The following is a 276100-nucleotide window of genomic DNA, read 5'->3' as shown; positions in this document are numbered from 1 at the left end:
CTTTCAAGGTGCTTGCCGCTAGCATGATACATTAATTTATTTAGTTAACATCTAAACAGATAACACTGAATCAATAATTTCACGCCACAATACTCGGTTCGTGGCCGCATCTCTCCATCCCCGGTTCTGCCCCACGCTCGCCAAATCGATACGTACTTGATCCGCCCACCTAGCTCGCTGCGCTCCACACCTTCTTGTACCAAACGGATCCGAAGCGAACACCATCTTTGCAGGGTTGCTGTCCGGCATTCTTGCAACATGCCCAGCCCATCGTATCCTTCCAGCTTTGGCCACCTTCTGGATACTGGGTTCGCCGTAGAGTTGGGCGAGCTCGTGGTTCATCCTTCGCCGCCACACACCGTTTTCCTGCACACCGCCAAAGATCGTCCTAAGCACCCGACGTTCTAAGACTCCAAGTGTTTGCAGGTCCTCCTCGAGCATCGTCCACGTTTCATGCCCATAGAGGACTACCGGCCTTATGAGCGTTTTGTACATGGTACATTTGGTGCGGACGTGAATCTTTTTTGACCGCAGCTTCTTCTGGAGGCCATAGTAGGCCCGACTTCCACTGATGATGCGCCTCCGTATTTCACGGCTAACGTTATTGTCAGCCGTCAGCAAGGATCCAAGGTAGACGAACTCGTCGACCACCTCGAACGTATCCCCATCTATCGTAACACTGTTACCTAGGCGAGCCCTGTCGCGCTCGGCTCCACCAGCTAGCATGTACCTTGTCTTGGACGCATTCACCACCGGTCCAACTTTTGCTGCCTCGCGTTTCAGGCGGGTGTACAGGTCTGCCACCTTTTCAAATGTTCGGCCGAAAATGTCCATATCATCCGCGAAGCAAACAAATTGACTGGATCTCGTAAAAATCGTACCCCGGCTGTTGAGCCCGGCTCTCCGCATAACACCTTCTAGCGCAATATAGAACAACAGGCACGAAAGTCCATCACCTTGCCGTAGTCCCCGGCGGGATCCAAACGAACTGGAATGTTCGTCTGAAACCTTTACACAATTTTGCATACCCTCCATCGTCGCTCTTATCAGTTTCGTGAGCTTCCCGGGAAAGCTGTTCTCGTCCATGATTTTCCATAGCTCTACGCGGTCGATACTGTCGTATGCCGCCTTGAAATCGATGAAAAGGTGATGCGTTGGGACCTGGTATTCACGACATTTTTGGAGGATTTGCCGTACAGTAAAGATCTGGTCCGTTGTCGATCGGCCGTCAACGAAGCCGGCTTGATAACTTTCCACGAACTCGTTTACTACAGGTGATAGACGACGAAAGATGATCTGGGATAATACTTTGTAGGTCGCATTTAGAATGGTGATCGCTCGAAAGTTCTCGCAATCTAGCTTGTCGCCTTTCTTGTAGATGGGGCATATTATCTCTTCCTTCCACTCCTCCGGTAGCTTTTCTGTTTCCCAGATTGTGCCTATCAGCCGGTGCAGACAAATGGCCAGCCTCTCCGGGCCCATCTTTATGAGTTCAGCTCCGATACCATCCTTACCAGCAGCTTTGTTGTTCTTGAGCTGGTGAATGGCATCCTTAACCTAGCATGATATTCTCGTTTTCATTGTTCCGTCAATATTTCTTTTATTACTTTTGGGAATATAGGTCGGACTCGATTATACGGTGTATCGACTAGAAGAAAAATTAAAATCTGTGATAAAAGAACTTTAATATTATATTTTTTCGTTGTTTTATTTCTATGATGCAGTAAACTATCTCAAATTTATGCATAAAAACTGAAAACCAAGAATATCAAAAACCATACTCCGGCTAATCGAGCCTAAAATTCCGGATAATCGAAACCCGGATAATCGAGTCTCCGGATAATCGAGTCCGATCTGTTACGCAAATTTGCTTCTGAGAAATTAGAACACTGTTTGAGAACCACTGTCTATACCGCAACTATATATGCAGAACAATACTGTCACGAAGCATATCGCAGATCTAGTGTGGAGATGTCTTTCAGTTAGGATGGAAGTAATTGTCTTCCAGAGTAGGTTACCGAATTTGTAAGTTTAATGTATATTTGTATAGATAATTTTAATAAATATGATATTTTAGCCTTTTAGCTGGCTTAACAGAAAATTGGCCTGCTAAGAAGAGTCGGTCCGAAACCGTTTGTTCACATCTCCCGCAACAATAAAAGGAAATTCGTGCACAAATCATCCTCATCCAAAGGCAATATGTGATCAATTGAAGTGACCAGATCTCGGATTGGATTTTCACCGCGTGATGCACGAGAATTCATTCGCCAGGGAGTCACCTACTGGGAACATGAGCTGTCGCAGAGGATCGTCATTAGAAACGTACACACCGCTAGGAAAGATATTCGCTTGTGCATGACATTCGCATCGGTGGATATGGTGATAAGCGATCAGTGAGTGGGAAAACCGTGAGTTGACCAATACGGATCAACATAAATCGCAAATTTCCGAACCATGTTCCGATCGCTCCGTTGCCTACAATACCTACTAGAATGTTGTGAATGCACGTCCCGTCTATCGTAGTGTCAGTGATCGTTTAACCCCTCTAACGGCAGCTTCATTTCTTACCGCAATAAAAATATTCAAACCTTGATAACTTTTTTGTTTCTGGATATTTTTGCACCATTTTTTTATAAGTTCTCAAACAACTCTTCTAGTTTAAGAATCCATATCGATATCTGTCATTGGTGATCTGGTTTTAAAGATATTCCGATGTTCCTTGGGGGACCGACATTCTCCATACAAAATGTCTTTGGCGGCCATTTTGTTTTACACCAATTTAACGAAAAAATAAAACGTGGACTATATAATGACGGGTAATAAGGAGCTGCTCTGAAAAAATCATACAAATCGGTTAAATATTCTAGGAGATATCTGAAAATTACGTTATGATGTATTTTGAAGTTTTTAAGATCCTTATTTGGCCAGCATGGTACTAGACACATGAATGCTCATTACTCAAAGACGGCTGCACCAAATTGCTTCATTTTTTCATAACGTACTCTCATTAATGTATTGTCCCGAAGAGTGAATATCCGAATACGATAAAAATTTTGTAGCCTGAGATATTGACGTGGATTGGGCAAAACGTCGGTCCCCCAAGGAATTTTGGAATATCTCAGGATCCAGTTGACCAACGATCAATATCGACACAGATTCTAAAACTAGAAGAGTTTTTTTAAGAACTTGTGAAATAATGGTGCAAAAATATCGAGAAACAAAAAAGTTGTTGAGATTTGAATATTTTTATTCCGGTAAAAAATGAAGCTGCCGGTAGAGCGGTTAATTTCACTTCAGTACACGAAATCTATATTTTCATGTTTGTAATAAGTCTTCTTACTCGCAATAGTTAAGTAGTGCCTATCCCTTGGCCTATCCACGCAGATGAAGATATCAGTAGACATGTTGTCAGTGTCCAAATTATAAAAAATGAATTAAGTAAAACTTCAGAGAGTATGAAGTGTTACGGGGGGAGTGTTACGCAAATTTGCTTATGAGAAATTAGAACACTGTTTGAGAACCACTGTCTATACCGCAACTATATATGCAGAACAATTCTGTCACGAAGCATATCGTAGATCTAGTGTGGAGATGTCTTTCAGTTAGGATGGAAGTAATTGTCTTTCTGAGTAGGTTACCGAATTTGTAAGTTTAATGAATATTTGTATAGATAATTTTAATAAATATGATATTTTAGCCTTTTAGTTGGCTTAACAGAAAATTGGCCTGCTAAGAAGAGTCGGTCCGAAACCGTTTGTTCACATCTCCCGCAACACGATCTGTATTACATTTTTTGAGCATTGACTGTTATTCCTACTTATGTAGCAAAGTTATCCATTTGAAATTTGCTTCTTAAATAACATGATAATGCCCATAATTCGGAGTTACTGGATAGTTATTTGAATAATTAAATTTTATATATCTATTATTTTCTAATCCACTGAAACTTGAAATTGAGTACCATCATTGCACCAGATTCCGCTCATTTAAGGGAAGTTATGTGTTCAAATGTTTATTATAAAATAACTATTGTGTCGATCAATACTATTTTAATGCCACAATGTAGCTCCAAGTATAGATAATCAGCGGCAAAATAAAAAGAATTGGAAAAACTTTCACAAAAAATTATTTAATTGCATTTGTTACTGCATCTAAGTGTTCTTATTTCCGCTCACGGTAAACAGATTTCGTGACGAACTTACTAAAAAAAACAATATTTAGAATTTCGTTATTTATCCTGATATTTGTTATGGTCAAACCATAGCTACTACTGCAATAAAGATACTAAACAATAAAGATACTAAACTCGACATTTCTTTAAAATTTTGTTTAATTTTTTGCATGAGCGGTTATTGGAACACACCAAAATACCTAGTGATCCAATAACCGCTCACGAGGTTTTGTGGTTTCAATATACAGAATTATTTTATCAAATGAAAATAATGTCAGACGACTTCATTCAAAAGTTGTTAATATTGCTAGAATATGTCCGTGCGAAAAATGTTGGTTTTTGACACGAAAAATCAATTTTTACACTAGTGAGTGGAAATAGGGGCATGAGCGGATACTGGTGCACTGATGGTAATTATTAACGTAAATTCCATTTCGGTTTAGGGTAGAAGCACCGGTTTTGGTCAGTAAGGAGGTATATATGCACAAGATTCAAACGAAAAAGCTTTCAATCATATTCATATTATGTGATACATTAACCATTTTTTCGCATTGAGACCCCCGTTGGCCAATATGGGCTACTAAAATAAGTTTTGACACATTTTAAATTTCGGTTCATAATTTGACCAATCATATGGATTCTTATGAGCCTGACCAATTTAGGAACACCTTGGCCAAATTAGGTAGGGTGCCGGTACCAATGGTTGTAATGTACCAGTAGATTGGACTATGGAATAAAACAAATATTTTTCGATAAAAACGACATGTGCTATTTTTGGTGGATAGATCGTCTCTAGTTTAGTCGATTTGCCAAATTTCAGCTTTTTATTATATCAAAAAGTCATATAAATAATTAGGTTTATGCAAAAAATTTGCTCCCTTGCACCAGTAGTAGCCATCGTGTTCCAGTAGTGGATCAACGGATGGGAGCAGTTTTTAAAATGGATGTATAAAAATGAAGAAAAGCCCTAGAGATGATCTTTATGCTTCATTCGAAAGATATTAATTGCTGTTTCGAGGGAAGAATGTTAAACCTATGTAAAAATTTACCATTTTGTTTGAAATTCCTTGTATCATTCCCGAACGTCTACTACTGGAGCACTAGCGCAACTACTGGAACACGTGTACCAATAGTGGCCCAAGCGATTTTATGTTAAAATATTAGTTTTATCACTCTTTTTTTATTTTTCCCATATAGTAGAGGTTGAAAGGTTTCTGTTGACGCAAAAAGATCTCTGTTTTGACTTTTCGTTAATTTGTTATGATTTTTTATACCTTAGGTAGTCCACTAATGGCACCGGCACCCTATATGAAAGCTTCAATCTTATGAAAAATTCCGAAACGTTGGATTTTAAAAAAACGTAGCGTTTTGATTCATCCGTGAGACTGAAAAGCCGTTAATTTTAGAAGTAACACAACAGTCGTATTCTAATAAATATTCATCTGAAGTTTTTTGTTGCTTCACCATGTAACTGTTGTATGTTACACTAAACGATTGTTTTAATTCCTTTATTAGTATCATTTGAAACATCACATTTATTTCTTATATCTTATATGATCTGAGTAAGACAACATTATCATCCTAATTTTATAAAACTTAAGTTAACATTATATTAATATTTTGTTAACAACATATTACATTTAATTGGCATTTCAACTGCTACGTTCAAAATGCTTACAGTTGAGTTGATTTAACCTGATTATAAAAGAAGAATTGCGCTATCATTTAACTTAACCTAAATTAAACTAAATGTATAACGCATCAATCGTGGCAGTAGAAGATTGCAATGATTTTTGTCTAAAATTATTATTAATTTTATTCGACATTTGTCAAATGTTTCAACATTGGATATTCTATGTAACTCATTAGTACTACAGTATGGCCCATAAGAAAATGCGAAAATTGTTTGAACGTGAATTTAGCATCCGCAAGCGTTATTTTCGTTGTTTTTGTGAGTGAGTGTAATTTCTTCTTACTGTAGTATATTCTGACATAACTTCGCTATCTAGGACAATGTTTGTCATATTATTCTTACTGTCCTAAATAATGTGATAAAGCAAAGAAGTTTAAAGGTTTTGTCCGCTCAAAGTAAGAAACAGCGTCTGATTGCCGTATACTCTGGTGATAAGCTTTCCATCTTCGAAAATCACACTTTATTGTTAGAAATATTAGATTGCATGGTATCATTCGATGGAGGAGTTATTAGAAAACGTGTTTTTCATATTCACAATAAAATATATTGCCGGGGTCATAGTTTTGACGGCATTTGAATCTTATGGGTTTTATATGCCTTTATTTTTTGTTAAAATCTAATGAAAAGTAAATACTGAGGTTTATAACAGTTTTTTTTGGGAAGAAATTTGTTCCTTCGGTTAGAGGCAACTTATATCAATACTAGCTCATAAGTTTTGAGCAAAACAAAGCCGCTTTTCTCATTTATATGAAGGTTCAGCGACGGCTCTCCAAAATGAGTCCAAAAATATGTTTAAGTCTCCTATGAACCCATTCTATCATTCGAAATTGGCGAAAGCTGGGAAGAACTTCAACTCATCGTTGATGTTTTAGAAGCTTTCATCACAAAGATATTGAACTCGATGACTGCATGATAAAATCTGAAGGTATGCTTCCAATTTATCTCTAGTAAGGTGAAAGTAACAGAAAAGATATGTCCAAAGCAAAAAAACTGTGTCTAACCAATGAAATGAAATAATGAATAACATTAATGTTTCGACCATATTTTCCTTACAAAATCTACAATAAAACATTAAATGGAGATTTTCGCATTTTTTTATGGGCCATAAAATGGGAAAGTGAGCTCAAGAATAATTTTTAAAATTTTAGTTTTGAATCCTCTGCAGAGCTGGTTCCTGGCATTACAACAGATAGTCCATATTGGCTGGCCATTTTTTTTAATATCAAAATCTTGTTCTTAACACAAAGCTTTGACTGTGGTTTTGATTTTCTGTTAATAAGTTGGTACAGACATTTAATATATCTGGTACATTTGGCTTTTGGCTTTGGCTCTCGATGTGATTGTTGAAAGTTATTTTTTACTTACCTTCATCTGACCAATTAATTGAAACCCCTTTCATCTTGACATGTCTACTTGAAGGTTTCAAATAAAGAGCTTTTGGTTTATGTAGGAATGTTATATGTTGAGTTTTGGATGCATTAGGAGAAATCTTCCAGTTTTTCAAGTAGGTATAAAGCAAAAATACACGCTAACAACAAATCAAGTGATTTACGTCTTTTGGGATGCATATAAAAGAAGCGTTCCATCGTTTTCGCGTCCCTTAAGGCGAAGTAGGCCGTCATTGAGATTTGTACGCGTCGTTGATGATTGTTGCTAATTCATCTCACGATTTTGAATCAAAGAAAATAAGTTGGTTTTGCACTGACACAGCTTAAAAAGTATCAGCATACTTTATGCATGTTAGCGCGTACAGTGATACTTTTTCAAGTCAATATAAACTATCAAGACTGAGTTTTATCACTTTGAAATGAAAGCTGAAAAGTCATCATTGTTGCCAAAACGAATGACGGGCTACTTAGCCTTAACATGTAAAATTGATTTTTTTTTTGTTCAATACAAGGACACGTTTTTGTGTCGTTCCATCACTTTCACAGGTGTGTATGTATCAAGAAAGGCTCCATCCCATTACCCCGAACACCACTACCCCGAAAACCACTACCCCGAATGGGTCAGTACCCCGAAAGCCATTACCCCGAACGCCATTACCCCGAACGCCATTACCCCGAACGCCATTACCCCGAACGCCATTACCCCGAATGAGTCATTACCCTGAATTGTATAAGATGCAGTGCAGTATATTGATTAGCGGACAAAAAATGTTGACCATATTGTTATAAAACGTTGAAAATTCATGTATGCATCTCTAATGTAAACGTAATGGTGCGTGAAATTCGTCCGTGAAAATTTCATTATATTTTTTCCCTTCTTTCGTATGACAGCTAATATTCGAAATATCCTGTTGGTAACTAACTTCTTCTTCTATTTTCAGCGACAGGGCCTGTTCTTCAGCTCAAGTGGCATTTACGTAATTCAAGGGTTCATTCACAAATTCCATACTGCTAATAATGGCCATTTTTGACGCCTACCCAACCTCTTGTCACAGATAATTTCCGGAATCGGTTATAATGTGGTCACTACATGACGGAATTTAAAAAAATGCATCAGAGTAAACCTTTTGAGAAGCGATTGAGCTGGATAACTATGAGTTTTTCATTTGATTAATCCTACAAATGACCATTTTTGGGTCCCGGGATGCCTCAAACTCGGGATAAAGTGGCCAATTTGTATCTGAACATCTGTGCCAAGCTTATGGGAACGCATTTTAGTGCACAATTACGTTTGATTTCTACTTTTCGAGCATTGAAACGGTTCAGTATCCAACAAATCTATAGCCGGTTCTTCCGGGCATTACGTCCGAATGGCCACATCCGGTATATTTTAAACATTCATAATGTTGAATATCAGATCTTAATGATTTATGCTAATTCAAATGATTGTAATTGCAAATAAATAAAGGTAACTTGGCATGTCCCAAAAAATAGCCCTTTTTTACCCGACTTGACCCAGTGACCCATCGGAATAACTCCGGTCACAAGAATATTTCCGAGTTCCTCTGGCCACTTCTAGAAACTAGATATATGGGCCAGTGAACTGACAAAAAATCATTTGAATCCGTTAAGAATTCTCTTAGCGGTGAGGGTTTCAATATTTTTGCTCTCACTCAGGCCTATACGGGTTAATAAGATATGCCTTTTATTGACTGAGAGCTTTCGTTGTCAGTTTACCATTCTTGTATATGTGACTTTGTGCCTAGGGAAGTCGAGGAAATCTTCAATGTCCTTGGTGGTGTTCATATTTCAATTGTATGTATTTTTAAACAAAGATTTCCCTTCCTTGTGTGGTTGTGCCAAATCATCACGTTGCTAAAGTAATTATACACATCATAGGTGCAAACATTTTACCAGAAATTTAGCCCTTTCTCAAATAGGCTTCTTTTAAGTTTCGTTTTTTCATATAGAAAAGCTAAGTTTTTTGAAAGCAGGATATCCTACAAGCATTCATTAGAGTTAATCGTGCTATAAATTTAATCAAAAATTTTCCCTTCTTTTATTTTTTCATTAAAACATTCAGGTCTCTTATGGAACTGCTCACCACTTTTCTGCCATCAACATTTCTTCATTGTCTTGAATCAAACACAACTCATTTTTGTGGTTTTTGAAATGCTTGCCAAAATCATTTGGATGATCCTAATGCTAGTAGACCGACATCTAAAACAATATTTGCGAATGTAGCAGTGTCTAAAAGGGGACTTTACTACATGCCAATGTTGTGCGTATTATAGCTATCCTTTTCATAATTAATTCACCCTTCTTTTCGAAATAGGCTGTTCTTCAGAGCATTGCAGTGTGGCTGTGTGAATCTCATCAAAATTAGAGGACAAATCCTAACAAAACATAGTATGTAAAAATTATTTGGTGACAAGCTAGCTCCTTTTTTATTTCCTAATATTAAAAAAAACACTGTTAGGCCAAAATCGTTTAGTACTCATAAGGAATCGTACAATTATCTCCCCACCTTCTCATCACAATAAGTCTAAATTGTTATGCATTCGGGGTAATGGCGTTCGGGGTAGTGACCCATTCGGGGTAATGGCTTTCGGGGTAATGGCGTTCGGGGTAATGGCATTCGGGGTAGTGGCGTTCGAGGTAAGCAGTGTCATAGAGTCATCAAGAAAAAAGGTATGTCTGATATGAGAAATCTATGGATAATTTCTTAATAATTGTAGATGGCTGAAGACGTTTGAAGCTTATAAAAAATGTGGAGATAGTTTCTGAACAAAGGATGCGTGATGCGTTCTTCCAACGGGATTTTTTTTTCTGAAATTACTACGAAAAATTAATCATTTCATTTCCTCTACATTTCTATGTACAAAATTTTTAATTATTCATCCGCTAATATCCAGCATGAGTCTGGTGGAGATTTTTAGAGTTTGACTAACTTTTTTCAGAAATTTTTCTGATCACTGCGCTGAATTACAGAGATTTTAATGAAAGCAAAATAAAGTTTTAACCACTCTATTTTACATATAATATATCTTGATGTAATACTCGAGCCACGCCTCCAAGAATTCTTTCTTTATTTCTCCGTTTATTAGGTTTATTTAAAAATGTAGATGGGGTCTTCCTTAGCCGAGTGGTTAGAGTCCACGGCTACGAATCAAAGCCATGCTGAAGGTGTCTGGGTTTGATTCCCGGTCGGTCCAGGATCTTTTCGTAATGGAAATTTCCTTGACTTCCCTGGGCATAGAGTATCATCGTACCTGCCATACGATATACGAATGCGAAAATGACAACTTTGGTAAAGAAAGCTCTCAGTCAATAACTGTGGAAATGCTCATTGAACACTAAGCTGAGAAGCAGGCTCTGTTCCAATAATGACGATATGTCAAGAAGAAGAAGAAGAAGAAGAAGAAGAAGAAGAAGAAGAAGACGAAACATTTAGATATTTTCTTGAGGATCTTCGGGAAATAATTGTAACTAAAACCGGACAGTTGGCATGTTACGGAAAGTTCTAAAATTACCAATGGTTTTTTTTTGTGAATGTAAAGGACTTCTGACAAAACATTTTGACAAAACTCAGATAACCATCAATGGGGGTTGATCACCGTGCAACGTATAATGTGAAAACTTATTGGCTTTTCTCGGTGAAAAAGGACGATAGCAACATAATTATTGATACGCGTTTCGACCTACTATACCTACTCTTCGGTCAACTTCAGATGTATCTATCTAGATCGTCAGGCAAGTTGATGTTTTCGTGAGACAAGCTGATTTTGCCTGCCCCCTTCCCCTCCACCCCCTTAATAACGAGGTGGTTTATGGACAGTCCTACAGACACCACAGACTAGGGGAAATTGGCCTATTCGTTCAAAGAATTTCCTAAGCGAAACAATACACCTAGTTTAACTGGATGATCTCTTCTATATTGATCACCAGGTCTATGTAATTTCCAATCTTGTTTTAAATAATAGTTATAAATACGTTATTCTACATGTACTTCTGGTAGGTAATCGTCCAGAAACATGTCTGGCAATCATACTTCCGTCATTTTATATAGACATTAGGCATTCAAACAAAGAGGTTAAGGCATAGTAGTAAAAAACACATTAGCAAAAATATTTGCAAAACACGTCAGTTTGTTCGGCACTAGGTGTTTTTGGCGGATATCATTCCCATTGATCATTATTTATACACACATATGTACAGTTGAACTAGATTTATTTTTCGATATAAATTACACCCCCTGGAAAGTAGTTATTAAGCATTAAATAGGTCAAGGGCAACCACAAGAACACCTTTTTAGCCTGTCGGACCTTGGCGCTTGTCTGTGCTGCTGAAGAACACACATAGTGCCGCGGCCTGGAATGATTGAAACGCTAGTTTTGCGCATTGTTATATCCATTTCAATGTTTTTCCGTTCTTCGTAATTTGTGTATCCAGTGTATATAACGTAGCTCTAGCAACCGTACCGTAATACGGAGTAAACTGAGTGAAACGTTTATGCATCCAGAAAGTCTTTCGTTTTTCTGTGTGTTAGATTATAATATGTTGATAGCTGGTAACGGTAAAGTCAAATTTGGATCAAATCTAGTTCTTTCATAAAGTAAAATCTTGCAATATTGCAACTTTCCCATAAATTAATAAATTTTTAACATTCCATTAATATCTTATATCTACACACTCCGAAAAAATCATGTGATTTTACGTCTTTTGGATGCACATAAAAGAAGCGAGCCAAATGATGTGAATTTGTATCACATTTTAAAAACGATGGTGTCTGATTCGGGAAATGTCAATCATAGTGACATCGTTTTCATGTCCTTCATCATGTAAAATTACATTTTTCATTCAATACATCTTTCAGAACACATTTTCACGTCATTTCATCACTTACATCATGTGTCATTCAGTCATAATGTGAATTACGTCCGCAGTGATTTTCATTATTTTTAAGAGTGTAGTAGTTTTGTTTTAGGCAACACCATCAATAGTGGCAATAAAAGAATGCAGATTTTATGTAACTACACTAGAGAGGAAGCTTCGCAATTTACTTCAAAATTTTATTTTAAATGCTCTGTGGAGCTTCCTTCTTGGAATCACAACTGCACAGTACGAAAAAATAATGTGATTTACGTCTTTTGGGATGCACATAAAAGAAGCGAGCTGTATGACGTAAATTTGTGTCAAATTACAAATACGTTAGTGTCTGATTCGGGAAATGTCGATCACAGTTCCATCGTTTTCGTGTCCTTTAACATGTAAAATTACATTTTTTGTTTAATACATCTTCAAGGACACGTTTTTGTGTCGTTTCATCACATACATCATGACTGAATGACAAGTCATAATCAGAATTACGTCCAGTATATTTTCATTATTTTTAAGAGTGTGTTCATATGGGTACAGCATACAACATGGCCGACCTGAAAATTCGTTTGAAGATCAAAAGCTTGTTATTAAGACAAAGTTTAGATTTTCTTGTAATAAGTGGATATTGTATAAGATATCCTGGGCCAGGTAAGAATCCGGGGTAAGTGGGACCTTCCGTTATAGCTCATTCAGTAAAAAGCTTTTCAAGGGGGCTTACGGAATGTATTTAGCGCAAACAATATTGTTATTTTTATTACCATGTGTTTCTGTCAATTCAGCGAAATATTCAACTTGCTTGATAAATTGTGACACGTTTCACGTCTTGCATTGGCTCGCAATAAATAATTAGGTATGTTATAAATCGAATTATCATCAGTAACCCACAATTTTAAATATTATTACAAGCTGCTTACGATAAACCGGTATTTGGTTTTTATTTCATATGGATTTTTCTGTGGTCTAATTTATCCCAAAATATCTTTAAACCCCTGATAAATGTGACATATCAAAACTTCCCCTACATATTTCAAACATTTTCCAAGAAAGTAGCACTAAAACAATCAAAACAAATGATTTTTTTCAAAAAAGACCAATCTCAAATTACGTATAGGTTTGGGAGGGAAGCAAAATGCTCAATTTTTCCTAAAATTTTGTTTTTTTTTTCTTTTGAAATGCGAATTTAAAATTTAACAAAGACAGAGATGAAGTTTTGAATGCATCATGAGTAGGATTAGTTTTCTATTTTTATGGAACTTTATTTGCTATTTCTTCCTATTTTAGTAGTTATGAAAACAATTCCATCTCATGAAGTGGGTTTCTGTCATACGCAACAAAAATAACAGAATATATTTACAATTTCGTCAATTGTCGAAAGTTAACGTGCTACTTATTAATTAATAATTCAAAAATGCTATGTTTTGAACATGTTTGATTCCTCTTTAAGCTTTTAGTGAGGAATTTTCAGTTAATAAAAAGTGCGATGTGACATATTATAAAATGTTCATTTCTTCCTAAAGCGTTACATATTTTATGGTTGATTCCTAATGTACATCAAATATGCACTCACAATTAAAAAATATATATAATATATATAATTTATCAATCCTATTATTGCAATGGATGACTTACTGATGTGGATTGACGCGTGAAACTGGATTGGTCCCACTTGCCTCATTTAACAAGGTAACTGCGTCTAACGGCTCGCTATACAACTTTCTTCTAATGTTTTCACAATTTAGAATTTATTCGATCAAATTCATGCACACACCAGCAAATTTGTTGCCAAAATGTGATCATGTTGTTGGATTTGCAAAATATTGACATTTGAAAATTATATTGAATAATTATTTGAGCTATTATTCAATATGATCCAGGGAATTACTGTTGTGTTCCGGATTGACTTACTTCCAACCGAAAAGACTGTCGACCGGCGGGATTCAAATCCACGCACCTCAATATGGTCTTCACGCGTTTACCGCTACGGCTATTTGGACCCTCTAAAAACCCTACCTACTAACTCGTTGTTTTCTCCAGCTAGTGGCTGGCCTCAGTTAACTTCTACAGCTACATTCGTGAAATAAAAAAAATTGCTTTAAAAATCAAAATGAAAAAAATAAAAATAAAATACTAATACACTTTTCCACAGTCTTAATAAAACATAAGCGGCGCTGAGCTTGAGATCGATTTTCGGCAGAGCGTGTTTAACCGAAGCAAGCGTTGTACGAGTTAGGTGACAAACTCTAGAGCAGCGAGTTGATTTTGCCTCTTTGCGAAGGAACGAAAAAATACTAAGCAGAGAGGCAACGAAAAACGAGCGCGGAAGATACAGAGCAAAATTCCATCAAAAGGAGTGCCATCACAACTCCGCGTTTTGTTCGAGCGTGTCATTCAAGAGTTCTTTTAAAGTGTGAGCAAAGGTGAGCATAACAACAAGAGATATTGAGTACCGAAAAAAAATTCTCGCATTTTCTCGCACTCTCACTCGAACAGTTTGAGGATCTGTGTTGAAAATTTTGAGTTCAATGTTAACTTCTCAGAAACACGTAAAATCGCTTTTTTTGCATGTTCCTATCAAGTGCAGAACCTCTGCAGTCAAAACAGATGGTGGTGGACGTGGTCATATACGTTGATTGGAATTAATAAAATTTGAATCACCACTCATTAAACGTTTTTAGGGCCTTCCTTAGCCGAGTGGTTAGAGTCCGCGGCTACAAAACATGCCGAAGGCGTCTGGGCATAGAGTCTAATCGTACCTGCCACACGATATGGCAACTTAGGCAAAGAAAGCTCTCAGTTAATAACTGTGGAAGTGCTCATAAGAACACCCTGAGAAGCAGGCTCTGTCCCAGTGAAGACGTAATGCCAATAAGAAGAAGTAAACGTTTCTAAAGGTTATCATTCGACTAGTCAAGATTGTTTTACTAATAAGCAAAACAAGACATATTTTGTCCTATTAAAAGCCAGTATTCGACCAAACAAATGTAAGCATGTGTACAAAGGGATATTCAGAAGCCGAACTAACGTTTTACTTGCTTCGCACTTTAGCTATTTCTACAATACTGCTTTGTGTTTATTAACCATAGCTTGGTGGTAGCCACTAAACGCATAATAGCCACCTATGGCGCTGGGCGAGCTACGGCCCAAGGCGCATGCATATAAAACTTATATTATAAGTGATTGTACGGGAGTGGTGATCTAAGCCTAACTTTCAACACTGTAGAGAGTGTTCAACGAAGCGAACACTCTCTACAGGGCTGTTGTCCGGTATTTTTGCAACATGCCCTGCCCAGCGTATCCTTCCAGCTTTGGCCACCTTCTGGATACAGGATTCGCCGTAAAGCGGCTGAACTCGTGGTTCATCCTACGCCGCCACACACCGTTCTCTTGCACGCCACCAAAGATCGTCCTAAGCATCCGGCGTTCGTAAACCTCAAGAGCTCTTCGAGCATCGTCCACGTTTCATGCCCGTAGAGATCTACCGGTTTAATGGACGTTTCAAAGGATACAAACTCTAGTGGAATTAAATGGTATAGTACTAAATCCGTTTTTTTCATCTACTTCTACGTGGGAATAGCCTATCTTGTTGTGTATACCGTGGGTATGCCATTACTTTTTTTTCGGGTGCATAGTCCTCAGAACCGTTTTAAATGATTGAAATATAGTCATTAGAGTGATGCAAATTTTGAAATTTTGGCTCCTTTATGCTTAAAAGATTTTTAACATGGTAAATTTGACTGTGCACACGCCATTTGAAGTTTTTATGGAGATGACTATGGAAAACGCCAACTTTTTGTATTCAGCCCTCTATCTCTTCGTCATAATATTTTATGAAACAGTGAACAAACTCTTCTCAAGTGAAAGCTACAACTTTGCTGAAGACAGCATTTTGATTTAACGTCAGGATAAATTGTTATTCATCATCATAAAGTGGGTTTGCATGTAGGATGCTTCACCAACTGTTCGGCAGACAACAGTGGTGCTCCTGGCGGGAAGAATAGATCAAAGTAATCCAGGCTACTATGTTCTACAGCAAAAAGCAGTGTTGCTCTGAAAGTAATGATTTATTATCTCAGCATGATTTGGACATTGTTAAAAAAAAAAATAACAAATTATCCTTACGTTCCATAAAAATGTGGTCTTCGGCAAAGTTGTAGCTTGGAAGATTTCGCAAGGGAAGAGTTTATTCACTGTTCCACAGATTATTATGACGAGCAGTTAGAGGGCTGGACACAAATGGTTTGCATTTCCCATAGTAATTTCCATATAAACTTAAAATTGCGTGTGCACAACCAAATTTCTTCCAAATCACTTCAAATTTTGGGCGAATGATTTTCATCATAATTGACACCGTTTAAACATAGGGGCGCAAAAACTTCAAAATTTGCATCAGTCTAATAGTCATCCAGAGGACTATTTCTTTAATGCATAATCAGTTGATAAAAATTATAACTCGTAAAAAGAATTAACTTATTAAATATATAATTTGCAAAATAAATAAATTTTAAAAGAAGGCAACGAATCAATTCAATTAAAATACTAACGACTAACCATTTCAGACCGATTTCAACTTTGTGTGAATAAACATTATTTTTAACCAACATTGACATAACTTTTAATACTGTGTACTAAAACTAGTTGACAGACAATTCAAGGATGGTGCAGATGGCAAGGCATACCGCTGATGATGGGATGATCTCGAGTTCAAATCAAAGAGTTTTGCCATAATGGTGTTTGTTAAATTAAATCAGTGAATGTTTAGTGGTGTGGGTACTGCATAACTAAGTTGTTTATTTTTATATATTTTTGTTATTTCCAATGAATGTATTGTGTCGATGTGTTAACAAGAATCGAGAAGAACAAGGTTGCCGGAGCGATCTTTACGATCATCGTGATTTTTAGCCCTTGGCCAGTTCATCTCGGGACCATACTTCGTTTCCGAAGGAAGTCGTCACAGTATAATAAATATAGTTTTGGGAATTGTATTCGATCCCAGGGAAGGTGGGGGGTGGGTATGGTCGCCTGATCCTATTCCTGGCACACATAAAGAAAAATCCATGCTCATAAAGGAAATACCAGATTTACACAAACGTACACAGCTATGGCGACCATATCTGAGAGAAAAAAAAAATACTCTAATAATCCCTCCTCTAAATTTAATAAAGAAAAGTGTAGGGACGATATCTGATCAGAGGCCATTAGACAATGCCTACTTTTTCATATGGGACGGTTATGCTTTTATGAACAATAACAAGTGTATTTTAAAGTTTAGAATACATTTGAATGGAAAAGTGTTTTGTCATCGGCTTTGTGTACATGTTCAGTTAGTTTGTTATTCGTAACATAATTGTTATGTTACATGAAGATTTTTAACTTAAGTTAGTTTCTATAGTGATTCTAATCCCGGGGTAGTGTGGTCTTTTTTTTATCTTTATTAATCATCTCGGGACCAACGGCTTCACTTCCCTTCCGAGGGAAGTCGTCACTATAACTCTTTCGCTATAAGTGAATATTTCGGGGATGGGATTCGATCCCAGGTCCTCAGCGTAAGAGAAGTGTCTTCTAACCCTCACACCAGGTACGTTCCCATGTAGTGTGGTCCTTTGCACCAGTTATAGTGGTGCGTTCCTAAAATAGTGAGTCCTAATGGGAAATCAATGTAAACCACTATTATAGGAACTGAAGTTAGCAAATGCAGTCAACTCACCCATACTCGATATTAAAGGGACCATCGAGTATGGGAGGTATCGAAATACAGAATACATATTTTTCAATTTTTGAAATTTTCATTACACAGTTCGAACGAAAAGTGTAAATTTCTGAGACATATAATGCACATAATTGGAGCGTGAAATATCATGGATATTTACATGCTATTTCATGTAAACTTCAATTACACAGCGAAACAAAAATCACACTTTTGCGTGTCTCAAGGATCAAATTATGTGTCTAGATTTTGGGTCGCTGAATCTGATTCCGTTCTCAGAAATTTTCCAGCACGTCACAATTTTTAGCTACAGGTCGCCAAAGTTGTATAAAACACTGGTTTTATTGATGTTTACATGAAATTTAAAGTATGGTTTATCAATTTTTTTTGTGATATAATCTACCAAACATGCTTAATAGGACTTGAACTTTCAATTTAGATACAAATCGGTTGAAATTTTACGATAAAATTTAGGTTGAATCGATTTTTTTCAACATGTTTGCAGTCTTCATATAAAATTCTTCGTTTCACTTATATGGCATAATGCAATACTTTTCTGAACCACCAAAAAATAACATTTTACCATCGAAAATATTATGAACTTCGTTGATAATTATTGTTCTATACATGAAGTTTGAATTCTGTGACAAATTGAGCAAATACAAGTACAAGTTGGAAAACTTGCATGCAAGTTGGCTGAAACAGTCAAATTTTGCATTTTCAACAGTCAATATCTCAAAAACTAGACGTGCCATGATATTTCTGAAAACGGCAATGGACTCAGCAACCCTTAATTTAGTAAATAGCGGTATTTTGGTTCTTGAGACAAAACCGCGTTCCGCAGTGTTATATGTCATGTAATCTAGCAGGTGATCATATTTTTACATGATTTCAGACTTAAATTTACATCGCATAAAAGAAGTTTACATGACGTGTAATCTTCATTATTTTTAACAGTGTATATTGACCAAGTAAATTAAATATAGTAATTTTGACACTTTTTGAATAGTCTTCAAAAATTTAAATTTAATCACCTTCAAAGAACCTAGTCGACCTTCATTTCATTATCAGTATAATCACAATAATCAAATTTATGAAATTATTTAACATTTGGAGGATATTTGAAAATTTTCATGGAAATGGTTACAGAGGTAAACTCGCATAGGAAACTGAAACAGATCGCATCGAGTTAGGGAACATCGAGTTAGAGAGGTATCGACTTACAGAGGGATCAAAACATGCTGGATTGAAGGGACCGCCCATTCCATCGAGTTAGGGGAAATATCGAGTAAGGAAGAGTTGACTGTACTACTATTACTGGAACGTGTTCCAATAACGGAGGAAGTGCTTTTTTGCACGATTCATGGGTTTTATCGTTAAAAAAATATTTCTTACATGAAAAATAGAAAAGCTTTCGAATGACGTATTCAGATATGGAAATGTTTTTTTTTGCGATTTTCTATTCCTCTACCCGTTTCTATTGCATCTATCACTGGCACAGACGCCCTATCCTATAGTGGAAATTTTTGAAGTTTTTCTGATGTTGGTATGAGAAGATTATTTTTAAATCTCCCTGGACATTCTTTAGCAAACTTTTTAAGGAATTTCAGGTAAGATCAGTTTGTCTGTGTCTCACATAGGTCTAATATATATGCCTGCAACAAATATCCATTCCATTCATGATCCTATAGGAATAATTTTAGAATAACCATTTTAGGTTCAACTTTTCAGATAGCCTCTTATAGATAAGAAATCGAACACCTACTTGTGATTTATCTTGACCCATCGGAAAACTCTTTTAACATCTGTGATATCTCTTATAAAGCAGAAATGAATTCCTCAAATAATTTCCAAAAGTATGATTCCCATTTTTGGTTAGATTACATGCAATTTTAATACATAACTGCAGTACATGTTTTGTTCTTGGACGCAACTGTTGTCATGTCGTTAGAAGCCACTCCGTTTGACGGTATTGTTCATATATGAAAAGATGCATATTTATCGTAAATGGTTGGCAGATTGCGATTCCAGCTGTTGGACCAATGAACTTCTAGGCGTAATTAGAGTTGCGCATGTCTGGAACAAACAACAACAACAAAACTGCTATAGCATAATAGTGGCTTTTGGAGGAAAATATCATTATATCTGCCACAGAGTAAAACGAACCGCTTTTCACCATTGAGAGCGCACCATTTCTCTCCAATGGCAACCGTGACTCAAATAGTTCAGAAAACCGTTATGATCTTTTCACTTTTTCGAATAAAAATTTTAATTTCTTCAAGCTTGATTACGGTGCACAACCTCTTTCTGTTTCATTTTCTCCGTAATCCACCATTACCCACCAACAAGCGCCCGGGAGAAGAAGTGGGAAGCTCTTTTGGCATTCATTCAGTTACTGGCTGCTTTCTGGAGAGGCAAAAAATCAAGATGCGTAGTGCTCCCATGTTCACATACCTATTTACACTCCCGTGCAAAAGTTTGGAATCATGTCCTAAAAATCAATTATAAGTGTTTTGTTCATATACAGTGACCCCACGCAGTTGAATCACCCACAATTTATGAATCAGCTGATTTCAAAAGACAAAATTATTATCAAACTTGTCACAAAACATCACAGAATTATTTTTACACATAGTTTCTTATCATTAAAAATAATTCTGTGATGTTTTTTGACAAGTATGATAATAATTTTGTCTTTTGAAGTCAGCTGATTCATAAATTGTGGGTGATTCAACTGCGTGGGGTGACTGTATATGTTGTTACACGACTAATTCCAACTCTCTTTATCTCATTCGAACAGCAATGATTATTAATTTGTAGGTGTTCTCACAAAAGAACTTTTTTTTTTAATTTTGTTCACAAAATTTTTCCTAGAAGTTGTGACATTTTCGAAAGTTACGCTGAAAAAAATTTGGCTATTTTTCTTAGCACCTGATCGACTAATATTCAAACCGGTAGGGTCGACGTACCAATAGCCGCATAGCTAAGAACAAAAATTCGTATGAAATCGAAAATTAACGCTAACGTCATTATTTTTACATCATCTGAAAGCTTTTTATCTTGGTTCTGTGGGAAAAATATGAAAACTACGAAAACTCATACTTACTTTACTTTTGCTGGCTCTACGTCCTTCAAGACATGACCTGCGCCACAATGTTACGCCAACTAACTCGGTCCATGGCTGCTAACCTCCAATTCCTCGATCGCCCCACACTTCCAAGATCTTGCTCCACTTGGTCAAACCACCTAGCTCGTTGCGCTCCCCTTCATCTTGTACCGGCCGGATTTGAGTTGAACACCATTTTTGCGGGATTGTTGTCCGGCATTCTCACAACGTGTCCCGCCCATCGTACCCTTCCAGCTTTGGCGACTTTCGTGATACTGGGTTCACCGTAGAGTTGCGCAAGCTCGTGGTTCATTCTTCTCCTCCATACGCCGTTCTCACATACTCCACCGAAGATCGTCCTAAGCACACGTCGTTCAAAAACTCCTAGCGCTTGCAGGTCCTCTTCGAGCATTGTCCACGTCTCATGCCCGTAGAGGACTACCGGTCTTATTAGCGTCTTGTACATGGTACACTTAGTACGGAAGTGAAGTTTCCCAGACCGCAAGGTCTTGTGGAGTCCATAGTAAGCACGACTTCCGGCGATGATACGTCTTCGAATTTCTCTGCTGCAGTTGTTATCCGACGTTATCAATGATCCGAGGTAGACGAATTCGTCTACCACCTCGAACTCATCCCCGTCGATCGTCACGCGTCTGCCTATGCGAGCTCTATCGCGCTCGGTTCCTCCAGCCAGCAGATATTTCGTCTTCGACGTATTTACCTTCAATCCAACCCGATCTGCTTCACGTTTCAGCCTGGTATACTGTTCAGCAACCACCTGGAACGTTCTTCCGACAATGTCCACGTCGTCAGCGAAACAGATGAACTGGCTGGATTTATGATACGTCTTCGAATTTCTCTGCTGCAGTTGTTATCCGACGTTATCAATGATCCGAGGTAGACGAATTCGTCTACCACCTCGAACTCATCCCCGTCGATCGTCACGCGTCTGCCTATGCGAGCTCTATCGCGCTCGGTTCCTCCAGCCAGCAGATATTTTGTCTTCGACGTATTTACCTTCAATCCGACCCGATCTGCTTCACGTTTCAGCCTGGTATACTGTTCAGCAACCACCTGGAACGTTCTTCCGACAATGTCCACGTCGTCAGCGAAACAGATGAACTGGCTGGATTTATTGAAGATCGTGCCCCGCATGTTGAAGCCCGTTTCATAACACCTTCAAGCGCAATATTGAACAGGAGGCAGGAAAGACCATCGCCTTGTCGAAGTCCTTTGCGTGTTTCAAACGGGTCCGATAATGCACCCGATATCTTCACACAGCACTGTACACTATCCATCGTTGCTTTGATCAGTCTAGTCAGTTTCCCGGGAAAACCATTCTCGTCCATAATCTTCCATAGCTCTTCGCGGTCGATGGTATCATAGGCCGCTTTGAAATCGATGAATAGGTGGTGCGTAGGGACTTGATATTCGCGACACTTTTGGAGGACTGCCGCAACATAAAGATTTGGTCTGTCGTCGATCGCCCGTCCACAAAACCGGCTTCATAACTTCCCACAAATCTGCTTGCCAGTGGCGATAGACGGCGGAAGATGATCTGGGAAAGCACTTTATAGGCTGCATTAAGAATGGTGATCGCTCGATAGTTCTCACATTCTAACTTGTCACCCTTTTTGTATATTGGGTATATTATTCCCTCCTTCCACTCCTCCGGTAGCTGTTCTGTATCCCAGATCCTGGCTATCAATCGGTGCAGACAAGTGGCCAACCTGTCCGGGCCCATTTTAATAAGTTCCGCTCCAATACCATCCTTTCCAGCTGCTTTGTTGTTCTTGAGCTGTTTGATAGCATCCTTAACTTCGCCTATTGTGGGAGTTGGCACGTCTCCCTCATCCGCCGTACTGATGTAGCCATTCCTCCTGCTGTCTTGATCTTCCTCCTCTGCGCCGTTTAGGTGTTCATCGTAGTGCTGCTTCCACCTTTCAATCACCTCACGTTCGAAAACTCATATGTTTGTATTTATTATCGCGTGTGCCACTATAGGAATACATGTGCTTATAGTAGCACTATTTCTAATTTCTGTTCCTATAGTAGCACTAGCATCACGGCGTTGGCAAAATACTTATCAAACCCGTATTTTTACAAAACTTTCATATTTTTACTTCAAAGTGTGGATCAAAAGCTTTCGTTTGATGTAAAAAAGTTCTTAACTCATCAATTATTTCGTATCATAAAAAATAGTTTCTCTCAGTAGTGCTACTAGAGGAACAATAGGTTTACTATAGACGCAAGGAAGCTCAAATTTTAAGCAAAACTAATTATTTCGATCGTTTTTTGAATTAAATCAAGCTGTGTATCAATGGTACTTAGATAAATAGCTCCTGACCTTCATGTCAAATAATGTTTTGATGTTTTGCAAAACGACCATTTAAAGCCACTAGTGCGACTATAGGGGACTGTCTACTAAGGGAACACCGACCCTACTAGAACCGTAATCTCATAATGCTTGAAAAACGCTTTCAAAATTTGGCGAAAAAATGTGAAAAATAATCTAAATTAAAGAAAGAGATATTCAAATCATCGTGCATGCCTAATGAACGTAATAATGGGGCGTATAGGATTTTGCTTAATTTTCGTGTTTTAAGTAAGTTCCAGTGACCCCAAAATTTAACACGATAACTTGAATGACGCCTTCATTAATTTTGAAAAGCACCCAAATTTTTCCGACAAAATTTCGAAATTTCATTTATTTTCTTTCATATTTTTCCGTCAATACTTTGGAAGTGCTCTTCAAAGATTATAAGATTACGGTTCTAATGTTCAAAACTTTGGCCTCTTCAACGCTGATTAAATTAGGACTGATTTTTAGTGTAAGTTTTGAAAAATGTCTCAACGTCAAGTAAAAGTTTAGTAAACAAAAAATATTCTTCTCAAAATTGCTACGAAGTAAAATAATCTCATTTCCCTTCGATTGAGCCATAGAAAGTTTTAATTTATAGTGTACTCACTGAGACATGGACAAAACACTCTTGTATATTTTGGGAGGTGACCCCAAACTTTTGCATGGAAGTGTGCGTACAAAAGTTTCTCATTCATTCTGATGGCCTCCGTTCTGCGATTTTTCTCGTGCCAACCACCTAGTCCCACTTTTCTTTTGTGCGAAGCTAAAGTTTGAGACCCGACCGTTGCTGAAAAACTGCAGCGTAATGCTGCTTGGGCTTTGTAACTATTCCCATTTTTCGGAATTTATCACAGCTTTCGTCTGGCGTGGCGGAAACAGCATTTGACGATGCCACAAAGCATTCAATTAGAATTTGGCGCACTAACACGCGGAAATTGAGGTTTTAGATACGTGGGACGGCTTTTGACACTATACGGTTAAGCAACGTTACACGATGCAGATAATTGGGGTTTTCCGAGATTTTAGATTTGCTAGCGGCGTCGGCGGAATTTGGAACTCGACTATGAATTTAAATTGGATGGATATAATACGGAAAAGAGATACAATATTTAACGAATTAAAAGCAAATAAATTTGAATAAATAGCAGAAATGTTCTGGTTGAGTCTAGGCCGCCGTATACACATGGTTTCTGCACTCAATATGCTCACGCTCATTCGGCAGTGTATGATGGAAAAGAATAGAAACAATTTCGGTTGCCTCAAATTGGTAGATTTCTCGCTCACCAGCTGGCTAAACATTTGATAAACATCTATTTCCATAATTCATAGATAAATAATGTTGAAAAATCTGCAAATTTCCGTTGAGACTTTCTTCAAACCGCCTTCTAGCACAAGCAACTAAATCAGAAAAGTGGGGCATTCAATTTTTGCGTCAAACCTATTGAGTTTCTTCTACTCTCCGGCATTATGCCTCTACTAGGTCTGTGACTGCTTCTCAGCTTAGTGTTCTATGAGCACTGCCACAGATATTAGCTGAGAGCGTTCTTATATTTCTTCTTTCTGGCGTTACGTCCCAACTGGGACAAAGCCTGCTTCTCAGATTAGTGTTCTTATGAGCACTTCCGCCAGTTATTAACTGAGAGCTTTCTTTGCCGATTGACCACTTTTGCATGTGTATATCGTGTGGCAGGTACGAAGATACTCAATGTCCTTCTCTCAATCGAGAAAATTTCCTTTACGAAAAGATCCTCGACCAGCGGGATTCGAACCCACGACCCTCAGCATGGCCATGCTGAATAGCTGCGCGTTTACCGCTACGGCTATCTGGGCCCCAGCTGAGAGCGTTCATTGTCATTAGATCATTTTTGTATTCGTATATCGTTTAGCAAGTAAGAAACGCCTGTTCCACTTAGGATTTGGCCGCACAAAATGAGTGATTTCTCCAAAAAGATACAAAGTATAAAAATCTGAGCGCACCATTTTTATTAAACTTCAAGGAAAAAGTATGAGAAAGAAATTTTCTCAGTTTTTCTCTTGTTATTGAAGTTTACAGGGAAGGAACAGGGAGTCGTGAGTTCGATTCTCACCAAGAAGACGTGAAACTTTTTGCAATTTTCACATCAATTTGTTCATTTAATCAAATTGCAAAATATATGTAATGTTTAGTTTTTCGGTAGTTGTTCGAAGTGTATGCCAAATTCCTCCCATAAATTCTTGCACAGTGCCTACCTACCTTACCTTGATGGCTACAGCGTAACGTCACGTCAATGGCGGGCATATTGTACAGCTCCATCTTCATTGCTCCTGGGCGATGCTTTTCCAGTTGCCCCGAACGTTTAGGGTCGTCAGGTCCTGTTCCACTGCCTACAGTCAGTGAACTCGTTGTCCACGAAGTGGCGTACTTCATGGTTCCCTACTGAATATTATTTTGACAACTCTTTCTTCTGACATTCTCACTAAGTGACCAGCCCACGGAAGTCTACCGTATTTTACACGCTTAATATTGCGGCGCTAATCCACATCCAGCGGCGGCATAACGAGCAGATAATATGTGTGTCATTCAAACGCAACGTTAAAATTCAAATAGGCTTTAATTTTTTCGTTCATCAAGAACTCGAATGTTTCAAATAAGCTTAATCTTAAAAATTTGGCGATTTCCATCATCACTGCGAAGGGATATTGACTTTTTCAGATAATCGCATTCCGTTGATTTTCTCCCGGCCAACCAACAGCTCACGAACAAATTTGAAAACATTCGTTTTCGGGCGAAACGCGTCATCGCTGTTTACCGCTCAATGGATCATTAAAATAACCAAAACGGCCGCTATGGAAAGCATAGATAGCGCCACCGTAGCCTTGTGTGTTTGACAGAACAGCAATGCTGTCACAATGTTAAATCCTATATACAGTGGCGCCTTTGTTTTGATGCGGTGAGCGCTGACAAAAACTACCTTCAATGATCCATTCAAACGTATGTGTAGAGAGAGAGACAACGCTACCATTCACAGCAGGGGAATATTCCACTATCATCCAGCGTGCAGCTTCTCTATTTCGCGCCAGTCAATTGAATGCAGCGTGCGCGCTAAATGAATAATCATTGTATGTCCGCACTGTGCGCCTGTATAAGGCCCACCCATTTAGACTGTAAGTTTAACTATCAAATCCACACATGTGGTCAACATTTAACATATAGATATTTATCTAAAATCTTATATCATTTTTCAAAACAATTAACTAAAGATGAAAAGGTATCATTTACAATTTAAATTTATGTAATCCACCTAAAAAACACTAAAATAAAGATTGGTTAAAGTCGAAAGACTGAAAGTTTGTAGTTTGTTTCGTTACCCCACCGGGTAATGTTGCCTCTCGGTGGTAATAAATCAGTAACGTGTGAAAGTAGTTCATTTCATTTGTCATCCGTTGAAGTAAACCGTAAAACACAACGTAGGGGAAGACGTCCTGCCCGAAACAGGCTCTTTTCGTAGCCACAACACGTCTTTTCACTTCTCGGCAAACATCGTTGTCACATGTCACAAGTATTCCAATGCAAACAAATTCTTCAACAACTTCAAACACATTCCCATCAAGCTCTATCTCAGCACCACCAAGCCTACCTCTATCTCAACCTGCAACCATGTACTTGGTTTTGGTAGAACTAATGGTCAAAGGCCTATCTTTGCTGTCTCCTGCTTTAAAAGGCACGAAGGCGTCCTGCACTGACCTACGATCGATTTCAATAAGGTCTGCAACCGTGTGATGATAGTGCCATTTCTCTACGCGATAGATCTCTTAATAGCACTCTCGACTGCATTGTCGACCAGTGAATTCGGAAGTGCGTTTCCATGCTTCAAGCCGTCTAACGTCACAAACGAGGTTGAAACCACGTCTGCAGTCTGAACAATTGATTTTGAACCATGCAGCGCAGCATGTATCAGCCTAATTAGTTTCGCCGGAAAACCATGTTCATACATTATCTGCCACAGCTAATTTCATTACACTGAAATTTACGCCGCCTTGAAATCAATAAACAAGTGATGAGTATGCAAGTTATACTCCCGAATTTATCTAGGATCATTCGCAAGGCACACATCTGGTTTGTTGTCGGGCGGCCCTCACGAAAATCAGCTTGGTATTCGCCGACGAAAGACTCCTCGAGCGGTCTCATTCTGTTATACAGGATACGCACCAGTATTTTGTACGCCGAATTCAGCAGGGTACTTCCTATGTAATTGGTACACTTCAGTCTGTGCCCTTTTTTGAAGATAGGCGTCTTGCACAGTATTATTGTCTACTTTATCTCCAGAGGCACGTTCCCCGACATTTGCTATTTCATCATCTACCCGATGGGAGAGGAATTGGAAGGAAAAGATGAAAGGAAATAGGAGTGGGATCTCTTGAAGAGGGAAAATCGCATAAGTGAAATGAGAGCATGTAGCTCCATACCACAATGGATTCAAAAAGCGCCCTAAAAAGGGCACAGAAAAACGCATGAGCGTAAAGAGATCCTATAGCTCTTTACCACAGCTGATTAAGAATAACAGAATGTCCTGAAGATTCAGGTTTCTGAATTCAGTTTCACTTAAGGCCCAAGTAAAAATGGTGCAAAAGTCAAAACTGAAAAAGCAGTTTTCTCTTTTTAAATAGATAAATCGAAGAAAATAAAAACACACAGTTTTTTTATTTGCCAAATAAAAAGGCTGTGTGTTTTTATTTTCATCAATTTGTTGTTTTAATAGAAGAAAACCGCTTTTTCAGTTCTAACTTTTGTGCCATTTTCTCTTGCGCCTTAATAAGTGTTTACCAAGTAATTGGAATCGCATTTGCGCAAAAACTGAATAGTTACATATCAGGTGATTAAAAGTTCCATAAGCGGAATCACAACTATCACACACAAATGTATCAGCACGCTTATTATTACTTAGCCATTTGATAGTTGGGTCGGTAGCGGTCAGTCAACGCTTTGATCAAGAAATTGCGATTCTGCTTTGACAGATTTGTTAAATACTTCGCCACCTTTGGGGATGGCTCAGTAATGTACAATTTGCGACGACATGACTCAACATCATTCCAATACTGCTTGTCCTGAGTTGCCTCCCGAGAATTTCTGAAGCTTCACACAGCACTTCGAAAATGGAATAACTGGTTTAGGGCAAATGAAGTCATGTGATGATCCATTGCGAGCTAATTCATTAGCCAATTCATTTCCAGCGATGAAAGAACGGCCAGGTACCCATACAAGGTTTTTACAGAGTTCGCTGAATTCAGTTCCTCAAATTGAGGAAGCAAGAGCTCTTAAGGCAGTCTGACTATCTGACATACTTCTTTACAAATAGCCAGACGTCAACTCTTCCCGTGAAGGGAGTTGTGCGGAAAATTTCCTATAAGGAAAGAGACAAACAATAGGGTCCTAAAGCCCTGTCCCAATTTTAGTTTAGGGCAAAAACACATGTTTACTCAATTTTCTAATGTTTCCCTTTGGTTTAAGTCCAAAAAAATTTTTTTTAGATTTTGTCACACCCTTTGGCTTAAACTCAAATTTTGGGTGTATTTTGATTTCCGTGTCCCTTCCGAAATGTCAGATAGGAACAACCCCACCGTTAAAACTAAAACCCCTGTGGTGTTTTTGTCGACTGAGCGAACGTCAAACATGATGAAAAGTGTCAAGGCTCATTAATGGACCAAATTTTTAAATTAAAGTTTTAACATGATATAGCCGTTATTTGAGCGGGAAAAATTGCTAAAGTAGTTGCCGTAACATGATCTTTCGTGTTATTGAACGAAAACAATATTTCATTAAACATTTTAGGACCCTATTGTGAGATCACTCGGAGCAAGGACAATTGTGTCCCAACTCACCGGAATTCAGCGGTGAACCGGAACATCCAAAACGCTAGGATTTCCAACTAACGGAGGGAATCCATGGAATTGGATCACAAGCAATTCCCAGTTTGAGGAGAATAAAAAATGCCAACTGCGAATTTACATTCATATGTTCAAACAGAACGATACATCATCTGACTGACTGATTGTTTGAGCAGATCATTATGTGTAACACTTCTTCTCTAGCAGATACCATGAAGATTGAACGATTTCCTATGATAAGTAATCCAAGACTTGTACTACCTAAGTATTCCATCAGACTGGAGCTTCTTAAATTGATAAATGAGCTGCTCCAGATGATGTGATGAGTATCAGCATCACTGCCAACAATCAGCAGAAGACCTTTTCTTAGGCAGTGTATGACAACTCGTTTGAAATCATGGATGAACCGTTGAAAATGGTTCATCATGTGGTAAATACACCGAACGATAGATTTATTTTCTATTGACGTCACCAACAGAATCATCAATTGTGACAGCACATACATCTCTGTTAGTATATTAGAAATGAGTGTAGCAACGATAGTGCTATTTACGAGCACACACGCACGAGGCATGGCACGCGAGTTTGTTAATTCAAGTTTGTTGAAATTAGCAAAAACTGGGTCCACAAGGTTACCAAGATAAAAGTTCCTCTTACGAAAGTAAGGTTCTCGAACTAGCGCCACTTGAGCTGTACCATTTTGCATGATTAAGTACAAAGATTGATTTGATTGTTGCTGATATTTTATGCTGAAGGTAGATTTAAGATATCCTAATTGCAGCACGAAAAAGACCAGCAGCGAAAAAAAAACAGTTCGGTATCTCTTACAAGTCGCCAAAGCACAGAATACACTGTGTAAAACGCATAATGCGAATCCATAAAGGTGAAAATTAATACTAAATTACAACGTATTAATAATCTCACCCTTATTTTGCCTCAGGCTTATGACTAAAGAGCAGCCGATTATCTCGGAGAAACACAAGGTACCTGCACCATTGCTCCGGGTAGCGCAGGAAGGGCACAATACTCTAACCATTCATTCTTAGGTACGGTAAGCTTGAATCCACATGAATTAGGGGTCACCTGTGAGGTGGACTTTTACCACCGGAACAGGCAGTCAGTAGTGTTAATTCTTAGCCAATTGAAACAACCGCTACCGACACTACGCGGCTATCTAGGGCTATCGGGAAAAATAAGTTAGCATTGATGATTAACTGCTGACGTGCCCAAACAGCCCAAAAGCACCTATCAACCTAATAAGTTTTGCCGGAATACCATGTACGTACATTATCTGCCACAGCTAATTCCTTTAACTGAAATGTACGCCACCTTGAAATCAATAAACAGATGGTGAGTATGCAAGTTCTACTTCCGAAATTTATCTAGGATCATTCGCAAGGAAAACATCTGGTCCGTTGTCGAGAGGTCTCTACAGTATTTTGTACGCCAAATTTAGCTTGAGTTGAAATTTGTAGTGGTAAAGAAGTTCGCTGAACTTACAATTTTGTTACCATTTAGGTAGTTTAACTTACATAGACCAACGAAGCAGTGAGAGTGAGTGGTAGGGTAACTCACTATACTACTGCTACGCAATGAATGATATGAGCGATAGTTGTATTATAGCACATTACGAACCAAACTTATTGTTTGTGATGTCCAATAGTAGCCATAAGCATAAATACAATACGAATTTCACAATACCGCATGATATGTAGTTAATTGTATAATTTTTTAAGACTCTGAATGAATTCAATCAATGAATAGGAGGCTTCTAGTACTCTGCAATTAAACGGTCGTTTTGAAGAACAGGAAACGAATTTTGTATAACACTTACATTTATACACCACATACAAATACATTGAAACTGGATATAAGATTTGGGTATAGTAGTGGGTGTATGAATGGGTCTAGAGTGGGTTCATGGAGATCAAAAAGCTAGGAAACAATTCTTTATTAAACGTGAGCTCAAGCAGTCAACATCTCAAAATCCTAAAGTTTTCAGTTATCCTTAATACAAGTGATAAGTTCGGTTAAGCTTGAAAATAAGTGAAGGCATCTTCCAAGTTCTGCATATGTTATCAAGAAGATTCAGGTAACCAACCAAACAATAGTGAAATCTCTCACGTGGCCCCTCTAAGACCCTCTGCCCCTACAAGAAGACCCTTTAGGTTTGTGCCACGTTTTGGCCTAACCACTAAGCCCCAGCGCGGAAATCAACCGTAGGCTACTCTCGTTGTCCTCCTCACGGACAACAGTGTCCCGCTAAAATATTCACCGGGAGCCATCATCAAGTTCTGCCTGCTAGTTTCTGAAGAGGAGATTCATCGCCATGTGCCCCAAGAGAACCACATGGTTGTGCCCTCCCCCGCCGACGGTACCCTAACAGCATTGCCCGTTCATCCCATCAGTTCCAGTCAAGGCCGGCCCAACGTAACACACTCCCACACACATACACCCAACACAGCGTGAGTAGAATAAACGTTAAAAGTGAAAAGACCGTGTTAAGCGATTTTGCGACCTGATCAGCTTTCCTCAGTACCCCCTATTGTCAATTAGCCGACCCCGAGAAAAGAGGCGGGTGTAGCCCACCCCAGACAGCTTCCGTGGCTTAGACCAGAAGCTAGGGGATAGCGTGTGATCGTGCCCCTCTGGCCACGTCACTCAGTCCAGGGATTGTTCAGGAGTAACCCTATAATACCCAACTTTTTGTTTCCGATTTAAACTTCGATCTAAACACGTTTTGAGCAATTTTTTCCGCGAATCCATGAAGTTTTATTTTTGATTTTTTTCTTAGCATTTATTTTCTTGAAGTTTCTTCTGGCTACCGATTTTTAACGATAGTATTGTTTATCTGTAACTTATTTTATTTGTCGTATAACTAATGGCATTTGTCAATTACCAAAAATAAAAAATCATTTTTTTTATATGCTAAAAAAATACAAAATTGTGGTAAAAACTTGTAAGGACTGTTCATTTTATAAAGAGGACACCTTGTACATGCAATATCTTTTTAATTTATTAATGAAATTGCAATCGGTTTTCTGTACATATTTCAACTAATATTGTACAATATTGTGATAATGAAAAAAAGCCTCAAAAATAATAAAATTTCACACTACAAAGGCACATTATTTAGAACAGTCGATTTTTGGAGATTATCAAAAACAATGATTATCAGAAATTGGCTGGACAGTTCAACAGTCTATATTTTTTTATTTTCAAAAAATGCTTGTTCTTCGAAAGCATCATCAATGATAAATATCAAGTAAATTTTGGAGCAACATGTTTCCAGATATAAACCCATTTTTCATCGATTTTTTTAGAGAAAAATATTTAAAATTTATATGGAACTGATAAGAGTAGAATTTTTAAGTTTAAAGTTCGTCCAGACGAAAGTACTAATATAGTAATTGGAAAATAACATACGCCTAAAAGGGTTGCGAGAAAGATGGAATATTATTGATTTTTTTAAAGCGCTACTCTTTAGTGGATAGATAAAGGGTACCAACATACAATGTGTTCATAAAAATAAGGATTTTTGGTTTTGCGACAGTGAATTTTTGGAAAAACTTTTTAGTTCTTCAACCAAAAGCATTTTTTAAATTTTTATACTTTCATGACATTGTAGAATAATAGTTGAAGCGATTACGACTTTATCAATAATTGAAAAAGATATAGCAAAAACAAAGTGCCCACGTTATAAAATGAACAGTCCTTAATGTGCGTGTTATTGCAGTCAAAAATAAAATCATTTTGATTTCCGAGCTACGAAAATATACACTCGTCTAAAGATGGGGTTGAGTAGTAGAGGGTTAATATATGATTTGGTGAACAAAAACAATTTTCTCAATATATATGAAACATATATCGATAGTCATCTTGATGTTAACATTTCTTTACAAACAAAACTTGATATTGACAATGCTCTTGAAACTTTAACTTTTTTGTAATTTCTTTATTAGTATCAGTCCAAACATTACATTCATTTCTTATATCTAGGTGTTCTGTGTTATTAGAAAACACTATCATCCTAATTTGGTAAAACAAATTTAAGATTTTACTAACATTTTGTTAACAACATATTACATTTCATTTGCCGTAGCAGTTCAGATTTTTTACTGGTGAGTTGATTTCACCTGCTTATAAGAGAAAAAATAAAGTTTTTAATTTACTTAACCTAACTTAACCTAAACATATAACGCATTAATCGTGGCAATTGAAGATTGCAACGATTTTTGCCTGAAATTATTAATTGTTTTATTTGACATTTGTTCCAATATTTCAACATTGGATATTCTATATAACTCATTGGTACTATACCAGGGAGGAAGCCTCAGAATCATTTTCAAAATTTTATTTTGAATTCTCTGCAGAGCTTTTTTCCTGGTATTACAACAGCTAGTCCATATTGGTACAGCATACAACATGGTTGGCCTGAAAATTTGTTTGAATATCAAAAGCTTGTTCTTAAGACAAAGTTTTGATTTTCTGTTAATATGGGGATAGAGACATTTTACATATTTATTACATTTGGCTTGAATGCCCTCAGTGTGATTTTTGAAAGTTAAATTCTTATCTAGCATGAGCCCTAGATACTTAACTTCATCTGACCAATTTAATGGAACCCCTCTCTTTGTCACAACATGTCTACTTTAAGGTTTCAAATAACGAACTTTTGGTTTATGTGGGTATATTATTAGTTGTGTTAGCATTAGGAGAAATCTTACATTTTTGCAACTATGAAAAAAAATTGCCATCTACTACAGATGACACACAGGCTTCGTCCTTTGGCGGAGAGGCCAAATATTTTTGACATTTCTGAGGTAACTACGTAGCAAGTTTTTGAGCTTTCTCGCATTTAGTTAGTTTGTTTTCCTTTTTCAATGCCAGTATTGGCTTCCGAGGTTTTTTCAATTTTTTTGATAATTTCCAAAAGGGCTTAGAGCCAGGGTCCAATTGAGAAATTTCATTCTCAAAATTTTTGTTTCTTAGTTGTGAAAATCGTTTTTTAAATTGCCATATCAATTTGATTGCAGGATTGCAGGTGCGTTGAAAATGCCTTATCCTTACGTTTTAAGACGGATTTAGAGTACAAGATCATCGTCAATAGTTACGGATTCGAATTTAATTCACATTTTGGTATTGCAATGCCCCTTGCTTCAACAATGGAATTTATTGAAGTATCGAGAGCATTGTAAATATCAAGTTTAGTTTGCAAAGAAATGTTAACATCAAGATTACTATTGATGTTTGTTTCATATGTAATCAAGTCGGCTCGTAAATCATTTAAAGTGGAGCTAATAGGCTCGAGAATCGCTTCATGGAATATTTGAAATATAACAGGGACATGATCAGAATCAAAATCAGCGTAAGTAACCAGTTGGTTACAAAGGTGACTAGACTTTAGAGTCAGTTAAGACCAAATCAATCGTAGGAGGGTTTCTTGAAAATGAAAAACAAGTAGGTCTATCAGGGTATTGAATTTAGAAATATCCTGAAGAGCTCTTTAGGATATTTCTCAATTCTAAATATATAATTGAATAATTTTAGCAAGTCAGTTTGAAACAAATCAATTTGCTGCCCAGTGCATTGAAAAGGCAAATAGGTTTCATAGGCAAACTTTGGTTTCGAGTGACGAAAAAAGTTTATGTTTTTTACGCCTATGAATGACGATTGCAACTCCACTCTATGCTTTATCTAGTCGAACATTACGATAAACAATAAAGTTTGGATCTATCTTGACTCTGGATCCAGGTTTCAAATAAGTTTCAGTAATAAATGTTATTAGCTGTTAGAAAGTTAAACAGCTCGTCTTCTTTTTTATTCAAAGAACGAGCAGTCCAATTTAAAATATTAAAGAAAAATACTTGGATCCATTAAAACGCAATCCGATAACAATTTTGTTAGTAAATTTTACACCATCTTGGACTGCTTCAGCCATTGTGGCCATTCTGGCTTCAGCCATTTGATTCAATTGTTCAGTTAGAAAATTATAATCAGAGAGATACTTTGACTAAATTTAGGTGCATTTTCTGATGATTGTTTGTTGGGATTATCCGTTGTTGAAGAGACGGTATAGAAGTTGCCTGCGGCAGCAGGGGTATTTCTATTTGATTTGAAGCAATTTATAGTCGCGCGTTAAGGTGAAACAGTTTGGAATCAACTTCTAAGATTGCACTGAAACTTTAAAGGCACAAATCTCGCGAAGAAAGCATCCAACAACAGTGCGCTTTCTATTTTGGCTTTGTGCACTAGCAGAAAGCTTTAAATAAGAAGATCAGAAACGTTTGCCAACTATTTCTCTAGTTTAGTGCCTTTGAAAACGTGAGTAGGGGCACAAGTCGGCCATTGTGACGGTCATCTTTAGATTCCGAGATGTTTCACCTTAATCGCTACGAATATTGAGGCTCTTTCGTATCAAATGTAAGCCTTTTAGCACTGACATTCACACCACAAAAAAAAAAAAAACAAAATCCGTGGATGTTAAGATGTGGATTATTCTGGGAAATAGTTTCCGGAAAACGGCATTTCGGGAAATGTTTTTTCGAGAAATTTCATAGCATCGTAAAGAGTATTAGTATGACACTTGACTTCAGAGCTATTTTCGTTGGAATTAAGAGCATTTGAGGATTTCCAGGCTGCTAAGTATGAGACTGCCATTCTTACAGACCATGTGCTTTGACATGGAAATAATTCCAAAATATAATTTTCTAATTTTGGGAAATTAATCCAACATACAAAACTTAACATCGCACGTTGTTCGAAGAAATATTGATCAGTTATTTTATATTAACAATGTAATTCTAATAAAAACACAAAATGAGCTGAATAAATCTAAATAGAGCAACATTCATTCAATAGAGTTAAATGGCTGATCAAACACTGAACAGTGATCTATCCAAGAGATAAACGCAAAAGCATCCATTCCCGCAACTCTCTGTCGATACGGGCGTATTGTTGTGTCTTTTGCTTGTGGTAGCTAATGTATTTAGCCTAATTAGCATGCACTGGTCTTGTTGCGAGGTGGAAGGTGATACCGCTGAACGCTATACGAGATAACTGTGCTGAGCGAGCACGATGCTTTCTTCGGTTGCTGCAAATTATTAATCTCGCTCATACAAGCATCTTCACTGTGCAGCTAATTCTTAAAACGCCAGTATGTGGAATAACTGTCTTCATTCTGGGTCTCATAACTGGTTCAACGAGGAAAATTGTCCTATCTTCGCCGAACCACGTTCAAAGCGAAGCAAGCATGAAGAAAATCTCATACTTCGGTAGTTCACATTGGAGGATAAATGGACCATATCTGAAGATAAAAGTAAGAATAGCGTGGTTGTAAATAGTTTGCATGGTCTTTACGATTTTTTCAAAGATAGTATTGACGTTTCACGCCTTAGTGAATTATTCTTTAGCTTCCTATCAGCTTACGATAATGCATTAAGATTCACCATGTGAAGAAAACTTGCTCCAGAAACAGCGAGGGGCACCCGGCATACGGGTTTATGGATGCATTAAAGAAGTAGATTTTAGATTTATTTGGGTTTGCAATGAGTTGATCACTGTTAAACTGCTTTAGAAACGTTCTGATTTTGAAATTGGAAGCTGAGCAGCAAATTTATTTTTATTTGTTATTATTTCGACATTGGTAAATGCTTTAATGATGCATTTCATTGAATCACCTCTAATCAAATAATATACAACATTAATTCATTATACCGAGGTGTTATTTCCAAAAGTTTCCTTACAGTTTATTTATTTGCCGTTTACGGCACGTAGACCAGTTACTATCACCTCAAGGCTGTGGATCAATTAGTGTCGAATCCGACCTAGTAAATTCAATAAAACAAAATAGAAAATATACAATTTCAATATAAAGGTAGAAATCGTACCAATTTTAAATGGCACTTTGGTTAATAAATCATTTTGTGTGTAAAATTTACTCATGATTACATGAACATTCAAAATTATTTCAGTTGCTGAAAACATTATTGTGGATTACATATTACGTTATAGATTAAATAGTGACAAATTATCAGTATATAAAATCAAGAAATTGCAACTAAATAAATTGCAGTGATTTGGCAAAAGTTCACAATGCGTCTCATCTTTTAGCAAAAAATAGCAGAGTTAAATCTGGAAACAAGTGTAAAACATCATTTTATGAACGTAGGGAAAAGAATCAGCAGTCAATCAATAGGTTACACGTATAAGGAAATTTTGTTTTGCAATTCGGCCATGAGAATTGTTCTTATTTTCATGCATATAAAATTTTGATCTCTGAATATGTTGTTGCTTTGATGTCTGATATTTCTTTTGGTGATACTGCACTGTAGCTATTAAGAATTTTTCGATCTACATAGAGCTTATTAACCATTTAAAAGTGAAATTCACAACTCTTGGTGTTGTAAGTGTTTTATCCTTAGTGTTTTGCTTGAAAATGTCAAGTTTACAAGGCGAATCGCTTGACTAGAAAGCCCCTCAAAATGTTCGGTCTCGATCTTGTCATCTTGAATCTGTAAATAATTAACAGATTAAGATAATAGTATTTTAAGGAAAATTGAATCAATTACCTTGCCTGAGAGTAGTCGAAAAATCGTTTTAAATTAAAGTATAGCTGCGTATTGAGTTGGTCTAATCTGACCTGTTTTTCACTCATTGAAAAGTAAACGGCTGGGGTGCAGGTCATTAGGCCGATTGCCGTTAGGCCGGTAGGGTCGTTAGCTCTAAATAACATTTGATCATTTACTACTATTCCAAATGGCTAGCACATTCATCAGTGTGTTTTCCTTCTTTTTATCAAAAGCTATTCTTTCTAGTTAAACTTCACAGCTGTTATTGTGGACTTCTAGGTAATGCAAATTATTCTGATCTAACAACTAACAATCCATTCTACCTGAAATTTCACCCGGAGACTTTTAGGTGATGCAAATTATCTTGACCTATCCCTGTTAATTACCCATTCGACCTTACGGTTCATTAAAATTATCGGCTATTTCCGGCCTAATGACCCTTTCGGCTGAACGACCCTTCCGGCCTAATGGCATTCGGCCTAACATCATTCGGCCTAACGGCATTCGGGCTAACGGGATAGAACCTTTGCTATAGATACCTCGAGAATTCCTGGTAAGATCAGAAAGCCTAAAAAAATTCCAGAAGAAACAAATCTGTTGAATAATTACTAATGATCCCAGAAATTATTTTCAGTGAGAACCCCAGGAGAAACTCAGTTAAAAATTGGTAAAGGAGTTGTTGGAGAATACACTAGAAAAAGTACGGAAATAATTCATAAAGAAGTCCCCGATACCTGACAAATTTGTGAAACAATTACAAAGGAATATTCTTAGTGAGGTATTTTGAAGAATGTTCGGAATGTTTTTTTACTGGATTAAATTATAAATTAATATATTCCGTAGGGAAAATTATAATATACAAGTATCATTGAAGTGCAGCGATATGAGACAAAATCACAAACAAATATAATCTATGCAAACTACGAAATTCATGAAAATCGTGATCATTACGATCAGCATTACTCCGGTAAACCAAGAATTTGCAGGGCCCCCCTAGCCCCTCCACAAAAAATGCTTGTTCTCCCCCGGTTCGCGTTAACAGATTAGGTGTCTTGCTGTGCAAACAGAAACACAAAATTGTTCAGCATGTGCGAGATTTTTATCAACACGGTCGAGTTTCGTTTCTCGATCGATGACCCAAAAGAGGCGAATCAAATGACGTGAATTTGTGTCACATTTTAAATACGATGGTGTCTGATTCGGGAAATGTCAATCATAGCGGCATCGTTGTCATGTCCTTCATCATGTAAAAATACATTTTTCTTTCAAAACATCTTTCAGAACCCATTTTTATGTAATTTCATCACTTACATCATCTGTCATTCAGTCATAATGTGAATTACGTCCGGAGTGATTTTCATTATTTTTAAGAGTGTATTCTTATTTTGTACTTCTGCAGTATTTTTTTAAAACGTGATGTGATATACATAAGCATTTATATGTATTTTTTTTATTAGTATCATTCCAAACATTACATTCATTTCTTATATCTAGGTGTTCTGTGTTATTAGAAAACACTATCATCCTAATTTGGTAAAACAAATTTAAGATTTTACTAACATTTTGTTAACAACATATTACATTTCATTTGCCGTAGCAGTTCAGATTTTTTAAAGGTGAGTTGATTTCACCTGCTTATGGTTGGTATCCACTTCGTAAGTACTGTGCAAAAGGATAGGACAAGTAATGGTCAAGAAATACTTCAGCTGTTCAAATTACTTGAGCTGTATCCAGTTGACAAGTAGAGCTGATTTCGTAACATTGGTAACGCCTGCCGTACAAATCAAATGGAGCTGTCACTATTCCGTACGGAAAAATGTGCCGCTCAATCATTCCGCAAGTAAAAGTGACACTTCGCTCATTCTGGATCAGCTGTCAAAATTACTTTGGTAATTAGCAACAAATTGTACTTGACCGCTCTCCTTAGGATGTGGATACTAGGCTTTATAAGAGAAAAAAATAACGTTTTTAATTTACTTAACCTAACTTAACCTAAACATATAACGCATAAATCGAGGCAATAGAAGATTGCAACGATTTTTGCCTGAAATTATTAATTATTTTATTTGACATTTGTTCCAATGTTTCAACATTGGACATTCTATGTAACTCATTGGTACTATACCAGGGAGGAAGCATCAGAATCATTTTCAAAATTTTATTTCAAATTCTCTGCAGAGCTTTTTTCCTGGTATTACAACAGCTAGTCCATATTGGTACAGCATACAACATGGCTGGCCTGAAAATTGAATTGTTTGGATATCAAAAGCTTGTTCTTAAGACAAAGTTTTGATTTTCTATTAATAAGGGGATAGAGACATTTTACATATTTATTACATTTGGCTTGAATGCCCTCAATGTGATTTTTGAAAGTAAAATTCTTATCTAGCATGAGCCCTAGATACTTAACTTCATCTAACCAATTAATTGGAACTCCTCTCATCGTGACAACATGTCTACTTGAAGGTTTCAAATAAAGAGCTTTTTGTATATGTGGGAATATTATATGTTAAGTTTTGGAAGCATTAGGAGATATCTTCCATTTTTGCAAGTAGAATAAAAAATATCCAAACCTGTGTCATCCGCAAACAAAGATTTTTGACATCCCTGAGGTAACTCAGGTAAGTCAGATGTGAAAATATTGTATAATATTGGTCCCAAAATGCTGCCTTGAGAAACACCAGCTTTTAAAGGAAGTCTTTCAGATCTGGAGTTCTGATAATTAACCTGAAGTGTACGATTTGACATATAACTTTGAATTATTCTAACAATGTATGTTGGAAAATTAAAGTTTTTTAATTTTACAATCAAACCTTCATGTCAAACACTGTCGAATGATTTTTCTATGTCTAGAAGAGCAAGACCAGTAGAATAGCCTTCACATTTGTTGGAACGGATCAAATTTGTTACACGTAAAAGTTGATGAGTGGTCGAATGTCCATGGCGGAATCCGAACTGTTCATTGGCAAAAATTGAATTTTCGTTGATATGGGCCATCATTCTGTTCAAAATGACCTTTTCAAAAAGTTTGCTAATGAAGGAAAGCAAACTGATTGGACGATAGCTAGAAGCTTCTGCGGTTTTTTTTTATCTGGTTTTAAAATTGGAACAACCTTAGCATTTTTCCATTTGTCAGGAAAATATGCTAATTGAAAACATTTGTTGAATATATCAACTAAAAAAGATAAGCTACTTTCTGGAAGTTTCTTGATGAGGATGTAGAAAATTCCATTATCGCCAGGAGCTTTCAAAATTTTGAATTGTTTAATAATAGTTCTCACTTCTTCCAAATCAGTCTCACAAGCATTTTCGAAAACGTTCTCTTGATTTAGAATATTTTCGAAGTCCTGAGTAACTTGATTTTCAATTGGACGAGTAAGTCCTAAATTAAAATTGTGCGCGCTTTCAAACTGCATAGCAAGTTTTTGAGCTTTTTCGCAATTAGTTAGTAATAATGTGTTATTCTCTTTCAATGCCGGTATTGGCTTCTGAGGTTTTTATAGTTTCCAAAAGGGCTTAGAGCCAGGGTCCAATTGAGAAATCTTATTTTCAAAATTTTTGTTTCTTAATTGTGCAAAACGTTTCTTGATTTCTTTCTGCACATCCTGCCATATAATTTTCATAGCAGGATCGCGAGTGCGTTGAAATTGCCTTCTCCTCACGATTTAAGGCGGATCAAGAGTTTAAGATCATCGTCTATAATCACGGATTCAAATTATACTTCTCATTTTGGAATTGCAATGCTCCTGGCTTCAACAATGAAATTTGTTAAAGTTTCAAGAGCATTGTCAATATCAAGGTTAATTTATAATGAAATGTTAACATCAAGAATGGAGTCAATATACGTTTCATATATATTCCAGACGGCTCGAAAATAATTGAAAGTGGAGTTGATAGGATTGAGAATCACTTTATGGGATATTTGAAATGTAACAGGGACATGATCAGAATCAAAATCAGCATGAGTAATTAATTGGCTACAAAGATGACTAGAGTCGGTTAAGACCAAATCAATCGTAGGTGGATTTCTAGAAGAGGAAAAACATGTAAGGCTATCAGGGTATTGAATTGAGAAATATCCTGAAGAGCACTCATCAAATAAAATTCTGCCGTTGGAATTACTTTGAGAATTATTCCATGACCGATGTTCGGCATTAAAGTCACCAATGACAAAAAAAATTGACTTATTGACAATTTTCGCAAGTCAGTTTGAAGCAAGTTAACTTGCTGCCCAGAGCATTGAAAAGGCAAATAGGCAGCTATGAAAGTATATTTACCAAGCTGTGTTTCAACAGAAATACCTAAAGTTTTAAAAATTTTAGTTTCAAATGACGAAAAAAGTTGATGTTTTATACGCCTATGAATGATGATTGCAACTCCCCCACATGCCCAATCAAGTCGATCATTACGATAAACAAAAAAGTTAGGATATTTTTTTAGTTTGGATCCAGGTTTTAAATACGTTTCGGTAATAACTGATATATGCACGTTATTAACTGTAAGAAAATTAAACAGTTCGTCCTCTTTACCATTCAAAGAACGAGCATTGCATTTTAAAATATTTAAATTATTATTTGGATCCATTAGAAAAACGTAATCAAATAACAATTTGATTTGTAAATTTTACACCTACTTGGACTGCTTCAGTCATAGTGGTGGCTTTGAACATTGCATCAATCATTAGATTCAATGGTACAGTTAGAAAATTAAAATCAGAGGCAGACATATCACTTGAAGTGGGTACATCTGATGATTTCCCATTAGAATTTTCGGTAGACGAAGAAGCGGAATAGGAGTTACCTGTGGCGGTAGGGTTTTTTTTCATATGGTTTGAAACAAGTAGAATGGGTACTCATAGTACGAATAGGGGAGGAGTTCAAATTACCTGCTACGGTATCGGCAAAGGATTTTCCGTGGATAGATATATTCGAAATTGAAAGATTCGAACGGCTACCCGACGGATTAAAATTATTTTGTTAATTTTTTTGAGCATGATTATGATCTTCATGATCAAACGATCGTTAACTGAAAAATAAGCATTGTTCGATACTCTAACAGACAAATTCCGGAAACGACCGTTATCGTAACGGATATTATCTTTCATCTACCTGGCACGAGCCTCAACGACTCTTTTGCGCGAAGGGCAAGACCAAAAATTTGACTTATTAATTCGCCCTTGCAATTGGCGCATAAGAACTTATCGGTATCTTCCTTCACTGGACAGACGTCCTTGGCGTGAGAAGAACCTCCGCAAATCATGCATTTAGCATCCATGCGACAATTTTTTGTACCATGGCCCCACTTTTGGCATCGACGGCACTGAGTGGGGTTCTGGAAATTTCCTCCAGGTTTCTGGCAATGTTCCTATGTCACACGGACATCGAACATAAATTTTGCTTTTTCTAAAGCTTTAATATTATTTAGTTCTTTTTTTGTTAAAATGAACTAAATAATATGCTTGAGAAAGCCCTTTCCGAACAATGCCAGATTGGGTTCTCTTTTTCATAATGATTACTTGTACTGGGGAAAATCCAAGTAAATCATTTATTCCATTTTTGATCTCTTCAGGTGACTTATAGTAACTTGAGAGACCTTTCAAAACGACTTTGAACAAACGTTCAGTTTTGTCGTCATTAATAAAAAAATTGTGCTTCTTCTCTACAAGATGTTTGAGAAGAAGTTCGCGATCTTTAAGAGTTTCCGGCAAAACGCGACAGTCTCATTTCTTTGCGATTTGGAATAATCTTACCTGCCACACGGTATACGAATGCAAAAATGGCAAGTTTGGCAAAGAAAGCTCTTAGTTAATAACTGTGGAAGTGCTCATATGCTAAGATCAAGTTCTGTCCCAGTGGGGACGTAATGCCAAGGAAAAGAAGAAGAAGATTGGCATGTTGTCACGATGCGAGGGGTTCCAATAAATTGGTCAGATGAAGTTAAGTATCTTGGGCTCCTGCTAGATAAAAAAATAACTTTCAAAAATCACATTGTGGGCATTCAAGGTAAATATATAAAAAGTCTGTATCCACTTATTAACAGCTAATCAAAACTTTGTCTTAAGAACAAGCTTTTGATAATCAAATAAATTTTCAGGCCAGTCATGTTATATGCTGTACCAATATGGACTAGCTGTTGCAGAGAAGTCAACATAAAATTTTGAAAATGATTCCGAAGCTTTCTTCCTGGCATGGTACTAATGAGTTACATAGAATATCCTATGTTGAAACATTGGAACAAATGTCGAATAAAATTATTAATTATTTTAGACAAAATTTGTAGCAATCTTCTATTGCCGCGATTAATGAGTTACACACTAAGCTCTTACGGTGAAATTCACCGTAATCTCAACAGCTGAACAGTTCGGTGAAATAAAACACCGTAATTCCGTCGAAATTTTACGGATTCCGGTGATTTTTCACGGAATACTGTAAAAATTTACCGTACTTCGTTAATTTATTTCACCGAACTGTTCAGCTGTTGAGATTTTACAGGAATCCGTAAAATAATTTAAGTGTGTATATACTAAAAAAACTCTCACTAAACTTAACATAACTTTGTTAGGTTAATTGAAAGTTTTTTTTTCATAAGCAGGTGAAATAAACTCAGCTGAAAAAAAAACTAAACTACTACGGCAAAAGAAATGTGATTTGATGTTAACAAAATGTTAATAAAAACCATATTCAGTTTTACCAAATTATGATGACAGTGCTGTCTAACACAGAACACCTAGATAATAATAAAAGTAATGAAAAACAGCGTTAATGGCTGAAGGTTTGATCGATTGATAATCAATTCATGAAATTTTCATCAGGAACGCTTATTTTTCAGAAACTTATAGTGTTGCTTGGTTTAGTACATATTTTTTTATATAATTTATAGTGTATTTTAAGGCTAAAGATGTTTAAGTGACCCCGGTCGATACTTAAGAAGTGCCGCGGAGCACATGGCAAGGCTTCGTGAAGCACCAAGTTCTCCGGGGAACACGATCTGAAAACTGCTGATTTATGCCATCCAAACGTTGATATTGAGCCTTTTTCAGCCCGCCCACGCAAACTAACAACACTATCAGGAAGATAAGTGTTTGCTACTCCTGATAGTGGTATTGGTGAGCGTGATCGAGTTGAATTGGGCTCAACAGCGTCTTGCAAAGCTATTGTTAATCAATATCGATGTGCCCTTCCCTAATGTTTGTCCAGACCCAGAGTTGATTAGTCAATTGTCTTCGGCTACAATGAAAGTGCCTAGGTTCAATTCCCGGTCGGTCCTGGGTCTTTTTGTTATGGAAATTTCCTTGACTTCAATGTACATAGAGTGTCATCTTATCTGCCGCATGGTTCGCGAATAACTGTGGACGTTCTGTTAGGACATTATGCTAAGAAGCAGGCTCTACTACAGTGGGTATTTTTGAATCCTATGATAATCTAAAGTAAGATCTGTGTATTTTATACCTTTGGCTTAATGCCTACGCGTATTTCTACTTTCATTTGCAGTCTTTCTTAGCGTCCGTTACATATATTCGTTACTGTATTAAATTTATTATTACTATTTAAGGACTGTTCATTTTATAAAGTGGACAACTTGTGCATGTTGTATCTTTTTAATTTATCATTGAAATTTCAATTAGTTTTTTGCACATCGTTCGACTAGTATTGTACAATGTTGTAATAAAAAAAAAATCTCCAAAATAATGAAATTTCACACGAATATGGAACGACGATTAGAACTGTCGATTTTTGGAGGGGATGAAAATCAATGATTGTTAGAAATTGGTTGGAAAATTCGATAATTTATAGTTTTTATTTTCAAAAAAGGCTTGTTTTTCGAAAGCATCATCAATCAGAAGCCTGATGGAAAAAATCAAGTTATTTTTGGAGCAACAGTTTCACAGATATAATAAAATTATTTTTCCTGTGTCTTTTTAAAGAACAATATTTTAAATTTGAAGGGAATTTATATGAGTAGAATTTTTTGGTCAAAAGTACGTCCTGACGGAAGTGGTAATATAGTATTAATATGAAAAATATCTTACGCCTTCATAGAGTTACCTATTAAGTCCCCACGTCACATTTAAAGCACAATAGAAACACAATTGCTTTATTCTTAGAAGACCTATTAAAGTACATTGACAATCATCAGAATTGGCAACACTGCTGTAATAAAATCGATTTTATTTTCCACATATTATACTGTTCGACATAATTTTTTTTTGGATGGATCAGGGACGCGGTTATATGGGTCTTGAAGTGCAAGAAAAGTGTAGAAAGAGGCCGTTTTCAAATGGATTATTTTTTGACAAAGTTTGAAAATTTTGCATTTTTTATAAAAAAAACGTAATAAGCAAAATATCAATATATTTTCAAATTCAATTATTCAACCATTGAATTAGTCAAATCAATATTTTTTAGCTCTTGATCGCTTCAGGGAAACGTGCACCATTTCAGAAGAATATTGGCATAATTTTTATTTATGAATTTGGAATGTTAACGATCGTGAAACAAGTATATGAGTATGTGCACCATATAAATAATACTGTTTTTCTATTTCACACATCTGGTTCATTATATAATAATTATTATAGATTCAAAAAGACGCTTGATTAGGATTTAGTTTTTTGCTTCATTTGATAGAGCAATGAGCAATGTAATCCAGTAACATTTGATTTCAACAAGGATACGACTACGGAAAATTGATGTGTCTGTTATGTTTATATGGGCTGGTTGGTCTAATAAACTCTTAGCAGTAATACAAAATTAGGTTGGACACTGACATGTAAGTGGTCTTACATGAGCTAGTCGGTTTATCAGGAGCCGATGGCGAAGTCTGTGAAAAATGTGATAATAATGTTATTTGCTATTTCTAAAGATTTTGATAGGTACTCATTAAGAATAGATTACGTATCGTGAGGTCCATTTGTTATCAGAATATCCCTAGAACTTACAGACTAACGTAAAATAGCAACCAATAATTTAGTAATCAACATTTCCACATTTTTCGTGACACCATTTGACAGCCACTCAGGCAGGCATGAGCTCTTTTTGATTCAGTTTGTGCACAATACTAATCATTTGGGAAAACGCCCTGGCCACGATCACAGGGTTTGACGGTGCCAAAGTAGAAGGTGCACCATAATAATGCCCGTCTGTGAAACATATCACCTTCCCAATACTTTGGCACACCTCTAACTGCATTCAGGAGGAGGATCTGTTAATATGTTTCGGCATATTATCAGGTCCTCTTCGAACAGAGGGACCGCCAGGGCTCAGTAGTTACTTATAAACCAGTGCTGGTTGTTGATGTTTCAGTTCGTTTACACGAGTTGTAGCATCCTTTGTTCTAATCAGTAATGGTGGTTAAGTTTCAAAGCTAACGTGTGATCAATCGTTTTATAATGCAATATAAGAATGGGTGTTTGGTGGAACTGTGCGTTGCACTCGTCATTTTTGAATTAGAGATTGTGAGGGTGCTAATAATGATATTTGAAGAAATGTGTGGTGATGAAAATATTTGATAATTTCATTGAAAGTGATTGCGATTGTTTTGTTAAAAACACGTACATAATAATACTAATATGAACCGTCAGTGGTATTGCCGTTTGTCTATGCTACTAGTTTTTTTTTTCCTCTGTGGGGACATGATACCACTGCGACCAATAAGTTGATCTATTGTGGTGTTATCCTCTTTGTTTTTGCCGTACTGTAGAAATATGTTTCTATATGAAGTAACTATCTCCACAGCTATTGGCGTGCATCCCAATCAGGTACTACGTTTCGGATAAAATGTAGTACCTGTTTTGGATGATAGTACTGGATTTCATTAGGCTCTAGCAAGCCTTTATCTAAATATCTACAACGCTTGTGGTATAGTGCAACACACTTGCACAACAAATGTTCAGTGCTTTCGCTTTCTAATTTACAGAAACGACACATATCTTCTGGCAATTTACCTATAATTTTAAGGTAACGTTTGCTGGGGCAGTGGCCTGTTAATAAGCCAGTATAAGTACTTAGATCGTGTTTATTGAGGTTTAACAACCTCAGCGTTTGATAGGCGTCTGGTTCGATGAATCGTTTGGACTGACGAGAGTCCATTGCGTTCTTCCAGTTTAGTTTAATTTTTGCCTTCATCTAGCTCTTTAATTGCATTTTCAGAGCACAAGAGGCCATTCCGAAGAACGGTTGAGGCCCTATAAATTGCATGGAAGAACCTTGTTTTGCTAACTGATCAGCTTTTTCATTTCCTTCTATTCCGCAATGGCCAGGAACCCAATATAGATTAACCTTATTACGATAGGACAACTGCTGCAGTAGCTTGGAACACTCCCAAACAAGTCTTGATGTGTAAGTTCTAGACTTCAAAGCGTTCAAGGCTGCTTTGCTATCCGAACAAATACATATATTAGCATTCCGGTAGCGCCTTTTAAGACAAATGTCAGCGCATTCAAGAATGGCATAAATTTCGGCCTGAAAAACTGTTGGCCAACTTCCCAGTGCATAAGATACATTTACTCCTGGGCCAAACACTCCTGACCCTACCATGTTATCTTGTTTTGAACCATCAGTGAAAAAAATTAATGATCCAGATCGGAAAGTTGGTCCTCCTGTGTCCCAATCCTGGCGAGTTACATCAGCAACCCAAAAACGATGATCAAAAAAGTTGCGCTTCAACATATAATCTTCGTTCACTAAGTACACTGGACTTATTTTGAAGTGCTTCAATATAGTCATATGTCCTTTTAGTTCACTATCAGCGCTATCTAAGGACCTTTTGACTCTGATAGCACTCTTAACTGCATCCATTTGTATATAGTCATGAAGTGGAAGAAGGTTTAACATTGCGTTCAACGCATTTGAAGGGGTGTTTCGTATTGCCCCAGTAATTGAAATAGTAGCAAACCTTTGTAGTTTATTTAACTTAGCTTGAGTAGCGACTTGTTTGTTTTTTCCCACCAAAAAATGCTACTAGTTTAATGATGGCAATCATTTCTCTGAATATAAAAGCTATTGCCTTGTTCTTAACACATTCATGATAAAAGTGTTCATAATAACAGCGAGTGCAGTAAAATTTATCGAAGTGATTTTATTTTTCCTACTGTAACTTTCTTGATCGTAATTTGATTTTTTTTTTTAATTATTTAGTTATGATAACAGATGGTAAATGGTAACAAAAATGAATTATTATGAAAGTAGTGTGATGTAATTTTGATAAAAAATTGAAGCTGTGAAAGTGAAGTGATATAATGGAAAGTATACATATATGATGTGTATTACGAAAGTTAATGCGTGAGAATCGGTGATATTAGCGATAGTGTTAAAAACAAAAGTGACGACAGCAAAAGTGTGATAGTTATGTAACAGTGACTGATGAAATGAAATGGATAATGAGGACCTTTCAATAAAACAATTTCATTCTTCACTTCAACCACTTTGGTAGCATTTCAAGTCTTATCATAGTTTTATACTAGTCTGGAATACTAGACTGCAAAACTACGGCAAGGGTTGATTGCTGCTAGGGTACACAGTGACCATTTGAGCAACATTGCTAAGGAACGTCTGTGTGATGAATGTAATAGAGGCTTATAAAACCAAATGTTGGGCAGGAGCTTAGGGCAGATCAAAAGTCCCTATCGCCCTATCGCTACCGACAAAAAAATACTAATCATTTGTGAAAACTGATTTAGTGGTAACATGCCTGCTTCTTACTTGTAAGATGAAACAATTTCCGGTTAAACCATATCCGATTTTTTTTTTGGTTCTACATTTTACATATTTTTCGGCAATTTTAATCAAACTTTCAAATGGAGCGTTTGTTTCTTGTTCAATGGGATGTTTTCTTCAAATGGGTTTAGTTGTAAGCATATTGGAAACATAAAGAAGCCGACCATTAAGGTTAATTTTAAACTCGTCTCCCATATGAGGACGTGTCCATTTATGAGCCCCCATTTCCATATCCTCTAAACGAGTAAAAATGCTTTCCAATTAAGTGAAAAAAACAATTTATCCATACATTTATGATAAACAATTTTGCGAAACTTCACGTAATTTCTGTTTTTCTTTCTTTAAACAAGAAGACATAGAAAAACAAGTGTTTTACTTATTTAGATTACATCGCAATTATTTGTGAAATTCATTCCAAATCTCAAAACTGAAAGTTTGATTAAAATTGCCGAAAAATATGTGAAATTTAGAACCGAAAATAAAAAAATATCGGAAATGGTTGAACCAGAAATTGTTTCATCTTACAAGTAAGAAGCAGGCATGTTACCACTAAATCAGTTTTCACAAGTGATTAGTATTGTGCACAAACTGAATCAAAGAGAGCTCATGCCTGCCTGAGCGGTTTTCGCAAAAAAATGTGATAATGTTGATTACTAAATTATTTGTTGCTATTTTATGTTATTCTGTAATTTTTCTAGGGATATTCCGAGGAAAAAGAATGTCACGATAAGTAAACTATTCTTAATGAGTACCTATCGAAATATTTAGAAATCGCAAATAACAATGTTATCACATTTTTATTACAGACATCGTCTTCCGATAAACCGACTAGCGCATGTAAGACCACTTACATGTCAGTGTCCAACCTATATAAATTTTGTATTTCTGCTGAGAGTTTATTAGACCAACCAGCCCATATAAACATAACAGACACATCAATTTTCCGTAGTCGTATCCTTATTGAAATCAAATGTTACTGGATTGCATTGCTCATTGCTTTATCAAACGGAGCAAAAAATTAAATCCTAATCAAGCGTCTTCTTGAACCTATAATAATTATTATATAATGAACCAGATGTGTGAAATAGAAAAAAAAAAGTATTATTTATATGGTGTACATCCTCAATGAGGATTCCTCATATGCTTGTTTAATGATCGTTAACATTCCAAATTCATATATAAAAATGATGCCAATATTCTTCTGAAATGTTGCACGTTTTCCTGAAGCGATCTCATGCTAAAAAATATTGATATGACTAATTCAATGGTTGAATAATTGAATTTGAAAATATATTGATATTTTGCTTATTACGCTTTTTTGATAAAAAAAATGCAAAATTTTCAAACTTTGTCAAAAAATAATCCAAGGGTGCTGCAAATCATTTGAGAACGGTCTCTTTCTACACTTTTCTTGCACTTCAAGACCCATATAACCGCGTCCCTGATCCATCCAAAAAAAATTTTTGTCGAACAGTGTTATTTTCATAATATGTTATTCTGAGATTACCAAATGAAAAAATCGGAGAAAACCGTTTACAATTTGCTGTAGATCGATAAATATGCGTACATGATTTTAATAGTATGAGACTTTTAAGTAAAACTACCATAAACAGTAAAATTTATACTTAAGACTGTGGTTTAAACTCACGATTTAACTCTCGTTTATTCAAATAGAGTTTCTTTAGTAATTCAAACTAGTTTTGAACTCGCTTTTTACTTTTCTCTTTTGCTGGGAGTGAAAGGATGGTGTATCAGCAAATTTGGCCATAAATGGGTAAATCACTAAAGTTACCTAATGTCAGAGAATGGTGGAATAAAATTGAATTTTTTAAAGCTATACCTTTAGTAGAATAGTAAAGGATACAAACATACAATTTGTACATAAAAATTAAAATTTAAGTTTTGCGAAAATTAATGTTAAACTTTGACGAACAGCTTTTCTTAGGAGTTTTTGGAAAAACTATTTAGCTCCTCAACCAAAAGCATTTTCTAAGATCTTTTATTTTCATAGCATTGTAGAATAATAGTTGAACGATACCCAGAAAACCGATTACGATTTTATCAATAAATAAAAAAGACATATCATAAACAAAGTGTCCACTTTATGAAATGAACAGTCCTTATTAAGGAGGTTTTAACTATAAAGTCATTCGTCTCGAGAAAAAAGTTATTGTATTAAATAATTAACAGCTTACTGCATACAACATACCTTATACTCAGAATTATTCTTGTTTCTCCAAACATTATGGTTTTTATAAATGGCTAGATTCTATCAGGTTCTAATCACGCACAAGCTTCAAGCTATTCAGTTTACACATATCATGCCGTGCGAAAATGTCCAACATTAATTACCTCCGATAATTGTTCGCCTCCCTTTTACTTTCCAATGTCCGAAATTCAAATTGTAGATCCCATTATATCAAGGAATTTCTTATGTCCACCCTATCAGATGATTTTTGCAGTACCATTATATATGTACTGATAGAAAGTTAATTGAATAATTGTCTGACATACATATGGACTCACCAGTTCCGTCAATCATTATCGCGATTGCGCAGCTGATGTTTGCTTTTTCGTGAACCGAAATATTCTGACAGTGAAAATAAGTCATATATGACCAGGTAATTGGAAAGTAACGTTACTCCGCAAACATTAACCGACGCGCAAGCATTACGGTGCATTAGGCAAAGAGGCACCACAAGTAGATAAAATCTGTCAAGCATAGACTGTGAATGTCAAACTTAATTTTGAAAATTATGCCACAGAAGTGGAGAAAAACGATTTGTTTGCTTCAATTTATGTAACGGTGCATGTGTGTGCACTAATATGCTTGAATCAGGGGCAGGCACATATTGGTAGATAGAACAAGAGCAAACAATCGCACACAAAACTTTGTTTCAGGACATAAGCACTCAGTTATGCCTAACAATTGCTGTATGAATGACGATCGTCTCGAATTAGACCTGGTTCGAAAATTGCGTGTCTTGTGCACCAGAATTGGCAGAATTAACGGACTGCATATTTAGTTTGACAAAAATTTCCCATGAAGTTTCCAGCGCATTTTCAAGGCAGATGTGTAACTCTTCACAATCATTGTAAATGAATCTAGCTTAGTGTAATTGGTATAACCCAGCATGCCAGAGCATTTAATGCCTCCACCGCATTACTGGTTGTGGTGGTTGAATAGAAAACATAAGGCCGCGGGATTGTGTACCACATTACCGTAAACTAATTCTCGCTTTTCCTCTTTACTTTCCTCTTTCATTGAGGTTTTGCTTTGAATAATTCGCTCTTTCTCTTCATAATTCTCTCGAACTGGAGTCTCCGGGAACTCTGGCTCTTTACGATCGTTATTGATTCACCAACGAGAAGAGGAAAAGAGAGTTTTGAAGGCAGCAGCATATACTGCTATGTTTTACAAGAACTACACCATCCACATCTTCAGGAAGCCCATAAAAAGCCTTGCGAACATCAGCCGCAAAGTCATTGTCCATGATGCATCCAGAGCGTTAGCATCAACTTTCGTTTCTTTCACTGCTCGCTTATCTCAGTTTCAGCGTTTGGTGGTGCGTTAAAAGTACTGTTGCTTCTTTGTTGCTACTTTTCTCCGTAAGTGCTTCGGTGACACCGTTTCGGAAGGATAAACGTTTAACTATAATCTTCCTGATCTGGTTATTGTGCGAACCCATTGTGTATGACGTTAATCGTTAATTATACCCAGTGACAGAAAACTGTTCATCATCCAAGAAGGCGCGCTGCTTGCGGGAAGATCAATTTACATCAAATACCGTTACAGATTCCAGGCAGTAGGCCTGGTGAAAAGAAAACTAACGGGTGAAACAGTGCTGTAGCTGCTGAAGAAAATTGCAAAAGCATTAGTTTTTCGCATCGAAGAACGGGTTACAAGAAAGACAACCAGCAAGAATTTGCGGTGAATTGTGCATAGTGATTGGATAAAAAAAATCGGAAACACATTTACGAAAGCTGAAGGTATGCGTTTTTGTACATGATCCTAAACTGATTTATGGTGTGTAATCGGAATTATAAGACAGTGGTAATATGAGTTTTGGGGGAAAACATGCTCAATGCCAATTAGTGACAGCCTCGAACAGTGTGCAGAAAACAGAAAAAAACTGAATGTTGCTGATTTCACAAATGAACCATAACGGAAACGAGACATCGGAAATTTCATCTCGACCTCTTGCGATCTGCTACCTCTATTGTTGGGGCGAACGATGTATCCCATATTGCAGCATGTGTGTTGGTGAATGGTATCTCCACGCGAAACTGTGTCACAAGAGATGCCCTCCCGGAGTATAACTGTAGATTAGAAATGCCCTCATGAATGCATGGGATGGGGAGTAAAAGCGATTGTAACACACTGTACAGGTCATAGTTGGCGTATTGCGGATGATAATCAATGCTACCGAGATGCCATTGAGGGACGATTCCACCGAACTTGGGGTTTGTTGTCTCGGTAACGGTAAAAGGAGCACAAATTATCTGTATGAAATTTCTGGTTTGTAACGGATAACGGGCCCGATTCCCGTTGAAAGCGATTTTCACGTGTGGGATTTTTGTGTGCTCCAGATTTCATCGGCAAACGAGATGAGGCCATATTGCATTGTATTTCAAATCAGTTATGAATTGATTATCTTTATATTTTTGATGTGATCAAGCTTTTGATAGTTTTTACAACCATTGGAATGTGGAACAACCTTGAGGCTTTAATTTTATTTTTTCGAAACCTTAGCTTTTTGATATGACCCATAAAGCATCAGTGGAAAATTTTTTGGTGTCCCTACTGACCCAATGTTTTCTTTGATCAAGTTTAAAGCAATCGGCGGTATTTGTTAGTAATGAAGCTGATGCGTAGTGCATTTTGAATGGAATTCTTTGGATCCATAATTCAAATGTAGGCTATTTGATAATCGACTTAATTTAAATCGATTATCAAGCAGTCTACATTTAGGTATGGATTTTCTTATTTATAATTCACAAAGCTTGATCGTGACATTTTATTCTATTTGTGTTTTTTTTTCAAATGTCTTCATTTTATTTTATGATAGACATTTTATTTAATCATTCAAAGCTGTTGGGGTCAGATCTTGGGTTAGATCCAGAATATAGAATGCAGTTACGCGTTTAACTTAAAATTATTTAATTCGCGCACGTTTTCGATTTTATGCATGCTTGTGGATTAAGACCAAACTCGTTTTCAAACATTTAAGAAGCTTTTTTTTAATAAAATCCTTTTTCATAAATTATCACTGATCATTTCTCAATATTTGAATAACAGTAAAATAATTTTCATAAACATTTCATTGATTTTGAACAAAACAACTGTTGTTTTTAAAATTTTGATGATTCGTTAGGATTGCATGATGGTTATTTGAGCCTTAAATTTGCGGCTTTTCCATTCAAATAATAATCTCAAACTCAATTTAACCTTCTAATAGTAACTCAAAATAACTTATATCTATTTATTTTTATTCGTTGCTGACTATTATGTGTTGATTACAGCTACAATAATACATTGATTATTGACGAGATTTGAAAAATTAGCATTTTAAGATACTATCCATAAAACCATTTTTGCAACTCCGTTGCATATTAATCAATTTTTGTTACAAAGAAAATGAGTAACATAACGGCCTGCTTTTCCTAGCAACAGAAACAGTGCTGAAAAGTGTTTGTTTGCAGAACTCTTTTCGGTGCTAAAACGTATCACTTTTTAGTATTGTTTTGAGAAACATCAACCAAATATCTTAGTCTCTTCATACCATTGCAACAGACTCAACATCTGTTGTGTTATCTGCATCTGACTCCAAAGTCAGCTTCTGCATGTAACATTTTGTTTGTTATATCCACCAATATGGAATAAAGGTCTGTGCGATACCGATGGGAGCGAGAAAATTTGTGACATTCATACTACTTTATCACAAACGACGAAAAATATTGAATTGATGTATGGCCTTGTGAAAATAAAATCGATGATCTTAGAAATATTTCAACTACAACGACAATTTTCGCAATTACAAAACATGTTGTATGCAACTCGTTGCAAAACTCGATTCTCAATGCGCTCGTCGTATTTAACTTGGCAAGCCTCGATGGATAAATTGTAATTGTAATTGTAATTTATTGGCATAACGGTTAATGTACGACTGGTGTTAAAAAAACGTTGTTTTGCAACTTGTTGCATAAATAACTATTTTATGGCAATCATAAAGTAATTCACTTTCACAGCCAATATGTAGAATACGTTAAAGATGTGCTGTATTGAATTGAAGGTATATCAGTTGCTTTTTGAAACAAAACCAGCACTGGGCAGAATAGGGTACGCAATTGTCGTTTTTCTTACTAGAGGCCTGTATCTCACTTTCTAGCTCCGATTGACTCTTTTCTTTTTGCTCCGATTGACTCCTGAAATTTTCGCTACAGTTCAGAAATAATTTGAAAATCACCTTCGAAAAGCACATTTTTTAGTTTTGTCCAGTCTCACATTTTTCAAAAAATGCCATACCAAAATTTGATAATATTTTGAATACAATCAACTTTACTATGAAATGTCAATTCACAAATTTGTTTGTAGAACAACTCAGAAGAAGGGATATTATTTTAATTTATTTTTTTCTAATTCTCTAAATTGTATATTTGCTATTGCTAAAAAGTTTGTTAACAACAAGCTGCGAATTTCTAGCTAAGTAAATTTGAAGCTTTTTTTAATCTGGGGTTTAAACTTTAGTTCAATCAGAGCTCTAGAAACTGCTTGACCGAAACCCGAACCAGAGCAATTTCACTGCGTAACACGTTTTTGTCTCAAGCACTAAAATACTACTCTTTACTAAATTGAGATTTGCTGAACACATTGCCGTTTTCAAAACTGTCATAGCACGTCTAGTTTTTGAGATATTCATTGTTGAAAATGCAAAATTGGACTATTTAAGCCGACTTGCATGCAAGTTTGCCAGCTTATATGGCAATTTATTCGCTTAATTTGTCATATAATTCAAACTTCAGGTGTATAGCCACTGTTATCAACAAAGTTCATTATACTTTCAATGCTCAAAAGTTATTTTTTGATGGTTTTGAGTAACACATTTCACTCAATTTTGCCATATAAGAGGAATGAAGAATGTTGTATGGAGACTGCAAGTATGGTGAAAAAATCGATTTAATCTAAATTTAATCCTTCAATTTCAACCAAATTATGCCTAAAATGAAAGTTAAATCCTATTTTGCATGCTTAGGGAACAAGATCTCAAAAAAATTGATATATCATACTTTAAATTTTATTCGAACATCAATAAAACCAGTGCTTCATGCAATTTTGACGACCTATAGCTAAAAATTGTGACGTGCTGGAACATTTCTGATAACGGCATCAGATTCAGCAACCCCAAATCTACTAGAGACACATAATTTGATTCTTGGGACACGCAAAAATGTCATTTTTGTTACGCTGTGTTTCACATTCGTGTTGGGTTTGGGTTCGAAAACCGAGATTCAAGTTTCCTAACTAAATTATTCTGTATAAAAAAGCCAATGCGTGCTACAGTCAACTCTCCATAACTCGATATTGGAGAAACATGGAGTTAGGGAGGTATAGAGTTGTAGAATACAAAACCAATGCAAATGTGATCCAAAGGACCATTGAGGTAGCCATGAAAAACAACTTTTACTATGGTTCTCTAACTCGATATCGAGTTACAAAATATTGAGTCAGGGAGAGTTGACTGTACAATTCCAAAATTGATTATATAGATTATAGTACAGATCTTAAACCGCTCATCTTGTTGCCTATGTTGGCGAATGCATAAGAAAATGCGCAATTGTAATTGAATTCTCTATGTATTAACATAACAACAGATAAATCATTTTTTTCAGCCAATGGGTTAAAAATAAGTAGTTCGTAAAAAATCATTTTCTCCGTATATTAAACTAAGCCCATTGGGACGTAAAATCATTCCCATATGATTAACAAATCATACTAGATATGTAGCACCGTTACCGAAACCAGCGATAATTTAAATCACATAACGGTGATCGTTGGCAAAGGTATTAGATATGGTCCATGGAACTATCACACATCTTTCATCTTGAACGAAATGCTCATGTGTCAATTATACCGCTTTACTAAACCTCATTGTCAGTAGCAACTCATGCTTAATTTAACACGTTTTCGGAATGAAAGATATGACGCACAACAAATGGGTGTTCATTAATTTAAATTACAGAAATTTTAGGTTAGCCTACTTTTCGTTCCCACTTTGTTCCACAAACTTATTTCTGCTTTGTTCAAACAGTTTTTGAAATTTGCTTGACCTACCAACGTAATAGGATAGATAGTGGGCTGAATTCGCTTCGTTCACGAGTACTGACTCGTTCTTCCGCTAGATGATTTCACACGCGTAATGTTAGGACAATTAGGAATTCGCGAAAACAAATGATATTAGATTGCGCTTCTCAATTCATAGTCTGTCGATGTCATTAGTTAAATAAATAGTGCGGCACACAAGATTTTGTGTATCGCCCTGATTTTCTCAAATGATTGATTGTTTGAGAAATGATAACCGTTTTAGAGTTTCAATTTGAAATTGTAACTAACGTAATAATTTGAAATTGGAGCCGAACTTTAATTTGAAGATAAGCTATATTATTTTTTTACTTATCAAATTAATTCAACCATCAACAGAAAATCCAAATTTTAGTTAAATTTGGTTTTGTATTTTTATTTTGCAATTAGGCTGATATAAATATTATTTTTTTATGTCACGTACAAATCTGAAAATTTTAAAGGGAAGAAAAAAAAGATTCATCAATTTTTTGACATCAGTTAAGCATACATTTTTGATTTTTTTTTATTTTTACAGTAAATTTCAAAAATTACTACAATTCGATCAAAACCATTGTGGTAGAGTAACTTTGCAATTCAACTCTCAATAAATTATGTTAGAGTAATGCACACTAAAAAGACCGTTCGATTTTAGCAACAAGAAATTTTTGGACGTGTTGCCAAAATCGAACGGACACTGTAACAATAAATGCGTATATATACAGGTCGGTCTAGATTATCCGGAATTTTAGACTAGATTATCCGGAGTTGTTTTTTGATATTCTTGTTTTTCAGTTTTTGTGCATAAATTTGAGATAATTTAGTATTGCAATATACAATATGAATGTTTAGCAGTTTTGGACGTAGGTAAGAAAAAGTGGGTTTGAAAAAGAGGTTTTTGTATATGCCGGTCAAAAAATTTGTTTTCTTCTCAACACCCCTAATGTTCCGAGAAATAATTTCTGGCTACGCCACTACATCATATAAATAAAGCAACGAAAAAAAGATAATATTTAAGTTCTTTTATCGCAGATTTTAATTTTTCTGTTGTAAATGTCGCTGAGGCCGACCCACTTTTTAGCATGGTCTTTCAAAATGTTCAAATTTATGCTCGCTCGAAAGCCCCTGTAGAGTAAGTAAAAAAACTGCATTCAGATGACATTGGAGCTTCATTTGCAAAATAAAAATTTCCGGCGGCCATATTGAATTTTGACACCATATTGGATTTTATCGGAAAACCAAAATTTTCATGGTTTTAGCAACCACTGACTTCAAAAGTTTATGCATCATTGGACAGCCAAGCCAGTTTTACATCAAAAATTATGTGCAATTTTGTAAAACCTTTCGCAATTTGTAACGCAAAATCTCAAATGTTTGATTGACAAAGCATACACCTCCGATTTTTACGTGTTTTATGTTAAACTAGCTTGACTTTCCAATGGGTTACATGCTTGCCCTGATTTGCTACTCACCACATAGTAACGCACATGCGCTAGTGTCTTTGCACGAAAAATCACTAAAAGGTAACGCGAAAAATATTTGGTCGGGGTTCTGTTAAACCGCACCAAGTGCCATTTTATCTCAAATTCAGTTTTTTACACCAGAGGACTCAAGTAATCATAACCTTTCTTCCATAAAAACATCCGGTAATTTGAACAGTTCCTTGTAATCTTAGATCACAAATTTTCTCTGGAAGAACATGTAAAACTGTAATTTTGTTCAGCCAGAGTGAACCATAAACCAACGCACGTCATCAGAGGGAATTTATTTTTCTGATAAAAAGTAAGAATTTTAAAATTTCCTCCTATATCCTCACAATTTATTCATTCAAAGCAACTCCTAGAAACAGAGGCCAGTGAAATTGGGCAGCAATTAAGACTTATTAAAATTAAATATTGTTTCGGTGGCGTAGATTTTTTTTCTTTGAAATTTTATCCAGCCCAACCGCACTAAGTACTGTTTATCTGAAAATCTCATTTTGACATGAAGTAAAGACATTGACATGCTATAAATACTTACATGTGCTTGTTACATAATATGTTAAAAACCCACACATGAGCCGTTATGAAATAACTAATTAATTCAACCTGATACTGTGTGAACAACTAAGGAGGACTTGGTGTGCTTTAGTTGTTCACCCTTCATTCAAGAAGTGAAGATGACCTAGCGTTAGCACACTAGATTACCACTCAGAAGGCACGAGTTCGTATCCCGATGAAACTTTTCTCCGTTGTTCTATTCGATGGTAATGGAAATCAATCAACTTTTACATTCTATGGTTATTTTTGTATTGCACTAAATCATCAGCAAGTTAATGTACAGTGGATATGATGGTCATTCCTGGTGTACATTTCACACATTGAACTGTGAACTTATCCAGCAAAAGTGCACCAAATGGGAGTAACTTGGTGCGGTTTGGCAGAGCAAATTCATGGTTTTCTTCGATCATCACAATTTCGAAACACATCACTGTTGTCTTCTTAGAATTTATGTATGAACGTGAGGACCATGATTCAATAAATATTTTTAAGTTCTGTGAAAATGGATAACTCGCTTTATCAAAGATATATGGAAAGCGTAGCAGAGTCGTTGGCTTAATTGTCCACATAGATCCACAACACAACAGCATGTCCAGACCTTTGAATAACAACGAATCCTTTCCAATCTTGTGCAGTGTTGATAGACTCACACTCAAAATCTCAATCAATACGCTCTCCCGTGAGAGCAAACTCATTAGAGAACCGCTTCGCAAATCTCACGCTTGAGATTTTGATGCAAAATCAACTCAATCAACTCAAACCGTAAAAAATGATTCAGTCGCAAAACCCGGCAAAAACTCGTGAAATCCGAATGTTGTTGTTTACGTTAGAAAGGATTACTATAATTTTACCAGATTGACAAGAAATTATTGCCGTGTGTGAGTAAACTGCGGAAATACGAGACAATGAGTCAAAAAGGCGAGCCAACTCATCCATGATTTTTTGACTGCTGAGTTGCATGATTGACAACTCACGCATGAAAAATATCAAGCGTGAGTTGTGAGAAATTGAGTTTTTCACAACACTGATCTTGTGACATGGATTCCAATATGCATGAAGTTGATGAACATCATTTGTCTCCAATTTTACTTGTGTTATTGAAAACTACGAAACACATCCAACCGTACCGAACCAAGAACCATATTTTTCGATATTTGTTCTGCCAGAGTGAACTGAGTGCTTCATATGTTGAAATACAATCCAACTACATCGATTATTTATGATTATTTACTTGCATATTTAATCTCGGGTTACTTATTGACAACTGTTAATCACACGTCAGCGATAAAAAAAATAAAATTAATCGTCCACAATCAACTAGTACAAGATGAGACTTCAAAGTCAAATTTCTCGGAATAAAGTTTTTGGCACTTGGTGCGGTTTAGCAGAACCCCGACCATTTGTATAGTGAAATTCATCTAACGATTTATTTCTCAAAATTAGGAACTTTTTTCGAAAAAAATATTTGATACCAGTTGTACGTATTTATAATGACTATCACGCCTACCAAATATGTTTTCAATTAATGCTTTCATTTACGAGAAATTTGAAGTTAGATGCCTTTCCCCATACAAAATTAAACGAGAAAACTTCTGCTGATCAACTGTGGGCAAAGAGCAAAGCAGGTAATCCATTATGCAAAAACTTTTTAAATCGGTGGTTGCGAACACCATGAAAATTCGGGTTTTCCGATAAAATTCAATATAGCGGCCAGGGGACGGACCTGGTGTTGTGGCTAGAACACTCGCCCCTCACGCCGAGGACCTGGAATCGAATCCCATCCCCGACATAGTCACTAAAAATTTCAGTGACGACTTCCTTCGGAAGGGAAGTGAAGCCGTTGGTTTCGAGATGAACTAGCCCAGGGCTAAAAATCTCGTTAATAAAGATAGAAAAAAAATATAGCGGCCAAATTGAATATGGCCGCCGATTTGAAAAACATGTTGGGGGCTTGGGGTAATATGGCACCATTTAAGGAAGATGTTCCAAAATGAATACTAAACATCATGTTTGTAGTCTTTCAATATACGAAACTAGTTGGTTTGGGTTCATCCTACATGGTTTTCGGCGAGTTTTCATCATAATTACACTAGCTTGTTGGAAAATTTAATGTTTTCAAACATTTGTGTTACTTTTGTGTGAATTATGATTTATGCGGGGCACGATGCACCGCTTTTTGGGGTAGAAAGCACCACAACAATGAGGCAAGATGCACCATCGTTTTAAAACGTTATTTTATTTTTCGAAAAAAACACGAGTTTTGGATGATTTTTGCTTACCGGATGATACAATTATGCATGAAAACGTTAGTAAATACTTCAAATGACCTAACCTTTATGATTGTAGTTTATTTTAGAATGGATCGTTTTGCCCCGACCAATGGGGTGCATGTTGTCCCAACCGGGCGCTTAACAGAAGATGTTATGCAAAATAGAAATGGTTGTGTTATTTCGCCGTTTACGTCCAAAATTCAATTTTTGAACCCAAAAATTAGGTCATAGACAATCGGTTATTGAACTTATGTCCATTGGCATGATCTTTGTGTATCATTATTGTTGCGATACGCGTGATTTCACAACAAATTAAACCACTAACAAAGAATCCGGAAGTTTATAACCTATGTTGCCAAACACCAATTTTTCAATTTTCACCCACTAAACGGGAGAACACCGTCCGGATCTGTACATTTTAAAGGAAACAAAGTTTTTTTTTCAATACTCTCTGATTGTCTACAAAATACCTATTCCGAGAAAAAGTGTAAATTGTATGCTCCTTCCTATGCTGCACACGATTCGTTCTCAACCCAAACCCCTTTTTTGACGATTCTTCTACTTGCCAGTAAAAGTCGAAGAGATACAGGTTTATTTGCCTATAAATATAAACATTTTGAAAAACCAAGAGTAAATAGTGGGATGACTTCAGCAAGAATTAATCCTGTATGTTCAAATAATGCTGCCATTTTGCAACCAATTTTCTAATGAAAATGTCTCTTTCTGTTAGAAAAAATAGCACTCAAAAATATTGTTCTTAAGTATGCATTAAAGTACGGCATTTTGTTCTAAATTTCTTAACCCCAAAATTTTCTGTGCTCTTCTGAACTCAAATCATATAAAAAGAAAAACATCAATGTTTAAACTATAAAGATTCAAAGGTTGCGCAAGCGACTCAAGGTGTAGCCAAACCTCAAATCTTCAAGAGCACAAATCTGGGGAACTGGCTGGTAGTGATCGATTAAATTTTCAGCGTAAATGGCTTTTTGGCACTCCAGATTTGTGCTCTTGAAAATTTGAGCTTTGGCATCTTCGCCTTAAACGCATTTTCAAGTTGTAAAATCTGATCTACAGTAAAATTTACATAACTTTATCATTTTCTAATGTTTTGACGATTTATATTCTAATGTTTTGACTTTTAAAAATCATGTTCTGAGTAATTTTTGGTTAACAACTAGGTAAAAATGAAAACCGGATTTAGTACTATACCATTGAAGTCCACTACGCGTATTTCGACCTCAACTGTAAAGCCGTCTTTATTGTCGTGAGCTATAGTCTATAGACTCGACTACTACGCAACACTGGAGATGGAGTTGAGGTCTTAATACGCGTATTTATGAAAGGATACAATCTCTGGTGGAATGAAATGGTAAAGTAATAAATTCAGTTTTCATTTACTTATAGGTATTACACTTAACAACTCGAAATTTTGTAAGTTGAAACGACTATTCATTTATATGTTTCATTCGCAATGAATGAAAACAATCAAATTATCTTTGGAAGCATGTAAAAAGATTTGATATCGGTTGAATATTCATAAAGTTATGGTCAAACAATATTTTTTTTTTAAATGAAGAAAAATAAACAATAATAAACAGTTTTTGCTAATACTAGTTATAGTTTTAGTTCTACATTTTATTTTAAATAAATTTAATGTTGAAGAGATTGGTGTTAAAAGATTCAAAATTGGTTTGGAAAATAACGAAGTTGTGAAAACTTAAGTTTATGTTTAAGTTTTGTAGTTTATGTTTTATAACTTGAAAATTTACGTTCAAATCACTTACGCCACCTCTAAATCATAATATGTTTAGCTCAAACATTGAAGTTTCTCTTTTTATGTTATTTGAATTTAGACGAGCCCACGAACTTTTGGTCTTGAGAACTTTCGAAATAAAAATCGCACCCTAATAAACATCTCCTCTACCAATCTCCGATATAAATCTCTGCCAAAATCATTACTTACTGATGATTGGAATTGGAAAGGAACAAAGGCGTTATCAACGCAATTAAAACAAATAATAAAAGGTTAAGAACGTATAAGTGTGTTGCACTTTACTTTCTCACTCGTTACTCACGAGAAAATTTAATGTCTTCTTTAATTAAAATCTTTCCAACAAACTTGTGTTATCCCCAAAAATTGTACAGTCACATGATGAGTCGATCAGCTACCCCGGTCGTCATGAGGGTCGCACTTCAGTGAATGCTACTCAGAGTAATTTTCTCCATACTGACGACAGTCAACGACACTTCCGTGCTCGCTTCCAAAACAGTTCCAGCCACTGCCGAACCTTGAACAAGTCAAGTGGAACATATCTCGACACCACGAATCTCGGGATGCACGCAAGAGGCAATAGCATTCTCAGGCCAGCCAAAAAAAGAAAACTCAAGTCCACTTTGCAAGTGCCTAAGTGCCTATGCGTCCACTCGTGAACGCAACCGATCAAGCACCTTTGAGAAGTATAGGTACGTACCCTAGGTATTGGCAGGCGCCCATGGGATTGAATGAAAGTTTGGAGAAATTATTCAAGCGAACTTTCCACTCTCATTGAGGTACGCAAGCTATTTATTTCGATGATACCTTGTTCGCGAAAGCTAATGCCTGCCGCAATTCACGGCTCCGTGGTAATGACCTTCAATGCAGCGTCAAGACAAAGCGACGGTGGAATAACGGTATGGATACTTTTGTTTTCCCACGAAGCTTCATCAGTAATCATAAAACATTTTTTATTTCATTTAATGCAGTTGCACCATACAATTCTGTAGTGATATGAATAGCTTGCTGTTTTGTATACAGTTAAGATTCATATATGATTTGTGAAGCCGTCTTTCCATCCACAATTTGTTAGCTGTCCATCCGAAGACATTGCACTATTCAAAAACTAATGATGTTCCCTTAGTAAGAATCTTCTGTCTCCATAAAAAAATGGAGGCCCATAGTTTTGTTATATGCTGAAGTTTTAATTTTTAATCTTTATTAAAATCTATCTCGGAACCAACGGCTTCCCCGTCTGAAGGAACACGTCAATATAGCCGTCTGAAGGAACACATCAATATAGCCTAAAAATCATAAATTACTATCACAGCACAGTTTTTTTTCTGGCAAAAGTAATATTTTTTGTGTATTCGAAGCGTTAGGCATTCAAATTTGGTTATAGTCGAGAATAGTCAAATGGTGCCGAAGCCGTAAATCACTCAATGTTAGTCATTCTGCATGAAGCAGGAAAAAGTGCTCACTACTCATGAAAAAAATGTGAATGGATATAATGACAGTAAGTTGCAATAATGGAAGTATTGATAAAATTGTTTAAATTCATGACTATTTAAAATATTTATTTTTTTCCTCAGAGACTGCAGGAAAACTTTCGAGGTGTGCCAGAAATTGCATAAAACATAAGAAAAACTTATAGCTTTCATTGTCTTAAAGTTTTTTTTTTCTGTTGTTAACTAAGCTTAATGAAACTTGAAATTATCATTAAAATGCTGAAAAGCACTTAGCCATATACACTCCCGTTCAAAAGTTTGGGTACACACACAAGTTTGGGTGTGATGAAAAATTTCAAAACTTTAGGTTAAAAATTAGCACACAAAATTTAAAAAAAAGGTTTATGTCGAAATACCTATGAAGTAAGAAAAACTCATTATCTTTCGAATTTCGCATGCGCCATAGAGAGTCTCAATTAGACGTGTCATCACAGATATATGGACAATACACTTTTGTATGTTTTTCAGGGGGTGAACCCAAACTTTTGCACGGGAAAGTTGTTTTTTTTTATCATTTATTATTTTTGTTCACGAAAGTAGTCACATTCACCAAACGCGACGTGAGGCATGACACTGATAGTTTTAAAAAAAGCTTACGATTTACTTTTCTGATAAGAACTATACACACTAAGCTCTTACGGTGAATTTCACCGTAATCTCAACAGCTGAACAGTTCGGTGAAATAAAACACCGTAATTCCGTCGAAATTTTACGGATGCCGGTGATTTTTCACCGAATACTGTAAAAATTTACCGTACTCCGTTAATTTATTTCACCGAACTGTTCAGCTGTTGAAATTTTACAGGAATCCGTAAAATAATTTAAGTTTGTACGTCTTGTCTCGAGTTGCGTTTCGTAAATGTCGTGTTGTTCTTACGTTAGCACAAATCACTCAAAACCATAGTGACACCATATCATTTGAATTTTATCGTCTTCGCATTAAATCCATATTAAAAGCTGTTACGTTTAGACCGGTGTTTCCCAATCTTTTTTGACTTTCGTGTCCTTGAGGCCAACATATTTAGGAATCACCCTCCTTGATATACTTGTTATTATATATTTTGGAAATAAGTGCTATGTTGTGCAGAAACTGACCTATCTTTTGTCTGTACATAAATTAATCATATTATCCTGTTTTCAGTTGTAGCCAAACGCCAAAACTTTGCCCTCCACTCACATGTGCATAAAAGATTAATTCGATGGCTCATTCTTTTATAGCAAAACTAAATATCCTTATTATCCTTATTAATATGATTTTCTACATCAGTATACTTTGAGGGCATGTTTTTTCCTTACATAAATCATAAAGATTGATGTAAGAAATCAACAAACATCTCATGTATAATTTGAATCATTTGATGGTTGATATAAATCAGTCTTTATTAAACAGCAATCCGACATTAAAACAGTACTTTAAATTTCAGTATTGATGAAAAAGGAAATAATTTCCTTCACGTATGATTAGCTATCTAATTAGTTGCCACCAACTGTGACTATCGTTAAAGTTTTTAACGATTAAAGTGCTGTACAGAAAAAAGTTTCCATACATTTTTTTGTCATAACCTTTTTTTGGTGTCGTTTGCCGAAACAGTGAGTTCCTTTTTTGCATGGTGCGCATCTCCCGTACAAAAAAGGGGGTATATCTATACTTTGTTGTAATTAGTTGTTGCTGAATGTTGTGGTTTGAATTTTCTGAAATTTTTGAAAATTAACAATCCAGAGCGTTTGTCAATTTTTATTCCACTCTGAAATAATGAAAATGAGGCACTGTTTTCAAATAAGAGATTGAAGCCTTGAAGTTTTTAAACGACAAACAGCTCTTTCTTGAAGTCTGGAAAAGGGGTTTTGAGGATTGTTGAGATTTTTTTATTTTCAAGTTCGTCATTCAAAACTGATTCCATAACCAAATTTTCAATAAGTTTCAAGCACCGGAACTATTCAAAAACTATATGTTTAGAAATTAAAAAAAAAGAAATTCAGGCGGCATAGCATTGATGAACTGAAAGTTAGACTAAAAGTTCATCTATGTTCGTTCAGACAACTGGTGTTCTTCTTTGCACCATGGCATCCTTTGCAATTTGTATGAAAACTTTAAAATACCTATGATGTAGAATCAAAATCTGACAACTTTTGTAAAACTTCAAAAACTCAATTTCCTATAATATACTGAATGCATAAAACACATACATTTTTTGAGAATTCATCAATTTTTGTTCATTTTGACTTAAAATTAGGCTTAAAAAATGCAGGTAAAGAAGATAAGATCTTTCATAAGGATTAAATGTTTTATGGGTTGTTGTTCCCAATTAATTCCTTCTATCATTTTAGTCCCCCCCCCCAATTTACGTTTGTACATCTAGAATTATGAAATAAATCACCAAAAATGATTTATTACCTTTGGAAATTAATTCGGTGGACAGGGTTTTCGTTAACCTAATGTGTAAAGTCCGAGACTACTAAGCAAAGCCATACTGAAGGTGTCTTGGTTCGATGCCTGAATGGTTCAGAATCTTTGCTAAATAAGCTTGACTCCCCTGGGCATTTTTTGCGTTAAAAAATGTTCATTTCTATTAAAATAATGAAAATTTTCAAAATCATGTGCGGTGCAGTATTGACAAACATACATGAACTTCTAGTTCTTAACAAGGATTTGAACATGATTTAAACCTGAAAGTTTTTGAGGAAGTTCAAGATTTATCCCCAGACCAGATTTTATCACCAAAACTCATACCAATTTGCTCATTCGGTTAAAATAAATGAAATTTCTGTTAGATACCAGTGAATTCCTTAGGGAATACATTTAGACGTTTTCAACGTTATTCTTGAAATTTAACTATTCATTATTTCTAAAAATATCGTATTGTTAAGAATTTGGCAAGCATATTCGGATTCCGGAAGCTCAAATTTATTATGTAGAGTTGTTTTGAAAACTAACAATAATCGCATTGAGAAAAGATCAATTTCACCCCGAAATGAGATCCCCCGATTTTTTATTTTAGAGATTTTTATTAGCACTAAAATGACATTTGTTAGAAAATGTCGGTACATGAACCAATGAGGCTGACCTTCGTATTTGTTTTTATGCATTCAGTTGTTTGACATTGTCAACAATATAGAGAATGGACAAGAAAAACAGTGAAAAATGATCAATTTACCACCAAGTACCAAACATAAAAAATATTTAAGCCAATGTCATTGCAATGCAACAGCAATAAAATTGCTTCATGAATTTTGGACGAGTTCATTTTGGTACATTTGTCAATCTACTCGACCCATCATTTTCATCCAGATGTATGATGACCTCTTCAAACTTCCAATGAGGCTTCTATTGCATAACTCCATATGTTTCCACGCGTCGATATAGCAGTCTCGTTAAAAGCGATTTGCGGATTGCCTTTATCGTTTGCGAACAAATCCGCTTTCGAACGAAAACTATTCGGTATTCCCATTTACGTCGAGCAAACCGAGATAGAAAACGGTTCGATCGAAATTTTTCTTTGTCGTGAACAATTATTGGAATAATAGCTTGCCAGTGTTCGTGGGTTCATTGCATTGGATTTCGTTCCCAAGCAACATGCTTGATGCCTTCAATATGCGTCATTGGTATCGAAATAGGATTAAGGATGGAGTTATTTAGGGTTTTCAGACATCTAAAAAATTCCATCGAATATCAAATTCTCTAAAATTAAGATAAAGATAGATCGAAGCCAAACCTGGAACTTTTATATTCACCCATCTAGAGTACTAAACGCCGCACAGTTCGTTGAATGTATGGAGATGCGGTACAAAAATCAAAACTGGAAGATCAAGCCATTTGAGCACCTTGTTATGGACGGAATAGTTCTGGTCAAAAGAGATACAGTTTGCATAAATGATATATAATATACGCAAAATCGCAAAACTGTCCCAAGCGCCAACTGATTTATTATCCAAGAAAACCCTTGCAATTAGAACTTTTATTGCTCACAATTATATTCAGGGTGTCTACTACCTGGAAAAACCTGGAAAACCTGGAATTATCAGGGAATTTTATTCAACCTGGAAAAAACCTGGAATTCTCAGGGAATTTCGATCACAATCAGGGAAATAATTTTGAGGCAGTAATTCTATCATAAAATATGTTCACGACACAGATATTTTGCGCCAAAACCCAGAGCAACTATTATTTGCAAGAAAATTCTCTTTAATAGAAAAAAAATCGGCTGCGCCGCAAAATATTATTTGAGGCGTTCAGCGAGACCCCTTTCAAGTATAGAATTTTATCGACTTACCAAAACATGATTGACATTTTTAATATCTCTATATTTAATCATTTTGAGTTTCCCTAGGTTTTTTTGTCGAGAAATTTCTCTAGCATTTTATCCAAGGATGACTGCAGATCTTCAAAACATTTTTCAATGAATTACTCAAAAAATCCACAAAGAATATTCAATAGTTCATTTGAGGTTCCACACCAGTTAACACTACAGCATTTTTTTACATTTCAAGAAATCCTCCGATCATTCCTACACATTTTTTTGTGATTTCGTCCTATGTTTTATCACGAATTCCTTCATAAAATCATGCGGGATGTCATCCAGAGATTCAATGAATATTTTTCTTTTTCTCACTTATCTTAGCAACAATCTAGAAAATCTTGTGAGATTTCCTCAAGAGTGAGTTCATCCAGAAATCCTTATTCATCAAGGGTGACTTAAGAACATAAGTTACCCTAAGATTTGCTTTAGGAAAACGCCGTCGAATTTTTTTTTCAAAGATTTCTCAGCTTCCTGGTAAATTTCTGAGAGAGACCCGCGAAGAGGAATAATATCAACGTCATATGCAGCCCAGATTCCGCTGTCACGAAACGTCAAATGCAGCCCGTCGTTTTTAAGGCTGAATAAGTGGAAAGTATTGTATTCAAACAAACTGTTATCCAAATCCTCAGTCAGCGGAGCAGTTTTTCCAAAGATGCTGATAAATGTAACCACAAGGCTTGATATTTCTAATGTCTGCTACGTTTGCTGGCATGGAATTTCACTAAAAAGGTTGTTTATCCTTCGGTGTGATACAAACGCAATATTTTTTTTGCTGTGATGTTCATGTGAGAGTTTGAACGGCTTGCGCATGATTGATGAAAACACAGAGTGGAATAAGAAAAAAACTCAGCAATCACAGAAAATGAAGACCGTCTGCGCGAGTCTCGTCTCAAGTAATCTCTTAGAAGTATTCGATGACTCTCATTTTGTGGTGTGTGCTAACGTAAGAACTAAACGACACATACAAGACGCGACGCGAGACAAGACATAACACTTATCGTTCTTACGATAAGTGTTATGTCTTGTCTCGCGTCGCGTCTTGTATGATTCGATGACTTCTGAAAATAATCTTAGGAGTAATCTTAAAGAGTTTCAGAAGGACAATTTTGTAAAAAATCCTGAAAAATTATTGGAGACATCTGGAGTAGTTTCTGGTTGAATATTCCAATTTTTTTTAAACGAGAATCTAGAAAAGTCGATGGAAGAATCGCCGGATAAAATCCTGGAGGACTAAGCTGCCGTGAATCGCAAGGGCTTTAGGACATTTCGTTGAATGACATTTGGTCGAATGACGTTTGGTCGAATGACATTTGGTCGAATGGACATTTGCGAATTGCTTTGGAACATTTATTCTGGTCGAATGACGTTTAGTTGAACGAAAATTTGGTTGGAAGCTTATTTTCAAATGGATTATTGAAAGATCATTTGGTAAAATTGAGTATTGTTTTCCAAGTTTTGCAAAATTGGTAAGATAACTTATTCTTTCGAATATTCTGAATCATTCGCTGTTGTTGAATAAAAAACGGGACATTTTATGTATTTTTTTTTAAATTCCATACTTTTTTTTATTTGTAATTTGAAGTTATGTCAAAATCAAGGATTTTGATAATTACTCAAATGAAAATTTTGGAAGTAGTTTTTTGTGCATTGACTAAGATATTTAACTCTTAATTTATTATTCTTTGAAAATATCATCATTATAAAAAAAAACTGCTCAATAAGTTATTTTATAGCTCAACGATGTGAACATAACGTTTTCATTATTTATTATTCTTTTGAAATGTCCTCGTTCTTTGTAATGAACTGCTGATCTTCATTTGATGGAAGCATTCGGAGATAGTGCTCTTGATCTTTCTTTGAATTTCGGGTCTTGTAGCTTATGGACGTGGGTAAGACTTTTAAATGCGGAAATTAGAATTGAAACGGCAGCAAAAATTTGTTTTTTATGGAACATCTTTATGGCGAAGTGAATGTAAGGTGTCGATAACTCTACTTATGGCCAATTGGCTTAAGTATTGTGACTTCCAGCTTAATAACATTCCTAAAGCAAATGTATGGCTTTGCTGACAGTGTTATTTGCAGTAAAACCTTTGAATTATAAAAAAATAAAGTTGTGCTAATTCTATGTATCGGGGAAGGGAAGATGAGTTGACTGAGGTGACAACAGTTGTCTTGTTTTCATTTAAGATCAGCTTATCTCGAATCTAATATGCCCGAAACGAAAGCAGCATGTAACGTCAAAAAAACACAATAGGTTGATCAATATATTGGAAGAGCGTCCATCAAATTGAATAACAAAATTTTGCTTATCGCATATAGATTGTTGGTAAAATGGCTAATACATTTTCAATTATTTGATCACTCTTGTATAAGCGACAAAATGCTACTCTCGACGATAGTCAGACTAAACGTTAACCTTCGTTTTCATACTATTTAGATTCGACCACTATCTTTTCCACGAAATGTCGGTTCGACCAAATATCATATGCTTTGTATTGCAACTAAACCTTTTCGACCAAATGTCCATTCGACGAAATGTCCGTTCGACCAAATGTACTTTCGACCAAACGTCATTCGACTAAATGTCATTCGACCAAATGTCTTTCGACCAAATGTCATAGATTCAATCGCAAGTCATTCCCATCTTAAAAAAGTAGGCATTGATAAAATTGGCTGTGAAGTTTTCAAATTCGAATATTCAAAAAAATCCACAGGATTGGAACATGTAACAATCTTAATGTAACTTTCACAACTTGCTTTTCACATCTTTCCGAAAAAAATAAAAGATGGTCAAAACAAGTTAAATTTTTGTGTTCCACAGTGAGAAAGTCTGTAGTGGGACTGATATGCGGTTACTTTTCATTATGGGACAATTTGACTTGCTGTTTTTTCCTAATTATTCCGAACAAACCATATTATTTCATTAGTACAGCTGAAAGAGCATTGGAAAAGATGTTGAAAACTAAACTCAACTCAATTTTGACGAAAATGCCGATGGGACTGACTTACGATTCACGGCAGTAAGGGTTGTCTTAAAAAATATCAAAAATAATATATGAAGGAATTACTGTTGGAATCCCTTAGGTATTGTTAGTTATCATTATTTTTTAAAAATGCAGGTTTCATTTTCCAAAACATTTTTTTAAGAGATTTTTTAAGACAATTTATTGAGAGATTTCATGAGAAATAATCACAAAACAAACTTCTAAAGAAAAAAAAATCTCTCAAATAAAGTAATCTATAATCTAAAGGAATTTTTAGTTATCACAAAAAATTTCCAAAACAAGTTTTAGAAATATTCTCTGATAAATGTCTGGTCGTATCAAACTTTTTTCTCATAGTTACTTGGATACCGTTTGGTCTCTTTTCGGTCTCTTTCTGGTTCCTGCTTAGCTCTTTTTTCAGTTTTTTTTTAATTTCAAATTTTCAAGACACTCACTCGTTATCAGAACTGCTACGTGCACAATTTTTAAAATTATAGAATCATATTTATTTAACTATTACATTGTATTTATTTGATTGAGTTTGTCTTAAGTTCGTCGAAAATCGATGGAGCCCTTGAGCTACCATGGGAAAGGGAAGATAAAGTAATTTAGAACTCTTGAACATTTTAGAATGAAATGTAACAATGTAACAAGCATACTGATGCACTTGAAAGTTCTGTTAAGTTCACGATGATGAAAAGAGCTCTTACAAACGAAATCAAAGACTCTATCAATGGCAAATTAAATTCATTTGAATAAAACATAATCTTTGGTATTGTTAGCACCTTCATATTGGAATAGCTTCAGCATGCGTTAAAAAATGTCTAGAAGTGTATAAATTGCTATTGAATCAAAAACACTTCAAAATTTATCATTATTTTGTTTTAGCCATATAATATTAGAGTATTTCTTGAACCTGGAATTATTTTGAGAAACCTGGAAAACCCTGGAAATATCAGGGAATTTCATTTCGGTAAACGAGTAGACACCCTGATATTAGATGTTTTTTTTGCAAATATGTCTCTTCTCACTCGTAGCTGCAAACATGACTAATACGCATTTATGCGCCTTAACGCATTTATTTTTAATTTTCCAGTTTTTAATATAAAATTTTAATAAAATCTTGGAAACTACATTTAAAATATATGATTTTAAGCATAACCTTGCTATGGTGTAATGTCAGGTTGAGCCGAGGCCACATAGCGTTGCAAGATTTTCGGATTTTTTTTATTACAAACAACTCATTTTCATACTTGTGGTGGTTGATGAGTATACCTAAAAATAGTCAAAAATGCAAAAGAGTTGCAGCTGTATCTTTCAGAACTCTTAGAGGACACTGTAAAATATATGTCTGTGCGTGATTTAGGGTGGAAGTCGGTGGAACTTTTGTTACATGTTAGTATTTCACAAGTTTGATTTCATAGCCAATTCAACGTGCCGATTTCTCAAATTCAAAGTTAAAATTGGTGTTCTTATTACATCAAATATACTTTACGGACCTTCAACCATGTTCTCTTCTAGATTTTGATTGAATACATTGGTTTTAACACTCTCCTTACTAGTTGAAAAGGATGCTGAAAACATGCGACAAAATTTAGTATTTCTGCTACTCCGATAACTGCCTTTGTATAGCTCGTAAATACTTGTTTCAATAGTTTTAGTGCTTTTTATAGCTCATAAATAATGTTTCAATAACGGATGCTATCTATAAACACTTGTGGATACTTATTATCACCGGATTAAATAACTTTAAATTTGATTTTGGTCTATGGAGCAACGCACTGTGCGCCGTTCCAAATTTGATGTATCGCGAGAAACCATTTTTTCAGCGTGATTAACAGTTCGGTTTCCTATATTTGGTTCGAATCGAAAATATTAGCCCCTTTTCATGTTGGCATAAACTGCCCATAAAGGCACAACAAGGTATCATATGCAAGAAGTAGGCATTAAGAAAATAGCACTCAAAGTTTAAAGTTTGCCTTCTCATACAAATGTTCTTAATTTTCTAGTTCATTTCTGCATGCCATATTTATTTAGTATCACCGCACAGATAACTCATTTTGTTTCTATTAATCAGCAAAAAATATAAACTTAAACACATCTCACGTTTTGCAGCTACTATTTGGATTGGAAGTTCATATAAAAAATGTTATGCTTATACTTTTCAACTTTTTCAGTTTTCCATACCAAATGGCTAACTTTGAAGAGTTAGATCCAATTTATTTACTGGCCCTTCAGACATAACTTGAATTCCACCAAAAATTTTGTATCATTTCAAATTGGTCATCAAAAACTTCATTTTAGTAAAAACCCTCGCTTTAATTGAACTCGAAAAATAATAATTTACCAGAAAAGTATATGCTATAATTCAAGTTATATCTACAGCACTGTAAAACTATTTGTTTGAATCTATTCATAAACAATTGAAGCATTCTAAATTTGTTCATTTATTATGGGAAATCAAAAAGTGGCAAATGTTTGTCCAATACTGTACATTGCAGAAATTTATTATTCGTTTATTACAAATAGGAATGCTTTAATGAACTTTTTTGGTTTTTGTGAAAACAAAATAAAATGAACAATAAGTAGTCTGAGGCTAATTTTTCAAATCAGAGATTTAACAACACAAGACGCATTTATCCAACAAGGCTTGCAAAAAAAATATAAGTTTCACCAATAGAATTTAATAACTCAATACTGACATTTTGCTAGGGGAAAACCCGATTCACATGCGGTTTTTTTAATCTGATGATTCAGACATATTGTATTTTGCCTTATTCAATATGAATTAGATTCAAAAAGGTTAGCAACAATAGGTGATACAGAAAAAACAACATATACGTTTTACTATTGCCACATAACTTAATAACTATTTAATAATATAACAAAACTCCCATCATTTTCACATTATCAAACACGATGCGACCGGTATCAATTGTTGCACTTCTAGATTGTTGGATATATATGTGGATGTTCGGACCTCTTCAGAGAGACGCACTTGATTATTTGTGCTTGAATTCTTGAAGCTGAAAAAGATTTATTTCGATTATGTTTGATCAACAGAAATTATAGCAAACTTACAATTTAGTCTCGTTAACTTGATGAATATCCAACAAACACACGATCTTTCTACCGTGCTACAATATGAGCTGACTCCGAATTCACAGATCTACCAAACATAATTTAAATATAGTGATGTACAGAGTTATAATAATTCACATTCATCTAACTTACAAATCGATCCTGATCAATCCAATTCAAATGATGTTATTCTAAATAAACACGTAATAATGTGGAATGAAGGGCAAAAATATGACCAACTAGATTTGTTTTAAGAGAATATCTTAATGATGGAAAATACTACCTATTTTACTGACATCTCGCTAGTAATCACTGTCATACGCTCGGCGACATTTGCATGTTGCATGATTATAAACAGGCAGACTCCGATCGAGGGGTATCTTAGCAGACCTCCTCACCAGTGTTGCCGGAATTGGCAACATTCCCCAGCCCGTAACGCAGTATGCTACCCTTTACTTGCTCTGCGTTACCTAAACGTTACCTTTTCTGCATTGCCAAGCTGATACAATTTGGGCCCTGCGAAATTTCCATAGTTCAATAACTGATTCTTATTCTTTACTGTTGACTCTTGTTCCTGCTGACGTATCAGTGTAGTTGAACTCTCGACAAATCCGAAACAGCTAATCGATCTTCGTCCTATGTTGATTCGTTCTGCAGCCTGCGAGTTGCTTTTCATAACCATGCTGCCGACTTCATATGTTGATGAATTCAAATCATTGTCAAATGAACCTCTTATGGATTCAACATTGGTTCTATCATATTCGCGAATATGAAAGCTGAAGTTCGCTTGCTTCCTTTCTTCGGCGACATGTCCATAGATAGACCAACCCAATCGTGTTTTAGCTGCCAGCGGATCGCCAAGTTCACCTTCACGCAGCTTCAACGTCGCAATCAAACTTGCATTATCAGATCCAATTAAAATCCCAGGCGACACCGAATCATAGCTACTGATAGGTAGTCCCCGTAGGTGAGCATACTGCCGCACCAATTCATCGTACTTTAGTGTTTGCTTAGGAAGCTGTAAATTCGTAACTGTTCTCGTATCATTCAGAGCGAACCGTTTACTTTCACCCATGCCGGATATGTCTATCGATACTCGCTTAGAGTTGGGAACCTGCCTGTTTATGTCACCAGTCCAAGATAAGCCTAGGGGAAGTGACTCGCCATCATCTATGCCCAGACGATCTGCGACGGATTGTTCAATCAACGTCATCGATGAGCCGTCGTCTAAAAATGCGTATGTTTCAATAGACTTTCCACCCCAGAAAAGTTTTACTGGTATAATGCGGAACAGTGTCGACTTTCCAGTTGAATGGTGAGCATTTACTCCTTCTCCAGAACCGTCATTAGCTCTGTCCACTAGCTGCGTGTCTTCATCTGTAATTGGTTGGTTATGCTTTCCGTTATGAAGTAAAGGGTGATGTCGTTGTTGGCATCCTTCCATCCCGCAAACCCCTTGCTGTTTACAGGAGCGTTGACCATGTTTTCCCAAGCACATTTTACAAAGGTGATGGTCTTTGACAATTTCCCATCGATTCTCGGGGTCCCATTTTTTAAAGACGATACAGTCCTTAACTTTGTGATTTGGACCGTTACATGCCAAACATACAACTCCTGACATATTCTCCTCCTTGCAGTCTTTTTTTGACATTTCTGCTGCAGAATGTGTATTGAGAAAAAATTTCTCCTTCCCACGATCATTTCTGGTTGGCTGTGACTGTCTACTATCTGCGTTGATTGTGACATCAGATGCTGCAGCCACGAGTGTTGACATGTATGTTGCAAAGGTTCTTAAATCAACTGCCGCAAACTGTCGTTTATACAAAGCCCAGTCAAGACGAAGATGAGCCGGTATCTTTTCCACCAGTTCCTGCAGCAAAATAGGGTTGCACATGTGTGCTATCTGCCCCGATGCTTCTAAATGATCACATAGATTTTGAACAACCATTCCAAATGAAATCAGAGTCTCCAACTTATCTGATTTTGGAGCTGGAGTCTCTCGAACTTTGTTCAAAAGCGTTTGAATGATCAATTCAGGTCTACCGTAGAGCATGTACAAGGTAGACAAAACCTGTGGCACGCATGCTGGGAGCAGTAGTCGACTTTTTACTGCATCGAACGCTTTGCCCTGCAGCGCCTTCTGCAGTCTGGCCAAATTCTCGACGTCTGAATATCCACACGCCATCGTTGAATTCATATATGCGCTATAAAAGAGTGGCCAGTCTTCTGGATCACCCCTGAACGATGGTAGGTCTTTAGGCATGACTTGTCTTGCCATTAACTGGTGTTGTGTTGGAAGCATTTGCTGCTGACTCACGTAATCGTGAGACCTTTGGAAACCGTGGATATTGTTTGAATTGACAGGAAGTCCGCCACCCACGCTGACGTTAGCCGTATGTCCAAACCCAGCATGAAACGGATAATTCACACTAGATAGACCCGATACGTTGTTGAGTCCAATTGGCAATGCACCAGGCGCATTTACAGCTGACGTGTACTCTGGAACCGGAAGTGATTGGAAGCCATATCCTCCACCCGTTACTCCGTAATTCAAACCCATACTAGGAATTGAATGTGGGAGGCTACCTGCTAGTTGAGTCACAGGAGCACTTGCACTAGCAACTATACCCGGAACTATACCAGCATGATATCGAGGGGGCGCGAAAACTGTTGTTGGTGGATTATTAACCAGCGCACCGCAGGCTACACTTGAAGGTTCCCATCGAGTATAAGCCGGACCTACCGTTGGGACCGTCGAGCAAACTGTCACGACGTTCGTATGGTTATCGATTCCTAGCCCTGGTGGCACTCGATTAAAAACATTTCTTTGCATCGCATTCGTTTGATGAAAACGATCGATTTCTGATTGTATGCTAACAGGTATTTGTGAAGATACAACCGTCGGGAATGAAAGGTTGGTCGTAGGCGGTACACTCACCTGACCATTCAGAACACTTCGGACAGTTGGCGACAACGTTTGGTCAAACGAACTCATTTGCATTCCTGCAGTTGTCGGTGTGGAACTTATGTCAAAGGTTGGACCGATAGATGACTTCTCTGGCTTTCCGCTCAACCGAGCGATCGAGAGATTCTGCATCTCACCGACTATCCCTTGCATCCAATTCCCTACCGTACTAACTTCTACTGCAGCAGCTGGATCGTTAGAACTATTCATGACAGCGTCGCTCGTGTTGTTGAGAATTCCCAACATAGCCTTATTGGTGAGCCTTTTCAGTTCCAACCTTTTTCGCTCCAATTCTAATCGGTGGTTTTCTTCCATCTCTCTTTCCACTAACTCTCGCTGTTCTTGAACCCACCGGAGACTTTCCCGTGCTTGTTCGGTCAGTATTGACTGACCCGAATTTACGATATTTCGAGTAGTGATAGTCGCTTGAGCCAAAGGTAACTCAGAGGACAGAGTACTCACTATCGGTGGGAGTACAGCAGATAGTCCCGGCGCTTCGGGTACTCCAGTAGGTAGAGCAAATATAGGTGTACTCGTTTGTCTCAAAGGGTTGACTGTCGGGTGAGTCGAGCAGGCGGAACACATCCAACTTTGGTCCGCTATAGCATCGTTCACTCCAACGCATTGATAGTGAAACCAGTCTTCACACTTCGGACAAAACACCATGTTATCGACATTGTTGGAACGATGACAAATCTTACAGTCGTATCTGTCGGTTTCGGGCATCTTTCTTAGTGTCCTTGGAAGTAAATTCTTCAAGCTTTTGTTGGATATATATGTGGATGTTCGGACCTCTTCAGAGAGACGCACTTGGTTATTTGTGCTTGAATTCTTGAAGCTGAAAAAGATTTATTTCGATTATGTTTGATCAACAGAAATTATAGCAAACTTACAATTTAGTCTCGTTAACTTGATGAATATCCAACAAACACACGATCTTTCTACCGTGCTACAATATGAGCTGACTCCGAATTCACAGATCTACCAAACATAATTTAAATATAGTGATGTACAGAGTTATAATAATTCACATTCATCTAACTTACAAATCGATCCTGATCAATCCAATTCAAATGATGTTATTCTAAATAAACACGTAATAATGTGGAATGAAGGGCAAAAATATGACCAACTAGATTTGTTTTAAGAGAATATCTTAATGATGGAAAATACTACCTATTTTACTGACATCTCGCTAGTAATCACTGTCATACGCTCGGCGACATTTGCATGTTGCATGATTATAAACAGGCAGACTCCGATCGAGGGGTATCTTAGCAGACCTCCTCACCAGTGTTGCCGGAATTGGCAACATAGATGCTATTTGAATGATGAAAGTTCATTCAGGTCAATGCATGTTTATGTAAGATCATATGTATTTTCTTTGTTTCCATGCAGTTCCCACGAGAGGTATCAGTTCAATTTTCCGAGCCAAGAGCCGTTCACCTGCAGCAGCTTCTCGTGTCATATGAACTGTTGTGTGAGAAAATGTACAAAACATTAGCATTGGTTATTTCTTTATTGATACAATTCAGGTGAACCCTGTCCTTGAGTGCATATGCATATGAAATGAGCATTCGGCTAATACATGTGAGGTCATTTACTTTTGGAATCGTCTTCATGATCCATGAGATTGAATTAACCACATGAATAAATTTGAATATCTTTAGAGAAACTATATGTTAACATTACTATTAGAATGCGTATATTAAGAACTACACACAGTGCAAGTTTTGCTGGACAAATTTGTAATTTATGTAATACAGATCTTTAATTTACACAATTTCCTCATTGCAAAATTGTTTTATATGACTAGAATTATAAATCAACGTTTGAATCGATGTCTGTAGAAAATATTGCAAGCGTACAATTCAACTATAAGCAGGACTTCCCTGCTAACTCTTTCTGTATGTATATCTTCACATTACTGATGGTGCATCCGTCTATACTACAGTGCCTTTGTCTTGAACGGTAATGGAAAAAAGAAGCGTTATAACAACAACAACAGCATAACGACTAGCCGATTGAACTTTATTGGTGTTTTCGAATTAGCTGCATACCGGGGATTTGCGGTTTGATTCAGGTCGCTTCTCTTGTGGCCTATCTTCGGATTAATGTTCAGTTAGTTATCGAAGCACTAGATTTTTCAAATCGATTTTCCATACCCAGACTCTCAGCCACTCAAGCGCGACCTACTGGAAGATTGCGATTTGTTATTGACGCATGAACTTCTTATATACCATTGCATTGGGGGGATTAAGGTAGAGGAAAGTTGAAAATGTGGCAAGTTCAATTTAAACCATTTGTTATAGGGGAGATCCCCCAGAATCGGACAGTCAGAAATTTATAATTAGGGTAAGTGTTCCCTTAGTTGTGGGTGATCCTATAGTTGCGGTAGTGCCGTTTTCACTGATTTTATTACATTGGCCACAGAACCGACACTGCCAATCGACGTATTGGCTTGTTGATACATGGAATAGTTGAAAAGAGCGTTCAAATTGCTTTAAAACTAATGAAATATCACTAAGATTGCTAAAACTTGTCTTGCTTGTACCAATAGTTGCGGTAAAGTGTTCCTATAGTGGAGGATCCCATAAGAAATCAACGGATACCGCAACTATAGGAACAGAAATTAAAAATATACCGCAACTAAAGGAACGGTGTACCAATAGTGGAGGTATTATTTTACACTGACATGCCGTGGATTACTGCGATGAAATCATTTTTCTCATCAAGTCAATGGTCGTTACTTTCCGTTACAACATTAACATGTACATTAATTGCGCTTCTTGAATTTAGGCGGGTCAATGAAGTTCAATCGTGCTTAGTACCTCCATTATTAGTACATCTACCCTAATCAATGTTTGGTTTTATGAGATCTTTTTACCCATGTATGATAAATATTATCATTTTTGTAACGAGTGAAAATTATTTTGAAAATTTTATGGACATTGATTTTTGATAATGTACCGGACACAACCTGGAAACGTCTCGAATTCTTTAAAAGTGTACATTTTTTTTTAATTCTTTATTAGTAGTATTCTAACATTACATCCATTTCTTATATCTAGGTGTTTTGTGTTTAAAACAGTATCATCCAAATTTGTTAAAACTCAATTAAGCTTTTATTACCATTTTGTAACAACATTATACATTTCATTTGCCGTAGCAGTTAATAATTTTCACTGGTGAGTTAATTGCCCCTGCTTATAATAGAAAAAAACGCTTTTAATTAACTTAACCTAACTCAACCTAAATATATAACGCTTGAATCGTGGCAATAGAAAATTGCAACAATTTTTGTCTAAAGTTATTCATAATTTCATTCGACATTTGTTCCAATGTTTCAATATTAGATATTCTATATAACTCATTAGTACCAGGGAGGGAGATTTAGAATCATTTTAAAATTTTTATTTTAAATCCTTTGCAGAGCTATCTTTCCGGTATTACAACATCTAGTCCATATTGGTACAGCATACAACATTGCTGGCCTGAAAATTTGTTTGAAAATCGTAAGCTTTTTTATGACAAAGTGTTGATTTTCTGTTAATAAGTGGTTACTATTTGTTACATTTGGCTTGAATGCCCTTAATGTGATTTTTGAAAGTTAAATTTTTATCTACAATGAGCTCAAGATACTTAACTTCATCTGACCACCCCTCTCATCGTGACAACATGTACTTAAAGGTGTCAAATCGAGAGCTTTTGGTTTATGTGGGAATATTATTAGTTAAGTTTTGGAAGCATTAGGAGAAATCTTCTATTTTTGCAAGTAAATATGAGGAAAACATATCCAAACTTTATTGCAATCTACTACAGATGACACACAGGCTTCGTCGGCCTGTGTCACCAGAAAACAAAGATTTTTGACATTCCTAAGGTAACTTAGGTAAGTCAGACGTAAACATGCCAAAATGCTACCTTGAGAAACATCAGCTCTTACAGGAAGTCTTTCAAACTTTATAATTAACCGGAAGTGTACGATTTGACAGATAACTTTGGATTATTTTAACAATGTGTGTTGGAAAATTGAAGTTTTTTTTTTAATTTTACGATCAAGCCTTCATGCCAAACACTGTCGAATGTTTTTCTATGTCTAGAAGAGCAAGATCAGTAGAATAGTCTTCAAATTTGTTGGAACGAATCGAATTTGTTACACGTAAAAGTTGATGAGTGATCGAATGTCCATGTCGGAATCCGAACTGAACTGTTCATTGACAAAGCTTGAATTTTCGTTCATGTGGACCATCATTCTGTTCAAAACAGTGATGGAAAGTGGCAAACATTTCTGCTGAACTGGAACAAAAACAAAACCAAACGCTCTCGAGCGTCAGAGCGCTGGTTTACGCGCATCTGTCGTGCTCCCGAGTAACCGAAGCTAAAAGTGATTCGCGAACGTGTTCGGAGCTGTTCAGAGTCATATTGTACTTTTGGGAAAAGCTGTTTCCCCTTCGATATTTATGGTTTCTAAAGGTTTTTGACTACAAACTAGTAGTTTACTGTCGATTTGATGGTTATATAATTTATTTGTCAGTCAAAACCATAATTAATCACACCTTGCTGTGTTACTCATGAGTAAACGTTCCCGAGCTTGTTGCTACTTCTTTTGACATGTTCTCCCGAGCAGACGGGTGCAGACTTACTCACACCTAGCCAGTTCCCGAGTCTGTGCTGTTTGTTATGCGTTGGTATATACTCGTGAGCTGCTTCATGATGCGAACTTTTCCACTACTGGTTCAAAACAACCTTTTCAAAAAGTTTACTGACGGATAAAGTTCCGAATTCTCATTCACAATTCTCATATTTTTGCGAAATTATCCGTCAACAAGACAAATCGAAAATATGTAACCGCATACTTCCACAGCAATGAGAAGTTTATTTGGCAGTGTCCATTTATTACGTAACGCTAAAATTGACAATTTTCAACCACCGTTCGTAACGCTTTTTGTATGAAAAGTTTCAAATTTTAGTATGAGCCGTAACACTAGAGCCTGCTCCCCTTCTCCTCTTAGAGCGTTACGTAATTTGTAGATGTCGCCTTTTCTCATTCTCCTATCCATGGAGAACTTTTCCTGTATCTATCGCTACGAGCAGCAGTTGCTTTTTCGCACCAAAATAACCACTGCTTCCGTCAAGATGATGTGCTAGCATGATGTGCGTGCACGCATCGCGGTTGATTTTAGCAATGTTCTAGATTCCAATCTCATCTCCAGCACCAGTTTTTGTTTATCCACATAGTGATAATTCTCGGGAGAAGTTGATGAGTGAAAATGAAAAGGAAATTATCCCCAAAGTGGAATGATTATTGGTTACCCTCCATCGTGACTCTGGGGAAAATAAGTGTGAGCGAAAAAAAAAGTTCACGTGAGGAAGTGAAAAAGCATTCTCCTTTCGTGCGTAAAGTCATAGATTTCGCATAATTGATACGAAAATTCAGAACCCTGCCGATGGAGGAAAGCAAGCTGATTGAATGATGGCTAGAAGCTTCTGCAGAATTTTTGTCCGGTTTTAAAATTGGTATAACTATGGCGTTTTTCCATATGTCAGGAAAATATGCCAACTAACAAACATTTGTTAAATAAATCAACCAGGAAGTTTCTTGATGAGATGTAGAAAATTCTATCATCGCCAGGAGCTTTCATATTTTTGATTTTTTAATAATAGTTCTCACTTCTTCCAAATCAATCTTCCAGGCATTTTAAAAAACGTTCTCTTGATTGAGAATGTTTTCGAAGTCCTGAGTAACTTGATTATAAATTGGACTAGTGAGTCCTAAATTAAAATTGTGCGCTCTTCCAAACTGCATAGCAAGTTTTTAAGCTTTTTAATATGTTTTCCTCTTTTAATGCCAGAATTGGTTCCCGTAGTGTTTTTTTTAATTTTAATAGTTTCCGAAAGGGCCCCGTATTTAAAAATTTTATTTTCAAACTTTTTGTTTCCTAATTGAGTTAAAACGGTTTTTCGATTCCTTCGTGCAGAATCTAGATTTTTAACTTAATTTTCGGGCACATACATAAAAGCATTTGGGTTGGCTCATACAATCCCGTGCAAAAGTTTGGGTTCACCGCCTAAAAATCATACAAAAGTGTTCTGTCCATATCTCTGTGATTACACGTACAATTGAAACTCTCTATGGCGCATTCGAAAGGCAAAGAGTTATTCTTACTTCGTATGTATTTTTCCAAAAACATTTTTTGAATTTTGTAAACAAATTTTTTACTTGAAGTTGTGACATTAAAAAAAACACGCTGAAAAAACAGCATCTTCAGCATTGGATCGACCAAAGTTTTAAATCAAGATGTCATTAGAATTGTAATCTTATATTCTATAAAGAGCACTCACGAAAGTTTGGCTGAAAAATCTGAAAACTATTCAAAATCAATGAAATAGTCATTCAAGTCATCGTGCAAAAGTTTTGGTTCACCTCTTAGTATGATGTATGTATCGTGCAAAAATTTGGGTTTTGAGCCGCACAAAAATCATTTTTGTTAATATATTTGTCATTTTTCAACCGATTTCAATAGTTTATAGCTTTTTGAAACGCAAAAATGGCGCGTGCATAGTTTTCAGATTTTTCCGTCAAAATTTCGTAAGTGCTCTTTCTATTCTAAGTGCTTGCACAGCCAATATTGAAAAGCATCCTGGAAATACCTAGGTATTTTCTTGTCAGCATTAATATTTGCAGAATATCAAGGATATGGTACAAATATTAAAATGATCAGGCCTACTGTGCAGACTTTGGGGTTGAAGATAATCGAAAAACATCACGACGATCAGGTTATTCACGAATGAATATCATGATAGATGAAATATTTTCAATTGAAAGAAGGAAGAAACGGGGACAACCGTACCAACCGTTTCGATTCAGGGATATAGGTAATCGTTAGGAATGGCGTAGCTAAGAAAGTTAATGCACACTCCATCGTTGCAAGCTTTAGTTCTCCTGGGATGGGACAGACTAAATCCAAATAATTCATATTTAAAGAAGTAAATACCAAACAGTGCATTTGAATCTTATGTCAGAATGTCCATGTTTAATTATAATAGTTTTTAAAACGATTTTCAAAAACAAATTTTAACCCCACCGGTACGGGGCAAAAGTTCAAAACTAGTGTGGAGCAAAAGTTCGCTAAGTAAAACACAAAATATTGATATGTTTTGTGAGCATTACTGCTTCATGGCAGTCATGATGGTAAAATATAAAAAATATACGCTAAATTTTGATTGAAAATTGGCCAAACATAAGATTAATTGTAATATATCCAAAAATAGCTGTTATTTGCCAAACTAATACGAAATTTTAAATTTTGATGGCTTTTTTGTTCGATTATATTATATACTCCGCTCAATTTAGAGACAATGTGTACGTTGTAGGAAATTTGCAACTTTTTACCTGAGAAAATATATGGCTCTAACTTTTTCCCCACTATGGATCAAAAAACGGTTGAATGATCTAATACACCTCAACAGTAGACCATGATTTGTCTCTAGGTGAGGTTTGTATGTCTTCTCTTGTACACTGCTAAACTTTCATCACTAGTTCAAAGCAGTCTGGTTTAAATTTCCATTTTTTTTTAAAATACGGCTGTGGTGGAAGCTTTTCAAATATAAATGGGTAAAATAGCACACATAAAAAAAAATAAATTGAAAAGAAAGTTTTTTTTGTCGATTTTAGTGTATAAGAGCCTATTCTTGCTGAAACATTCGTCTTCTTCTTTCTGGCATTACGTCCCCACTGGGACAAAGCCTGCTTCTCAGCTTAGTGTTCTTATGAGCACTTCCACATTTATTAACTGAGAGCTTACTATGCCAATGACCATTTTTGCATGTGTATATCGTGTGGCAGGTACGAAGATACTCTATGCCCTGGAAAGTCGAGAAAATTTCCAACCCGAAAAGATCCTCGACCGGTGGGATTCGAACCCATGACCCTCAGCTTGGTCTTGCTTAATAGCTGCGCGTTTACCGCTACGGCTATCTGGGCCCCTCTTGCTGAAACATACACTGCCCATAACTGTATATTTGTCACATTCGACATGTTTGACAATTTGGAGTTAAAACCGGGGAGAGTCATCAAATGACAAATACTTTCGATCAACTTACTGAAATCTGTGAGACTGTTCTAGAAAATTCGAAAAAAATACCAGGTTGTTTTGTCACATTGGCAATTGTAACCGCATAACAGTCACATTGAGATTATACATGACCCTAGTAATGTAGTAGCAATAAAATTTCTATCAGAATTATTTTTTGACTATTCGCCCAATATGTGGTATGAGTTGTACAAAGTTTCAGCCTCAAATAAGCACTTTTGAGTTCCTAGTTATTTTTGGAAACTTTAGTTTCCTCCCATACTGTAATAAAATGCACACTTGGTATCCCATTTACTCAATGCCTAACTATATCAAATTTTCAGTCTTGCTCGTGTAGACTGATGTATTTTGTACCATACTATATTTTAGGCAGTGTGTCAGCATGTTTGTACTTCACAAGTTTTACCCAGAAAACACGATAAAAATAACTTTCAATTGCAACATTAATACAATTGAACCAATATTTCCATACAGTTTCTTGAGACAAAATCGCGTAATACCATCAATTTACTCAATTTACTAGAAAGCCTCAACACATGTTAGAGTAAACAAAGGCGTCAACTCACTGGCGCACAGTGGGACGAAATAAAAAAAGTGGGACATGTGTGTTTGCGCTGAAACTATTGGGTTTTAGCGTTTCGACATGTTCTACAAAGTTTCATCATTTGTTGAGTACTTAATTTGGAAACTGAAAAAATTTCACTTAAAGTGATATACACTGAGAAAAAAATAACTTTTTTAATTATTGTCAAAATTGAAAACTGTCTAAGAAAGTATTGTAGGCGACATTATTTCATGAAAGTTTGTCGAAGACGGAAATGTTCTATCTCCTACACTGGCGAAGTTTGGGGGTAAAAATGATGGGTACCCCCTTAAAACTCATATTTTCTCCCTAACTTCTAAATTTGTATTTTTGCATTTTTACAATGTTCTATAATGTTTAAGGTGCTGTGAAAATACACATTTTTGCCAAAGACACTGAAGGGCTAGCTCTTCATTTTGAAGATTTACGAACGATTTTCTGATTTTTTCACATCAAACTTAAGTGTGCATATCTTGTAAAGTTGCAAGTAGTAGCAGCTAATTTTAGCATCATGCTGTTCTTCAACCTATACCCTTTTAATATATGTATGAATAATTGCGGGATCAAGCAGGGCTCATCGCAGTTTGCTTAATTGAAAATTGTATTTCCTATAAATAAATGTATGTTTTCTAAATTTTAATTATTGTTTTTTTCTATCTGTTATTTTTTTATGTTTTGTTATGATATTTAACTCTTGGCCCATTTTACGAACGGCACATTTATAATGTTTACTGTTCAAGTTTCAATTTGACACGGTTGACAGTTGTTGTTTCCGTGAAAATTACTGGATTTTTTTTTCAAGTGTATCAGGCTTATTAATAGTTAAACACAGTTTTATTAATCCTTAAATACTCAATTTTGTCCCTATACTAGATACCGTCTGACACTTTTTGTAATTTTGCAAAGCTAGGAAATCAATACATATACAGATGTACAGCGCTATAATAGATATCTAAGCGATGTCATTGATAGGTATCATAACAAATTTGTATCTTTCTATGTTTTAATGTTCTTAGGAGTGAAATTCAATTATATTTCAATACTAAGATTGTAGTATATACAATCAAATTATACATTTGAATCAGTTGAACAGTTGATTTTAATCTTATAGCGGTATTTAATATACTTATAAAAATGTTGTCAGATACATGGAAACATAAATATTAATTTAAAAAATATAACTGTTCAAATTTTGACAAAAACTGTAAACCATAACATTTTATCATCGTTTAAAATGGGCAAACATTAAAAATTCCATAGCAAAATGAAAACAATACTCAAAAACTATACCACATAAATAAAAACTACAAAAAATATATGTTTAATTATAGGAAATACAATTTTCAATTAAACAAACTGCAATAAGCCTCGCTTGACCCCGCAATTATTCGTACATATATTAAAAGGGTATAGGTTGAGGAACAGCATGATGCTAAAATTAGCTGCTACTACTTGCAACTTTACAAGATATGCACACTTAAAATTGATGTGAAAAAATCAGAAAATCGTTCGTAAATCTTCAAAATGAAGAGCTAGCGCTTCAGTATCTTTGGCAAAAATGTGTATTTTCAAAGCACCTTAAACATTGTAGAACATTGTAAAAATGCAAAAATTCAAATTTAGAAGTTAGGGAGAAAATATGAGTTGTAAGGGGGTACCCATCATTTTTATCCCCTAACTTCATCAGTGTAGGAGATAGAACTTTTCCGTCTTCGACAAACTTTCATGAAATGATGTCGCCTACAATACTTCCTTAGACAGTTTTCAATTTTGACAATAATTAAAAAAGTTATTTATTTACTCAGTGTATATCACTTTAAGTGAATTTTTTTTTCAGTGTCTAAATTAAGTACTCAACAAATGATGAAACTTTGTAGAACAGGTCGAAACGCTAAACCCAATAGTTTCAGCGCAAACACACATGTCCCACTTTTTTTATTTCGTCCCACTGTGTGGCGTCATGAGCGTAAGCCGGCTGTATGAGCACAAATCAAAAGGGCTCAATAGCATTTGATAAAATATATTTTTAATTTCCTGAACATGTTTTTGTATGATTTTCGGCTGAAATGATAGTAATGAATATTCATTGTTATAAACCAATTTGTTCATCGACTTTTTGGACGATAAAATAACATATAATGCTTAACTTCATAATTTAAATTTGATTTATTGTTTGACAAAATGAAATTATGTTTTTCTTTTTATTTACTTTTTGAAGATGAGGCGTTATCAATTGGTCGTCTTTATCTTATAACATCATTATGAAATATTGCATGAAATGTTTTCGAAGAAAACGGTATTTTTTCTTTGCCTTCGGTATATACCGTGGTGGCAGTAAGGACAGACCTTTGGATGCAGAAATTGCGAGTTCGATGATTCGCGGTGACAAGTACTTTAATTGTGTTCGTTGGAAACATTACATTCCCATACTTATCGGTTGAATTCCGGAAGCTGAAAGCGCTTGAAAATACAGTGATGCTGTATGAAAATAGTAGTTTTACGAAGTGTGCTGTAAAAATCTAGTTCTGCAACGAGTTACGTACAACATTTTTTGCAATTTCGTAGAAGACCACTTGAGGGTATCAGAAATTATATCGGAATGCATTCATCATTATTTTACAATTTCTGAAAAAATGTTGTATTATGATTCATTACGCAACTCAAAACAGTTGCGTAATGAGAAAGCGTTGCGTAATGAATCATTACAGCACTGGTTTCAGTTGCGTAATGACTATTCCCGCACTGCATACTTCAGTGCAGGAAAGCAGGCCGTTTCATGACAGATTGGCGTGATGAAAAACAGCCTATTACGATGATAAATTACAAAAAATATTAACAGTAGCGAAATGGTTTAAATTATCATTTTCATCACAGCAAGCCCCGCATAAAAACACACGTCCCGAATCGAAAATTAGATTTTTGACTCTGGCACGCATTTAGTGGTTTCAAATTGTCATATTATATAATATTTTCGAAAATCTTCCGTAGTCAAAAATTACAAAGTTGACATAATAACATCGTAATTGAGACTTTTAGGTAAACATTTAAATGTGGTGCTAAGGGCATAAGTGCATTTTCGTGATTTTAGAAAACTCTACATAATTTTAATTGGGTTTTCAAATTGTTTTGATGATTTTAGAAACCTTAAACATGAAAAATCACATGGTGTAAACTTGTCTGTGCAGCCCGCAGTTCTATTAAAAAAAAAAAGATTTTTCCCGTAGTATGCTGTAACATGAGCAATCCAAGTTTTCTCGAGCAAAAACCAGACAATTTCAAACGTGAAAACGCTGAAAATGCTACTTAGTGCATATTTCACTTTGTAAGTCTTCTGGGTGACGAGTTTTGTAATCTGAAATATGCAAGACGACCTAAGTAACTTAAGTGCCTGCTATTATACAGCTGATATGCCATATATTAGCCAAAGCAAAGCGGCTATTGAAGTGAATCAAAAGTGCCAAGAATAGGATCCGACTTCGTATTGCCCAGTCAATTCCGTGAAACGAAACGAAACACGTGATCCAATATCCAGTTGCGATTGGACAGAATATCAAACATCTGTTTTAGACTAACATTTTTTTTTTCGAATAGCTTAATTTTGACCAAACTGTCCAGCGCATGGGTATATTTTCTCATTTGTAACTGTAGCTAACTTGATTTACTAAATTAGAGCAAGAAACCGCAATGTTGATGATACGATCGTTTACCACAAATTTTGTCTTAAATTATACAGCGAGCTTGTCACTTAGCCGAACAATATATGGAAGAATGAACCATATTTCCCAAGATATACACAATAACTTTCTATACAACTTCTCATCCCACCTACCAGACTAATCACAACCAGCTTGGGTACACCGCCAACTCGTTGAGCAGGGAACTAACCTTCACAATGGCCAGAGCAACTATTGCCCATAAAAACACTCGACTGCCTCCGGGGGGAAAACCGCTATTGGAGATTACACGCAGAAGCTCCACTAGTTGCTCTACGGGTTGAATTTGTGCTACATTTCAGTTTTCTCTGACCCGCTTCTCTAGTGTAAAGAATTCCGGCAATTGAAGCAGTACTCTTACCTTTCCAACCAGGGGCCAAAAACCGGCTAGCTATATGCGCGATTATTAGCATTTTCTCTCCCGTTTATTGACTTTTCTCGTGCGCTAGCGTTTTTAGTTGAGGGGGAAGCACTAGCGGTTTTATTCCCGTCCGGACGTAATGCACCGTGCTGCCAAGATGATTGCTTATGATTGCTGGTCCCATTTTCTTGTTAGGTTTATCTGATAACAAACAAACAGTGCTAAAACCAGCAATCATATTAACGTTATGGCTGGTACGAAACGAGTTCATTTAATTTTGCCAAATGATGTATGGCGATAAATGAAATCATGGCTTTGCGATGATGCATACCGAAACCCGCTAAAATGTGATAATGAAATCATCATTTCATTTTTTGGCGCGAAATGCTCATTCGTTTGCTGAATATTGTGCCGTTTGCCATTCAAATATGAGGTTCGGTAGGTATATCAAGTACCCACACAGCGCACACTGTAGCTTTCTCTGAAGTACATATTCGAAGAGAAAGAGAACGTGTAGCCATTCGAATTGACGGAGGTCTCCATAAAAGCGTGTAATGTACAAAGAAGTCAAAAGGGAGCGCGATCCGGCAATGGGGAAAAAGAGTGACTGTTGGTAATTGAATAAAAGTGGTTAGAAAATCAAAGGAAGTAAGCGCTTGTTGGAAGAGCATTTGTTGCTTTATGAGAAAATAAAGACTTTACGGTTTAAATGAGAGTCGAGCATAAACTGTCCTTCATTTCAATTCAAGACCAAAAGTTCAAGATACTTTTTAAGAATTTGAGTTCAGGTGCTTCTTTTTGGTGAGATGCAACACTTATTTGAAAATATACAAAGAACAAAGCAATTCAATACGACAAGTTTACGCTAGTATTTTAAACATAAATTCCTTTGAAATATAATAAGATGTAATAGATTTCAAGCAAATTTACTTTTTATTGGGAGAAACTAATGATTGGGATTCGAGTATGAGTTTTTCAATACTAAATAAAATCCCATTGCATATCTGTTCTCTATAACATTATAAATTTCAACAAATTCAATGCAGGACAATAAGTACAACGGTGAACCTTAAAGTGTCATGTACATCAAATTAAAAAAATATTAAGAATTAAATGATGAGACTCATTTTGGGACGAAATAAAATATCCCATGATCATTGTTTCAAAAATAATGATCATTGTTTCAAAAATAATTAATCCAAAGATCATTGTTTCAAAAATAGATTTGAGGCATTTTTCATCTTTACGATGCCCTTACATAAAAAATCGAATATAGGATTAAATTTTTATTTTGTTGCATGCAATGGAAGTGGGGAAAAAATACAATTGTCACGTCTGAAAATAACAAATAGTTATAGCGTTTCCAAATCTCCATCGATTTCTATAAAATTTGAATAGAAAGTCTTTTATTTACTCTAGTTTTTGAACCACCATAAAATTCATGACACATTTGTTTTGAATCGAGCTAGAAATCTAAATAAAAACCATCTGCCCCACCTTATGCTTTACATTTTTTTGAAGAAATGGTGAAGCAATTAATAATAGAAACATGACAGTGTTGGTGGAAAATTTATTTTTAAGACAAAGTTTTGATAAGTGGATTACATTTACAGTACTGTTTTCCAAACAAAAGGGTCAAGTTTGAAGGCTTGTATCCCGCTTTGCTACTTAACCGTAACTGGGAAATGATTTTGATTTTATTCATTTGTAAATTACCAGCTGTTCCAAACTTGCTGTTGAGTTATTGCAAATCTCCACAGACTATAATAATGGAGACTGGACCAAAGTGTGCGGCGGCTTAAAATGGTAAAAAAATGTTATGCTTTGTCATCTTTCTAAAAGTTTTGGTGTTTTATTTGTGGAAAACAGTCAATATGGAGCTGCACTTTTTTCAATTTTTGAAAGTAGTTCGTGTTAATTAAAGTTTGTTCAGTTCGGGATGTGACGTGCTAGCCAACCATTATGCAGTAATGTCACCCCTAAAGAACATACATTACACGAAAATCACCGGCACTCTCATCATCCCCTTTGAACGATTTTAACGTTCGATTCTGCTGGAGGTTGGATCCGGTGAGTTCGTTTCTATTTGGTTTTGCATGGTTTTGAACGTCATTATTTGCAAGGTAGTTTGAACGTCATTATTTGTTTCGAATAATGTTAGTGACGGTTAAGGTGACACGGAAGACCGTGTTATTTTCCCTATCTTTTGTCTCACTCTAAAAATTAACATCAAAACTTTGTGGAAGCAAATCTCGAGTTTTAGTGAACCGATGAAGCTGAAAATGTAATGGGTTGTGCACTACATATATTTTCATAGTGATACATTTACATACATATATATATCATAGTGATACATTTTTCGTACCGATATATGAAGTGGTTCTTGAGATTTTCTTCTTCAAATGGATAGGGTGATTATGATGACGTCCTTTGCGGCCTTAACGGAAATGATGATCTAGTAGTGATGTCAACGCTGTAGGGGAAGTGGTGGTACAATGAACAGGGGTGGTAAAATGAACACCGTGCCTTTTACCGAGGGAAAATAAATTTTTATCACGGACGGACGATTAAGAGCATAAATCGGATTGTTCGGGTTGATACGGAGGTCAATTGAAGTGAAATTATCAACGAAAATCAAGATTTTAGTAAACCACGTTTGAAAATTGAAACTGACGGAAATTTTAGCTCGGAGGTCTTGAGGTTTTCCAGTGAGGTGAATATCGTTATGATATGATGTCAAATCTAATACCTTTGGATTTCTTTTTGAATGGATCACAATCCTTAACGGATATATTTTCGGGAATGCAAAGAAAATTCTAAAAAATATTTGTTTTGCTCACGTTTTTTGCATGGTGTTCATATTACCACCAACAGCTGTTCATTTTACCCACATAGTGCAGGTAAAATGAACATTTGCATCGTTTGCTAGCAATAAAAATATGTGTAAATTTAGCTATTTTAGTCTGAATTCATGTCGCTGCTATAGATAACATCCCTATTCATGATGTTGTGTGAACGAACTATACAAATTCCTCGTTTTTCTATCAGAAACAAGATGATATCCTTAAGGTGTTCATTTTACCACCCCTTCCCCTATGGACAATTTTTGAACTGTGTGTAAAAGTTGATTGTTAAAGTTTTTCTAACTGCACGTTATGCGATAAACGATTTTTTTTTCAAGCCATTACACGTCACATTACATGATGTAAATACTGTAGTAGATTTACATTTATTTTTGTTGATTCATTTGCAAGAGGGTTTTTTTTTTGTTCGAGATCGCAGTAAGCTTTGCTAGCGACTGATCGCAAATTTGCTTCGTGACAGTAAATTTTCTCTAGTTTGTACCTCTGGACCAACTGAACAAAGTAAAAGTTGGTTGTCATGGCTACCTCAATGGTCCCTTGAAACGCATTTGCATTGGTTTTGTGTTCCATAGCTAGATATGCAATATTTGTGGTCGTCAAAAACTTTCATCAAGAACACTCATAAAATAAAAATATTTTTTTTTGAATTAACAATAATTTTTGAATAGTCGACATACCTTTGTCTACGTTTATAATGAAGCGATAAAAATAATTATATTTTAACTCAAAGTATCATGAATCGCATCACTTACTAAGATGAATCCTTCCTGCGATAACCGTGGAGATGCAGAGGTGACCTCGGTCTCTGGTAATAACGGTGGTCTCACTAACATCCCTCCCCCTCCTCGATGACCGTTAGGACGTGGCCAGCGCCGTTATTGACTGCATTATATTTTGAGCTCTCGAATTGTGCACATTGAGAATGATTAGCTAATCCCAAACCCCGTTCATTGGTTCTTATGTTTATCTCCACAAAGTGTAATAATGGAGACATTTTGATTTGAACATTATGTGGGTATCTTCAAATCATGATATTTAGAGAGACCCTTCTGCATTTCCAATATTTTCATGATCATTTCTATAAGAAAGCAATATTAGGATTATGAAAACTAATATTTGAAAATTTGTTTCAAAATGCCCGAAAAGTCATGTTATTTTTACTGACAATCATTTTTTTTATTTTCATTGTTTTTTTAACTTTCATAGCAACTTGCAAGTATTTAATCACCTCCAAACAAAAATTAGTACAAGTTTCCCAAAATAAGAAGGATTTTCAAATAGATATTATCGATAGAAATTTACCTCTCACGTGACATTGCCTAGTGGAGATATCGAGTTATGGAGAGCACGGTGTATGGAAATTTGAAGGGACCGAAAAATACATCGAGTTATAGAATATCGAGTTGTGTAGTTTAATCATAAATCTAGAAGGCTTCCAAACTTGGCTATTTTGTATGGAAAAACGAACATTGCGGTCTTTTGGCTTGCATGCCCTCTTTGTGATTTTTGGAAGTTAAATTTTTATCTAACAGGCTGTCCATTAGTCGTAAGAGAATTTTGGCGGTTTTTAGACCCCCTCTCCCATAACAAGATTTTTGTAAGAAAATTTAAAATAATCTATTTGGCGTGCAAGAAATCTCAACTTTTCCAACCCAGACAACCAGCGTTAGTGTAGTAACGATATACTTCGTAGATTGGATACTAGAAGCATTCGTGTCATTTGATAATCTCATCCGGACTGCTTTCGGGAACAAGGCTGGGGAGTAAACCTTGATCCAATCGTGAACAATGTTTCGAAAAGCATGAATAATGCTATTCCCTGCCACGTCCTGTACGTTACTGTAACTTGGAATAAGAGAAGGAAATTTTGATGTAGCACTTACTTAATGAGAGGCTACCGACTTTGCGACACTCTCATAAGTGCTACGGAAGAGGAGGTTGGGAGAACTAGAAGGTCAGGATTCGCCTGAAAACCTAGCGATAGATCCAGAGCATTTGTAGTTCAAGCGTTGTAAATTTAATATTTTGAATGCAGGCAATCAAAAGAGAACATTTGCTTCATTAACTTGGTTGATAATTGAATACTGCGGAGCACTACTCGGTTTCTTGGTTATGATGATTCAGATCTGTTTTCCTGCTCAGAAGAACTGTTTCCTATAGAAATAATTGATGGTTAAAACATTGAAAAAAATCGTGATTACAAAGTTTACTTCGATTACACGGACATATTAAAGCATGTAAAATGACGTAAATTTAAGCCACAAATGACGTAATTTTCCGTCTCATAGAACTGAATATTGTTCGGATTGCAAACATTTTCAGTTACATGGACTTATTTTTACAAAAATGACGTATTTTTAGGTTTAAATAGCATCTAATTTACGTAATTTCAGTTTTTACATCGAGTATTTTGCTAACCATGAAATTTTCGACATATGTAGTATAAGTTTTTTCTCAGTGTGTACCGAACAATCAATGTCGATCTTCAAATATGAGAAAAAAAAACCTTTACGAAATGAACACGTAACCGTCGCACCAGAACTATCTTTGCTGAGAAAATATGTTTTTGTGTTCCCAGCTGCATTATTGAATCTTCTGTGATTACAACGCGGAACACGTTTTTGTCTCAAGCATGAAAACACCGCTATTTACTTAATTAAGGATTACTGAATCCATTGCCGTTTTCAAAAATACATAACACGTCTAGTTTTTGAGATGTTTCCTGTTGAAAAAGCAAAATTTTACTATATCAGCCAACTTGCATGCAAGTTTGCCAGCTTGCATGGCAATTTATTTGCTCAATTTGCCACAGAATTCAAACTTCATGCATTTAACAGCACTTATTACAAGAGTTCTTCATATTTTCGGTGCTTAAAAGTTATTTTTTGATGGTTCAGAAAAGTATTGTATTTTGCCATATAAGAGAAACGAAGAATTTTGTAGGGAGACAAGCAAGCATGTAGAATAAATTGATTTAATCTAAAATTAATCGTTCAATTTCCACCAAATTATATCTAAAATGAAAATTCAAGTCCTATTATGCATGCTTGGTGGATAAGATTACAAAAAAGTTTGCTAATACATACTTTAAATTTTATGTATACATCAACAAAACCATTGTTTTTTACAACTTTGGTGACCTGTAGCTAAAAATTGTGACGTGTTTGGCATAAGATTCAGCAACCCCAAATCTACTAGAGACACATAATTTGGTTCTTGAGACACGCAAAAATGTCATTTTTGTTACGCTGTGTAATCTGTGCGTTAGCTAAGGATTGAAATTCAAGAGTTGACTAGAGAAGATTTTTTTATTAATTTGTTACTTTAATTATCTTTAAATGGTTACGTCGTTTTATCCGTGCAATCAGTGAGTTTAAGGCGAAGAAGGCCATCATTGAAATTTGTACGCGTCGTTGATGATTGTTGCTAATTCATCTCGCAATTTCGAATCAAAGAAAATTGATTGGTTTTGCGCTGACACAGCTGAAAAAGTATCAACATACTTTATGCATGTTAGCGCGTACACTGATACATTTTCAAGTCAATATAAACTATCAAGACTGAGTTTTATAACTTTGAAATGCAAGCTGAAAAGTCATCATTGTTGCCAAAACGAATGACGGGCTACTTAGCCTTAATGAACGATTATATGGATGAATTGACGTAAATACCAGATCACTGTCATAGCAACCTGGTTCATACGCTAAACTATCCGTCTACGTACTGGGTTTCTTCGGATATGTTGGTGTATGTGCTCATGTTAATTCGTTTTCCTCGTATAGTTCAAATATTTCAGAACAAATAAGAGCTGTTCGCACGTCCAACCAGTGTATTATTAGGTGAAGAATGTATATCAATGGAAAACTACATTTTGGTCATATTGGCGCTTACGTCGACTATGCAAATATGAGCATACATCGATCTAATTCCTACCAAAATGCGATTCATAAAATGATGGAACAAACTCACCGGATAATTCAATGAAACATGTGTAATCTGTAACCTCCGGTTTCACCCTAAACGCTACTATACTGCCCATAACTGCATATTTGTAACATTAGACAAAAGTAGGCATTGAGTAAATGGCAATAGAAATTTGCATTTTATGGCAGTATGGGAGAAAACTAAAATGTCTAAAAATTACCAGGAACTCAAAAGTGCTTATTTGAGGCTGATATTTTGTACAACTCATATCGCATACTAGATGAATAGCCAGAAAATAATTCTGATAGAAATTTCATTGGTATTACATTACGAGGCTCATTTATAATCCCAATGTGACTGTAATGCGGTTATAATTACCAATGTGACAAAACAACTTGGTATTTTTTTCGAATTTTCTAGAACAATCTCACAGATTTCAGTAAGTTGATCGAAAGTATTTATCATTTGATGACTCTCCATGGTATTAACTCCAATTTGTCAAAAATGTCGAATGTGACTGTTATGCAGTTATGGGCAGTATAATCCTAAACACTACTAAAATCTAGGTCTTCGTGGCCGTGCGATTAGTGTTACCAATCATTAAGATGCATCAAGCAAGGGGTATGGGTTCGATTCCCGCTTCAGTCCGGAAAACTTTTCGTAAGATATGTATTTCAACTGTGCCGTTGTATAGTTTAATGCTTCCGTTGTAGGGCAAATCGTCCACTGGAAGCATTCACGTGTCGGTGTCTTATTTAAACACTACGACAGCTAAAATCTATCAGAATCACGGAACTAAAAAACCATTTAGAGAACGAACATAGATAAAATATATTTGTATCCATTACCGAAATAGAATCTAACAAATACTTCATTTGTAAATTTCATACCAACTTCTGACTGCTGAATTCTTCAGCCTTATTGAAAGTATTATTAGAAGCCTTATTAGAAGTAAACATATTACCTAATGCAGATATATTTCGAAATGTTCCGTTGGAGAAGAGGCGAAATTAAAATTATGTCTATTCGCAGCAATTCTGTCATGGCAAAAATTATAACGGTTACCTATCCCAGCGGTAGAGAGCAATTTCCAACAGTGGGATATATGGTTGCTCCCACAATTTGCACACACAAACTTTTTGGTATTTTCTCTTACACTTGTCTTGCCATAGCGTGAAAAGAACCTTTCACTTTTGATCTCTTCGAGTGATTTATCATAACTTGAGAGACCTGCCAAGACGACCTTGAACAAGTGTTCAGTTTTGTCGTCGTAAGTTGAAAATGTTTGTCTCTTCCCTTCAAGATGGTTTTTCAGAAGTATTTATTGCTCATTTCAATAACATTTTCAACTTGATCAAGTTTGAACCTTGCAAGGTATCCTGCATGGGCATGATTATTAATAAAGCAAAAATTAACCAAAGAACGAAAATCGTGGATAATTATTCGTAGCGAATTATGGATACAATTTGTATGCGTGAAGAGCGATTCCAACAGTGGGACATATGGTTGCTCCCACATTTTGAACACACCAAATTATTTAAGTATCGTCTTTCACAGGACAGGCTTCCATAGCGTGTTAAAAATCTTTCAAGGGGACCTTGAACAAACGTTGAGTTTTGTCCTCGTAAGTGGAAAACTTACCAAATATTTGAGAAATATTTCGCAATCTGGCACATCGCGGCGATTCCCCTCTTCGTGATTAAGAAGGTAATCTTAATGCCGTTCAACTTCTTTTGCCTAAATCTACCAAATTCCGAAATGTTGACGGCATCGTTTATTACATCACTTGAATCGAAAAGTCTAAGCTAGCAGCTGCTTGTATATGTTGCTCGGAAAATTTGTCAAATGCATGGAATTGATTTTTCATGTCGATAAAGTTTTCATACTTCAACCTTGAAAGAAAGCGAGCGTGCCTTTCTTTGCCTTTCTTTTGATTTTCACCACTGTTAGCGACAGTTTTGAAACCCCTTCTTGGAAAGAAGCTGTGAATTCCGAGATTTTTTTCCATTTGTACGTAGTGGTAACGGTGATCAAGAAGGATTATCACCTCTAACAAAATGTACTTCCGACAACGAAAGCTTCCGCCACTGTGATTTATACCCTTGAATATAATTCCGATTCACACATCTAGAAACAAACCAATGGAAAACATGAAATCCCTACATGCAATAGCACTAATCTCTTTTCGTTTACTTTCAGATTTCTCCTACATTTGTTATGAAAACGCGCATATCCAGGGATATGATAGCATCATTTTTACTGCTATGCCTGGCAGTAAATTTTGCTGCCGGGCGAATAGCATTTGAAAAGTTGACGGATTTTGACTTCCAAGGAACAACTTATTACAGTGTGAAAAACCTTTCGCTATACGAGTGCCAAGGATGGTGTCGCGAAGAACCCGATTGCCAAGCAGCCGCCTTCAGGTAAGTGTTATTGAGAAGATTCATTTAGGATCATGGGAGCTATGGGCATGTCCAATCAAATCATATCCGATCTGCTACAAAATGAATAAAAAAACAGTCTGAACAGTACAGTCGGGTCTCCTATTAAACGCATTCCTATAACGTGCACTCCTATTACGCTCACTCCTATAAGACACACCAGAACGTTATAGGAGACCCAGGGCTTATGGGATTTCATCACTTTGGGGGTGTCGTTGAATATCTCGTATGCCAAAAGAGATAGCACAGTACTGTCTTCGGCGAAGTTTCAGTGCTAAGTACGATCTACCTTTAGGAGTTGATGATTTTAGTTGAGAACTTGGCCGGTAGGGGCGCTTTTTCTGATTTGCACTATATGAACCATGAGGGATAAGAATGCAAAATTTTGTAACATATGATATCTCTAGATCCTGATGTTTTGGAAGGTTGGTGTCTTCGGAAAAGTTGTTTAGTAGCTCAAGGGCTGATATGCGGTGGTCATTCTGATACGGAATTACGCCACCAGGCGGCGCTAGTGGGCATGGAATTTTTGTTTTGCGCATAGCTCAGTTGCCTGACCACTTAGAAAGATGGCGTCTTCGGCAAAGTTGCTCAGTATTACAAGGACTAACATTATTTGAGCCAAACGTTTCGCAATTTTCCCACTTGGCGGCGCTAGTGAGCATTGAATTTTTGAGTTGCACATAGCTCAGTAGCCTTACCACTTAGAAAGATGGCGTCTTTGGCAAAGTTGCTCAGTATCACAAGGGCTAACATTATTTGAGCCGAAAGTGTCGAAGTTTTGCCGTTAGGCGTCGCTAGTGAGCAAACAATTTTTGTTTCGCGGATAGCTCAGTAGCCTGACCACTTAGAAAGATGGCGTATTCGGCAAAGTTGCTCAGTATCACAAGGGCTAACAATATTCAAGCCGAAAGTTTCGAAATGTTGTCACTTGGCGGCGCTAGTGAGCAAAGAATTTTCGTTTTGTGGATAGCTCAGTAGCCTGATCATTTAGAAAGAAGACGTCTTCGGAAAAGTTATTCAGTACCACAAGGGCTAACATTATTTTAGCCGAAAGTTTCGAAATTTTAGCACTAGGCGGCTCTAGTGAGCAAATAATTTTTGTTTTGCACTTATCTCAGTAGCCTGTTCACTTAGAAAGATGGCGTCTTCGGAAAAGTTGTTCAGTACCACAAGGACTAACATTATTTGAGCCGAGAGTTTCGAGATTTTATATACAGTCATCTCTCCCTCACTCGATATTGAAGGGACCATCGACTTAGGGAGATATCGAGTTACAGAACACAAAAGCAGTGCAACAGCGTTCCAAGAGACCATCGAGTTAGCCATGAAAACCAACTTTTACAATGGTTCTCTAACTCGATATCGAGATACGGAATATCGAGTAAGGGAGAGTTGACTGTATATACGTGGAAATCGTGAGAAAAAGTTTTTTTTAGGATTAAATTATCGTTATGAAAAAAAAAGGTTTATATTTTAAAAATATTCAAACAAGAGTGTCGTCTAACTAAAGCGATAATGCCAGTCCTAGTTATCTCATTAAGATTGTTAGCGAATGGATTTCCCAATTCATTAATAATGACTGACATTCCAACCTAACTTCATTTCTATCCAATCCATATCTTGGAAAATGTGGAGTTCATGCAATGACGAAATAAAAATAAACACACATATTATTTTCTTTGATTCATATAAATAGCTAACGATCACACATTTGAGTAGTAAACGGATCCTCACTCTTTCTCATATAAAAAAATTGATCAAAAATTCTCCCGATCCGTCGAAAATACTAGGATATTAGCCACACTTTTATCCGATTGTAAAAAATAATGTATGTATATTTCTCTAGGCACTTTTACCTAAACGTGACAATGCGAGGAAAATCGATAGCCCTTGTCATACTGAACAACTTTGGTCAGGCTACTGAGCTATCCGCAAAACAAAAATTCTTTGGTCACTAGCGCCGCCTAGTGGCAAAATTTCAAAACTTTTGGTTCAAATAATGTTAGCCCTTGTGATACCGAGCAACTTAGCCGAAGACGCCATCTTTCAAAGTGGTCAGGCTACTGAGCTATGCGCAAATCAAAATTTCAATGCTCACTAGCGCCGCCCAGTGGCAAAATTTCGAAACTTTCGGCTCAAGTTATGTTAGCCCTTGTGATACTGAGCAACTTCGCCGAAGACGCCATCTTTCTAAGTGGTCAGGCTACTGAGCTATCCGTGAAACAAAAATTCTTTGCTCACTAGCGCCACCTAGTGGCAAAATTTCGAAACTTTTGGCTCAGATAGCCCTTGTGATACTGAGCATTTTTGCCGAAGACGCCATCTTTCTAAGTGGTCAGGCTACAGAGTTATCCGCGAAACAAAAATTATTTGCTCACTAGCGCCGCCTAGTGGCAAAATTTCGAAACTTTTGGCTCAAATAATGTTAGCCCTTGTGATACTGAGCATTTTTGCCAAAGACGCCATCTTTCTAAGTGGTCAGGCTACAGAGTTATCCGCGAAACAAAAAATATTTGCTCACTAGCGCCGCCTAGTGGCAAAATTTCGAAACTTTCGGCTCAAATAATGTTAGTCCTTGTGATACTGAGCAACTTTGCCGAAGACGCCATCTTTCTAAGTGGTCAGGCTACTGAGCTATGCGCAAAACAAAAATTCATTGCTCACTAGCGCTGCCTAGCGGCAAAATTTCGAAACTTTCGGCTCAAATAATGTTAGCCCTTGTGATACTGAGCGACTTTGCCGAAGACGCCATCTTTCTAAGTGGCCAGGCAACTGAACTATGCGCAAAACAAAAATTCAATGCTCACTAGCGCCGACTGGTGGCGTAATTCCGTATCAGAATGACCACCGCATATCAGCCCTTGAGCTACTGAACAACTCTACCGAAGACACCAACCTTCCAAAACATCAGGATCTAGAGATATCATATGTTACAAAATTTTGCATTCTTATCCCTCATGGTTCATATAGTGCAAATCAGGAATAGCGCCCCAACCGGCCAAGTCCTCAACTAAAAGGATGATCCTCAACTCCTAAAGGTAGATCGTACTTAGCACTGAAACTTCGCCGAAGACAGTACTGTGCTATCTCTTTTGGCATACAAGATATTCAACAACACCCCCAAAGTGATGAAATCCCATAAGCCCTGGGTCTCCTATAACGCCCCCCAACCATGTGTCTAATAGGAGACCTGACTGTAGTTATTTCCTTTTTGCAAATACATTATTAGACCAATCAATGATATACTGATATCTCGAAAATGGCATGTCTTACAATACGTTCCATATGGCAAATGTGTCGTTCGTTCATAATAGGAAACCCAGATATAAAGAATGTAAAATGGCTCTGAAGGCATTAATGAACCATTGGTGTACATCTCAATGTACACCAGTAGTATTGGAGATAATGTTGTAAGACGTAGCGAATAAGCTTTTCCGACCATTTCTACGTTACTATCCATATTTAAAGAAATATGTTTGAGTTATAAGCGGCACTAGAAAAAGATAAAAAAAATATGGATTTCCATAGTTTTTCTAGCGGACTTTGGGGCAAGTGTGCCATAGGGGCAAGTGTGCCACCCCTGCTTTTTATAAAATCTACAAAATATATTTTATCTTTGAGTTCAACAATATGTTCCCTAATAGTTCACTATACAATGATCAAAATATGATGAAAATTGCTCTATTTTTCACGTATTTACATCGACTTTTGTAAAAACAACCAAATTTGAGTAGATTCTTATAAGATTTCCTTGTTTTTAAATAGCATGGTGAAAGGTAAATAATTAACAGATTTTTCTAACGTACTGCCCATCGTGAAAGTATTCAAATGCGTAAGTCATGGTGGCATTTGAACGAAAAAAGTATTTAGTTTTACATGCGAAATCCAGCTTGGTTGAAATCTATACTTATTGGGGCAAGTGTGCCACCTATATGGTAAAAGGAGATTGTTGGAGTGAAATTTATGAAAATGTAAACTACATCAACAAAATCATAACAATAAACAAAAATGAGGCCCCAGTAGCGGTTTCTGAAGTATAGTAGGGGAATAGCTGATATTTTTGCCCCCCAAGGGATTTTTTCTCAAAATATTCAAAAATAATATGTTTTTTGGCGTATTAAGCACCGTTTTAGTTATCTACAACAAGATTTTACCCTTATTTAGTGCTGATGTAGTGTAATATTTTATATATCCGTCGTAATATAAGGGTAATACATATATCGTATTGAATGGAGACAAAAATAACCATTTTAGTTATTGGAATTGACCAGTAGAGAGTTCCACATGTGATTAACCTTGTTATAAAGCAGCACCTTATGACGGTAAACTTAAAAATATTTCTTAAATTATCTATTAGCCTCTGCTTTGTAAGTAGTATTTATAAGAAATAATGAAAAAATCATTAGAAGTAGAATTACATGCGATGTTCATTCGGTGGCCGTCTTGCCCCATAGAGGTGGCACACTTGCCCCATAGAGGTGGCACACTTGCCCCATAGTGTTGAAAAAATGGTTATTTTGGATGATATTTGAGAAGCCCTAAAACTAATACTTTTTGAAGTTATTTTCTTTTTAAATGGCACAGTGCTTAAGGAAATATGTGAAACTAACACAATAAGGCTAAATTGGAAGGTTTTGTAAGTTTTAGACAAAGTTAGAGAACAATTTGCTTAAGGTGGCACACTTGCCCCAAATGCCGCTAGTGACAGGCAAATCACAAAACCGACTGAGAAGACCAACCGTGCGTCTCCATGAATGTGTACTGAACTGTTCTGAAATGAAGTAGACGCATATCTACCACTTGCAAACCTTTCTCATAATTTGTGTCAAATCATAGGTTTCAATGCAACATTTGACATCATTGACACAATGGAGCAGGCTGCTTATCTCTCATATGTTATTTCTATTGGAGAAAGAGGGGCATAATGACCCTTCGACGGCAAACGCCAACTGATATTACCTTTGAGCATTGCATGAGGGCACACCGCAATGCATCGTTCGTTTCTGCGATGAGAAGGAATGCAAGAGACGTAGGGGCGCCTGGGGTAATATGCACCACTTAAGGAAGATGTGCCGAAATGAACACTAAACAACATGTATATAGTGTTTTAATATACGAATCTAGTTGGTTTGAGTTCACCCTACATGGTGTTGACCGAGTTTTCATCATTATTACGCTAGATTGTTGAAAAATTTAACTTTTTGTCAAACACTACTTTTGCGTGAATTTTGATTGATGCTGGGGCACGATGCACCGCTTTTTAGGGCAGAACGCACCACACCATTGAAGCAAGACGCACCTAAACAAAGGGGAATTATGCACCACAACATTGAGGCAAGATGCACCATCGTGTTTTAATCGTCATTTTAGTTATCGAAAAAAACACGAGTTTTCAATGATTTTCGCTATAAGATGATGCAATTGTACATAAAAACGTTAGTAAAGACTTCAAATGACATAACTTTCATGATTGTAGTTTATTTTGGAATGGGTCGTTCTGCTCCGACTAATGGAGTGCATGTTGTCCCAATCGAGAACTCAACGGAAAATGTTATGGAAAAAGAAATCGTTGTGTTATTTCGTCAAATTATCACATAAACAACTTACCCAGTCTCCAATCATCTGTTTTATGTTAAAAGGTTGTAAAAATTCTCAATTCATCACTTGCAAAACAACAAGTGAAATGATCGGGAAAGTTACATCAGAATCGTGCTTTTGTTGTTCTATCTCCCTGTTAAGTTTTACAAAATGTATCAAATTCTCAGGGTGTCAACCATTTGCAGCCTTTTATCAATCTGCACAGTGTTTTTCACTCAAAACAAGTTTATTTCAGTGAAATTGACAAGGTGCGTTAAGGCTAAGTAGCCCGTCATTTATTTTGGCAACAATGATGACTTTTCAGCTTGCATTTCAAAGTGATAAAACTCAATCTTGAAAGTTTATATTGACTAGCAAAAGTATCAGTGTACGCGCTAACATGCATAAAGAATGCTGATACTTTTTCAGCTGTTTCAGTGCAAAACCAACTGAATTTCTTTGATTCGGTATCGTGAGATGAATTAGCAACAATCATCAACGACGCGTACAAATTTCAATGACGGCCTACTTCGCCTTAAGCCCCGGAAGTGAATATTACCCCAGGAACCCATATGGTTCTTAACTTTTATAGTCTGAACGTACAATTCGAGTATTCATCAATTAAGTAAAAAAATTCTCCTAGATTTCTCCACCAACTTTGCTCGTTGACCTTTTAGGAATGAGGTTTTGAACTAGTTTTGAAATCTATCTTAAGAAATGGAAATGGACACGTGATTCCAAGGTTATTCCGCAACGTAGCAAGGTAGGTTTTTGTTTTGAAGCTAAGGTTGCTGCACATCCCTTTTTGGACGATCCATCACAAAAGGGTTCTACAATTGGATAAAATCCTGTTTTTTTAATTAAATAACACGATAGAGTGTGTTTGTGCTACTACTTTTGCAAATTTTTCCGCTCAAAAAACGACTGTATCTCGAAAACTTATTCAAACAGCCTCAAGTCAGAAAAATAAACAAACTTGCTTTATCAATCCTACGTGTTTCACAGACGTTTCGCTCTAAACAAACACGATTTTCACACTAGAACGTTTAATTTCAGGATTTACAAAACAACGTAAGTGAAACTTTCAACTTTCGCAACCTAACCATTATTTTCATCGCTCCCTTGTATGGAAAGACAAAGTGACTTAACCACGAATCAAACACTACTTAAGTCGATTTTACATTGGTACAAAAACGTCGTAAATAACTGAATGAAACAGCTTATCATTTTGTCATGCAATTTGTGTGGGCAGCATTAGAAACTATCTAGTATTTTAACGCGAGCTGATAGCATGCAAAATTTAAGCGATGTATACAGTGAAAAAAATGTTAAAAAGGGGATTCATTTCGAAATAGTTTTAGAAGACAGGTTGTAATTCTTTCTAATTCATTTTCTCAAAACCGTTTTAAAGTTACTTACTTCGATTCGAAAAAGTTATTAAGATTTCATATTCAAACTTTGGTCATGTTTGACTTTCACTTGGATGATTAAAGCACCATAGGGGTTTTACTTTTTATACTGGTATTGTTCCTATCTGACATTTTGGATAGGACACGGAATTTGAGTTCAAACCAAAAGGTGTGACAAATCGCAAAACCCGGTAAAAATCTTGTTTGGATCTAAACAATCAAAAATCATTCAAAAATTGAGTAAACATGTGTTTATGACCCAAACTTAAGTGTTTGGAGTTTGAAAATGGTTGTTACGACCCTTAGTGATGGACATATATTTATGGCAAAGATGAAAAATCATCCGACCCGAAAGGGTTACAAAACAGATAAAAAAAAGGACATTTTGATGGGTTTTGGCCACATTGGGCACGTGCCGGGATATTCACGTTTATATCCGCTCTGAAATCTACATTGCGATTTACCAAAGTTCATGATTATTAAATGAAGGCTTTCTTTGCCAAAGCAGCCATTTTCGCATCCATGTGGCAGACACGATAATACACTATGCCCAGGAAAGTCAAGCAAATTTCCATTATGAAAAGATGCTTGACTAAGCAGAATAGTATTTTTTCCTTTATTAGTATCATTCCAATAATTACATTTGTTTCCGGTGTTAGGCAACACTATCATCCTAATTTAATAAAACTAAATTAAGCATTTATTAACATTTTGTTGTTGTTGTTTTGGATCTTCACGGTATTAAAACAGCTAGTTCATATTGATACAGCATACAACATGACCGGCCTGGTTCTTCTGACAGATTTAGTGATTATCTGTTAACAAGTGGATACAGACATTTTATATATTTGTTGCATATGGCTTGAATGCCCTCAATGTGATTTGAAAAAGTTATTTTTTTTATCTAGCATGGGCCCCAGATACTTTATTTCATCTGACCAATTTATTGGAACTCTTTCCATCGTGACAACATGTCTACTTGAAGGTTTAAAATCTTTTGGTTCTGATGCATTCTTCTCCTCGCTTACACTCAAACATAGTAACATGTTATGGAAATATTTCATCAAACGTGATAATTTTATTATTTTAAAATTTATAATCATTTCGTGTGTTCAAGTAGTTTGACATCATATGTATCTTGATGTTAAAACATTCAAAAGTATTCAAAATGTGAAAGTTTTCGAGAATTTACATATGACCAAATAGGGAACCACTATAGCCATAACTGGTACACTTTCCCTACTTGTGTTTGTTAAATTACAAAAGAAAATCAATGAGGAACTGAAACGATTTTTTTATGTTTGAGGGCAGTTATTTTAAGAACAACTAAGAGATGTTCTCCAATTATAAATAACTTGCAAGTACAAACACTGTATTTGAATATTTGTATCTTTGAAGTTATTTATGAATATGCTTTAAATGGAACCATAAACAGTAGTTCCTAGTTAGCATTGGAACACAACGAAACAAAATAAAACAATGTCTGATTGTTAGCCTAAAGGAGTAGCTTTCGGATGGAAGTTATTTGATTTGCCACTTTCCATGATATCCATGGCTATTTTTCAACTAAAACCGTTTATAACCTTCAGAGAAAATGAGATAGAAAGTAGCTTTCTTCGAGGAATACAATAGTTTTTTGATAGATGACTTTCTAGAATAACTATATTTGCTAAAACCGTTTTAGAAAAGGTTATTCTAAAAAATCTGGTTTTAAGAGTATTTTTTAAATGCATTCGAACCCTCTGAGCAGAATCTCAATTTGAGCAAATATAGAAAACCATATTTTCACACTGCACTGCTTAGTGGCTAGATCACAAATATCTATCTATATAAATAAAAATGGAATGGTGTTTGTATATCACGAAATGGCTTAGGAACGGGTCGATGGATTTGGATGATTCTTTCTCCATTTTGTTTGTCAAGGGTTCCGACGTGTTTGTATGTATAAAAGTTCCAGGATATTCACCGGGAAAGTCCGAAAAACGAAAGTGAACGGAACTGTCATTTTGTATGTGACGATTCATAGCGGTTTTCAACAGCCTACTTGATGGTAAGACGAAGTTTGCCGGGACCACTAGTTTTTATATAAATATAAAGCTCAAGAGATACCCTTTAACTCTTCAGAATATACCACCCTCCTAAAATTACGTTTCGACATCGAAAACTAAAAAAACGCACGTTTTTTTGGGTGCTGGACTAGTGTGCACTGGTGCAAAAATCACAAAGATATCATGTAATAAATCAATTTGTCCGAAACTTGGGGACAACAGGTGCTATACCAAAATTGTAGTTTAACGATATTAAGTTCAAATAAGGTACAACATACATTCATACTTTCAAATTATGATGGTTTTCAATTATGCTTGCGAGATCCAAATTATTTTCCCTAATTCAAAACCATTATTAAATATTTTCAAATTTAAGGCGATACGTCAACTTTTTATCAGTTTTCAAACATCTACCGAGTTAACTCTGCTGTTCAAAAACCCAGTAAAAATTACCGACTTCGGTAATCAAAACTAGGTGTGTATGTTTTCAAAAAAAGCGTGTATATTTCAAGGTTGTGTTATCCTACGCAACCATTACACGCTATGTCCAAACCAGCAGATTATGAGAATTGAATGTATGTAGCACGGATTTTTTTTCCACTAGAGTTTAGAATTGGGGTTATATTTTCATAATCGGAAGGTTTTAAAATATTCCATCGATGAAATTTTGATTTTTTCGACTTTTAGCTATTGTTTCATATATAGCCCATGAAAATCACGTTTTCCTACGCATTTCAGCCCATACAAAATGTATGGAAAAAATTTCACCGATTGAAAAACCTTTCGATTGTGAAACTATAGACCAAATACTGATCTCTAGCGGGAAAAAATCTTCATAATCTGCTGGTTTAGACATAGCGTGCATTACTCGCAATAATAACATCCTTTTTTTCTAATACACCTTGTTGAATGAACCATGATTTCTCAGTTTTTCGACGGTGTCCGGTATTGGATGCTATCCGGTTGTGAGGGATCTCCCCTATATTTGATTTATTATGATTCAAATTATTACACTTTTTTCAAAGTTAAAAATATAAAAGGCTAGAATGTTGAAAAAATGTAAAAGCTCTAATTTTAATCTAATTGACCATTGGGCGAATTTGATCAGGTCGGTACCGAAATGCAATACATATCTTCCAAGTATGCTGAATGCCTTGTTGGCATCACAGATATTCTATGTATTCTAAGTGATATTCTATTCTACTAATGACTGATGATGATTTTAAACTATTTTATTTTGGAAAAAAATAGTTTTGCATAGGAAAATTCACAGTTTTAGACATTTTGTCCTTTCGACGTTTTATCCTTTCGAAAGTTTCGGAAAGACTTATAAATGTTCCGAATTATGCTATATTTGATTATTATTTGATTTATTGTTATACTTATTATTATATAGTTAACTCATATAGGCCTGAGTGAAGCAAAAATACTAAAACCCTCACTGCTCAGCGAATACTTAACGGATTCAAACATATTTTTGTCAGTATACTGGCCCACATATCTAGTTCCTAAAAGTGGCCAAGGGATCTCGGGAATGTTCCTGTGGTCGGAGATATTTTGGTGGGTACCTGGGTCAGGTCGGGTAAAAAATGGCTTTTTTGGGACACACCAAGTTGTCTTTATTTATTTGCAATGGCAATATTTTTAATTTGCATCAACCATTAAGATCTGATATTCAACATTATAAATGAAGAGGTAAGCACCGTTTAGAATGTACTGGATGTGGTCACTCGGGCTTAATGCCCTAAAGAACCGGCTATAGATTTGTTGGATGCTAAACCGTTTAAATTCTCTAACAGTAGAGATCAAACATAATAATTTACTGAAATACGTTCCCATGGGCTTGACACATATGTTTAGATACAAATTGGCCACTTTGTCGTAAATTTAAGGCATCCTGGGGACCCAAAATGATTATTTCAAGGGTCAAAAAAAAGCAGGACACAAGGTTATCCAATTCAATCGTTTCTCGAAAGGTTTACGCTGATGCGTTTTTTCTTAAAATTTCTTGATATAGTGGCCACATTATAGCCGATTCAGGAAATTTGCTGTTATTTGAAATTTGCCTACCTCCTGGGGCACAGAAGAACAGCACCCTTTTCAGCCGACCTGACCCAGTAACCCACCTAAATAACTCCGGACACATGAACATTCCCGAAATTCTTTTGCCACTTTCAGAAGGATGATATGTGTGCCAGTATACTGACAAAAAATAATTTAAATCCGTTAAGTACTCGCTGAGCGGTGATAGATTTAGTCATTTTTCTTTCACTCAGGTATATACGGGTTAATCGTTACTAGGTGACCCATAATAGTGTGAACACTGCCTCAGTGATTAGTTTTTGATTTCTATATTAATTGAAAATCTTTGACGATAATAATTGAGCTGCTCTGCAGGCATCACTGGATATATGCAGTGAAACATTGTAGCCATGATTTGTACGTGCTATCTTTCGCGCCAGATGCAGCAGTGTTGCCTGTTCAGAAGTTCAATGAGCACTGTTGAAGAATTTGCGATCATGTATAAATCAATAACTATTTACTGAGACGTCCGTTTTGAAAACGATCATCGGCAAAGTTGTAGCTGATGCACGTATTTAACAGTATGAGCGTAGCTCTAACCCTCAAGAGCACATGAGCAAACACTAAGACCGATTGAATGAATTGCTTGCTTTTCCCGTAGCAACAAACTTTGAATGGCTTGTGCAATCTCAGTTTTCATCCGAATGAGCTCAAATTTTGGGAAAACGCTCAAAATTTGATTTGGAATCGAAAGAACGGTGTGGAGCAAAAACGATTTTTTGAACCTCTCTAGTGAACAGTGTACTCATTCCATCAATTGTGATTTGCTAGTCAATGGAAACTATGACGAAGTCAACTGCCAACAGAAATTGATCAAATAATTCCTGTTAGCAAGGTGTTTAAATCTAAAAAACAGCATATAGTTGAATGGTTATTATGTCTACTCCGACAGCCGCTTAATTGGAACTTCACTGTGGCCAATTATAGTATATTTTTTCATACCTCGGAATGATCATGACAAGACAGTTCTCTCCGACTTCAATCACAATTCACAGAATATATCAGAATATATTCTTGTTTACGGCAACTTTTAATCGAATCCTATTCGTTCGAATTCGTGACCTACTAGATTTTGCTGGCGTGACGGATATACAAAACGGTTTTCGATTGAAAGAGCATTCGAACGTAAACAAGAATAAGGGTCAATAAAATAAAATGTAATATAAAAAAAACAATAAATCTAAAGCGGCGAAATTTTCAACTTTTGTCATCAAATTAAATCTCAAATAAATCCAAGATAAGTCTCCGGAGACATCAACTCGAAAAATATACGGCCAAAGCACTAGAGGCTTCCTCGGTATTAACTGGCAATCTTAAAAAAAAACATGCAGTTATGGACAGTGCATTGTTTGGAAAATCCAAAAGACTGGCAAAAGGCACGTTTTAAAATTTTTGTATAGTCGAAAGACCACGAAGGGGAGGGGGTGGTCTGAAAATTTGTAAACAATTACCACATGGTTTATGGACCTTACTTACTTCAAGTCATATTTTATGAAAATTTGCTCTTTTAGGCTGTGCAATATGTTTGATATTCATTATTCACAAAAAGTCTGTAGCCGGTTCTTCCGGAGATTAAGTCTGAAGGGCCACATCTGGTACATTCTGAACGGTTTATAACTCTTTATTTATAATTTTGAATATCAGATTTTATTAATTTATGCTAAATAAAATTATAGTCGTTGCAAATAAATAAAGAAAACTTGGCATATCCCAAAAAATAGCCCTTTTTTATCCGACCTGACTCAGTGGACCCACCGGTATAACTCCGGCCAAAAGGAGCATTCCCGAGTACCTTTGGACACTTTTAGAAATTAGATATGTGTACCAGAATACTGACAAAAAAACTATTAGTATCTGTTAAATATTCGCAGAGCGTTGTTGGTTTCAGTATTTTTGCTTTCACTCAGACATATACGAGTTAATAACTAGTGATCCTGGCAAACTTCGTTGTGCCACCAAGTAGGCTGTTAAAAAACGCCATGAAACGTCCAATACAGTTCCATTCACTTTCGTTTTCCGACTTCCTCCATGAATATCCGGAGCTTTTTATTAATGTATATTATAATATTTATTTTTGACTCACACCGCTCATTCGATTTTAGATAAAATTCTTAGTATCCTCCCCAATTTTGAGCTAATTTGGATTAGAAGTGAGACTGCACAAGCCTCTCAAAGTTTGTATAGCAATTACTATGAGAAAAGCAAGCAATTTGTTCAATCGGACATAATGTTTGTCCACGTGTCATTGAGGGTTAGAGCACAACTGATAGTGTTAGATACATTCGTCAGCTACATTGTCAAAGACCGTATTCAAATCGGACGTCTCAGTAATTAGTTATTGATTCATGTCCAATTGATAATTTTTAACAGTGCTCATTTGTCTTCTGAACAGGCAACATTGCTGCATCTGGTGCGAAAGATAGCACACACAAATCATGGCTACTATGTTTCATTGCATATATCCAGTGATGCCTACAAAGCAGCTCAACTTTTAATTGCCAAAGATTTTCAACTCAAACAAAAATCTACAACTACACGGGTAGAAATCAGAATCCAAAAACAAGATTATGACTCATGATATCATGATTCCAGTGTGTTTTCATCTTATGAAAATGCACCATGATTTGGACTCATGATATCATGAATCAGATTGCCGTAACGCAACACACACGTCAGGTTTTTGTTGCTGATTGCTCGGAATCATGATTCAAATGCCAAAAATGCTGAGTCGCGCATCCGTTTATGATCGACAAAATAAAAAAAAAGTTAAAAATAGCATCCACTGAGATTCGAGCCAAGAATCTTCCGATCGAAAGCCACGTACTCTCTACCACTCAACCGCGTCATCATCTTGAATGAATAGTGATCGATACGAATGGGTTGAAGCGAAGTGCGCCGCTTAGTGTTTTCACACTAGATGTTACGCTTATGAGGAATCATGATTATGACTCCAGGAACCATGATTTGTGTTCCTGATATTATGACCTAACCAATTTATGAATTTCCATGATTTGGGGATCAGATTTTTATCCGTGTATGTAAACACTGAGCCGACAGATTGAAAAACGGTCTTCGGCAAATTTGTAGCTGATAAATGTAGCTATCAGTATCAGCATTGCTCTAACCCTCAAGATCATGTGGAAAAACACTATGACCGATTGAATGAATTTCCTGGTTTCCGCATAGTAATCCCTATACAAATTTTGAAGAGCTTGTGCAGTTTAAGTTTTCATCCAATTGAGCTCAAATTTTGGGAGGACACTCAGAATTTGATTTAAAATCGAATGAGCGGTATGGAGCAAAAAGGATGTTTGAACCACTCTATTATACATACAAACACGTCGGTGCACTTCAGGACCATATATATATAAGAAAATGATCAAAATCCGAAATTCCGTTCTCTAGCCATTTCGTGACGTACAAACACCATTCCATTTTTATTTATATAGGGTAAGTGTTCCTTTAGTTGTGGGTGTTCCTATAGTTACGGGTGTTCCTATAGTTGCGGTAGTTCACCGATTTTATTGCATTAGCCACAGAATCGACACTGCCAATCAACGTATTGGCTTGTTGATACACTGAATAGTTGAAAAGAGCGTTCAAATTGCTTTAAAATGGATGAAATATCACTAAAATTGCTAAAACTGTTCTTGCTTGTACCAATAGATGCGGTAAAGTGTTCCTATAGTGGAGGATCCCATAAGAAAACAACGGATACCGCAACTATAGGAACACAAATTAAAAATATATCGCAACTAAAGGAACAGTGTACCGGTTGTAGGACAAAAGGTCGAAGGACAGAAGGTCGAATGACAAAAGGTCGAAGGACAAAAGGTCGAATGGACAAAAGGTCGAAGGGACAAAAGGTCGAATGGACAAAAGGTCGAATGGACAAAAGGTCGAATGGACAAAAAGTCGAATGGACAAAAGGTCGAATGAAAAAAATGGTCGAATGGACAAAAGGTCGAATGGACAAAAGGTCGAATGGACAAAAGGTCGAATGGACAAAAGGTCGAATGGACGAAAGGTCGAATGGACTCCAAATTATACCGTTGAAAAGATTATCGTGCAGTTGCTAACATTTTGACCACAAATTTCTCCCTTTCCATCTGAAGTTTTTCCTTCTTTTAAATGATAGCTGTTCTTTAGAATTAGCGTTTGAAGCAATAATTTGAATTAAGGCTATTATTTTCCAAACAAAAAATTAATTTTCTGAATGTCGGTTGTTATTATTTTGATACTCCAAAGAATAGAGTAATTATTATTAGCTTTTCATCTGATACATTTTCAAAAGAGATTTGTCCTTCTTTTAAACATTGGCTGTTCTTTTGGAGTTTTACCTTATTGTGATTTTATACTGTTGTAGACACTTGTATCGACGATTATTCCTTCGTTTATACATCGGCTGTTCTTCATAGATTTCAATTTAACATCTTGCATGTAGTTTTTTTTTCAATTGAAATGCTGTCTTATTATAAATATCGGCTATTCTTCATGATCTACAGTGTTCATTGGCATTTCAATTGCATTTCTAAAAAAGGATTTTCCATCTTTTGTAGTTTTGCTGTTTTCAGGGCTACGCATTAGAGTTTTATCTGACTTTTAGTTTCGACTGATTTTAATTAGCATCAGGGAAAAATAATCATCCTTTTTGGAATTAGGCCCCAACTAGGGTAGGGTCTTCTTCTCAGCTACTCAAGCATTTACTGAGAGCTTTTCTGATAATTTGATCATTTTTCTATTTGCACATCATGCTTTTTATTAGGAGTGATCTGCAACCCGAACCGTGAGAAGATAATTCAAGGATTGCGGGTGTGATGTCGCACCAATCTAGCCATGCTCTGAATTCAGGTTTACAGAAAACACATACATTACTCTTGAGCTCAGACTCATTTTTCTTCGGAACCACCTGATGGTATTACTTCAAGAAGAGCCTATTGCATATAGCACTTTACCACATGCAGCAGAAAAAAAACCTAGGCAAACTGCTCATCCCAGCTGCCTTGAACATTGTTACAGGGAACCAGCCTCGAACCATTTAACGAGTGTAATGCGTCTCGATGCACTTAGAGTTACACAATTACCAGGAGAACATAAATTACCTAACAAGTCTCCAAACAAACCGCCTTTCAACGCATCAGAATCGTAGTGTGCTGCGCTAGGTTCACGAAAGTTCTGAAAGCGCGCGCAAGGGGAGATTCAACACATGCGCTGCTCGGTGCTACGCTCGCCATCGGTATCCAAGTTGTACAACAACTGTTTGGTAACGAAGAGTCTCTACAGCTATTTTTACCTTATTATGCAGGTGTCTAGATTGTCTACATGATACGGTCGAAGACGCGCGATCCAGAAGTTACAATTTCGATTCTCGTTTTAAAATTTCGTCTTCACATCAATTATTATGCTGTTTTTGAACAACGCATGTGACGGAGCGCATGAGACGCATTGACAAATTACCCAAAGAAAAAGGCGAGGAACACCAACATAGGTCTCAAAATGTACAGTGAGCCTGAAACGAATGTGGCTCTTGCACATATGGCTACAGCACGCACACAGTAACTCTGGATGAACTACGACCTGAAAAGTCAAACAAAATTTCACCCCGAAAAGATCGTTGACCAGCTGAAATTGAACCTTCCTCAGCACGGTCTTTCTGAAAATAAGCGCGTTTTCGTCACGTCTATTTTAGCTGTAGCGCTTGTGCTTGGTTTATTGATAACTTGCTTTTTATTTTTAGCCTTTTGTTCTTCCTAAAGTTTTGTCCATTCGACCTTTTTTGTCATTCGACCTTTTGTCCATTCGACCTTTTGTCCATTCGACCTTTTGTCCATTCGACCTTTTGTCCATTCGACCTTTTGTCCATTCGACCTTTTGTCCCTTCGACCTTTTGTCCATTCGACCTTTTGTCCATTAGACCTTTTGTCATTCGACCTTTTGTCATTCGACCTTTTGTCTTTCGACCTTTTGTCATAGATTCCAGTGTACCAATAGTGGAGGTATTATTTTTCACTGACATGCCGTGGATTACTACGATGAAATCATTTTTCTCATTAAGTCAATGGTCGTTACTTCCCGTTACAACATCAACATGTGCATTAATTAAGCGGGTCAATGAAGTTCAATCGTGCTTAGTACCTCCACTATTGGTACATCTATGCTAGATAGGATAGGAAATATTAAAACTAATAAACAAAACCATTGACATGATTCCACATTGAAGCCACAGGCATTTTCATAAAAAAAATGACACTTCTTTTGAACAGTGGAGCGTGTGTAACTACGAGTTTATGGGCCCATTTGCATCAACTATATTTAGTTTTGCAAAATGTTTCCACACAAAGAAAAAAAACACAAAATTTTGTATTACTGTTGCACTCTGGGAATTGACGTTCGGGAAAAGGGATAGAAGCCATTACTTTTCATGCAGCATATTTTTATATCAATTAGATGTTCAATAGCTCATATAGCTCAAACGTATGAAAATATCTTGGTTAATGTCATCGCATTTAAGTCTCTGCAACTCAATCAACAAAGAATGTGTAACTACACCAGGCACACAGACAAAAGACTTCAACGATGCAGTAGACAGCATCAATGAGTTGAAGAAAATATGATCAACTCATAAATCAAAGCGAAGGCTGGGTTTTACTGAAGCCAACAGGTATAACACGGCTGTATAGATAGGGACACTTTTTCTTGCTGCAAGCTTATCATCTTAGTGTTATATGAGCACAATAATGTTTAACAAGATTGAAATTGAAATCCCATATGACGAAGCGAATTACATGCATTTCACCTGAGATATATGTTCTCACTTCACGAATTCTTATTTTTTTTTTTCAATGTTTTGAATTGAATGTTGAAGACATTATAATAAGAACAAAACCACCAGACATTTGTTTATATTGGATATCGATCATCTCTGGAAATAGTTTATTAATCTATCTATCTATCTAGCTTCTATATAAGTAAAAATATAATGGTGTTTGTATGTCACGAAATGGCTTACGAACGGTTCAACGGATTTGAATGATTCTTTCTCCGTTTTGTTCGACAAGGGTTCCGACGTGTTTGTGTGTATAAAAATCCTAGGATATTCACCGAAAAAAATGGAAAAACGGGCGTGAACGGAACTGCTCTTTCGTAGGGGACTATTCACAGCTTTTTTCAACAGCCTACTTGATGGCAAGACGATGTTTGCCGGGGCCACTAGTTATGAATAATTTGTTATTCGAACTGATTAAACTATCCAAAACAATCGAGTTAATCAGAACAACTTACTATTTTTTAAATAAATTTTGGACGTTTTTGAAATCATCGTTTTCCGACATAATTTTGATAAATTTCGATGATGAATGCCCAAATGAAATACTATACTAAACATCTTTCATAATTATTTTTGTAGGTACCGTAAACGGAACCAATTTAGTAGTTTTTTGGAAGAAAATCTATATAATGCTGAATTTTGTTTTAGAGATTTCCATTATATGTTTATGTCTATGAGAATTTGTATAAACATATTTTTCTGAATGCATATCGATTGATTCTTATGTTTTGACATTGAATTGAACATTAATCAATAATTTTTGGAATATAAAGCCTGATTCGCTGTTGACGAGTAATTTCTAGACCTATCTTGATGCATGCGATATTCCTGCAAGGAATCGATCACGGAAGCGCTTTTTTCTGATCGCAGTACGCAGTTGAAAAGAAATGTCAGTTCAAACGGGATTCGCTGTAGAAAATTTCTGCTAGAAATCGGAAAGAAATATCTTTAGCGATTCCTTTTCAGCAGTAAATCAGGCTGAAATAGGTATAATTCCAACAAAATCTTATGAACTACACAAACAAGGCATTGTATACCTCTAGGCGTTTTACCACATGGGAAATTCTGACTTGGATTACAAAAATAGCCACACCCAGACAACCAGAATGTACGTTTAACGAAATCATCTTTTGTACAAAGTTTCACGTATTAGATGAGATTTATACATACAAAAGTGGAGGCGTGCATATTTTATATGATGAAATATAACATGCAATTCGAGTGAGTAGATTTTATTGCAAACTTATCCTTTCGGTTGTCGCGTGATTTTTTGTAACGCGACTAGTCGCGCGTTGTACTTTGTACAACACTCTTAATTTTGCGAATATCTCAGGAGCCTGACCACTTAGAAAGATGGCGTCTTCGGCAGAATTGTTCAGTAGCTCAAATGCTTTCTTTGTTTAATCCTTGAAGTTCGAGATTGGGTAAATTAATGATAACCCCTGATCTTCTGAACAACTTTGCCGAAGATGCCATATTTCTAAAAAGTGAGGATCCTGAAGTATGCGCAAAACAAAAGTTTCAGGCTCACTAGCGCCGCCTGGTGGTACAATATCCTATTTCTAGGCTCAAATAATGATAGCCCTTCAGCTACTGAACAACTTTGCCGAAGACGCTATCCTTCTAATTGTTCTGGCTCTTGAGATATCTGCAAAACAAAAGTTTTATGCTCACTAACGCCGACTAGTGGTAAAATTTTTAATCAACTAGTTCGAACAATGATAGTCCTTAACTTACTGAACAACTTTGCCGAAGACGCCATCTTTCTAAATGGTCAGGATCCTGAAATATTTGCAAAACAAAGTAAAAGTTCCATGCCCACTAGTGCTACCTAGTGGTCAAATTACAAATTAAATGAGGTACCATAAGATAGCACTTCACCTCCGGAACAACTTTACTGAAGACCCCAAGTTTCGAAATTATCTGGATTTTGAGATATACCGATTTCAAACTGTGGTGTACTTGAACCGTATATAGTGCGTATAGTGAAAAAGCTTTTTACAGAGAGATTAGAGATTCAAGTTTTACTAACTAGGCTATCAAGGATATGTGGTAAACTCTTCAAAACTTCATTAAATAATGATAGTAGAACAGATTGTTTGTAAGCATATTCACAATGCTAAAAACTCATCAATTTTTATTATTCAAATATAAAGCCGTAAAAGTTTTCGATCCCAGTGAAAATAGCTCTGACATTCAGTGTCATACTTATTAACAGAATATTCGGATCTATGTAGGTTGCTAGATTTGCATATGTACACTGGATCGTCGACGAAGAACTCAACAAGTTGCTTTATTTTAGTGTTGGATTTTTTTTCGACATCTTAGGGCATTGAGTGACTTGGTACTTGCCACTTGATATACCAGTAGTCCTCAGTCGAAAGAACTATGCGGGCCATCTCGATGCTTCCAAAGCATGGCACGGGCTTCAATATTTGTAATTGTTTGTTTTAATGGCTCCAAATTAAATTGCAAAAATCAATCTCTTCCATGAAGACGAAACTTAGGGGCCTCCTTTAGCCGAGTGGTTAGAGTTCACGGCTACAAAGCAAAGCTATGCTGAAGGTGTTTTGGTTCGATTCCCGGTCGGTCTAGGATCTTTTAATAATGGAAATTTACTTGACTTCCCTGGGCATAGAGTATAATCGTACCTGCCACACGATATACGAAAGCGCAAATGGCAACTTTAACAAAGAAAGCTCTTAGTTAATAACTGTGAAAGTGCTCATTGGAGCTGAGAAGCAGGCTCTGTCCCAGTGAGGACGTAATGCCAAGAAGAAGAAGAAGACGAAAATTAAGTCTTGCGTCCTTTAGGGCTTTTCTTTGGAGAATATCATGGTATTTTAGCGATTACTTTAATTTAAGAAAAAATGAATATGATGTGAACACAATCAAAAAAGCGACTTGGAGAAATGTTTGAGGTATCAGAAGTTCTCTACAGGACTACGACACCTCCTTTAATTTTAAGAACTATCAAACACAAAAAAATGCTAAGACAACAAAACTCAAATGTTTCAAAGTTTTTTTTTTCGATTTAAATAAAATGCAAGATGTGAGAAGCATTAGAATTTTAAACAATTGTCAACCTATTCTTGAGTTGATAAACACAGGTTATTTCACAGAAAAGTACGACAATTACACTGCGAAACACGATTTTGTCTCAAGCATCAAAATACCGCTATTCACTTAATTAAGGGTTGCTGAATTCGTTGCCATTTACAGAAATATCATAGCACGTCTAGTTTTTGAGATATTGGCTGTTGAAAATACTAAATTTGGCTATTTCAGCCAACTCGCATGCAAGGTTGCCCGCTTGTATGGCAATTTATATCCTTAATTTGCCTCAGAACTCAAACTTCATGTACCATGCCCACACAGTTACGGATCACCCACAGTGACGGATCACTTTGGCGTTCAACATCGGATAACTCGCTCAAAACATAAACGTTGACGTAAAACATATTTTTCCCATGTTATACTATTTGTCTTCTACCATTTGTAATATTAAGCATAACATTCAACCGCTAAATAACAGTGTTTTTGACAAATGTTTAGTTGGTACCACACAGCTATCATTATATGGTCGTTTTCTGTAAGAAGTGCCGTCAGCATTCATAAGCTCCCACAGGTGGTAAAATTCAAATGTTATAGCATGTTTTATGCTCGTTCGCTTCGATTTAGTATGAATTCATCTTTGGAAAACATTCTACTTGAATTTTGATTCAAAATACCGAATATTAGCACTTCTAACTAGTGATCCATAATATGGACCAGGAAATGATTGTTTACCACGGTTATGGATCACTTCCAAAGAATGTAGATTTCTGCTATTTTATGCATTGGATTCGACATTTTTAGACAACAGCACTAAGGATAAAACTAATAAAACATCAAGGTTTGTAAATTTCATATTTTAGCAGACAAAAATGGGTGGAAAACTTGGTGTGGAGCGGAAACAGTTCATGTCTCAGTTACTACAATGCAGTATCACAATAAAAATGGCATTTTACCCTTGTTTCCAGCTCTAACACTGATATTTTTTGCAGTAATATATGACACATTGTTAACTTTTGCCATACCATGCAATACAGATGCATTGAGTTGAAAATCTCTTGATTTTGCGCACTGATCCATAATATGTCACAATTTGATCCATAATATGAAAATTGATCCATAATATGGTTTTCAGGAACCGACACAATTTTTAATTTTTATGCAATCCTATGTAAATATTACACTCAAAACAGTTTACTAACCGAAGTTCCAATTTGGAACGATTCGATTCGTGCTTTTAAATTACAATTTTACGTTTTCCATGTCGTTTTATTGAATTTTATAGGTTGGACTCCACACTATTTGATCCATAACTGTGGGGTCATGGTATATAACAATACTTATCAACAAAGTCCATAATACTTCCGATGCTCGAAAGTTATTTTTTGTTGGTTAAGAAAAGTATTGTATTTTGCCATATAAGAGAAACGAAGGATTTCGTATGGAGACTGCAAGCAGGTTGAAAAAATCGATTTAACCTCAATTTGATCGTGCAATTTCAATCAAATTATATCTAAAATGAAAGTTGAAGTCCTATTTTGCAAACTTGGTAGATTAGATCATAATATTTTTTGATAAATCATTGTTCAAATTTTATGTAAACATCAATGAAATCACTGTTTTATGCTACTTTATCGATCTGTTGCTAAAAATTGTGACGTGCTGGAACATTTCTGAAAACGGCATCAGATTCAGCAGTGCGCATCGTACCTTCGTGCTGTGCGTACACGAATTCTCTCTGCTCTTGGAAGTTTTCTTAAAAACTACCTAAAGCAATAAAACAGTACTTTTCAGTGCTACAAAAACAGTACTTTTCAGTGCTAAAATTAAAAACGGTACTTTTCAGTGCTACTAAAACAGTACTTTTCAGTACTATTTTTTCTACTATTGATCCCTTTACGATCCTTGTTTGGACCCGTGCCTTCGATTTTTCGTTGGACCCGTTGGCGAAAGCTAGCGGTGGTAATCCTTCTTGGACACCGTCTTGGGAAAAAACCTTTCGAAGGTCACGTCTTCTTTCGTTCATTAATTAAACATGGTATCAACAACTAACAAAAGGAAGGGTGAATCTCTGAATTCACAACTTCCTTCCAAAAAAGTGGGTTTTAAAACTGTCACTACACGTGGCAAGAATGGAAGAAAGGACGTTTCCCCGGAATGCGAACTTTCTTCCAAGGGTGAAATGAATAATTGTATCGAAATGAGCAATCAGTTCGATGCTCTAGACAAATTTTCCGAACACCAAATCGAAGCAGCCTCTAGCCCAGGCTCTTTGATTCAAGTGAGGAAGCAAAGAGTGCCGCCTATCGTGGTCAGTTGTTCCGAATTTGGGGGATTTAGGCAGGAGATCTTGAACTCCATTAGGGGAATCAAGGTTTCCTTCCAAATCGCAAAGAAAGGAGACTGTCGCGTTTTGCCGGAAACTCTTAAAGATCGTGAGCTTCTTCTCAAACATCTTGAAGAGAAGAAGCACAAATTTTTTACTTATGACGACAAAACTGAACGTTTGTTCAAAGTTGTCTTGAAAGGTCTCTCAAGTGACTATAAATCACCTGAAGAGATCAAAAATGGAATAAATGATTTACTTGGATTTTCCCCAGTCCAAGTAATCATTATGAAAAAGAGAACCCAATCTGGCATTGTTCGGAAAGGGCTTTCTCAAGAATTTTATTTAGTTCACTTTAACAAAAAAGAACTAAATAATATTAAAGCTTTAGAAAAAGCAAAACTTTTGTTTGATGTCCGTGTGACATGGGAACATTTCCAGAAACCTGGAGGAAATTACCAGAACCCCACTCAGTGCCGTCGGTGCCAAAAGTGGGGTCATGGTACAAAAAATTGTCGCATGGATGCTAAATGCATGATTTGCGGAGGTTCTTCTCACGCCAAAGACGTCTGTCCAGTGAAGGAAGATACCACCAAATTCATATGTTGTAATTGCGGGGCTAACCATAAGTCCAATTTTTGGAATTGTCCTTCACGCAAAAAGGTCATTGAGGCTCGTGCCAGGCAGATGAAAGATAATATCCGTTACGATAACGGTCGTTTCCGGAATTTGCCTGGTAGAGTATCGAACAATGCTCATTTTTCAGTTAACGATCGCTTGATCATGAATCATACCCATCAGGAAGATCATAATCATGCTCATTCACAAACTAATTTTATTCCGTCGGGTAGCCGTTCGAATTTTTCTATTTCGAATGTATCTACCCACGGTAAATCCTTTGCCGATATCGTAGCAGGAAATTCGAACTCCTCCCCTGTTCGATCCATGGGTACCCATTCTACTTGTTTCAAATCAAATGGAAAAAACCCTACCGCCACAGGTAACTCCGCTTCTTCGTCTATCGGAAATTCCAATGGGAAATCACATGACATGTCTGCCTCTGATTTTAATTTTCTAACTGAACAATTGAATCTAATGATTGATGCAATGTTCAAAGCCACTACTATGACTGAAGCAGTCCAAGTAGGTGTAAAATTTACAAATCAAATTGTTATTGGATTACGTTTTTCTAATGGATCCAAATAATAATTTAAATATTTTAAATTGGAATGCTCGTTCTCTGAATGGTAAAGAGGACGAGCTGTTTAATTTTCTTACGGTTAATAACGTGCATATAGCAGTTATTACCGAAACGTATTTAAAACCTGGATCTAAACTCAAAAGAGATCCTAACTTTTTTGTTTATCGTAATGATCGACTTGATGGGGCATGTGGGGGAGTTGCAATCATCATTCATAGGCGTATAAAACATCAACTGTTTTCATCATTTGAAACTAAAGTTTTTGAAACTTTAGGTGTTTCTGTTGAAACACAGTTTGGTAAATATACTTTCATAGCTGCCTATTTGCCTTTTCAATGCACTGGGCAGCAAGTTAATTTGCTCCAAACTGACTTGCGTAAATTGACTCGCAATAAGTCAAAATTTTTTGTCATTGGTGACTTTAATGCCAAACATCGGTCATGGAATAATTCTCAAAGTAATTCCAACGGCAGAATTTTATTTGATGAGTGCTCTTCAGGATATTTCTCAATTCAATACCCTGATAGCCCCACATGTTTTTCCTCTTCTAGAAATCCATCTACGATTGATTTGGTCTTAACCGACTCTAGTCATCTTTGTAGCCAAATGATTACTCATGCTGATTTTGATTCTGATCATGTCCCTGTTACATTTCAAATATCCCAAGAAGCGATTCTCAATCCTATCAGCTCCACTTTCAATTATTTACGAGCCGACTGGAATATATATAAAACGTATGTTGACTCCAATCTTGATGTTAACATTTCTTTAGAAACTAAACTTGATATTGACAATGCTCTTGAAACTTTAACAAATTCCATTGTTGAAGCCCGGAGCATTGCAATTCCAAAATGTGAAGTAAAATTTGAATCCGTGATTATAGACGATGATCTTAAACTCTTGATCCGTCTTAAAAACGTGAGGAGAAGGCAATTTCAACGCACTTGCGATCCTGTTATGAAAATTATATGGCAGGATTTGCAGAAAGAAATCAAGAAACGTTTTGCTCAATTAAGAAACAAAAATTTTGAAAATAAAATTTCTCAATTGGACCCTGGCTCTAAGCCCTTTTGGAAATTATCTAAAATCTTGAAAAAACCTCAGAAGCCAATACCGGCATTGAAAGAGGAAAACAAATTATTACTAACTAATTGCGAAAAAGCTCAAAAACTTGCTATGCAGTTTGAAAGTGCGCACAATTTTAATTTAGGACTTACTAGTCCAATTGAAAATGAAGTTACTCAGGAGTTCGAAAATATTCTCAATCAAGAGAACGTTTTCGAAAATGCTTGGGAGACTGATTTGGAAGAAGTGAGAACTATTATTAAAAAATTCAAAAACATGAAAGCTCCTGGCGATGATGGAATTTTCTACATCCTCATCAAGAAACTTCCAGAAAGTAGCTTATCATTTTTAGTTGATATATTTAACAAATGCTTTCAATTACCATATTTTCCTGACAAATGGAAAAATGCTAAGGTTGTTCCAATTTTAAAACCAGACAAAAATCCTGCAGAAGCTTCTAGCTATCGTCCAATCAGTTTGCTTTCCTCCATCAGTAAACTTTTTGAAAAGGTTATTTTGAACAGAATGATGGCCCACATCAACGAAAATTCAATTTTTGCCAATGAACAGTTCGGATTCCGCCATGGACATTCGACCACTCATCAACTTTTACGTGTAACAAATTTGATCCGTTCCAACAAATCTGAAGGCTATTCTACTGGTCTTGCTCTTCTAGACATAGAAAAAGCATTCGACAGTGTTTGGCATGAAGGTTTGATTGTAAAATTAAAAAACTTTAATTTTCCAACATACATTGTTAGAATAATTCAAAGTTATCTGTCAAATCGTACACTTCAGGTTAATTATCAAAACTCCAGATCTGAAAGACTTCCTGTAAGAGCTGGTGTTCCTCAAGGCAGCATTTTGGGACCAATATTATACAATATTTTCACATCTGACTTACCTGAGTTACCTCAGGGATGCCAAAAATCTTTGTTTGCGGATGACACAGGCCTCTCCGCCAAAGGACGAAGCCTGCGTGTCATCTGTAGTCGATTGCAAAAAAGTTTGGATATTTTTTCTTCATACTTGCAAAAATGGAAGATTTCTCCTAATGCTTCCAAAACTCAACTAATAATATTCCCACATAAACCAAAAGCTCTTTATTTGAAACCTTCAAGTAGACATGTTGTCACGATGAGAGGGGTTCCAATAAATTGGTCAGATGAAGTTAAGTATCTAGGGCTCATGCTAGATAAGAATTTAACTTTCAAAAATCACATTGAGGGCATTCAAGCCAAATGTAATAAATATGTAAAATGTCTCTATCCCCTTATTAATAGAAAATCAAAACTTTGTCTTAAGAACAAGCTGTTGATATTCAAACAAATTTTCAGGCCAGCCATGTTGTATGCTGTACCAATATGGACTAGCTGTTGTAATACCAGGAAGAAAGCTCTGCAGAGAATTCAAAATAAAATTTTGAAAATGATTCTGAGGCTTCCTCCCTGGTATAGTACCAATGAGTTACATAGAATATCCAATGTTGAAACATTGGAACAAATGTCAAATACAATCATTGATAATTTCAGGCAAAAATCGTTACAATCTTCTATTGCCACGATTAATGCGTTATATGTTTAGGTTAAGTTAGGTTAAGTATATTAAAAACGTTTTTTTTTCTCTTATAAGCAGGTGAAATCAACTCACCTGTAAAAAAACTGAACTGCTACGGCAAATGAAATGTAATATGTTGTTAACAAAATGTTAATTAAATCTTAAATTTGTTTTACCAAATTAGGATGATAGTGTTGTCAAATAACACAGAACACCTAGATATAAGAAATGAATGTAATGTTTGGAATGATACTAATAAAAAAAAAATCCGCATCAGATTCAGCAACCCCAAATTTACTAGAGACACATAATTTGATTCTTGAGACACGCAAAAATGTCATTTTTGTTACGCTGTGTTATTCAAATGTCTAACATATACCTATAAATCCATTTCATCAACCAACTATGTAAAAGCATGATAGCAACAACAAAGAATATTATCAAGATATTGCAACATGTAGCCACATCGAATTGGTATTAAAAATTCGTCCACGGGCCGGACAAAACCAGTGCGATATACAAATGCAAAAATGGAATTGTACAAGAAATTTGAAATCAAATTTGGAATTATCATATGATTCATTTTCTTGAAAAGCAAAGCAATCAAGACAAAATCATATACGTATACGAAAAACTGTTGAATGAAAGTTGTATCTGAGAAGATAAAGCGGTACCTTTCCTGACCCCAATTTAGAAGAAAAAAAACATGTTCTATTTTTCAGCACACAATTCCAAACAATTCGAAATCATACGTTCCATAAGCTTACGTAAACATGATTATGAACTGATAGGTCTTCGACTATTGTTATCAATATTATGAAAAATCAAAATTTGGTATTAATTTAGTACAATCAGATTCAACTCGGATCCTGTTCCCTACTGCTCTATGTAAAAGTTACTTCTACCAATTGATCAAATACATTTTTTTACAAGCTAACCGTCAATTCATAATTTTTATCTTTCGTTTCTAATTGCAGTTTTGTTGTCAATCCTTTAACGCCAGCGCAGGAAACACTATGTCAGCTGCAAAATGTCACGGCTGCCAATAATCCTGCGAGTACACCACAGCGATCATCCAGCATGTACTACATGGTGAAACTGCAGCTTCGATCAGAGAACGCATGCCAGAGGCCTTGGAACTTTGAGCGAGTGCCAAACAAAATCATTCGTGGTCTGGACAATGCCCTGATTTACACCAGCACAAAGGAAGCCTGCCTTTCCGCTTGTTTGAATGAAAAACGGTTTATTTGCCGTTCCGTTGAGTACGATTACAACAACATGAAATGCGTATTGAGTGACTCCGATAGGAGAACAACTGGACAATTGGTTCAACTGGTTGATGCCCAAGGCGTTGACTATTTCGAGAATCTTTGTTTGAAACCAGGCCAAGCGTGCAAATTCACCAGGGGCTTCCAGCTTCCACGCACGGGCGTTTCAGAAGATAAGGTCTCCCAATATGTGGGTCTACATTACTACACCGACAAGGAACTGCAAGTCACTTCGGATTCGGCATGCAAATTAGCTTGTGAAATTGAAACGGAGTTCCTCTGTCGGTCGTTCCTGTACATGGGACAGCCAATTGGGTCGCAGTACAATTGCCGCCTCTATCACCTCGATCACAAATCGCTGCCCGATGGACCCTCGACGTACTTGAATGGAGAACGACCATTGATCGATGTCGGAGAACCCTCAGGAGTGTACTATGAAAACTCATGTGAAAGTAAGTAGCTTTTTCCATATTTTTTACTGATGACATTTGATTTGAACATTTAGCTTAAACAATCTTTCTGGGAGATTCCAGAGTACAGCTTTTTTTACAAACGTTCTGTCAGTTTGTGGTCTTCGGAAAACTCGGGCATAAATATTTTAATTTCAAATTTGATAATGATCGGCAATTTACAGCTCATCCCATTGAGAGAAACCAATGTTACTTTTGCATGGAATTTGCTATATTTTTTCCATACGTATTTCAAACTCGTTGAGTAAATCACCAAATCAATCGTTTCCATTTTACAATTTTTATTAGGCTGAAATATTAAAGTCAATTTTTTGGGACTTTAATATTTTTGCTTTATTTATAAATGTATACCATCCTAATTGGTTATCTATGACATTCTAAAGCTCATTTATTTGTTCCTTTTGTGGAGTTAAAAAAACTTTGGCGGCAATGAAAATGATGAAATGTTCAACAAAGGCTATACTGCCTATAAAAGCATAACTGTCCCATATGGATTTTCTAATCAACCCCTTTTTTCATTGCAACATCCATGTTTTAATATATACTTTAATATGCATATAAACATTAACACATTTTGTTTGAAAATGTTGTGGAAAAATATGAGGTTGGAGCAATCCCATATTGAAAAATAAAGGCATAACAATCTCTATATGAACTTTCACCCCAAAAGGCAACTGTAAACCGTGAATTGCGTTCATGTTTAAATTTTTGGCAGATCACTAGAAGCAAAATGAGTCATCTGTGCGGTTGTTTTAAGTTAATTTGGCATGTAGAAATGTACTAGAAAATTATGAACATTTGAATGAGAAGACACACTTTAAACTTTGAGCGCTATTTTCTCAATGCCTACTTTTCCCATATGGGACAGTTATGCCTTTATGGGCAGTATAGGTACTCCAAATAAAACTATATAGCGGAATTCGAGGCAACCGTGACGCTTTAAGCAAATTGTTTCCTAGCTTTGTTCTAAGCTTATCAAACCCACTTATTTGGCATCATGATGTTAGTTTCTCATCTTCTCATACGCACTGTGCCTTTAAAAAAACGAAGAGTATTAATTTTGGAGCTTCTACTATATAATCCAAAATGACGTATTTTCAGGCACTTTGTGACAAGTGTGCCATCCATGAACGGCCACCGAATGAACATCGAATGAAGTTCGAAGTTTATCCCATGCGGAACTCTACTAATAAATTCAAATAACTGGAATTGTTATTTTTGTGTTCATTCCATACGAAATATGAATTACGGCGGATATGTATAATAATTTTACAGTAGATCAGGCCTTCCCAACTTTGTTGTCTCTTTTTCTACCTAAATGACACATTCCACGCACATCTACGCCAAGATATCAAAATTTCAAACTCTGAAATATTCCCAAAGCTATGCAGAACATGAAAGACAATATGTTGAATTGTATAAAAAACATAACTTTGATTGAAAATACCATAAAAACATACCTGAAAAGTTATTTAAATTTTATATAATTAATTGTTGAGAAATTGAGACATTTAACAACATTTTTATAAAAGCCCTGTATCATAGTTTATCAAGTGTAATATGTCTGTCTTATCCGTTAACTAACCCTTGTATTTGATGACATTGTTATGTGCGGGTTTAATTTTTTTCAAACGAATTATTGTTTTTTTATGAAAACGTATTTTATCAAATAGTCACATTATTATGGTGTCGCGTTACTAAAATTGCCTAATTTTTGACATTGTAAAATAAATACTTATTACAGATCTTTCATATTTTGGATTCTCTTCCTACTCGTAAAGATACGTGTTTCCATAAAAAAAAGATTTGAAATCACGCCATTCTTCTAAAAGTTACACTAGGTGCAAAATTATGGTGTCGCGTTACGTTAATTTTAACTGTAAATTTTCAGGATAAAGCTACAAAATTCAAAATGCTCGTTCTCAGCAATGCTACAACCGATTTTCGAAATTTTTGGCTTTTAGTAGAAGGAAATAGTTATACTAGTTTTAAGAGTCGGTGCCACCCCGCTAAACCCCTCCCCGTTTTTGTGAGATGTGAGAATGTCTGTTTTTTCTTGTTTTTCACTAAAATCTGATCAAGTAGCTCTGTGTTTTGAATGAACTCGTTGGCTAGTGACCCAAATCTTTTCAGACAGGTGCCGTTTAGTGCAGGAATAGTCTCTTACATGTTGTGGAATACTTGGTTTCGAAGGTAAACAACGTGGTTCTTCGGCGGATAATCCGGAATATCCGTAAAATGGTCAATTCATGAAAATAATCCAAGACAGCTGCGTTTATTTTTGCAAACTCATCAGAATTCCTTATTATAGAACGCAATAGATTATTTGAATTGTTCATGGACCTAGGTGGTCACAATAACGGCCTATGGAAGATCCGGAATATCCGTAAAAATGGTCATTTCGTGAAAAACATCCTAGATCACTGCGGTTTTTTTCAAACATATCAGAAATCAATTACTAAACATAATGGATGATTGGGATTGTTCTGGGATATAGGTGGCCACTATAAAGATCTCTAGAGGATCTGGAGCAACCGTAAAATTGGATATCTCGTAAAAATCAACTTAGACACACTTTTTTCAGATCTTTCGGATGTCTTGTCATGACATTTGTCTATGTTGACATTCGTCCTTTACATTGTATAATAATGAATTTGATCAATTATGCAATAAACTTCGGTGATCTAAGTGGTCTTTGATTTCAATGCAAATTATACGTGTATTACAAATTTTATATGTTCTATAATTATGACTTTTGATGTGTTTAAAAATAACGCACAGTGGTCTTAAATGATTTTTACGACTAATTTTGCGGATCTTCTAAAAGGAGTTGTAGTGGTTGATGGACAGTTCCGATAGAATGATTTTATAAATTGATATTTTTATGGATATTGCGGATTTTCCAGTGAACTAGGTTGTATACCATTGAAGCCAAGCAGTCCCCAACATGTGTGAGGCTATCTCTTTGCTGACCGGCACCTTTCTAATAAGATTTGGGTCGCTTCTTAAAACAAGACCATAAACCAGAACTTTTTAATTAGCTTTGTGCGAAAAAGAAAAAAATAAACATGTTTACCTCTCACAAAGACGCGGAAGATTTCAGAGGAATGGCGCTTAAATCTGGTACAACTATTTCCTTACAATGAAAGCTCAAACAATCGGTTGAATAATTGAGGAATTGAATTCGCCTAATAATCTGATCTAAAAACTCCTCTGTGCGGCAGAATTCCATGATATTCAGATCACTATTTTGAGACCTTAAACGTCTTTAGCAGTTTTGCTAAAACATGATCCTCAAAATACTACATGGATACGTTGAAATATTATTGGCCCAATATCAGGTTCAAATACATCCCTGTGTGGCAAAATTCCGTATTTTTCAGACCACCATTAGTAAGTCCTATACATCTACACACGCTGTGTTTTAAGCGACAGATTATAAAAATCGAATGTACATCGGATATTTTCATCTTCTCAAAAAATATCAAAGGGACGGTTAAAAATTTAAAAAAAAGTGCGATTACCCCACTGCACAGCAGCTCTACAGATTTTTCGGTCCATCATTGAGAAGCTTCATGGTATTCCACAAATTTCTGAAACAATCTTCTTAGAATACTTTATTGAATCTTTTGAATAATTTTACCCATTTATCAGATCCATTTACTCCACTGTGCTATTGAATTTCGGCTAGTTCCGACAACCATAAACGTTTGCTTGTCGACTTTGCCGAAAGCATACTTTTCAAAGTACATCGTTGATAGGTTTACATAATTTTATTTTATAATCAAATTCAATCATTCTACCATGCGTCAAAATTCAAGATTATTTGCTCACGCCACCAGACACATTCTTAAAAAATCACTGAAACATCTAAATATTGTTGCAAAGAATTTTGTCAAATTTATATGGTGACCCCAAGCGCCATCTACGCTTTTACTAAGCACGACATCCTCAAAAGGTTTCACAGAAACATTAAATTATTTATAACCAGTGTCGGATCAAATTACTCCACTGTGAGGCAGAATGTCGAATGTATTAAACAAATAATAATACTAGATATTCAGTTTTTCCGAAACCAGAAAGCAACATTACCTATTTTGTCAATAAAATTTAAAAAAAATGCTTTTTGCGTAACGCGACACCATTTGCAGAACTTTGTTCGAAGATAAACGTAACGCGACGCTCATTAACCCGTATAGGCCTCAGTGAAAGCAAAAATACTAAAACCCTCACCGCTCAACGAATACTTAACGGATTCAAATATTTTTTTGTCAGTTTACTGGCCCACATATCTAGTTCCTAAATGTGGCCAAAGGATCTCGGGAATGTTCCTGTGGTCGGAGATATTTTGGTGGGTACCTGGGTCAGGTCCGGTAATAAAGGGCTATTTTTTGGGACACACCAAGTTGTTATTATTTATTTGCAATGGCAATCATTTTAACTTGCATAAATCATTAAGATCTGATATTCAACATTATAAATGAAGAGGTAAGCATCGTTTAGAATGTACTAGTTGTGGTCACTCGGGCTTAATGCCCTAAAGAACCGGCTATAGATTTGTTGGATACTAAACCGTTTCCATTCTCTAACAGTAGAGATTAAATATAATAATTTACTGAAATACGTTCCCATGGGCTTGACACATATAATTAGACACAAATTGACCACTCTGTCGTAAGTTTGAGGCATCATGGCGACCCAAAATGGTTATTTCAAGGGTCAAACAAATGCAGGACACAAGGTTAACCAACTCAATCGTTTCTCAAAATGTTTACGCTGATGCGTTTTTCTTGAAATTCCTTGATATAGTGGCCACATTATAGCCGATTCAGGAAATTATCTGTAACTTGAAATTTGCCTACCTCCAGGGGCAAAGAAGTACAGCACCATTTTCAGCCGACCTGACCCAGTAACCCACCTGAATAACTCCGGACACATGAACATTCCCGAAATTCTTTGACCACTTTTAGAAACTAGGTATGTGTGCCAGTATACTGACAAAAAATAATTTAAATCCGTTAAGTACTCGCTGAGCGGTGAGAGTTTTAGTAATTTTTCTTTCACTCAGGCCTATACGGGATAAATGAAACCAATGAAATTGTATAATTATTCAATATTTCTTTCCAGTTTGGAGTCACACACTGGTTTTAATTAATACATAGAAGAATTGCCTAGAACAAACCCGGGTTCTAAAAATTATAGCAGAGCAGATATAGGCGATTATAGAGTGGTATTTGAAAAAGTGCATTTCAGCGATGGTGTCGCGTTACGAAGTGTAACTGCTTTTAGTTACCATATATACAGTGTTAAGTTTCAAAATAAATGTCACAACATCAAGTACATTTAATATGTATAATATAAAGCCTGTTTAATCACATGGTCACAAGGCATATTTTCGAGAACAGACCTCATTTGATAATGAAAGTCGGTTCCTCGTGGTGTCGCGTTACGCTGGAATGTGTCTTGAGCAATTCATAAACTCTAAGGGGTGGCTAAACTAACTTGAAGTTTGTATAGAGAAAATCGACCAAATATATCAGAAACAGTAGGAACTACATTTTCGAGCAGAATGGAACCGGCAGCTTCGCAAATAAAGTTATTCACTAAAAGTGCTCCGATCTCTTTCAAATTTTGTTGGTTAAATCATTAATCAAGAATTTTAGATCCGTGTTTTATATTTTGACATAAACGTATTTTTGTAGGATGTTTATAAGCCACGAACTCAAACTTTGCGGAGAGGCATTTCGCACCTATATTGATTTTGCTATACAAAACTCTCAAATTTTTGGCAAAACGCACATGTTATTGTGACGTTTAAAAAACAATTGGCACAAAAGAAGAAAACAGCTTCAAAGAACATATTCAGGCCAATAAAATTTATCAGGTCATCTAGATTCACCGACAACAACATTTACCGAAAAACTAAACATTATATATACTTTGCAATTGAATTAAATGGACAAATTGATGTAAAATTTGAGAAAAAGTTACACGTCGTCTCGATGAAAATCGAATTCACGACTCCCTGTTCACTAAATAGGGCGCGTCACCCCTACAACACGAGAGGACTCATGGACGCAGAACTTAACCTGAATTCGATTTCAGCTCAATAATCACGTGGTCCTCTTTCGCAAAGCGCACTTTTTTTAAATTTCTTTGTTAGTATCATTCCAAATATTACATTCATTTCTTATATCTAGGTGTTCTGTGTTATTAGACAACACTATCATCCTAATTTGGTAAAACAAATTTAAGATTTTATTAACATTTTGTTAACAACTTATTACATTTCATTTGCCGTAGCAGTTCAGATTTTTTACAGGTCAGTTGATTTCACCTGCTTATAAGAGAAAAAAAAACGCTTTGAATATACTTAACCTAACTTAACCAAAACATATAACGCATTAATCGTAGCAATAGAAGATTGTAGCGATTTTTGCCTGAAAGTATTAATTATTTTATTTGACATTTGTTCCAATGTTTCAACATTGGATATTCTATGTAACTCATTGGTACTATACCAGGGAGGAAGCCTCAGAATCATTTTCAAAATTTTATTTTGAATTATCTGCAGAGCTTTCTTCCTGGTATTACAACAGCTAGTCCATATTGGTACAGTATACAGCATGGCTGGCCTGAAAATTTGTTTGAATATCAAAAGCTTGTTCTTAAAACAAAGTTTTGATTTTCTATTAATAAGGGGATAGAGACATTTTACATATTTATTACATTTGGCTTGAATGCCCTCAATGTGATTTTTGGAAGTTAAATTCTTATCTAACATGAGCCCTAGATACTTAACTTCATCTGACCAATTTATTGAAACCCCTCTCAACAACATGAGTTTTAGTAGCACTAAAAAGTACCGTTTTTAATTTTAGCACTGAAAAGTACTGTTTTTGTAGCACTGAAAAGTACTGTTTCATAGTAGTTTTTTTAGAAAACTTCCAAGAGCAGAGAGAATTCGTGTACGCACAGCACGAATGTACGATGCGCACTGCAAAGGACATCTCTTTCAGAAGAATGTACTGGCTGATATTGCACATATTCTCGAATACAAATAAATCAATGCCCAAAACATGCTGGAATCGATTTTAGATAGCAAAAATGATATCTACATGAAAAAAATAGGAATGTTAAGCAAAAATCACATCAAATTATGACAACTAGATTTTTAAATATTATGATGACAATATTTGAAAATTATAATGACAATTAATATACCGAACAAGATTCCATGCGAGGAATTTATATCATATTATTTAGCTTGGAAAACAAATCAAAAGTGACGTAACTATATAGCAATATTTAAAAAAAAAATAGATTATTTCGCAATCACTGCTACAAAATTTGCAGTGTTACTTAATTCTGCATTACTCGGAGATGCAAAAGCATGATCGTCAGACATATGCCAGACGATGAATTAATTTTAATACATTATATAATTCTTATTAAATTAACCAAAACACAACTGATGATAATGTGATAACACTGACGAACAAGGTAATTGCATTAGCATTTGGTTCGATGAACTTTTTTTTCGTATCGAACGCACGGTCAGTGCCAAACGTATTCTGTGGCGAATCGAACGAGGAGTTTTCCTATTATGCTTCATCGGCGCATTGCACCCGAAATTTCACTCCGGAGAGGTTAGATCTGACCATTATGAACAGCAAGAGGCTAAAATTGAAAGCGGAATTAAATTTGACCCAAAAACTTTCAACTTGACGAAAGAGAAAAGCTTCAATTTTCTTCGGCGGACGCTGTAGAAAGGAAATGAGAAGAAAGAGATGTGAAGAGCGTTTGCCGTGCGCAAAATGTGCAATTCGGTGGAAAGCTATGATTAATCGGGCTCATAGACAATAATGAGCCGTTGCCGCCTGAAGTCTCTGTTTACCGACGCGACGGCCGAGGTCAGGGAACACATAAATGCTGCCATGACGTGGGTTATTTCCCATTTCAGACCAATCTTATTTGATTCGATCGGAACAGTGTGAATGTGATTGATTTTATATGAATTGATTTTTTATAGTCAACTGGATTGCTCATCCTTAAAAAAATGCTGTCAATGGATCAGGCGTTTGCTGTACTGTGCACAATAATAATAGCGCTTGATCAACGATATGGGCTTGAAAGCAGCTGGTAACTTTGTGTTACCCGTAACCTCCAACTGGTTCAAAGGACTGTTAAGTTTGAAAAGGCTATATATCATCCTAAACGATTTTGGTCTTTCGTTCAATCGAAACGCAAAGAGGATGGTTTGCCAACATCTATGTACTTCGGAGATATCACCACTGATACGGCTTCAAAAAAATGTGAGTTGTTTGCTGAACACTTCAGGAATGCATTCTCGTCTGTTCCAGCTACACCTTCGCAAATAGTTGCTGCAATTCGTGATACTCCTGCAGATAGCTTCAGTTTTAGTCCGTTTGTAATTACTGAAGATCATGTACTAACTGCATTGTGTAAACTTAAATACTCTGTATCACCTGGTCCTGATGGTATTCCCTCATCTGTACTAAAGAACTGCAGGAATGCGCTAATTGTTCCGTTGATTAAGCTATTTAATTCTTCATTACAACAAGGGGTATTTCCTACAGCATGGAAGCAGTCGTTCCTTTCTCCTGTCCATAAAAAAGGTGACAAAAGTAATATTTCGAACTATCGTGGGATTACCTCGCTGAGCGCTTGTTCGAAGTTACTTGAATTGATCATCAACACATTACTTTTTGAATCCTGTAAAAATTACATCTCAACTTCGCAGCATGGCTTCTTTCCTAAACGATCCGTCAGTACAAACCTTGTTGAATTTTCTTCATTGTGCATACGAACGATGGATGCTGGACTACAACTAGATGCTGTGTATACGGATTTTAAATCTGCGTTTGACCGTGTGGATCATGGCATTTTACTACAGAAACTTTTAAAACTTGGTGTTTCACCGGCTCTCATTCCCTGTTTCGAATCGTACTTATCAGGGAGGTCGGTAAAAGTGAAAATTGGTGCTGAATATTCTAACGCAATTGCTATACTTTCGAGCGTTCCACAAGGAAGCAACCGCGGCCCGCTGTTGTTCTCACTCTTTATCAATGATGTTTCGTACGTATTGCCACGTGGGAAGCGATCATTTTATGCGGATGACGTGAAGATCTTTATGGTTATCACTAGACTGGAGGATTGTTTAGAGTTGCAAAGGATTCTTTCGAGGATTGGAGCAAACGGAACTGTCTAGAGCTTTGTGTTGCTAAGTGTAATACTATTTCATTTAGCAGAAAACGACATCCGATTATATTCAACTATTCTCTGTCTGGCCAAACATTAGAATGAAGTCAGAGACCTTGGAGTAATATTGGACAAGGAGCTTAATTTTAGACCACATTTGGAGAGTGTCGTTTCCAAGGCAAACAAACAACTTGGATTTATTTTCAAGATCGCTAATGGATTCCGTGATCCGTTATGTTTAAAAGCACTATATTGTGCTCTAGTGCGATCCATCTTAGAGTCTGCGATGTTGGTATGGTGTCCTTACAACAGGAATTGGATAGACCGCATTGAAGCTGTGCAGTGGAGGTTCGTACGATTATGTCTTCGATATATACCATGGAGGGACGCTTCAAATCTTCCACCATATGAACAACGGTGTATGTTACTAGGCATCGACACACTTGTGAAAAGAAGATCAAACATGCAAGCAAAATTTGTTGCTAAGAATCTAACAAACGAAATCGATGCTCCTAATTTACTAGCTGAACTCAATATTTATGTGCCGGAACGAAATCTACGACGTCGTAATTTTTTGCAACTGGACACCCGAAATAGCCGTTATGGACAACACGATCCGATCAGGTTTATGATGTCTCAGTTCAACGAAGTGTACGGTTTTTTTGAATTTGACGAAAAGAGCCACAGAATTTGGGCGTCGAGCGAATAGTCTATCAAGGAGTTAATTTTAACATGTGTATTGTAATGTTTGTTTGTATTATTGTTCACCTTTTAGTTATTTTTAAGTGTTAGCTGTTATTTGTAGCTTTATGTTAAGAACTTGTGGGGATTTTATGCTTTAGGTATTTTATATCTGCTTTTCCCCACCACAATTCATGGAGACATATTTGTCAGATGAAGATTATCATATAAAAAAAATAAATAAAATAAATAAATAAAATAAATATTACGTTACATTAGGGTAACTCGGTGTAATACGCCCCAACGGGACATTCTGCACCTCTGGACCAATTTTTTTAAAAATCCCTAGGAAGAATCTCGAGAAATCTTGATTTGAAGTTTTTGACTTAAAATTTCAATATAATCCTTATTGAAATTTGGCACTGAAAAAAACCCTACAAAAACGCTTATAAAGTTGGCCGAACTGTTCTCAACTAGTATAAAATTGTTACCGTTGTTATAATTAGAAATATTTACAACTGACGTAACTTACCGGAGTGGCTAGGGTTTGTTTTTTTTCATAGTTTACTGGTTAAAATTTAATTGATTGTTGTTTTCTATGTTGAACCGATTGAAAGGTAAAACAAATAAATTAACTATTAACAATATTGTTATTTCGAAAAAAAGATCTAAGAATAAATGTAGCACAATAAAAATAAGAAGAGAAGCCATGTGAATACTTTAATGATTGATAAGAGCTAGTATCAACCGTTTGTTTAAAATCTGGAATGATTTGGTTGCTCTGGTATGCTCACGTAAATATCAGAATGATCATACGCCGATGTCTTCTACGGGACCACTGACCTGATTGATGAAACTTTTTCTTCCGACATTCAAACTAAATGTCCAGCACACTGAAGTTTGCCTATTTTATTTGCTTAATAGTTTTCGCACCTGTCCTCAAATAAGAGATAAGAATAAGCGTTTTATACAGGGCAAATTGACAATGTTGCTTTATTTAGGCTTGCTTGCATTCATCGTTGCCCTGTTTGTATTATTATTGAAAACTGATTTAGTTTTTGAAACACTTTTGTTGCACTTAGCGTTGTATGATAAAGGATCGCGAGGTGTTTTGGCGAAGTTGTTAACGAACTATTGGATCTATGAAGTCCGATAAGCCTTTATCAAGCAACATTGTAGAAATATCGTTTCCCTCTGCAAGTTGCAGGTCCTTTATCCGTAAAAGGAGATATTCGCAGCCAGAACACGTGTTTTTACTACACGGAAAACATTATTATCATACGTCACATGTGTTATTTGGCTCTTCAACAAATTCATCTACATCTCCATCAAATACTGCTTCAGCACCAACACATCTGAACCTGCTTTTTTCTCTACATGCAACTATATACGATTGGGTAGAGTAAATGGCATTACAAGCTTATCCTAGTTGTCAATCTTTAAAATAGTGAAACCTTGCTTTACTGCACTGCGATCGATTCCAATAAAGTCATCGTCTGCAAAACCAACTAGACGTAAACATCAAGAGAAGTAAAAGATGTACAAAGGAGCCAATTTAATTAAGCAAAATAAATACGGCAGACTTTGGTGGGCTGGTCACTTAGTGTGAAAGTCAAAAATAAGCTATTGATTAATAATATTCAGCATTGAGTGCTTCACGTTTATCGAACGTAAAATCAATTGTATATTGAAATTTATTTCTAAGATTTCATTTGATTAAACTCAGCTTACTAGTTTAAGCCATGTAAGAACATACCCGAGCAAAGTTGAATAGCAAAATGATAACAAATCTTGTTACCTGGTTATCATCATTTGATAACTGATTTTGTTATCACCTTGGCTGAATTAACAGCCAACATAACACAAATGAGAACTTAAATTTGTTTGTCGAATAACAAAGTAATAGTAAATTATGTTACCACTGAGATCAAGTTGATAACCAAATTTGCATCATCATATTTTTTTTAAATTTTATGGTCATAAATCATGGAAAAATTTAGAGAGGTTAGTGTTTTGGATTAAACTTACGCTTCAAATGATTTCACAAAATTTTGTATGACGAAAAGTCAACTTTGTTGAATAATACACGCTCTATAAAAATGTTATGGGAAAACTGTGTGATAACATATTTTGTTATCAACCTGTTATCAAAAATGTCTGTCACGAATACAATGATAACAAATTTTGTTATCATTAGGTTATCATTGATAACAGAATAGCATAATGATAATAGCGATAGTAAAAGTTGTTATCATTTTGACATCATCCAGTTATTCGCCTTTGCTCGGGTAATACGCCCTCCTTCCGAAACAGGGTATCTTGCATGGATACCGAGAAAAATTGATTTTAGGCGAATTGCATTTTCCGACAGATCTGACAATACTTATCTGGGAACGGTTCGTCCAGCATTCGTAATTAATTTAGTTTAATAAATCGGTTACTCAAATCTCTTGAAAACACGAGCTTACTTTAAAAGATTCATGTATTCAAACATTGATGAGCCAAAATTGACGACTCGTAACAAAAAGCTTTAACGGAAAATTTTGACTAAAAGTTAAAGTTACACCGAAATGTTAGAAAAAAATCTTAACCCAAGAGCAGTCACACAGAACACAAATAGCATCACTTTTTTTTCAACAAGCGTGCTCTTGGATTAACACACGTTTATCATGTTGAATTATTTTTAAAATTCAGAATAAGAGAAGTCTAAGGAAACACAAAAGCACGAAACTCATAACAAATAGAACAAGTGAGTAAAATTATTAATTTAATTTAATTAAAAATATAGTATAGCTAAATAATTTCAAAATATTAACATTCCAAATAACAAATACAACCTACTACTTCCTGCATTTCAAATGAATGGCGACAGTATGTTTTCTTTCAATTAGAATGAATATGGAAACGTGAGGTAAAGGATGGATCAATTTCCTTGCCAATTTTTCCATAGAAACGTTCATTTCACTTTCCAATCCGCTCTTATACTCATTAGGTTCTCACATCTGTTCAACTAATTGCGCGATATACTTATGCGCATGGTGCAGCAGATGGTGCGAAACGTATGTGTAAACTTCCGATTCAAGAAAACGTTATGCTTGCACCTTTGATTGTTTGCGATCTTAATTTTTTGAGTGTTACGTCTGTTTGTAATGGAAGTGCTTCAACACACACTAAATTTTTAGCCAAGAATTCCCTAAGCTGCATCTAATCCAATAAAGAGAAAGAAGCAGTTTTACGCGTTTCGGAGAAACCCTGCTGTACACTTCAAGTTTGAAAGCTTTTCCTCAACACTGTTGCTTATGGCATGGCATGGCTACTACGCTTACGCAAATTGAAAGGGTAGGTCGGCGATAAGTTAGATCAGACTAAATGAAAAATAATTGTTATCCAAACTACTATAATAGAATAATAACCAAATTTGTTATTTTCTTGAACTTGAAGCTTACACAAAAATGTGTACCAACTGCGAATTTTAGGATTACAGAGATAGGAAGCCGATAGGAATATGGATATTTTTAATTTACTTGAACACGCTTAGATGTAGTTCAATGGCAATTTAATAATTTATTAACGTTACATCTTCTTCTACTACTTCCTGATGTTACAACCCACCTACGATGTTTCTCAGCTTAGTATTCTCAGTGTTTATCATTATATTTTGCAATCGATCGCTGATCGGGGAATCCACGATTCTTTTATGATTAGTTTATAAATTTCATGAATTCTTCCTCTATTGATACCTAAGTGTAAAAATTATTGTGAAGTTTTCTTAGGAGATTCGTTTTGAAGTCCGAAAGTATCCCATAATTAATGTTTCATCCAAATACTAGATTTTTAAGGAATTTTTAAGAAAAACTATTTTCAATATCTGTGGAGTTGAGAAAAAACAGTAACGGATTGAATGTTTCATTAGTAAAGTTTATCATAATAATGAATCTTTGGAGGATATGCTGCCAAACAATGCACAAAAGTCGAAAAAAATGAAGTTCGGTCAAAACTAGTTTTATTGCCTTAATGGATGGAATATGTACTATGAAAATTTTCTTAGGCGTTTTTATTGTTTCAGAAGGAATTATTCACGTATTACGTACCTGAGGTATATTCTACAATGATAAATAACATAAAAATCTCAAAATAGTTTGTGATGGTTTTGGCCGCCCCTTTATATGGAGCCCGATCATTGTGCAATGAGAGAAGTCTGCTTGTATAGATAAACCAAGTTTTTTACATCGGTAGATATCCCGCGTAAAAAAAACACAAAAATACAACTTTGAACTTTTCATGACCAAATGAATCATAATGAAGAACATTGTTTTGTAAGGGGAAAAAAATGACTCAGTTATTTTTTGTCGTTTTTTTTAAACATCGTGTTTTTTACACAATGCCGCGTATAAATTAACCGCATAAAAAACGGATGAAAAAAAACTACAGTGTATTCCTATATGTTAAATCCGAGGAGAAATATTTTGTGTCGTTAATATAATAATTCTCCAGAAGATTTTTAAAGGTGTTTTTCAAGGCCTTTTTTAAACAAATTCCTGTAATAACTCCTAATAGTAAAAATTGACGATTTTTTTTTGAGAAATCTCTGAAATGATTCAAAATGTATCCTCAGAGGGATGCCTCAATAGGTTTTTGCAGACATCTTGAAAAAAACTTAAGAGAATCGTAAGGTTATCACAGTGCTGATACCTAGAATAATCCATGCAAAACATTTTGTGTCAACTTTGTAGTAATTTCTGTGAGAAATTAAAATACAGTATTAATGAAAATAAGAGAAATTTCTGTTGAAAAACTGATTCTTTAGAAAAATTCCTTGAAGAAAACTTAAAAAAAAACTCTTGGCCATTTACTGAAATATCTCTGAAATAATTGCTGTAAAAGCTCAAAAAACTGGGAAAAGTCTCTGATATTTTTTTTAATCTACTATTTGAATCCTTGAATCTTCTCAGGTTTCTCGTTGGAGTGTGAATGAGTCAGAACCGCGTAAATATTCTTGGATATTTCGCTTTATTTGCAATAAAAGATTCTTTCACGCATGATAATCGATTTATTTGTATTTTAAATGGTTATTTTGAGATACTTTAGCCATCGATTTAACATAATAATGTACTGAAAAAGACATAGCATCCGAATAGTAGTGAAAATTTAAATTTGCAAATACAGTCAACTCTCCCTAACTCGATATTCCTTATCTCGATATCGAGTTAGAGAGCTATAGTGAAAGTTGGTGTTCATGGCACACTCGATGGTCCTTTGGATCGCATTTGCACTGGTTTTGTGTTCTTTAACTTGATGGCCTCTTGAATATCGAGTTACGGAGAGTTGACTGTATAACTGATGTGCAGCGATATGAGACAAAATCACAAACAAATAAAATCAACACAAACCTATGCAAACTATGAAATTTGTAAAAATCGTGAATATTGCTGCCGACATTACTTCCTTAGAACAAGAATTTGCTAGAAAAAGAACAAGAAAAATACTACTAATTGAACTTTAACACTTCACTTCACTTTTGCAAAAGAGAAAAATAAAATAGGTACTAAAAATCACTAGTAAAGCGATACCTTTAAACTCTCATATGTTGCTTATCTTGACAGATAGGCCTATTCCGTCTGCGACTTACAAACTTATTCAGTGTCGAGTGCTCGATCGCTAGGATTTTTTGTAATTTATTTTTTCTTTTACAAAAGTGAAGTGAAGTGTTAAAGTTCAATTAGTAGTATTTTTCTTAAACGTTTCTTATCCAAACCAATTCTGCCGTTTTCAAGCCACGAAATCCGAAACATTTGACGAGAAACCAAATATAGTTAAGTAGAATGTCTGAAATAAAAAATCTTACTTAAACAAATAAAATTAATCGTTTAAGTTAGAATTAAAAGTCTGCCGCAAGTCATTTCAAAGATTTTTTCTCCCTGAGTTCTGGAATATATGAATCCAAAAATCCAATTTTTGTTTGATGTTATCTACAGAATATTGGTTTCAATCCTATGAGTTCGAAGGTCATTTTTCTTCCATCTGTCCGTTATGACCGCTTATCACATTTGGCTTGGTTATACAAATAGTTGACATCAGAAATGTGTCATATTTATTCCTTATGAACATAATAGGTCAAGATATTGACCCATGTAGGAATGTTCAATTTGTTTATCTTGGTTTCATAGACGCATGCCTCCAAAGTTTGTACGGATAATTTGCGGACACCCTGTAGAGCACTGTCTATGTTTACAGTGAGTACACCAACTCTAACAAAGCGTAACAAAAATGACATTTTTGCGTGTCTCAAGGATCAAATTATATGTCTCGAGTAGATTTGGGCTGCTGAATAAACAATGCCGTTCTTAGAAATGTTCCAGCACGTCACAATTTTTAGCTACAGGTCGCCAAAGTTGCATAAAACACTGGTTTCATTCATGTTTACATAAAAAATAAACAATGATTTATCAAAAAAATTTGAGATCTAATCCACCATGCATGCAAAATAGGACTTGAACTTTAATTTCAGATATAATTTGTTTGAAATTGCAAGGTTAAATTTAGATTAAATCGATTTTTTCAACATGCTTGCAGTCCCCATACAAAATTCTTCGTTTCTTTTATATGACAAAATACAATACTTTTCTAAACCATCAAAAAGTAACTTTTGAGCATCGGAAGTATTATGAATTTTGTTTATAAGCATTGTTATATTCATGAAGTTTGAGTTCTGAGGCAAATTTAGCAAATAAATTGCCATACAAGCTGGTAAACTTGCATGCAAGTTGGCAGAAATAGTCAAATTTAGCATTTTCAACAGCCAATATCTCAAAAACTAGACGTGCTATGATATTTCTGAAAATGTCAATGGATTCAGCAATCCTCAATTAAGTAAATAGCGGTATTTTGGTGATTGAGACAAAACCGTGTTCCGCAGTGTAATGATTCATATTAACAAATAGAAAAAAAATCCTAATAACGTTTTACTTTTCGTTTCCTTTCAGAGGCTGGACCTGGAGAGAACACATTGCCTGTGGTATTCGACGCCGCAGAAGACCACTCAATCAACAACCTGACCAGAAACGATGCTAACTGTGATAAAACGGGAACCTGCTATGATGGTAAGATTGTAGCAGACTGGCTAAGTATCGAACCGATTGATATGTTGTTTATATTTTCAAAACCCCTTATGCTAAACATTTATTTTTTTTACAGTTTTTATATAACATGTGAAAGGATTGACATGCGTATGTGATATCAACTTGATTTTCTGTATTGCTTTTACGTAAATCTCCAAAATTAAGCTGAAATTGAACACATTCAATTGCAATTAAAATTTATGGTGGCATTTTCTTATTCATAAACATTTCAGTGCTTTCCGATTTAGTTAGTTTTTGCGCATTTCATTTAGATTAAAACAAAGATTACAGTATACTATTCGAACATTCGCATTTTTCCAAGCGCTTTTTTACAACTGTTTCATAGTACATAGTACTTCATATTCACCTTGATATCTGAATGTATCGTAGAGCACCATTCAGGTTTCCGTCTGTACGCTCAGCTTTTCAGTACCTATTCGTCACCTTAAAGTTAATGCGCCTCTACACTTTATAATATTATCTTCTTCATATGCTTTATATACATAGCTTACGATTCATGTGTCTGCGCTACGTACATTTTTATTTTCGATGGCCAGCTATGGTTCAATATACTTCTACTATATGTACTGCCGTGAATCGCAAGTCAGTCCCATCTGTAAAAAGTAGGCATTGATAAAATGAAGTTTACAAACTCGTTTTTCATACGAATGTTCAAAAAATTACACAAGATTTGAATACTTTTAAAACTGAATGAAACTTCTACAATTTGCTTTTTACTTCAATAACTTTCCACGTTGCGTAAATCTGTAGTGAGGCCGATATGCGATTATATTTCAAAATGGGACAATCCGACTTGTTGTTTTTTCCTATTTTTTCGAGCCTAATGTGTTATAATGTTGAATAAATTGAAATATTAGTACAAATTTAGAAGTTGGATTGCAAACTGTTTCACCTTAAGTTCACACCCATTACATCTTAAAAATTGCAGATGGTGTGAATTTCAGCACTACGCATTAAAAACCTATCTTATTTCTTGCCGTGTACGTTTTAAGCATGGTTGAAAATTGTAAAATTTTCATAATTGCATGTCTCCAGGGTTTATGTTTGACGAATTCAGGAATATAAGGTTATAAGGTTCAATTTGCAGATATTGTTGGACCAGAGAAGAAGTCGAACTATTTTTTTTTTTTTAAGGCACTTTGTGCTCGTGGCCACTACTGTGCCGGAATCAGTTGATCTGTAGCTTCTTCTTTACCGATACAGATCTATTTTCAACTTATCTATATTTACATCTTACTTTCACTCTCTCCTACTCTTTTACTCTCACACCGAGCAGGTAGGAGAGAGCTCTGCTGTTAGTGAGGCTAGTTGCCTGCGAAGAGGGTCAGTTTGTCTCAGTCATCATCTGATACTGACGGAGGATGGATGTGCTCCACAATGCACGGTCCTCCGTCTTCTGGTGGCTGGACGGGTTTCTTGTGGAGGGGCTGGGAATCGAACCCAAGACCTTCCGCTTATGAAGCGGAAGCGTAACCTCAAGGCTACAGACCCCCCTAAGTCGAACTATTGTCTTGTTTTGAAAATAATACTCATTTTCTATCGTTATAGTATCTGTACACTGCAAAGACACGCGCATTGCTGTGCAAGTGCGCACCAACAAGCCATTCAATGGACGTATCTATGCTCTGGGACGATCCGAAACGTGCAACATCGATGTGATCAATTCGGATTCCTTCCGGTTGGATCTCACGATGGGAGGACAGGACTGCAATACGCAGAGTGCCGTACGAATACGTTTTTAATTATCGCCTAAGTTCTTGTTTAATTAAAATAATTACTTGATTTATGTTTCTATTGTAGACCGGCATCTACAGTAATACGGTGGTTTTACAACACCACTCAGTCGTTATGACCAAGGCGGATAAGATCTACAAGGTGAAGTGTACCTACGATATGAGCTCTAAGAACATCTCCTTCGGAATGCTACCGATTCGGGATCCAGAAATGATCCACATCAACTCATCGCCAGAAGCGCCACCACCAAGGATCCGCATTCTGGACGCCAGAACTCGCGAAGTGGAAACTGTGCGTATTGGAGATCGTCTAACATTCCGTATTGAAATTCCAGAGGACAGTAAGTATCGAAGATCATTTAAGTTATTTTAGCACACACAGAAGTTAACATGATGCTTTTCTTTCATTCTACAGCTCCTTACGGTATCTTTGCCCGGTCTTGCGTTGCCATGGCCAAGGACTCCAAGAGTACATTCCAAATCATCGACGACGATGGATGTCCAGTGGACCCGAGCATTTTCCCCGCATTTACTCAGGATGGAAATGCCCTGCAGTCGATATACGAAGCGTTCAGGTTCACCGAGAGCTATGGCGTGATCTTCCAGTGCAACGTCAAATACTGTTTGGGCCCGTGCGAACCAGCCGTGTGTGAATGGGGAAGAGATTCAGTAGAGTCCTGGGGCAGAAAGCGTCGTTCCGTGACAAGGTTTGTTAGCACATCACTTAACTTAGTGTAACGAGGGATACTGCTGATTGAAATGACCCCTTTTTAAAGATTCAGAACATTCACGATTATCTCAAACCTTACACGTTAATGAGTAATAGCCATCTGAAAACACTGGCGGCCAATCAAGCTCAAGCATTTTCTTAAAACATGCTTTGCTATTCAAGAGTTTTTAAGTGGACAGCAAGAATTTATAGCATTATCATACGAAATATTTGTTGTTGCCCTACAAGAGATGGTGTTGATCTTGGAAGAATTTCTGAAGAAAAATAGGGAAGACCTTCTTAAAAAAAACTCTGAAAAAAAACCTTTGGAGAGGTTCTCAGAAGTATCCCTGGATTCTGCACGTTTCGTTTTGTCAGAATTCGCAGAAAATATCATGAATGGGATCTTGGTAGGGATACTTGGAGAAATTCATGGAAGCATCCCACGAAATTATCAAGACTTTACTTTTTTGGCCTTTCTTGGCTTGTAAAAATACTGAAAACGTCTATATAAAACAGCCTACGGGGCTCTGCACTGTTTTGATTATGTATGGGATGTTGACGTTTACTGGCCTTGTTGTTTACTAATTTCATGGTAGAGTAAAAGAGTGGGGATGATTTTTGTGCATAGCCCCACTGCGATCCAAAAAAACTACTTTTCATAGCTCTAGTAATTGCCTGAAGTTATCAATATTCTGATTTCTGAGCTATATAAAATACAGTCAACTCTCCCTTACTCGGTACTTTGTATCTCGATATCGAGTTACGAGTACCATAGTTACCTCGATTTTGTGTTCTATAGCACGATGGTCCCTTCAATATCGAGGGGAGTAGACTGAACACAAAAAAAACTAAATTGGAACTCTGTCCAAAAGCAGGGTTGGGTATCAGTGGGTATAATCAATAGAAATAATAAACCATAGAAGAAGATTGTCGCTAGTGTTCCTTTTGTTCTCGCTCAGAAACATGTTGGGTACATAAGTGTCAAACTGCATACATTTTCGTGTTGACATTTATAGCTCCACCTATCTCCGCCAGCAAAAGATGTTCCGACAACGACGACAGCGACATCCTTCTTCTATGGTTTATTATTTCTATAGTATAATCATATCACAGCAGTAATTCCCCTTTGTACAAAGTCGTTCCATACACAAACCAAAGTTATGCATATTTTAATTCATTTTTTTCCTATCTTTGCCTCCCTAGAAATGAAACCACCACGGAAGAAGAGGAAGAAGAAATGAACATCTCGCAGGAAATTTTGGTTCTCGACTTTGGAGATGAAAAGAACCGCGACTTCCTGAGAAGTGAAGCCAGCACGGAGTATGGTAGAGGTGAGTACACTCAATATGCAGATCTAAAAAAATAAAAAAAGAAGGAAATAATGGTTCAGAGCAGCTACCTTGTCCCTCGTTCAGGTTTTTTTTTTCACTACATTCGCAATAAGTGACCAGCCGTATTATTAATTTAGTTCTACATTAATCAACTTAATAAAACCTCACCAATTTATCAGGTCCTGGTGCACTTGGTCAATCCATCTAGTTCTTTGCGTCCCACGCCTTGTTCCGACTGGATTCTAAGCGAACACCAACTTTAAAGATCTGTTGTTCGGCTTTCTTGCAACAAGCCTTGTCCAACGTATCCTTCCAGCTTAAGCCACCTTCTAGATACCGGGTTCGCCGTAGAGTTGGGTGAGCTCATGGTTCATTCTTCGCCGCCACACGTCATTCTCTTGCACGCCTCCGAAGATGGTCCTAAGCACTCGGCGTTCGAAAACCCCTAGCGCTTGCAGGTCCTCTTTGAGCATAATCCACGTTTCACGCCCGTAGAGGACTACCGGTTCAATAAGCGTTTTGCACATCGTGCATTTGGGGCCTTCCTTAGCCGAGTGGGTCGAGTCCACGGTTGCAAAGCAAGGCCATGCTGAAGGTGTCTGGGTTCTTCTGTAGCCCATAGTAGGCACGACTTCCACAGATGACGCGCCTTCGTATTTCCAGACTAATGTTGTTGTCAACCGTCAATGAGGATCTCATCAACCACCTCAAAAGTACCTTCGTCTATCGTGACACAGCTTCCTAGGCGGGTCCTGTCGTGGTCAGTTCCACCTACCAGCATGTACTTTATTTTCAGTGCATTCACTCTTGTTGCTTCGCGTTTCAGGCGGGTGAACAAATCTGCCACCGTTTCAAATTTTCTCCCAATAATATGCATGTCGTCCGGGAAGCAAATTGTCAAATTGTCCGGATCTCGTGACAATCGTGTCTCGACTGTTAAATCGGGCTCTCCACATGACACCTTCAAGCGCAATGTTGAACAGCAAACACGAAAGTCCATCACCTTGTCATAGTCTCCGGCGGGATTCGAACGAATTGCAGTGTTCGCCCGTGATCTTCACGCAGTTTTACATACTATCCATCGGTGCTTTAATGAATCTTGTGAGCTTCCCGTGAAAGCTGTTCTCGTTCATGATCTTCCATAGCTCTACACGGTCAAAACTATCGCATACCACTTTGAAATCAATGAAAAGGTGGTGCGTAGGGACCAGGTACTCCCGGCATTTCTGGAGGATTTGCCGCACGGAAAAGATCTGGTTCGTTGTTGAGCGGCTATCGATGCTTAATAAGTTCCCATGATCTCGTTTGCCATAGGTGACAGATGACAGAAGATAATCTGATATAGCACTTTGTAGGCGGCGTTTAAGGTGAAACAGCTTGGAATCAGAATTCAATAATGTACCAAAACTTTGAAGGTACAAATCTCGCGAAAGAAGCATCAAACTACAGTGCAATTTATATTTCAGCTTTGTGCACTGGCAGAAAGCTTAAAATAAGAAGATTGACTTTGTACGTTCATTAAGTAGCAGATTAGTGCCTTTGAATTCGTGAGTAGGGGCACAAGCCGGCCATTGTGTCTGCCATGTTATGATTCCGAGATGTGTCACCTTAAAATAATGATTGCATGATAGTTTTCACACTCCAGTTTGTTGCCCTTTTGGGGCATATAACGCCTTGCTTCCACTTTTCCGGTAGCTGTTCTGTCTCCCAGATTCTGACTCTCAGCCGATGCAGACAAGCGACCAACCTTTTTGGGCCCATCTTGATGAGTTCGGCTCCGATACCACCCTTGCCAGCGGCCTTGTTGTCCTTGCACAAAGCAGACAGACAGGGAACGGTTGAAATCCACGCGGATAAATTTCTAGGATCATATGTGGAACTTTTTGGCTCAAATCGCAAGAACCTTGAAACTTCAATAAATGTTTTATTTAAGCAGATCAACTAAGATCAATACTTTATATAACATTTAGGGGTAACTTTATGAAAAAAAACAAAGATTTGACTATATCATACTACAAGGCACGATAAGTAAAAATAGCTAAGCGTTGATATCAGCTGTTTTCTGTCTGTCCGTTTGTGCCATCGTTCTGAACCTCGGATGCAGCCGAAGATTCGCACCAAAATTTGAACCGCGGTTGCATACGAGGTATAAATGGACCGGTTTTCGAACCGGCGTTTGAACCGATGTTCACTTTACACATGAATGGGTTTAGGTTCAGGTTCGAGCGTTTCGGTTTGCACACGAGAACAGAGTGCAAGGAGAGTACGAAACCGCTAGAGCCAACGTGTTCGGTGTTCGTTTGGGAAGACTGATCCCTGCACATTTTAGCTCGCGGCATGAAGCCTTTGCGGGATGCGTTGACAGTACTTCAGCGTTTCTTGAGAACGGTATAGCTAGGTTCTCTCTTGGCATTTCACGAGCACGCAAACACGCGTACACACAACATGTAAATAAAAATGGTTCAGGACCTCGTTAGCTACAACAACAGAAATATTAGTAGTAGAACGCTAGTGGCGCTGTTGGCACAATAAAGGAATTAATTTATTACTACCTTTAATTATTATTTTCCATTAATTGTTCAATCCCGTGCAATAGAGGATGATTTTTTTCGGTCATTAAAATTTATGTGACACTTTGAAGCCCGGTACTCCCGCTGTCACTTTGCAGTAAACTAGGTGTTAGTCACACGAACAGTAGCGACATTGGCATTCTTAGGTTAATGCTTTTACTGCTACAACGTAGCATGAAGTCATTGGCAACGGTATTGAAGAGTACCATTTTCGTCAGTCTTGGGAGAAACTTCTTCAGTTGCCCGAACGTTTAGGGTTCTCGGGGTCTCATCCACCACATTCGCACTAAATGATAATTCGTGTACACGCATAATAATAAATACTATTTTAAAAAATGATATAATTTGTAATGCATGTAACTGCATCAGACTGCATTTTGTAGTTTCCCAACGAATATTGTTCGTAAGGCCGGAATATTGTTCCGGTCTGCCTTTTTAACTTCTACGCTTCGTAGACGGAACTATTAACGTTTTATATAGGGCACATTCAGTTTCTGTTTGCAAGTTTCGGGTGCTGTTTACTTTGACCGTGAAAGGCTCTATTCGAAGTCGCAATATGTATTTTCAGTTTTTTAAGATGAACAAATTCTTCAGGAATTCTTCGAACTTTACCTTAACACCAACACGTTTGGGTAAGATTAATGATCAGGCCTGTCCTGCGCTGTCAACAAGTGCAATGTTGAACTGCGAATTTGAAAGTACATCTCCTTGCTTCAAATCATCTAACTTCATAAACGAGGATGACACATCGTCTGCTCCCAAATACTTAATTTTAACCCATGACGTATTAACCTAGTTGGTAAAACCGGAATACCATGTTCAGACATTATCTGCCAAAGCTAATTTCTTTTCACTGAATCGTACGCTATCTTGAAAACAATGAACAGATGATGAGTCTGCAAATTATACTCCTGTAATTCATCTCAGATCATTACAAAGGTGAAAATCTAGTGATTCCATTGCCAAGCGACCCTCACTAAATTTAGCCTAGTATTCACCGACAAAGAACTCCTCGAGTGGTTTCAGTATGTTAAGCTGAATGCGCGTCAGTATTTTGCAAGCTGAATTCAGCGCCTTTTTGATTGGCGCACTCCAGTCTATACCTTTTTTGTAGATTGAGCGTGTGACACGAACGAGTACGAAACGAACCAGTAGGCATTTCTTAGTCTTCCCATACCTTCAAAAGCAAACGATGGATCGACTTGTAAATCTGCTCACTTCCGTGCTTGAGAAGCTCGACCGGCATCTCATTCATGCCAACAGCCTTACAGGTTTATGCTCGCTTAGAGCCTTTTTAACCAACTCGACCGTCGTCAACTTTGTTCATCCTGCGCCTTGCAACATTTCCATTTTCACCATTCAATAATTGCTGAAAGTGCTCCTTCCACCGGGTAGCCACCGCTGTTTTATAAGTCAGATAATTTCCTTCTTGATGCCCAGTCGGTTACCGGTCCCTAATATACGACTCCTGGTGCCACTCTTCATCAAACCAGCCGTGTTATCTTCGTCGTTGACCAGTGCCAATCACATTCCGCATCGTTATTGTCACAGAATCGTTGATATAGTCTCACAAACCTTTAACATCCCCAGAAACGTTAGTTCTTCCCAATTGCTCGTCTAGAAGACAAGCTGCTGGCGGCGCTGCGCATTTCCCCCATCCTCCGAGAATCATTGAATAGTGAAACGCAATGCTTCCAATTTGCGCATTTGCGTCTCCGATGACAAGCCCATCTCCTTCTCTCACTAGGTTACACATTAATCGATATGCCCTAATCGTCATCTCATTTCTCCACAGATAAAACCGTCACCATTATCGAACCGTGCCCGACCAAAACCTCGGTATTAGCGCTGGCCGTGACGTGCTCTCTAATGGTTTTAGTTTATATGTCGACTCTGTTCTGCTACTACATGAAAAAGTGGATCCAACCACACAAAGTCATGGCTTAGGATGGCGAAGGCGACCGGCAATAACGATGTCAATCACTCAGCATTAGCCTAATTTATTTATTGTGCTGTACTAGTTTGATAAGAGCGAGTTCTTCTCCCCGATAAGGAAAAAAATCAGATGACAAAAAAAGCGCTCTGTGAATCAAAACTGACAAGGGAGTAGGGCCAACAAAATTATCGAAGCGATTATTTATTTAGATAATTACGAGCAGTGAATTGTTTAATTCACCTCAAAAGTTGTTTATAAGTATTTATTGGGACTGTGACGGACGATCATACTGCAGACTTAAGAGTAGTTACAGCAAGCATTTTAAAATAAAGTGCTTCGCATACTCGCCTATACAACGAACTTTGCTACGACTGAAATATTATGTCAAAGTTAATCGGAAAAAAGAATAAATGGACAATCTATGAATGTATGTTGGTATAAATTATATATATGGAAAGATGGATATATTTGATGTATACTAATGTAAACGTCTTAAACTCTGATCTACTAGAAAAGTTGATCGAAAACGATGTCACCGGTATGAAAGTAGTTCTCTTTTTACGAAAAACCGGTTTATCTCATAAGTGCCACAACAGGGATGATTTGCTTAGTATCTCGAGAACCACCACAAGTGAGCATAAATAGCGATTCTATGTTCTAATTAGAATGGTCATAAAATTATTAACATAATAGTATTTATCCATATACAGCAGGACGGATTAAAACTCATATAAAAAATAAATTCCTCGATCAACAAAAATAATTTCCAAAATTACAGTTCACTTGTCCTTGATTTACACCAGGCAATGATATGTTTGCTTCGAATCACTTGCAAGCATGATATCGTTTTCACTAAGGAACTAATATTTCTTAAATATTGTTGAACCTTATCGAGAAAAGGAAAATGAAAGTAGCATTTAAATTTCACAAAAATGTACTGCCTCAAATCTAAAAAAAGTATAAAACTTCTTTAGTAATAATTTACATCCTAAAAACAGAATCTTAATAATTGCAATTGATATACAAAACGAACAGCGTGGTAGTTAAGGTTCCCGATATTTAAGAATATTTGTAAAAGAGCGTAGAAAAGCGATCGTCGAGAAGATGGCTCTTTCTATTGGGTTAATCATTGTTTGGTAGATTGCACTACATAACGGATTTCTGTAGGAAAAAAGTACGAAAACATAACGCCTACTGAAGCGTACAGCATATGTACAGCAATGACGAAACTGACAATTTGTAACCCACATAGAGATTGCGTGTCATTTAGGATAGTAATTTATTTTAAACCCATAGTTAATTCACAGCCACACAAACAGTATCGGTCGAACTTTATCAGGAATAGTTCCGATTCAAACATTATCATCGTATTTATTTTAAATCATTGACATCATCACCATCTAGTACATTAAGATCATTTTTAATAATACAACGACGAAAAAGCAAATGCAAAATCCTGCCCGTTAGAATTTAATGGAAAATCTTTACTCTTACTCAATGACTTTTTGATAGTAATAAATTTTTATGCAACGTATCTATTTTGTTTTATTTCATCACAACTAATTCCGAAATAAATTATATTTACTAACTTTATTTCTAGAATCAGGAAAACAAAACTATCAGACCCACAACTCAACTTTTGGGGAACATGATTTGCTCGTTTTTATCTTCTCACATAGTATAACAGTTATTGATATTTGTCTTGCAAACAATGCCGGATTTAAGCAGGACCCACCTAGTGAATACTGCCCAGAAGGCTAAATTAGACCAAAATTTCCGGCATTGCCGTCGGGCTTTAGGGTTTTCTGAAGGGTCTAACAAAAATATCCGTACGATTTTAAGGTTTTCAAATAAGGTACCGTGGGGCAAGTGGGTAATGGAATTCGCATAGTTGAGATTCTTCCAATTCTAGAGACTTTAAATTGAAACAAATGAGGTTGTGTATATTTTTTAGCTTGACTCCCACCATATATAAGCAGCATGCTGAAATTGATTTTTATGAAAAATTGAAGAAAAAAATACAGAAAAAGTTTTTGAAAAATGTCTCCTTACTTTTCACTTGCCCCAAAAGTGGGGCAAGTGAAAAGTTTACCGTTTTGAACAATAAATTCAAAAACAAACAGTTATATTCACGATTTCTATTAGCTTCAACACTTGTTAAGGCTTCCCAATGAACAATAACATAAGTAATATGTAAACAAAGAAATTTCACATCAATTTTCTTCTGTTCAGTTATGTTATTTGAAATGATTCGACAACATTATAACTGCAACATTTCCAATGTTAGTTCTTACATTATAAGACAGCAATTGTATTTCTGCTCTGTAGAATTTCCACTGCTCGTTATTTGTTTTTAAGAAAGTCGGATATGCCGTCGGATAACTCTTCGGGAGAAATCAAACGAAATCCTTCAATAACGTATTTAGGGTCTTTTTTATGTGGATAGACATATACCCCATTTTTATGTTTTGAATTAGCTTTACATAGACATTCCATGAGATTTCCGTGTGTTCTCTAATATTGCAACTTTTCAGTCAACGTCTTCCTTTTAATTGGCTGCCCGAAGTAGACATATTGATATTGTAATGTTTGGCAACATCTTTTAGAGAATTTCCATTTTTTTCTAATACCTTTTAACGCTTGAGTATAGTGTTTCTAGAATTATCAGCACGTTATGTTTTACTATGATAATTGCGAACCATGTTTACTTATGGCTACTTGAAGAGAAAACACAAATTCAATCTCTAATGATAAACTTTTCACTTGCCCCACCTGATAAGAAAATTGACGGTGTTCAAATTTAGTTATTTTTAGGTCTACGTCGAATTAATTCTAAAACTTTTTTTATTGCAGTTTGAAACTGTCACAGAGGACAACTAAGAAGTGGTACAGGAAATTATTTTCCGCAACTTTTTTCCACTGAAAATATTAAAACAAGATTGTACGCCGCCAACTTGTTACGGAGTAACAGTTGACAGATTAACAATTTTTCACTCTATAATGCAATAATGGCTGAAAAACCTCAGAAATCTCTTACCTATTGTAATGTTCTCAATGACCTCAAAGGTTTACGCATGAGTTTAAAACGTTAATTCACATATTCTGTAAAATATATCAATTGTTTTCACTTACCCCATTTACCCACTTACCCCGCGGTACCTTATATTAAATTAGCAAACGACCCAACAATTGTCATGGCTAAAGTAGGCATCGCACTGTGTTTTATTTTCTCGATTTCATGCGCTTTTTGAATAGCGCCCAAACTGTTGATTTTAGCGATATAGTTTGTTGGGAGAAGTTTCTTGGTATATTTGAGCGCAACTTTTGACGAAAAAAGTTTTGTGATCAATCCACCTAGCAGTGAGATAGAAAAACTTTTTTTTTCAAAACATTTAGATAGACATATGGTGTCTTCGGCAAAGTTGTAGAATTGGCAATTTGAAACAACTTTGTCGAAGACACATTTTTTCTATCTCTTATACTTTTAGATATATGCCGTTGTATATGAATGGCCCCTAAAAATCATACTTTTTATCATAATATTTTTCCAAGATTTTTAACATTTTTTGTGTTTTGTACAAAGTTGTTTGTCATAGAAAAACCCGCGTTTTTGCTGAACATATCATCACTCTATCTTTTGAAGTAACAAAGTTATTCATGAGTTACTCTTTTTTCAAGGGGTAGTTTAGGCCTCTATAACTCGCATCGGCGCAAAATAGCGCAGACAACTCTTACAAACCATGAAAGTACCATATCTCCCCTTTCGCATTTGATAAAAACTTTTGTCAATAAGCGTCTTTGCATGGGTTTTTACTATCAAACAAATAAGCTTTATTAAAACGAATTCGACTGATAATTCTTTTACTTTAAGAGATAGAGAGGTGCGATGTTCAGCAAAAACACGCGTTTTAAGATGTTGAACAACTTTGTAGAAGACATGAAAAATTTTAAAAATCTTGTAAAAGAGTTACGAATCTTTTAACACAAAGTACAAAAATTTGTATGAAAAAACTCGTATGAAAAAAATATTTTTTCTCATAACTTTTTACAATATATCGTTTAAATAGTATTCAATAGTTTGTTCTTCATCATCGTCCGGAGTGCCGTCGGTAAAATCACAGCGTAGGGCCGTCGCATCCTATTTTGTTTAACTATTGACAAACTAGAAGTTGCTCGAAATTAAAGTTGAACTTTTTTTTCATCCCTTAACTCCACATTTCACGGTATTCAAATTTTCTTCTCTAAAACGATTTCACAGTGCTCCACTGACCGTTATTATCAGAAGAAAATCTCCATCAAATCTGTGCTCACCAGACGTTTTCTATAGCTAAGCTGCATGTCTGGGCAAAATTTCAAAATAAATCGTAGGGTCCGTTTTGAAGTTACGCCTTTTTGATTGTATACAATGTATACAATGTATACTTATATATAAGTCCACAAATTTAAAGGAAATCTGAGATATTTCAACGGATTTTCATTGGCCGTGATTATTAGAAGAAATAAACCACCAAAATTTGGTTCAAAGTATGTGCTTTTAGTTATTTGTAACCTGTGGGCGAAGTTTTGAAAAAGAAGATCGTCGAAATTTTCAGTTACGCCCTTTTTGAAGTGTAACTATTAAAATCATCATATCAAAATTCAAATAGATTAATTAGGCATTCTTATACAGGTAAGCATGTTCAAATGTTTTCAATAACACATTGCATTCACATGCCGTCAAAATCTTTCACAATTGGCCGATTTTCATAGGCTCAAGCGATATAAGGTATTACGGAGCCAATTTTATATTGTTATTATTATTCATAAAATATTTTTATAACCCAACTAGCTGCCCTCGGCTGTTCTGGCTAACTTTATACTGACCCAGAACTTTAACCTCAATTGCTGAGTAATGTATACTATTGACCAAATTGTGGCACTCTAGACCAATATCAATACTTTTGTGATTATTTGTAGCATACATTACTACATTTAGATTTTTCACAAATCTATAAATACCCGGTCTTTTCGATCTCACAAACACGTAAGACTCCTGGATCCTGGAATACAATAGTGAAATAATTGTATAAATCAATCAATCCATTCTTAAGCCAACTCGTGAAGAGTAAGCATTTAATACTTGAAATACGTTTAAGAAAAGAAGAAATATTTGGTATTGTTTGAATTCATTGATATTAAAATCATAACGCTTGCAGAGCTTAATTTCACATGTCTTCCGTAAAAATCAATACTCAAATCAAACAGCTCTTGAAAAGATTCCACCCCATGATTCCGAGCTTAATTTCCCCGAATGTCATTGGCCATAAACGCACCATTATGCTGAATGCTATTGTCCCGTATAAATATTTACCTAGAACTCGAGGTTATGCTCTTCAGGATCATGATAGTCGGGGTAATTGAATTCAGAAGGGTATAATTTAAAGAAGACTTAAGGTGAAAATGAATCGAAGCCAAACCTCGAATTTTCAAGAGCACTAATCTGGAGAACCGAACACCCGTTTGAGCGGAAAACTTAATCGATTGGTCACTCGCTGGTGGTGAGTTTCAGCTTAAACTGATGTTTGGTTCTCCAGATCCGTGCTCTTTAAAATTTGAGGTTTGGCTTCGATTTATCTTCACCTCACCTCCAGTTTTTGTTACCGGAAAATCTTTAATTGTTCTGTGGCCGTGTTGGTTACTTGCTAATCTAACAGAGTTTGAATCCTACACAAATTGATGATTTATCAGTATCTTTATTTTTTTTCCATCGCAAACTGTGCCTGTGAAGTAAAGACTCACCCGCTGCTATAATTAGTGAAGACAAACGAAAATAAATCATACTTTTCTAAACAAACCTTTAATAGGTGAAAAAAACAAACACCTAAAATTAAGATTTGTAAGTACTACGATTTTAAATTCCATTATATTTCAATAAATTACACTCTAATAACGGAAATTCTATACTTTGCATTATTTTCTTCCATTTTGTATCGTTGCCTTCTACATCGTTAATTTCATTTTATTCCATAGCCTGCTACTCATAACCAAAAACTCAAGTCCGGAAGTAATCTTTGACGTCAAATTGTGCTTCGATATACAACATGAATTGCATGTTAAATAATCTGAATCGTGAGTTCATTCCTTTACCAAACTATTCAGAATATTGTTGAAAAAAAACTAATTTGGTTACATGACAAAATTGGCTCCGTAATGCCTTATATCGCTTGAGTCTATGAAAAGTCGGTCAATTGTGAAAGATTATGACGCCATGTAAGTGCAATGTGTCATTGAAAACATTTGAACATGCTTACCGGTATTAGAATACCTAATTAATCTATTTGAAATTGGTAAAAATTTTGTTGAAATATCTCAAATTTCCTTTGAATTTGTGGACTTATACAATCAAAATGGCGTATCATCAAAACGAGCCCTACGATTTTTTTTTTTTTAAATTTTGCCCAGACATGCAGCTTAGCTATAGAAAATGACTGGTGAGCACAGATTTGATGGAGATTTTTTCTGATAATAACGGTCAGACGAGCACCGTGGATTTTATTTGTTGCTCTTGTCGCTGGCAATCGTTAAAAAAGGAAGTAAATATCTTTAAAATGGTAAAACTGCCATTGTTATCAATATAGGAACGAATACATTTAATACAAGTCTTAATTATACAGTACAATAAATGCATAGCTTTGATTTCATAATTAAATCTTATTTTATGTTATTGAGTACTATTTTGAGCATACTACCAATATATCGTTTAACCAGTAAAAATACTGCTTGAGATCGCCTTCGCACAGATAAGGAGCTTTAGTCCATGAGAGAATCTTAAATCCAACGTGTTCCAGCTGCTCGAAAAATTTCTCAATTTCCTTCTCTATTGGCAGGCAAGCAAGGCTAGGCCAGTGTTCCATCAATGGCCGCAGAGGCATGTGACTAGAGTCTGCAATTAAAAAGGGTAATCAATTTACGATGTTCAATACACATACTCTTACATAGAGAAACATACTCTTTTCTACATAGTGACTGTAGGGTAGAACCAATGCCAGTAGTAATCGTCCATTCGGTGCGAGTGCATTGTACATGTCGTACAATAGCTGATGTGGGTCAATACAGCGGTCAAGTACATTCAAGCATGATATAAATTCAACGTCCCTCAGTTGATTTATTTCTTCTAACACCCTTAAAGCAAATAAAAATACACTGTTAGACTGCAATAGCCTAATATGCACAGGGGTATTTCGATTTATTAAAATCTTTTTTCATATGAAATCTGATATATTTTCGATTAATTAAATTTCTTCTTCATACTTCATATTTCTTTGTAATGATTACATTTTTCGACATAAGATAGTTTATATCACATTGAAGTACATTTCAATGTATAATAATTAATCATATTATGTTTTAACCAATTATTATTGCTTTTTGATGTTTTTCATCGTTTTCATCTTTCCAGCTGAGAAAATAATCGGAATGATATCTAATAGCTAATAATCTTGGTTTTAAAAAAATGGTACAGTAGTTTCTCGATTATATCACGGATCCAAACATTTTTGGCGTGATTTACCAAAGCGTGAAAATGTGTTTCTCTGCCATAAACTTTTCATCAAAATTTGTGCTTTATGTGGCAGAAAAAAGAGCGAATTAAAATAAAAGCACGTGAGAGATGGGTCAAACAAATATATGTTGGTTGTTTAGGGTTATTTTTCAATGAACAATGTGTGAAAGTCATACAATTATAGTGGTGTGATAAAATCGAACAGAAAACCGTGCTAAAATCGAGAGTGATGCAATGAAGCGATATTTAAATGAACAGTGATAAAATCGAGAAACTTCTGTATTACATTAATGAATGTTTGCCCTTTACTGGCATAAACCAGATTTGCTGGTATGTCTGAAACATAGTATTTGGAAACTTGCAATCAGAAGACACAGTGTGTTTGTTTGACAAATTGAGACATGGATTTGCGAAAAAATACGCGTTCTAGTGAGACTCGAACTCACGACTCCGTGTACGCTAGACCGGCGCTTTAACCAACTAAGCTACAGAACACCTTATGATTCTGCGGAATAGAAAGCCAAACTGAATCCGAGTACTAACTATAAACACATCTCTTTTCGCAAATCCATGTCTCTTTCGGACTTAGATGCCAAACCCCCAACACGCTCACGTTTGTATCTCCCGATCGAAAGAGACATGGATTTGCGAAAAGAGATGTGTTTATAGTTAGTACTCGGATTCAGTTTGGCTTTCTATTCCGCAGAATCATAAGGTGTTCTGTAGCTTAGTTGGTTAAAGCGCCGGTCTAGCGTACACGGAGTCGTGAGTTCGAGTCTCACTAGAACGCGTATTTTTTCGCAAATCCATGTCTCAATTTGTCAAACAAACACACTGTGTCTTCTGATTGCAAGTTTCCAAATACTACTTCTGTATTAGCTTATATAAGCTCATGAGGTTGATGTTTGATGAGTTTTCGCATGTTTCATAACATATGTCGTTGTACCCATGTACAATGGTTTGTAAGATAAATAATGTTAATTTGTGTTTCTTAATTCATAACATGTTAAAACTTGTTGAAACACAGGACAATAAAAAAAACTTAAATAACTTACGTGATCTGCTTCTCTGCCAACCTCGATCGCATTATCCAGCTTGATTCTGTCGCATATATCTTCATAGGAGATGATGGGAAGATTGACGAAATTCCATTCACAAGTCGTAAAGTTACTTCGCCATCTCCGGCACCGATATCCAAAACTTGAATCTGTTTAATAGGAAAAATCATGAAATGTTTATACATACAAATCTTAATTTACAAATCTTTTTTTACGTAAATTCAGTTTACGTTTTTTTTACGAAGTTCGTAAATTGAGTTGGGACAATTAAATGGTTAATTATATATTAGAATAACAAGTTTCGCCGAAAACTGTGATTTGTTTTCAACTTATGCTTTGTAGACGTGTTTAACATATGAAATAGTATAACGCATTGTTGGTCATTCTTTGAAATCTTTGCACATGTAAATGAAGTTTAGAGCCTATTTTTGGTACAATCGCATGCCTAGTTTTGAGCATGAGCATGAGCATTATCATGATTGACCGACCGCTACTCCGTTATTGCAAGATCAGCTGTACTTACACAGGGAACCAACAGACACTACTCGGGATCAGTAGCATCCTCAATGTGTAAGTACTGGTGCTCTCATTATTATAACAAACAATAACGGAGCCGGCTGCGTCCGAATGCAGGTCAATTTAAGGATGGGAGGGAAATGTTGACGTGTTACTTGCTTTATGGAAGCCGAGGAGTCCTCTGCACTTCCACAAGTAGACACTGGGAGTTTGGATATGGGAAAGGTTTGGGTAAATGATTCGTTTTGGCAAAAGATAAATATATTATTTGAAATGAATGCGCCTAACCGGATTCGCGATATTATACTCGATAAAAGCATTGAACGCCGAACAAGTGTTCGTCGCTCGCCCCACAGGAGCAAGCGACAAGATCAAAGGATCAAACACTACTAACGCGATTCGCGATACTATTCCACTGTGCTTCGCGAACGACGCGCGATATGTTTGATCCTGCCCCCGTCGCCCGCCCCCGCAGGAGCAAGCAATCAGGTCGAAGGATCAAACACTACTAACGAACCGATCACTTTTTCTCTACTGTACTACCGACGCGCGACATGTTCGATCCTGTCCCCGTCGCCCGCCCCCGCAGGAGCAAGCAACCAGGTCGAAGGATCAAACACTACTGGTACAATCGCATGCCTAGTTTTGGTACAAAAACTGATATGTCTCACAATATAGATATATCCGGTGGTCATTCCTGGGTTATTTCGGTGGTCACAATAAGCTAGAGTGGTCATTCATCAATAATTGAACTAATGAGCCATCGCATGCCTAATTTTGGTAGAAAAACTTAAATATCGCACAATACGGATATATCCTGTGGTCATTTCTGGGTTATTTCGGTGGTCCAGAAGAACCAAAGTGATTTCAATTTTTTCAATTGCTTTCAAATTGCTAGGTTTTTGAATCAAAAGTTACAATGATTTGAATTTTAAAAAGGGTTGGAAAAGACCCAAGGTCCCTACTAAGGTTAATATAGTACACCGTGTTCTGAGTCATCCAACTTCCAAGAAAACTTCTTGGAATATAGGCTTTACATAGGTCCATGGACCTATGCACGAGTTCACTATTTGATGTTTTAGCGGTGCCGTGTTATTTATGTGACCATGGATACAAGTGAATTTGGCTCCGCTCAAACGTCAAATTAGTGAACTCGTGCATTGGTCCATATGTAAAGTTGCTAGATTTGCAACGGAATTGGAAAAAAAAAGTTTTTGGGTTATAAATTAATAGAGATTTGTTTGTTAATCAATAGTTACAATATTGGATCAGTAGATACTCTATTCTAACAATCCTTTAACCTTATTCCAATAACTACTTTACAATACTGAAATGAATTGGTTTATGTTGGATTCGGCAAAAAGAGGTTGTGCTCTACAGACAACATGAGCGTTGAAGGATTATTGGGATGAATTAATAACAACTAGAATCAGTAGAAATGTTGGGACTATAAATTTCAAATGATTCATAATAAATCATAGGTTGCGTTGATGAAATATGAGAGTTCTTCCATGAGGAAATTTAAAGAGAATTTGGAGGAATCTCTGGAAACTTCCTAATCGAATTATTAGAGAGGAGTATCTTATGAAAAAGATCCTTAACCTATAAAAAATATTCCAGATTAAATGTTCATCTTAATCTGATGATTGATAACATAAATTCCCGTTTCAACAAACAACTTGCTGTACTGATTTTCCTGAAAAATTTCATCAATAACATACCGAAAGAGATAGAAAATTAGTTGTATTGCCGCTCTTAACTCAAAATTTGAACACAATTCACAATAAATTATTCTCAAGCCTCAAGGCAAATCTTGGAAAATGTTGCGACCTAGTATGATTTGTTCATACTTTATCTTTCAAACTAGATCTAGATCACTAATACATGTATGGGTTAACGCTTGATGTTCAACACCTCGTAGATTTAACTATGAGCTTCTCTTAAAGCAACAAAATAATAGCTGATGACTTGAAGTTCTAGATCATATGTATAAACGGTATTCGGCGAGAAGTTACCCAAACCATATCGTACCTCAAACAACTGATGCAATTAAATTGGATACATAACATTTAGTTAAAAATTACTTACTTCTCTCGACGCATCAGTCAAGGCTTTCTCAATTCCGCTCTTAACCAACAAGTGCCTAAATTGAGGCTCGGACAAGATGAACATCGATCCTCGTTTCAGTATGCCGTTGACGTCCGTTTGCGTTAGAAAGACACTCAGAAAAGCCTTTGCAATCAAATGCCACAGCTGCAACCAAAGTTTCCCGGATACCTCCTTTGACTGTTCCAACCATTTGAGTGTTATCTCGTCCGGGTTCTGCATGTTGACAAACCTTTTCTCGTACTTTTCTGGAAGCTTCGACAACGTGTACCACTGCAATGTATGAGAAAATATTTATTTGTTACAAAATATTTTGATTGGAAAAGTAATGTTGCTACCATACATATTATTCCACACAAAGCCTGTCTGACCAGCACTGAAGTTGGAAGTAAGTCCACCACCGAAAACTAATTGAGTAGATCGTGAAGTAGCACCGGCAAATGACCGTCGGGGCGCCTGTGAACCGGAAGTTTTTCCCTACCGGAATCACAGGATCGACTTCGGCATCTGTCCGGATAGCATCGCTACCAAATTGTAGCGATTTACAGCAAAACGGCCTTAAAATGCAACTAGTGTGACTATATGAGTCTGTCTACTAAGGGTACATCCAAATGAAAGAATTTCATCTACTACGCCGCCGCCTATATTGGAACTATTTTTTGTTTCATTGGTTCTTTCTCTTCATACAAACTTCAGACTAGTACTTTAGAATTCCGCTAAAACTTTCACAGTAGGGTTTTATTCACAAATTTCATAACGCTATAGATGGCCATTTTTGACGACAACCCACCCTCCTCCTCGTTCCTCATTTTGTTTGGGTATTTTTTGGATTTTGTATGAGCTGTAACATCTTAAGGACACCCACCCACCCCTCCAGCGTTATGAAATTTGTGAATGGGCCCTAGCTTCTGGGGGTCCAAATGAACAAACTTAGGGGATGTAACATAAGGTTTTTGCAGTTTGATCATTATAGGCCACTCTACTGCACAGACTGAACGATCACTAACATTTAGCATCAGACAACACGGAACACCCAGTAGCCCATGGAATATTTTTTTTGCAATTTCTCATCGTAATAGACTGTTTTTCATCACGTCAATCTGTCGTGAAACGGCCTACTTCCTGCACTGAAGTATGCAGTGCGGGAATAGTCTTTACGCAACTGAAACCAGTGCTGTAAGGATTCATTACGCAACTGTTTTGAGTTTCGTAATGAATCATAACGCAACAATTTTTCAGAAATTGTAAAATAATGGTGAATGCATTCGATATTATTTCTGATACCCTCGAATGGTCTTCTACGAAGTTGCCAAAAATGTTGTACGTAACTCGTTGCAGAACTCGATTTTCACAGCACTTGTCGTAATTATCCTACTCGTCAAGCCTCGTAGGATAAATTTACGACTCGTGCTGTAAAAATCATCATTCTGCAACTTGTTCCGTAAACTACTATTTCTTTTGACGAACGTTTCCCTACGAGTGGAACTGAAAATGAACCCACATTTCGTAGTTCTCACAACACGCCTAAGCAGCTGGTGCCGCTAACCATGGCCAAATGTGCTCAGTTGGAATAAGGACCCACAATTCGTGTACTGGTCACACGAGATACAGATCCGAAAATAATCAATATTTGTTAGAAAAAGTCTCAGTCAATATCAAAAAGATTGCTCATAGGAACAATTAGTTGAGAAGCAGGCTCTACCCCTCTTGGAACGTACACCCAGAAAAAAGGAGGATAATGCAATAGGTAATACGTTGAGTTGTAGTAGTATCCTTGAATTCAATGGTCACAAAAGTAGTAATTAGAAGAGTAAATTAGAAGTATGAGGAGTGGAAATTCGAATTTATGTCTAACTTTTAGCAACAAGCTTACCGCTATGATGTTTCAAATGTACCATACAAGGTTTGAAAGACCCACACTACAATTTTACACTTACCGCAGACATATCACAGTTGTCGAGTGAAATGTCATTTCGAGTTTTATCAACTACAGCACGCGCTAAAAATCCTCTTGGTGAGTAATCCATTGCTGAAACGATTGAAAAAGATAATAGTTAAAATTATGTGTGTAGCATATAAATTGTTATTATAATATTATTCAAAGAAACTTCTTCATTTGATAGTCAAACTGCTATCACGTATTTTTGTTTTTATAGTTAAAATGTATGGATCATGAAAATATGAGATCAATTTTGACAATGAAGCTATGGCTAAAATCCGCAAAATTAACCTGCTTTGAGGGATTTTTTATTGATTTAACGACGCTTCAAGGATTTCACCGATGGCCACAATATTAATGGGCACAACCATCACAAAATTAAAGAATTCTTACCTAGAATCTCCCAATGATACTTATAGATCATTTGCCAATTACATAAGTAAGGGGTTAAAAATCTTAGGGGTAATTTGCCTAAAGTTCTCTTAACCCGTATCCGACCGGGTTATGATTTTTATTTCAAATTGTTATTGTGGACGTTCAATTTAACTGATTTAGATGCGGTTTTCACTAAATGCGATCCAAAGGCTTATAGTTTCATATGCTGGCACAAGTGGACCAGTTTGTCCACTTTTGCGGATGTTCCGGATCTTCCGGAGGATCATAAGGTGACCTTGACCGCAATCGGTGCCCCGCGATATCACAAAGGAACTTCTATTATTTCACGAATTCTTGCAAGGAATGTTGCTAAAAGCCGCTAAGTAATTCCAACGGCACAATTTTAATTTACGAGTGCTCTTCAGGATATTCCTCAATTCAATACCCTGATAGCCTTACATGTTTTTCCTCTTCTAGAAACCTTTCTACGATTGATTTGGTCTTAATCGACTCTAGTCACCTTTGTAGCCAACTGATTACTCATACTGATTTTGATTCTGATCATGTTCCTGTTTCATTTCAAATATCCCATGAAGCGATTCTCAATCCTATCCTAAACTTTTCGTCAAAGGAAAAATTCATCACTGGGCTTACTCGGTGTTTCGTATGGACCTATGCACGGGTTTACTATTTGACGTTTGAGCGGTGCCGTGTTATTTATATGACCATGGAAACCCGTGAATTCGGCACCGCTCAAACGTCAAATTAGTGAACTCGTGCATCGGTCCATTATCCGTTGCCTAATGTTAGTTTTCGGTTCAGTCTGTGCAGCCTGGTGCTGAAGACGGTGTGAATTGTATTCTTTTGATAGTAATCTTGATGTTAACATTTCTTTACAAAAAAACTTTATATTGACAATGCTCTTGGAACTTTAACAAATTCCATTGTTGAAGCCAGGAGCATTGCAATACCAAAATGTTAAGTAAAATTTGAATCCGTGATTATAGACGATGATCTTAAAATTTTGATCCATCTTGAAAACGTGCGGAGAAGGCAAATTCAACGCAATCGCGATCCTGCTATGAAAATTATATGGCAGGATCTGCAGAAAGTAAATAAAAAACGAATTTCACAATTAAGAAACAAAAATTTAGAAAAAAAAATTTAATTGAACCCTGGCTCTAGGCTCTTTTAGAAATTATCAAGAAGGAACTTTTAGTAGATATTTTTGATAAAATTTCTACGTGTGATACCAGTATAGTTTTAAGGCGATCACTTAGTGGAATACTTGAAAAATTCCTTGAACAATCCTTGAAGTATCCAACCAGCGAACATCCAACCATCGAGTCATTCCATGTAGCGGACCCCCAACGAGTGAATCCCCACTGTACTACAGACTTTAAGTGACCAGAAAACATATTGTAGTTTATTTTCTTGACATAGTGATTGTTGAATTTATTTAGCATTTTTCATAAATAAGATTCTAAGCTTCAATTTAGGTAGAATTAAAATGTTTCAACAAAGACAAGATTTTATTAACACAAGGTATACTTGTACACATATTTTAATAGCAATGAATAATAACAGCTGTACGCTTTCGTTATTTCTATATCCGTAACAAGTAGAATTCACTAAAAATATATGTAGAGCAATCCTGGGCAAAAATTCGCATGGGACAAAAGTTCAACAGTGGGTCGAATGTGATTTTTTAAAGACCTCGTTGCAATTTTCTATTGCTATGATAAGTGCTGTATATATTTAGTTTGAGTTAGGTTAAGTTAATTAAAATATTTAATATCTAATAAGCAGGTAAATTCAATTCACCAGTAAAAAAGAGTGAATAAAGAACACCTATACATAATGAAAGTAATGTTTGAAATGATACTAATAAGGGAATATCGAAAAATCTATTTTTGAATGAAATTCAATTCAGTTTTTTTTTTTTCAATGAAGTGGTCGCTGTTAGATGATGTTACAACAAATGTTAATGATTATTCTGAAACTTCATACTTCATTATCCAAATACAAATAAAAATATTAGATTTGACGCATAGTAAGCAAAAAAGTATAGGAAATAATATCTTTGTACTTTGATAAAAAAAGTAAGATTACATGCAAAACATAATTCGTTACAAAATTGGTTGCTTGTAAGATATATATTAAAACTAAACTTATTCATTTGCTTACTTATATTGCATTTTTAATTTTAAAACACATTCATTCAATGGAATTATGTACCATACGCTATAACATGCAAAGTAAACATATTTGAATGCATTAGCAAAAATATCAAGAAATGAATAACTTTTACATTAAACTTTGCAATCAACACATTCATCTCGACTAACAATACCCAACCTTTTTAAAAATGTATCATAATATGTCGAAAAATATTATTTTTTCCGCAAAATAAATACACTAACCTGGTCGACAATTCTATCACGAGCTGATGTTTCTTTGGATTTGTTTACTTGTGCCATCCGTACCTTCCGAACAAGACAAATGAGAAATACACTGTTATTGGTAAATTGTCAGCGCATGACTCACAAACACACTTAAGTGCGCACTTCAGTAAATTTCCTGAAAAATGGATAACATAATAGAGACGAATGCCTCTTCTGGGTAAAGTCTCTCTAAACAAAAAAGGGTAATATGACGTTGAAAAGGCATCCAAAATCCCTCACTATACAGTGGTGATAATTGTGTTATAGGATACAGAGCTGCTTGGGCACTTCCATGATTCACTTTGGCATAGGGGAGTTTTCTCGGTGGAATTATCTGAAACTTTGCAATGAGAATTACTTCAATACGACGCATATTGTGTCCAAATATTAGCTCAGTAGCTTTCAAAAAATCTCAAAGTGAATCAAAAATGTCAATAATAAGATTCGGCTCCCTAGTATGTCGGTAAATTCATATTAAATCGCTACACGGAAATAAGTGCTCTTGAAAATTCGAGGTTTGGCTTCGATGCATCTTCACCTTAAGTACTGTTCATGCTTGTGGATTGTACTGTTTTATGTTTCCATGACTCAATGGGACTTCTTTGGATGATCTAGAACATTCCGGATAATAACCTTTATGTGGTAATCTTTATGATACATTCCCGCATAAAACGAAAATGTGTATAGAAAGAAGTCGTCCTGAAACAGTTGATTGATACGATTGGAAGATGGAAGCTTCCAATCTTATCCAATCGTATCATAACGACAAAGAACAGATGTGTTTCGTTTTCGTCAACATGGTTTCAAAGTTGACAAAAACACAAATTTCCAGCTTACATATTCTTAAACATGTCTTACCAGCGATATTATTTCTATCAAAAAATAATTGTTCTACATTTTTATACAATCACAAGAATCGAAAAAAGCAGAATTTTAGCGTAGTTTCATCCTAGTTACCCATTTGAGGCTGATTTTATGCTGACAAGAAAAGTAATCACCTATCTCGTTGCGTTGGAAATTACTTGCATGAAATGTTCAAGAAAATCAATTTTCTTTGATCGCAGTACGCAGCTGAGACGAAGTGTCAATTCAAATTGATATTTCTGTAGAACATTTGTTGACCTCTTCGGTCAAGAATTTTGTTTACTTTTCTTGAGCGAAACAGCATACCTAGCTTCAAACGTTGTTCACCACAAACAATTTAAAATATTTTTGTCAATACAAAATCGTCAAAAAACGTAATTAATGAGCGCATGAAGCAAAATATGGAACTTTCAAGCGTGAAAATTGTTCACTACCAAGAAAAAAAATATGATGAAATTGTTTTGCCTTATCATATTAACACTTATAAGGTTTCTGGATGCCTATATTAAAAAAGTTCAATCTCTTTTTAGTGGTGTATAAAGTAAACATGATTTATAACACATAATTTTCCAAAGTTTTACACAACAAGCATTCTGTTTAATATAAAATATTAAATCTCTAAAATATATTCAGCGTTTGATCAGTGTGGATAGGCCTTTTTTTAATATTTTTGTTAGTATCATTTCAAATATTACATTCATTTCTTATATCTAGGTGTTCTGTGTTATTAGACAACACTATCATCCTAATTTGGTAAAACAAATTTATGATTTTATGAACATTTTGTTGACAACATATTACATTTCATTTGCCGTAGCAGTTCAGATTTTTTACAGGTGAGTTGATTTCACCTGCTTATAAGAGAAAAAAAACACGTTTTCAATTTACTTAACCTAACTTAGCCTAAATATATAACGCATTAATCGTGGCAATAGAATATTGTAACGATTTTTGCCTGAAATTATAAATAATTTTAGTTAACATTTGTTCCAATGTTTCCACATTGGATATTCTATGTAACTCATTGGTACTGAACCAGGGAGGAAGCTTCAGAATCATATTCAAAATTTTATTTTGAATTCTCTGCAGAGCTTTCTTCCTGGTATTACAACAGCTAGTCCATATTGGTACAGCATACAACATGGTTGGCCTGAAAATTTGTTTGAATATCAAAAGCTTGTTGTTAAGACAAAGTTTTGATTTTCTATCAATAAGGGAATAGAGACATTTTATATATTTGTTACATTTGGCTTGAATGCCCTCAATGTGATTTTTGAAAGTTAAATTCTTATCTAGCATGAGCCCTAGATACTTAACTCATCTGACCAATTTATTGGAACCCCTCTCATCGTGACAACATGAATACTTGAAGGTTTTAAATAAAGAGCTTTTGGTTTATGTGGGAATATTATTAGTTGAGTTTTGAAAGCATTAGGAGATATCTTCCGTTTTTGCAAGTATGAAGAAAAAATATCCAAACTTTTTTGCAATCGATTAAAGATGACACGCAGGCTTCGTCCTTTGACGGAGAGGCCTGTGTCATCCGCAAACAAAGATTTTTGACATCCCTGAGGTAACTCAGGTAAGTCAGATGTGAAAATATTGTATAATATTGGTCCCAAAATGCTGCCTTGATGAGATCTGGTGTTATCTTACAGGAAGTCTGTCAGATCTTGAGTTCTGATAATTAACCTAAAGTGTACGATTTGACATATAACGATTTGACAGATAAAGTTTTTTAATTTTACGATCAAACCTTTATGCCAAACACTGTCGAATGCTTTTACTATATCTAGAAGAACAAGACCAGTAGAATATAATTCAGATTTGTTAGAATGGATCAAATTTGTTACACGTAAAAGTTGATGAATGGTCGAATGTCCTTGGCGGAATCCGAACTGTTCATTGGCAAAAGTTGAATTTTCGTTGATGTGGACCATCATTCTGTTCAAAATGACCTTTTCAAAAAGTTTAGTGATGGAGGAAAGCAAACTACTGATTGGACGATAGCTAGAAGCTTCTGCAAGATTTTTGTTGGTTTTAAAATTGGTACAACCTTAGAATTTTTCCATTTGTCAGGAAAATATGCTAATTGACAGCATTTGTTAAATATATCAACTAAGAATGATATGGTACTTTCTGGAAGTTTCTTGATGAGGATGTTGAAAATTCCGTCATCGTCAGGAGCTTTCATATTTTGATTTTTTTTAATAATAGTTCTCACTTCTTCCAAATCAGTCTCCCAGGAATTTTCGAAAACGTTCTCTTAATTGAGAATATTTTCGAAGTCTTGAGTAACTTGATTTTCAATTGGACTAGTAAGTCCCAAATTATAAATTTGCGTGCTTTCAAACTGCATAGCAAGATTGAGCTTTTTCGCAATTAGTTAGTAATAATTTGTTTTCCTCTTTCAATGCCGGTATTGGCTTTTTCAAAATTTAAGATAATTTCCAAAAGGGCTTAGAGCCAGAGTACAATTGAGAAATTTTATTTTAAAAATTTTGGTTTCTTAATTGAGAAAAACATTTCTTGATTTCTTTCTGCAAGTCCTGCCATATAATTTTCGTAGCAGGATCGCGAGTGCGTGTGGATATACTTTGATTTATCCTATCCAAGCTTAACTAAAAGCGAACCTTTGAGTCATTAATTAGTCAATTATTGTGTTACATAATGTGTCTATGAGTCGCCCACAATTTACGTAACGCTTTAGAGGGTGGCAGAGGGTAGGCTCAAGCTTTGCGGCTCGTATAAAAATTTGCAAACATTCATATAAAAAGTGTTACTTAGGGTAGGGGGTTGCTTCAAAATTCTCAATTATTTTTCATTTTCTTACTGGAAATGACTAATCAAGTTTTATAAATGATCAAAACAGCGTAAGAGTGTTTCAAAAGCGAAGGAGTCCACCTTCACATAAGTCTCTTGATGCAACATATTATGGATTTTCTCTCGCTTCAAGAGTTTTACGTTTCAATGACCAACACATCGTTATTACGAGAAGCGATAATTTTGTTTCGACTGACTTGTACCAATGGTATGTTTATGTATTGGTGTGATATAGAATAATATTTTCCTTCGAAGCATGGTACTGGTTATGTATTGAACGATATTAATGATAACCTAAAGGCAGAAGAAATGAGACAGAATGCTTGTACATTGACAGGTCCTGCCATTATCTGTAGTGGGAGAGAGAGAATGAAAAACATTAAATATGTGTTCTGGATGAAGACGAAGATTTTTCACGCAAGCATAGCTGAAATGTCAAGCATAACATTCGTAAATAGGAGTATTTATTAACTTTCGCATCAAAAATGGATAAGAATTGCAAGTTTTCCATACAAATCTAGTTAACCATCTAATGTTGTGCAAAATGAAGACCAATCAGATCGAAAATAAGTGTTGATTTAGCCTTGTGTCATTGTTTGCTATGTTAGACGCCTAACATTGCAAAATGGATTTCATAGACAACTTACTAAATCATATGTCGTCAAAGTTCAATCAAGAAAGTGCATTACCAAAACAAGCAGAAATATCCATGGACGAAACTTTTAAATGGCGAGCGTTGAAAAATAATCAATTTGCCAGTCGTTCCAAGAATGGTCGTTCGAAAGTAAAAACAAAGGACAAAGATAAGCACCAAACCCCCAACAGCTCTGAATTGAGCCCGTCTTCTGATGAAAATAACAAAAGTGATAGTTCCCCGGATCCCCCAGCAGAAGAAGTGAGTGAGAGCGCTGAAATCGAAATTGAAATCGCGAACGATATAAGTGGAGAAGAAATTCAAGAAGCACTTGCATCAGCTCAAGGGACCATCTCGGTGTTGGTTGAAGAAACCAATAATCATATTGAAGAGGAATGTTGCGAAGAAGGTGACAAGACTGTAAGCCTCACAATCAACGAGGTGGATATATGTGAGACTAGTACGTGTACCTTGAACATTGAAATTGAGAACGATGAAAATTCTGCGGCTGTAATTCATATTGAAAATGAAAAAGCTCCTGATCAACAGGATGTTTGTAATGAAGAGAAGCAAATAGATGAAACTGTTATTCAAAGAGAAGAATGTGAGAATACACCAGAAAATACGGTACCACAATTATTGCCAGAAACCAGCAATATATTCATTCATATGTCTTCAACTTTCAATGCCACATGTTTACCCCAGGATCCGCCTGGCACGGAAACTCCCGATTTACAATCAGAACAGATACAAACATTATCCACTGGTGATACGCAATTGCCTCCTATTGAAAGCAAAGAAACTCCTGAAAATAATAACATAGATGAACACGAAAAAGGACACTCGTCACCGGGGGTTGTAAGAAGATCTAAGCGTTTGAAGCCTGATCAAATGAAGGACTCGGAACTTGATGACATGGAACAGCAATCTGTTCAACCAACACAAACCTTAGAAACGTCGTCTCCAATATCCAATAAACCAAATAGTGAAACCAGTGAAGAAACCCATAATAATGATAATTCAACCAAAGGCACTGAAAGCACTGATAACAACGTTAGAACCTTAAGAAACAAATCAATCGGGATTAATGCAAAAAATACTGCAAAGTCTAAACCAAGCATAAAGAAGAAGAATGATAATAATGCAAAGGTAAATAAAACTCATCCTAAGCATGAAAGCAATGTTTTGCATGCGAGAAGCAATGACAGGACACAGAATATGTCTACAGCAGCAAGTAAACTCACTAGAAGTAAATCTATTTTACGAACAAATCCAAAACACCAAAAAGCAGCCGAACTAAGAAGTAATTATCCTACAAGACAACGGAGTCGTCATACAGACACTAAAGCAAACCGAAGACGTTCGTCCCGTGTTGGTTCGAACAGTAAAACCCAAGTTAATGACTTGGACAGGGGAAATGATGAGCATAAAACCAAACATTCTCATGAATCTCAGCGAGAAACTGCCAAAAATAAAAACCTCAAGGAACACTCACCGAAACAACGGTCAGTTCGAGTTTCTAAGGATGGAAGTGATGGTATTCTGGCTTCGGCAATTGCCCGAAGAGAAAAGAACGACACGACAGGTATTCAAGGAAGGCTATCACGACCCATAAAATTGTCAGCTAAAATACTGGCTAACGACGAACTCCGATATGGATTTGAATTGCAAAACAGTGCTAGACTAAATCTCAACTCGGAAATCAAAGAACCTATTGACACAGAAGTGATACTTAAACCTGATCTACCTGTATTATCACCAGAGAAAAAGGATGCCTGTTTAGAAAATAAAATAGAAATAAATCAGGACAGTGCAGCAGTTAGTAAACTAGACGCAACCATTACTGAAAAACCAAACCATATATCACCTAAGGAAAGCATACAAACAAAATGCCGTGATCCATTAGATTTTCTCAATGAGGTGAAACGAGAAAACTTGGGAAGCAAAAAATCACCAGAATGCAACAGTAAGCTGAATAAGGTACAACAACGAAGATTGCTTAAACTTAAAGAGAAACATATGCACATGCTTGGGTTGCAGAGAACAAACCACAAATCTTTGACTAATCCAAGTGAATGTGAAAAGATCGATAAACCAGTCATCAAAAATGCAAACGATGTTTCACAAAAAGAAGCATTCACCAGCCCTGCGATGACTTTATCCAACCAAAGTTTTACACTAATAGATAGTCCCCCACTTGAAGACCAAGCAAAATTTCAAACAGAACAGCCTGCATCTCGAGTATCACCTCCTCCTCCACCGGTCCAGTTACAAACTAAGCTAATATGCCTTTGCCAAAAAGATTCCCGGTATTTTACAACCAAAACGCAAAGTCGTATGTATTGTACCGCCGTCGATGATATCGATGGGCAGCTTATTGGATGTCACAACGAATTGGTTGGTAGTTTGCAAAATCTGCTGCGTCCCAGTACTAGTGCAAGCTATCAACTTCTTTGCACTCTGCATCAGCGAAGGTTGTATCATCATGGGTGCTGTGCTACTTGCGGCATTTTCTGCACACAGGTAAGCCTTGATTCGTCACCAGTTACGATAAAATCCTTGACCTCATTGATGATGCTCCTCCACAGGGAAATTTCATCATTTGTACCAATCAGCATCTATTTCATCGTGATTGTGCGGAGAAATTCATCATAAACACCAAAGAAAAATCTAGTCCAATAATTCCAAAGCTGGTACTGAAGTGTCCCCATTGCAGTTTGGAGAGCATTATTCGAGAATACGAAGTGCGATTGCAGAAAAGCCCAATTGTCGAAATTGTCACTTCACGATGTTTAGGTAAGTTCTGTGATTCTCGATCAGAATATTTAGACTGTGATAGTTATTGAATCATTTTGTATCTGTAATAATTGAAATGTAGGATTGATTAAAACCATTTGAATAGTATGTGTTCCTTCTATTTGGTTGGTTACTCCTGTAAGGACGATTGATTGATTCAGGATTAAACTGGTTGAGCGTGATCGCATCACCAGCCAAACGTGACTCCCAGATTGAAAACTTTTCCTGCTGACATGTTTTAGAGGTTTCCAAACTTTTTAACTTTGTGGCTCCCTCAACCATTTTCTGGTAATGGCATCAGTATGAAAATAATCAAGTCGAAGAATCTCCTTATGATTTTTGTACTTTTATACATTTTAGTTCGACAGGTATTTTTAACATGAGAATATTTTGGAGCCAAGAAGTATCATCAGATATCAAAAATTCCACGCGATGTTTTTCTCAGCTCATTTTTGTAGATTTGGAGTAATCTTTGAAATTTCAAAACGAAATAACAAGTCGAGTCTAGTACACGACACTGAAGACGGCCTTACAGTTCGAAATACGCGTATCTGTCAAAGGATACAAACTCTAGTGGAATTAAATGGTATAGTACCAAATTCGGGTTTTTCATCTACTTACGAAAGTAGAAAGTAGTAAATTTTAATTTTATTATTATTATCTTGATATTGTGAACAATAGATCATTTCAGATTTAACCTCTACGTTGGATTCTAAAAATTTTTGATCGTTTTTCCGTAACATATAAACCGTGAAATATTATTCAAATTACTGGAACAAACATGTTTTTTTTCTTATGTGAAACTGTAAGTGAATTATTGAAATACTTTGGTTTTCAATTTTTTTTAAATTAAAAAAAATATATAAAATTTTAAAATTTATCAAAATTTGAATCCAATGGAAATATTTTTAATAATCTGAAATTTAGCATTAGTATTAGCATTAGCATTAAGCATTTCGCACAAATAGGTGGTACAGTCCTAGACCATTGTATGAGGGTTGCCTCCTTCCCGTCCTTTACCAAAGCCAGAAATTTGGGGCTAACCTCTAACTCTTAGACAAGATTGACGCATCCTTCAATTGTGGAGAGCTGTCCTGGCCACGTCCTTGCGAAAGCTGGGGAATGGGAAAGGATGATTGATTGAACACCTACTTAAGAAAGATGCAGAGAACTCTACTGCCCATAAACGCATAATTGTCCCATGTGAATAGGAAATCCAGCAAACATGGGACTGACATGCATTTATGGGCAGTCTACGACCTCTCATAGGTGTTACGGGAAGTTGTGGAATGTTGATGGAAAGGGTAGTGCCATAGGATACGTTCGGTAGACGTTCTGGCCGACAAATGGGTAATATTTACGCATTGTGATCATGCGCTGTTGATCAGAACAAACTCACCAAATTCCCTTTTCGAAACTCCTCTGAAATCCGTCGCTTCTCTAACAATGAACAATAATGTGACCCGTAACTTAGCGCTGTCCAACAAAATGCACGCACTGCACGAAAAACTGACAAAAAAGTGCAGTTCATAATCCATCTTGAACCGAGCATCCACGAACCACATTCAGTTTTTAAATCAACACGTTTAACACATACAGGAGATAAAAAAAAAAGAGTCGAACAAAACACCTTCATGCTTTCTCATCTCAGTTTATCGCAAAAGAAAAAAAAATCCGGGTGGCGTAGCACTGGCCTAACCATTAGTGGAATTATTTAAAAGTGTAGCACATACAGAACAAATCTTCAGATTAAATCTTTGATATGAAAAAAAAAAACACTTTTATCACTTTAACAACACCATCCACGTTTGCACGTGACATAGCGCCATCCACCGAATCAAATTCTTCACCAGCCAAAAAAAAAAAAAAAAAGAACGCGTAACGAGGTAAACGTGACACAATATTCAAAACGCAACCGACAGCGTGCACGGCTTGCTGCGATCTTCATATTTTTAATAATCTGGAATTTGTTCCATTATGAAATTCCTCCTTGTTAAACCCTTTCCGCTTTTCAAACCACTTTTCAACGGAGAGCCAACGATCGTCTTGATTTTGACATTTCATTAAGATCTATTTTTTTTTTTTGCAGTCTTCAAAACACCTTCAAGGCGATCGATGAATTTGTAAAGAAAATCGAAATTATAATAGAGGCTTACCTCGTTGGATAAGTACGACCAGTGCTGAAAAAATCGAGTTTTGCAACGAGTTGCTTGCAACATTTTTTGCAATTACGAAAAAGTTATTTTTGCAATTTCTCATCGTAATAAGCTGTTTTTCATGACGCCAACCCGTCATGGAATGACCTACTTTCCCGCATTGTCGTATGAGTATACTGCCCATTAGCCTGGGACACGATTATATGAAAAATTTAGATTCTCGCTCCAGTCCACTTTTTGGATTGCATTTAGGTCCCATAACAACTGTGCAAAATATCAGCTCGATCGGAGAAACTATGTTTTAGCGCCAGCCGTTCAAAGTTTGTATGGGATTTAGTATGGGAAAACTTACTTTTGCAAAGAAAAATCGCCAGAGCTCGCCCATTGACCTCTATAAAAATTCTGAACACAGATCTCGATAGGTATTTCTATGATGAACAACATTGCCGAAGACCGCAAAGCAATCCGATGCTTGTTAAAAAAGTTATTAAGCATAAACGATCCGGAAATTTTGCCCGATTTTGTTATTATTGTTATTCCTTTACGTGGTAATCAACGTCGCCTTGTCAATAGGTTTTCATTGAATAACTTTTTTCACAAGTGTCGGATTGTTTCGCGGTCTTCGGCAATATTCTTCATCGTAAAAATACCTATCCAGGTATGTGTTCAGAATTTTTATAGAGGTCAATGGGCGACCTCTGGCGATTTTTGTTTGCAAAAGTAAGTTTTTCCATAGAAAATCCCATACAAACTTTGAACGGCTGGCGCTAAAATATAGTTTCTCCGATCGAGCTGAAATTTTGCACAGTTGGTGTGGGACCTAAACGCAATCCAAAAAGTGCACTGGAGCGAGAATCTAAATTTTGTCCCACACTACTGCCCATAACTGCATATTTGCAACATTCGACAAAAGTAGGCATTGAGTAAATGGAATACCAAGTGTGCATTTTATGGCAGTATGGGAAATTTCTAAAATTACCAGGAACTCAAAAGTGCTTATTTGAGGCTAATATTTTGTTCAACTCATATCGCATACTAGATGAATTGTCCGAAAATAATTCTGATAGAAATTTCATAACATTACGTGGCTCATTTATAATCTCAATGTGACTGTTATGTGGTTATAATTACCAATGTGACAAAACAACTTGGTATTTTTTTCGAATTTTCTAGAACAATCTCATAGATTTCAGTAAGTTGATCGAAAGTATTTATCATTTGATGACTCTCCATGCTATTAACTCCATTTTGTCAAAAATGTCTAATGTGACTGTTTTGCAGTTATGGGCAGTATATTACCTAACTGCAAAGCAGCACATGTAATTTATATAACTATCATTCTTAGAAAAACGAGGAGGTTCATGAAATTTCGTTCTTAGGATTTCTGTAATTATCATTGTTTTATTGTTGCGAGGAAACTTCGACGTATCCTCCAGCAACAGTTGAAGATTTCCATCCTCCATTTCTCTTCAGAACATAAATATCTACCCCAGAATCTGGCAGTAGAGACGCGGACGATCGACGAAAGCAGTGTCCTGTCCAATTGCTGATGAGGGTGTGCTTCAGAAATTCTAAATTGGATTTCTCCGGTAGAAGACCATCCAGGGCCGGAACATCAGAATCGGAATCGCTCATTGTTTCCAATAACGATGCTATTCGGACGGTTGTTTGAAAAGTTGTGACAATTGCTTAGTACAACCTACTATGATCAGAATTTCTCAGACATTGCTACGGACAATCATGTGCGGATTGATGAGGAGTAGTTTAAACATTATTCCTAAAATAAATTTCCTTAAATTGCGATTTTTACAGCACTCGTCGTAATTATCCAACTCGGCAAACCTTGTTGGATAAACGTACGACTCGTGCTCAGTGTTGCCACATTTTTTTCGGTTTCCATCTGTGATTTTGACTGAAAAAATCTTTTTCATCTGTAGTCCATCCCAAAAAATCTTTGAAAAAATCTGTGTTGCACCAAGTTTTGAATTTTATTGATCTATTTAAAAAAAAACGTCAATACTGTTTTTTTCTCGTCAGAGATGTAGTTTCACTCATTTAAGCAAACTTGAAACCCAAGAAAATGTACAAAAAAGTACATATTGTATGGATAACTACATAGTTATAATGAAAGCATTTATTTACTAGATGCGACCGTTTTTACAATCAATTAATATTAAGAATAATAAAATTGGGAAGACCTACGTGTTCTGTAAATTTAAGTTTCATCATAAAAATAAAAGGCTAATTTGCATTTGAATTCAGAACAGTACACATTTGCACTTTATTATTAAATCGATCACATCAGTTTACCAGTTAGATTATGTATAATGTTTATACATTGATTTGTTAAACTTTGAGTTCAATTCCCCTCCCTTTCCCTTTAAAAAACATTTTGACCGCAAAATGGCGTCCATGGTGCTCGTATTCAGGCGATTCCGAACTTTCGTCTTGTTGAGATTATACTGAGAGAAAACGCGTTCCACCGTCGCAGATGAATGAGGAATCAGTAGAAAATTCGAGACGAATTTTCTCAGCAAGGGAAAAGCCAGCTTTCCAGTTGCTCGCTTCCAGCTCAGTAATTTTTGCCAACTTGTTGCCATGTCATCAGTTTCTTCAAGCTGTATGGTGTTGCAAAGTAGTGACGCTTTCAGCTCCCGAAACTCATTTTCGATGGATTGTTCTGTGCCCGTACCGTAAAAGGTCGGAAACTGCTTCAAAATTGAATTGAAGTCTGTTAATTTATCCAGATTTTTGGGATCAATCTTCGACGCAAGTTTAAGTATCGGGTCATTCAGGTTAAATCGCTTGGTAATTTGCTTGATTAATTCAATATAGAAGTTACAGCAAATAGAATAGAAAGCCTCCTTTCTGGGTTCATCCAGGATTCCGGTTTTGAGCAGTTCGTCTGCTGGTAAGCCAATGTAAATCTCCGATTTTTTTTTGCAGATTTTGTTCAAAATCCAAAGCAGAAAAATCGTTAATTTTCTTCAGATATTGACTATCACATATGTTGGATAGAAGAATCACCAAGAGTGATTTTATCTCATTGTACATGTTGGGGAATTCCGGGCTTTCGGACTGGAATATACGATTGACCCTGTTTATCACCGGTAATACGTATTCCAGGAAGAGCAGAAGTGGCTTGGTCATTGGATCGTTGAGATGACAAAGAATACGCTTAGCCGTTTGATTGTTATCGCTATTGGCTTGAAAAGAAAAAAACATTACCAGTTCCGCAAAGCGTTCATTGTTCCTTTTAATCACTGATTCTAAGGAAAGCCACCTGGTTGCAGATGGGTGTAAAATCTTTAACGGCTGAACTTCTAGGATACTTTGTATCATTGCAAATTCTTTAGACCGCTTTGGACTGCAGGATAAGTAACTGTAAATATCGCGCATCAGCTGTTCCAGATACGATGGCAGCTTTTCGCATGCGTAACTAGCGCACAGTGCCAAAGAATGACAACTGCACTTTATAACTATCAACTCAGGACAGTCATTTTTTAACAGTCGCATGACTGATCTTTCTGAACCCATCATGACCGACGCTCCATCAGATCCAAACCCCACGAGTCGCTGCTTATAGTCGATTCCATCATCAACAAACTGCTTCACAATAGCAGCGTAGATGGTTTGATGGTCAGCTAGGTGAAGTTCGACAGCTTTGTAGAAAAAATCTCTGACCTAGAAGAATAACAGAAAGCGTATTAAATAAATTAGTCTTGCTGCGATCAATAACTGGATAGAATTGTACAATTAACTGCGTCTTCAGATAATCTTTGAAAAATATTGAACAGTATTCTTAAAATTTATAGTTTCTAAACAAAAGTATGCGTATGTTGAATCAAATAAACTATCATAAAAATGTTTGTTCACAACAATCCGTATGGCTTTTAGGATGGATTGAAAATTAAAGAATTTAGAGGTACAAATGCTCAATCAGATCTTACACCAAAAAATGTCTCAAGGCAGAGGGAACAAAATGAGTAAGGAATTAAAAAAAAAAAACAATTTACCCTGTACAACTTATCACCATCATCTTCCACCATTCTTATCACCATCACAAGCGTTTTGACAGCACCGATGTCGGTAGATTCGTCAATAATGAGTGAGAAATTTGATTTTCGCATCATTTCGACCAAATTGTCATGCTGAACCTCCGCCATTACTCCGTTGATTACAGCTGTGGCTTTCGTTCTTCCCAGGGTTATTCTTGAGAGCAGCTCTGAATCCGGATCGATAGTTTTCAATAAATCAGTCAACTTGTCCACTGCGGCGAAAGAAATATTATTCTCTACGGCCCATCCGCTGATCTTCAATTCTGCTTCGGTTACATTGCTGCTTGAAAGTTTTGTATATATTTTTTGATCCGTGGGTTTTAAAATTTTCATTGATGCTTCCTTATGTCTTTTGGTGTCAAGGTGTGAAACAAGATTAGATTTTCCTCCTCTTGAAACACAGAGCTTGTCAAGACATATCGTACACCATGCATAATGAACGTCTTTCTCGTACGGCTCGAAGCATTCAAAGCCATCAGTTGAGAGCTATTCAACTTTAAATTTCTGCATCCACATTTTTCTTTCTGTTTTCGTCGGTTTTTCTGTTTCAGAAGCCGATGCGGAACTTTCAGTCACTCCAGCGTCAGATTTATCAGTGGGAGCAATAGCAATTGCTGTATCTAAAAAGTCGGAATAATAAATGTGAAGCTCAGAATCGTTGTTGGCAAGCGGGAGCACCACAAAGAACCTTACATTCCATTCTGACATTACTATAGGAGTGAGGCGTCGAAGTTGTTCCATGCCTACTAGATCGTTTGATGTCCGATCCGATGTTACATTCTCGGAGTTCTTTCAACAGGCTATTGATTGTCAACCATCATAACAGGGTTGGAAGACAAGATCTATGACAATGTTCATTCAGTACCACACATCCTCCCTCTTCTCAGGAAAAAAAAGTTTGAAGTGATGAGTTTTCACATCGTTTTCGTCATCACGAAAGCTTTCAGGAATTCAGGATATATATTTCACATCGCTAAGAACTTCACCGATGTATACTGTCTCATATCACACCTGTTCACTTGCACATGCGACTTTGAAACATTTTTGCGCACAATCAGAACGGCGTTGAAATTATTGATCGGTTGAATGTCGTTCCATACATTAGAAACGGCAAGCTAATCATATGAAATGACATATCTAAGACGAATTTTGGACAAAATATTGCTATTAATAAACTGACATATATGCGTTCAACAGAGTAGCTTCAGTGTTTGACTTTCATCTAGTTGTACATTCAATCCACCGTACTTTCACGGAAATACTCACTCAAAGACTAAGTTACTAGCCATCATTGGGCTTACATATCTTATTCTATAGATACATTTTCGACCGCCAGTCGCGCATGCATGTGAACATCACTTTTATTAGGAACCAATTTGTGACCACTAGTCGCTAGAGCAAGTGTACACCACCATTACTTAGAGCAAATATACGACCACCAGTCGAGTTAACAACATCAATAGCAGTTACTATGAACAAGTATGCGACCACCAGTCGCGGTAGCAAGTGTACACCACCATTGCAAAGAACAAATATACGACCACCAGTCGAGCTTACAACATCAATAATACTTGCTAGGAACAAGTATACGACCACCAGTCGAGTTAACAACATCAATAGCAGTTACTATGAACAAGTATGCGACCACCAGTCGCGGTAGCAAGTGTACACCACCATTGCATAGAACAAATATACGACCACCAGTCGAGCTTACAACATCAATAATACTTGCTAGGAACAAGTATACGACCACCAGTCGAGTTAACAACATCAATAGCAGTTACTATGAACAATTATGCGACCACCAGTCGAGCTTACAACATCAATAATACTTGCTAGGAACAAGTATACGACCACCAGTCGAGTTAACAACATCAATAGCAGTTACTATGAACAAGTATGCGACCACCAGTCGTGGTAGCAAGTGTACACCACCATTGCATAGAACAAATATACGACCACCAGTCGAGCTTACAACATCAATAATACTTGCTAGGAACAAGTATACGACCACCAGTCGAGTTAACAACATCAATAGCAGTTACTATGAACAAGTATGCGACCACCAGTCGCGGTAGCAAGTGTACACCACCATTGCAAAGAACAAATATACGACCACCAGTCGAGCTTACAACATCAATAATACTTGCTAGGAACAAGTATACGACCACCAGTCGAGTTAACAACATCAATAGCAGTTACTATGAACAATTATGCGACCACCAGTCGAGCTTACAACATCAATAATACTTGCTAGGAACAAGTATACGACCACCAGTCGAGTTAACAACATCAATAGCAGTTAGTATGAACAAGTATGCGACTACCAGTCGCGGTAGCAAGTGTACACCACCATTGCATAGAACAAATATACGACCACCAGTCGAGCTTACAACATCAATAATACTTGCTAGGAACAAGTATACGACCACCAGTCGAGTTAACAACATCAATAATACTTGCTAGGAACAAGTATACGACCACCAGTTGAGTTAATAACATATTCATTGCAACCATCTGTCGCGTTAAAGACAACCAAATACCAAATCAAATGCAACCACCAATCGCGGCAATAATATTTTTCAATTGCATACACCAATTGTGTTAAGGGCATTTTTTCCATAGCAACCTCCAGTCGCGTTAAGGATATTTTTTCCAAACATGTTATTTTTTTTTTAACATGGCATTTATTTAGAAATAATAATGAATTAAGTAGATTTGAATAGTTTGGATCTCACCGGTTATCGACACAAAATTCACAAATTTCACCGATTCAGTATGCTTCACACTTAACTTGTTCGTTAAACATTACGGGATACACAATGTACTCAAGCAAATAGGAAAGAAAACAATCATGTGCATTATTGGTCAAATTTGACCAAAACATCGATAATACTGAATCGATTAAAATTCGATTCGTCCTTTGTATCGATTTTATTTAAATCGATTCGATTTCTTCACTCGTAAGCAAATTTACAAGAACAACGACTCAAAATAAGATCAAATCCCTTGTATTAGGATTTCATGTTGTTTCAACATCAAAAAATCGATTAATTGGAACGAAAAATCTACTTTTGGAACACCAATTCAAAATCGCCCATGGTTAGGAATATTTGCACACACTTGCATTCATTTTTCACTCTATTTTATTTTATTGAAATTATTTTGTTTTTATTTGAAAGCAGGAGAGATAAGATATAGAAATGTGTGTATCATCACAGAATAAACGATGAAATGATCACATACAACCAAAGCGAAGTTTTATTATTATTTATATAGAAATTTGCACAGTTGATAAATGTTACGGGAGTTTTTTTTTTCGATTGAAATTACTAATTGATAAGTTATACAAATTGATTAATATCCATGAAAACCATTAATAACTTTAACACTTCAGTTCTTTTTTGCAAAATCACATTATTTTACAAATTATACTTAATTATACGTTTTTTTTTATACACGTTTTGTACGGATATGTTCAATTGACTTCTGTAAAAAAAAATAGTTCAGTTCCTAACGTTATTCTTTTTTCGTTCAACCTATGCAGAAAATAGGTCCCTGATAAAAGCAGAATGCGCACTTCATAATATAGATGAATCAGCTCGAAATGATCATAATCTTTGAATCGGATAAAATAGATGAAACACTTTCTAATACATTCAAATATTTCCATCGAAGCAATCTGTTTGAATTCAAATGCAAAACAAAATATTCACTTCAAAGCCTGCATCGCGCAACTCAAATAGTTGAGGTGATGCTGGTGTTCAATAAGAGCAACAACAAGAACAGAGAGAAACATTGCTGCTTCAGCGAGTAGTGAAGCGGGTAATGCATATTAATGTCATATTTCCTCTTCAATCCTATAATTCATAGAAAATACCACATTGCTGTTTACTTACAGATGCCTTTTTATCAGATTCAAACTTCACTCCACAATCACTCTGAATACATATTTTCACACGCGGTTTAAGAAGCACTCGACACAAACACATTTCCTAGTGGACACTCCCGCTTGCTACCGAATCCAGGCTCTCCAGGAAAAACGAAAATTTATTTAAAATTCTGGCAGGTTCGCCAAATGTGAAGCTCAGAATCGTTGTTGGCAAGCGGGAGCACCACAAAGAACCTTACATTCCATTCTGACATTACTATAGGAGTGAGGCGTCGAAGTTGTTCCATGCCTACTAGATCGTTTGATGTCCGATCCGATGTTACATTCTCGGAGTTCTTTCAACAGGCTATTGATTGTCAACCATCATAACAGGGTTGGAAGACAAGATCTATGACAATGTTCATTCAGTACCACACAATAAATAAATCATTATATTCGCATACAAAGTCATTGGGGTGCGACTTATTTTTCGAAAATTGTTAAAACCAAAAATTTATAAGCTTTTCTGAATTCAAATCACAAAAAAAAAAGAAACCTAAAATTTTGAGCCAAAAATATTAAGGTATAGAGATAGCGCAGGCGACTTTGGAGGTGAATTTTCAAGTTATGAAATATGACCTTCAGTTAAGTCTTCATAACTTTGTTATTCTCCAAAGGCTCTTAGCACCACTCGCTTCAAATTTAAATTTAAAAGTTTGTATAACTTCAAATTTATCTAAAATCAAAACCAGACTTAACTAAAAGTAGTTTTTTCACAATTATTCCTCTTATTACTAAAAAAAATCATCTTTGTTTGACCATAACTTCATGAATACTTACCGATTCCAGATCATTTTTACATTATTTTCAAGCAAACTTAGTTGATTCCTATTTTTTTTTTTTTAAATTTCAAAAATATTGTTGGTGCGAAGTGTATGAAAAATTGTTTCTTAAACCTTTTTGAAGGTTTAACAATGAAAAAACCTAGTTTCAGCTAAATTTAAAAAAAAAATAAAGTATAGTATTTTCCGTTCTGAGGGTTTGAGCAGTTTTTGTTAAATAACTAGATCAAACCTATTTTTTAATTATTTTGTTGTAAGCATGGTTTATCATTTATTAAATTAGCTTCAAAAGCATGTAAAAAGATTTTGAATCGGTTAAGTATTCTTGAAATTAAGGTCAAATAGAGATGATGATTTTAGCGAAAAAGAGGATTTTTTTTCGAAATTTACTTTCAACTAAGGTTAGTTTTGATTTTTGACAAATGTTATGTTCCATAAACTTTTCATAAATTTCATTTTAAATAGAATGCAGCTATGGTTAGAAGTTATAAATAATAAGACTTAACTGAAGGTTCTATTTCATAACGTGAAAATTCAAATCGCTTGAGCCACCTCTAAATCTTTTTATGTTCGGCTCAAAATTTGAGGTTTCCCTGTGCTTTTGTGATTTGAATTTAGAAGAGCATACGAATTTTCGGTTTTAACAACTTTCGAAAAATGAGCCGCACCCTAATAGTCATGGCTGTTTCCAATATAAGTTTGACCTCATAAGTTATGTTAAAATTACCTAAAGCTGAGCCACCTTTAGATGGAGTTAGAGATGCTTGCTTTCCAAGCCTGGAAAAATATTTTTCCATTGTGTTTCCTTTCTTCTTGGACATCACTTGTAAACGTTTCTTTCCAAATCTGCTTTCTGTTTTAATGATTAGTATATCCGGCACTTTTTTCAGATACTACGGCAACAACACGACTGCAAATATAAACAAAGATTATTCTTCATCATAACATTTGAGGTAAATATAGAACGAAGCTTTATCTCGAAATATTCAGAAGCACTAATCTAGAGAATCGAATAATTGTTCGAGATGATAATTTGATCATCTGGTTGCTCTCCCTTAGTGGCCAATCGATGTCAGGATCTCTAGATTTGTGCTATTGAAAATTTACGGGTTGACTATTATTCATATTCACCTTAATAGGTTTTCGTCAGGATTGCAAATTTTCTATATATTTTAGGGACATTGAAACGTTTTATCAACTCACCTGAACTGATTAGTTTCACGAAAGGTTGACACAACTAGGCATATCACTTTGATATATTTCGTAAAAGCTGTTTTTTTTTTTTCAAAATATCACTGATCCAAAACACACATATCGAAAATAAAACGCGCGATGCGATGATGACAATTGTATGACATTGACAAATATCTTGTCTGCTTTATCGACATATGAAAAACTGCCCAGTTGGCAAAAGTTGAACCAGATGGAATCAAGAATAACAAATGAATAATGCCGATTTTTTTTCTTTATTCGTTTCAAGGTTGATGGCTGAAAATCTTAATAATCTTAATTTTTCTTAAAAATCTTTGATCTGTGATCAAAAAAAAAAAATTCTTCATTCTGTACCTTGTTGCGTAAACTACTTTTTACAACAAGTTGCAAAATGATGAGAATTTTCAGCACGAGTCGTACATTTATCCGACGAGGCTTGCCGAGTTGGATAAATACAAAGAGTGCTAAAAAACGAGTTTTGCAACGCATTGCATACAACATTTTTTGCAATTATGCAAAATGCCGTTTGAGTTATATCATTTTTAGGAACAAACTGATATTTCAAGAGATCCACATGGCATCCATGCATTAAGACGTCATTATAATTACCCTATCCATTTGAAGAAGCAAATCACAAGTAGCACTTCACATATCGATGTAAAAACTTTATCATATAATACGATGAATGAAGTGTACAACCCATTAAATTTTCAATTTCATCGGTCCACTAAAACTCGAGATTTGATTCTGAAACGTTTTGATGAAAAATGTTAGAATAAGACAAAAGATAGGAAAAATAACACGGATTTCCGTGTCACCTTAAAGCGACTAGATATGTTTCAATCAGGTAGGCTGTAATGCAGTAGTATAACCCTGGGAGGGAGGCACAGATACTACACACGAAATACGACACAACACTTTTCCAAATTGCAATATAATTCCCGACCACCAACGACAATCAAGGCAGGCTTGCGAAGAATAGCTAGTTTTCTTTTGTTGTGTACCTTCGATCTTTCTGGAAAAACTTGGGAAAAGGGCCATTGTATTATGTGCATCCAATTTTAATTTTGATTGGAAAAGCGTGTTTCAATACTTTATATTCGATCAAATTAAAAGGTGCTATCGTGGCATTGCTTTAGGGTGTGCAGGAATTGCTTTTCAACCGATTGTTGTCAACTTTGTTGTAATGCAAAAATATGTTTTGATCAATTACGCGCTTTTCTCATTTTTGTCCATTCTTTAAGATCTGGGCTCACAGTGACAGTTCGTGACAGCAGAATCTCGGCTCACTATGACGTACATAAATTTTGTATCGGTTTCTCCCTCCCAGGTATGACCATAGACATGACAGTCACAATTTTTCATGCATCACCCGAAATCAAACTGATCTACGTATAGGTATTCTGAATTCGTGAACGGACAAGGTAAGATGCCGCATGAAATATTCTTTTGTGTTTTATACTTGTTTCTTATGTGCCAATCTTCCTACACAAACAGTGTAGGAACAAGAAGTTCCGTAAATTCCTTTCTCGTCCCGCTGTTGTGTAGTGTTTCCACTGTGGTGAAATTTCAACACAAGCTTCTAATTCTAAATCCGAATCTACAACTTGAATACGACTCAATTCTAGAACTAGTTAACTAAATCATTGAAAATTTCAAAACAATTGAATAAATGACGTATGGACGCAATCGGACGTCTCAGTAATTAGTTATTGATTTATATCCAGTTACAAATTCTTCAACAGTGCTCATTAAACTTCTTAACAGGCAACATTGCTGCATCTGGCGCGTAAAACGGTCTTCGGAAAAGTTTTAGCTGAATTATTGTATCTCACAGTATCAACACAATCCCTAAGAGAAGAAAAGTTTTAGCTGATTATTGTATCTCACAGTATCAACTCTAATCCCTAAGAGTACATGGGCAAACACATGTTGCATTTTAATCGTCAATCAAAGTAGACGTGTTTTTTATTCGCTGAAACCCGCGCGCGACTCGATTTTGTTATTAATTATTCTATTTTTTGCGTACGTCATGAACTGCGAAATTTGTGCTTTGGAAGCTTCTGCCGACTCGGTATTGTGGACATGTGCGGGGTGTCCACGTAAATTCCACGCCGCGTGTATCGGTGTTACTGTGCAGCGGAGTTCATTGAGGAGGAAAGATAGAAAATTGATTGACTTCGCCTCATATGTTTTGCCTTGCTGTGAGTCTTGCCAAGAACTCGTACAAGCAAAATTGGACATAAAAAAGCTGAATGAAGAGCATAAACTTCTAACAGAGCAGCTCCATGCTAATACAGAAGTGTTGCATCGCTTCAATTTAAATAATGAAAAACCAAGCATCATCAACGAGGCTTTCGAAGGACTTGAGATTCTGATGTCTTCAATAAAAAATGAGCTGGCTATTATCAACAAGTCAAGTAGCTTGGCTGGAAGCGTTGCAACTATAAAAAATCACATAACGACGGTTCTTGACATAGTTGCCCAGAAAAACAATGATTATTTGACAAATACGGTCAAATCATTTAAGTCCGATGTATCCTCTGAGCTGCGGAACATAAATGACGAACTATGTCAAATAAATCAGCTGCAATTGGACATGGCCGCCACAACGTCTGCAAGTATGAACCCAAATTTATTTGTGGATATTGTCGACGAGCTGAAAGCATGGTCAGCAAACATATTGTCTACAAAAAGCATTGAACCGTTGACACATGAGGCGTATCCTAGTTTAGAAGTTGAAATGGAAAAGTCGGAAGATACTTCAGGATGGCGTTTATTAGGTGACAAAAAAATATGGAAGGCCGATTGGACTTCATATGATGCGCGAAAAATGCATCGCGAGCGGCAGCAAAAACTGGCTGAAAAGGCCAAGCAAAAACGTAAAAGGCGAAACAGATTGCCACAAAACACACAACAACCCGCAAGGAGTAAATATATGAATAAAAGTCACCCGCGTCCAACCACCGTTAATGAAAGAAATTACAATGAGCCGAGCTACAACAGATGTTCCATCATCCATCAGAGAAATACCAGTAGGAACTGTTACAACCGTAGCAATATTAATGCCGCAGAAGATATTGACTTCAGAGCAGATACTCCTCTTCTAGACAGAGAATTACTAGCAGCAGCGAAGGAAAGATTTTCGAGACCACCTCCCACTTCGTATCGTCCAACCATAGCATTCCAGAGAGGAGAAGTGCTGAACCCGTACCCTAGCGACAGACAACCGAATACGCCACACCGAACGAATGCCGCACCAGCACGTTTGAATGGAAGGTGCTCCTGCCAGTGTTTTTGCCAGAATTGACGCACTTCACAGAGGAAGGTAATATTAGTACCTTAACAAGCAATGAATGTATTGCTAATAATTTAGGCTATGACGAAGGCTCAAATGACTGCGGCAACCATTCGAGTTGTGATATGAATTGTGTAAATTTAAATGATGAACACTTAAATGAATCTGATAATGCAAGGCATGATGTAGACCTTCCAAAAGCTTCCGAGGCTCTTGTTTATTGTCAAAATTTCAATCGTATGAGAGGATCTTCAAAAATCAAGCAAATCCATAAAAACATATTAGCGTCATCTTTTCCGATCATATTAGGCACAGAAACAAGTTGGGACGAATCTATAAAAAGCGAAGAAGTTTTCGGATGTGATTATAACGTTTTTAGAGACGATCGTGATTTTCTTATGTCACAAAGAAAATCAGGAGGAGGGGTCCTCATTGCAGTTTCTTCAAAATTTAATTCTGAAATTATTTGTTCCTCGAAATTTAAAGAGTTTGAACATGTTTAGGTGAAAGTAAATATAGAAAACGAAAAACATGTATTTGCATCAGTGTACTTTCCACCTGATCATGCCAACAAACATGCTTACGACTCCTTTTTCAAAAATGCTGAAGATATCATATCTGGCCTTCCCCCTGAGGTGAAAGTACACATATATGGTGACTTCAACCAACGCAATGCTGACTTCATCCCTGATTTTGAAAATGAGGGCATCATGCTTCCGGTGGTCGGGGAAAATGAAACATTACAATTAATTTTCGACAAAATTGCAATTTTGGGCTTGAACCAAATTAATCATGTAAAAAATCGGCAAAATTGTAACCTTGACTTTCTATTGACAAACATCCAAGAAGATTTCTACGTTAATGAAAGTATTGCACCCTTGTGGAAAAATGAAGCATTTCATACAGCACTAGAATACTCATTATTTATTCACAATAACTGCAGACCCACAGTGTGTGAATATGAGGATATCTATGAATACGATAATGCAAATTATGAAAACATAAAAAATAGAATAAATTTAATTGACTGGCAATCACTGATCAGAGAAGAAAATACTGTCGAAAAAGCTGTTGATATCTTTTATAGTTTACTAATGGAAATTATTCGTGAAGAGGTACCTCTCAAAAGGAAAAAACTTTTTGGTAATTCAAAAAATCCCATCTGGTTCAATAGAAATATCAGAAATTTAAAAAATCGAAAGCAAAAGGCTCACAAAATTTATAAAAAGCATGAAAGTGATGATAATATGCAGAAATACCTGGACTTATGTGAACAGTTGAACATTGCTATAAATTCTGCACTTGAAGAGTACAATAGAAAAATTGAGAGCGATATAAAGTCATGCCCAAGAAGTTTCTTTAACTATACTAAAACAAAATTAAAATCAAACAATCTACCATCAAAAATGCAACTTGACGATAAAGACGCTAACAACCCGGAAGAAATTTGCCACCTCTTTTCAACGTTTTTCCAAGAAATCTATACGACATTTTCAGAAGAGGATCGGGACCTAAATTATTTTTCATTCTTCCCTGCTTCCTCAAATGACATTAGTGTGCACCAGATAAGTGTACAAGACATCTTATCAGGCTTGAAAGGATTGGATGCCACAAAAAGTGCAGGACCTGATGAAATCCCTCCAGTATTTATGAAGAAGCTTGCTGTTGAATTAACATCTCCTTTGTTTTGGCTGTTCAATATGTCACTAAAATCCGGCAAATTTCCTAAAATTTGGAAGAAATCATTCTTAGTACCTATTTACAAATCAGGGAAGAAAACTGATATTCGTAATTATCGTGGAATTGCTATAATTTCCTGTATTCCAAAGCTCTTTGAATCCATTGTTAATAGAAAATTGTTTGGGCAATTAAGGAACAGAATTACAAATGCACAACATGGATTTTTTAAAGGCCGTTCCACTTCTACAAATTTACTAGAATTCACCAATTATACTTTGAATGCTATGGACAATGGTAACTATGTAGAGGCTCTGTATACTGATTTCAGCAAAGCATTTGACCGCATTGACATCTCTATGTTACTCTTCAAGTTAGAAAAAATAGGATTTGATAAACCATCTTTAAACTGGATACAATCATATTTAACAAATCGGCAACAAATAGTAAGATATAATGGTAAAAAATCGAATCCTATCCATGTTACATCAGGAGTTCCTCAAGGCTCACATCTAGGACCTCTTCTTTTCATATTATATGTAAATGATATTTCCTACATTCTTAAGCATATAAATATTCTTATCTATGCTGATGATATGAACTTATTCATGGAAATCAAGTATGCCAACGACATTGACATCTATCTGAGTGAAATATCTATTTTTGATGAATGGTGTAGTAAAAGCCTACTTCAGTTAAATGTTGAAAAATGCAATTTAATTACTTTTAGCAGAAAGCGAAACACAGAAGAAACAACTGTAGTTTTAGGAAATCAAATCGTTGAAAAATGCGATAGGGTCAGAGATTTAGGCGTAATTTTAGACTCAAAACTCACTTTTATCGATCATTACAACACCATTATACATAAAGCAACAAATATGCTCGGTTTTATCAAACGCTTTGGTTTTAACTTTAATGATCCATACACTATCAAAACTTTGTACGTCGCTTACGTGAGGTCTATATTAGAGCATTGTAGTATTGTATGGTCTCCTTTTATGAAGACGCATGAAGAACGTCTTGAATCAGTTCAAAAGCAATTTCTGTTATATGCTCTTCGTAAATTGGGCTGGACATCCTTCCCTCTTCCATCTTATGAATCAAGATGCATGCTCATTGATATTCAGACATTGAAAAAGCGCCGCGAATTCGCTATGGTTTCATTCGTGAACGATATTGTTTCGCATCGTATAGATTCTCCTAACCTATTAAATAGTTTAAATGTTTATACTCCTTCCCGGCAATTGAGGAATCGTAACTTGTTTTATATTAATCACCGTCGTACTAATTATGCAAAATTTTCTCCTCTAAACCGAATGATGAGTTTATATAATCAACATTGCGAAACAATAGACTTAACAATGTCGCGTAGTAACCTAAGAATATACTTTAACTCTGTAAGATATAGCAGTATATAGATTTAAGTGTTAACATGTAGTCTACTTTGATTGACGATAATAATAAATAAATAAATTACTATGACCGATTGAATGAATTGCTTGCTTTGCCCATGGTAATTCCTATATAATCACTCTACTGCCCATAAACGCATGTCAGTCCCATGTTTGCTGGATTTCCTATTCACATGGGACAATTATGCGTTTATGGGCAGTCTAGCACTAAACCGAATAGCTTCTTCCACTTTTTTACTAGCGCTGCCTCTTCTGTAAGTTAAACAAAATGTCGGAAGTAGTGCGCTGTATTAGGCATTTCCCGGCGAAATTCTCTCTCTTTCGCTCTTCAACAAAACTTGAAAACAATGGTGCCAGTACCTGTCAACTTTGACAGGTACTGGCACCGTTGTTTACAGATTTCCCGAAGGAGGGAAAGAGAGCGATTTTCTGATGACGTCACCGTGCAATGGGCAATAGATCATCGGATACTCATGCCCCAGATAGCCGTAGCGGTAAACGCGCAGCTATTCAGCATGACCATGCTGAGGGTCGTGGGTTCGAATCCCGCTGGTCGAGGATCTTCGTAAAGGAAATTTTCTCGATTCCCAGGGCATTGAGTATCTTCGTACCTGCCACACATGCAAAAATGGTCAATCGGCAAAGAATGCTCTCAGTTAATAACTGTGGAAGTGTTCATAAGAATACTAATCTGAGAAGCAGGCTTTGTCCCAATTGGGACATAACGCCAGAAAGAAGATACTCTATACAGCGCACTACTTCCGACATTATGTTTAACGTACAGCAAAGGCAGCGCTAGTAAAAAAGCGGAAGACGCTATTCGGCTTAGTCCTAGAGGGATTATATATACTTTAAAGGGCTTGTGCAGTCTCAGTTTTCATCCGAATGAGCTCAAATTTTGGTAGGACACTTGGAATTTGATCTAGAATCGTATGAGCGGTGTGGAGCAAAATCGATTTTTTGAACCACTCTAGTGTATCCATTGATAATTCTAACACATTACTCCGAATGTCATTGACCCTAATGCCATAACCCCAAATTTCATTTTCCAGAATTTATCAAATGCTGAATGCTGTTTGCGTGTGACATTATCGTGGATTAACTAAGTTAGGGGTTATTGTTTTTGGATAAATGGGAACCAGAGATATGGATTTTGAGGTAATGGGGTAGATTTCCAAAAAAAAAATTCAAAAACCATCATATTGGAGAAAGTCACCAACTATTGAACGATCTTGCTACAAGTTGAACTTACCACGGCCACGAGCACGACAAAAAAAAACACAGGGTTTAAGTTAATGTTTAGATGACAATTAAACTATGATTTATTCAGCGTTTGAGTAATCTTATCCACGATGCAAGCAAAATAGCACTTAGGGTGAAGATGAATCGAAGCCAAAGCTCAAATGTCCAACGATTGATTAAAGATGACTAACCGATTAAATTTTCAGCATGATCGGTTGTCTGGTTTTCCAGATTTGTGTTCTGGTAAATTTGAGGATTGGCTTCGATTTATCTTCACCTCAAACTTTTATGTAGGATACAGTTTGGTTCAAATTACACAATAATTGTGTAATTATTATTTAAACACTTACTATTTTCTAACAAAAACCATTTCCGAGTGTTCAGACAAACTAAACCAAGTGTTTTTTAATGGTTCCAAGAAAACCTTCCCCAACTATTCGAAATATCAAAATATTGGCACTTTACTTTAATAATGGAACTACTCTATTAGATGAATTAGATGATCTGTAGCAAATGAGTATCGAAAAATTCAGAATTGAAGGAGTCCTTAAGGCCGCACGGGACGTCATTATAATCATCCTATCCATTTGAAGAAGCAGATCTCAAGTACCACTCCATATATGGATGTGAAAAATTTATCACTATATTCTATATATGTGGTGCACAATCGATTAAATTTTCAGCTTCATCGGTTCACTAAAACTCGAGATTTGCTTCGGCAAAGTTTTGATGATAATTGTTAGAGTGAGACAAAAGATAGGGAAAATAACACGGTCTCCCGTGTCCCCTTAATATATCTTTAGATCGCAAAAATATCTTCTAGTCCGGTCTGTCTGAACACCGACCAAGTGATAGTCTGATTATTTGTGGTTCAATCACTTCAAAGCATTGAGTGGTGGCATATACGTGATTAACAAATGTGATATTTTCTCTTTTTTTCATTTCAGATACCATCATTGTTTAGGGATGATCCTTAGAGGAATGTGTAGATCACACGAATGCCATTTTTATTTCAGATTTTATTTTTTCTCTTAGACATCACCGAAAAAAGCTATGCATAGAAAAGTTGTCACTTAAAAGAGTGGTAGTTTATTTAGCCATTGTAATTTATATCTATAGAACATTTGTCGATGAAGCAAATAAAATTAGAATCAGTCAAATGGTTCAAATCACGTGAATTGTTTCTTTTGTCTTTTAATTTCCATTATCACTTTTTTCTGGCATTACGTCTCAATTGGGACAAAACCTGTTTCTCAGCTCCGTGTTCTTATGAGTTTGAGTTTGACCTGTTTGAGCTTCATAGGTACTCTATGCCGTGAGAAATCGAGAAAATTTTCAATCCGAAAAGTCCTTCTATTGGTATTTGAACCTACACGGAGAAAATGTAGTACTCAAATGTGAGTTCATTCCACTCAATTAAAGGGGTTCGTGCGTTAACCTAATTTTGAGTTGATGGGGTAGAAGTTATTTTCATTTACAGCCATGCGAAAAAATACCTACTGGCTAAGTTCTTTTCACTCAACCGGCAGATTAAATAACTCAACTTCCAGTACTATGCCACTTACTCAAATTTGAGGCAACGCACAAAGGTTCGGGTTTTGGGTTGTTTTGCTCTCCGCTCTCTGACAACAATAACAGGAGCGAATGAAATAGGGAGAGAAAAATAACTCAAAAATAAGTTTAAAACACACAATGCCAAATCCACTAGAATCTGTACCATTTGACATATACGCGTATTTCGACCTCAACTGGTTACTCTAATCTAGAACCTACACGACACTGAAGACGGCCAGTTGAAATACGAAATACGCGTATCTGTCAAAGGATACAAATTCTAGTGGAATTAAATGGTTCAGTACTACACTACAAACAACACTAAAGATTATGCAAAACGCAAAGAAAACAGCCCTGCAAAGAAATAAATCCAGTGGGCTTATTATTAAGAACTGTTCATTAATTACGTAACACAAATTTAGGTTGTCGTCGAAGTATTATTATGTCAATTATTATTCGTACACAGTGTTGATAGACTCACACTCAAATCTCAATCAATACGCTCTCCCGTGTGAGCAAACTCATTAGAGATCTGCTTCGCAAATCTCACGCTTGAGATTTTGATGCAAAATCAACTCAAACCGTAAAAAATGATTCAGTCGCAAAACCCGGCAAAACTCGTGAAACCCGAATGTTGTTGTTAGAAAGGATTACTATAATTTTACCAGACTAACAAGAAATTATTGCCGTGTTTGAGTAAACTGTGGAAATACGAGACAATGAGTCAAAAAGATGAGCCAACTCATCCATGATTTTTTTACTGCTGAGTTGCGTGATTGACAACTCACACATGAAAAATCTCAAGCGTGAGTTGTGAAAAATTGAGTTTTTCACAACACTGTTCGTACAAGTGTTGTTATTACAACTAGTTTTGGGTAAGAGACGTATTTTTCCTCCTCATCCATGGATAGCAACACCGACCAATCTGTCCAGATCTGTCTCTTCCCACACTAATTAACTCTAACTAAAATGTTTCTTACAACATTTTTTGCAATTTCGTAGAACATCACCTGAGGGTATCACATCTAGATGCATGCACTATCATTTTGCAATTTTTGGTTGGGTTCAATACGTAACTCAAAACAGTTGCGTAATGAAAAAGCGTTCTGTAATAGACAAGGTTCCGAATTCTCACTCACTCTCACGATAATGGATTTCTCCCTCACAACAATTTTCAGCAAATAGCTGCTTTGCGAAATTATCCGTCAATAAAACAAAGCGAAAATAGATAGTCGCATAATTCCACAGCTGTGAGAAGTTTGTTTTCTCTTTCTCCTATCCATGGTGAACTTTTCCTGAATCCATCGCCACGAGTAGCAGTTGCTTTTATGCACCAATTTAACCACTGGTTCCGTCAAGTTGATGTGGTAGCATGGTTAGCGTACACGCATCACGGTAGTTTTTAGCGATCGTTCGAACCTAACATTAACCTGACATTAACCTGACATTGACCTGACATCAACCTGACATTAACTTGACTTTAACCTGACATTAACCTGACATTAACCTGACATTTAGCTGACATTTACCTGACATTGACCTGGCATTGACCTGTCATTAACCTGATAATAACCTGATATTAACCTGACATTAACCAGACATTAACCTGACATTTACCAGAAATCTACCTGAAACTTATCTGACATTTACCTGTCATATACCTGACACTTACCTGACATATACCTGATATTAACCTGATATTAACCTGACATTTACCTGAAATTAAATTGACATTGACTTGACATTTACCTGACATTAACCTGACATTTACCTGACATTTACCCGACATTGACTTGACATTAACCTTATATTTACCTGACATTTACCAGATATTTCCCTGATATTTACCAGACATTTACCTGACATTTACCTAACATTTACCTGACATTTACCTGACAATGACCTTACATTGACCTGACATTAACCTGACATTGACCTGACATTTACCTGACATTAACCTGACATTAACCTGACATTTACCTGACATTAACCTGACATTAACCTGACATTGACCTGACATTCACCTGACATTAACCTGACATTTATCTGACATTTACCTGACATTTACCTGACACTTACCTGAAATTTACCTGACATATACCTGATATTAACCTGACATTAACCTGACATTTATCTGACATTTACCTGACATTGACTTGACATTAACCTGATATTTACCTGACATTTACCTGACATAAACCTGACATTTACCAGATATTTACCTGACATTTACCAGACATTTACCTGACATTAACCTGACATTAACCTGACATTGACCTACCACTAACCTCACATTAACCTGACATTTACCTGACACTTACCTGACATTTACCTGACATATACCTGATATTAACCTGATATTAACCTGAAATTAACCTGAAATTTACCTGACATTTACCTGACATTAACATGACATTAACCTGACAATGACCTGACATTTACCTGACATTTACCTGACATTAACCTGACATTTACCTGACATTAACCTGACATTAACCTGACATTGACCTGACATTTACCTAACATAAACCAGACATTGGCCTGACATTAACCTGACATTGACCTGACATTTAACTGACATCAACTTGACATTAACCTGACGTCAACTTGACATTGTTCTGACATTAACCTAACATTAACCTGACATTTACCTGACATCAACCTGACATTGTCCTGACATTAACCTGACATTACCCTGACATTGACCTGACATTAACCTGACATTAACCTGACATTTGCCTGACATTGGCCTGACATTAACCTCACATTTACCTCACATTTACCTGACATCAACCTGACATTTACCTGACATCAACCTGACATTTACCTGACATCAACCTGACATTATCCTGACATCAACCTGACATTAACCTGACATTAACCTGACATTTGCCTGACATTGGCCTGACATTAACCTCACATTTACCTCACATTTACCTGACATCAACCTGACATTTACCTGACATTAACCTGACATTAACCTGACATTTACCTGACATTTACCTGACATTGGCCTTACATTAACCTGACATTGTCCTATCATTAACCTGACATTAAGCAGACATTTATCTGACATTAACCTGACATCAACCTGACATTAACCTGACATCAACCTGACAGTTATCCTGTCATTAATCTGACATTAACCTGACATTGACCTGACATAAACCTGACATTATCCTGTCATTAATCTGACATTAACCTGACATTGACCTGACATCAACCTGACATTTAACTGACATTAACCTGACATTTACCTGACATTTACCTGACATTAACCTGACATTAACCTGACATTAACCTGACATTAACCTGACATTCACCTGACATTAACCTGACATTTACCTGACATCAACCTGACATTAACCGGACATTTACCTGATATTAACCTGACATTTACCTAGCATTAACCTGACATTGACCTGACATTACCCTGACATTAACCTGACATAGGCCTGACATTAAGCTAACATTCACCTGACATCAACCTGACATTGACCTGATATTAACATAACATTTACCTGACATCAACCTAACATTAACCTGACATTAACCTGACATTGACCTGACATTTACCAGACATTAACCTGACATTAACCTGACATTAACCTGACATTTACCTGACATTTACCTGACATTAACCTGACATCAACCTGACATTAACATGACATTAACCTGACATTAACCTGTCTTTAACCTGACATTGGCCTGACATTAACCTGACATTGACCTGACATTAACCTGACATTGACCTGACATTTACCTGACATCAACCTGACATTAACCTGACACCAACTTGACATTGACCTGACATTAACCTGACATTAACCTGACATTTACCTGACATTAACCTGACATTTACCTGACATCAACCTGACATGAACCTGACATTAACCTGACATTGACCTGACATTTACCAGACATTCAACTGACATTGACCTGACATTTACCTGACCAGGGTGTCTACTCGTTTATCAAAATGAAATTCCCTGATATTTCAAGGTTTTTTCCAGGTTCTTTCAAATAATTCCAGGTGCAAGAAATACTCTCATTTTATATGGCTCAAACAAACTAATGACAAATTTTAAAATGTTTATAATTTAATAGCTATTTACTCTACTCTTTACATTTTTTAAAGCAATCTGGAAATATTACAATATCCAATATTCTAATAATAAGGTGCTAAATATATCTAAGCTTAAATATTATTCAGTTGAATTGTATTTGATCATGATGATGTTTTCTATTTCGTTTGTAAATTCTCTGTTCGTCATTGTGAACTGCGTTGTCGTGCAAAAAGAGGATTATTCATTAATTTCCATGGGTTATTTGAACACCTGATATTCAAAATTAATTCTTTTTTATTAGTGACAATATTTTAACATAAAAATTCCATTTACCGATGTTTCGAGAGTTCTTAATTGAATAATTGTTACGAAATTTTACATCTATAATTGTTTAATACCAGATTGTTTTTGCAAAATTGGATTTTTTTTATATCAAACTAGTGGTCCCGGCAAACTTCGTCTTGCCATTAAGTAGGCTGTTGAAAACCGCTATGAATCGTCCCATACAAAATGTCAGTGCCGTTCACTCTCGTTTTTCTGACTTTTCCGGTGAACATCCTGGAACTTTTATACACACAAACACGTCGGAACCCTTGAAGATTAAAATGGAGAAAGAATCATCCGAATCCGTTGCCTCATTCGTGAGCCATTTCGTATCATACAAACACCATTCTATTTTTATTTATATAGATATTTTCCAATAATTTTAAAAATGGTTACAGTAATCAGTAGCAAAGAGTTTGATTCACCATAGAATCAGATCAGACATTTTTCTGAGAATATTTCTAAAATTATTTCCAATTTTTCGTGACATTACGACAAATAAAACATTTTGTATAACTGTAGGGGCAATGGGGGCAATATGAACATACGGGGCAATATGAGCCACCCCGGTTTTGACCTCAAAAACAGTGTTTTAATGTCTAGTGTCATTATGATCTGCTAAAGGATGCCTCAAATAGCCACCACAATAAAAACCGTAAGAATATTCGTTTGAACACTCAATATATTTACAAAAATGTACAAATTTGTCCTTCGTCATGAAAAGCTTATAATTTTGGCAGTTCTTAATTAAGCCTGTAAGACTATTATATTTATAATTCTGGTAATTTTCAGCAATCCATTGAAACTTCTGATCATAATGAACAGTTCGTGAGCAAAATTAGATTTGTTCGTAAACAAAATTATTGAAAAACAATATATTATTTTCAAGATGAAAGGGCGGGGCAAAATGAGCCACCTAGATTTAAGCAAAACTAACGATGTTTTGAACATAAAAATACATTGCCTAAATATATCAGATTATTTTTTTACTGCATAGTCATCTTTATGCACCATTACAAGTGGAACACTTTGCTAGAAAATACTTTGAACCAAGAATCACAATTTAGTACTAGTATAACATGGTCTGTTTACTATGTATTATGTATCTTTAAAAAATAAGCCGCTAGAATCAATAATTTCAAGTAAAGCTAATACAATTACCTTTCCAATAATGTACTCTTCACGACTTACTCTTCTCTATACTGTTTTAAATTAAAATCATTCGATTGAATGAGGTGGCTCATACTGCCCCGTAGGGTGGTTCATAATGCCCCATATGGTTGGTGACCACGTAGAAAAACATGGTTTTCCAAAAAGTTCCTGAAATAATTTGCAAGTTGATGTTAACATTAATTATCGACGTAATATGGAAGATAACATATTATAGTACAAGTCACTTGCATTTAAACTAAAATTTTTGCTGTTTTTCTATGCATTCCATGACGTTTTCCTTAGGCGGACCATATTGCCCCGATCACCCCTATGCAATTTCAATGACTTTCTCAATTTCATCAAAAATTATTTTAGGTATTCGCCCAAAGATTCAGATATAACTTCAAAGATTTCTTTAAGTTAGATAGATGGACAGAATTCCTCCAAGATTATTTTTTTATATTTAAAAATACAATCTGGGTTTTTTCAAAGAATACCACAAAAATTACCTCATAGGCTAAGAGATTCTATCAGGAATTTCTTCATATATTATTTCAGTTATTCTTCAATAAAGCCCTTAGTCTCCCAAGATTTTAACCGACAATTCTCCCATCGGTTTTTCTTGAACATCCTCCAAGACTCCCGTTTAAAAACTGTTGGAATATTCAATCAGAAACATTTCCAGATGCCAATAGGAATTTCTCAGGATTTCTTACAAAAATGTTCTTCAGAATTTCTTTAAGATTTTAGCTAGGATTTTTGTTAACGTCACCTTCAGGAATTACTTCAGAGGTTGCTCATAAGATTTCTTTGGGAATTCCTCCAGTAATTCTAACAGATTCCTCAAGGAGGTTTTCAAAATAAAAAAATTCAAGCATTCATCCAGGAGTTTTTCTACAATGAATGAATGAATTTTTCCACAAAACTATGGAATTGAAAATTGAAAAAACTCATGACGTATTCCTAAAGCAAATGGTAAACTTGTGTATGTTATTGTGTCAATCTTGATGAATGAGGATTTCTAGAAGAACTCACTCTTGATGAAATTTTAGAAGATTTTCTAGATTTTTGCTAAGATAATAAAAAAAACAAATCAATTGAATCTCTTGATAACATATTGCAGAATTTTGTGTAGGAACTTCTTGAAAAACATCCGGCGAAATACCTAAAAAATTGTGTAGGAATGATCGATGGATTTCTTGGCATAATTGCTGTAGTGTTATCTGGTGTGGTACATTTAATAACCTTTTGGAGATTCCAACAGATTTGTTGACTAATGTTTGAAAGAACTGCAGTTATCCTGTTTTCCAAGAAAATTTGTAGAGAAACTCAATAATTTACTCGGATAACACCTTGTGGAATTTTTGAAGTAATTCTTTACAGTAACCGTGAATGAAATAGCATAGCAATTTTTGTCGGGTTCCTTGAAAAAAAAAATCCTTAAACGAATTTTATCAAAAACTCTGGAGTTGACCTTGGCGGGTTTTCTTGGAAGATAATATGTGGAAATCTTTGGAAGATCTTTTAGAGCAACAACTAAAGAAAACTAGAGAGAGTAAAATAGGAAGTCCTAAGCTAGTCTTTGAAAAATTGTTCAATTAACCCATGAGAAAATTACTGGAGGTTGTAATGTTGAAGTGCTCAAGTGAAAAATACTGGAAGTAGTAGTTCTGAAGCAAATTCTGGAGAAATACTTTAAGCATCCTTTGAAAAATTGCTAGAAGAATTGATAGAGGAATCTATTGAAGAATTTCTGAAGAGAACCCTGTACTAGTACCTGAAAGTATTCCAGATGAAATCTCTGAAAAAATCACTAGGATAATTCATGAAGATTTTCTCGAGAAATATGAGATGAAATTTTGCACTTCAAGCAAAATAAGGAAGAAAGGGACTTTAGAGACCTTTTCGAATAAAATAAAGACTGCAGAGACCTTTCATCACAAATAAAGACTTGCATTAATATAGAGAACAAGTTTCCTAAAACAAACCTGCTACCAATCCTACATATGAGAATCCTTTACTGATCAAATATAAAGATATTAAAAAAAATAAATCATGTTTTGGTAAGTCGATAAAATTTCATAATCAAAAAGATCCTCACTGAACAGTTAAAATAAAGGTTGGAAAGCGGCGCAGCCGAATTTTTTTCAATTCCAGATAACTTTCCAGCAAATAGTAGTTAGCTCTGGGTTTTGATACCAAAATTCTTTGTCGCGAACATAATTTATCATAAATTACAGACTCAAAATAATTTCCCTGATTGTGATCGCAATTCCCTGAGAATTCCAGGTTTTTTCCAGGTTGAATAAAATTCCCTGATAATTCCAGGTTTTCCAGGTTTTTCCAGGTAGTAGACACCCTGCTGACATCAACCTGACATTAACATGACATTAACCTGACATTAACCTGACATTAACGTGACATTGGCCTGACATTAACCTGACATTAACCTGACATTGGCCTGACATTAACCTGACATCAACCTGACATTAACCTGACATCAACTTGACATTGTCCTGACATTAACCTGACATTAATCTGACATTTACCTGACATTGACCTGACATTTACCTGAGATCAACCTGACATTAACCTGACATTTACCTGACAGTAACCTGACATTGGCCTGACATTAACCGGACATTGAACTGATATTAACCTGACATTGACCTGACATTATCCTGTCATTAACCTGACATTAACCTGACATTGACCTGACATTCACCTGACATTGACCTGACATTAACCTGACATTAACCTGACATTTACTTGACATTAACCTGACATTTACCTGACATTAACCTGACATTAACCTGACATTTACCTGACATTAACCTGACATTAACCGGACATTTACCTGATATTAACCTGACATTTACCTGGCATTAACCTGACATTGACCTGACATTACCCTGACATTAACCTGACATAGGCCTGACATTAAGCTAACATTCACCTGACATTTACCTGACATCAACCTGACATTAACCTGACATTGACCTGACATTAACCAGACATTAACCTGGCATTAACCTGACATTAACCTGACATCAACCTGACATTAACCTGACATTAACCTGTCATTAACCTGACATTGGCCTGACATTAACCTGACATTAACCTGACATTGACCTGACATTTACCTGACATCAACCTGACATTAACCTGACACCAACTTGACATTGACCTGACATCAACCTGACATTAACCTGACATTTACCTGACATTAATCTGACATTTACCTGACATCAACCTGACATGAACCTGACATAAACCTGACATTTACCTGACATTGACCTGACATGAACCTGACATAAACCTGACATTTACCTGACATTGACCTGACATTAACCTGACATCAACCTGACATTAACATGACATTAACCTGACATTAACCTGACATTAACGTGACATTGGCCTGACATTAACCTGACATTAACCTGACATTGGCCTGACATGTACCTGACATCAATCTGACATTAATCTGACATCAACTTGACATTGTCCTGACATTAACCTGACATTATTCTGACATTTACTGACATCAACCTGACATTGACCTGATATTAACATAACATTTACCTGACATTTACCTGACATCAACCTGACATTAACCTGACGTTAACCTGACATTTACCTGACATCAACCTGACATTTACCTGACATTAACCTGACATCAACCTGACATTTACCTGACATGAACCTGACATTAACCTGACATCAACCTGACATTAACATGACTTTAACCTGACATTTACCTGTCATTAACCTGACATTGGCCTGACATTAACCTGACATTAACCTGACATTCACCTGACATTTACCTGACATCAACCTGACATTAACCTGACACCAACTTGACATTGACCTGACATTAACCTGACATTAACCTGACATTTACCTGACATCAACCTGACATTAACCTGACATTGACCTGACACTAACCCGACATTTACCTGACATTTACCTGACATCAACCTGACATTAACCTGACGTTAACCTGACATTTACCTGACATCAACCTGACATTTACCTGACATTAACCTGACATTGACCTGACATTACCCTGACATTAACCTGACATAGGCCTGACATTAAGCTAACATTCACCTTACTTTGACCTGACATCAACCTGACATTAACCTGACATTGACCTGACATTAACCTGACATTTACCTGACATTAACCTGACATTAACCTGACATTTACCTGACATTTACCTGACATTAACCTGACATTAACCTGACATCAACCTGACATTAACATGACTTTAACCTGACATTATCCTGTCATTAACCTGACATTGGCCTGACATTAACCTGACATTAACCTGACATTCACCTGACATTTACCTGACATTTACCTGACATTAACCTGACACCAACTTGACATTGACCTGACATCAACCTGACATTAACCTGACATTGACCTGACATTTACCTGACATCAACCTGACATTAACATGACATTAACCTGACATTACCCTGACATTAACCTGACATAGGCCTGACATTAAGCTAACATTCACCTTACTTTGACCTGACATCAACCTGACATTAACCTGACATTGACCTGACATTAACCTGACATTTACCTGACATTTACCTGACATTTACCTGACATTAACCTGACACCAACTTGACATTGACCTGACATTAACCTGACATTAACCTGACATTGACCTGACATTTACCTGACATCAACCTGACATTAACATGACATTAACCTGACATTACCCTGACATTAACCTGACATAGGCCTGACATTAAGCTAACATTCACCTTACTTTGACCTGACATCAACCTGACATTAACCTGAAATTGACCTGACATCAACCTGACATTTACCTGATTAACCTGACATTAACCTGACATCAACCTGACATTTACCTGACATGAACCTGACATTAACCTGACATCAACCTGACATTAACATGACTTTAACCTGACATTATCCTGTCATTAACCTGACATTGGCCTGACATTAACCTGACATTAACCTGACATTCACCTGACATTTACCTGACATTTACCTGACATTAACCTGACACCAACTTGACATTGACCTGACATTAACCTGACATTAACCTGACATTTACCTGATATTAACCTGACATTTACCTGACATCAACCTGACATGAACCTGACATTAACCTGACATTCACCTGACATTGACCTGACATTTACCTGACATCAACCTGACATTAACCTGACATTTACCTGACATTAACCTGACATTAACCTGACATTAACGTGGCATTGGCCTGACATTAACCTGACATTAACCTGAAATTGGCCTGACATTTACCTGACATCAACCTGACATTAACCTGACATCAACTTGACATTGTCCTGACATAAACTTGACATTAATCTGACATTTACCTGACATTGATCTGACATTTACCTGACATCAACCTGACATTAACCTGACATCAACCTGACAGTAACCTGACATTGGCCTGACATTAACCGGACATTGACCTGACATTTACCTGACATTAACCTGACATTTACCTGACATTATCCTGTCATTAACCTGACATTAACCTGACATTGACCTGACATTAACCTAACATTGACCTGACATTAACCTGACATTTACCTGACATTTACCTGACATTAACCTGACATTTGCCTGACATTAACCTGACATTAACGTGACATTCACCTGATATTAACCTGACATTAACCGGACATTTACCTGATATTAACCTGACATTTACCTGGCATTAACCTGACATTGACCTGACATTACTTTGTCATTAACCTGACATAGGCCTGACATTAAGCTAACAGTCACCTGACATTAACCTGACATCAACCTGACATTAACCTGACATTGACCTGACATTTACCAGACATTAACCTGACATCAACCTGACATTAACCTGACATCAACCTGACATTTACCTGACATAACCTGACATGAACCTGACATCAACCTGACATTGACATGACATTAACCTGACATAAACCTGTCATTAACCTGACATTGGCCTGACATTAACCTGACATTAACCTGACATTGACCTGACATTTACCTGACATCAACCTGACATTAACCTGACACCAACTTGACATTGACCTGACATCAACCTGACATTTACCTGACATTTACCCGACATAAACCTGGCATTTACCTGACATCAACCTGACATTAACATGACATTAACCTGACATTAACCTGACATTAACGTGACAATGGCCTGACATTAACCTGACATTAACCTGACATTGGCCTGACATTTACCTGACATCAACCTGACATTAACCTGACATCAACTTGACATTGTTCTGACATTAACCTGACATTAACGTGACATTGACCTGACATTTACCTGACATTGACCTGACATCAACCTGACATCAACCTGACATTAACCTGACATCAACCTGACAATTTCCTGACATTAACCAGACATTTACCTGACATTAATCTGACATTTACCTGACATTTGACTGACATTGACCTGACATTACCCTGACATTAACCTGAAATTGGCCTGACATTAACCTGACATCAACCTGACATTGTCCTGACATTAACCTGACATTTAACTGACATTTACCTGACATTTACCTGACATTTACCTGACACCAACCTGACATTAACCTGACATTTACCTGACATCAACTTGACATTGTCCTGACATTAAGCTGACATTTACCCGACATTTACCTGACATCAACCTGACATTAACCTGACATCAACCTGACATTACCCTGACATTAACCTCACATTGGCCTGACATTAACCTGACATTAACCTGTCATTGACCTGACATTTACCTGACATCAACCTGACATCAACCTGACATTGTCCTGACATCAACCTGACATCAACCTGACATTTACCTGACATTAACCAGACATTAACCTGACATTCACCTGACACGAACCTCACATTTACCTGACATTTATCTGACATTTACCTGACATTTACCTGACACTTACCTGACATTTACCTGACATATACCTGATATTAACCTGACATTAACCTGACATTAACCTGACATTTACCTGACATTGACTTTACATTAACCTGATATTCACCTGACATTTACCTGACATTAACCTGACGTTTACCAGAAATTTACCAGACATTTACCAGACATTTACCTGACATTGACCCGACATTAACCTGACATTGACCTGACACTAACCTCACATTTACCTGACATTTACCTGACACTTACCTGACATTTACCTGATATTTACCTGACATATACCTGATATTAACCTGATATTAACCTGACATTAACCTGACATTTACCTGCCAATAACCTGACATTAACCTGACATTAACCTGACATTAACCTGACAATGACCTAACATTTACCTGACATTAACCTGACATTAACCTGACATTTACCTGTCATTAACCTGACATTAACCTAACATTAACCTGACATTGACCTAACATTTACCTGACATCAACCTGACATTGGCCTGACATTAACCCGACATTGACCTGACATTAACCTGACAACAACCTGACATTAACCTGACATCATCTTGAAATTGTCCTGACATTCACCTAACATTAACCTGACAATGACCTGACATTAACCTGACATTCACCTGACATTAACCTAACATATGCCTGACATTTACCTGACATTAACCTGACATTTACCTGACATTAACCTGACATCAACCTGACATTAACCTGACATCAACCTTACATTAACCTGACATTAACCTGACATCAACCTTACATTAACCTGACATTGGCCTGACATTAACCTGACATTGACCTGACATCAACCTGACATAAACCTGACATTAACCTGACATTGACCTGACATTAACCTGACATTAACCTGACATTGATCTCACATTAACCTGACATTAACCTGACATTTACCTAACATCAAACTGACAATGGCTTTACATTAACCTGACATTGTCCTGACAATAACCTGACATTTACCTGACATTTACCTGACGTTAACCTGACATTTACCTGACATTTACCTGACATTAACCTGACATTTACCTGACATTAACCTGACATGACCGCGACATTCACCTCATATTAACCTGACATTAACCGGACATTTACCTGATATTAACCTGACATTTACCTGACATTAACCTGACATTGACCTGACATTACCCTGTCATTAACCTAACATAGGCCTGACATTAAGCTAACATTCACCTGACATTTACCAGACATTAACCTGACATTAACCTGACATTAACCTGACATCAACCTGACATTTACCTGACATGAACCTGACATTAACCTGACATCAACCTGACATTAACATGACATTAACCTGACATAAACCTGTCATTAACCTGACATTGGCCTGACATTAACCTGACATTAACCTGACATTGACCTGACATTTACCTGACATCAACCTGACATTAACCTGACACCAACTTGACATTGACCTGACATCAACCTGACATTTACCTGACATTTACCTTACATTAACCTGACATTTACCTGACATCAACCTGACATTAACATGACATTAACCTGACATTAACCTGACATTAACTAGACAATGGCCTGACATTAACCTGACATTAACCTGACATTGGCCTGACATTTACCTGACATCAACCTGACATTAACCTGACATCAACTTGACATTGTTCTGACATTTACCTGACATCAACCTGACATTGACCTTACATTAACCTGACATTGTCCTGACATTAACCTGTCATTAACCTGACATTAACCTGACATTAACCTTACATTAACCTGACATTGACCTGACATTAACCTGACATTAACCTGACATTAACCTGACATTGTCCTGACATCAACCTGACATTTACCTGATATTAACCTGACATTTACCTGACATTAACCTGACATTGACCTGACATTACCCTGACATTAACCTGACATAGGCCTGACATTTAGCTAACATTCACCTGACATTTACCTGACATAGGCCTGACATTAAGCTAACATTCACCTGACATTTACCTGACATCAACCTAACATTAACCTGACATTAACCTGACATTGACCTGACATTTATCAGACATTAACCTGACATTAACCTGACATTAACCTGACATCATCTTGAAATTGTCCTGACATTAACCTAACATTAACCTGACATTTACCTGACATCAACCTGACATTAACCTGACATTAACCTGACATTGACCTGACATTTACCTGACATCAACCTGACATTAACCTGACATTAACCTGACGTCAACCTGACATTAACCTGACATTAAACTGATATTTACCTGACATTTACCTGACATCAACCTTACATTAACCTGACATCAACCTGACATTAACCTGACATCAACCTGACATTAACCTGACATTGGCCTGGCATTAACCTGACATTGAACTGACATTACCCTGACATTCACCTGACATTAACCTGACATTTGCCTGGCATTGGCCTGGCATTAACCTGACATCTACCTCACATTTACCTGACATCAACCTGACATTTACCTGACATTTACCTGACATTAACGTGACATTAACCTGACATTTACCTGACATTGGCCTTACATTAACCTGACATTGTCCTGTCATTAACCTGACATTAAACTGACATTAACCTGACATTGGCCTGACATTAACCTGACATTGAACTGACATTAACCTGACATTAACTTGACATTTACCTGACATTATCCTGTCATTAACCAGACATTAACCTGACAATGACCTGACATTAACCTGACATTCACCTGACATTAACCTAACATATGCCTGACATTTACCTGACATTAACCTGACATTTACCTGACATTAACCTGATATCAACCTGACATTAACCTGACATCAACCTTACATTAACCTGACATTAACCTGACATCAACCTGACATTAACCTGACATTGGCCTGACATTAACCCGACATTGACCTGACATCAACCTGACATAAACCTGACATTTACCTGACATAACCCTGACATTAACCTGACATTAACCTGACATTAACCTGACACTAACCTGACATTGACCTGACATGAACCTGACATTAACCTGACATTTACCTTACATCAAACTGACATTGGCTTTACATTGCCCTGACATTGTCCTGACATTAACCTGACATTAACCTGACATTTACCTGACATTTACCTGACATTTATCAGACATTAACCTGACATTACATTAACCTGACATTAACCTGACATCAACCTGACATTTACCTGACATGAACCTGACATTAACCTGACATTTACCTGACATTAACTTGACATTGGCCTGACATTAACCTGACATCAACCTGACATTGACCTGACATTAACCAGACATCAACCTGACATTAACCTGACATCAACTTGACATTGACCTGACATTGTCCTGACATTAACCTGACATTGACCTTACATTAACCTGACATTGTCCTGACATTAACCTGTCATTAACCTGACATTAACCTGACATTAACCTTACATTAACCTGACATTGACCTGACATTAACCTGACATTAACCTGACATTAACCTGACATTGTCCTGACATCAACCTGACATTTACCTGATATTAACCTGACATTTACCTGACATCAACCTGACATTGACCTGACATTACCCTGACATTAACCTGACATAGGCCTGACATTTAGCTAACATTCACCTGACATTTACCTGACATCAACCTAACATTAACCTGACAATAACCTGACATTTATCAGACATTAACCTGACATTACATTAACCTGACATTAACCTGACATAAACCTGACATTAACCTGGCATTGACCTTACTTTAACCTGACATTGTCCTGACATTAACCTGACATTTACCTGACATTAACCTGACATTAACCTGACATTGACCTGACATTAACCTGACATTAACTTGACATTAACCTGACATTATCCTGTCATTAACCTGACATTAACCTAACAATGACCTGACATTAACCTGACATTCACCTGACATTAACCTAACATATGCCTGACATATACCTGACATTAACCTGACATTTACCTGACATTAACCTGACATCAACCTGACATTAACCTGACATCAACCTTACATTAACCTGACATTAACCTGACATCAACCTTACATTAACCTGACATTGGCCTGACATTAACCTGACATTGACCTGACATCAACCTGACATAAACCTGACATTTACCTGACATAACCCTGACATTAACCTGACATTAACCTGACATTGACCTGACATTAACCTGACATTAACCTGACATTTACCTAACATCAAACTGACATTGGCTTTACATTAACCTGACATTGTCCTGACATTAACCTGACATTAACCTGACATTTACCTGACATTTTCCTGACATTTATCAGACATTAACCTGACATTACATTAACCTGACATTAACCTGACATCAACCTGACATTTACCTGACATTGTCCTGACATTAACCTGACATTTACCTGACATTAACTTGACATTGGCCTGACATCAACCTGACATCAACCTGACATTGACCTGAAATTTACCAGACATCAACCTGACATTAACCTGACATCAACTTGACATTGACCTGACATTGTCCTGACATTAACCTGACATTGACCTTACATTAACCTGACATTGTCCTGACATTAACCTGACATGAACCTGACATTAACCTGACATCAACCTGACATTAACCTGACATTGACCTGACATTAACCTGACATTAACCTGACATTAACCTGACATTAACCTGACATTTACCTGACATCAACCTGACATTTACCTGATATTAACCTGACATTTACCTGACATTAACCTGACATTGACCTGACATTACCCTGACATTAACCTGACATAGGCCTGACATTTAGCTAACATTCACCTGACATTTACCTGACATCAACCTAACATTAACCTGACAATAACCTGACATTGACCTGACATTTATCAGACATTAACCTGACATTACATTAACCTGACATTAACCTGACATTAACCTGACATTTACCTGACATTAACCTGACATTGACCTTACTTTAACCTGACATTTACCTGACATTAACCTGACATTGACCTTACTTTAACCTGACATTGTCCTGACATTAACCTGACATTTACCTGACATTAACCTGACATTAACCTGACATTTACCTGACATTAACCTGACATTTACCTGACATTTACCTGACATTAACCTGACATTAACCTAACATTCATCTTACATTTACCTGACATTGGCCTTACATTAACCTGACATTAACCTGACATTAACCTGACATTGTCCTGACATTTACCTGACATTAACCTGACATTAATTAAACATTCACCTGACATTAACCTGACATTAACCTGACATTAACCTGACATTAACCTGACATTAACCTGACATTAACCTGACATTTTCCTGATATTAACCTGATATTTACCTGACATTAACCTGACATTGACCTGACATTACCCTGACATTAACCTGACATAGGCCTGACATTTAGCTAACATTCACCTGACATTTACCTGACATCAACCTAACATTAACCTGACATTAACCTGACATCGACCTGACATTTATCAGACATTAACCTGACATTAACCTGACATTAACCTGACATTTACCTGACATGAACATGACATTAACCTGACACCAACCTGACATTAACATGACATTAACCTGACATCAACCTGACATTAACCTGACATCAACTTGACATTGACCTGACATTAACCTGACGTTAACCTGACATTAACCTGACATTTACCTGACATTAACATGACATTTACCTGACATCAACTTGACATTGACCTGACATTAACCTGACATTAACCTGACATTAACCTGACATTTACCTGACATTAACCTGACATTTACCTGACATCAACCTGACATTTTCCTGACATTTACCTGACATTAACCTGTCATTGACCTGACATTAACCTGACATTGACCTGACATTACCCTGACATTAACCTGACATTACCCTGACATTAACCTGACATCAACCTGACATTGACCTGACATTTACCTGACATTGTCCTGACATTTACCTGACATTTAACTGACATTTACCTGACATTTACCTGATATCAACCTGACATTAACCTGACATTCACCTGACGTTAACCTGACATTGTCCTGACATTTACCTGACATTTACCTGACATCAACCTGACATTAACCTGACATTAACCTGACATTAACCTGACATTAACCTGACATTGACCTGACATGACCCTGACATGACCCTGACATAGGCCTGACGTTAACCTGACATTTACCTGACATTAACCTGACATTGTCCTGACATTAACCTGACATTTACCTGACATTTACCTGACATCAACCTGACATCAACCTGACATTAACTTGACATCAACCTTACATTAACCTGACATTGACCTGACTTTTACCTGACATTGACCTGACATCAACCTGACATTTACCTGACATTTACCTGACATTAACCTGACATTAACCTGACATTAACCTGACATTTACCTGACATTGACCTGACATCAACCTGACATCAACCTGACATTAACCTGACATCAACTTTACATTAACCTGACATTGATTTGACATCAACCTGACATTTACCTGACATTTACCTGACATTTACCTGACATTTACCTGACATTTACCTGACATTAACCTGACATTAACCTGGCATTAACCTGACATTATCCTGACATTAACCTGACATTAACCTGACATTCACCTGACATTCACCTGACGTTAACCTGACATTGTCCTGACATTAACCTAACATTCACCTGACATTAACCTGACATTTACCTGACATCAACCAGACATTTACCAGACATTAACCTGACATTTACCTGACATTGACCTGACATTGACCTGACATTAACCTGACATTAACCTGACATTAACCTGGCATTAACCTGACATTATCCTGACATTAACCTGACATAAACCTGACATTAACCTGACATACACCTGACATTGACCTGACATTAACCTGACATTAACCTAACATTCACCTGACATGTAGTTGACATTTACCTGACACTAACCAGACATTTACCAGACATTAACCTGACATTTACCTGACATTGACCTGACATTGACCTGACATTAACCTGACATTAACCTGACATATACCTGACATTAACCTGACATTGTCCTGACATTAACTTGACATTTGCCAGACATTAATCTGACATTAATTTGACATCAACTTGACATTAACTTGACATTAACTTGACATTAACTTGACATTAACTTGACAATTACATTACACTAACCGGACATTTACCTGACATTAACCTGACATTGACCTGACATTATCCTGACAATAACCTGACATTAACCTGACACTAACCAGACATTTACCTGACATTAACCTGACAATAATGTGACATTTACCTGACATTTAGGTAAATGTCAGGTGACATTTACCTGACACTAACCCGACATTTACCTTACATTAACCTGACATTAACCTGACATATACCTGACATTCACCTGACATTTACCTGACATTAACCGGACATTGACCTGGCATTAACCTGACATTTACCTGACATTTACCTGACTTGAACTTGACATTTACCTGACATTTACCTGACATTACCCTGACATTTACCTGACTTTAACTTGACATTTACCTGACATTACTCTGACATTTACCTGACATTTACATGACATGTACCTGATATTTACCTCATATTAACCTGACATTTACCTGACATTTACCTGACATTGACCTGGCATTAACCCGATATTGACCTGACATTAACCAAACATTTACCTGACATTAACCTGACATTAACCTGACATTAACCTGACATTAACCTGCCATTAACCTGACATTAACCTGACATTAACCTGACATTAACCGGACATCAACCTGACATTAACCTGACACCTGGCTTACCTTACATTGACCTGACATGTAGTTGACATTTATCTGACATTAACTTAACATTAACCCGACATTTATGTGACATTAACCTGACATTAATTTGATATTAACCTGACCTACCTGACATTCACCTGACATTAACCTGACATTAATCTGACATTAACCTAACTTACCTGACATTAACCTGACATTAACCTAATAATAACCTGACATTGACCTGACATTAACGTGACATTGACCTAACATTATCCTGACATTAATCTGACATTGAGCTGACATTAATCTAACATTTACCTGACATTAACCTTACATTAATTTAACTTTACCCTGTTATTCACGTGACATTTAGCAGACTTCTATTTGACATTGAGTAGACATTTCTCGATTACTTTTTCAAATCGACGTAAGTAACTTTCATACGGTTTTGAGAAAATTAATTCAGAAGAATCACAACCTGTCTTCTAAAACTGTTAAAATGAATCTTCTTTTTAACGTTTTTTCGACGTGTACATTTCATAAATTTTGCATACAATGAGCTTGCGTTCAAAAACTATGGAGTTCCTATTATTTCACACAAGAATTGTATGACAAAATGATAAGCCGTTTTATTCAGTTACTTGCAACGTTATTCTACCAGTTGGGTTTATTCTACGACTGGCGTGTGGTGACTATTGTCGGTGTCGTATAGCGAGGTGACAATTCTCGACTCGAGTGAAGTGACTCGCCGTGTAAATCAAATGGAGAGTCACTTCACTCGAGTCGAGAATGGTCACCTCGCTATCCGAGACCGACAATTGTCACCTCACGCCAGTCGTAGAATAAACCCGAGTGTAAAATCGATTCAAGTAGTGTTTTGTTTTGATTCGTGGTTGTCACTTTGTCTCTCCATACAGCGGGGCGGCGAAAGTAGTATTTGGGTTGCGAAGTTGAAAATCTTATTTTCGTCGTTTTGTAAATCCAGAAATTAAACTTTCTAAAAGTGAAAAGTTGAGTTGGTACAGAGCGGTACGTGAAGAATTCCGTGTACGTGTACGTGTTTGTATACTTTTTTGACTTGAGTCTGTATGAAGTAAGTTTTCCAGATTTGCCTAACTTTGTTTTACATTGACTAGACATTTGCCTGCTTTTGTTTTGAAATTTACCTGATATACATCTGAAATTAATCTAAGGTCAACCTGACATTGACCAGATATCAACAATAGAATAACCTGACAGTAACCTAACATTTTTTTGAGATTAACTTGTAATTCTTATATTAACCTGACATCCTGATTAGCCATTTTACGAGACGTTTCGGAACAGCTGATCGCCGCGTCGGTGTCAATTGACAGGAGGACTGGGATTAAATCCAGCGTGATTTTTAACAACGCCTCATCTTACCAAACGAGGACATGGAGAAAATGACAAAAAAGGGATCCAAACATGTTCGTTACTGCAACATCACACACATTATAATCTACCGAATCCATGGTAGATTTAAGAACTGCACCAACGATTTTCAACAGACTACAGAAATCTGTTAAGTTTACTATAATCTGGTGAAAATCACTGAGTAGTGCAGTAAATGTGATGATGTCCATAGTAACTTCGACTGCACAGCATTGTATTTCGATTCGTGACACCCACCGTACAATACAGTGTGGTCAAAAGTATAATGCCAAACATGTTAAATCTAGAATGTTTCTAGTCATAAATACTACAACTGTGGTTAAATAAACAGAATTAATTTTCTTGTGTAGTGATGTTGACCATGTTTTGGTAGAGTTAACAGATTAAGGTGAAAATAAATCGAAGCCAAACCTCAAATTTTCAAAAGCACAAATCTGGAGAACCAAACATCCGTTTAAGCTGAAAACTTAATCGATTGGTCACGAGCTGGTGATGACCAATTGATTAAGTTTTCAACTCAAACGGGTATTCGGTTCTCCAGAATTGTGCTCTTGAAAATTTGAAGATTGGCTTCCATTCATCTTCACCTTAATGTAGTCGATTGAAAATTGTTGGTGCAGTTCTTAATTTAACCATGAATTCAGTAGTTTCTACAATAAAATTCATTTCAGTGTAGTTATTTTGTCAGCTACCTCCTTTTCACCTATATTTCACATAAAAAGGCATTTTTGTGATCAGAAATATCTTAATATTTTTTCTCCATTTAAGTTTTTGCCTGTATGAAAAGCTACGCTAAAAATGCGCACAGTCATCAACCATCATCATCGCGAAAACTGACGACGATGATTGAAAAGTCCCAGGTCTCCTGTCATTTGACCTGCTTCGTAAAATGGCTCATAGGCCTGACATTAACCTGACATTGGTATTATTCTGACCTGACATTTATAGGACATTTGTTCACGAGCTGGTGATGACCAATTGATTAAGTTTTCAACTCAAACGGGTATTCGGTTCTCCAGATTTGTGCTCTTGAAAATTTGAAGTTTGGCTTCCATTCATCTTCACCTTAGTGTAGTCGATTGAAAATCGTTGGTGCAGTTCTTAATTTTACCATGGATTCAGTAGTTTCTACAATAAAATTCATTTCAGTGTAGTTATTTTGTCAGCTACCTCCTTTTCACCTATATTTCACATAAAAAGGCATTTTTGTGATCAGAAATATCTTAATATTTTTTCTCCATTTAAGTTTTTGCCTGTATGAAAAGCTACGCTAAAAATGCGCACAGTCATCTACCATCACCATCGCGAAAACTGACGACGATGATTGAAAAGTCCCAGGTCTCCTGTCATTTGACCTGCTTCGTAAAATGGCTCATAGGCCTGACACTAATCTGACATTGGTATTATTCTGACCTGACATTTATAGGACATTCCTCGAAAACTTCTTGTGATAAAAATCTGGGAGTAAACTTCGCTTAAGTCTAAGTAGCCCGTCATTCGTTTTGGCAGCCATGTTGACATTTCAGCTTGCAATTTCAAAGTGATAAAACTCAGTCCTCATACACTGAAATGAATTTTATTGTAGAAACTATTGAATCCATGGTAAAGTTATGAACTGCACCAACGATTTTCAACCGACTACATTAAACTGTTAACTCTATCAAAACCTAGTCAACATCACTACACAAGAAAATATGTTCTGTTCATTGAACCAGTGTTGTAGTATTAATGACTAAAAACATTCTAGATTTGAGAAGTTTGGCATAATACTTTTGACCTCACTTTGTTGTCAAGGATTGAAATACATTGCTTTGTAATCGAGGTTACTATTGACATAGTCACATTTACTGCGCTGCGCAGTGATTTTTACCAGATTGTAGTAAATTTAACAGATTTTTGTAGTCGGTTGAAAATCGTTGGTGCAGTTCTTAACCCTACTATGGATTCGGTAGATTATACAACAAAGTTTGTTTGCGTGTAGTTGATATTGATACGGAAAAGTATCACTGTATGTGCTTACATGCTGAAAGTATGCTGATATATTTTAAGTTACATCATTGCACTACCAATGGATTTTCATCAATTCGACATTGTGACATGATTTAGCAACAATCATCAACGATGCGTATAAATATCAATGACGGCCTACTTTGCCTTAATTTCCTCTTCATTACCAACGACCTTAAGGCGAAGTAGGCCGTCATTGAACTTTGTACGCGTCGTCGATGATTGTTGCTAATTCATCTCACGATTTCGAATTAAAGAAAATCAGTTGGTTTTGCACTGACACAGCTGAAAAAGAATCAGCATACTTAAGGCCCAAGTAAAAATGGAGCAAATGTCAAAAATGAAAAAGCAGTTTTCGCCGTTAAAATCGACAAATCGAAAAAAATAAAAACACACAGCTGTTTTATTTCGAAAATAAAAAGGCTGTGTGTTTTTATCTTTTTCGATTTGTTTATTTCAAGGGCGAAAACTGCTTTTTCATTTTTGACATTTGGTTCATTTTTACTTGCACCTTAATGCGTGTTAGTGCGTACAGTGATACTTTTTCAAGTCAATATAAACTATCAATACTAAGTTTTATCACTTTGAAATGCAAGCTGAAAAGTCATCATTGTTGCCAAATCGAATGATGAGCTACTTAGCTTTAAGGTAACACAGGATGAATTCAATGATGTGGCATAATGAACAATATGTTCAAACTTTATCTGAGTTCATACCATCGTTCATACCTTAGATCACGGAGAAAAATTACCCGAGTTTGAAACAACCAAAATGTTTGTTGAATTTCAAACTAAAAAAATTGTTATTTTTAAACCAAAATTTTTTGTTGTAATATTAAGATTTTGTTTGAAACTAGCTTGTTTCATAGGTTGTTTCAATTTGAAATCTTTATGTTCATATAAGGCGTATTATGGTTGCTTCAAACTAAATTATTAGTTAATTATTACAAACAGCTAGTTTGGTTCTACCAAAAATTAGGTTGTTTGTTTCCCTGATTAATTTTTTGTTTCAAAATAAAATAGTTGGTTGAGGCAACAATTTCATTATGTTGAATCAAACTTAGATTTTGTTTGAATCAAAAACAACCAAAATTTTAGTTTGAAATAAATAAACTTCATGAGTTGTTTCTGTTTTTGTTTTGGATTAGCACGCAGTTAATCTAAGAAATTCCACCATATTTATACAATTAGATAATTGACAATTGAATATCACGAAAGTATTCCGTTTTCCATCAGTAAATAGTGATTTGAACGTTTCTACATTTGTTACTGAGGTAATTTGATTAATTATATATACATAAGCGAAGTATGCACTTCAACAGAAAAGTAATCGCCTATCTCGATGCGTGGGAAATTTCTTGCAAGAAATGCTCAAGAAAAGCATTTTTCTTTGATCGCAGTACGCAGTTGAAAAGAAATGTAAAATCAAATGGAACTCACTGTTGGAAATTTCTTGACCATTTCTTGAGCAGAAATTTTTACTTTTCTTGAGCGGAACAGCATACTTAGCTATAGTGTTTTCATCTCATTCAGCAAACATGCTTTTTTTGCAGCTAAAAACAATCCAGGAGCAATGGAAAATGTTAGAGCTGCTTCTACTTCATTTTCCCCATAATTACTAAAAAATGGTAGGATAGATTTTCGCAAACCTTATTGGATGAAACTAAAAATATTTCATTTAATTCTAGAGTGAACTCTATATGGAGAAAGTGCGCATCATCACCCGAAATTCCCCTTCTGCAGGAAGCATTCTCTTTCGCTGATAGAAGCCTGTTATTGTTGAATTAATTTCATTAATTGTCATAGAGACATTATTGTTAATCATTATTTATTAAAATACAAATAATTTAAAAAGAAAGCATGAAAGATTTGTTATCAATAATAATTAAGAAAATAAAATAAAAATAATATAGTATAAAACCATAAGCAACCAAAAAAAAACCAGTTGAATCAACTAATAAATATGTTTATTTTAATGTGATTCTTGGTTATTTCAAACCACTTTTTTTAGTTTGAATCAACCTAATTTTTTGGTAGTTTCATGAACTGTCATAATCCTGCAACAAATTTCATGGTAGTTTCAAACTAAGATTTGTTGAATTTATCTAGAAAACCGTGATTAAAACAACATAGAATTTTAGTTTGTTTTAAACGATGCATGTTGTTGATTTGAACCATAATTTTATTTGTGTAAATTTCAAACCAAAAAATTGTTTGAAATTAACTAAAAATGGTTGTATTTAATAATTATTTTTCTCCGTGCGAGAAAAACAATATGCACTCTGTCTCGAAAAACACCCAGAATCCGGGTAAAAAAATTTCAAATTGGGTAATATTTCCATATGCATTTTGATGAGTCTGGAAAGCGTGTGCAAGTTTTTTTGAGGAAAACAAAAACAAACTGTGTATGACGAGCGTATGCTAGTCTACGTGTGTTCAAATGTCACTAAGCTCTATATGCTTCTACTGGAAGAGCTAACACCAATCTTTCTGATAGTGGGGTTAGTTCAGGCCCATGACAACCATATATCGATACACAGTGTTCTTCGTAGCCAGGATGTCCCGGGCGATAAGTGAATATCGCCCACTGTCAGTTGTAAGAACTGTGAATATAAATACCATTTTTTTTTGTTTAATTGTTTGCTATGGTTTGATTACCAATTTTTGATATTGTTAAATCAGCTAATAATGTGCCAAAAAGTTGAAGCACATTCAACATTTCGATGGTTTTGGAAGGAGAGCAAACGTTAAAAGGCATCCTGCAAGCCTCCAAGCAAGCAATCAGTGATTTGATTGCGAAACTTGCTCGATTATGGAACATGAATATTAAACAAAACATCGCATTCTGATTACACTGTCGATTCAAATCACCCGAAAATGAGTAAACACATGGAGATGTTGACTACGCTAAAAGTCGTCCCGTGCCATGGGCCTGGGTTAGTTGCGTGGGCGGGCTAAAAAGGGCTCAACAGCAACGTTTCTGAAACAAGGCTCAAGACCTCTTGGGCCTTTTTCAAATGTTTGTCCAGAACTGTAAGAGGCCTCTGCGCTGTTCTGATTTTGTATGGGATTTTGACTTTTACTGGCCTTGTTGTTTACAAATTTAATGAATGAGTGAGAGAGAAAGATATTTTTCTCTTTTTCTCCTTCATGAAATTAGTAAACAACTAGGCCAGTAAACGTCAAAATCTCATGCAAAATCAAAAGGGCCCATTCACAAATGTCATAACACCAATGGGGGTGGGTGGGTGTTCTTATGTTGTTACAGCTTATACAAGATTTGAAAAATATTCATACAAAAAGCGTTACGATGGGGGTGGGTGGGTGTCAAAAATGGCCATTTTCAGCGTTATGAAATTTGTGAATAAACCCAAACAGTGCAGCCCCATATCAAGGACACCCACCCACTCCCTTCAGCGTTATGACATTTGTGAATGAGCCCTAAGTGTATATCACAATCTGTTTACGCTCTTATTGTAGATGATGCTTGTTCTCATCACAAAAGGCTATTTTTTCGCCCTTTTAGAAAATAGCAAGAATTGACACCTTATGGTGTCACAGATAAAGGTGTAGAATTCGTATCCCTTTTTGTGGTTGTCAAAATCTCACCATAAAATTTGCCATAAAACATATTGTGTCTAAGCTTCGTGTTGAGCCAACACAAAGCTGCTTTCAGGTTATGTAGGGCCGATGTTGAGTTAGTAGATAGAATCGGAATTAAAGCCTCTCCCACAGTCGCTGCAGATTTTTCATCATCAAACAAAAAACAATCAGTCTTCGGCCTCTGTTCAGGAAAATCGGTGTTATTGAATCGTCGTCATGGCATTAAAATTACTCGTTGGTCAAAGTAAGTATTATTAACTTTAGTGTCTACTTTTAAGGTTTGTTAGCTATAGTTTTAAAATGTAAGTGCAAATTGAATGATGAATTAACTCGCAAGCATAAATTTTCATGGCAAAGGTACCACCCCTTGAAAAGCCGTCACTTTGTCATTTTTGCATGTTATTAGTCATAAGAGGTCTGAGTTTGTTTTGATTTCACATTTCAATGCATCTCGCAGTGAATCCCTAATTAAATTACAAGCCTCAGCAAAGTGTTCTAAATTCTAGCATTTCATATAATTGCAAAACTCATGGAATAGGAAGATTTTTGCACCGCAGAAGAAATTATCGATTTTTCAGATTGTGTACTTGCGCAGAACGCAATCGGTGACGTCATGGACATTGAATGACAGCAAACACTGCATATTAGACCGGTTCAGATAAGATAAGCTCGCACAAAACACAGGGCAATAGGAAGGAGACAATTTTAATACCGGGTACCCCGTTGGTTTGACCTCATTTAATCTGAACACTTTTTAATTTTATACCCCGATAATTTCAGGGTGTCTATTCATCCGGGAAAAACCCGGGAATTACAAATGACCGGGAAATTGAAAAACACCGGGAAAAGCACTCTGGGCGAAACTAGATAATTGTATAAATAAAGCACGACTTTGTATCAGGTATTTTTTTAGCAAAATCCGGTAAAAAATCATTAGTTTCTAAGAGATATCTGGCGCAAATTTTTCTCGCAATTTTAATCGATTCCTTGTTAGATCTTTTTTGAATTTCTGGCTGAAAACATTAAACAGATTCATACGAAATCTTGTGGAATATGATCGGATCCTTGGAAAATTTCTAGAAGCGTATTTCTAGATTTCTGACAAGGTTTTTGGTAGGATGCTTGATAAATATCCATTAAGGTTCATATCAAATTCATGATAATATCTTCTAAAAATCCTAACGGAAATCGAGGCGATAATTGACCAGATACTTGATAGTTCTCTGAAAAATGACCGAACACATAATTAGCGGATTCCATAAGAAATTTTTAGTGAATTCTCTAAACGATTTTGTTTGTTATTAAATTCTCAAAAGATTTTTCGCAGTTGGTAAAAAACTGATTTAAATGTTTTCTCGTGAAGGAAGGTCTGAGTGGTTGCATACTGAAATCCTGGACAGTTTCATCAAGGATTCCCGATTCGTGACTACGAAGCTGCTGATGTTTTCTTCGGTTTTCTGTAAGGAAAACAAGGGAGATATATATTTTGCTTTTTTTCACGCACACGATGACAGTTTCTTACGAGGTTTTCCGTTGGTGCGAGTGCTTTGTGGAATCTCTTTTTGCTTCGTAGTCGCGAATTGGTGATTCTTGAAGCCTTGTGTTTATATTACTAGCTTAATTAGTCCACAGTCCTTATGAGGTCCCTAAAGAGATTTCATGTTTTTTTTTCTGTAGATTTTTCGAATTCCTATTGTTTTTCATAACGAATTGCTTATGAGATCCATTATGAATTCATGACGTGGTCCCTTAGGTATTATTAGGCAGATTTTTGTTCAGTTCTTGACGAAATTCTTCGTGTGAAATATAAATATTTTGGAGGTTTTTTTATCACGACATTGTACAATATAAGTCGAACGATGTACAGAAAACCGATTAAAATTTCATTAATAAATTTAAAAGATACAGCATGCACAAAGTGTCCACTTTATAAAATGAACCGTCCTTATTTTTAAAATTCGACAAAAGTAGGCATTGACGAGATGAAGTACCAAGTGTGTATTTCTTGTTAGTATGGGATGAAACAAGAATTTCTATAAATTACCCTCAACTCAACAATACTTATTCGAAGCTGAAATTTTGAAAAGCTCATATCACATATTAGGTGAACAGTCAGAAAATAAATCTGATAGAAATATCATTGCTTCTGCATTATAAGGTCCATGTACAATCTCAATGTGACTGTTATGCGGTTTACAATTAGCAATGTGACAAAATAACTTGGTATTTTTTTCGAATTTTCTAGAACAATTCACAGATTTGAGTAACTTGCTCGAAAGTGTTTATGGTTTGATGACGTTTCGTGGTATTAACTCGAAATTATTAAAAATGTCGAATGTGACAAATATGCAGTTATGGGCACGACTTAAGGTGTCAAATTCAATGCTTCAAATTGCAGAAATCTACTTTCTTTGGAAGTGATCCATAATTGTGGCTAACAATCAATTCCTTGACCATATTATAGATATATATCACTGGTTGGATCTGCTAATATTTAGTAATTAGAATCGGCAATCAAGAATTATTTTTCTGAAGATGAATTTGTACAAAAACACCATAATTTTGCGGTTGAATGTTATGCTCAACATTACAAATAGTATGACTTGGCAAAAATATGTTTTAAGCAAGTTATTCGATGTAGAACGCCAAAGTGGTCCATATCTATGGGTGATCCGCAACTGTGTGGGCATTGCACATTCTAATGAACTTTTAATACAATAGAAAAATAAAAGCGAAATAAAAATCTTGCTTCGATTTTATGGACTATTTTGAAGTCAAAATGTTCACTAAATTGAGGTATACCTGCATTGTTGTTTGGTACTGTTAAACAAATGTTATAGTTAATAGAAATCGTAAATCTATGAGAACAACTACCGGTAGTTGTTCAAACATCCACTCGGCTGGTTAGCCGTAAAACCAATAAATGGGGAGAACTGAAATTTTCATTTTTTACAAATTTTAGCGTTATGTAATATACAGATGCTGCCAAAGGTTCCAGAAAGAAAAAAAGGTCAAATCGATTTGAATATTTATTCAGTGCCCTGAGCATTGTATCAACTCAACATCAGATTGCTTGTTAATAATATGTAGTTTTCAAAAAATTGAATAATTTCAAATAATTAATTGTTGTTTTAAGTTGCTTCTTAGCATCGGTTGGGAAACCCCACGCTACCGAATAATAACTACATGATTCTAACTTCCCTTCTATTTTTCGCAGAGATTATGAACGAGGTGGTCCGTTACAATGGAACACCGAGTAAAGCCAACCCCACCGGAAAACCCGGTATTGAATGGAGGATTCTGATTGTCGACAAGCTTGCCATGCGAATGGTTTCTGCGTGCACCAAAATGCACGAAATAAGTGCTGAAGGCATTACTCGTGAGTGTAGTTTATTAACACTTGCGTATCGAAAATTAAAGGATGTTTTCCATTTTCTTTCTTCTAGTGGTTGAAGATATCAATAAGAAGCGAGAACCATTACCGGCCATTGAGGCTGTGTATTTGATCACTCCGTCAGAAGATTCCATTAGATTGCTGATGAGAGATTTTGAGAATCCAGCTAAACCAACGTATAAGGCCGCTCACGTGTTCTTCACGGAAGGTAAGAAATCAACCCGATTATTGTTTCGAATGCCGTTTACTTACCATTCATTTGCCTCAACAGTGTGCCCAGAAGAACTATTCAACGATATTTGCAAATCTGTTGTGTCCAGAAAAATCAAAACGCTGAAGGAAATCAATATCGCGTTTCTTCCCTACGAATCCCAGGTATAACGATCGTAATTACTCTCTTTTTGGAAACCTTAACACATTTTTTTCTTGCAGGTTTATTCGCTGGACTCTCCGGTTACATTTCAATGTGCTTACTCGCCGGCCTTAGCCTCGGCAAGGTACGGCAATATGGAACGTATTGCAGAGCAAATCGCAACTCTCTGTGCCACCCTTGGCGAATACCCATCAGTGCGCTATAGAGCGTAAGTATCATATACGATTGGACCTGATAGATTTTTCTTTGCATGTGATGGACCGAACTTTGAATATTCAGGTTATATATTATTCTTTTTTTTTTTTTTTTAAGGCACTATGTGCTCTTGGCCACTGCTGTGCCGGAATCAGTTCATCTGTACCTTCCTTACCGATATAGATCTATTTTTAACATCTATATTTACATCTTGCTTCTCTTCTACTCCTTTGCTCTCACACCGAGCAGGTAGGAGAGTGCGCTGCTGTTAGTCCAATCGATTTCCATAAGCCATAGTCCATTGCTCTTGCGGTGATTCGTTTTGCCGTGTTCCTGAGTCGTTTGAGGCTAGCTGCCTGCGAAGTGGGTCAGTTTGTCTCAGTCACCATCTGATACTGACGGAGGATGGATGTGCTCCCCAAAACACGGTCCTCCGTGCGGCGTCTTTTGGTGGCTGAACGGGTTTTTTTTTTGGAGGGGCTGGGATTTGAACCCATGACCTTCCGCTTATGAAGCCGAAGCTGGTTATATATTATAACGGACAAATTATTAGGACCAACTCACTAAAAAATGTCGCTTAATTTCTGATTTTTTGGTACTACACCAAAACCTCAATTTACGAAGTCTTTTTTTACGTAAATTCAACTTGTTCACGAAGCACGTAAATTGTTTTGTGACGTTTTTAAAAAGACATTTTACAATTTACACCGTCTTCAGCACATAGACTGCACAGACTGAACGATCACTAACATTAGGCAACGGACAACCCGAAACACCCAGTAGCCCAACGACGAATTTTTCGTTTGACGAAAAGTTTCCACCGACTGGAGCGGGAATCGAACCCACACCCCGTGGCACAAACAATACGCCTAGACGACTGACGCCGCTAGCCTCAAGGCCACGAAGCCTACAATGGGAAATATGATGAATTGGAATTTGGGGACGGACCTTTTGTAGTGGTTAGAAGACACGTCCCTCACGCCGAGAACCTAAGATCGAATCCCATCCCCAAGATAGTCACTTATGACGTAAAAAGTTATAGTGACGACTTCCTTCGGAAGGGAACTGCAGCCGTTGGTCCCGAGATAAACTAGCCCAGGGTTAAAAATCTCGTTAATAAAGATAGAAACAAATGTATTGGAACGATGAGTGACGCAAAAATAATCCCAGATTTAAAAGTGTTTCAAATCTTTGAACATGCAAAGAGGTTCAGAGCAATATGTGGCTTTGATTATGTAGTTGTATTATTGTGTTGCATTTAGGAGATATTCTGAGTCGTCCAAGGACTTCTGAAAAAAAAGGTCTACATACGTAATAAGGTGCATAGTGGACGATTATTTAAGCCATACGCACTATTAGTAATTCGATGATGTATGTTTGTTCAATTAAATCTATATAGAATTCCTTTAAACAAAATGTTTTTGGAAATACATACATTGTGCTGTGCCTGCATCATTTCACATTATATTATTGCCTACGAAGAACCATTCGCGTTTCCCACACTCCACTCGATAACATTTCGAAACCCACTTGAGTTGACAAACCTTTCGAACCCAAATCATTCCACACCTCGCCAACATGTGGCGTGGGAAGTTAAAACCAAAACATAAAGTAACAAACTGTAATAGAACACCCGGCAATGCATCGCCACGCATTGCAAGGCATTGCACTTAACTGACCTACATCTGGTTCTCGCTAACGATCGTCACTCACCCGTAGCTCACTGGCACAGCGCAACTCTATCCATCTCTCTTTGATATATTCTGTCTCTATCGATATGCATAATCAATACATGTAACTTAGCTCGTAAGATTTGACAAAATAAAGAGACATTCAACAACGAACCTCCAACGTATTTACATGGCGACGCGTGCAGGTGCTAAGTCTTAAAAGACTTAGAACAGTTTACAAGTGCAAGTACAAGTGCGAACGTTCAAATACAGCAAATATTTTGAACAATCAAATAGTGAAATCAAGTGAAAATTAAAAGGACTATGGGCAAGCACCAGTCCAAAGAGAATAATGAAAACGGCGACATTCAATTAACGGTGATACAAGACCAGCAGCAACAACACAGCGCCGACCACGAGGAACAGACCCTGTTGCTGTGGCTAATCCTGGTCACAGTGCTTATCCATTTAGCAATAAAGCTGTATAAAATGTACAAAAAGCGTGAAAAAAGTATTGCAGTGAAAGCAGCCCGCTCGGTAGCAGCGATTGTTTAAAGCCTGGAGAAACCACTCGGCAAAGTCACCTTGAAGCCGCACATCATTATCATCTTTAAAACTAATCACAAATGCCCGGAGCGCACCAGCTCGGCGAGGCCAACCGGTAGCTGAAGGACAACAGCATCTACAAAAATACAAATCACAAATGCCCGGAGCGCACCAGCTCGGCGAGGCCAACCAGTAGCTGCAGGACAACAACATCTCCAAAAATACAAATCACAAATGCCCGGAGCACACCAGCTCGGCGAAGCCACCCTGTAGCCGAAATTCATCTGCATTTTTAAAAAAATCATATCACAAAAGCCCGGGGCAACAGCTCGGCGAGGCCACCCTGTAGCCGATATTCATCAGCATCTTTAAAAATCATATCACAAAAGCCCGGGGCAACAGCTCGGCGAGGCCACCCTGTAGCCGATATTCATCAGCATCTTTAAAATCATATCACAAAAACCCGGGGCAACAGCTCGGCGAGGCCAACCCAGCTGCGTATCAAACCGATGCAGGGCACGACGACGACGCAGCTGAGTAACGAGAACGACACCGGTAAAGAGTGAGTACTGCAAGTCAGAGCGAAATTAACCGATAATTGGGTCGATTTTTTTTTGTATCGTGTAGTGATCCGTGAAACTAGAATTAGAAAAACATTTGTAGCTCTCCGCAATAATGTGTTTGTATCATTCATAAAACACAATACAAGAAATGCATGAAAAATATGATAGACTAAAAACCATTTATAATGAATTGAAAGCCAAAGTAAGCGTCAGGTCTTCTAAAAGAATCCTTTTAAAACAGAAAAATCTCGCCGATTCCCTAATTAATAAATTAACGGGCGCTGCTCAAATTGAGAACTCAAAGGAAAATAGTATTTTGTTAGAAAAAGCGAAGAAAGTGCATTTGGCAATTCTTTCGCTAGTAGAGATAAAATCAAAATCACAAGTTACTTCATTCAAGGGTGCAGCAACAGCACTAATATTTGCAATAAAAGTAAAAAATAAAGCAAAGATGTCAGCGATAGAATTAATTAGGACGATCCCGTTGCTAATTCCAACATACCAAGGTGATGGTGAAAAGTTGACGAGCACAGTAGCCGCTCTGAAAGCGTGCAAGTCACTTATAGATAATACAAACCAAGCGATTGCCCTTCAGGTAATCCTTTCTCGCTTGGAAGGAAAGGCTAGGGCCGCAGTGGGAGATGCTCCCCAAAATATAGACGAAATTATAGCAAAACTTGAAGAGAAGTGCAAAATAAAAATAGCACCAGAAACAGTTGTTGCTAAATTGAACGCAACAAAACAGGTCGGAGAAATTGGCAAATTTACAGAAACAATAGAAAAATTGACTTTAGACCTGGAACGCGCTTACATAAGCGAAAACGTTCCAGTTGACACAGCTACAAGAATGTCTGTAAAAGCAGGCGTAAAAGCTCTTGCAGCTGGAGTTAAAAATTCAGAAACCAGACTTCTTCTAAAAGCTGGTCAATTCTCCACCCTTACTGCCGCGGTGGAAAAAGTAACCGAGAACGAAACAACGGAAAAACCTACAAATAGTGTCTTACATTTCCGACAGAATTCCCGGAATAACCCACATAACGATGGTCGCTCTACGAATAACTACCACAGAGGCCGTGGAAACGGAAACCGTCCCGCTAATTACGGACGAAATGGTAGATATCAATCGAACGACTCATCGAACTATCGACGAAATAATAATGGTAATGGTTACCATAGGCAAAACAACCAAAACTACGGCCGTAATCAACGTGGCAGATTCCATAATCAAGCTCCACGTGTTTTCTATGCCCAATCGGGAAACCAACCAGCTCCTCAACCGGGCCAAGTTGGGAGCCAAGGAGCATACCAAGGCCAACCCATTACCCAGCAACAGCAGACTCAACCACAGGGCCAGATTATACATCACATAACTCGTCAATGAAAAATGGAAAATGCTTGCAAATTAATACAACTTGCAGCAATTTTATTTATCTAAAGTTAAATTTTTCAGAAACAGAATCAACTCTGTTAGTAGATTCCGGTGCCGAAGTTTCTATTTTTAAAGTTAATTCGCTAAAACAATCCTGTTTGATAAATTCTTCAGAAAAATGTCAGATAACCGGCATAAATAACCTCTCTACAGAAACTATCGGAACCGCTTCAATAGATATTTCGTTTCCAAATGGTATATCACTACAACATAAATTTCAATTGGTCGATCAAAACTTTCCTATACCGACAGACGGAATTCTCGGCAGAGATTTCTTTACAAAATATCATTGTTCCATAAATTACGACACCTGGTTTTTAACAGTCATTACCAACGGAGAAACGCAAGAAATTCCAATTGAAGATAACTTGAACGGAGATTTTATCCTACCACCAAGATGCGAAATTTATAAACACGTTTACACTGAAGAAATCAATGACAACTATGTTCTACTATCGAAGGAACTCAAACCTGGAGTTTATTGTGCTAACGCAATAGTAAGCTCCCAAAGTCATGTTGTGAAATTAATCAACACGAATGATGAAACCATACGCATTGATAGAAATTTCGAAAGAACTTATATACCGCTTAAACATTACCACATTCTCAGTTATGACAAATCCCATGTTAAAGAACGAAACCAGAAACTTTTTGATGAGCTGAAACTAAAAAATACACCAGAAAATTTTAAACAAAAACTTCTAAATCTTTGCGGAAGATTTAATGACATATTTGCTCTTGAAGGAGATACACTGTCGAGTAATAATTTTTATAAACAAAACATAAATTTGTCTGATAACGTACCGGTATATATTAAAAATTATCGGTCACCAGAAATTCATCGACAAGAAATTGATACACAAGTCGATAAACTTTTAAATGATAATATAATACAAGCTTCAGTATCGCCATACAACTCCCCCATACTTCTTGTACCAAAAAAGTCCACAACAGACACCAAGAAATGGCGTTTGGTCGTAGATTTTCGGCAACTAAATAAAAAGATAGTAGCCGATAAATTCCCTTTACCTAGAATAGACGACATTCTCGATCAACTAGGTAGAGCCAAATACTTCAGCACTTTAGACTTGATGTCCGGTTTTCATCAAGTTGAACTCGATGATAATTCTAAACGGTATACAGCCTTCTCCACGACTTCTGGTCATTTTGAATTCAACCGTCTACCATTCGGTTTGAACATTTCACCAAATAGTTTTCAGAGAATGATGACCATTGCTCTGAGCGGATTGCCTCCTGAGAGTGCATTCCTTTACATAGACGACATCATAGTAGTCGGATGCTCAGTTGACCATCATTTAGCTAACCTTGAACAAGTTTTCGAAAAATTGCGGAAATTTAATCTGAAATTGAACCCTTCCAAATGTAATTTTTTCTGCGCTGATGTTACCTATTTAGGACATCACATTTCTGAACAAGGTATCCAACCCGATAAAAGTAAATACTCTTCTATTCTGAACTATCCCGAGCCAAAAACCGCAGACGAAGTAAAAAGATTTGTCGCGTTCTGTAATTACTACAGGCGTTTTATCCCTTACTTCGCGGATATAGCCGCTCCATTAAATGCTTTATCGCGTAAAAATGCAAAATTTGTCTGGGACGAACACTGTAAACAAGCTTTCATTTCACTCAAAAATAAACTTTTATCCCCTCAAATATTGAAGTTCCCCGATTTTAACAAAACATTTATTCTCAGCACAGACGCATCCAAACTAGCATGCGGTGCTGTATTGTCACAAAATCATGGTGATATTGACCTACCAGTGGCATACGCCAGCCGATCATTAACGAAAGGCGAGAGCAACAAGTCCACCATAGAACAAGAACTAACAGCAATCCACTGGGCTATTTTATATTTTAGACCATATCTTTATGGTAGAAAATTCGTGGTCAGAACTGACCACCGCCCGCTAGTATACTTGTTCTCCATGACAAATCCCTCATCGAAACTTACTCGAATGAGAGTAGATTTAGAGGAGTTCGTTTTCGACGTTGAATACGTGAAAGGAAAGGAAAACGTTGGGCCCGACGCACTATCTCGTATCAGCATAGATTCGGAACAACTCAAAAATCTTCAAATACTAAGAGTTCAAACAAGATCCATGACTCGAACACCTCAACAAAGTCCAAGAATTCAGACTGCTAATAAGACTGATCACCTTATGGCATATGATTCTATAAATAATATTGATGCATTTAATATGCTCAAACTGAAATTTTCAAGTGAAAATAACCACCTATATGCGACAATTTATTCAAAAAATGTGAAAGGGGTTATTGCGCAAGCTCAATTTCCCTATGCATTGAAAAAACTTAATCTAACAAGGTACCTTAAAACAATCAACGACATGGCCAAAGACGTTGAAATCGATAAGCTAGCAATTGCTCGAAATGACGAAATTTTCAAGATGTTGACACCTGAAAGTTTTAAAGTCATGTGTAACGAAACACTGACTAACGTTCAGTTAATTCTTTACACCCCAGCACAAATATTAAAAGAGGAGCATGAAATCATGAAAATCATCGAAGAAAACCACGTGACACCCTTAGGAGGACATGTAGGTATAAACAAACTTCTTCAAAAATTGAGACGTAGTTATTACTGGACTAATATGAAATCCGATATAACAAAATACGTTAAATCCTGTCTTTTCTGTAAGCAGAACAAGCACACGATTAAAACAAAAGAACACTTTACACATACATCGACACCAGAAAGAACATTCCAAACAATCTCAATGGACACAATAGGACCATTTACGAGATCCAACAAAGGTAATCGCTATGCATTGACTATCCAATGCGAATTATCTAAATATGTCATAGTTACCCCTTTAGTCGATAAGCAGGCGAACACGCTAGCTAAAGCGTTCGTCGAAAATTTAATTCTAAAATATGGATGCCCGTCTGTTATCAAAACAGACATGGGTACTGAATATAGGAATGAGTTATTTCATAATATCTGCAACTTGCTTCAAATTAAACAAAATTTCTCCACTGCATACCATCCAGAAACAATAGGAAGTTTAGAACGTAACCACCGATGTCTTAACGAATACTTGAGACAATTTATTAACGAGCAACATGATGATTGGGATTCATGGTTGCCCTATTATACATTTTACTACAATACTACACCACACACCGAACACAAATTTTCACCATTCGAATTAGTATATGGGAGACAGTTCCAGTTTGCAAGTAATTTAACCGAAAATATAGACCCAGTATATAACACAGATTCATATTTTACTGAGATGAAATACCGAATTCAAACAGCATGTACAAAAGCAAAAATCTTATTGGATAAATCTAAAACTTCAAGAAATGTAACCCAAGCACAAAAATCAAACCCATTAGAAACAAAAATTGGAGACACAGTTTGGTTGAAAATAGAAAATAGAAGGAAACTTGATCCCGTGTATTCAGGACCATTTAAAATAATAAACATAGATCACCCGAATGTAACAATCGAACATTTTATACCAAAAGAACAACAAGAAGTGCATAAAAATAGGATTATTAAGTAGAAGTAAAAGTGAAAAAAAAAATAAATAAATATATATATATATATCATCGAAATTGTATAATCTATTTCATTATTAACGAATAGTTAACTACATTAACCATTCTTTTCATAAGGGGGTAGGTGTGCTGTGCCTGCATCATTTCACATTATATTATTGCCTACGAAGAACCATTCGCGTTTCCCACACTCCACTCGATAACATTTCGAAACCCACTTGAGTTGACAAACCTTTCGAACCCAAATCATTCCACACCTCGCCAACATGTGGCGTGGGAAGTTAAAACCAAAACATAAAGTAACAAACTGTAATAGAACACCCGGCAATGCATCGCCACGCATTGCAAGGCATTGCACTTAACTGACCTACATCTGGTTCTCGCTAACGATCGTCACTCACCCGTAGCTCACTGGCACAGCGCAACTCTATCCATCTCTCTTTGATATATTCTGTCTCTATCGATATGCATAATCAATACATGTAACTTAGCTCGTAAGATTTGACAAAATAAAGAGACATTCAACAACGAACCTCCAACGTATTTACAACATACATCCAAGAACTTCCTGAAGTATAGTAAATACTTCAAATCAATATGTATAATTTACACAACTAGGGTTGTCATGTCTATTGCGGCTTAAACCAGCCGACGGTGTTTTGGAAAAACCTGAAGTTCGTAGACACAAAAGTCAATTTGGACAAATTGAGATGTAAAATTGTGAAAAATAAGAAAATCGTTCTGGTGGTGCCCAGATCCCACGACGCGAGACTGGGTGCGTTAACCAACTACGCCACAGAACGGGTAACGATTCTCCTGCGCAATCGGGCAACCTGAAACCAAAGTCCGCCACGACCCCACATTTTCCTTCACACCTTTAGGTACATCTTCTTCGGCTCTCTTAGATGCCCAATTCGACTCTGCTAAGCGTGGCTACGAACAACAGTGACGGACTTTGGTTTCAGGTTGGCCGTTACCCGTGGCGTATTTATCCAAATTGACTTTTGTGTCTACGAACTTCAGGGTTTTTTCAGGTATAATTTGTTACATATTGAAAAATTTTGAATTTGGTACATGCTCAGAAATGTTTGAAGAATTTAACTGCGAATCTTGATGAAAAGAAGGTTTCTTAGAGGTTCTTACTCATCCAAGAACTTGCGGAAAGGAAGTTCGTAAGATCTACCGGTGAGCAATTCTCGCTGAAACCAGGCCGCCATCGGCACCCATCGTTAGAATTCCAATTTTATGTCACTGATCGCTAGCTTTCGATAAAACTTAAGGGTGGTCCTTTTTGTTTTCTCAAATTGGTGGACCCCTCGTACGCCAGCTAGCTAAACAGTTTGCAAAAAAGCCCATTTTTTGATAAATCTTGGGTATTTCTTCACGTGATATGTCTCATATTTCCCTTGGAACACATACCAAACTTAATGGCATCGTATAGAGAAAGGATATAGCTTTCATTTGAAGTTAAAAAAAATCCGGCGGCCATTTTGAATTTGGCCGCCATCTTGAATTTTGTTAGAAAAATCGTTTTTTCACCATTAGCGCACCGCTCGTTTTGAATTCTGAGATCACCATCAGAAAGCTGAGGAAAAATTGCGTAAGATAGGCTACAGAAACTAGGTGTGCAATGGTATTTACCCTATGAAATGAACGATTTTCTAAAACATGTTCCACGATTTTGACGTATATGGCGAGTGCAATCAATGCAAACATCAGTTTTTGTACAACAAAGATACAAGTTTTCAATAGTTGGTGTATTTTTCGAGTCAGATGAAGAATAGGAGTATTATTTAGAGTGATAAAATCTGGCGGCCATCTTGGATTTTGACGCCATCTTGATTTTGACTAGTAGAATGAATTTTTCACCTTGATAGCACTCAGCATGTCGAATTTAGAGGTTACCAATAAAAACAAGGTTACGTATACTCTTCTTCTTATTATTCTTCATTTTCCTGACGTTACGTCCCTAGTGGAACCGAGCCTGATACTCAGCTTTATTAGTTATAAATACAGGTTATTAAATAGGAATTTTCTTTTAAAATACGATTTTTAATAACAGAATATTTCTTCGACATATCTTTGAATTCAATTATTATGAATAAATAAATTTAATGAATAAAAACCGTCCAAAAACATTGATTGAAATAAACAAATTTTTTTTTTACCATATGCTTTTTTTGTCATCGAATGAAGTTTATAAATTGTGCGTTGGGACATTAGTAAGTTTTGTGGTAATATCTGTAGTTTTAACGTAAAACATTTCCAAAAGTGCATTAATTTAGAATGGAAATCTTAAATTTTTAAGCAAAAAAAATCCTTGATTTTCTGAATCGTAAAGTATTGTTTTTACTAACACCCAACATGCATGTGAAAAATAGCGAAATTGAAAGGTGAGAAGCAGGCTTTGTTCTAATGTGGACGTAATGCCGAAACTCAGGTGAATCATTTTGAGTTTGGAAAATCTGGTGGCCATCTTGGATTTCGACGCCATCTTAGTTTTTAGCAGTAGAATGATTTTTTACCATCTCAGCGCTCTTCATGTTTAATTAATTAAAGATCTCCGTTAAAAAACAAACAGATTCTTTATTTCTTATCTTATTTTAGCTGTTCAACTGATTGTTCATTTCTATCAATGGTTTTAGACCAAATAAATGAAAGAATTAATGTTATTTTTCAACTCGCAGATATGCAGAACAATCATTCAGGTGGCAAATAAGCGTTAAAAAATTCTACTTGTTAATTTATTTTTGAAGCTTAGGGGCTGGCTCTATTCCAGTAGGGACGTAACGTCAGGAAGAAGAAGAACAAGAAGAATAGTAAGTGTTAGGGTGGCATTAAAATTCAACATGTTGAGTGTTATCAAGGTGAAAACTCATTCTACTACTTAAAACCAAGATGGCGTCAAAATCCAAGATGGCCGCCAGAATTTTTCACTCAAAATAATACTCCTATTCTTCATCTGACTCGAAAAATACACCAACTATTGAAAACTTGTATCTTTGTTGTACCAAAAATGATGTTTGCATTGATTGCACTCGCCATATACGTCAAAATCGTGGAACATGTTTTAGAAAATCGTTCATTTCATAGGGTAAATACCATTGCACACCTAGTTTCTGTAGCCTATCTTACGCAATTTTTCCTCAGCTTTCTGATGGTGATCTCAGAATTCAAAACGAGCGGTGCGCTAATGGTGAAAAAACGATTTTTCTAACAAAATTCAAGATGGCGGCCAAATTCAAAATGGCCGCCGGATTTTTTTTAACTTCAAATGAAAGCTATATCCTTTCTCTATACGATGCCATTAAGTTTGGTATGTGTTCCAAGGGAAATATGAGACATATCACGTGAAGAAATACCCAAGATTTATCAAAAAATGGGCTTTTTTGCAAACTGTTTAGCTAGCTGGCGTACGAGGGGTCCACCAATTTGAGAAAACAAAAAGGACCACCCTTAAGTTTTATTGAAAACTAGCGATCAGTGACATAAAATTGGAATTCTAACGATGGGTGCCGATGGCGGCCTGGTTTCAGCGAGAATTGCTCCGGTGTAATAACTGATTGTTTGCTGAGTAGTACATGGCCAGTAGACTAGTGCTATTAAGATCTATAAATTGTATCTAATAATTCAAAATTATCAAAAAACAATTTTCCATGGATTTCTCGTAGGATTAAAAATATCCATACGAATCAAAACGATACTCTCCGTTTACTCATGTAAATGGCTATCAAAACCTATCAATAGATTACTGGTTACGTTTATAGATCCTGAAGTCTATATTCGATGGAGTCATTGAAGGGCCAAGAACATCCGTACATGTCAATGCAATACTCCGTTTAGTTACATCAATGGTTAAGAGTCTATGCCTGTATTCCATTGAGTCCTTGGAGGACCAAGAACATCGGTACTTATCCATACAATATCATGTTTACTTATATGAATGTTTAGGGGTTTGTGCCATATTAAAACCATCGAAATATTGCTTATCACACCAGTAGATTGAAGGTTTTTATTTTATGAAGTTCTTGGATGAACTAGAACACCTGTTGTACTCACATACTTACAAAAACTGGGATCTTGACAACACAAACGATTCTTCAAAATATTACAATCTTCAAGGTCCAGTATTGTGAGATATTTTTCTACATAGGAATGATACATTATTCTCCATTAACTCATGTAGAATTGAATGCTCAAACTCCAAGGAGCAGTGTTGCTCAGACTCATTACCCCGAAAATAACATTTTCCGAACTACGAAGCCACGAACTACTACAACCATGCTCTATCCTCCTAAGATAGAAAAGCAGGTGGTTAAGCTTGAGTACTGCACACAAAATCGACCAATTTTGATCCCAGAGAGCCACAATTCAAGTTTCGGTGAAATGAAATGAGTGAGTGAGTGAGTGCGAATCATTTCACCGAAACTAGAATTCCGGCCCACCGAGATCGAAACTGTCGGATTCCAAGTGCAACACTCAAGCCCAACCACTTCCCTCTCCATCTCAGGAATACAACGCAGTGAATTGTGATTTTGCGTGTAGAGAATCAGAATTTATCTGAGTAGCAGTAAACGCACAGCTATTCAGAAAGATCAAGCTGCGACTCGTGGGTTTGAATCCCACCGGTTGAGGATCTTATCGTAAAGGAAATTTTGTCGACTTCTCGGGGCATAGAATATCTTCGTACCTGCCACATGCAAAAATGGTTGTATGTCAAAGAAAGCTCTCAGCACAGACAAACAGACGTAACACCTAGAACAAATCTCGATCAAAATCATAGTCACGAGGACATGTACGCCCAATGCTAAAATTAGTGTGTTTGGCCGACAGGCCAACAGATGGCGGTAGTGCGTAAACGTCAAATGCGAACAAAAACGATGCGAGCGCTGCAGGTGGCGGAATGGCCATCTACCATATTTTTGAATCGACCGTTAAAAAAGTGGTCGATGCACAATGATGAGAGTGTGACGTCTGTTTGTCTGTGCTCTCAGTTAATAACTGTAGAAGTTCTCATAAGAACACTAAGCTGAGTAGCAGGCTCTGTTCCAGTTTTGATGTAACGTCAGAAAGAAGAAGATGACTACATTTTACGGTATTTCATCCGTGTTAAACATATTCCACGCCATTATCAAAATGTTTACATTGGAAACTGCAGTGCACTGCTAGAATATAAAGAATATATTATTAGAAATCATGAACGACCTTGTAACCGTACAATTTTTGTTGGAATACTGCTTTCCCAGTCTCAGTAGCTTTAAGGTTTTGTCGCACATTTTTCAAGCTGTTTTGTTCATACACTCCCGTGCATAAGTTTGGGTTTACCCCCTAAAAAACATACAAAAGTGTTCAGTCCATATCTCTGTGATTACACGTCCAATTGAAACTCTCTAAGCCGCATTTGAGGGGCCCAGATAGCCGTAGCGGTAAACGCGCAGCTATTCAGCTAGACCAAGCTGAGGGTCGTGGGTTCGAATCCCACCGGTCGAGGATCTTTTCGGGTTGGAAATTTTCTCGACTTGCCAGGGCATAAAGTATCATCACAGACAAACAGACGTAACACTTAGAACAAATCCCGATCAAAATCATAGTCACGATGACATGTACGCCCAATGCTAAAATCGGTGTGTTTAGCCGATGGACCACCAGATGGCGGTAGTGTGTAAACGTCAAACGCGAACAAAAATGATGCGAGCGCTGCGGGTGGTGGATTTGGCCACCTACCATATATTTGAATCGGCCGTTAAAAAGGTGGTCGATGGACATCGGGGAGAGTGTGACGTCTGTTTGTCTGTGGTATCATCGTACCTGCCACACGATATACGCATGCAAAAATGGTCATTGGCATAGTAAGCTCTCAGTTAATAACTGTGGAAGTGCTCATAAGAACACTAAGCTGAGAAGCAGGCTTTGTCCCAGTGGGGACGTAACGCCAGAAAGAAGAAGAAGAAGAAGAAGCCGCATTCGAAAGGCAAAGAGTTATTCTTACGTCGTGTGTATTTTTCCAAAAACATTGTTTGATCTTTGTTTTCTAAATTTTCACTTAAAATAGTGACATTTTTCAAAAAACACACTGAAAAATAGCATAGCTAATTTCCTCAGCATTGGATCTACCATCATTTTAAAACAAGGTGTCATTAGAATCGTAATCTTATATTCTTTGAAGATATTTCACAAAATTTTTGCGGACAATTCTGAAAATTATTCAAAATCAATGAAACAGTCATTCAAGTCATCGTGCAAAAGTTTGGGTTTACCCCTCAGTATGGTGTATCGTGCAAAAGTTTGGGTACACCTTACTTAAAACACGAAAAATCAGTGAAATCTCAAATCAATCATGTACGCGCTATTATTTGCGCTCGAAAAAGCTTTAAGCTAATTAAATCGGTTGAAAAATAGCAGAGATATTGACAAAAATGATGTGATGACTTGACTGACTGTTTCATTGATTGCACTGACTCAAACTTATGCACGGGAGTGTATGTTGCTACTAATATATTTACTATTGTTATGTTCTGAATATGCGTTGCGAAATTGAGTTGGATAGAAGCATCGGTTTTGGCCATACGCCAGTCGTAGCCACCGTTTTACATAGCAAATTAGAATGAAACCTTTAGTGTTCAGTACATTGCATTCACATGATATAGCTACATTCATTTACTCGCTCGAACTGATTCAAAACATAAGAAAAATAATTCATTTTCCTTATAATTTTAACTCCCATCGGGCCTAACTCTATTCTGGCCAGGGTACTCCTAATTTGGCCACTCTCATGAGAAATTAATGTGTGATTGATCTCTGACTAAAACTGCTTCTGGTGGCCTATATTGAGCAACAAGATTTTCAAAGCAAAAAACTGGTTTCAGCTCAGATCCGATATTTTTCATACATAATATGGATTGACAGCTTGCGTATAACGTATAAATATGGCTTACCAAATATTTTTTTTTAAGAAATGTTTACTAGGCTGGCCAAAAACGGTGCTTCTACCCTAGCAACATAAAATTTTAGATGAAAAATTTCAATAGCAATATGCAAAAAATTGCTTTATTCTCGGCGATTACACAAAAAAGTCCTAAAGTTTTGTTCCTCACTGTGCTTTTATTCAGAATTTTCTGATTACCGTGAAGGCCCCATACTCTGCGCATTTAAGGCTTTTCAAATTTCAATCAGCTTTAATTAATTGAAAACAAAACACAATACTCTGAAATTTTAGGAACAAATACTTATTGATTTTATGTATAAGGGAAAAATATAAAATCTTTACTAAATAATGATTTGTATGGCAAATTTTTAAACCTTCTCAATGGTGTCCGTATTCCTAACTCTGCGCACTTATTATGGCAATGCTCCTCAGTCTGCGCATTAATGTTCCTAACTCTGCGCACTCGATAAATTCTTTATAACTGGTGAAGTATTTTACTAAAAGCGTTACTAGCATTTAAACTCCGAATTGTTCTTTAGTTTCTTGGTTTCTACAGCTTTACGTCCCCAGTGGAACGTGGCATGTCTATGACAAATAAGTTTACTAAAGGAAGTGAATTTATTTATAATTTAATCCGTGATAGTTACTGTTAGGGTAAATCGCCAAATGTTGGACGATTAAGATAGACGTTTTTATGTTATTTATTTGATTTTAATGAAAACTCTGATAGAAAGGTTGCTAAAAAAAGCATTCAACACCGTAGGCGATTGTTTAACATTATTCCTGTTACATTTTTGGCACTGTAATGTCCATTTCGAAATAAAAAAATATATATTTAGAAAGATAGGTCTATACCCAATTGTTCAACGCATACATAACCCATCTTATCGTAATGTTGAACGATTGCCGCCAAAATGTTGACCGCTTTACTCCCGCATTCATTCAACTTGCAAGTTCGCGCTCCTCGTCGGTTGTGATGACAGGGTAAGGTCCGCGAAGCACTTTCCCTGACCACTCTGGGCTGAGACGGAAGTGAATCGTCCCCTTCGGCACTCCATAGATTTTAGCGGCTTCTCCTAATGTACATTGCCTTCGACATTACAGCATCAATCAGCAGATTGAGGTTATACTCCGGATAAATAGGCAGCCGATGCGTAATTTCAATCATGATGTAAACAAACAAACGGTGATGGCATTGATGCCATAGTGAAGATAGTGAAATTCGAATAGATTCAGGATATAGCCAGGGATGCAATTAATTATACTTTACTGAATTGCGTTTTTCATCATTGTAACAGACACCATTATACGATTTTTAATAATAATTATTCAACAGATTTTTAAACCAATAAACAATACTACATTGTGTAATGCAACATTCCATTTCAATATAGGTGTTTGCTACGAAAATAAAAAATCTGGCAATATTGTTGATGAAACCAAGACTGTCATGTTATGCTAGTGTTCAACAAATGGAAAATGCACGTGAAACGAAAGTGCAATTGAAAATGTTTTTATGTAATTAATAGGTACGAGTAAATTGTACGGATGTTTAAAAAATAACTAAAGTAGACTTTTACTGATATCGTGAATAGGTGCTTAACCCAATATACGTAATATGTTTTACTACACAGCTTATTTCATAGCAGCCCTAGCTTAAGTTATTTTCTAAGAGAATTGAAATATTCGTTTCATCCACCGATAAAAATTTTCAATAAATATTTCGTTTAAGAAATAAATGTGCTAATTAAATTTATTGTGTCCAATAGTACAGCTAACTTATAAAATAATATGTATAATTTATTGAAACTGTTTGAAAATGGTTCAATTTCCTGTTCTAACATGGTTTCTACAGATCGTTCAACATTTGGGTAGCGTTCAACAATTAGCGAATTATCCTACTGAATGCCTTTAAGGTGCAAGAAAAAATGGCCCAAAAGTCAGAACTGAAAAAGCAGTTTTCTCCTTTTAAAACAACAAATTGATGAAAATAAAAACACACAGACTTTTTATTTGGCAAATAAAAGAGCTGTGTGTTTCTATTTTCTTCGATTTGTTTATTTTAAAAGAGAAAACTGCTTTTTCATTTTTGACTTTTGCACCATTTTTACTTGGGCCTTAAATGTAACTCTCAAAATAATCGAAATCATCCTATGATTTGCAAAATATGTGATAAACTTAGTTTTCTAAAATCTAAACACAAATTAAAATTGGTATAAACAACGTCTTTTTTGCATCAACCCTTGGCGTGTGAAGAAAAATTTTACTAGAAGCTATAAAAAAACTAAATTTTGTTCAAGTCGGGTCAGGTCAAAGTTTGGTATTAAATAATTGTCTCGAATTCGGGTCGGGACCGAGTTTGAAAAAAAATAAGAGCCCAGTTCTGGCTTGTTATACCTATGTGAAACCAGAACATTTCTACTCAATACGAAGAATTGTTTAAGCGTAAGGATAAATCCATTAAGTGCGTCACGCAAAATTTAGGATTATCGATCCCTCTCATGCTATGTCTAAACCAGCAGATTATGCAAATCGAATGTACCTCTGATTTTTTTCGCTAGAGTTCAGTATTTGGTCTATAATTTCATAATCGGACTTTTTCGGTGATTTTCATTGATTTACATAGTCTGTATATGAAAAAATAGCTCAAAAGTGGGAAAAATCAATATTGACACATTGACTCATTGAATTACACAAAAAATCAAAATTATTTTATTGCATGGTCAGGGAGGAAGGGGGTGGAAAGTAGAACTCCTAAAAAATATGGACGTCATCTTTTAATCTTCCCTTACTACGATGGAAAACAATTTTCCAAAGCATTTCTATTCCATATCTCTATGCTGTCGATAAGTTGATGGTTCCCTTCAATATCGACTTATGAAGGGTTGATTATAAGTTGAAAATAACGTTTCATAACTGCTGCGCATAGTAAGGGACATAGTTGAAAAATGGTTCCTTACTATGCGCACTCAGAAGAATAAGAAAGTGAAGAAAAAATAAGTTGCACCTTACCAGTTATGATTGCTCGATAAATAAACTAATTGCTATTTGTTGTTATGAGTTTACAGTTTACATGTCAACATACCCTCCAATGCGAAAAGCAGCTCTCCATGGAATTTGAGATAGTTGCATGTTTAATTTTAGTTATTGGAAAAAGGTTGAAAGATAATATGCTACACCTTCCCCGTCTTTAAATGACCTAAGGGCATAATTGGTAACGGGCCACCTAATAGCATTTTTGGTAACGGGCTATCAATTTGGACATTTTTCAATATTTTCAACACGGAAACGGAATTCAACTCAATTTTGGGTTGTTTCAACGCAATTCCGTAGTTGAGCCCAATAACTCAATTTTGGCTAAATTTCCAAGGTCCCCACTAGGTAGTTTGGCTTTAATTCCATTAGAAAAATATACTCAATTTTGGGTTGATTTAACGCAAAATTGAGTTCTTTCGACCCAAACATAAGAAAAGTTGCATTTACCCAAATTTGGCTTATTGGGCCAAAGTACCCCCATTGGGTAGATGCAGCTCTCTCTATTTTTGACAACATTCGTGTGGGAGAAAGAGAAAACCGAGAGATTTTGGGGTGAAACTATAATCGATATACTTAATTTTGGGTAAAGTAAACTCAAAAGTTAGGTAAAAATATTTCTCCGTGAAAGCTATTTTATTTTTTATTAAAGTAATAAACGTGAATTTGTCGAGAAAATTCTTCGCGTGCTTCTTGATTACTATTGTACCAATACCTATGTAAAAAATAAATTTTGAACGCAAATTTAAGTATTTTACCAGATTGTGATGGATTTAAGTGAAAGTGCGCAGAGTTTGGAGCCGCGCAGAGTTAGGGGCGGTCACGGTAGCCTAAAGACCATTGCTTGGTTTGTTCGTGTTTTTCGACTAATTTAGTATTATTGAATATTTAAACACCATTTTCACACGTCTGCTATTTCCCTCTTTTTTTCCAGAGAATGGGAAGGAAACATGGAGTTGGCCCAAATGGTACAGCAAAAACTGGATGCCTACAAAGCTGATGAACCGACCATGGGTGAAGGTCCAGAAAAAGCAAGATCACAATTGCTCATCATTGACCGCGGTTTCGACTGCGTTTCTCCTCTGCTCCACGAGCTAACTTTGCAAGCAATGGCGTACGATTTACTTCCAATTGTTAATGATGTGTATAAGTTCATTCCATCGCCAAATGCTGCAGAAAAGGAAGTTTTGTTGGACGAAAATGACGATTTGTGGGTTGATTTGCGCCATCAGCATATTGCTGTTGTATCACAAAGCGTTACGCAGTATTTGAAAACCTTCACCGAATCTAAGAGACTCACTCAGACGGAGAAGCAGTCTATGAAAGATCTTTCGCAGATGATTAAGAAAATGCCGCAATATCAGAAGCAATTGTCCAAGTATTCCACCCATTTGCATTTGGCAGAGGATTGCATGAAATCCTACCAGGGATATGTGGACAAGCTGTGCCGGGTGGAACAAGATCTTGCCATGGGTACCGACGCAGAAGGAGAGAAAATTAAGGATCACATGCGCAACATTGTACCGATATTGTTGGACCAGTCAGTGTCCAACTACGATAAGGTTCGCATTATCGCTCTGTACGTCATGATTAAAAATGGCATTTCCGAAGAGAACTTGACCAAACTGGTCACGCACGCCCAGATCGAACCAAAGGAAAGAGAAATGATCACCAATTTGAGCTACCTGGGAATCAACGTCATTGCTGATGTAAGTATATATTGTTTTTTTCATACCCAAATACCCAGTAGTTTAACGCAACAACTCTTTTTAATGTATTCTAATCCTCTGAGCAGAATCTCAATAGAGAAACTTAAAAGTAGATTGGAGTACCTTGTACCTTTTAATTCCGCCCTACTTGCTTATCTTTGACAGATACGCGTATTTCGATTACCACTTGCAGTCTTCTTCAGTGACAGTTACTTGTATCCACTATACTATATGGATACGAGTGACTGACACTGAAGAAGACTGCAAGTGGTAGTCGAAATATGCGTATCTGTCAAAGATAAGCATTTAGGAATTTAACGCAACATGTCGCAGAATGCAGCTTTTTACAACACGAGCACTTTTACATTGATCCTTCGCATTTTCGAATTCCATTTTGGATAATTACTACAGGTAATTTACAAATCGAATTCTTCACCGAGCTGCGTACTTATTTTTTACAATTTTTGTGAATGATTGTATTATTGTTGTCGGTGCCGTGATCCCGCCGAAGTGTGACTTCCGGTATAATACAGGCGCTCCGACGACCATTTGCAGATGTTACTTCGCGATCTACTCAACTATATCTTCTGAATTTGGGTATTCAAGGGTTAAGACTTCATCATACAACCTGTCCCGAAGAGTTGTCACTTGCATTGATTTCTACCCTTTGTACACCAAGACTTTGGAAGTAGCTCTTCAGAATCTGGCAGCGGGGACCTGCATTTTGTGAAACGCTATAGCGATGGCCTATCAGCTGGCCTTTTAAACGTTTATCACGGCACAGTATCGATCTCCTCTTCGTTTCTGCTTGGACATTTTCTGAACACCCTCGAGCACTGTCTGCACTGACAATCCGAAGTCTAACATATCCAAATCTAATCAATTACAAATTTCGATTTTAGGGCAACCGTAAAAAAGGATATTCGGTACCAAGGAAGGAGCGTATAAATGAACATACCTATCAGATGTCAAGATGGACTCCGGTCATTAAGGATATCATGGAAGATTCTATCGATAATAAATTGGACGAAAGACATTTCCCGTTCCTTGGGGGACGTAAAACAGCTGGATTCCATGCACCTACCAGGTAATTACTCATTTTATCGTATTTGTACAGGGCCGATAATATTCATTCGGAATGTTTCAATGATTATAATTAATTCCCCATTTTCGTAATGGAATTCTGACAATCTCTAAACTTCTCATTCACGCCTTTTCAACAGTGCTCGCTATGGTCACTGGCACAAGGATAAGTCACAGACGGCGGTCAAAAATGTACCGCGCCTCATTGTGTTCGTTATTGGCGGAGTGAGCTACTCTGAAATTCGTTGCGCCTACGAAGTGACGGCCGCCGTTAAAAATTGGGAAGTGTACATTGGCTCGTCCCATATTTTAACCCCAGAAACATTCCTCAGCGATCTTGGATCATTGAATAAAGAATAAAAAACAGTCAATATACTTGCCTAAGGCGCTAATTTACCATAATTGCGGATATGTTACATTTATGCTGTGGAATGTGCATGTTTCGGAACGATTAAACTTATATCACAAAATCGAGAATCGATAACTACAATGGGACACGTTATCCATTTGAAGAACTAATTCAATTAAAATTTATCAAGTTGTTTGCTTCGTTATTATTTAGATTACTATGTATATATGAAAACGTGCATGAGTAAATAAGGAAATTTTTTCGTTAATATATATTCCAACTTATTACCAGCAATCTAATAGCTTTTACCCTCATCAACAGTTTGTTACATTTATAAGTAGTACCTACTTCATAGCTGTCCGGAAGATAGTCATTCGCTCGTGTTATTAGTAAAGCATCTCGCTATAAACTATACAAAAGTATTAAATATATAGAAGTGTATCACATTTCTTCAATGTATTACATTCAAAAGATATCACTTCCAAGGCTACTTTGCTATCTTGCTTGAAACAATATTCTCAAGCTTCGATCAAATGGGCCATCCCTAGGTCCGTCTTCTCTAAATGACATGGAAAAGAAGAAAACGTGCAATCGACCACCTCAAATCGTCGAGGTGAACCAGCCAAGCGCCGAAAGCCTCGGTCATAAAGACAATAATAACATCTCAAATTTAGAATAAACATTTCTGTAAAAACCTCAATTGTGTGCCAATCGCCTCGCCCTAAATAAATGAAACATTGTTAAAGTGATTCAAAACATTGTTTTGGCTCCACACCGCTTTTTCGATTCTAGATCAAATTTTGAGTGTCCTCTCAAAATTTGAACTCATTTGGATGATTATAAATGTATTCCTACGTGACTTTAAAAAGAAAATTATTCTGATACCGAAAACGGAAATAAAAGGAGCCTCATTTGAAAAAAAATGCTGTCTGGGCGAAGCGGAATGCGTGAAGATGGAGCAGCTGTACCCAGGGGGATGAAATGAACCAATAATCTGCTACCCAACATTTGAGTTTATTCTACGATTGGCGGGAAGTGAGAATTGTCGGTGACAATTCTCGACTCGAGTGAAGTGACTCGCCGTCTAAATCAAATGGAGAGTCACTTCACTCGAGTCGAGAATTGTAACCTCGCTATACGACACCGACAATTCTCACCTAACGATGATTTGTTTGGATAGAAGACATCAATTACGTTTTACTGATGTGTAAAACATTCAACACAATGTTGAAAAAAGGAAAAGCGTCATCAAATACGACGATTGAAACGCAATATGTTTAAGGCTAAGAGCCCGTTATTCGTTTTGGCACCCACGTGGACTTTGAATGATTCAGAAAAGTATCACAATGTGCGTTTACCTATATGCAGGAAGTATGCTTATACTTTTTCAGCTATGTCAGTGCAAAACCAACTGATTTTCATTAAATCTATATCGTGTGATGAATTAGTCATCGATGATGCGTACAAATTTCAATGACAGCCTACTTCTCCTTAATTGCCAGAAACTAGCACTATCAGTAGTCAGCACATGAGCCGTACACTCGGAAATCAGGAGCAAGTTATGGCAAACCGACCAGCAAGTGAGTACCAAAACGATGTGACGAAGCGCCGAAATGTATGCAGTATGACAGCCGTGTCAGTCCTCTGGCTGTACCGGTCTAAAACAAACTCGGAAGCTCTATCAAAAGCGCAACGCATCCATCAGAGACTTTGTGTCGACAGCCAGATGTACAGGGAAGCATCTTTACGAACGAACGTGTGATGATTGAAAAATGGAAGTAGCATTTCGATGAACATTTGAATGATGCTGAGCACTTTGAAGCGATCAGCGTTATAAAATGCGGCCTAGGGGAAGACGGGGTAAGAGCGCCCACCGGGGTAAGACGGACCACCTTCAGTTTGGCATGAAAATGGCAGTTTTCTTAAAAGTTCACCATGCACTTTCCATAAACACAAGATTTTTGACATTCCAAACCATTTAGGGTGATATTTACATAAAATTTTTCATAACAAATATCAAAAACAAAGTTTCTGCTCGTCAATATTGAATTTAATCTAATTTTAACACATGCTCACTTAAGGATTTTGTTGTAAAAACATAACAAATTACCCGTCCTTGCTTTAACAGAAATGTGAAAAATGCTTCAGTAAAGTGAAATATGAATTGTAAATATTTATCTTTGAAATAAGGCCATAGTTGTGAAAATTGCGTTAGCGGGGTAAAACCGACCACTGATGATGGGGTAAGACCGCCACCCCTATTTATACCAAATAAAATGTCTAAACCATTTTGAAAGTTGTAACTACGTTGTACATTACTATTCGAGTAAAATAAAATCAATTTTGTAAGAAATACAAACCAAATACGCATATTTTTTCCAAAATATGGGTGTTTCAAGGTGATCATAAGTACATATCTAAGTTTTTTAAGTTAATTATAACCCTAAAAATAGTTCAATGTCCCCGTTAATCAATGTAGAATTCATAAAACATTATATTTCTTAGAATCACAGAGAACTGATATTTGTTTCGCAAAATTGTGCACAAAAACCGTGGTGGTCGCTTTTACCCCGTGGGTGGGCGGTTTTACCCCGTCGCTAAAAATAATCGTGATAAGACATCACTTTTTCAAGCATCAAAAAGTAAATTATTTTTTACAAATACTACACATGTGATATTTTTTAATCATGCCTAAGGTTTCGAAAAAATGACATGCTGCGTCGAAAAAGGATTTATTGATTCTTGTTTTTGACATATGAATTAAATTGCTCAGGCGGGCGGTCTTACCCCGTCTTCCCCTACATAATGTTACCTGTAGTAAACCAGTTCGTGAGAATTTATCAAGCCTACTTCGCTGACGGCCAATAGACAATGGACCAAGGCACGAGTTCAAGTGAATATGACACCGCTCAAACGTCAAATTAGTGAACTCGTACAAAGGTCCATCTCGAGCAGCACACATGTTATAATTGAGCATTATCAACAGCTATATAACCAGATCTGGTCATATATAAGTTAATAATACTCAATTATAACATGTGTGTTGCTTGGGATGGACCAATGCACGAGTTCACTAATTTGACGTTTCAGGGTGTCGACTACCTGGAAAAACCTGGAAAGTCAGGGAATGTCAGGGAATTTAATTTTTGACCTGGAAAGTCAGGGAAAATCAGGGAATTTCACTAGAGGTCAGGGAAAAATGTAATTACTATAACATCAATCAAGTTGATTGTCTGCAATTTAAAACGAATAATGGAAAAAGATGGTAATCCATCTTTCAAAAATGCAGTGCATCATAGAGCAAATGCTTAAATGCATTGTAGAGTGAACTGTACTTTACTACTTATACTTATCCTCAAAATCTAAATTTTTCTAAAATGAAAAGCATCAACAGTACTCTTCGAAGTTGGCGTGGACCGCTCCAAAAATATTTAGTTCTAAAGTTTCCTAAATCAACTCGTTGCCTAGTTTCGCTTATTTTTCTCAAAATCTTGAGAAAAAATGGAGTTCACTTCAGGAAATCATGTCAATTTTGACGAGTTTTCTCAATATTTTAGTAAAACTGGTAAAACCATAAATAGAGGAAAAACAATAAAGCATCTCATTTGAAGAGAACAAATCTGTAGAACAGGATATTTACTGTTTTTTTTTTCTATCAGGTTGTTGCTGGAAATAGTACGTATTAAGATAATATCGCAAAGTGCTCTTATACTGATATTTTTTCATTTGGCTATCTCTTTCAATTTCAATTTTTCCATTTTGCTATATTTCAAATTTCCAAATTTTTTTTTAAATTTCCTGAATTAGAATTTAAACGTTACTTCAGGATTTTTACAGCTTACTAACAAATATGTCCAGTTTGTTTTTTTTCTAGGATACTCATGAAATTATCCAGATATTCTTAAGATCCTTCTTCAACCGAAATTCTTATGAAATTCCAGAAAATGCTTGAAAGCTAAAATTTGCGGAATTTGTTTTCAAGGAATATGTGTCTTGACAGTTTGACAGATTACGTGGAGATACTCATAGAAAAATTCTTAGAGGAGTTTCTCCGAGCTTTGCTAAAGATACGACAAACTCAAGAAGAGTATCTGAAAACTTATTATTGGAGCGTTATTCAATCCCAAAATGCATTCTGTTAGAAATGTCTTGATGAATACTTCAGGGAAAAAAAATCCGATATGATATGATCCGATCCTAAAATATTAGGTAAAATAAATAACCTGTAACGAACCATCGTGAAATGCTGTTGGCAGTATTCTATGAAAAAATGAAAACATTATCCAAAAAATTCTTTGCGGCTCCTGAAAAAAAAATCTTTTGACGTATTCTTGTAATAAACCTGGACACATGGAGGTTTGGCTGTGTTTGTACGTAATGAACTACAAATGGATGTGTGTAGAAACATCGTTATAGAAGGATTCCATCACATTCACTGTCGGTTCAAATTTGAAGCAAATGCCATTAACTTACATGCAGTTTACCGACCACCCAGCTTTGATGTAAGGCGATTCCTCCACGAGATAGAAGGCATGATATCTCTTTCAAAAAACAACGAGAAATGTGTTCTTGTTGGCGACTTGAATATCCCGTTGAACATTACCACGAATAATATTGTAGGCGAATATATCAGGTTATTGGAAACCTACAATATGCTGCCTACTAACACAGTCGTATCTAGGCAAAGTAGTAACAACATATTAGACCATGTGGTTTGTTCAACTTCAATGATTGAGGATGTATTCAATGAAACTATCTTCACTGATGTGAGTGATCATTGTTTGATTTGTTCTTCAATCAATATGAAATGCCATACCTCAGAGAGCACTTTGCATAAACGTATCATAGACCATTCTCGACTAAACGAATTGTTTGAACGATCGATCCTCAATATACCGCAAAATTTGTCAGTTAACGAAAGACTGAATTATGTTATTACGCACTATAACGAAATACTGAATGACTGTTCAAGACTAGTAACACAACGTGTGAAACTGAAAGGGTCGTGCCCTTGGATGACATTAGACCTGTGGAAATTGATCAAGATCAAAGATAAGTTACTTAAAAAGAAACGAAACAACCCAAATGATAACCATACCACAGAACTTTTCGCACATGTTTCAAAAATACTTCAAGACAAAAAAGCTAAGACAAAGCGGGACTATTACGAAGGACTTTTGAGTGGAAACAACCAGAAGGCAGCCTGGAAAATCATCAAAAACGTGATGGGCAACCAGAAGAGCAATAGTAAACCCACGGCAATTCGAAACGGGGCGCAGCTAATAACGGATCCGCAACAAGTATGTTCCAACGTTGGGCTCGTTACAGTCAACAATCTTTTTGAAACCTTCTACAAGAAACGAGATCATATTATTGATCAATCGACTGGATTCCAAGAAGTCAGCAGGACCGGATGGCATACCAGTATCATTCATCAAACATCACCATAGTTTCTTCGCATCGCTACTGATGGAAACTTTCAATGAAATTATCGTCAGCGGTGAATTTCCCGACTGTCTCAAGATTGCGCGAGTCATACCTGTATTCAAGTCCGGAGATCCAAAAGACATGAACAACTATCGTCCAATTTCTACATTGTCGATCATTGATAAGTTACTAGAAAAATTACTTGTCTCCAGAATACTAGAGTTTTCAACAAAACATCATCTCATATATGGCCAGCAATATGGTTTTCGACAAGGATCCAGCACACTCACTGCGTGTCATGAACTGGTAGACGAAATATATGACGCTTTAGACAACAAGCAGATAGTTGGAGCTTTGTTCATCGACTTAAAAAAGGCCTTTGACACGGTTGACCATGACCTGCTGCTACGAAAGTTGGAGTCATATGGAATAAGAGGGATTGCCAAAGATCTGCTAAAAAGCTACCTTACTGATCGCCATCAGTATGTATCAATAGGAGAACATAAAAGCCAGCTTCGCCTCGTGACTACTGGAGTCCCACAAGGAAGTAATTTGGGGCCCATATTATTTCTTTTGTTTGTCAACGACGTCGCCAGATTGAACCTTCATGGAAAACTCCGTCTTTTCGCTGACGATACCGCAGTCTTTTACCGCGGTACGAATTGCGATACTATCCTTAACCAAATCAAAATGGATCTTGAAGTGCTATTAGAGTATTTTGGGGAGAACGTGCTGTCTCTTAATCTCAATAAAACCAAATACATGCTGATTCACACTCCACGAAGAAAAATTCCTGCACACGGCCCGATTTCTATCGGTGGTCATAATCTGGATAAGGTGTATGAGCACGAGTTTTTGGGCCTCACTATTGATTCTGTAATGAGCTGGGCAGCACACATCAACAAATTGAAATCAAAAGTTAGCTCTCTCTGTGGAATACTACGAAAGATATCCAGCTTTATGCCTCAAACCTGTCGCAAGCAGATTTATTTTGCTTTGGTTCACTCACGACTGCAATACGTAACAGCTGTATGGGGTTCTGCCAGCAAATCTCATCTACGCGAACTTCAAGTTTTACAAAACCGCTGTCTTAAAATAGTGCTACGCAAACCTTTGCTGTATCCCACCGTCAATCTATATTCGAATAGAAATGACTCACTGTTACCAATAAAAGCCTTATACGAATATCAAGTATTGGTACAGATGCAAAAAATCGTCAAGGGAACTTCGACGCACCACAATACGGTCCTTCATATGAGTCAACAAAGTCGCTCATCACGGCAGGCCAACCATATTTTTTTATTTCGACCCAATTCGGAATTTGGGAAGAAAAAAATCACCTATTTTGGTAGTAAACTCTACAATGCCCTACCAGAAAACTGTAAGAGCTTCCAGAATATGTTTCACTTCAAACGTTTTGTACGCAATGCACTAAAGCAGAAAGTCGAGCAATTTGTATTGTAATATGCATTTTTTCTAATGCCACTTCCGTATCTGTTCTTTGTCATTCCACGCCACCACCACCCTTCGCCACCACCCACCGCCAGCCACCAATCACCACCACCCACTGCTAGCCACCCGCCGCCAGCCACCCGCCGCCATCGCCACCATTCATCACTTCACCCATCGCTTGCCACCAACTTCAGTAAAGATCAATGCTCATAAACATTTATAATGTGAATTGAAAGTTTGTGAAAATTCTAAACTATAGCGCTTCCTTCAAAGAGCTACGCTCATTGGAAGTGCAGTTATCGCTCAATCGTTGAATTATACTTATTTTTTTGAAAAGATGAGAAGGTTTTATGCCTATGGGAGAAGTGGCTTAAAGTAGCTACACTCTCACGGGCTTTTCCCTTCTCCAAGAAAAAAAAAAGCAGTAAATAAATAAAATGAAACATTTATGAGAAAAAAAAAAAAAAAAAAAAAAAAAAAAAAAAAAAAAAAAAAAAAAAAAAAAAAAAAAAAAACTAAAAGATTAATAATGATTCATTTTTCAAATTCAGAAATCCTCGGCTAGTGTTCAAAATTTATATAAGTACGACGTGCTGCTTTCATTCACGGTAATGATAGTCACACTAAATGTCTGAAAAACTAGTTCGAAAATGGATCATTGAAGGTAGATTTTGCAAGTGCTCACCGCACAAAACAAAGGCGCCACTGTATATGGAATTTAACATTCTGACAGCATTGATGTTCTGTCAAACACACGAGGCTACGGTGGCGCTATCTATACTTTCCATAGCGGCCGTTTTAGTTATTTCAATGATCCATTGGGACGAAATAGTATCAGGCAACATGAACACTTTCGTGAAATCTAGTGAATTTTGAATGGCTGACAATCGTTCTGATATGTAAAAGGACTCTTCCTTGATCACACTAACAAGAAAAAACTTCTCTGGTTTTGTTACATTGTACAAAAATTAGATTCTTCCACCAAAAAAAAAAAAAAAATAAGGAGTTTATGGGAGAAGTGAAGAAAAGTCCCTGAAGAAGTATTTTTTTATATGAAGACACGGAGACCGTCTTCAGTTATTTAGCTGGACAGACTGTAACTTAACACTAGACAACGGACAAGCAAGCTCCAGTAGTAGTTTAGTATCGGAGTACTTCTTTTTTACAATTTTAAATGTATATTTTGCGCTTGAAAGTTCCAAATGATATGGTCAATACGTGACTCAGAATTTTCTGAGCTTATACTTAACTTTTACTGCTATGAATTATGAAGTTTAAAAGTAAATAATCAATTATCATATCATCTTGAATAAACGCACGAGAAAGTTATCTGACATGTGTATTTAAGTAAAAGCTTTTTCTCAGTTTCATACGATCTAAAACATACCAAACCAACAAATCAGCATGGTCTGGAATTTTTCTGGAAAACGACTGGAAAGTCAGGGAAAGTCAGGGAATTTTATTTTCAAAATTGAGTCGACACCCTGCGTTTGAGCGGTGCCGATCGTTGCCATGGTCACGTAAATAACACGGCACCGCTCAAACGTCAAATAGTGAACTCGTGCATTGGTCCATGGGCAATGCAAAATAGACAATGTAGGCAAATCCTTCAAAAAATGCTGTGAAAGGTGTCAACACACCACGTTTTTACGATTTCAAAGCGGCAAACGATAGTATAAAGCTATGCACGGAGAAAAATAATTATTAAATACAACCATTTTTTAGTTAATTTCAAACAATTTTTTGGTTTGAAACTTGCACAAATAAAATTATGGTTCAAATCAACAACATGCATCGTTTAAAACAAACTAAAATTCTATGTTGTTTTAATCACGGTTTTCTAGATAAATTCAACAAATCTTAGTTTGAAACTACCATGAAATTTGTTGCAGGATTATGACAGTTCATGAAACTACCAAAAAATTAGGTTGATTCAAACTAAAAAAAGTGGTTTGAAATAACCAAGAATCACATTAAAATAAACAAATTTATTAGTTGATTCAACTGGGTTTTTTTGGTTGCTTATGGTTTTATACTATATTATTTTTATTTTATTTTCTTAATTATTATTGATAACAAATCTTTCATGCTTTCTTTTTAAATTATTTGTATTTTAATAAATAATGATTAACAATAATGTCTCTATGACAATTAATGAAATTAATTCAACAATAACAGGCTTCTATCAGCGAAAGAGAATGCTTCCTGCAGAAGGAGAATTTCGGGTGATGATGCGCACTTTCTCCATATAGAGTTCACTTTAGAATTAAATGAAATATTTTTAGTTTCATCCAATAAGGTTTGCGAAAATCTATTCTACCATTTTTTAGTAATTATGGGGAAAATGAAGTAGAAGCAGCTCTAACATTTTCCATTGCTCCTGGATTGTTTTTAGCTCCAAAAAAAGCATGTTTGCTGAATGAGATAAAAACACTATAGCTAAGTATGCTGTTCCGCTCAAGAAAAGTAAAAATTTCTGCTCAAGAAATGGTCAAGAAATTTCCTACAGTGAGCTCCATTTGATTTTACATTTCTTTTCAACTGCGTACTGCGATCAAAGAAAAATGCTTTTCTTGAGCATTTCTTGCAAGAAATTTCCCACGCATCGAGATAGGCGATTACTTTTCTGTTGAAGTGCATACTTTGCTTATGTATGTATATTAATCAAATTACCTCAGTAACAAATGTAGAAACGTTTAAATCACTATTTACTGATGGAAAACGGAATACTTTCGTGATATTCAATTGTCAATTATCTAATTGTATAAATATGGTGGAATTTCTTAGATTAACTGCGTGCTAATCCAAAACAAAAACAAAAACAACTCATGAAGGTTATTTATTTCAAACTAAAATTTTGGTTGTTTTTGATTCAAACAAAATCTAATTTGAAGTAATGAAGTAATGAAATTGTTGCCTCAACCTATTATTTTATTTTGAAACTAAAAATTAATCAGGGAAACAAACAACCTAATATTTGGTAGAACCAAACTATCTGTTTGTAATAATTAACTAATAATTTAGTTTGAAGCAACCATAATACGCCTTATAAGAACATAAAGATTTCAAATCGAAACAACCTATGAAACAAGCTAGTTTCAAACAAAATCTTAATATTGCAACAAAAAATTTTGGTTTAAAAATAACAATTTTTTTAGTTTGAAATTCAACAAACATTTTGGTTGTTTCAAACTCGGGTAATTTTTCTCCGTGTGGTAAATCAAAGACGAGGGCAGCTTTCCCAGGAAGCTCACAAGACCCACAAGACTGATAAAAGTGATGATGAATGGTGTGAAAAACTGTATGAAGGTGCCAAGAAAACATTGACGGCTAATAATAACGTTAGTCGTTGGGGTTTTCGATCGCTGACGGCTTGCAAGTGGTGATAGTAATTGTAATTGCTCAATCCACACCCTGGCAGACAATTATCCGCCCATCTAGACACGGGCTGGGTGAGGACCTACCAAGCCTCCCCCGTTAACATGTCCTATACCGTTTAGCACACCAGGATCTTCAAAAGCAGGCGCCGGAATTAAAGCGGTCCCACAAGCTTCAGATACATTAAATAGATATAGTCCCTCTGGCACTAAACAGAATGGCGCCCTCCACTTTACCACTAGTACTGCCTCCCCACACGCCAAGCACAATATCGAAAGTAGCGCGATGTATAGCAAATACAGTAGGGGGACACGGGGCAGTATGGACACCCTAAGGAATTTGTCTATTTTGACTGTAAAGACATAAATATTATATTGGTTTTTACGTGCAGTATGCTTTTTAGAGTTCTTAAGCATTTGTTAAACATGGTTGCATAATTAGGAAAAAAATATTTTGTTTTCAAAAAAAGGTTTAAAAAAAAGCTTATGTTTGGTAGTCGTCATCAAGCTAGCGGGGCAAAGTGGACACCCCCATGGGGCAGTATGGACACTTTAATGTTCATAGAAAAATTGTCCCGCGATCGTTCTCAAAACCTCGAAAAATGAAGTACATATTCAGGAAACTATAGTGACAGGTCACTGTGCCACTGAAAATATGATTAAAACCAATTTACAACATTTTTCGTAGAGATGCTTTCAATATTGCCTCCAGGTTAGCTTTATTCAAGAATTGACGATTTTCAACCGATTTGTGGTTCCGCGTCATTATCATTGCATTAAATGCTAAATATTTTTGGATAATTTTGTGTTTGAAGTTACATTTCTTTCTCTTTGAAGTGTCAGCTCTACTTTGTCACCCGCTGTCCATAATGCCCCAACTGTATAAGAAAATTTCATATAAGTTTTTTATTGTCTTAAAGTACCATATAAAAATCTACTATATTTTTCAATATAGCATAAATAGTTGAAGATTCAATCTAAAGCTACATTATCGGTCAACTCGCAGTCATTTGCCTCTGAAACCTTATTTGGTGAGGTGTGAATGTTATAATTTTCGAACCAAATAAAATCATGCTCAATTTTTCGGTTTAAAATCAATGTTTTAAACATTTTTTCTGAAATTTTAGTGGATAATTTACTCTTTCGACAGGCAACTGAAATATTGTTTGCATCGAAATTGTAAAAGTATTCGCTTATGCAAATGGTCAATGTGTACCCTAGCAGCAATCAGCCCTTACCGTAGTTTTGCAGTCTAGTAGTTCAGACTACTATCAAACTATGATAAGGCCTGAAATGCTACTAGAGTGATTAAAGTGAAGAACGAAATAGTTTTATTAAAAGGTCCTCATTCCCCATTTCATTTCATCACTCACTATCGTCACTTTTATTTTCGACACTATCACGTATATCACCGATTATCACTCATCAACTTTCGTAATACACTTCAGATATACTTTCCATTATATCACTTTTCACATCACACCATTTTCATATAAATTCTTTGTTATTACCATTTACCATCTAAGTAATTACTCAATAATTAAAAGATATTCAATTTAAATGTTTCATTATTTTTGTTGCTGTAGAGTCGTTACTATTCAAACTACAATTTAGCACTATCACGAAAGTTACAGTAAAATAAAATCATTTCGATCCATTCTTCTGCACTAGCTGTCATTATTAACACTTTTATCATGCATGTTTGAAGAAGTAGGCAATAATGTTTATATTCAGAGAAATGATTGCAAAATGTATTATGGCCTTTATTAAATTAGTAGAGTTGACATCATTATACATCATCATTATTATATTTTTAACAAAACTATAAGAATCACTTCCAATTTCATTTTCAAAATTTCATCACCATAGATTTTATTATTAAATCACTATTAGCACCCTCACAATCACTAAATTTAATAACAACGAGTGTTACGCGCAGGTCCACCAAACACCCATTCTTATGTTGTGGGCTTCGTGGCCGTGTGGTTAGCGGCGTCAGTCGTTTAGGCGTATTGTGTCACGGGGCGTGGGTTCGATTCCCGCTCCAGTCGGTGAAAACTTTTCGTTAAACGAAAAATTCATCACTGGGCTACTGGGTGTTCCATGTTGTCCGTTGCCTAATGTTAGTGATCGTTCAGTCTGTGCAGCCTTTGGCTGAAGACGGTGTAAATTGTCTTTTTTATTGTCTTTTTTATGTTGCATTATAAAACGATTGATCACACGTTAGCTTCGAATTACTTAACAACCATTACTGTTTAGTACAAAGGATGCTACAGCTCGTGGTAAATAAACTGAACCATCAACAACCAGCACTGGTTTATAAGTAACTAATGAGCCCTGGCGGTCCCTCCGTTCGAAGAGGACTTGATAATATGCCGAAACATATTAACAGATCCTCCACCTGAATGCAGCCGTTTCATGATAAATCATGAACCGTTAGAAGTGTGCCAAAGTATTGGGAAGGTGATATGTTTCACAGACGGGTATTATTATGGTGCACCTTCTACTTTGGCACCGTCAAACCCTGTGATCGTGGCCAGGGCTCTGCAGGTTTCACTAGTTATATATGTATATACAGTATTGGACAAAACATTTGCAACTTTTTTGATTTTCCATACAAAATGACTAACTTTGGGAAGCTATATCTCAGTTATTTATGGACCGATTTGAATGAAATTTTGGCAGAACATCAGAAATAACTTGAATTTTAACATATATTTTTGAGTGATTTTTCCAATCACAAGTTTCTTTGACTAAAGTGATTTTTTTGACGATTTTTTATAATTGACATAACTTAACATATTGAAGGAATAGCTGCATAGTATCTTCAGCAAAGTTGTTAATTTTAACGAGATGAATAAGTTTGCTGAGGACAGTTTTTGTGTAGGGCTATCAGATTTTGAGATAAATAGTTTCGGTACCAAGGAAGGAGCGTATAAATGAACATACCTATCAGATGTCAAGATGGACTCCGGTCATTAAGGATATCATGGAAGATTCTATCGATAATAAATTGGACGAAAGACATTTCCCGTTCCTTGGGGGACGTAAAACAGCTGGATTCCATGCACCTACCAGGTAATTACTCATTTTATCGTATTTGTACAGGGCCGATAATATTCATTCGGAATGTTTCAATGATTATAATTAATTCCCCATTTTCGTAATGGAATTCTGACAATCTCTAAACTTCTCATTCACGCCTTTTCAACAGTGCTCGCTATGGTCACTGGCACAAGGATAAGTCACAGACGGCGGTCAAAAATGTACCGCGCCTCATTGTGTTCGTTATTGGCGGAGTGAGCTACTCTGAAATTCGTTGCGCCTACGAAGTGACGGCCGCCGTTAAAAATTGGGAAGTGTACATTGGCTCGTCCCATATTTTAACCCCAGAAACATTCCTCAGCGATCTTGGATCATTGAATAAAGAATAAAAAACAGTCAATATACTTGCCTAAGGCGCTAATTTACCATAATTGCGGATATGTTACATTTATGCTGTGGAATGTGCATGTTTCGGAACGATTAAACTTATATCACAAAATCGAGAATCGATAACTACAATGGGACACGTTATCCATTTGAAGAACTAATTCAATTAAAATTTATCAAGTTGTTTGCTTCGTTATTATTTAGATTACTATGTATATATGAAAACGTGCATGAGTAAATAAGGAAATTTTTTCGTTAATATATATTCCAACTTATAACCAGCAATCTAATAGCTTTTACCCTCATCAACAGTTTGTTACATTTATAAGTAGTACCTACTTCATAGCTGTCCGGAAGATAGTCATTCGCTCGTGTTATTAGTAAAGCATCTCGCTATAAACTATACAAAAGTATTAAATATATAGAAGTGTATCACATTTCTTCAATGTATTACATTCAAAAGATATCACTTCCAAGGCTACTTTGCTATCTTGCTTGAAACAATATTCTCAAGCTTCGATCAAATGGGCCATCCCTAGGTCCGTCTTCTCTAAATGACATGGAAAAGAAGAAAACGTGCAATCGACCACCTCAAATCGTCGAGGTGAACCAGCCAAGCGCCGAAAGCCTCGGTCATAAAGACAATAATAACATCTCAAATTTAGAATAAACATTTCTGTAAAAACCTCAATTGTGTGCCAATCGCCTCGCCCTAAATAAATGAAACATTGTTAAAGTGATTCAAAACATTGTTTTGGCTCCACACCGCTTTTTCGATTCTAGATCAAATTTTGAGTGTCCTCTCAAAATTTGAACTCATTTGGATGATTATAAATGTATTCCTACGTGACTTTAAAAAGAAAATTATTCTGATACCGAAAACGGAAATAAATGGAGCCTCATTTGAAAAAAAACATGCTGTCTGGGCGAAGCGGAATGCGTGAAGATGGAGCAGCTGTACCCAGGGGGATGAAATGAACCAATAATCTGCTACCCAACATTTGAGTTTATTCTACGATTGGCGGGAGGTGAGAATTGTCGGTGACAATTCTCGACTCGAGTGAAGTGACTCGCCGTCTAAATCAAATGGAGAGTCACTTCACTCGAGTCGAGAATTGTAACCTCGCTATACGACACCGACAATTCTCACCTAACGATGATTTGTTTGGATAGAAGACATCAATTACGTTTTACTGATGTGTAAAACATTCAACACAATGTTGAAAAAAGGAAAAGCGTCATCAAATACGACGATTGAAACGCAATATGTTTAAGGCTAAGAGCCCGTTATTCGTTTTGGCACCCACGTGGACTTTGAATGATTCAGAAAAGTATCACAATGTGCGTTTACCTATATGCAGGAAGTATGCTTATACTTTTTCAGCTATGTCAGTGCAAAACCAACTGATTTTCATTAAATCTATATCGTGTGATGAATTAGTCATCGATGATGCGTACAAATTTCAATGACAGCCTACTTCTCCTTAATTGCCAGAAACTAGCACTATCAGTAGTCAGCACATGAGCCGTACACTCGGAAATCAGGAGCAAGTTATGGCAAACCGACCAGCAAGTGAGTACCAAAACGATGTGACGAAGCGCCGAAATGTATGCAGTATGACAGCCGTGTCAGTCCTCTGGCTGTACCGGTCTAAAACAAACTCGGAAGCTCTATCAAAAGCGCAACGCATCCATCAGAGACTTTGTGTCGACAGCCAGATGTACAGGGAAGCATCTTCACGAACGAACGTGTGATGATTGAAAAATGGAAGTAGCATTTCGATGAACATTTGAATGATGCTGAGCACTTTGAAGCGATCAGCGTTATAAAATGCGGCCTAGGGGAAGACGGGGTAAGAGCGCCCACCGGGGTAAGACGGACCACCTTCAGTTTGGCATGAAAATGGCAGTTTTCTTAAAAGTTCACCATGCACTTTCCATAAACACAAGATTTTTGACATTCCAAACCATTTAGGGTGATATTTACATAAAATTTTTCATAACAAATATCAAAAACAAAGTTTCTGCTCGTCAATATTGAATTTAATCTAATTTTAACACATGCTCACTTAAGGATTTTGTTGTAAAAACATAACAAATTACCCGTCCTTGCTTTAACAGAAATGTGAAAAATGCTTCAGTAAAGTGAAATATGAATTGTAAATATTTATCTTTGAAATAAGGCCATAGTTGTGAAAATTGCGTTAGCGGGGTAAAACCGACCACTGATGATGGGGTAAGACCGCCACCCCTATTTATATCAAATAAAATGTCTAAACCATTTTGAAAGTTGTAACTACGTTGTACATTACTATTCGAGTAAAATAAAATCAATTTTGTAAGAAATACAAACCAAATACGCATATTTTTCCAAAATATGGGTGTTTCAAGGTGATCATAAGTACATATCTAAGTTTTTTAAGTTAATTATAACCCTAAAAATAGTTCAATGTCCCCGTTAATCAATGTAGAATTCATAAAACATTATATTTCTTAGAATCACAGAGAACTGATATTTGTTTCGCAAAATTGTGCACAAAAACCGTGGTGGTCGCTTTTACCCCGTGGGTGGGCGGTTTTACCCCGTCGCTAAAAATAATCGTGATAAGACATCACTTTTTCAAGCATCAAAAAGTAAATTATTTTTTACAAATACTACACATGTGATATTTTTTAATCATGCCTAAGGTTTCGAAAAAATGACATGCTGCGTCGAAAAAGGATTTATTGATTCTTGTTTTTGACATATGAATTAAATTGCTCAGGCGGGCGGTCTTACCCCGTCTTCCCCTACATAATGTTACCTGTAGTAAACCAGTTCGTGAGAATTTATCAAGCCTACTTCGTTGACGGCCAATAGACAATGGACCAAGGCACGAGTTCAAGTGAATATGACACCGCTCAAACGTCAAATTAGTGAACTCGTACAAAGGTCCATCTCGAGCAGCACACATGTTATAATTGAGCATTATCAACAGCTATATAACCAGATCTGGTCATATATAAGTTAATAATACTCAATTATAACATGTGTGTTGCTTGGGATGGACCAATGCACGAGTTCACTAATTTGACGTTTCAGGGTGTCGACTACCTGGAAAAACCTGGAAAGTCAGGGAATGTCAGGGAATTTAATTTTTGACCTGGAAAGTCAGGGAAAATCAGGGAATTTCACTAGAGGTCAGGGAAAAATGTAATTACTATAACATCAATCAAGTTGATTGTCTGCAATTTAAAACGAATAATGGAAAAAGATGGTAATCCATCTTTCAAAAATGCAGTGCATCATAGAGCAAATGCTTAAATGCATTGTAGAGTGAACTGTACTTTACTACTTATACTTATCCTCAAAATCTAAATTTTTCTAAAATGAAAAGCATCAACAGTACTCTTCGAAGTTGGCGTGGACCGCTCCAAAAATATTTAGTTCTAAAGTTTCCTAAATCAACTCGTTGCCTAGTTTCGCTTATTTTTCTCAAAATCTTGAGAAAAAATGGAGTTCACTTCAGGAAATCATGTCAATTTTGACGAGTTTGCTCAATATTTTAGTAAAACTGGTAAAACCATAAATAGAGGAAAAACAATAAAGCATCTCATTTGAAGAGAACAAATCTGTAGAACAGGATATTTACTGTTTTTTTTTTTCTATCAGGTTGTTGCTGGAAATAGTACGTATTAAGATAATATCGCAAAGTGCTCTTATACTGATATTTTTTCATTTGGCTATCTCTTTCAATTTCAATTTTTCCATTTTGCTATATTTCAAATTTCCAAATTTTTTTTTAAATTTCCTGAATTAGAATTTAAACGTTACTTCAGGATTTTTACAGCTTACTAACAAATATGTCCAGTTTGTTTTTTTTCTAGGATACTCATGAAATTATCCAGATATTCTTAAGATCCTTCTTCAACCGAAATTCTTATGAAATTCCAGAAAATGCTTGAAAGCTAAAATTTGCGGAATTTGTTTTCAAGGAATATGTGTCTTGACAGTTTGACAGATTACGTGGAGATACTCATAGAAAAATTCTTAGAGGAGTTTCTCCGAGCTTTGCTAAAGATACGACAAACTCAAGAAGAGTATCTGAAAACTTATTATTGGAGCGTTATTCAATCCCAAAATGCATTCTGTTAGAAATGTCTTGATGAATTCTTCAGGGAAAAAAAATCCGATATGATATGATCCGATCCTAAAATATTAGGTAAAATAAATAACCTGTAACGAACCATCGTGAAATGCTGTTGGCAGTATTCTATGAAAAAATGAAAACATTATCCAAAAAATTCTTTGCGGCTCCTGAAAAAAAAATCTTTTGACGTATTCTTGTAATAAACCTGGACACATGGAGGTTTGGCTGTGTTTGTACGTAATGAACTACAAATGGATGTGTGTAGAAACATCGTTATAGAAGGATTCCATCACATTCACTGTCGGTTCAAATTTGAAGCAAATGCCATTAACTTACATGCAGTTTACCGACCACCCAGCTTTGATGTAAGGCGATTCCTCCACGAGATAGAAGGCATGATATCTCTTTCAAAAAACAACGAGAAATGTGTTCTTGTTGGCGACTTGAATATCCCGTTGAACATTACCACGAATAATATTGTAGGCGAATATATCAGGTTATTGGAAACCTACAATATGCTGCCTACTAACACAGTCGTATCTAGGCAAAGTAGTAACAACATATTAGACCATGTGGTTTGTTCAACTTCAATGATTGAGGATGTATTCAATGAAACTATCTTCACTGATGTGAGTGATCATTGTTTGATTTGTTCTTCAATCAATATGAAATGCCATACCTCAGAGAGCACTTTGCATAAACGTATCATAGACCATTCTCGACTAAACGAATTGTTTGAACGATCGATCCTCAATATACCGCAAAATTTGTCAGTTAACGAAAGACTGAATTATGTTATTACGCACTATAACGAAATACTGAATGACTGTTCAAGACTAGTAACACAACGTGTGAAACTGAAAGGGTCGTGCCCTTGGATGACATTAGACCTGTGGAAATTGATCAAGATCAAAGATAAGTTACTTAAAAAGAAACGAAACAACCCAAATGATAACCATACCACAGAACTTTTCGCACATGTTTCAAAAATACTTCAAGACAAAAAATCTAAGACAAAGCGGGACTATTACGAAGGACTTTTGAGTGGAAACAACCAGAAGGCAGCCTGGAAAATCATCAAAAACGTGATGGGCAACCAGAAGAGCAATAGTAAACCCACGGCAATTCGAAACGGGGCGCAGCTAATAACGGATCCGCAACAAGTATGTTCCAGCTTCAACGATCATTTCTGTGCAATAGGACCCAAGCTTTCTTCCACGATAAATACAAATCGGAACATCAATCGCTTTGGAACGTTGGGCTCGTTACAGTCAACAATCTTTTTGAAACCTTCTACAAGAAACGAGATCATATTATTGATCAATCGACTGGATTCCAAGAAGTCAGCAGGACCGGATGGCATACCAGTATCATTCATCAAACATCACCATAGTTTCTTCGCATCGCTACTGATGGAAACTTTCAATGAAATTATCGTCAGCGGTGAATTTCCCGACTGTCTCAAGATTGCGCGAGTCATACCTGTATTCAAGTCCGGAGATCCAAAAGACATGAACAACTATCGTCCAATTTCTACATTGTCGATCATTGATAAGTTACTAGAAAAATTACTTGTCTCCAGAATACTAGAGTTTTCAACAAAACATCATCTCATATATGGCCAGCAATATGGTTTTCGACAAGGATCCAGCACACTCACTGCGTGTCATGAACTGGTAGACGAAATATATGACGCTTTAGACAACAAGCAGATAGTTGGAGCTTTGTTCATCGACTTAAAAAAGGCCTTTGACACGGTTGACCATGACCTGCTGCTACGAAAGTTGGAGTCATATGGAATAAGAGGGATTGCCAAAGATCTGCTAAAAAGCTACCTTACTGATCGCCATCAGTATGTATCAATAGGAGAACATAAAAGCCAGCTTCGCCTCGTGACTACTGGAGTCCCACAAGGAAGTAATTTGGGGCCCATATTATTTCTTTTGTTTGTCAACGACGTCGCCAGATTGAACCTTCATGGAAAACTCCGTCTTTTCGCTGACGATACCGCAGTCTTTTACCGCGGTACGAATTGCGATACTATCCTTAACCAAATCAAAATGGATCTTGAAGTGCTATTAGAGTATTTTGGGGAGAACGTGCTGTCTCTTAATCTCAATAAAACCAAATACATGCTGATTCACACTCCACGAAGAAAAATTCCTGCACACGGCCCGATTTCTATCGGTGGTCATAATCTGGATAAGGTGTATGAGCACGAGTTTTTGGGCCTCACTATTGATTCTGTAATGAGCTGGGCAGCACACATCAACAAATTGAAATCAAAAGTTAGCTCTCTCTGTGGAATACTACGAAAGATATCCAGCTTTATGCCTCAAACCTGTCTCAAGCAGATTTATTTTGCTTTGGTTCACTCACGACTGCAATACGTAACAGCTGTATGGGGTTCTGCCAGCAAATCTCATCTACGCGAACTTCAAGTTTTACAAAACCGCTGTCTTAAAATAGTGCTACGCAAACCTTTGCTGTATCCCACCGTCAATCTATATTCGAATAGAAATGACTCACTGTTACCAATAAAAGCCTTATACGAATATCAAGTATTGGTACAGATGCAAAAAATCGTCAAGGGAACTTCGACGCACCACAATACGGTCCTTCATATGAGTCAACAAAGTCGCTCATCACGGCAGGCCAACCATATTTTTTTATTTCGACCCAATTCGGAATTTGGGAAGAAAAAAATCACCTATTTTGGTAGTAAACTCTACAATGCCCTACCAGAAAACTGTAAGAGCTTCCAGAATATGTTTCACTTCAAACGTTTTGTACGCAATGCACTAAAGCAGAAAGTCGAGCAATTTGTATTGTAATATGCATTTTTTCTAATGCCACTTCCGTATCTGTTCTTTGTCATTCCACGCCACCACCACCCTTCGCCACCACCCACCGCCAGCCACCAATCACCACCACCCACTGCTAGCCACCCGCCGCCAGCCACCCGCCGCCATCGCCACCATTCATCACTTCACCCATCGCTTGCCACCAACTTCAGTAAAGATCAATGCTCATAAACATTTATAATGTGAATTGAAAGTTTGTGAAAATTCTAAACTATAGCGCTTCCTTCAAAGAGCTACGCTCATTGGAAGTGCCGTTATCGCTCAATCGTTGAATTATACTTATTTTTTTGAAAAGATGAGAAGGTTTTATGCCTATGGGAGAAGTGGCTTAAAGTAGCTACACTCTCACGGGCTTTTCCCTTCTCCAAGAAAAAAAAAAAGCAGTAAATAAATAAAATGAAACATTTATGAGAAAAAAAAAAAAAAAAAAAAAAAAAAAAAAAAAAAAAAAAAAAAAAAAAAAAAACTAAAAGATTAATAATGATTCATTTTTCAAATTCAGAAATCCTCGGCTAGTGTTCAAAATTTATATAAGTACGACGTGCTGCTTTCATTCACGGTAATGATAGTCACACTAAATGTCTGAAAAACTAGTTCGAAAATGGATCATTGAAGGTAGATTTTGCAAGTGCTCACCGCACAAAACAAAGGCGCCACTGTATATGGAATTTAACATTCTGACAGCATTGATGTTCTGTCAAACACACGAGGCTACGGTGGCGCTATCTATACTTTCCATAGCGGCCGTTTTAGTTATTTCAATGATCCATTGGGACGAAATAGTATCAGGCAACATGAACACTTTCGTGAAATCTAGTGAATTTTGAATGGCTGACAATCGTTCTGATATGTAAAAGGACTCTTCCTTGATCACACTAACAAGAAAAAACTTCTCTGGTTTTGTTACATTGTACAAAAATTAGATTCTTCCACCAAAAAAAAAAAAAAAATAAGGAGTTTATGGGAGAAGTGAAGAAAAGTCCCTGAAGAAGTATTTTTTTATATGAAGACACGGAGACCGTCTTCAGTTATTTAGCTGGACAGACTGTAACTTAACACTAGACAACGGACAAGCAAGCTCCAGTAGTAGTTTAGTATCGGAGTACTTCTTTTTTACAATTTTAAATGTATATTTTGCGCTTGAAAGTTCCAAATGATATGGTCAATACGTGACTCAGAATTTTCTGAGCTTATACTTAACTTTTACTGCTATGAATTATGAAGTTTAAAAGTAAATAATCAATTATCATATCATCTTGAATAAACGCACGAGAAAGTTATCTGACATGTGTATTTAAGTAAAAGCTTTTTCTCAGTTTCATACGATCTAAAACATACCAAACCAACAAATCAGCATGGTCTGGAATTTTTCTGGAAAACGACTGGAAAGTCAGGGAAAGTCAGGGAATTTTATTTTCAAAATTGAGTCGACACCCTGCGTTTGAGCGGTGCCGATCGTTGCCATGGTCACGTAAATAACACGGCACCGCTCAAACGTCAAATAGTGAACTCGTGCATTGGTCCATGGGCAATGCAAAATAGACAATGTAGGCAAATCCTTCAAAAAATGCTGTGAAAGGTGTCAACACACCACGTTTTTACGATTTCAAAGCGGCAAACGATAGTATAAAGCTATGCACGGAGAAAAATAATTATTAAATACAACCATTTTTTAGTTAATTTCAAACAATTTTTTGGTTTGAAACTTGCACAAATAAAATTATGGTTCAAATCAACAACATGCATCGTTTAAAACAAACTAAAATTCTATGTTGTTTTAATCACGGTTTTCTAGATAAATTCAACAAATCTTAGTTTGAAACTACCATGAAATTTGTTGCAGGATTATGACAGTTCATGAAACTACCAAAAAATTAGGTTGATTCAAACTAAAAAAAGTGGTTTGAAATAACCAAGAATCACATTAAAATAAACAAATTTATTAGTTGATTCAACTGGGTTTTTTTGGTTGCTTATGGTTTTATACTATATTATTTTTATTTTATTTTCTTAATTATTATTGATAACAAATCTTTCATGCTTTCTTTTTAAATTATTTGTATTTTAATAAATAATGATTAACAATAATGTCTCTATGACAATTAATGAAATTAATTCAACAATAACAGGCTTCTATCAGCGAAAGAGAATGCTTCCTGCAGAAGGAGAATTTCGGGTGATGATGCGCACTTTCTCCATATAGAGTTCACTTTAGAATTAAATGAAATATTTTTAGTTTCATCCAATAAGGTTTGCGAAAATCTATTCTACCATTTTTTAGTAATTATGGGGAAAATGAAGTAGAAGCAGCTCTAACATTTTCCATTGCTCCTGGATTGTTTTTAGCTCCAAAAAAAGCATGTTTGCTGAATGAGATAAAAACACTATAGCTAAGTATGCTGTTCCGCTCAAGAAAAGTAAAAATTTCTGCTCAAGAAATGGTCAAGAAATTTCCTACAGTGAGCTCCATTTGATTTTACATTTCTTTTCAACTGCGTACTGCGATCAAAGAAAAATGCTTTTCTTGAGCATTTCTTGCAAGAAATTTCCCACGCATCGAGATAGGCGATTACTTTTCTGTTGAAGTGCATACTTTGCTTATGTATGTATATTAATCAAATTACCTCAGTAACAAATGTAGAAACGTTTAAATCACTATTTACTGATGGAAAACGGAATACTTTCGTGATATTCAATTGTCAATTATCTAATTGTATAAATATGGTGGAATTTCTTAGATTAACTGCGTGCTAATCCAAAACAAAAACAAAAACAACTCATGAAGGTTATTTATTTCAAACTAAAATTTTGGTTGTTTTTGATTCAAACAAAATCTAATTTGAAGTAATGAAGTAATGAAATTGTTGCCTCAACCTATTATTTTATTTTGAAACTAAAAATTAATCAGGGAAACAAACAACCTAATATTTGGTAGAACCAAACTATCTGTTTGTAATAATTAACTAATAATTTAGTTTGAAGCAACCATAATACGCCTTATAAGAACATAAAGATTTCAAATCGAAACAACCTATGAAACAAGCTAGTTTCAAACAAAATCTTAATATTGCAACAAATTGGTTTAAAAATAACAATTTTTTTAGTTTGAAATTCAACAAACATTTTGGTTGTTTCAAACTCGGGTAATTTTTCTCCGTGTGGTAAATCAAAGACGAGGGCAGCTTTCCCAGGAAGCTCACAAGACCCACAAGACTGATAAAAGTGATGATGAATGGTGTGAAAAACTGTATGAAGGTGCCAAGAAAACATTGACGGCTAATAATAACGTTAGTCGTTGGGGTTTTCGATCGCTGACGGCTTGCAAGTGGTGATAGTAATTGTAATTGCTCAATCCACACCCTGGCAGACAATTATCCGCCCATCTAGACACGGGCTGGGTGAGGACCTACCAAGCCTCCCCCGTTAACATGTCCTATACCGTTTAGCACACCAGGATCTTCAAAAGCAGGCGCCGGAATTAAAGCGGTCCCACAAGCTTCAGATACATTAAATAGATATAGTCCCTCTGGCACTAAACAGAATGGCGCCCTCCACTTTACCACTAGTACTGCCTCCCCACACGCCAAGCACAATATCGAAAGTAGCGCGATGTATAGCAAATACAGTAGGGGGACACGGGGCAGTATGGACACCCTAAGGAATTTGTCTATTTTGACTGTAAAGACATAAATATTATATTGGTTTTTACGTGCAGTATGCTTTTTAGAGTTCTTAAGCATTTGTTAAACATGGTTGCATAATTAGGAAAAAAATATTTTGTTTTCAAAAAAAGGTTTAAAAAAAGCTTATGTTTGGTAGTCGTCATCAAGCTAGCGGGGCAAAGTGGACACCCCCATGGGGCAGTATGGACACTTTAATGTTCATAGAAAAATTGTCCCGCGATCGTTCTCAAAACCTCGAAAAATGAAGTACATATTCAGGAAACTATAGTGACAGGTCACTGTGCCACTGAAAATATGATTAAAA

The 276100-nt window shown here is 36.2% G+C and overlaps 4 protein-coding genes across 9 annotated transcripts; 3 read left to right on the top strand and 1 right to left on the bottom strand.

Annotated features, from left to right (window-relative positions):
- The first annotated feature begins 52926 nt into the window (after nucleotides 1–52926).
- LOC5569003 lies at nucleotides 52927–156416 on the top strand. Its single transcript, XM_001652605.2, has 9 exons — nucleotides 52927–53444; nucleotides 100431–100654; nucleotides 128798–129540; nucleotides 146445–146561; nucleotides 148149–148324; nucleotides 148401–148674; nucleotides 148749–149040; nucleotides 150249–150376; nucleotides 154742–156416. Exons 2-9 carry the CDS (start codon nucleotides 100449–100451, stop codon nucleotides 154891–154893), a joined length of 2088 nt encoding a protein of 695 aa, XP_001652655.2. The 5' UTR covers nucleotides 52927–53444; nucleotides 100431–100448; the 3' UTR covers nucleotides 154894–156416.
- A 5074-nt stretch (nucleotides 156417–161490) lies between these two features.
- Nucleotides 161491–190395, bottom strand: LOC5569004 (methyltransferase-like protein 9). 4 transcript variants are annotated; one of them, XM_021848612.1, is made up of 7 exons: nucleotides 190108–190226; nucleotides 189632–189814; nucleotides 168040–168131; nucleotides 166085–166375; nucleotides 163478–163629; nucleotides 161871–162043; nucleotides 161491–161804 (listed from the first exon to the last, which is right to left on the bottom strand). In XM_021848612.1, the coding sequence occupies exons 2-7, from the start codon at nucleotides 189723–189725 to the stop codon at nucleotides 161593–161595; spliced, it is 1014 nt and encodes a 337-aa protein (XP_021704304.1). In that variant the 5' UTR covers nucleotides 189726–189814; nucleotides 190108–190226; the 3' UTR covers nucleotides 161491–161592. The 4 variants fall into 4 exon arrangements, with proteins under 4 accessions (XP_021704304.1, XP_001652656.1, XP_021704302.1 ...); XM_001652606.2 differs by lacking the exons at nucleotides 189632–189814; nucleotides 190108–190226 and adding an exon at nucleotides 170840–170948 and having other exon boundaries at nucleotides 161493–161804; XM_021848610.1 differs by lacking the exons at nucleotides 161491–161804; nucleotides 161871–162043; nucleotides 163478–163629; ... (1 more) ...; nucleotides 168040–168131; nucleotides 189632–189814 and adding exons at nucleotides 182379–183817; nucleotides 184150–184811 and having other exon boundaries at nucleotides 190108–190395.
- On the top strand, nucleotides 174832–198923 carry LOC5569017. Of its 2 annotated transcripts, XM_021848607.1 has the most exons (4): nucleotides 174832–177704; nucleotides 177770–177977; nucleotides 189795–189857; nucleotides 198693–198923. In XM_021848607.1, exons 1-3 carry the CDS (start codon nucleotides 175173–175175, stop codon nucleotides 189824–189826), a joined length of 2772 nt encoding a protein of 923 aa, XP_021704299.1. In that variant the 5' UTR covers nucleotides 174832–175172; the 3' UTR covers nucleotides 189827–189857; nucleotides 198693–198923. The 2 variants fall into 2 exon arrangements, with proteins under 2 accessions (XP_021704299.1, XP_021704300.1); XM_021848608.1 differs by lacking the exon at nucleotides 189795–189857 and having other exon boundaries at nucleotides 174889–177704.
- Nucleotides 198924–226704: 27781 nt separating this feature from the next.
- On the top strand, nucleotides 226705–265556 carry LOC5569005 (protein ROP). 2 transcript variants are annotated; one of them, XM_021854571.1, is made up of 9 exons: nucleotides 226705–226863; nucleotides 229837–229998; nucleotides 230066–230221; nucleotides 230285–230388; nucleotides 230446–230594; nucleotides 249225–249999; nucleotides 250902–250964; nucleotides 264644–264765; nucleotides 264902–265556. In XM_021854571.1, the coding sequence occupies exons 1-9, from the start codon at nucleotides 226836–226838 to the stop codon at nucleotides 265119–265121; spliced, it is 1779 nt and encodes a 592-aa protein (XP_021710263.1). In that variant the 5' UTR covers nucleotides 226705–226835; the 3' UTR covers nucleotides 265122–265556. The 2 variants fall into 2 exon arrangements, with proteins under 2 accessions (XP_021710263.1, XP_001652658.1); XM_001652608.2 differs by lacking the exons at nucleotides 264644–264765; nucleotides 264902–265556 and adding an exon at nucleotides 251223–251877 and having other exon boundaries at nucleotides 250902–251086.
- Nucleotides 265557–276100: the final 10544 nt, after the last annotated feature.

This window comes from Aedes aegypti, chromosome 3 (assembly GCF_002204515.2).
Source record: "Aedes aegypti strain LVP_AGWG chromosome 3, AaegL5.0 Primary Assembly, whole genome shotgun sequence".
NCBI classification, from domain to species: Eukaryota; Metazoa; Arthropoda; class Insecta; order Diptera; family Culicidae; genus Aedes; species Aedes aegypti.
This window is presented reverse-complemented; position numbering and strand designations above follow the sequence as displayed.

What these genes read in the sequence shown, in the direction of transcription:
- LOC5569003 (XM_001652605.2), top strand. Translation starts at nt 100,449, where the DNA reads ATGAAAACGCGCATATCCAGGGATATGATAGCATCATTTTTACTGCTA. An exon ending in CTATGAAAACTCATGTGAAA is followed by an intron (nt 129,541 to 146,444) that starts GTAAGTAGCTTT and finishes GTTTCCTTTCAG; the next exon opens with AGGCTGGACCTGGAGAGAAC. An exon ending in CAGCACGGAGTATGGTAGAG is followed by an intron (nt 150,377 to 154,741) that starts GTGAGTACACTC and finishes ATTTCTCCACAG; the next exon opens with ATAAAACCGTCACCATTATC.
- LOC5569017 (XM_021848607.1), top strand. Translation starts at nt 175,173, where the DNA reads ATGGATTTCATAGACAACTTACTAAATCATATGTCGTCAAAGTTCAAT. An exon ending in GCGGCATTTTCTGCACACAG is followed by an intron (nt 177,705 to 177,769) that starts GTAAGCCTTGAT and finishes GCTCCTCCACAG; the next exon opens with GGAAATTTCATCATTTGTAC. An exon ending in TGTCACTTCACGATGTTTAG is followed by an intron (nt 177,978 to 189,794) that starts GTAAGTTCTGTG and finishes CACTTTTTTCAG; the next exon opens with ATACTACGGCAACAACACGA.
- LOC5569004 (XM_021848610.1), bottom strand. Translation starts at nt 184,524, where the DNA reads ATGAAAATTTTAAAACCCACGGATCAAAAAATATATACAAAACTTTCA. An exon ending in ATGGTGATAAGTTGTACAGG is followed by an intron (nt 183,818 to 184,149) that starts GTAAATTGTTTT and finishes TTATTCTTCTAG; the next exon opens with GTCAGAGATTTTTTCTACAA.
- LOC5569005 (XM_021854571.1), top strand. Translation starts at nt 226,836, where the DNA reads ATGGCATTAAAATTACTCGTTGGTCAAA. An exon ending in AAAATTACTCGTTGGTCAAA is followed by an intron (nt 226,864 to 229,836) that starts GTAAGTATTATT and finishes TATTTTTCGCAG; the next exon opens with AGATTATGAACGAGGTGGTC. An exon ending in GGATTCCATGCACCTACCAG is followed by an intron (nt 264,766 to 264,901) that starts GTAATTACTCAT and finishes CCTTTTCAACAG; the next exon opens with TGCTCGCTATGGTCACTGGC.